General features: G+C 37.9%; 3 protein-coding genes, 2 non-coding genes and 3 pseudogenes across 12 annotated transcripts; 6 read left to right on the forward strand and 2 right to left on the reverse strand.

Moving 5' to 3' along the window:
• Positions 1-982: 982 nt before the first annotated feature.
• On the forward strand, positions 983-122809 carry TET1 (tet methylcytosine dioxygenase 1). Of its 5 annotated transcripts, XM_019731737.2 has the most exons (13): positions 983-1419; positions 8348-10350; positions 39141-39194; positions 69563-71888; positions 75843-75933; positions 76472-76565; positions 93181-93392; positions 97335-97485; positions 97824-97910; positions 101392-101481; positions 103662-103799; positions 108962-109310; positions 113669-122809. In XM_019731737.2, the coding sequence occupies exons 2-13, from the start codon at positions 8470-8472 to the stop codon at positions 114679-114681; spliced, it is 6486 nt and encodes a 2161-aa protein (XP_019587296.2). In that variant the 5' UTR covers positions 983-1419; positions 8348-8469; the 3' UTR covers positions 114682-122809. The 5 variants fall into 5 exon arrangements, with proteins under 5 accessions (XP_019587296.2, XP_019587297.2, XP_074195625.1 ...); XM_019731738.2 differs by lacking the exon at positions 97824-97910; XM_074339524.1 differs by lacking the exon at positions 39141-39194.
• Positions 41904-42308, reverse strand: LOC109447412 (large ribosomal subunit protein eL31; annotated as a pseudogene). Its single transcript, XR_002137356.2, has one exon. The product of XR_002137356.2 is annotated as a large ribosomal subunit protein eL31 (transcript).
• A 9669-nt stretch (positions 122810-132478) lies between the features above and the next one.
• Positions 132479-178253, forward strand: CCAR1 (cell division cycle and apoptosis regulator 1). Of its 3 annotated transcripts, none has more exons than XM_019731734.2 (25): positions 132479-132619; positions 133699-133822; positions 143147-143319; positions 143779-143823; positions 146178-146210; positions 149188-149381; positions 150252-150366; positions 150478-150670; positions 154022-154151; positions 154386-154547; positions 157178-157403; positions 158015-158128; positions 158672-158838; positions 159565-159775; positions 160589-160672; positions 162426-162611; positions 168390-168581; positions 171077-171316; positions 171709-171820; positions 174060-174142; positions 175158-175304; positions 176057-176177; positions 176269-176454; positions 176990-177195; positions 177904-178253. In XM_019731734.2, exons 2-25 carry the CDS (start codon positions 133750-133752, stop codon positions 177961-177963), a joined length of 3453 nt encoding a protein of 1150 aa, XP_019587293.1. In that variant the 5' UTR covers positions 132479-132619; positions 133699-133749; the 3' UTR covers positions 177964-178253. The 3 variants fall into 3 exon arrangements, with proteins under 3 accessions (XP_019587293.1, XP_019587292.1, XP_074195629.1); XM_019731733.2 differs by having other exon boundaries at positions 132506-132647; XM_074339528.1 differs by lacking the exon at positions 132479-132619 and adding an exon at positions 132993-133099.
• On the forward strand, positions 158476-158540 carry LOC141572977 (small nucleolar RNA SNORD98). Its single transcript, XR_012498566.1, has one exon. It is a non-coding gene; the product is annotated as a small nucleolar RNA SNORD98 (small nucleolar RNA).
• LOC141572956 (U6 spliceosomal RNA) lies at positions 165152-165250 on the reverse strand (annotated as a pseudogene).
• A 15646-nt stretch (positions 178254-193899) lies between the features above and the next one.
• Positions 193900-194007, forward strand: LOC141573029 (U6 spliceosomal RNA). The gene has a single exon (XR_012498613.1). It is a non-coding gene; the product is annotated as a U6 spliceosomal RNA (small nuclear RNA).
• Positions 194008-209091: 15084 nt separating this feature from the next.
• Positions 209092-258870, forward strand: STOX1 (storkhead box 1). The gene is made up of 4 exons (XM_074339529.1): positions 209092-209517; positions 250623-250775; positions 252018-254367; positions 256869-258870. The coding sequence occupies exons 1-4, from the start codon at positions 209172-209174 to the stop codon at positions 257014-257016; spliced, it is 2997 nt and encodes a 998-aa protein (XP_074195630.1). The 5' UTR covers positions 209092-209171; the 3' UTR covers positions 257017-258870.
• LOC109447402 (cytochrome c oxidase assembly factor 5) lies at positions 221296-221518 on the forward strand (annotated as a pseudogene).
• Positions 258871-261818: the final 2948 nt, after the last annotated feature.

A 261818-nucleotide genomic window follows, 5' to 3' on the forward strand; every position in this document is an offset into this window, starting at 1 on the left:
TTTCAACCAAGGTATTTATCTGACTGTAGCACTGAAAACACAGTACTTGCAGTCTTTAATTTCTGCTTGCAAACCTCGGATGAATGTGTATTCCTCCTGGGTAGAAGGCAAATTTTATTCAACGCTGTATGCTTGGTTCCTAGCTCAAGAATAAATTTGAATCAGTCAGTGAGAAAGTTTGAAAATTTAGGATGTTTCTCAAAAGACCAATCTGGTTATGCTTATTAAAGCAAATAGCACAAAGAATAATTATGCGTGGACTGGGAGTAGAATGGTGTGGAAGGCAATGATATGATAGAATGACTTTCTCTTCAGTTGAAGTTTGACCTGAGAGGAATAATAGTTCCATGAACAGAATTTTCCACACCAGGGTGACCCCATTAAAAATCTGGATTCCCCTGTCTGTATAATGACTGACTGCTGGAAGAAGCAACAGCCGTCAAACATTTTAGGAGAAATTCAGATGCCCCAGTCTTAATTGGGACATCTGTACTGGCATAATGCACTGGCGATTCCTCTTAATGCTGAAAACTTACTTCTTCCCGTGCCTTAATTTCTTCATCCATAAAGTAAGACCACCGCCAAGGTACAGGGCCAAATAACTAACAAAAATGTTATGATGACCTTTGCAGACATTAAGCCCTGAGTCTTCTGGCGTCTGTCTTTGGTGTTGAGGGCAGTTTTCCATTGCTCAATCTTGTCATTTCTGACCTGGCACCCCATTAGGTATCTATAAACATTCAATTTAGAGACCCTAAAACATTTCCTTCTGAGAGCCCCTCGGAAAAAAAGATGACAAGTAAACCTTGACACCTCTCTCTGTCTCTGTCTCTCTAGTGCTTTCCTTAGACCTCAAAAAAAAAAAAAAAAAAAATGTTGGGAGAGAGAAGGAGGGCAAAGGGGAGGGGGAAGGGTCGAGAGGGGAGTCCAGCTCCATTTTGTGGAAATCCAGCTCGCGTTTTGCCTCTTGCTCAGCGGTGCAGGGTCCAGCGAAGGCAAAGCCCCAGCTTCACTCCCTGAGGTCTGTCCTGGGGAGACACTGCTGCTCCGGGGGGCTGACCTGGCGGGGAGTGGCAGCGCAGTCCGCTCCCGCGCCGCTTTGTGCGCGCAGCCGCTGGCCTCTCCGCTCCAGGGTCTGCCCCCCGGGACGCCACCCTGCCCTGCCCCAGTCATGCAACTCTACCTGCTCCTCCACTGTGGACCTTTGGAAAGCAGCCGCTCACCCCGGGGGCTCGGGCCCTGACCGTGCCAGGAGCCCGTAGGTGTCTGCCCAGGGCCCTCCCGCTACCCTCGCACCCGCCGGGGCACTGGGCTCTGAAGTTGTGGGGATCAGTGCGAGTTGGAAAGTTTGTCCGAGGGCTGGTGCAACCTTGGAACTGGGGGAACGCGCGCTGCCCTCTGAGCTTGAGCGGGCCAGTGGTAAGTTGGGGCCGAGGGAGAGGGCAGGGACGCTGGGACCCTCGCTTGGAGGCCGGAAAGGGGTGCGAGGGACCGTGCTCTGCTCCTGCTGGATGTGGGCCGGGGCTCGGCGTCCGCGGGTCCTCTCGGGCCGCAGGGATGGGCCCGCTCCCCGCCGCGACCCCCTACCCCAGACCGCTTGGGGCGCTTTTGTTGCGGGTGGGAAACAATGCCCCCGGCCAGAGGACGCGGTCGCCTGCCCCGAGGCCCGGTTGCGGGGCAGGGTGGGGGATGCGGGCTCGGACCCCGGGCTGCGCTGGAAACCGGGCTGGGAGAGCGGAGGGCAAATGTGGCCTGGTGGGATCCCTGAACGTGCAGGCGATTGAGGCGCCTGGTGGGAGAGTCGGAGGTCGGGGTGCCTCTGTGTAAGGAGAGGGAAGAGTTAGGACAAGTTGCGGGCGGTGAGTCCTGGCTGTCCGGTTCTTAAGCGTACCCCCAGATAAGTTTGCTCCCTCCCCCATGCTGATATAGGGGATAGGTTCGTTGGGTAAGCATTCTGGCGCTTGCCTCCCTCTGCGTTTCGGGGAAGGGGCTTCAGGGACGAAACTTCAGGAGTGCAGGTAGTAGGGAGTCCGGCCGGAGCTTGACCTGGAGATCTATGGATCGCGGAAGAAGGGAATACGGGATCGAATCAGTGTTCTGTCAAAATGGCTTTTTAAAAACTCTTAATGAGTACCACCTGGTCGCCGAACTCACTGGCGTTGCACTCTTCAGTCCCACGCCGGCGTTATCCCTAGCGGGCTCGTGGGTGGGAGGTGTGTAGAGCTGGGTGCCGGGACCAGCGGTGTGGTGAGTGATGGGCCGGTTCCCGACGGCGGGGGTGGCATGAGTCGCCGCCACTTATCCCGTCGGGTCGGGGAAGGGACAGGGCTAGATCCCTCTCCCCCTTTCTCCTCTCCCCTCTTCTTTTCTCCCCCCTCTCCTCTCTTGCTCCCTCCCTTGCGTCCCTCACCCACCCTCCCCACCAATTGAGCTCTGGAAGGGTTGTGTTCGCTCCATACATTTCTACAAAAAGAGGTCAGAAAATTGTCGGCGGGCCCCAGTAACCTTTCTACGTGAATGAGAAACCCAAATTGGGCATTTCTAACCCAGTAAAAATTAATGTATCACCAAGAGAACAGGTATTGCTTGAACTAGGAGTCTTCCGCCCCCAACTCGTCCTCCCAAATTTACCATCCCGCATAGGTCACTCTCATGACTCTCTCCCTCCTCCCGGGTTTCACTCTCCGGCACAAAATGAGCTGCATAGTCCACCATAGTAATGATCAGGTTATGAAGAAGTGTTTAAAAACTGCTTAAAGACCTTGAGCGAGGAAAAGATTAGGTGCACAACCCAGTGTCCGCGGGGTGCGCGGCGCGCTGCACCGGATGGGTTGAGGGGCGGCGCTCTAGGGCAGCAACCTCAGGTCAGCCCTGAACCAAAATGTGCTCATCCTTTGCCCCTCCCCCTCCCAACAATATGAAGTAAAGTGAAAATGTTGGCTTCCTTAGGCCTCAAGATGTCAAAAAGAACAGGGAAAGGGCGCGTGTTAACCAGTTGGGGCAAGAGTTATTTGGGGCATATTAGGAATTTATGACTAGTTAAATAAGGAGGGGGGCGCCGTCCAAGCAGATAGGTGAGTAAATGAGATATTTGGAGATTAGTCTGTATTATTTCCTAGAACTAAAGACTAACGGTAATATTTGGGTGTATTTCCTGATTTTATCGGTATTGGCTACACCGGTTAAAAACCAAGTCCCTTCCCTCCTCAATTAAGGGATCTTAATAAAGGTCGGTTGTCAACCTTTAACAGTGTTTAAAGTCATTTTATGATTTCAATTAAACTTCAGAATCAAGATATATGGGAGTTAGCATACAGTGACCTTTTTTCTTTGCAAAGATTACTAGGTCAGACGTGCAACTCTGGGACCACCACTTACCGTTTTAATGAGCGTTAACTATTGCTCTCTCTCCGCTCTGGTCTACGAGAATTGAGATGGGTCGGAGGTTTGGATCACCACGGTCCCTGCCCTTTGTTCCTTGTCTCTTCCTCTTCCCATCTCCTTTATCTGGTTTGCCTCTCCCCTCCCCCACTCTCCTCTTTGCGTCTTTATCTTTTTTTCCCTGCACACTTAAATTTATCTTTTACTCCCTCCATTTTCCTACTTTTAGTCTTTAGTGTTTTGATCCCAGTTGTCTTTTTAATATTCTAGCTTCATTATACATTTCTTGGCCTTCCTCTGTCTTTTAAGCTTTTTTTTTTTTTTTTAAGACATTTTCTTCCTTCTTACGCTTTTTCCTCTTCTTCCCAATGCGTTTAATTCTTGTTTTTAGAAGGGTCATTCTATCTCCATTTTAACTTCTCCTTTCCCTTTTCTGTGGCCCTTTTTGGCCTTTTTTTTTTCTTGCTCTGCAGGGCAGCAGGGTTGTTTTACATATGGAAGGAGCCTTTGACTAAATCTGCTAGCATTCTAGTGAGTTTTCCTGAACAGCCTTTCCGTGTGCCGAGGGCTCTCACACTTCCTGTGGTAGCAAACTATCTAGGAACTGCAAGCAACCCTCCCACCTCCTCTTCCTTTAGATGTGGAACTTAGTTGCTGGAGGAAACTAAGCCAGGTGGTGCCTTTTAAAAAGAAATGTTTTAAGTCTTATATTTCTCAGTCAAGTGCGGTATAGTAAATAGCCTTTAAATTCCGAGGAGCTGAATGGAGAGACTATGAAATCAGCATTACTTTTGCAACTAGCTCTGTGTGTGCAAATACTTACCACTTTTTTGGCCACTGCTGGTAGTGGGAAGGATTGCAATATAATTTTAAATTGACATGCGGGCTCGATGGTTACATCAGTTCAGCCACTTCCTGCCCAGGGGACTTTGCTGAAGGGGGAGGGATATAGGTGGGGGAGGACTTTTTTTAACATGGTGCTGTCAATATTGTCCTTTACAGACAACTGATACAGTTTAGGAAGTCAGCTTTCATTTTCTAGGCAAGGTGATTACTTCAATAATTGTGTTTTTTTTTTTGTAAAGGCTCTCCTTAGGGAAAGCCTGATAACTTAGTATGCTCAAATAGTGTTGATGCAAAAATCTGATCCTATTTGTTGACCAGTTTAGTTAGGTAAGTTTAAATTATGTGTGAATAATTAACAGATCTTTATACAGGCCCTGTTTCTCATATTCAGCCTGGGGCCTGTTCTTACCACTTCTCCAGTCCTTAACCTTATATTCTCTACTTTGGGCTAGTATTGTATCTCCTCATGTTTCAAATTATGAGTTGACCTCTTATTTCTGGCCTCTAATGTTTGAATGTCATACACTCCAGTCCCAAGGACATTTTAGGAAAAAAAAATTTATTAATTGTGGATTAGGAGGTCTTGGTGCCCTCTGGTGAAAAGATTTGTTAAATAAATAAAGTTTTGCATCCTACAATTGTTGGGGTATTTTTGTTTCATTTTGTTTTCCAGAAAAACAAGAACTTAGAGGTTATGTCCATTAATTGCATATGGTTCCCCCTCATGGGCCTATTATTTATGTTTAATAACAGGGACATCATTCTCTTATTTTCTGCTTCACTCATGTTATCCTGTAGCCATCTCTGTAAGACTCTTGATTATATTCTAGGGTAGAATAAAACTGATTTTGAGAAATAATTGACATGTCAGTTTTCATCAGAAATGAAAAATGGAAGTGAAATTAGTATTCATTTGTAAATGTAGCTTTTATATGACATAAATACTCTATAATAAATCAACACACCAACAAAAAAATGGAGCATTTAATAATGTTTACAAAATATTGAGGAAAATAAATTTGAGGAGATCCATAGGGAATAATTCTATATTTAAATATGGGCCTATTTAATAGAATGAACTACGTTATTTTTTTTTCTACAAATTGCAAAAGAAGCTTGCTGCCTCTTCTCCCACAGTTCAGCTCTAGAGATAACTTGGTTTATCACTAAAGAAGGTTACATTTCATCAGTGGAGCCAAGGGTGATAAAATTAGAATTTCGTGGCAGCCTTTATTTTGTTTCTGATTCTCTGTTTCTTTGGCTGGGTGGTACCAAGTGGTTTCTCCGCTGCAGTTGGGTTTTTCAGGGGTCATTGGCCTCTTTCAGGATCTCATAAAAAGGCTGTTACCATTTAAAGAGGCCACATCTTCCCAATCCATGTTGCTCATACCTTTTCCATTGCCTTGGCAGGCTCTTTTTCAGGAGATAAGGCTTGAATGGTAAACATTATCTTAATTACAGGTCTGAATTTCTAAAGCATTTTAATTTAAAAATAGAATATATAAGAGACAGATCGATTTATAAACTACTTTCAAAAGCGGATCCCATGACACCCTCTGGCATATCCAGATTACTTGCCTACATATATGAATTTTAATTTCCAAGGGTGATTGTGATACCTAGATTATATGCTTCTAATAATTTTTAGCAATGTAATTTTATAGACGAGATAATGCATGCTATACTGATATTGTTGAATTTCTAGAGAATGGATTGTTTTTCATTATCTGGAAAAAAAAACATCCTTATAAAAATTGCTGACTTTCTGGAGATTGTAATTGGAATTTCTTTTGTTTTCTAAAAATGGTGGTACAAAATGCAATGGTCTTTGGAAAAAATAGTTTTTCACAGCCAAAGAGCTAGTGCAAACCGTAATTTTTTTTTTTTCCCTAAGAAAAAGGGGAAAGCTTAGCTGCCAAGAACTCAAGTGAAGTAATTCTCTGGCCTGGTGTTTGTATTTAGCACAGATTTATCAAAATGTTATTTTCTGTGGTTAATGTTATCACTAATGTCTATTTTAAAAGTTCTTTTTTTTTTAAAGGAAAAAGGCTTTGACTGAATGTTGTGCTCTGGCATATCTTTTATTATAGTGTATGGCCTACAATGTTGTTAGGCGGGAAGTGAAATGAAAGAACTAGATCTTGCTTTGCAGGATATGGCAGACTGGGTTAAACTGCTTCTATAATAATGATAACTACCATTTAGCCTATTTTCTCTTATTATGACTTTTTGTATTTTGGAGTTATAAACAGCCTTTTAAAAAAAATTCCCATTTATTAAACACCTAATATATGCCACCCCTGTGCTAAGCCTTCATACATATCATCTTATTCTCATGGTAACCCAATGAGGCTGGTACTATTATACTTCCTGTTCTATTACACAGAATAAAATTGAGGTATAGAGAGACCAAGGAATTTGTCAGAATCACATGGCTAGTAATGTTTCTGAGCTGGAAACTGAACCCAATCTGCATATTCCAAAGTCTTTCTTCTAACCCTACCTTCCCTGTTCCCTCCTCTTCCCCCAACCTCATCTCACAAGGATGAAACCAGTGTCACTGGGCCCATTGATACCTCAAAACAATCTCATTTCAGATGCAGAAACCTTGACTCAGTTAAGTGGTTTGCTGAAGGACCTACCTATCACAGGTTCATACTCAATACTTTCTGATGTGACACCCTCTCTAGCCTCTAAATCAACCAGGATTACCTGGATTAGATCAGTACAGAAAAAAACGAAAGCAAATTTTGAGAATGATAAAGGGCTGTCAGATTTTTACTTTGCCAAGTAATATTAAAAAAAGAAAAAAGCCTATCCCCCACCTGTTTACAAAAGAAAGGACTTTTATTACATTTTTTTTTTAAAGAAAGGACATTTCAATGAGACAAAACAGGAAGGCATAATTTCAGAATAAGGGAGAGTTGTTTAAAATGAATCAGTTCAACTTTATGAAAAGTTTTATACTGCCTTATTGTCTTCATTTTGCCACAGACTGTCGATCACTTGGTTGCAGACCAGTTTTAGTAACTATTCTCTTACACCATCCTTTCTTACAAATCCAACAACCTGTCAAACTGTTAGAGAATTATCACCCAGTTTGTTGTCACACTGTTAATGCTGTGATCTTTGGAGAGTCTAGTGATATATTTTGTATGATGAGTTTCATTCTTGTTCATAGCTTGGTCTTACTTTGGGTCAGGGTGGGCAATCTGAGGTGATGAAAAGGCAATTGACCATGGTTCTTGGTCAGCTTTTCATTTTCTTTTCTTGTTTATCTTGCTTGTCTATTAGCTTTGCTGTTCTAATTATCTCATTTTCTTTTTCTTTCCAATTTTTCCTTCCCTGGGCATTTACCATGAGACTTCTGGGACCCTTGGTAGAAGGGATTTTAGAATTAGCAGTCCTTGGATTAAGTTGGGTAAAAGAGCAAAGAGGCACGTCATTTCTGGGTGTGGGCAGTACCTACCACAATGCCTGCCTTATACATAGTAGGTACTCAGCAGATATCTGTTGGACCATCAAGTCTTATTTATAACCTAATCTGTTAATATTAATTCCCAAGATTTTATGATTTTTTGTGTGTGTGCATATGAAAAGCTCAAAATCTGTGGATTGTTAATTGGTGTGTGGTGTTAGTATTATTGAATCTCCAAGGAGTAGAGTTTCTTAGATTATACAATAAACCTCTTTTTCTGGCTTTACCAGCTTTGCTGTCAAACAGATGATACCTCTCTGCCTGTATGGTGATGGGCTGAGGAAAGAGATTAAGAAATAATTCTTTAAGTATCCAAGTTTGTGAGATTGAGTTTTGAGCTTTAAACTCCGTGTAACAATAGTTGTGGTTTCTAATATAAAGAAACTCCCACGTTTACCTTATTTGAAGAACTTCACCAACTTAATCAGTTGTCACAGTGATTAAAGGAACTTTATTGTGAATCCTGGATTTAAAGGATACTTGAGTGTTTTTTAAAAATATATTATGTTTTTCTTTTGCAGTAAAAGTTCTCAGTTCCCTAATTTTAATTAATAATTGCTGGTACATATTCTATTTTGAATGGGAGGTTACATAGGAAAAAGGCTCATTTCCAATGTTTTTTTTTTGTTGTTGTTATTTCAGACCGAAACCTTGTGCAAGTGAGCTGAACCATGGTGCCTCCAGATTCTCCTCAAAAGTGAGACTTTCCAAAGGACCAATGACTCTGTTCCCTGTGCCCTTTCATTTTTTCCTACTCCATAGCTATGTCTCGATCCCGCCATGCGAGGCCTTCCAGATTAGTCCAGAGGGAAGATCTAAACAAAAAGAAAAACAGTCCCTTGAAGAAGACATCCAAGCCAGCAAACAAAAATGTGGCCTCAGTCAAGACAATGAGCCCTGGAAAATTAAAGCAATTAATTCAAGAAAGAGATGTTAAGAAAAAAACAGAACCTAAACCACCTATGCCAGTCAGAAGCCTTCTGACAAGAGCTGGAGCAGCACGAATGAATTTGGAGAGTACTGAGGTTCTTTTTCAGAACCCGGAATCCTTAACTTGCAATGGGTTTACAATGGCTCTCCGAAGCACCTCTCTTAGCAGGAGACTCTCCCAACCCCCAGTGGTCATAGCCAAACCCAAGAAAGTCCCACCTCCTAAGAATTTAGAAAAGCAACACGAGTATAATTATAAGGTACTTACTAACATGGGAGTAAAGCCCTCAGAAAATGATTCTGTCTCAATGCAAGACCCCCTAATCCCTCCTGATATAGAAAATCTAATTGGCATACAAAATGCATCTTTAATTCAAGGTGAGAGCCAAAGGACAACCCAGTCTTGGTCCCAAAGGGTAGAGGATTCCAAAATAAATATTCCCACTCACAGTGGCCCTGCAGCAGACATCCTTTCTGGAACATTGGAAGGGACTCGTGGTGGTGAAGGACTATTCTCTAAAGAGACATTAAATGATATCAGTAATTCCCCTAGAATGTTTGCTCAGGACACTCTGTGTGCTCCTTTGCTCCAAAGAGCAGCCCTCAAGGTTGCCTCTGAAGGAAACACCAGCATTCAGTTAGAAGATTTGGGTTCACGAGTAGAATCACTTAAGCTATCTGATTCTTACCTCGAGCCCATTAACAGTGAACATGATCGCTGCCCCACCTCCAGCTTTAATAAGGTTATACCTGAATTGGACTTTAGGAACTATTTGTCTATTGGTGATTCAATATATCCTACCTCATTAATAAAACTCCTCTTGGCAGGCTCAGAACAGGAAACCCTTGGTGCTAAACCAGATCATCCAGAGGTACTCAAAGCTACTCCAGGTCAACATGAGGTTCCTGACACCACCCCTGTCCTTGGACAGCATTTTAGTGCTGTCCCACATAAATGGATAGTTCCTGGTGCTAACCCAGTTCACGGAGAGGTTCTGGGTGTGACCCCAGGCCCACCAGAGTTTCCTGGTGCTATTTCAGTCCAAGGAGAGGTCTTTGGTGCTATTCTAGATCAACAGGTCCTTGGTATGGGTGGTGGTACTGCCTCAGACCCACCTATCTTTCTTCCTGGTCCTCTAAACCAAATTGCTACCTGTAATGCTCTCCCAGAATGGCCTGATCCCCAGAGCACTGTTTCATATGGGCTTGAGGCCCAGGGCACTATGCAGATTTTACCTTTGGGTTCAGGTCATACTCCTCAACCATCATCAAACTCAGAGATAAGTTCCGTACCTCCAGTAATTGTTATAAGCAATATAGAAAATGAGAAGCAGGTTCATATAAGCTTTCCACCAGATAACACTCAGGGGGTCACATTAACCCCCGAGAGAGGACCCTGCCATGATTCACAGGGCATTACTGAGCTCTCCCAGGCTGGTCCCAACAGGTCGGAAGGAGGGAGCTCTCAGATCAACACCCCAATGGTGTCTAGGCCAGTGTCACTTGCCAGCAGCTCTTCTCCTGCCTACAAAACTTTGCTGCCTACTTTGGAAAAGAAGAAGCGAAAGCGATGTGGGGTCTGTGAGCCCTGCCAGCAGAAGACCAATTGTGGTGAATGTACTTATTGCAAGAACCGAAAGAACAGCCACCAGATTTGTAAGAAGAGGAAATGTGAGGAATTGAAAAAAAAACCATCTGCCCTGGTGCGTTTGGAGGTAAGTCAGTATCTAAGGGGTTGGGAGACACCTCCTGTGAGACTAGGTGGAGTGATTGGTCCAGAGACAGTTTGCTCCGTGTTACACCATTTTCCTGGGGTGGACAGTGCCACTTTTAGTCATCGATAAGAATGTGTGGGCCTCCCTGCAGTATGTCTTGTGTAGGATACATGATCTTATTTTTTGAATTTGTCTCAGAAAACTAGAACATACCATTTTTCCGTCATATGATTTGACAGAGACATAGTGACATTGTATGAAATGTGGTTTTGCAAATATTTCCACCCTGCTTCATTTCCACTATCCTAGGTGTGTGTCTTTCATGGAAGTTACAGATCTAAAAATTAAGAGGGGAACAAATTCATTAACCACCTTTTCATCCTGAGAAACCAGAAGAATTAAACTTCTTTTGAAACAACAAACTCTGCATTCTTCATCTTGAAACTTGGCCTTGGAAGTGTAACAATAATTCAGCTTTCCTCGCAATTTTGGGCAGGTGATTTCTCTGTACTCTCCAGATCTCACAGGGTTTGGGATTAAGTGGTAATTAGAAATTGAGGCGCCAGGCGCACCTGTAATCCCAGCTACTCGGCAGGCTGAGGCACGAGGAGCGCACCGAAGCCAGGAGTTAGTGCCCACACTAACTTCACCATCAATATGGTGACCTCCCAGGAGCGGGGGACTCCCAGGTTGCAAAAGGAGGGATGAATTGGCCCAGGGCAGAAACGACCAGGTCAAAACTCTGGTGTGATCAGTAGTAGGATTGTGCCTGTGAAGAGCCACTGTACTCGGGCCTGGGCAACATCAATAGAAAGACTCCGTCTCCTTTGTCCCTCCCTGATGTAGGGAATCCTGTGTCTCCTAATATTCCCCATATCTCCTAAACAAATAATAAAAGTTGAAAAAGAAGGAAGTTGAGAATGGTTTGTAATCTCCAAAGTGATATATAAACAGTAGTTCTCATTATTACAGTTTATGAACCTAAGGTAGTAAAAGTATTGATTGACTTAGACTTTATTTGAAGGATTTTATGGAACTTGGTTAATACTCAAACGTGCCTTTCAGACCTTTAAAAAAAATCTGTCAACTTTGGTGTTTTATGATTTTTAGCTCAGTCACTTGAAGTTAATATTTATTTTGTCTCTATTATGAATACAGGTATGGTAGAATAGATGAAAAGTATTGTCAACTTAAAGTCAGTCAACCTTTGCTATTTCATTCTTGACTTAAATCATCTGTGCAAAAATGCTGATTTCCTATTTGACCTAGCCGTTGAAAGCAAAAGATCAGTCATTTAACCAAACGTATTGATGGGAATTTAAGGTGTGTTCTAAAATATTTCATTTCAAACCTTACTGCAATGAATCATCTTTTACTCCTCACTTCGCAATATTAATTGATCACAATGTTGCCAGTCACTTAATGGTTTACAAACATACTTCTAAAACACTTAGTAGCAATGTCTTTAGGAGACAGACCTCCCTGGTAAGCTCGGGTTTTGTAATGTTGCCAAGTGACATCTTGCTAAAGATACTCTGTCTCTAATAGGTATAAACAAATTTGTTCTCTTTTTTCTAACCTCCTCCTCCTCTTGCATTACATGCTTGGTACAATGGCTTATCTGTAATCTACATGGTCACCCAAAATGGAAAATTCAGTCATCTTTGGTACCTTCCTCTCCATCTTCTAGATTATCTTGTTCTACAAGATCTGAGCAGCTCTACCTCTTCATTTTCTTGGCCACTGCTATAGTTGAGGCCTGTCTCTTTCTCTCTCTTTTTCTCTTTCTCTCTCTCTCTCTCTCTCTCTCTCTCTCTCAAGATTTTATTGGGGAAGGGGAACAGGACTTTATTGGGGAACAGTGTATTTCCAGGACTTTTTATTGGGGAACAGTCGTGTGTTTTTTCCCCAGGACTCATCAGCTCTATCCAAGTCAAGTTGTCCTTTCAATCTTAGTTGTGGAGAGCGCAGCTCAGCTCCAGGTCCAGTTGCTGTTGTTAGTTGCAGGGGGCGCAGCAGAAATCAAACTGGCAATCTTGTGGTTGAGAGGACATGCTCCAACCAGTGGAGCCACCCGTCTGCCCAAGGCCTTTCTCTTTTTTTTTTTTTTTTTTAAGATTTTTTATTGGGGAAGGGGAACAGGACTTTATTGGGAACAGTGTGTACTTCCAGGACTTTTTTTTTTTCTCCCCAAGTCAAGTTGTTGTCCTTCCAGTCTTAGTTGTGGAGGGCGTAGCCCAGCTCCAGGTCCAGTTGCTGTTGCTAGTTGTACAGGACTCAAGGAGTTGAACCGGCAGCCCACCGGCCCACGTGGGAATCGAACCGGCAGCCTTCGGAGTTAGGAGCACGGAGCTCCAACCGCCTGAGCCACCGGGCCAGCCCAAGGCCTTTATCTCTTATTGGGACTATTTCGTATTCTCTTTATTATCAGCAGGCATTGATTGCACTTATACTTTGGGCTGGGCTGTACACTAAGGAGATAGAGTTGTGAGCAGACCAGCTAGCAGCAAAGTCAGGATGGTGAACAAGCTCTCCTTAGTGCAGTTCAAGTTTTCTTTTCTGAAGCGCTGATTCTCCTTCTTAAATACATTCAGTGCTTTCTGTATATGTGCTATATTTCATTAAAAAACAAAAGAAAATAGAGCAAAATTTTCATTGTCTTCCAATTTTAGCTGAAGCCTCGATTCATTAGCAGGAAACACAAGACTTTCAAAATCTTGGCCCAACTGACCTCACCTGTCTTATTTGCTGTCACTTCTCACATTGTACTTCAAGTTTCAGCAGTACCTGGCTACTTATGTTTTCCCAAGCTCCCCATGCATCTTCCCACCTCAGTGTCAATGCTCTGGTAATTCTTCCTTTCCCTATCTGACAAGACTCCACCAATTCACTCACCCCTCTCTGTGCCACAACCATACATATATGGTTTCATACCAGGGCACTTGGTTTCATACCAGGGCACTTGGTTTTGCTAGTGCCTGTCTAGGCTGGTACAGTGAGAAGTACTCAATATAATACTTGTTAAATGAAAAGAAAATATCTTTGTAACTCAAATAATAAAGTTTATAAAGTTAGATGTTGGTGTGTGGTTTATATATGTAAGCTTGCTCTGGCAAGCAAATGTAGCCATTGTTGTCAAGTTCTGTCAATGTGGGGAAAATACTATTTGTTAATGGATGAGTGTGCTTGCCTGTTGTTCATAATCTCCCAAGCACCACATACTTTAATAATAATAAAAAGCAAACAAATAAACCTTTCATTTTGACTTAGTTCAGATTTATAGAAAAGTTACAAGAGTAGTATAGAGAATTTGGTATACCTTTCAGGTAAATGATAACATTTTAACATACTAATTTATCTCTATATCTCCCCTTCTCCGTCTCAGCTCTGTATTTGCTTCTGAACCAATTGAGAGTAAGCCACAGATATATTCCTTTATCCCTATGTATTAGTGTATTTCCTAAAAACAAGGATAGTCTTTTTTTTTTTTTTTTTAAGATTTTACTGGGGAAGAGGAACAGGACTTTATTGGGAAACAGTGTGTACTTCCAGGCCTTTTTTCCAAGTCAAGTTGTTGTCCTTTCAATCTTAGTTGTGGAGGGTGCCGTTCAGCTTCAAGTTGTCCTTTCAGTCTTAGTTGTGGAGGGCGCAGGTCCAGTTGCCGTTTTCTAGTTGCAGGGGGCACAGCCCACCATCCCTTGCGGGAGTTGAACCGGCAACCTTGTGGTTGAGAGCCCACTGGCCCATGTGGGAATCGAACTGGCAGCCTTCAGAGTTAGGAGCATGGAGCTCTAACCGCCTGAGCCACCGGGCCAGCCCACAAGGATAATTTCTTATCAAAATTAGGAAATTAACATTGAACCATTATTATTATCTAACCCACAAACTATTCATATTTCACCAATAAGAAAATGTCTTGAGCTTTCTCCTCAGGCAAACACTATCTTTCTGTCACTATAGATAAGTTTGCATTTTCTGGTTTGGTATAAGTGGAAACACACATTGTACTTTTTTTTTTCTTTTGGTCTAGAACAGTTCCTCTCTCTCTCTCCCTTTTTTTTTTAATTTATTGGGGTGACAATTGTTAGTAAAATTACATAAATTTCAGGTGTATAATTCTGTATTACATCATCTATCTCTTTTTTTTTTTAATCTTTTATGACATTTGCTACTTTTGCTAAGAGCAGATCACTTATTTTGCCCCTCAAACATTCATTGCCTAGTTTTAGCATTCATTGGTGATTTTTGCCTGATGGTTGCCAAATGGTGATTCTCTCTATTTCCATCATTTCTTCTAAATATATTAGCCTTAAACTTTATTTTTTAAAATATTTTTATTAAAATATACCCAACATACAATATTATATTAGGTACAGGTGTACATCATAGTTATTCATCAGTACCCACCTGGCATTATACATAGTTATTACTGTATTATTGAGGGTATTCTCTATGCTAAAGAAGTGATCACCATAAGTCCAGCAACTATTTGACACTGTACCACGCTGTCACAATATTATTCACTATATTCCCTATACTGTATATTATATCCCCAAGACTTGCTTTTTGTTTGTTTGTTTTAAAAAGATTTTATTGGGTAAGGGGAACAGGACTTTATTGGGGAACAATGGTCAAATTGTTGTCCTTTCAATCTTAGTTGTGGAGGGTTCTGTTCAGCTTCAAGTTGTTGTTCTTTCAGTCTTTTTTTTTTGTGGAGGGCGCAGCTCAGCTCCAGGTCCAGTTGCCGTTGCTAGTTGCAGGGGGCACAGCCCACCATCCCTTGCGGGAGTCGAACCGGCAACCTTGTGGTTGAGAGGACGCACTCCAACCAACTGAGCCATCCGGGAGCTCAGCGGCAGCTCAGCTCAAGGTGCCGTGTTCAATTTTAGTTGCAGGGGGCGCTGCCCACCATCCCTTGCGGGACTCGAGGAATTGAACTGGCAACCTTGTGGTTGAGAGCCCATGCTCCAACCAACAACTGAGCCATCCGGGAGGCAGCTCAGCTCAAGGTGCCGTGTTCAATCTTAGTTGCAGGGGGCAGAGCCCACCATCCCTTGCGGGACTCGAGGAATTGAACTGGCAACCTTGTGGTTGAGAGCCCACTGGCCCATGCGGGAATCGAACCGGCAGCCTTCGGAGTTAGGAGCATGGAGCTCTAACCGCCTGAGCCACCGGGCCGGCCCCAAGACTTGCTTTTTGTTTGTTTGTTTTAAAAAGATTTTATTGGGGAAGGGGAACAGGACTTTATTGGGGAACAGCATGTATTTCCAGGACTTTTTTCTATTTTTTTTTTTTATTTTTTTTTTTGAGGGGGAAACACTGGTGTGTTTTTCCCATGACTCATCAGCTCCATCCAAGTCAAGTTGTTATCCTTTCAGTTTTAGTTGTGGAGGGTGCAGCTCAGCTCCAGGTCCAGTCGCAGTTGTTAGTTGCAGGGGGCACAGCCCACCATCCCTTGCGGGACTCAAACCAGCAGACCTGTGGTTGGGAGCCTGTGCTCCAACCAACTGAGCCAACCAGGAGCTCAGCGGCAGCTCATTGACTTCATTCTATTTGCAGAGGGCGCAGCTCACTGGCCCATGTGGGGATCGAACTGGCAGGCCTGTTGCCCAGAGCTTGCACTCTAACCAGCTCAGCCACCTGACCACCCCAACTTATTTGTTTTATACGTGGAAATTTGGACTTCTTATTCCCCTTTATCACCCCTCTTTTTAATTTTTCAATTACAGTTGACATTCAATATTATTTTATATTAATTTTAGGTGTAGAGTACAGTGGTTAGACATTTATATAATTTATGAAGTGATCCCCCTGACTAGTACCCGCCTGGCACCACTATACATAGTTATTGCCATATTATTGACTACATTTGCTATGCTTTACTTTATATCCCCATGACTATTTTTTTCCCCATGACTATTTTATAATTACGAATTTGTATTTCTTAATCCCTTCATCTTTTTCACCCTGCCCCCAATGCCCTCCGATTTATCACCCTGATAGATCTAGTACCCATCTGACACCATCCATAGTTATTACAATATTATTGACTATATTCCGTATACTATACCCTAAATCCCCATAACTACTGTGTAACAACCAATTTGTAATTCTTAATCCCTTTCCCTTTTTCACTCACCTCCAATCCCTCTCCCATCTGGCAACCATCAAAATGTTCTTTATGAGTTTGTTTCTGTTTCATTTGTTTATTTTGTTCTTTAAATTCCACTTACAAGTGAAATCATATGACATTTGTCTTTCACTGACTGATTTACTACATAAGCACAATACCTCTATGTCTATCCATGTAGTTGCAGATGGCAAGATTTCATTTTTTGTGGCTGAGTAATTTTCCATTATATATAGGTGGCACCTCATTATCCACTCATCCATTCAGGGACACCAGGTTCCCTTCATATCTTGGCTATTGTAAACAATGCTGCAATGAACTTATGGATGCACAGGTCCCTTCAAAGTAGCATTTTGGGTTTTTTCAGCTAAATACCAAGTAGTGGGATTACTAGATTCTTTATCTCTTGTTATAGTCTTTGTTTTAAAGTCTATTTTGTCTGGTATAAGTATTCCCTTGCGGGAGTCGAACCGGCAACGTTGTGGTTGAGAGTATGTGCTCCAATCAACTGAGCCATCTGGGAGCTCAGCGGCAGCTCAGCTCAAGGTGCTGTGTTCAATTTTAGTTGCAGGGGGCGGAGCCCATCATCCCTTGTGGGAGTCGAGGAATCGAACTGGCAACCTTGTGGTTGAGAGCCCACTAGCCCGTATGGTAATCGAACCGGCAGCCTTTGGAGTTAGGAGCATGGAGCTCTAACCGCCTGAGCCACCAGGCCGGCCCCCAGCCCCCTGTCTTTTGATTGGAGCATTTAATCCACTTACATTAAATGTAATTATTGATAGGCATGTAGTTATTGCCATTTTATTACTCATATTATTTATTTATTTTTTATTTTTTTCATCTTAAAGAAGTCTAAGATTCCTTGTAGTACTGGTTTGGTGGTGATGAATTCCTTTAGCTTTTTCTTGTCTGGGAAGCCTTTATCTGTTTCGATTCTAAATGATAGCTTAGTTAGGTAGAGTAATCTTAGTTGCAGGTCCTTGCTTTTCATCAGTTTGAATATTTCCTGTCAGTCCCTTCTGGCCTTCAGAGTTTCTTTTGAGAAATCAGCTGATAGTCTTATGGGAACTCACTTGTAGGTAACTAACTGCTTTCCTTTTGCTGCTTTTAAGATTCTCTCTTTGTCTTTAACCTTTGGCATTTTAATTATGATGTGTCTTGGTGTGGGCTTCTTTGGGTTTATCTTGTTTGGGACTTTCTGTGCTTTTTGGGCTTGTATATCTATTTCCATCACTAGGTTAGGGAAGTCTTTCATCATTTCTTCAAATAGGTTTTCAATTCCTTGTGCTTTCTCTCCTTCTGATACCCCTATAATGGGAATGTTGGTACACTTGATGTCCCAGGGCCTGCTTAAACTCTCCTCATTTTTTTGGATTCTTTTTTCTTTTTACTGTTCTTGGGTGTTTTGTGCTACCTTATCTTCTAAATTGATGACTTGATCCTCTGCTGTATCTAATCTACTTTTGATTTCCTGGAATATATTTTTCATTTCTGTTGTTAAATTTTTTATTTCTGACTGGTTCTTTTTTATGTTTTCTATCTCCATTTTCATATTTCCTATCTCTTTGTTGAAGTTCTCCTTGAGATCATTGAGCATTCTTATAACCAGTGTTTGGAACTCTGTGTCTGGTAGATTGCTTGCCTCCATTTTTTTGGAAATTATTATTATTAAAGTTCTTTTTCTGGAGCTTTGTTCTGTTCTTTTATTTGGGACATGTTTCTTTGTCTCCCCATTTTGGCTACTTCCCTGTCTTTGTTTTATGTATTAGGTAGTGCTGCTATGTCTTAGCAGAGTGGCCACATGTAGGTGTGCTATGGGGGTCAGTGGTGCAGTTTCCTGGTCACCTGAGCCATGCAGCCCAGGCATATCCCTTGTGTGGGTTGTGTGTGTCCTACTTTTGTAGTTGAGCCTTGGTTGCTGTTTGCACATCAATAGTAGGGATTGACCCTGGGGCTCATTGGTTGTGAGGACTGTTCCTGAATGCAGTGGAAGAGTTGTGGTCCAGGAGTTGACCCTACAGAGCAGGATCTGCCTCAGCAGAGTTCTCATACCTGCCTAATCTGCCCCTTGTCCTTGGAGGCAGCTGGGTGATGCTCCAGCTTATTTCAAAGATGGGTACGACAGCCTCAGGACCACCTGGGAGGGCAAACAGTGCAATTTAAGTTCAGCCCCAGTTGGTGCTCCACTCAGGGCCAGCTCACAGGAGCCACAAAGCAATCGTCAGATGGCCTTTGCTTGTGCCTTGCTTTGAAGTGATTCAAGAGATCAAATCCTGAACCAAGGCTTGCTGCCACTAATGCTAGGCTTAGGGATGCTCATCCGGAGGTATTGAAGACGCTCAAGCCAGATGCTGCTTGTCTGGGTTCCTTTGACCTTTGAGAGACCCAACAGAAGTCTGCAGCATGAACCAAGGCAGGTAGTTTGTATGAAAAAGCCACTGGAATCAGCTTGGGTGTGCCTGAATGTTGGGTGGGGCCACATCTCAGAATCACCAGGGCATGGTGAACCATTGGTGTCAGCCAGCTTGATGAAGACTCAGATATGGCGGCCGCCTGCATCAGCACACAGGGAAGGAGGAGGGCTCAACAAAGAAACAATGGCTTCTTCCCACTTCTCTGTCTAGGAGAAAGCTGCCCCTCCAGCCCTTTTTCTGAAGCCAGAAAACTCAGTTCACTCCCACCATGCCCCACTTCCCCTATGTCCCTATAACCTCTTCAGCTGCTGACCCAGCACTGGAACTCAGAGCCAGTGATTCTGGGGGTAAGTTGGTGCTCTGTCCCTTGAAGGAAAGTGCCTGGGAGTGCAGCTGTCCTCTGTCTCACACAACAACATTCTCCACTTGTTTTCACAATCAGGAATTATGGGGACTTCTCTCCCTGGCACTGGAACCCTGGGCTGGGGAGCCTGACGTGGTGCTGGGACCCCTTGCTCCTTCCTGGGATACCTCCGCGGCCAATTTTCAATAGTCACACGTGGATGTGGCACCAGCCTGTTCTGCATTTCTGCCCCTCCTACCATGCTCAAGGTTGTTTCTTCTGTATGTCTTTAATTATAGAGCTTTGGTTCAGCTAGATTTCAGGAGATTCTCAGTGATTTTTTTTTGTAGTTGAGTTTTAAATTTTTTTTTGTTTTTAGTTGAGTTTTAATTTTTTATGTGGTTCTGAGACTGGCATTTACCTCCTCCATGTTGACTGGAACTCAGCCTTAAACTTCAAGGAAGAGCTTTTTGTTTTTACTTACCTATTTTATTTATTTCAGTGTGAACTTGTAGGTTTTTATTATATTTAATAGGTTATAATCTTTTATTATCTTTGTTTATTTTGATGCTCAAATTGTCCCAAATTTGGCCAGGGAGCTCTTTCAGCTATTCTTTGAGTAAATCTTTATTTTTTGGTATAAGTGTTCTAGGCTTTTCTACTTTCTGTTCTGCCCCAGATTTGAAGTCAGCTTTTTATGCAAGAAAACTTGGTTCCTTTTAGTGGAGAATGATACTTAGAAACCAGGATCTTGATAGATGTGATCATGGTTACTGCGTCAGTGCTGTGTTCCAAAGTTATTTAAATTAGTTCTTTTCCTTTTTCTGATCTCTCTGACTCAGTCTCTGTCATTCTCAGGTACACCCATCCTCACGCTTCAATGTGGTTATGTTCTTCATTTCAAATATAGTTTTGATTACTTTATTTCTATTTATTTTCTATTTCAGAGTTCCTCTATACTTGATGATATTCATATTTTCTCTCTCTCTTACTTTCCCCTGCCCCAAAAGATTGCCTTTATCACTGACTAAGCTGATTCTGGAGAATGTATTTTGTTGTCCTTTTACTGAACTCTGACAGTAAATAGACCTACCCATACAACATTGCATGGAGAGGCAGAGGAGAACACAGGCCATCTGAGAGAAGAGCATTCCGAGAGAAAAAGGAACAGTTGTTTTATACTTTTTTTTTTTTTTGCTTAATGTTATGTTTATGAGATTCATCCATAATGTTGCTTATAGTTACAGATATTTCTTGTCATTGCATTATAGTATTCCATTATACATATAGATCACAATACATTTATTTATCCTGTTAATGAATAGTAGTGCTACTATTAACATGATCATAGATGTCTTTGGTGAATATTGTGTGCATTCTGTTGAGTATATTCCCAGGAGTGGAATTGCTGGGTCATGGAATATGCATATGTTTAGCTTCCATAGGTATTAGGTTGTTGCAAAAGTAATTGCAGTTTAAAAGGTTAAAAATAATTACAAAAACCACAATTACTTTTGCACCAACCTAATATTACCAAACAGCTGTGGTTGTTCTTTAAGACTGTGATCAGAGGTGTTTGAGAGTTCCTCTTCCTCCACATCCTTGCCAACTCTTGTTATTTTCTGTTGTGTTTTATTTTGATAATTTTGTTGGGTGTGTAGTAACATCACTGCATTGCATTTCCTTGATTTCTAATGAAATTAAGCTATTTTTCGTATATGTTTGTTATCCATTGTGGTATCATGTTTGAAGTGCGTAGGTCTTTTGTCCATTTTTAAATTGGTTCTTCTGCCTTTTCATTTTTGATTTATGAGTTCATTATGTTTTTCATTGTTTTTTAGAATTGTTGTAACAACAATCTTACCAAATAGTGCTTATTTATTTATTTATTTATTTATTTTAAGGAGGGCGCTGCTTACACTGGCCCATGTGGGGATTGAACTGGCAACCTTGGTGTTCTTAGCACCACCCTCTAACCAACTGAGCTAACTGGCCATCCCAAAGTTCATTATGTTTTATTGATATAAATCTTTTGTTGAATATATCATTATAGATATTTTTACCTATTCTGTGACTTAACTTTTCACTCAATTATGCTTTTTTGATGAACAGAAATTCTTTAATGTAGTCCAATTTACTGGTCCTCTCCTTTATGATCTCTTTTTATGTCCTGTTTAAGAAAAGTTGGACTGTTTTTTGCCAATTCCAAGGTCATGAAAATGTTCTCTTTCTTCTTAAAAAATTACTTTTTAAAAGCTTTCACATTTAGATATACAATATATCTGGAATTTACATTTTTTTTTTTTAAAAGATTTTATTGGGGAAGGGGAACAGGATTTTTTTTATTGGGGAACAGTGTGCACTTCCAGGACTTTTCTCCAGGTCAACTTGTTGTTCTTTCAGTCTTAGTTGTGGAGGGCGCAGCTCAGCTCCAGGTCCAGTTGCCATTTCTAGTTGCAGGGGGCACAACCCACCATCCCTTGCGGGAGTCGAACCGGCAACCTTGTGGTTGAGAGCCCACTGGCCCACGTGGGAATCCAACCGGCAGCCTTCGGAGTTAGGAGCATGGAGCTCTAACCGCCTGAGCCACCGGGCCGGCCCCGAATTTACTTTTATTTATGGTGTGAAATAGGAGTCAAGATTCATTCTTTTTCATGTGCACCATTACTACAATCACCATTCTTTCCTCAGTACTATAATGTCAACTTTATCATAAATCAGGTGATTGATTAATTCTGGCTCTGTTACCAGATTGTGCTTCATTGGCCTTTTTGTCTGTCCTTGTGTCTAAACTGTCTACTCGGCTTTATAACTGGTCTTGCTAACTGGTAGTTAGCAAGTTCTTCTTTGTTCTTCAATATTGATTTGGATTATTATTATTATTATCAGTATTATTATTATTACTGTTATTGTTCTTTGCATTTTCATTAAAAATTTTGAAACAGCTTATAAATTTCCGCCAAAACACTGCTCAGATTTTTATTGTGATTATATTGAATCTAAACGTAATTTGGAGAGACTGACTTTTTAAAATAGATTTTATTGGGGAGTATTGGGGAACAGTATGTTTCTCCAGGGCCTATCAGCTCCAAGTTGTTGTCTTTCAATCTTCTTGTTGAGGGCTCAGCTCAGCTCCAAGTCCAGTTGCCAGTTTTCAATCTTTAGTTGCAGGGGACACAGTCCACCATCCCATGCAGGAATCGAACTGGCAACCCTGTTGCTAAGAGCTTGCGCTCTAACCAACTGAGCCATCCAGCTACCCTTCTGGAAGCTGAGTGGCAGCTCATTGTCTTCAATCTATTTGTGGAGGGTGCAGCTCACTGGCCCATGTGTGAATTGATCGGGCCACCCTGTTGTTCAGAGCTCACGCTCTAACCAACTGAGCCATCGGGCCGCCCCGAGACTGACATTTTTATAATATTTAATCTACAAGTTCATGACCATGGTGTGTGTGTGTGTGTGTATGTGTGTGTGTGTGTGTGTGTGTGTGTGCAATTTTTAAAAATTAATTGATTACTTATTTTAAATTGAAGTATAGTTGATATACAAATTATGGTATATTTTTATTTATGTAACATTTCTTTCAATGATGTGTTGCAGTTTTCAATATGGAATCATTTCATTAATTTTATTCTTATGTATTTGATTTTTTTCTCTTTTGATAGATGTCAAATTTTTTTTGTTGTTATGTATTTGATGCTATTATCAGTCATTAAGGCCATTTACTTTGATACCTAAAAATATTGGTATTTGATCCTCACATTAGAATTATTTTACTTACTGAGAGTTGGAGTGAGAAAAAGAAAATAAATTTGTAGTTCTAAAAATGTTAATGTTTCGTAGTTTTTTGTTAGTGCTTATCTGAAACAGAACTCTTAGAATTTTTTTTTTCTCTAAAATATATTTAGCCCCTGAAGGCATATGCCGTTTCTCAAAATGTTAACTATTAATCTCTGGGAGAAGTATTATAAAAAACAATTTTTGACTTACTTATTTTGGTCATAGATTACATTTTTGTCTCTGATGATAAAATAGAATTTCTTTTAATTGTACAATAGGGTGATTAGATAGTCTTCCCAGAGATATTTTTGGCCAAGAGATAAAATGTTATTTTTCTGCCAAGCCTAGTTCAGTGTTCTCCATGTTCAGAAATACAGATAATTAAAACCATTAACATTATAACTCATAGTCATCTAGGAATTTGCTCTTGGCTATATATTCCTCATGTGTATTTGTAACTTAGCATTTTGAGACATATGCATTACCCTAGTTATTGAATAGTGATAGAAGTAAAAAGTGGGGGTGGGAGTTTTTTAGAAACAGAGAGTAGATGTTTTGGTCAGGTTACACGTTCAAAAATAATTTTTAGTGTATATAATACCAAAAGGAACCAAAATACAGTTGTTTGTAGATATGCTTCTGAGGGTTGGGTATTGCATTATGATGTTTTGGTATATTATACATTTAATCATTAATTGAATGACTAAATGAGCAATTTATGAATTGGTTGCCTAAGTGAAATAATCTCTTATATTTTACTCTAGTTGATGTTGATTTCCCCCCCCCCCAAAAATATTACAGGGTTATTATTATATGTTTGGTTAGATTAAGTATTACTGTACTAGGTAACACTGTAAAGTGTTCTGTTTATTATTGTGCTATCCTCTTAGCTAATGCAAATTCCACCTGGAAAACAGTAATACCTACTTAGGTTGTACTTGGAAAGCCAAAAGTTAAATCATATACGGTACAAATTGAACCATCAACGGTTCACTATCTTAGGAATAGTGTGATAGCAGTCTAGTTCCAGGTGTGATTTCATAATTGGTTGACATTCTTGTTTTATTTTATCCATTTTAGTGGGAGTGGGGATGGGACTGGCCTCTCCTGGCCACTGCTTTTCTTCGTGTTTTCAAACAGCTGGATCTCATTTTGGCATATGTTGTATATGGCATATGGAACAAATTTTTGCTACCAACTCCTTCAATTGAGGGCAGATGTTATATGTCCTTAAATATGCCTTTAAGGAATCTCTTTGGATCACTACTGAGACTTCAGTAGCATACCTAACCACAGAGCTGACCATAGGAAAGAAAAGCCTTTGGGGTCTAGGATACTGGCATGTGTAAATCCCAAGTATGTCATCAAAACCATGCTGATCTTGATTGATTCTGACCTGCAGGTATTAATTTCTAGAATCTTGTCACTATGGTTCAAATCTTACCTTGCCATTTTGTGTATATCATCTTATCCAGGAAATAAATGTGGGAAACTGTCTAACACCTTTATCTAGTGTCAGCATAACCCAAGGTATACTATCCTACGATAGTGAGCACCGCATTATGGTACATGTTTTTTATTTTGCTATGGAGCGTGACTCCACATCTTTTTGTTCTTCCACCTCTTGGTTTTTCATTCCCTAGTAGTATTTCAAGAGTTGATAGTTTCAAAGCTGTAACAGTCATTCTCCAACACACAATGCAGTATATGGATGATGTATTATAATACTGCACATTGAAACCTATATAATTTTACTAACCAATGTCACCCCAATAAATTTAATAAAAATGAAGAAAGAAAAAAAGTCATTCTCCTTATAAAGTAGCCAGACTTAGTGGCACTATAATGTAGCACAACTGTTACCAGGAAGGAGAGATGGGATCTTACCTTTTTGCATTATTATCATGCTAAAATAAGATACAACTAGAAATAAATCAAAGCAATGTAAGCAATTTGGGTCACCTTGATAATGATACTCAAGTCCTGAGTATCCAGAAAGCGTGGCTAATGATCATCAGCTCTTCACATCTGTTATGAAAGCAACAAAAGAGAAATCTTGCTCTTTTCTGATTCCGTTATGTCCCATTAATACTGAGTCACTGTTTTTAAAAGAAGGGCATGGTGTTCTCCTGCAGAGAGCAGTAATTAGGAGTGAGCTGTTTAAATTGTAAGATTGTCCATTTTTCGCATACCAATATCCCTTTTTAAAAAGTACACCATAAACCATTTATTGTATTCCATATGTACTTCACATATCATCTTAGCAGCTACTACTCCAAAACATTTTGGGGTTTATTCTGTACATGTCATTTTCAAATACCAAAAATATTAGGATCATGCGATCTCTGTAACAGAAATTCAAATAGAAGACTTGAGAGAACAGTTTTTAGGAAGATACAGAACACTTTTAAAATGTGTTAAAAAGCTGATGCCTGTGTTTAAAATTACCGCCGTATGCAGTTGTGATTCAGTTATACCAAGATGCAAAGTTTTAACCACTCAAAATTCTAAGGGGTAAAGAGCATGAAAAGCTCAAAATCATGTATTTTTCTAATTGTAAATGGAATTTAGAAAAACAATTCTAGAAGGATACCTGCCAAACCAAACTGTTGAAGTGTTTACCTCTGAGGATTAAATTTTTTGGATGGAGGAGGGGTGTATTAGAAAGTACGTGACTTTAATTTTTTGCTTAAATATTCGTCTGTGATTTGAATTTTTACATAATGAGCTTGTGTTACTTTAAAAAGTAATAAAACATGCTAAATCAAAGTAATTTGCATTTATAAAGTTTAGAAGCAGGAAAAAAAATCCTACCTACCTAGAGGCAAGCTCCATGAATATATTGGCATATTTGCTCCCGGTATTTTTTCTGCATTAAAAAAATAAGTCAAAGTCAAATGGGTACATTTTGTCCTTTTTTCACTCAGTATGTCATCAGCATTTCCCCTTGTGATTAAAAATGTGTTAACATTTAAAAAAAAATGTGCATTCCTCTAGGGAAAATAGACATAATCTACTAAATTATTTTTTTGTTTCTGGATGCTTCAGTTTCTTAAAATTTTTCACATTGTAGTAAACTTTTTTTGTATAAATTTTGTTTCCCATTTCAGATTATTTCCTTGACATTGGAATCAATAGTCTTTTATTTCAAGCTAAAAATGTTAACCAAAATATTTAGTATTTTGCTAATGAGTTATTGCTTAATGATTTCTAAATCTTTACTTTGGGAACCTAAAGTTTGTAGTACAGATACAATTTTTTGGAAACTCAAGTCCGTTTTCTTCTTCCCAAATCAGAAAAGTTTCTATTACATTCTTTTTGGTAAACACATCTTAATACCCTCTCAAAGATGGTGACTGAGCTGGCATTTCAGCATATTTCCTAACTAATGATTGGATACTAGCCAGCTCAGATTAGGTACTTGGTGTATTTTTAGCTACTGTGGAAAAAAACAGAATTTTAAAATTACTGTTATTATATTAGTGCTTTAGTCTCCCTAAATTTTCCACATATTTTTTTGGTTACTAGACAAAATTCCTAAGACTAATTTGATCCTACTTTAAATGATCCAAACACTCTTCTTTCAAATAATATTTCAGAAATCATAAAAATAGAACTTCTACATTAGAGGCTTTTAATCTGGATATGCTTTAGTGCTCTGTTCTTCCCCTCAAAATTATATGCAACATATTGGTTTTTTTGTTTGGTTTTTTTTGTGTGTTTTTTTTAGATTTTTTTATTGGGGAAGGGGAACAGGACTTTATTGGGGAACATTGTGTACTTCCAGACCTTTTTTTTTTCCCCAAGTCAAGTTGTTGTCCTTTCAATCTTAGTTGTGGAGGGTGCTGTTCAGCTTCGAGTTGTTGTCCTTTCAGTCTTAGTTGTGGAGGGCGCAGCTCAGCTCCAGGTCCAGTTGCCATTGCTAGTTGCAGGGGGCACAGCCCACCATCCCTTGCGGGAGTTGAACCGGCAACCTTATGGTTGAGAGAACGCACTCCAACCAACTGGGCCATCCGGGAGCTCAGCAGCAGCTCAGCTCAAGGTGCTGTGTTCAATCATAGTTGCAGGGGGCGCTGCCCACCATCCCTTGCGGGAGTCGAGGAATCAGCTGGCAACCTTGTGGTTGAGAGCCCACTGGCCCATGTGGGAATCGAACTGGCAGCCTTTGGAGTTAGGATCATGGAGCTCTAACCGCCTGAGCCACCAGGCCGGCCCCAACGTATTGTTTTTATAGGCATTTTTCTGGAAAGATGGACCATAGCTTATCCCATCTCCTCAAAATTATATGCAATATATTTTTATATGCATTTTTCTGGAGAGATGGTCCATAGCTTTTATTAGATTTCATAAAAATGAAATCATGTCTTCTACTCCCTAAATACAGAATAAGTAAAAGAATCACACGTTTTTAAGACTTTGAAAGAATGAAACTGACCGCTATTCTTATGGTTAAGAAACAATTATACTAAGAGTTTCCGATACTCCCCTTGGTGGTCTTCAGTGAGAATGGATCTATTTTTAACACTGTGATGTTCAGACCTGTGAAGCAGGGATGTCATGAGCAGAAGAGACGTTTATAAACGGTCAGGCAGAGCGCCTGCTACATACAAGTAATAGATGCTTAAATGTGGTAGTTATTGTAATATCCTTGAATAAATTTGCACATTCATTGCATTACTTTTACCTCTTTTCTCTTGCCACTTGATTCATGTTATTTCGAGGAAAGTAACTGAAGTCCTTCTTAGTGGCCAGTACACACCATTTCAAAATGCAAAAACATTTTTCCTGATGGAGAATTAAGATGCATTATGAATGAATTGCTTTTACTGTTCCCAAGTGGTGGAGAATTACAGTTGTGGTTTCCCACGAGACGACAATGCCACAGTTATTTTCTTGTCCTTGTATAATGAGAGGGTTTTGGTGTTTCTGCTATATTCTACACATTTACACTCTACAGCTTATTTATGTCATATTTTTATATGCAACACCATTTTGTGGTGAGTTTTCTGTTAAAGAGCAAAAGTAAGATCAAGGCAGGAGGAAGTGGGAGAACAAGGCAGTGGAAGCCCACAGTTGAACCAAGCCATGAAATTTTGGATGGAGTTGATATAGTTTAAATATGGAGAGAAAAGTGTGTGTTAGTTTCTTCTACACTTTCAGGAATAAGTAACTTGTTAAGAAGCTAATACAGAATTGCAGGGAGATTTGCCTACTAGGCAACATAGAAATTAAATTACCTTCTTTAAAAAAAAAAAAAGATTTTATTGGGGAAGGGGAATAGGACTTTATTGGGGAACAGTGCGTACTCCCAGGACTTTTTTTTTCCCAAGTCAAGTTGTTGTCCTTTTCAATCTTAGTTGTGGAGGGCGCAACTCAGCTCCAGGTCTAGTTGCCTTTGCTAGTTGCAGGGGGCAGAGCCCACTGTCCCTGCGGGACTGGAGGAGTTGAACTGGCAACCTTGTAGTTGAGAGGACACACTCCAACCAACTGAGCCATCTGGGAGCTCAGTGGCAGCTCAGCTCAAGGTGCTGTGTTCAATCTTAGTTGCAGGGGACGGAGCCCACCATCCCTTGCGGGACTTGAGGAGTTGAACCGGCAACCTTATGGTTGAGAGCCCATGTGGGAATCGAACTGGCAGCCTTCGGAGTTAGGGGCACGGAGCTCCAACCGCCTGAGCCACCGGGCAGGCCCTTAAATTACCTTCTTTATTCACCTTATTCCATTTTCTAGAGACCCTTCTTTTAACTATGAGATTAAAAAAAAAAAAATCAATAAAACAAAACAAAATGAAATAGTGTTTAACTTTTCTTTTTAAAGAACCAACAACCAGGGAACTATGATCATTGCTAATTAGGTACATAAGATTTTGACAAAATCGAAAATTCTTTGACTTGAAATAAAGGAAGCTGGCAAAGGAAAGGAATATAAAGAAATTAACATTTATGGAGGGTCTGCTGTTGGCCAGACAGACACTGTGCTAACGGGCTTAATGTCACCATATTCAATCCTGACAATGACCCATGAAGTAAAAGTATTAGGACTCTCATTTTGCCGACTAAGAAATATTACAGAAGCCCACTTAAAAAATGTGTTTAATTCCCTGTAGCTAGCAAGTAAGTAGTAGAGTTACACATTCCACTATGATAAAGGATAATTAAACAATCTTTTAAAATTCAGATATAATTCACATATTATAAAATTCACTCCTTTTAAAGTGTGTAGTTCAGTGGTCTTTAGTATATTTACAAGGTTGTGCAACCATCACCACTACCTAATTCTAGAACATTTTCAACACCCTGCAAAGAAACCCAGTATAATTAGGTGGTCACTCTCCATTCTCCCCTCCCTTTGCTGCTGGCAACCACTAATCTGCTTTTGTCTTTATGGATTAGCCTTTTTTTGGTCTTTGACATTTCATGTAAATGGAATCATACAATATTTGTCTTTTGTGTCACTTAGTGTAATGTTTTCATCTGTGTCGTAACATGTATCAGTACTCCATTCCCTTTTAAGGCTGAATAACATTTTATTGTATGAAAAAACACATTTTGTATATACATTCATCAGTGTATAGACTTTTGGGTTGTTTCTAGTTTTTGGCTATTACGAAGAATGCTATTAGGAATATTTGTGTACAGGTTTTTGTGGGGATGTGTTTTCAGTTATTTTGTGTATATTCCTAGGATATGTGATAGAGAATTGTAGTAATGAAATTGCTGGGTCATATGGTAACTTTGTTGATGGAATTGCCAAACCTTTCAAAAGCAGCTATACTATTTTATATTCCAACCATCAATGCATGGGGTTATAATTTCTTTGTATCCCCACCAATGCTTGTTATTATCTAACTTGTTTATTATTGCTATCCTAGTGGGTAGCTGGTTTTGATTTGCATTTCCCTAATGACCAATGATGTCAAGCATCTTTTCCTGTGCTTATTAGTCATTCATATATCTTCTTTGGAGAAGAGTCTGTTCAAATCTGCCTTAGTCCCTTCCAACTGCTATAAGAAAATATTACAGACTAGGTAGTTTGGAAACAGCAGTTTATTTCTCATAGTTTCGGAGGCTGGGAAGTCCAAGGTCAAGTCACCAGCATGATTCGTGAAGATTCTTTGGTTGGTTCATAGCTTACTCCTTTTCACCCTGTCCTCACCTGGTAGAAGAGGCTTGGAATCTCTCTGCAGCTTCTTTTATAAGGCACTAATCCCATTCTTGGTTATTCCACCCTCTTGACTTATGCACCTCCCAAGGCCCCACCTTCTAATAGTATCACATTGGGTGTTAGGATTTTAACATATGAATTGGAGGGCTGGGGACACACACTCAGACCATAACAAAGTCTTTTTGCCCATTTTAAAATTAGGTTGTCTTTTTGTTGAGTTGCTAGTGTTCTTTATGTGTTCTGGATACTAGACCCCTATCAGATATATGATTTACAAATGTTTTCTTTCTAAGAGTTATCTTTTCATTCTTGTGATACATCCTTTGAAACAAAAAAGTTTTCAATTTTTTTTTTAAACTTTTACTTATTTGTGTTTTTCCAGGCCCCTCAGCTCCAAGTCAAGTAGTTGTTTCAATCTAGTTGTGGAGGGCGCAGCTCACAGTGGCCCATGTAGGAATTGAATCGGTGGCCTTGTTAAGAGCACTGCGCTCTAACCAACTGAGCTAACCAGCCCACCCCCAAAAGTTTTCCATTTTGATGAACTCTATTTTATCGATTATTTTCTCTTTGGTTACTGTGCTTAATCTTTTCTTTTTATTTTGTCATTCAAAGTTATGAGTGAACTTTACTTTTTACTATGTAGAAACTTCACTGGGTTGCCTGAGGAAGCTAGAATTTTTTTCTTGCCTTTCATTTCCCTCCCTATATAGTGCCTGGCATTTTGTAGACACCAAACAAATGTTGGTTGGGTTGAATACTACTGATCAGAGATGTAGAACTGGTATATAGTAAGCATTGATATCTGAAGGACGGAATAACTATCACGTGTCTAGTACTTACTAAGCTCCCAGTACTGTGTTAAGCACTGACATGCTCACTGTGTCATTTAATCCTCAAAACAATCCTATGAAATACACATTCTTTCCTCAATGTACAAAGACACTGAGAATTAGAGATAGAGAAGCCAAGTAATTTGTCTAAGACCACACAGTTGATCTGGGATTGGAGCCCTTGGCTTGGATTGTATGTCACTGAACTGGGGCAACAAGCAAAATGTGAAGACCCTGGAGAATGGACCAAGAAGGAGACGGAGAATAGTCATGCTAAGGTGATAGCTGCTATCTTTCACACTTATGAAACTTGAAAGAGATGTGTAAGAATTCTATAGGTTCATGTTGCAAAAAAATATAATGTTTTGACATGAATCAAATATTTAAACTCTTTAAATTTACCAATTCCACTGCTTCTATATTTTAATTTCAAGATTACATTTCTCTTTAACCATCTTTTCAACTTCTCTCCATTTTTTAGTTTTATTTAAAATATCTTTACCTTCCCTGAACCTCATTCCCCTCTGAATCCTGGACTGGTAATTCTACACTATCATGGTAATTTTTCACTCTTTTTGCCTTCACGCAGATGTTTTTATATTTTGTGTAGCTTTTCTGATTGTCTTTGGCAGGAGAGTTGTTCCAAATAATTCCCACTTTTATCACTGGAGGTGAAAGTTTCATATTCTTTTTAATAAATGTAAGATTATGTTATGATGGTATGGTGGAATTAGCATGCCCCAACTCTAGCAGAAATCTTGTTAATAGTATATTTATCTGGGAGAGGTTCCAGTGTCCCAAAATATTGTGTTTGAATAGCTGTAATTTTTATACTAATTGAGTTTTAAGTGTTCATTACGTTGTTTATTTATACAGTTTTCTTTAGTGACAGCCATGATTCTCCATTGCTGCAATAGAACCACCTGGAAGTCAGATGGCATACCACCTGCTTTTCATAGCCATTCTAGCATTAAACCCTAATATCTCAGTCAACCACTGAGACTACAGGTGGAGGACTTGTTCAAGGTCCCATAGTTAATTTCATCATTGGGATTTGGATCCCAACAGGGACATACTGATCTTGTGTAAGATAATATTTTGATATTGTATAAGCTAATATATTTTTTTTGTTTTTGTTTTGTTTTTTGTATAATCTAATATTTTAAGGTGGACAGGCCAGGAGGAAATGATACTTTCTTTTCCAAACATCTAAAGCAATTTCCTTTTATCACATGCATAGTTAGTGATTAAAAGAATTTTGGGGCATAGTGATCCTTCCTCTTCCCAAACCCGCTAACACTTCATTTATGATGATGATTAGCAAATGCAGCCCTGCAAAAATATGGGTACATATTCATAAAGTTAAAAATTTAATCACAGCATTCGTGAATGCAGTTTGACTTATGTTCTTGAAAGAATTGATGTTAGGGGTAAGGAAAATATCAATTCATAGTTTATAAATATCTAGTAAAAATAGCAAGGACCACTTATTTCACTTTAAACATTAAGAGCTAACATGTTGAATGTCACCTATAATTATATATATATATATATATATATATATATATATATATAGTCATGGGATGTAAAGTACAGCATACAAGGAATATAGTCAGTGGTATTGTAATAGCTACGTATGGCGTCAGATGGGTAGTGGACTTGTTGGGGTTATCACTTTGTGAGGGGTGTAAATGTCTAATTGTTAAATAATAATAATAATAATAACAATAATAAAAAAAATCTAATGTGCCCATTGAATAAATATTTGGAAGTCAAGTAAATCAAACAGATTTTGGGCAAAATTGCATTTTTTTCACCAGTCATTAAGAGTATCTACAGAGAAGCCATTATAATTGTTTATGCTAAAACATTCCTAATAAAGATAGGCAAGTTTTTCATTTAAATCTTGCACAGTTTACACAACTGTAAGCTTGAACTCCTTAACTATTGATTTTAAAGTGCATTCTGGTAAAAATAACCTTTTTGTCTTGTTACAGCAAGTCTATCTCCTGACCCCACAAAGGTACTCACTCCTAAAGGGCTTTACATTTGAAAGCTTCAGACACAGAAATGGTAGTAAGTTAGAAGAAATGTTTCTAGTAAGAACATCGAGGACCCTTTACTTATTTTAAATAAGAGCTAATGTGCCCATTGAATAAGTATTTGGATAGCAGGAAAAGCTAACAGATTTTGGACAAAAATTAATTGTAGACTTTCTATTATAAATATTAATGGGCTCAATGGCAATTTTTTTTGTTTATTTGTTTGGTCCCCCGAAAAAACTATAATTTCTTCTTTCTACCTGAATTAAATTCCCTGGAAAAGAGTTATTCATTAAGTCAGAGATCCCACAGGTGTTAAGCAGTGTCTCTAATATAGTTGGTGTTCTCTATTCTTCTGGAATGAACAAAAGAAGGGCATCCCTTACTCCAAACATCAGAAGCATTTAACCAGTACAGTTACCCAGCTGAGAGAGTAACTTATTTCTAGGCAGACAAATCTTGCTTCTCTATAGATTGTGTGAGACTCTAGTAAATGAGGTCAAAAACTAGAGAAATTAACCCTTCCTGAATAATTGTCATCTCAACAAAAACATTTTACATACACTCATTCTCAAAATACAGTAATGCTTGTTTTCTGATTAGGGGATTTAGTTATACAAGGGTGTTTTCTAGCTTGAAAACAAGGGTTTTGAGATCTAGGACAAACCAATCACCTCTCCGTAGTTCTTCCTTTGAAAAGATACCTGATATTTGTGATGATCAGCTTAATTGACAGGAGCATCATTGTGTTGGCTTTTGAAAGGACTTTCAATTATGGAAAATTGAATGATGGAACAGAAAAGTGACATTTCAATCTGAAATGGTAGAGAAGTAAAGGCTGATAACATCTCTTTATATGCATGCTCAATGAGCCAGCCTTATTACCTAAGTGGTAGGTAGCATATTTATTTCTGTGCTTTTATCCCCATAGCCCCTTCACAGCCATACTGGAGTGTGACTTTTAATAGCTGCAATGCCCTCCTGTCCTCACGTCCTCCTGTGTTGTGGTTAGAATCGTGAAAAGTATGAGCCATCTTTTCCTTACTCTTATTGATTGGAAGTTTACAAAACATGGTATTTGGAATATCTTTATGCATTTATCACTGCGAAAGCTATGACCCCTCTCTCCCCAACAGTGCATAAGGGAAATATGAGAGGATTTCATGGGAGAGGAGAATGTTGCTAAGGTGTCAATTTTGAGGAAGAGTGAATTAATTACTCCTGAGATTAATTTAGAAGACTCCTCCTAGGCAGTGTTTGCATGTCTAGTTTCTTGTGGCTGCAGAATTACTTATGCTGGGAAAGAGACGTAGATTTTTGAAATTACCCATAAATTTATTTCCAAAAGCACAAAAATATATTTTTCCAAAAGTACACATAATATACTGTTGATTTAAAATACCAATCTTCTAGAAATCTGAGCTGCTCTTTATCAATCCTAAAAATGAAAAATGTGAGTTTGAAGACATTTCTCTTAAGGTTATTTTGGGATATTTATGTATGTCCTTGGGTATTGAAAATGAAGAGGAGTTGTAGAGAGAACAGCATAGGTGGTTATAACTAGGCTCATGTCAAGTTCTAACTTGCTGTGTAACCTGAGCTAAGTAATTTTACCTCTTTGGGTCTCACTTTATGAAATGAAACAGTAGAGTAAATTTTTTTCTGATGTTCTTTTTTAGTTTTAAGAGATAAGAGATCTCATTTTATAATATTTGAAAGAACCTAATATACGTGTGTTATGACAAGACTAAATATCAACTCATGCAATCATGATTCCCTGTGGGAAAAACAAATTAAGTGACAAAAATAACTGAATAAATAGGACTAGAACACAAAGTTTCTTAGTTTCAGATCTGTTGTTCTTTCAGTAGGATCTAGTTGTATGCACTTTGCCTTAAATAATAAGAGATTGGTTCTCTTGACCTCCAATTTTTCTGCTAGTAATTTCTGCTTATTCTCTCCATCACCTATGCCCTGAACTGAGACTGTCAAATCTGTTTTAAGTACAGGATTTAGAACAGATGTCACAACAAATAGAGGTTACCAATCTCTATTCTGTGTTCAAACAAGTGCAGAATTTTGTGGTGTAGTTATCAGTTGGATACTTGGAGTTAATGTTAGCTCTGGTCACTTGCATTAACTCTCATATTTAGCTGGGATGAGCTTTGGCTTTATTCACTCATTTTACAGAACACGGCACACAGACCTGCAATGTTTGCTTAGGTTGTGAAGTGCAGTGTTGTATGGCTTCATGACTATCCCATGCAGTGAAAATGCTTGTCCATGGGGCTTTAAAAAATGGACTTCTCACCAAAGTGGATATTCAGTTCAGCTAACACTCTGAGCCTTATTTTACTGAGGCAAACATGTTGATCACATAGGTGGTATAGATTGATTTAAAAACATAATTATATCTTAATATATCATTACCACTCTACCAAATATTGAGCAGTCAACCTGAGAAAATGTTGATTTTTTAAAAAATTATATTTTAGGGGCCGGCCCGGTGGCTCAGGCGGTTAGAGCTCCATGCTCCTAACTCCGAAGGCTGCCGGTTCGATTCCCACATGGGCCAGTGGGCTCTCAACCAGGTTGCCAGTTCAATTCCTCAAGTCCCGCAAGGGATGGTGGGCTCTGCCCCCTGCAACTAAGATTGAACACGGCACCTTGAGCTGAGCTGCCGCTGAGCTCCCGGATGGCTCAGTTGGTTGGAGCCTGTCCTCTCAACCACAAGGTTGCCGGTTCGACTCCCACAAGGGATGGTGGGCTGTGCCCCCTGCAACTAGCAACGGCAACTGGACCTGGAGCTGAGCTGCGCCCTCCACAACTAAGACTGAAAGAACAACAACTTGAAGCTGAACAGAACCCCCCACAACTAAGATTGAAAGGACAACAATTTGACCATTGTTCCCCAATAAAGTCCTGTTCCCCTTCCCCAATAAAATCTTAAAAAAAAAATAAATAAATTATATTTTAAGTATTCGGGGGGGGGGCATGATTTGTAATTGAAATGCAAGGCACTTTAAGAAATGCAGGACTACTCTTGTGTGCATTCCTGATGGGAATGTAAAATGATATAGCTACTTTAGAAAATGGTTTGGCAGTTTGCAAAAAATTAAACAGAATTATCATATGATCTAGCAATTTCATTCCCAGGTATACACTCAAAAGAATTGAAAGCAGGGACTCAAATAGATATTTGTACACCAATTTTCACAGCAGTATTATTTACAATAGCCAAAAGGTGGAGACAACCCAAATGTACATCAACAGAAGAATAGATAAATAAAGTGTGGTATATAAACATAATGAAATATTATTCAGTCTTAGAAAGGAATGAAATTCTGATACATCTTACAACAATCATAAATCTTAAAAACATCATGCCAAGTGTAGTAAGTCAGACACAGAACGACAAATATTGTGATACCATTTATATGAGGTACCTAGAATAGGCAGATTTATAGACATGAGAAGGAAGTAGAAGTTAGCAAAGGCTGGGAGAAGACAAATGAGGAGTTACTGTTTAATGGGTGCAGGATGTCTGTTTGGGATGATGAAAAAAGTTTCTGGAAATAGAGAATGGTGATGATTGCACAACATTGTGAATGTACTTAATACCACTAAATTGTGCACTTAAAAATGGTTAAAATGGCAAATTTTATGTTACATATATTTCACCACAAAAAAAACAACTCTTCAAAGAAAAAGAAATGTACCTAGGGATTATAGTCCATAATATTATAATAACCTTATGGTGTCGAGGGGTCACTAGACTTATTCAGGGGATTACTTCGTAAGTTATAAATGTCTAACCACTATGCTGTACTGTACACCTGAAACTAATATTGAATGTCAACTGTAATTGAAAAAAAAAAAAGAAACATAGGGTTTGCACCTATTTTTAAGAAAAGGTCTTGCACCCATTTTCAAATCTTGTGTTTGATCCTGCTTTTCTACCTACTTCATAGTTGCTTCTTTCCCCACAGAGAGCTTAGTGTGGGCTCAGTGTGCTTGACGTTGCCCTGGTGGATGTGGTTACATCAGAATCCACTAGTTTTTCTATAAGTAGGCTTGCTTCTTATATTAAAAACTTTGAGGGTGGGTAGGTGAGGGAGAGGTAGTTTAAAATGGGAAAACAATGCATGTCGGACTTCCCATTTCAACATGGAAAGTGTGCTTTTGTGGCAAACCAAGAGACCAGGAATCGAGGGTGATGAAATACAGGCCTTCCGGCCTTCACTCTGTTCCCGATTTCTGGTTGTGGGAATCTGTTCTGAATCCAACTGCAAGTGGAAAACCTATTTTTGGCTGAGTAGCCAGGGAGGCCCTCCTGCCAATCCCCCAAATGTGCTGCTGAAACTTTGGCCCTGTAAGGATGGAGCTGAGGCTGTCTTTCCAAGATCTGTGCAGCTGTCAAGGTGGCTGTGATGGGCCTGTGACCGTCCTCTGCACTGTATTTTGGCAATGACCTTGAGACCTGCCAGTTCACAGCAGCTGTACTTACTGGTTCTTGCTCTACTGCCACTGTTGCCTGGCCAGGGTGCTAAAGGGGGGGAGCCAAACTCCGCTGGCTCTGAAATTCCCAGCATCTGGCAAGTTCCCACTCTTGGGGCCCACCTCTCCCAGAGCCTAGTACATGCTGGACATGGGGGCAGTCAAGGTGCGTGAGTGTGGGAGGCTGCTTGTTCCACCTCTGGCTCTGGTCTCAATCCCTGGGAAGTGGGTAGCTCTGTCTGACCATCAGCCTGGGGTGTAGACAGATTCCACATGGGGACCGGCTTGGCAGCTCTGCAGAGAGATGCTCAGTGACAGTTGATGATCTTGGGAGACAGAGGAGCCTAAGGTGCTCCTTTGTCCCAAAGGTATTTGTCCACCTTCTGGAAGGAAGGGATTTCTTTGGGACGTGAAGGTCACCAGAAATGTCCAGAGCAAGAGAGAGAAATCTTTTCCCTCCAGCCAAGCAGAGTGGCAAGTGTATTTTGAAAACTCCTCCCCTTCTACTTTGTCCTCATCCTGTCCTTTTCCTTTCAAGTGGCTTTATTATTATTTTTAAACCGCCTTTGTCATTGGACATTTATTGACAGAAATCAAATTGCTGTGTTTCTGGGCAAAGCGCCTGCTGCAAAGAGGTGTGGTTCCCGAGGAATGAGACACGCAGCCCAGCAGCCCAACAGCTGAGCCTACGCTGTCCTCACATAACCTCCCTGCCTTAAATATCGCCAATATTTAGCCTTGCCTTATAAAGTAAAAATGCACAATACCTTCCAGAGTTTCAGCAAGCCCAAATGCCCCCGCCGGCTCAGTTATATCTCCTGTACGTTGGAGGCAGGGCCGCGCACCCCTCCCCCGCGCAGACCTGCTCTCTGAGCCACCAAAAGGTTACTAATCAAGGAGTCTCCGCCATCGGATCGATGGCGGAGACCTGGGGGATTTGTGTGCATTGTTTTTGCTGAAGCCTCCTGTGAATTCGGCGCGACCAGATCCTCTGCAGCGAACTCCATGTCGCAGCTTGTGGCTGCCTGTGTCCTGTGGTGAGAGCGGAGCCACACAGGAGATCCTTTGTCTAGGAAGGCTAGGCAGAGAAGATCACTTTGGAGTTGCTAAGCTCTGCATTGCCATTGGCTGCACTCTTTGTGGGGCTGTTTTTGCAAAAGGCATGCCCAGCACGTCTACAGTGCTGGCAGGCCAGGGCTGCCTTTAAACACCATGATAATAATACCAAAAAGCAGTTTGCAGAACTGTTCCACTGTAGAGGCTTCCTCTGCAGAAGCAAGCAAGATGGCTACCTCGTGGGCTTCGCTGTGAAGAATGCAGAGGCTAATTAAGACAGACTTTAAGGGGAAAAAGGGTATTTCCCTACTTCATCTTTATGCAAGGCTTTTTTTCAGTGACTTTTAAAGTATACATTTTACATAAGCTCTTTAGGTTCTGCCTAGCAAACATGTTGATGATTTTAAATGGTATAAGTAGTTTTATACAGAAATAGCCAAAAAAATTTTAGGGGGGGTGGGAGCTAATTTTTTTTTTTCTCAAACGGAGGCACCTTTTGCAATTTGCCTTTTTTATTTATTTTTTTATTTTTAGGTTATAAAGGAAAACAAGAGGCCCCAGAGGGAAAAGAAGCCCAAAGTTTTAAAGGTAATCAGCTATTGACTAAATCATTTGATTTTTTATTTTTTCCATTTCATACAGTATTTTTCTGTCACTTAGGGGTAAATTTGGAGTGCAGTAGATGTGAATTCTCCTGGATTTTCAATAGATAAATGAATTTTCACTCAACTGAAGTGGTGGTTTTTTTGATGTGCTGCATATGTGCATATTAGCATCCTTTATTTTCAACTCCACACATCTGCAGAAAGAAAAGTTTATATGCAAAGTGGTGTGAATTAAATTTATTTTTCTTTGTAGCTCCCTTTGTAGCAGCTGCATTTGTGGTGTTACACCACTGTGTAAACTTAAGCTCTTAAGGAGAGACACTGTTTGAAGTTGACAGCTATGATCCATTGTGATTTTAATAGACCTTCCATTAGATACAGTTTTAAAATGGGTGACTTTTCTTTCCAAAGGAGAAGGTCTTTAGAGGTTTTAGTTCAAGTTGAAGTGTGTAAGTCATTGAGATCTTACAGCTAAATTATAATTGCTTAATCCCAAAGTCTCATTATATCATCTTTAATTTTGGCATTCATGGAGCTGTAGGAATATGACTGTTTCTTTTATTTTCAATAGTTTGCCTTATGAATATTTAGTAGTAACCTGATTCGGTTATAAGCTAGCAATCTGTGTTATGAGCTTTGTGCAGTATTTAAAATGGTTAATTTAAAAGCATATGGCATTACTAAAAGTTCGAGACTACCTTTAGTCAAGCAAATAGGGGCTTATGTGTTAAAGGTTTCAAGTGGTATACTACTATTATAAAAGTAAGCACCCTGAACAAGGTTTTTAATTCAAGAAGACATATTAAGCAATAAAACTATGGTCTTTAAAATTATATTGTGCACATATAATTTAAAATATTTTAAGCTAATCATAGCTTTTCTTTTGAGACTAAAGTTTAACACTCAAAGGGGAAGAACATGTTGAACCATGGATGTGGCAAATTTTTATCTCATTTGTTTCCCCAGTGTATACCTTGAAAATGTTATTGACATGGAGAACCACACCTTGCCTTGCTTTCTAATTTGTCTGACCACCTTGAGTTTCTGTTTCGTGTGTGTACATAGCATTGCCATGTACATTTTTCATCACCCAACAAGCATTTATTTAATATATACTACATAGACATCAGTGTGCTAGCTAGGCACTGTAAAATGAATGAAATTGCCTGGCACAAATTCTCACTTGGCCTGAACAAATAGAATACTGGTTGTTTTCAAGGTAAATTAAACCCTCTTCTTTTTTGTTTTGATTTGTTTTGTTTTTGTTTTCTGCATCTTGATCCACCTACCCTACCCCCAACCCAACTATAGAAGTATATTATTGGGAGCCCTACTTAGGAGTTTTGTCTTAAAATTTCAAGGGAGAAATAGTTTTAGTCCTGCTGTCATAAATGGCTCTCAAATTTGTGGGAGGCAGGGATGGGGGCATAGGACAAAGGAATAGACTGCATGGACAAACTAATATAGACTAAGCTTGGTAGCTAAATCATCACCTAGCTTTGCTAGGAAGTAGAATTAGGCTTTGGGAGTACTATTTAATTCTATGTTTATTTTGTTAGTCTGTGGGTGTCCTGTCACCTGAAATAAGTTTCAGAAGTAAATATACTGTGTGTTGCTTTTTTGAATCATGGCTGTGGACTCTGACTTTTTAAAAAATAAGTGCCTGTGGTAGTTGAATTTCATGTGCCACAAAGCAGAACCCAATTATTGCTCACTTTCCTCTATAGCTGTCCTTTGTTGTACAAGAGTGGGGAAACAGTCTAAAAGGAAAAAAAAAATTTCTGATTTTGTCATTTTTACATGTGTTCTTTAATTTTCTGTTGGGCGTAATATTTTTTGTTTTTCTCCGAAGAAGGCTTTGTTTCTCTGCTCCTTAGTAGAAATGCTGAAATACTTTGAGATTTTTAGTTTGGTATGTGTAAAATGCAGTTAGAACAAAGATAGAATATTATATAACCCTGAAGGAGATATTAAGTTAAGACAACTAAACGTTTTGGGAGGAAGTGTGGGGGAAGAGTACAACCTGCTGTTTGGGGTTTTTTGGATGAGGACGTAACAGGGTATCATGATGAGAAGTTACAAATTACAACTTAGTTTCCTTTCATAATCCTCTCTTTGCTTTTGGCATTGTGCCAGAGAACTTTCCTTGACTGTGGCCTCTTAGATCTTCAAATTTCCTGGGTTTCTTACTCTTTGTCAGGGTAGACGCTATAGGTATTCTGACTAACTTTCATCTTTATCATCTATTAGGAAGTAGTTGGATAGATAAAGAGTCTGATTAAGGAAATTGGGTGTAGAATTGAAGCTTGTCCTATCTTACTCAGAACCTGCTAACAAATACTGAATTCGGTTGTGGGGCTGAAATTGCCTGGTGTGTCTCACACCTCTCTCCTCTTTAAACAATGTATTATCTATATTGATAAACTATACTCGTTCTACTTTAATTCAAAATTTAAAACTATAAATAGTGATCTTAAATCCCTGACTAGAGAGAGCCTTTTCCTCTAGCTGAAATGACAGTTTCTGTCCAAAGCACTCTAATGGCTTGAAAGGGAATTGCATGATTGGGAGAGGGGGTCAGCATAAACACCTGCCCCCACTGGTGCTAGTGGACCAGGCTCCTGCTCAAGCCCTAGTAATGATATCTATTTTCTTTTCTTTTCTTTTTTTTTTTTTTTTTGCAGTTTTGTAACTTTATTTGACGATCAGCAGTTAGTTTTCATCCACATTAACTGTCTGTAGATTTTTGAAAGTGGTGACAGGTACGTAGGTAACCAATGTATAGAGCTTACTTGGTGAATCTTCATCCTCATTACGCTTTCTGGACAACCGCACCCAGATGCGGTACGGGACATTCCTTATTCCTTTGGCCCAGACAGCTTTGTTGAGTCTGGTGTCAATGCGCACATCTGGGTTCCCATCTCCTTCATGGGCAAATTTCCAGATCTCTTTGAGTGCCCAAGGGGCACGCTTCTTGAAACCCACTCCACGGATGCGCTTGTGAATGTTGATGGTGTACTCTCTGGTCACTACCTCGTTGATGGCAGAACGGCCCTTCTTTTTCTCGCCACCCTTCTTTGCGGGAGCCATCCTGCGGGGCCCCAAGTTGGAAAGAAAGAGGGCGAGGTATTGTGGGAGAGGGAAAGCAGTGTCTCCATGATATCTATTTTCATATATAGAACGCAGCTTGTTGGCTGTGCTACAATTATTTCCTTGACTCTTGAGTAAGGTAAAGGCGTGAAATAGTTTCAGGCCTGATTCATGAAATTGGACTTGTGAGTGGCATGGTTTGGAAATCCTCTTGATAGAAATATCTATGTAAATAATCTTTATGTGTTGGGGTAGGAGGACATATTCTCTTCGAGAAAGTCAATTTTAAGGTAGTATCGCCTTGGTTATGTTGTCAGTCATTGTCCCTGGAGAAAATCAGATTGCACAGTCAATTGGGGGTATTGAGGACAATTTAAGAAAAGGATTGTTTGAAAGGGTTGTGGGAAAAAGTAGGGATGGCAGCGTATCCTGAGGCTAATGACAACAGAGAGCTATTGCCACTCCTAGGCCTGAAAAGGGGCAAGGTAGTGGGAGCAGGAACCCAGGTAGAATAGCTTCAGCTGAATAGAGGGAGCAGGAGCTTTTCTTGTGGCTCTTTGGTAAAGGGGTGTTTCTACAAAGAGAAAGTCATGGAGAGGAGGGTATGGAAATAAATACCCAGCCCTCCAGTTTCCTGCTGCTTTCATTGGTTAATCCCAATCACAAGCAAAAAAGAAAGGAAGCCCACTGATGAAATATATCCTGGTCAGCCTCCTGTAGCATGCAAGAGAGTGTGGAAGGTGGCGTGGATGTGGAGGGCCAAACAGAACATACTCAGCATCAGTAGTGACCACAGGAGTGGTGTGGTAGAGTTAAAAATGGTACCACAACTGTGATTATGTAAGAAGGTAACATTAGGCAAGGCTGAGTGACGTGTATGCATATGTAAGAACTCTATATGATTTTTGCAACTTGTCTGTAAATCTAAAATCATTTCAAAATAAGAAGTGTGGGTATCCCTAAGAGGGACCCCATTTATACATCCTGTAATTAGATACCCTTTCTAGACTGCTAAGGGCCATTTTTCTAGCTATTTCATTATAAAATGTCATCAAAGTAGTATTTGAAAGTGGGTGAACAAATATAGAGAAATGTCAGTGGGTATTAAACCAGGAAGCTGCCTGTCTACATATGATTTAGAAAAGAAAAAATGAAAACTAAGTGATCTTCCTGCTAGCTTCTGTATACACTGGCAGCTCTGTTCTTCACTGTTTCCTTCCTTCCTTGATGATGCTGATAGAGGTGGTGGGTAGTAGGGGGAGCCCATGTAAGACACATCTCACTAAAAGAGGACAGATACTGGCATACTTATATCTTTTTAAAATATGTTTTAAGAGGAGAATCAAGTCATACATAAATTACATTCATACATGGTCCTGATTTGCACAACATAGTGACCATTCAAAATATTTAGTACTACCATCATAGCCTGGCACATAGTAAATGCTCAATAAATGTTCTTTTCTGAACAACATTTTAACATTTATTAAATCCTCATATATTTTTAGCACTTACTAAATGCTGGAGCTACAATGATTTCTGCCTTCAAAGAGACTAAATGTTGCTGAGGCAAGGCAGACAAAGAAAATTAAATACAAATGAATAAATTACAAGTTATGGAATGTATATTCTTAAAAGAAACAAAGTACTGAGATAGGGAAAACACCATCTAGGGAAATTTACTTGGTATCTTTGAGAACCAGCCCCTTTATTTTTAAATTGTTATACGTACTAGTGCTGATTTAAAAGTACCAAATTAGATACAATTAAGTTACCTTGTTTATTTTATTTTTTTTAATTTATTGGGGAGACAATTGTTAGTAAAGTTACATAGATTTCAGGTGTACAATTCTGTTTTACATTATCTATAAATCCCATTGTGTGTTCACCACCCAGAGTCAGTTCTCCTTCCATCACCACATATTTGATCACCTTGTTTATTTTTAAAACCCATGTAAAGCTACGGGAAATGGAAGATAACAGATGTATTAAAGATTTTCCTCTGCACACTTCCCTACAACTTTGTTTCAGTTAGTAAAGGAAATCATTGGTAAAATGATAAACTTTTCTTAACTCTGGTTATAATGTAACATTCCATGACTCATAGCAACATGTTGCAAGTTGAAGTGATAGGTCAAATACTAAGCTTGACCATTAGTCAGGAAATAAAGCATGCCATTTTTATAGAGTTCTTCACAGTTTCAGGCAATGAATACCAAAAGTCTCAATAAAATCCAGAGTGGGTGGTGAGAGTATCCACGGAGGGATACCAGTTTAAAACAAAACAAAACAACAAAGCGAAACCTGGAAAAAAATTAGAAGAAGATAATCTCAGAATACAAGATGCTCATATAAATTTAATAATTTAGACTTATGATTCAACACATGGTCCTTATTTTCCTTATTATGTCATAAGCTGGCAAAAACTGTCAAAGACGTGTATTCATCCGCCAGTGTTTATTCGCACAATCATTAAAGACACACATGGGGCTTCTGGTTTGCATACACAGAAATTGTAATGTAGCGTTTTGCCCAGAGATGATCACACTGATTTTAGGGCTGGGTTGTCATTAATACAGCTCACACAGAGTCAAATCATTCATTGGATCATGTACATTTCCAGTTATTCAAGACTCCTCTCTGTAATTTCTAGGAATGATCCCAAACAGAGAATCAGAGTGAATAAAAGCCAAGTGGGGTGAATGCGCTTGAGGAAAATTTCATTAAGGCCACAAAAAATTTTTTGTTGAATTCTTCCTAGTGCCGAAAAGAACATATGCCTTGCATCTTGAATACTTATGCTCATCTGATACTGTGTGTTTTGATACTGCTGGATTCTTACTGACTGTTTTCTGAGGTCTACTTTCCTTACTGTATAACTCTCCATATACTGGCTAGAGTATATTCTCAAGTCAGGTAAAAAGAACTGTTAAATTTTTGTTAAAACCTTACTAGTATCTTAACTTCTTTTTAAGTTATAATTAATTTAATAACAGAATGCCTTTCAATGTCCAAAATATGTCATAAAAATAATGTTTTTAAAGATTTGATGGCAAGATTTACCTACCATAGTGGCCCATGCGAGAGAATGATGATTACAGTATTTTTTTAAAACCTGTTCTGGTGCTTTAGTTTTAAATACTTACTCCTTTCGTGTTTTTTGAACTAAAAACAGGACTTTCTGCACATGACAAATTTTAATGGAACAGATGCTGCAGTTTTATCATCTATGTTTAAGATTTCATAATGTCATATGAATTTGATTTAAAAAGCATAGGTTCTTTTCATGGTTGTAAGGGACCAGATGTTAAACAATAAACTTAATCTTAGGAACTTAGTTATTTTAAACAACAAAATTATTTATTTTAAGTATGACGTTGTGTTTGTGTTTAATTTTAAAAACAGTATACACATATACACACCCACATAAGATCATAGGACGGTAGTAGAGTTAAGTGAACTTAATACATCTAAAGTGCTTAGGACAGCTTGGCATGTAGCAATTTCTCAATTTGTGGTATTTTTACAGCTAAAGGTGTAATATATGTTACTAAAATATTAAGTGAACCTTTCAAAAAATGCATTTTCTTAGCAGTATATTCATAAAGACTAGGCTATCATCAATATTAAAAACTCACAGTTGATGGTTAGTTTGAATGATAGAACTCAGTTACAAAGATAAAGGTGGACTGGGGTGAACACATTTGAAACAGGGTACCAGTTACAGTGATGTTTGCAGGTTATGTACCTTAAGCATGATTTCTTTCAGATAAGAACCACATAAATACCTGAAACTAAGAAAAAAAAATTTAACAAAACTACCACTAAATTATCAAAAATTTTATCTGAAATATCTGAATGTATATTTTTCTATCTTAGAAAGAAATGTTTTCACTTAATATCTTGTATATTCATTCTAATTTAGAAAAGGAAAATAATTCATCTAATAACTGAGTATTCCAATGCTTGACATAAGTTTAACGTTATTTTAGATATAACTACCCTCTAGAAAAAAATAGGAAAAAATATGAAATTTTCTCAGCATTTAAATTTTGATATAAGTATTTAATGCTTTTGATTACTTTCCATTTTTTAAAATTTTAACTGTTTATTTCCTTGCGGTATCAAAAGTACCCAAAGGAAGGTGCATGACCTTTAATGACACACACTCCTGCTTCTTCTATTTACTGTGTGACCTACAGAGATTTAACTGAATTCTCTGAGACCTATGTTCATTATCTGTAAGAGGAGCAATTAGTGATCCACAGGGTTGTTTGATAGATTACATAATTTTTGATTTACTGAATTTATCCCATGTATAATAGATGTTTAATAAATGATAGCTACCATCATTATTATTTTTGTTATGACTGTTAATCTAAAATAACATCCTGTATAGAATATTAATATGTTTAGGTTTTGAGTTGTTTTCATTATTCTTTAGATTGTAAACCTTTTCAGTTTAGAACAGCATTCAAGTTTGTGTTATGGGTAGTGTCTGAATGTATTAATAATACTAGTTAATATTAATAATTATTGAATAGTGCCTACTACTCAATAAATGTCAGTTTAATGAATGATTGAATTAATACATATCATGGCCTAACTTTAGTCAGGTCTGAACTACAGAAATTACTATCATGACATATGAGGGAAACTACACTTTCTCAAATCATCAGGCCAGCCTTGAATAGTCTCTGTAATTAATTGCTATGGAAATCAGGACACATATCTAATACATTTAATTTAATTTGATTAATTTTTCTCTCAATGTACTTGAAAAAGCAAACCTACAGAAACGTTGAAAGATATGTATTACACATCTATTAATATATTCTTTTTTGTGTACTGTTTTTTGCTGGACGATGTGACATTTTACTTGTAAATACTACAGCATGCCTCTCCTAAGGAAAAAAATATTCTTCTACATAGGCACAGTGCAATTATCACACTGAAGAAATCTTATATTGATTCAGTCTGGTCTACCATAGGACACTGTCCATTTAAAAATCTTTGCAATTGTTTCCTCCTCCCAAAAATACCTCTTCCAGCTGTTTTCCTCCTGATACAGCATCGAGTCTTAGATTCATGTCTTGCATTTGGTTGTCATGTCTTTGTGGTCTCCTTTTGTCGGGTCTTCCCACCATTTTGTGTGTGTGTGTGTGTGTGTGTGTGTGTGTGTGTGTGTGTTTCTTGACTGATAATTTGAACATTATTTTTCTTTTATTACATTTTTATAAAATCTTTTGATTTGAAGATCAAGAAATCTGGGTAATAGTAAAATTTCAGGTTTCAGGTAGATTGTTCAATCCACATTTAGCCTTGTGGTCTTTGTTGGAGACTGTCCATTGCTACCTAGATTGGATCCTAAATTTGGAATTGGGAGACTAGCAGATTGAAAAAAATCAATGTCGTTGAGTGAACTCAGATTAAATTGATCTACTGCATCTACACCGGTTGGTAGCAGGGAATGGAAGAGAACGTGATGCCTTAATTATTGGCTCACTGAAATAAATGAAAAAAAAATGAAGTAATGGTATTTATAGAGTCATGGGAAAACACAGAAAAGTAGTATTGACTTGAAGTAAGGATTTTGATGAACCTTATGAAAATCTGAAGATTATTTTCTGATTAAAATGATTAGAAGCTATTCCAAAAAGTTAATTTTTGTCACTCCACTCATGAAATGCAGTTTATGCCATCACTTAATGGGCAGTGTAAAATAGCTGCATTGCAGGTTAGAACATTTCATAAGAAATTTAATCCAGCTTTCCAGGGTTTATTTAAAGCCTGTGATATTTGATCACTTCACTAAAACAAATCAGATCCATTAGAAAGCTGAGTTACCTGGGCCTCGATTCCTGAGGTACTATGCATGACGATACAGTTATAAAAGCCTGACAGGCTAAATTCTGCTGAATATAATGTATAGCGAAAAATTACCTGTGAAGATTAATTTATGTGCTGCCCATAGTCAGAAAAAAAAGACAATGTAAACAACATGTTTTCCTATTTTTCACTTTTCAGTCAGAAAACTTAGCCAAATTCATTGGTCAAGCAGTGTGATATGCTTCACTCTGAAATGAGGGAATATCTTATTTTCCCACTGCTTTCTTGGTGACTTCATTAAAATTAAAAAATATATATGTTTTTGACATAATTGCAAACAGAAAAGCTAAGGATAGTACAAAGTATTCTCATACACCGCTCATCCAGTTTTCCCAAACTTTAACATTTTATCTTGTTTACTTAATCTGTCTCTACACATATATAGATTTTTTTCCTCCTGAATTATTTGAGAGTAACTTTCAGACGTGATGTCTCCTTACCCCTTAAAATGCTAAAATGTTTATTTCTTACAAACAAGGACCTCTTCTTGTATAATTAGAGTACAATGATCAAAATCCGTAAATGGACATGGACAATATTATTGTGATCTAATCTGATCAGATTCTCCCAGTTGTCAATAATGTAGTGTATATCAAAAGACAGTCTCAGATCATGCATTGCATTCAGTTGTTCATTGCATTTAGTTTTGTCAATCTGATGTTTTCAAAGAATTCAAGTCAGTTATTTGTGTAGATTGTCCCTTAATGTGGGTTTATTCAGTATTTGCTTATGCATTTTTAACAAGAATGCCACAGAAACGAGTTTGTGATCTTCTCAATAAATCATATCTACAGGTACATCATGTCAGTTTCTTCCAATAATATGATTTTAACAGTGATCACTTGGTTAAGGTGGTCTCTGCCAGGTTTCTCAAGTACTAAGTTACTCTTTCTCCTTTTGTAATTAAGTATCTTTTCTGGAGATACTTTATATAAGTTCTGTTACTTCTCACTGATTTTCAGTATCTATTCATGATTCTTTTCTGAATGAAGTATGATGGACTCCATTTTAGCCTAAACTTTCTGTTTTATATTTTGTTATCTGTAAGGCACCTTGATTTTCTTTTGGTCATGAAATGGCACGTATCTTAAGTTTTAAAGATTAAATGAATAAAGCTTTAATAATGAAAAATGCTTATGGCTCTATTTAATATCCTAGTGCATGATGTAGTCAAATGGTTAATTTTGGTTCAGAAAGTTGGACTCAAGTTACTATATGATAAAATGTGTGTATAGTGTGTGGGATGTTGAAAACAAAGAGACAATTATTAATAGGATGGTGAGGCTAAAACTAGGCATAGAATTCCAAGGGAATGTGACAGACTTCATTCCTTTTTTTATCTTGCCCTTTCTGGCTCTTATCTTCCACACAATCCTCTCTTATCAAGAACTTAATACAAAAGAAAGAAGCCCAACTCAGAGAAACTCAATGGAGACAAAGTAAAATAGAAGATAATTGATTAATCAGTAACAATGTACTCTCTCAATTTAGGACCAAGTAGCTTTGAAGAAAAGATTTGTTTATGAACCAGATAGGAAACAAATCACAATAAATATCCTTCAAGAAACAAATATAGATATATAGATATTTTGTTCTCTATATAATGTTTTGGAAGTGTAAAATGTTACATTCACTTTAGAAAATTATATATATATATATGTATGTATATACAGAGAGAGAGAGAGAGAGAGAGAGAGAGAGAGAGAGAGCCTCCTCCTCCCTTTTTAAAATTCAATCACCATTTAATGGCCATTTGGGTTGTTTCCACTTTTTAGCTATTATAAATATAACTGCTATGGTCATTCGTACACAAGTTTTTGTGTTTTCATTTCTCTTGGGTACATACCTAGGAGTGAAATTGCTGGGCCATATATAAACTCTATGTTTAACTTTTATAGGAATTGCCAAACTTTTCTAAAGCAGCTGCACCATTTAACATTTTCACTAGCAACATATGAGAGATCCAATTTCTCTGCATTCTGGCCAACACTTGTTATGGTCTGTCTTTTTTTTAAATTTTAGACAGGTGAAGTACTATCTCAAGTGGTTAATGATGGTAAGCATATCTTAATATACCTATTGTCCTTTTGTATATTTTCTTTGGAGAGCTCTCTATTCATTTTCTCTTTGGGTTATTTGACATTTTATTACTGACCTGTAATAGTGTTTTACGTGTTCTAGATACAAGTTCTTTATCAGTTGTATTGCAAATATTTTCTGTGGGGTTCTCTTCATACTTTCTCGATGTGTCCTTTGAAGCAAAAAAGTTCTTAATTTTGATGACCAGTTTATCTATTTTTTTCTTTGATTGTACTCTTTGTGTCATATCTAAGAAACCTTTGCCTACTCCAAGTTTATGAAGATTTGCACCTATGTTTTCTTGAAAGAGATTAATGGTTTAGCTTTTATTTTAGGGTCTTTGATTCATTTTGAGTCAATTTTTATATATGCTGTGATGGAGGATCCAACTTCATTCCGTTTTTTGTCATTAAGTGTCATATTTTATTAAATAATTTTGAAGATTAATTTACCTTACTTAACCATCATAATATGCTTAAGAAGCAGAGGAGGGGGTATGGAAAATGTGTTTTCATAAGATTAACACTAAGCTATATTGGGCATATATCCTATGCAACTCCAACCCACATTTTCCTTCTATTCCTTTATTGTAATGGAATGAAAAGGGGCCCAGAACAGGGATTGGTCATTATAACATTCAGGTTCATCCTTCATTATCCACTGTACCCTTTATTTCTGAAGGTGCAGTGCCCTTGTTCTCAGCAAGCTGTTAACTAATGCTGGCTAACATGTTAGTACATTATAGCTAAACAAATAAAAATAAATAAATCTTTAGTGAATGTTTACAATTGATCCAAAAATAATATGTAACACTGTAGAATGCAAGGCAGTGGATCATGCATAGGGGATTTATTTAGTCAGAAATAGGATTCTTCCCAGCATTCCTTAAATTCCATCCCCTAACAAAGTTACTTATTTTCCAGGGAAATCTTATGCAGCAGCCTTATGTTTTGTCAACTACCATAATACCCTCTACATCCCTCACGTTGCCATTTTTATGACGTAATCCCAACTTCATTCTTTTGCATGTGGATATTCAGGTGTCCCAACACCATTTGTTGAAAGGATTAGTCCTTTCCCATTGAATTATCTTGGAACCCATCACATTCTTTAGTTTAATTCATGTTGCTGCATATGTATCAGTTATTTGTTGCTTTTTATTGCTGAGGTAGTATTCCATTGTAAAAAATATGTCACACTTTGTTTATCCAGTCTCTCATTAATGTGTGTATGGATTGTTTCTAGTTTGGGGCTATTAATGAATAAAGCTGCTATGAACATTCTTTTTTAAATGGACATATGTTTTCATTTCTCTTGGATAAATAGTTAAATTGCTGAGTCATAGACTATGTGTATTTAATATTTTAAGGATCTTACAAAAACAATTTTCTAAAGTGAATGTAACATGTTATACTTCCCAAACTGAAATTTGGTTTGGCAATTTTTTCATTTAGTCATTCTAGTGATAGCTATATTCTAAGTAATTATTACCCATCATATGGCTCTACAATAACTGCTTTTATTTCTTTTTTGGATAATATTCTATTTATTACCAAAAAATAATAGCATCATTAAATTACAGTAACATTTTTGGAAAACCACTATTGTCCAGGAGAATTAATTGGCTCCTAGGTTTTCACCGTTATAATTATTATTAAACACACTTGACTGAACACAGATATTTAAAGATGTTATATAATCTATGCACATGTAATATTATATTGAGTATGTAAGAACTATGAAAAAGAATAAGGTTAAAAGTGGTGAGATGAGGGGTTGTTTGTTTTTTATTATTCTAAGGGTTGGTGGTGAATTTTAGTAATAGTATAGAGGAAACAGGACCTATCTTGCAGTTTTGCCATTTGCTTTTAATCTTTGGATTAACGGATAGATAGAACATAGAAACTAGGTACCGAATTTCAGGATATTTAGCAATAGTGTACAAAAGCTCATAATTGGTATGAAAAGAGTTCAAATTTGTAATTAAGATAGATGATGTCCCACAATGCTGACAGTACTTGGAAATAAGAGCACTTAAATATCATCAGTGATATTTATAATGTCATGGAAATTGAAAGAGGTACCTGGGAAGTTTAAAATAAAGGAAAGAAATTACATAGTGGTCAACTTCACACAAAAAAGAAATACAGATATTCAATAAATGATTTTTTGTCATATGAATTTGGAAAGGTAAACGGACAAAGTTCGTAAATAATGGGAAATTTGAGTTAAAATGGAACAGTCTTGGCACTTTGAGAAAATAATTTGATACTATTTGGAGAGCAGTTTGGATAGAGTCTTGAAAGTATGCGTGCTTACTTCAGATTGAAGAAAGGAAGAAAGATTTAACAATTATTTTTAAGTGAAAGAAATGGGTTACAAAATGACATATAGTGTAAATCTCACTTATGTTTTAAAAATACGATGCATCAAATATAATATATTTATGTATGCAAAGAGGGATCTGGCAGACTACATACTAGCTTTCCCTGAGTAGATTTGGGGTTTTTTCCTCTGGTTTTCCTTATCTATACCTGCTGGTGTTCTTTTTTTTTTTTTTTCTGTAATGTGAATATAATAAAAATCAAAGAAATTTCTAATTAAAATAAAAATTGCCAACCCAAATGTGATTAAAGAGCAGAGTGAGCAGGACTCTGAACCAATACTGTAAAAACCATTCCCTCTGTGAGAAAGCTCGAGGTAAGCCTTGAGGAGGAAGAGTCTTAGGGAAAGGGGAGTGGGCTCTAGGCTGTGATAGGCATACGTTTTTTGACTTTTTATTTGGATATCATTTCTAATTTATGAGAATATTACAAAACAAGTACAAAGAATTTTCTTACACACTGTACCCAATATCAAAATTAGAACATGAACACTGACACAGTACTGTTTATTATTCTAAAGACCAAATTCAGATTTGGCCTATTTTCTCTGTCCTTTTTTTGCGGTGCAGGATTCAATTCAGTATCCCTTAAAACATTTAGTTGTCATGTCTCCTTAGTTTCCAGATTCCAACAGTTTCTTAGCTTTTCGAAGTCTTTCATGACTGGCACTTTTTTTTTTTTTTAGAAGTTTTATTCAAAGAGTATTGTGTCCCTCTTTTATTTTTCTTTAAATTTTGTTGGGGGAACATTGGAGAACAGTGTGTTTCTCCAAGGCCCATCCGCTCCAAGTCTTTCAGTCTACTTGTGGAGGGCGCAGCTTAGCTCCAAGTCCATTTGCCATTTTCAGTCTTCAGTTGAAGGGGGCGCAGACCACCATCCCATGCAGGAATTGAACCAGCAACCTTGTTGTTGAGAGCTGCTGCTCTAACCAACTGAGCCATCCGGCCGCCCGACTTTCGCACTTTTGAAGAATCCTGCTCAGTTATTTTGTCGAATGTCCCTCAAGTTTGGGTTTTTTTATATTCCCTCATGATAAAATTTAGGATATGCTTTTTTGGCAAGAATCCACAGAAGCAATGTGCCCTTCTCAGTGTAGCATATCAGTCTCATATCTGAGTTAACTTTAATTACTTGGCTTTGGTGTTCACAGGATTCTTCTCTGTAAAATTATTGTTTTCCTTTGTAATTAACAAGTACTATGTGGAGATACTTAGATACTATATGCAAATGTCCTGTTTTCCATCATGTTTTTACCCACTAATTTTAACATTCGTAGATAATTCTTGCTTCTAACAATTATTAATGTGGTGCTTAACAAATGGTCATTTTCTATTTATACCATTTCTCTCCATCTATTAATGGGAATTCTAATGTAAGGAGGCACTGTCCTTCTTCTCCCACTCATTCAATTATTTATTATGTCAGTATGGACTCAGCTCTTTATTCTGTGGGCTATGATCTATATCACTGATCGATAATTGAAGGGTTGATGAAGACTTGCCATGTTAGTTTCCAAGGATAAAAGTAGGACTGATGGATGAAGGGCAGGAAGGTACAGCATACTGGACTGTTTGAAGGTAGTTTCTTGTTGCTTTGAGTACTTAAGCAAACTTGATAAATCACTTTTAACTGAGGGAATGCAGAGATAGTTCATGCCTGGCAGCAGTAGTTGGACTTTATGACCTTGAAGATCTCTTGTAACCTTGAGATCCTCTCAGCAGCTTAAGTAGAAAACACAGATGGCCACTTCATAACTTACTTAACTACTAAGCTTGTGTAATAAGGGTTTTATATCAGAGCATGTTTAGCTTCTGGTGTACCTGTCACATGATGAGTAAGACCCAGCCGGCACCCAGACAAAGGGTAAGGTATATGGAATTTAAATGCAGATAGTCTAAAAATTCCAGACCTGACAAATTCAACAACTTTCGTGTAGCTGGGTTCTCACATCTTAGAACTAAACATAATGATGTGTAAGTTTAGCTCAAGGTGACTTTTTTCTTGGAATGTATAAAGGAGGTTACTGCATTTTCTGGTATAATTGTGTTTTAGTACCAAGTACATTGCTCTATGATTTGTTGCCTACCGCCACTTCAAATCCATTTTCAGCACATTTTCCTTAGAATTTCAGCCTTGATTTATTTACCCCCAGACATTTCCATTTTTAAGATGAATTCTACCGTGTTTCCCCCAAAATAAGACCTAGCCGGACCATCAGCTTTAAAGCGTATTTTGGAGCAAAAATTAATATAAGACCCGGTATTATATGATAGCATATTATATTAATGTAAGACCCAGTATTATGTTATATTATGTTATATTATATCATATTATATCATATTATGTTGTGTTACCGGGTCTTATATTAATTTTTGCTCCAAAAGACGCAGTAGAGCTGATTGTCCGGCTAGGTCTTATTTTCGGGAAAACACGGTATACTTGTCTGTATTTCCATGATTTATGAAATATTTCCAGTGAGGCAATATAATTTTTAGCAAATTTATTTTGTTTTCTTAATGGTCTCTTGTTTGTTTCTTCTCCCCGCTTTTATTCTGCCTGCCCCCACTCCAGTTCAAGCCATTGTTTCTCAGTTTAGTCATGTAGGACACAGCTCCCTGGCCCATGCTGGTATCATGAGCCTTGTGCTCCCCCGGCTTAGGCAGTCAGCCGCCAGTCAGCAGCCCACAGTAGCCCACACTGACCTCCGGCTCCTCACGGCAGCCCACGGCAGCCCACGGCAGCCCACGGCAGACCAGCTCCACGGAGAGCTGTTGTTCACACTCTTAGCTGTAGAGGGTGCAGCTCACTGACCCATGTGGAAATCGAACCGGCGACCTCAGCATTGGAGCAGGGCGCTCCAACCACCTGAACCACCAGGCCGGCCTAAGTTAAATCTCTTAATAAGAGCATTGTACACAATCATACCATTATTAGAGTTCCCTAATATTATGTAATATCTAGGCTATACTTAGATTTCTTCATTTGTCCCCAAAATAAAACACATTTTGAGTCTAGAGGACAACCACCACTATCTCTTCTAATGGACAACCACCAAGACTAAAGTCCAGGATGAGGAGACAGCATTGCAAACAAAGTATAATCAATTGATATGATAAATATCTGTACAGAGATAGTAAAGAAAGGAGTGTTCAGTTTTATCTGAGGAAGGCTGTGGGGTTAAAAAAATATTTGATTCCACCACCTTTGGGATTGTTAAGAAATACTGATTCTACAGATCACTTTCTTCTAGTTCTAGGTGTTTTGGGGGCAAATTGGATGGGTTATGGTAGAATGACCACAAGGCATTCTATGTTGATGTTGCTACTTGAGACTAGACTGGCTGCTTAAAATAGCCTAGGGGAAGCAGGGCTGGGGGTGCAGCTGGTGTGGGGATACCATGGTTGCAAAACATTCTGAAAATGTGGCCAAGGCTGGGAACTGGAGACCCTGCCTGGTGGACTGAAAAATGTGAATTTTGCTCTGGGGATTAATGGTTCCCAGATTCCCTCACCAAGCTGCTCTTTGTATCATTTGAATCTTTATAGACCTAAGGGAATCTTGCAGGATTTAGTTTAGAATCTGGCTTTCTAAAACCCCTTGGGTGACTTTGTTGTTTAGCCAGGTGCAGTGTGGAACATGGCCTAAAGCAATGAGATTTGCATTTAAAATTCTTGAAATAACTGCATTATCTAATACTTGAAATTTGGGTATAAGAAAGTGGCTATAATTTTACTTTGTTTTAATTAATTTAAAATTTAAAACTGAGTTAAAGCAAAATATTTTCAATTAAATACAACTTGGTTTTGGTAACACTACATTTCACTTTTACCATTGAAAATTTAGCTTGAACTGAGATGTATTATGTGTAAAGTATGCATTGAATTTATAGATTCATATTTAAAAATATCTCTGACAATTGTTTATTACATGTTGAAATAATATTTTTGATGTAGTGGCTTAAACAGAAATATATTAAAATTTTATTTCACCTATTTCTTTTTACTTTTCACAGCCATTAGAATGTGATCTCTTTAAGAGCGGATATCTTTTCTCCTGGTAACCATGCCTAGTCCATGTTGTGGCACTATATAAGTACCTGTAAGACAAATGCACTGAGGGAGAAGCAGTAGGAACAGAGAACAAGGGATGAATGGAAGAGGTTTTAAGTAAGATTGCTGAAGTTGGAGGCTGAATTTGGGTCTTGACTGTAGGAGGCTCCTAAGAAGACTCATGGGTTATTAGGTGGATTTGTGGCTTAAAGGACGCTTAGGCAAGTGGTAACTAGTTAACATTTTAGATGTGGTTGAGTTTTAATTGCCTGGTGAAGATGTCCAGTTGTTGGATAATGGAGTTTGAACTTCATGAGAAAGATCTCTTCTTGCTGTGGGAGTCAGCAGCAAATAGGTGTAGACTGAAGGCCAGTATGTAGATAAATGGGGAGTTTGGAGAGAAGGCAGAGGATACCAGCATCATTTATAAGTGGGCAGAGAAGCCAGCAAGAGAGACTGTAATGATGGGTGGAGAATTGAAGAGAGGATCTTAAAGAAGTGATCGATAGTGTCAAAGATACTTGGCAATTGGGAGTATAGCGGTGAATTTTGGACAGTTTCAGTGAAGTGATGGGAGCAAAAACCTCATTATAATGAGTATAGGATTGCACGTTAGACAGTGATTGCAGACAATTACTTGGAGGACATTCTTTGTAAAATGGAGCAGGGGGATAGGGTGGCAGCTAAATGCATATTTCTGGAGGGTTCTGTTTTGTTAAGTTAGAAAAGACTTAAGTTTGTTAATAGCCTGTAGGGAAGGGCTAGAAGGGGAAGATTTACAGATCTTGAAACTGTCTCCAGAATGCCCTGTTTTTTTTCTGTTAGGAATGTGTAAATACTTCTGTGCATATCACCACCAGCTAAGTGCTGAATAAATAAATAAATAAATAAATAAATAAATAAATAAATAAATACACACACAGTACTTTTGGAGGTTATGTTCTTAGAAAGCCTAGGCAGAAATAGACATTTTTTTCTTCTTCTTCAAGGTGGAACATTGGAGGACTAGAGACCCAAGGCCACATGGGCAATATGGAAAGAACTGAAAGTCCAAACCTTTGGAAGATCGTGAATTATCTAGTTATCTATGACCTTCTAAATGGAGTTCGATGAGCCAAGGTCCCTGAATATTATCTTTGATCATGATGAGGGAGCATTCCAGGCAGGATGACTTCATAATCTTGAGGAGTATTTAAGTGATATTAAAAAAAAGAGATGTATTTGGAGCCTGCCCTCTATTATGAGTCTTAATAATATGAGTGCATATCAACTGCATTTGTAAAACTAGTGTGATTGAATCTTCTCTGATTGAATTAGATAATCTGCAATTTGTTCTTTTAATTTTTTTGTATTAATGTGGCAGGTCTTATTGGGGTATTATTTAATACCAATACGTTTTCACTGAATCTTAGACCCCTAATTCTATGAAAGTGAAAATTTTAAGGAAAAGGTTAGGTAAAAGGTAAAACATATTATGGCAATCCAGAAATAAGGAACGTTTTTAGTCCAAGAGATATTTAGAGGTGAAATAGACAGTGACCTCTGAACATGTCCTCAAAAGCTGGATTCTAAGTCGGGTTCTAAGTTCACCCAGTACTTCATAACTGTGTGGACCCAATACGCATATGCTACCGGAGAGCAGGCCCTTGGCTCGGTGTCCAGGTTCTTTGGAGCTCAAGCAAAGAATTGAGTGAGACACAGAAATATAGTGGTGAAAGAGCAGTTTATTAGAAGCAAGATACACTCCAAAGAGATAGGAGGGGATCCAAGCACAGAAGAGTGGCTCAAAAGGTGCTGACTGGTGAGGACTTGGTCTTTTTATTTCCTTTCCTAGAATGGGCTACTCCTCTCTAATTGTGGGGCTGCTTGATTGATACCTGTGACTGATCAGGGCTATTGGTTATGGTAAATATGGGCAAGTTTGGGCAGAGAGGGGAGGTCTTTTGGGCAGTCATTTCCCATAGACTATGTTGGACGTGCAGGAATGTTACCTGATGTATCCAGGTGTCTTGGAGACCCAATTCCTGTCTCTAACTGCCTGTGTTATGTCCCCCTTGAGAGATGTGATCCCCATAAGTCTCTGTGGGAAGTTGAGGAATAGGAGATCTCCTCTTCTGTATCTGCTTCCTGCTGAATGTGGCCATTGTCCATACCTATTGGGGATTCACGAGACTCTTGCCCTGTCTGATCTTGGATGAGGGGAAGGGGTCTTGAGATCCACCTGGAGGACCAGGTTGGCTTCTTTGGTCAGGAAGTACTGGAAATCATGGTGGGGCATCACTTGTATCCCAGTGGCCCCTAAGTGAGGGGAGATAGATTTTAGTTAATAGAATTAAAAGTGTTGGCCCAAGAAGCAGGTTTCCAAGCCATTGACACAGGGTGACTGCGTAATGAAAAATTTGTTTAGCTTCATGGAGCCTGTGGCCTTTTCTTCTAGTTTAATTGGTCATTCAGTTATTGTTCACCAGGGAGGTAAGCCTGGAAAGAATCGCTGCGATAAAATGACTAGTCAACAGACATTAATCACAAGCTTTAGGATAATTACCTAAAGCAGGGGGTAGGAGATTTCTATGATTCAGGTTAAAAACAATCTATTATTTATGATTAAGAAACTGATCTGAAAAAGGATTATAACCAGGGGCTACAGAGCCGAAACACTAGGGAAAAGAAAACTTAATTTCTATAGTGAGAAGCTCTTTTCTTTGGCCTGTATCACATATACTGAATTTGGACATGAGGTAAAAACATTTTGAATAGCAACACTGTGCAGCTACAACTCAGACAGATCAGTGAAAGCAGGCAAGTGGGTTCACAAAGACAATTCTCACAATCTGAGGAAAGAAACTACCATAGGAATTGTGTTGTTCTTTTAAGTTCTACACACCTTTGATAATCTTAGTTCCATAAACATTAGTAAATATTAGTAACTAATGGACTTTGTTGTAAATGTTAGTACTAGCTGCAGACATTATTACTTGTAGAACAGTGCCTTAGAGTTAAACACTATTATACAATCTTGTTAGTCCTCTGGTTTGAGTCCTAGCTCTGAGAGTATTTATTTGACCTTGACTAGTTACTTAACCTTTCTAAAACCTTATAAAAAAATGGAGATATTAATACAACTAATCTCAGTAAGAAAAGCAAATGAGGTACTTCCTATAAAGTGGTCATAATGATGCCTGGCAAGTAGTAAATGCTCAATACATAAATAATAGCTATTAGTAAATGTTCTTTTAATTGTGGATTTAAGCCTGGAATTATTACATTTTTGTTACATGTTGAAAGACATGTAGAAAAGGAAGAACTACCCAATATGTATTTTCCCCTTAAATAGTTGGTTCATTTCCACACAAATTAAAGTCCAACAATATATGTAATCCATGGTTCATTTAATCCTCCTTGTAAACCTGTTAATAAGTGCTATTACTAGTCCTGATTTATCTTAAGAAAACTGACTCAGAGACTTCACAGAGGAAGGACTTGTTCTAGGCCATATGGTAGGAAAGTGATGGAGCTAGGAGAGTAGCCAGTTTGTCTGGTTCCACATTTTAAAAAACAACGTGAAACAATTAAGGTACACAAAAAAATAGAATTCTACACGGAACACTAGATTTGGTTATTAATTTTAAGCATGGACAGGATAGTCCATGAAAAAGCCGTGGGTTTCACTTTAGAATCTTCTAAGGAATAGGCTTGGGGACACACCTACAGTCAAGGGAGAGAGATGATAACACGTGAGAATGAAGTTCCAGAGGAGAGGTAGATTATAAAAATTCAGTTGAAAACCTTCTTGAGGGTGTACAAAAGAGCAGGTTAAGTAGCTAGTGTTTAAGGCATAATTGGATTTGGCAATTGAGAACTCACTTATAACCTTGCTAGGAGCCATTTAAAATATTTGAGTAAGGGGGGAATTTGATAGGATGATAGCTTGAGGCAGATTTGGGCTCTGAAAGGTTTTTATTTTTTTGACTGGGAATACTTTGTACTGGTTCATAACTTCAGAGGAAGAGGTCTAGACTCAAGGACATCCGTGACTAGAGAGGTGTTACTCTTAGGTCAGTCATATTTTCTACGGATTTGGAGCCAATCTTCAATTGACCTGTTTTGTGGTGAATTAGAAGTGGTCCCTCCCTCTAGTAACTTGTGTCCCTCTTTGTCTTTGCCCCTCCCCTAAATTAAAGGATTTACTTTGGAATCTATGACCCTGTGGCCAAATGAGGGTGGAGTTTTTGCTCAGGATGGAAGTTTAAAAATTAGAAGTCTGGATCTGGTGTGGAGAAGTGGGAAACTTCTGAAATCTCTGCCATGGCTCTTATCCAGCGTGACGAAGCCATGAGGCCTTATGGTACCAAGGTAGGGAAGGTGGCAATGAGTAGTGTGACCCAGTCCCTTAGACAGCCACTTCTTCCTTTCAGGCCAACCCAGTCCTGCCTTTCTGTGGCCTTTGAACCAATTACCAGTTGACTGTAAAAAAAACCTGAAGAAACAGAGATGAGAGGCAAAGCTCAAAGAATGGTAGGCTAGTTGTCTTCTTTTTAAGCCTAAAAAAGGGAAGAAGAGAACTTAATGGCTGGAATTCTGGAGGACACAATGTCACTGCTCTAGGTAGCTGTTTTGTAGGTCCCCTTTGAGGGAAGAATTTTGTGTGTGTATGTGTGTTAAATGTTCGAATCTCTTTGAGTGAATTTTTGGTGAGTAGCTGGTTCATCTTTCCTTTTGATTTAAAGTTGGTTTTGTTAGCAAGTAGTTGTGGCAATGAACATTATACAGAGGTTGGTTGCAAAGCAGAGCTTTCCTTCCATGCTTCTTAATAACGTATTGGGGGTGGGGTGGGGGTTACATAGAGTATTGGGCATGATTGTGTCATCTCAAAGCCAACATTAATGGAGGCACCAGTGGTTCTCCCTGAATTTTTTCCCTAAACATTCAATTTTCAGGTTGAGAATCTAGATCCTGAGGGTGTCACTTCTGGTTAGGCATAAATACTCTGTGGGCTGCTCCCTGTGCTCTGCGGGTTAGTTTTTGAAATTGCATTATCCTCAAAGTGGGTGAAAATTGGTTCTGGGGGGCGTGTAAAAAAATCTTAGATATTACAATGGGGCACAGTACATAAACAGATACTATACTGATCCTATATCTGTATAGTGTACCACAGATACTATAATACCACAGATACTATATATGTGGTATTAAAATTTCATTAGGAAAGCTATTAGGGATAAAAAAATTTTAAAAGACTCCTGGGGTGGGAAGTGGGGGTGGGGGAAAGAAAGCAGGTTGAGAAACACTGGTCTGTCTATCTGTAATAAAGCTCATAGTCTTGTTGGACAATGTCTCTGAACAGGCTTTGAAAGGCTTTAGTGTTTCTTGTGATCTGAGCACCTGTTTCTTGATACAGGAAATACTGCATGTATGGAATGTGAGGGTGTGTTGGGAGGGGCTACAATCAGATTCTGTCCAAAGGGCAAAGTTATTTTAGAATAAAATACCTCTTTGCTCAATGACATTGCAGCTCCTTCAAGCGGGGGCCTAAGAGTATCACAATGATAAAAACGTAGAGAAATGAGAAAATGGAGGGGGCTTGGGAACTATTGGACCCAGATATGATTCAAGGAGTTTAACATTCCTGTTGGTTTGGAGTGAGTAGGAGGGGGTAAAAACAACTTACAAGTCTTGGGATGGGCATAGAGGGAAAGGCAGAGAACCAGACGAACTGGAATTACTTACTGTCTTTTAAACTGTATCCTTGGGCTCTTTGGGGCCAGTAAAGAATGGGTGTGGGAAGAAGATGGAGATGGTGGGGGGACAGAAGAAGAGGAAAAGAGACACGGGGGCAGGTGGTATGAGTTTGGTGTTCCCAGCGCACACGTGGAACTTGGGGTGAAACAGCCACCATTTCAAGTCAAAACATTTCACTTCCTTCACAGAATTAGTTTCTTTTTAGAGATACTGGGTGTTAAATATTTTGAGATTCAAGATGGAGGTTTTGGCCTACACTATATCTAAACAGATTAAAGGCCAAGAAAGTTTTCATTTAAGAAAAATCATAATGTAGCTAGTGGAGCCTGTTTTGAGTAGTAGTTTGGATTAGTGCACTCATCAGAGTGATGGAGTCAGCTCCCTGGGGCTCGCCGACCGTGCACATTACTTCCCAACTCTTGCTGGGGTGATCACATTGATAGATTACAATCCACCCAGGTGGGCATATTTATACCACAGAGATTGGCCAACACTACAAAATAGGGCTTCCTCCCCCCAACTTTCCAAGCTGATTTTAAACATTTACCGGCATGCCACTGAGTACAGTATCTGTAAGACAAATGTTGAAAGGTGTGCATAGCCTTCCTGAAATATTTTAAACAATTACTAGCAAATGTGTATATACTCTGCACCCCTTCTTATTATGCTCTAATTTGTAATTTGGTACTACACAAACTATTCTGCATTTAGTTTTTTTTCTCTTAATATACCCTAGAAATATTTCTATTTCTAGAGAGCTTTGTCAATTTTGGTTTAATTTCAAATGAAATATGTTAAAAATCAAAATAATATTTAATCAGATGTGGTCAAATAGTGCCCAAGCCACTTCTGTTTTTCTCATGGTTAAGTATTGCTCCTAAAGTTTATTTATACGAATATGAATATATATTTTTATATAAATATGAATATACTCATATATTTATACAAATATGAATGTATATTATTACTTCCCTGTACTTTTTATACAAAAAGAAACAGTCCATATACAGGCTTTTTATCCTTTTTTTTAATACAGTATGTCCTGGACATTAGCAATGCATTTTTTTTCCCCATTCTTTCTCACCTGCAAGGTATTACATAGCTGTACTACAACTGAATTAGTCTGCTACAGATGGACATTTGAATATTTTCAGTTGTTTATTAAAACATACAAAGCTGTCAAAACATATGTAATCGTGTATAGTTATAACTAGGATAAATTCCCACAAGTGAAATTGCTGTATCAAAGGATGTTACATTCATAATTTTAATAATTATTGCCAGATTGCTCTCCATAGGGGATGCACCATTTTTCACTGCAACCAGCATTATATTAGACTGTAACCCCCACAGCTTCCCTAAGGGCCTGTGTGGTTAAACTTGTTGATGTTTGGTATTCTGATAAGTGAAAACTATGATCTTAGTTTCATTTTAATTAATCTCTCTTAAAGTTGAGCAGGTTTTGACAGTGTTTGCCTCGGGGTTGTAGTGAGGATGAAATGAGTGTATTATAATATAGCTAACATTCATTGAATTGTTAGTGCTCTCTTAGTGATCACCAATCCACTGGGCTAACGATCCACTGTGTCAGCTCATGTAAACGCCATCACAATCTATATGGACCGTTGTAGGAAGGAAACAAAAGTTCTGGGTAACATCTCCTAGGGGTTGTAATTCTTCAGGATTGCCCTCTTCCATTCCCCATTTTAAAGTTCAAGATTAACCAGTAACAGCAGTTAGATTGGTTTCCTTTCAACACTTCTACTTAAAAACAAATAACAAACAAAAAAACATTCCTGCATGATGCAAGTGTAAATTAAAAAAAAAATCTACATAATGTATAAACGTGTTTTTTTGTTTGTTATTTTTTTAAGGAGGGCACAGCTCACAGTGGTCCATGTGGGGATTGAACCGGCAACCTTGGTGTTACTAGCACCACGCTCTAACCAACTGAGCTAACCATCCAACCCCTGTAGGTGTGTTTTTAAATAAGATGATGTTACATATTTTTAAAATTGCTTTTTCACTCATCCATGCTGATTGACTGGTTGTTTTTTTGTAACGTCTTTATTAGATACACTTCACACACCGTACAAATCGTTTGTGTTGTCGATTCACTTTTAATATGGCCTGAACTGGATTTTTTTTCCCTCCAGTAGTGACAAATCTGTTTGTTCTGGCCACTCAGTTTCACTATGAATAGCAAGTTTCACTGTGAAACACTCAGTTTCATAATGAGTAGCAAGAATAAGAATAACCGTTTCCTTAGGATGTGTGCGTGCACACACAGACACAGACACACACACTATTACATTTAATAGAATGTTTTTGTAAGAGTTCAGGGGTGATTTCTGAGGATACAGAACAGAAAATCTTATTATCCTGCACTGAAATGTGATCTGTTAAATTGTTCTTAAATTCTAGGTTTAGTAGTTGTCAGTGTATAGAACATATTTTTGTGTAATTATGGACTTGTGATACCACTGTTTTTAAAAAGTCCTATGAGATGTAACTAAATAATAAAGGTCAGTTACTTTTAATTAAGCTCAATAATTAATGAGAACATCTAATGCTTTGGGGCACATAAATCTTTTTTTTATTAAATTTATTGGTGTGATATTGGTTAGTAAGATTACATAAATTTCAAGTGTGTAATACTATAATATCTCACCTGTATATTGTATTATGTGCTCATCACTCAAAGTTTAGTCTCCTTCTGTCACCATATATTTGACCCCCTTTACCTAACTCTTCAACCTCGCCTTACCCTCTTTTCTTCTCTGATAACCACCATATTGTTGTCCGTGTCAATAATTTTATTGGATTTGTTTTGTTCTTCTGTTGCTTTCTGTTTTATAGCCTCACATATGAGTGAAATCAATAAATTCTTGTCCTTTTCTGTCTGACTTATTTCGCTTAGTATGATGCTCGCAAGATCCATCCATGTTGTTGCAAATGGCAGTATTTCATCTCTACCTATGGCTGAGTAATATTCTATTGTGTATTTGTACCACATTTTTATCTAATCATTCATCAAAGGACAATTGGGTGGTTTCCATATCTTGGCTACCATGGATAATGCTGTAATTAACATAGGGATACATATATCTTTATGAATAAATGTTTTCAATTTTGGGGGGTATAAACCCAGAAGAAGGATTGCTGGGTTATAGGGTAGCTCTCTTAATTTTTTGAGGAACCTACATACTGTTTTCTATATTGACAACCAATTTGCATTGCTATCAGCAGTGCATGAGGCTTCCTTTTTCTCTACATCCTCTTCAACACTTATTACTTCTTGTCTTATTGGTCACAGCCATTCTTATAGGTGTGAGGTGGTATCATTGTGGTTTTGATTTGCGTTTCCTTTATAGCTAGTGAAGTTGAGCATATTTTCATGTATGTGTTGACCATTTTTATGTCTGGGAAAAGTGTTTATTCTGCCCATCTTTTAATTGGATTATTTTTGGGGTTTTTTGTTGTTGTTATTGAGTTGAATAACTTTCTTTATGTATTTTGCATATTAATCTGTTATGGGAGGTGTTTGTAAATATCTTCTGCCATTCAGTTGGTTGCCTCTTTGTTTTGTTGATGGTTTCTTTTGCTGTTCAGAAGCTTTTTAGTTTGATACAGTCCCATTCACTAATTTTTACTTTTTTCCTGCCATTGGGGTCCAATTCATAAAATCCTCTTTGAGACCATAGTCCATAAGTTTAGTACCTATGTTTTCTTCTATGTATTTCATTGTTTCAGGTCTTATATTTAAGTCTTTGATCTATTTTGAGTTAATTTCTGTATATGGTGACAAAATAGCAGTCTAGTTCCATTCTTTTGCATGTGGCTTTCCAATTTTCCCCGCACCATTTGTTGAAGAAGCTTTCTTTTCTGCATTGTATGTTTTTGGCTCTTTGTTGAAAATTAGTTGCCCATATTTGTGTGGATTTGTTTCTGGGCTCTCAGTTCTTTTTCATTGTTGTGTATGTCTGCTTTTCTGCCAATACCATGCTGTTTTGAGTATTGTCACTTTGTAGTATAGTCTGCAGCCAGGGAATGTTGGGTCATAAATCTTAAAATGACCTCAATATCTTCTCTGTAGAGGAATGTACACACTGAAGTCCTAGTATATTTCAATAGTCATATTTATAAAGTTAAATGCATCAAGTAAGAAACAAAAATAGACTTCACATTTCCTCACTTCTCTTTCCTAGTGCTAACAGCTGTTAACATTTATGTTTATTCTACCAGCTTTTTGTCTGTGCTATACAAATGTTTTTGTGTTTTAAATGAAAAGGGATGATAACACCACATCTGTGGCTTGTTTATTCAGGCTGATATATTATGGATATCTTGCTGTGCAATTAGTACATTGATGCATAGAGTAATGGCTGCACATTATTTCACAATATGAATATATGAAAAGTTTGTGCATACTTTCTCCAGTATAAATGCTATGTTGCATTGTAATATGCTTTTTTATTTTTGCCATTTAAATGGATGAGAAAGTTACATTTAGTTTCATTTGCTTGTCTTTTAGTAAAGTCAAATGTCTTTAATCTTTTGGATTTCCACTTAAGTGAATTGCATATTCCCATTCTTTATTCACTATTCTATTGAGTCATTTTCCTTTCCTTATTAATTTGCTGGGAGCTTTTTAACATTAAGAATAATAATTCTTAAATTGACTATGAAGGAGCATGTGAGAACCTTTTAGGGTGGTGCAAATTTTCACTATCTTGATTATGCTAGTGGTTGTATTTGTTAAAAATTATAGAACTGTTCCCCCAAAAAGGATGATTTTATTATATATAAATTATAATCTAATAAACCTGACTTAAATTTCATATATATATATGTATATGTATATTAGTAACCCTTTACATGTATTGTGAGTATTTTCCCAGTGTATCAATTGACTTTTGAATTTTTTATGGCAATATTTCTCCTACGTTTTTTGACACCTGTATATATCAGGGAATACATTTTACATCTTGATTCAGTGCACAGACACATCCAAACACATGAAAGATTTACATGGTAATTGTCTTTATTAAATGTAGTGTACTTATATTTTTCTTTACTATTCCTTAAAAAAACACTTGTCACAAAGCATTAAATTGGTATTGGGACTCATGGATTATGATCAGCAATTTTTTTTTTTAATTTATTGAGGTGACAATTGTTAGTAAAATTACATAGATTTCAGGTGTACAATTCTGTATTACATCATCTATAAATCCCATTGTGTGTTCCCCACCCAGAGTCAGTTCTCCTTCCACCACCATATATTTGATCCCCCTTACCCTCATCTCCCATCCCCCACTCCCCTTTGATCAGCAATTTGAAAAGCATTATATTGTAGTGTCTTTGCATTTTTAATTATTAATATTGGAGACTTGATTGAGTGGGACAAAAGTAGAAGAAAATAAAATTGTTAATATTATATGTAGTCAAAAAAGTCTATTTTTTCCTTTATGGCTTCTTACTTTTCACTTTTGCTTTGGGAGATTTTTTTCCTACTTTCTAAATTTTCTTATTGTTACATCTTTTTTTATATTTAAATTATTAGTATATCTGGAATTTTTGCTACATGTTATGAGCTAGGGATCAAACTTCCTTCTTGTATTACTATTAAGACATTTAGACTTTCTCCACTGTTGAGAAACGCCAGCATTTTAATAATAAATTATTTAACATTCTTGAGTTTAGTCTGTTAATTTGTTTATCTACCCTGCCTGTTAAAATATTATTATTCCTTTTTAATAATAAAAATATTTTTATACCATTGTTGAATGTTTTTTAAAGTTGGCCATTTGAGGTTTATTTTTTTAAAGTAACAACATTGAAATGTAATAGACATACAGAAAATCTATGTGTCATAATTGTATATTTTGATGAATTTTGACAATCTGAACATAACTTACGTAACCTGTAACCTGATCAAGAAACTTGTTTGTTTCTACTAATACTGTTTAATATTTGATTATATAATTTAGTAATGCTTACATATTTTATATTCTGAATGTAATTATCACCCTTCTGAACTCTGATTCATTTTTTTTTTCTTTTTTTTTAAGATTTTATTGGGGAAGGGGAACAGGACTTTATTGGGGAACAATGGTCAAATTGTTGTCCTTTCAATCTTAGTTGTGGAGGGTTCTGTTCAGCTTCAAGTTGTTGTTCTTTCAGTCTTAGTTGTGGAGGGCGCAGCTCAGCTCCAGGTCCAGTTGCCGTTGCTAGTTGCAGGGGGCACAGCCCACCATCCCTTGCGGGAGTCGAACCGGCAACCTTGTGGTTGAGAGGACAAGCTCCAACCAACTGAGCCATCTGGGAGCTCAGTGGCAGCTCAGCTCAAGGTGCCGTGTTCAATTTTAGTTGCAGGGGGCGCTGCCCACCATCCCTTGTGGGACTCGAGGAGTTGAACTGGCAACCTTGTGGTTGAGAGCCCACTGGCCCATGTGGGAATCGAACCAGCAGCCTTCGGAGTTAGGAGCACGGAGCTCTAACCGCCTGAGCCACCGGGCCGGCCCTGATTCATTTTTTTAAGTAAAGTTGTATCATCTTCATTCAACCAGAAGTCTCCTCATTTTTTATGTTTATATTAATAATATAGAGGTTATCTTCTTATTTGCTCCTGACATCAATGGAAATGCCCTTACTATCCTAATTCCTATAGTATCGTTTTGGATGAGCTGTTTCAAGTTTTTAAAAAATAGGGTAAAAAAAAAAAAATAGGGTAAGAGCAGGAAGTAGACAGTTATTGCTTGATGGGTACAAGGTTTCTCTTAGAATGATGAAAATGTTCTGGTATACAGAGGTGATTTTTGTACAACCTTGTGAATATACTAAAAACCACTGAACTGTATAATTTTAAATGATAACATTGAATTTTATTCTATGGAAGTTTCATCTCAAAAAAAATTTTTAAAAGGTAATGGTTTTATATCATTACCCACTCACCAGAAAGACTAAAGTGAAAAGAGAGAAAATACTACTTGTTAATAAGAATGTAGGACAATTGGAGCTCTCATAATCACCATTGGGAGTGTATATTGATAACTATATTAGAAAATTATTTGCCCTATCTCCTAAAGCTGAAGATATTTGCTATGTTTATTTTACAGGCAGATTTTGACAAAAAAACAGTAAATGGCCCCAAGTCAGAATCCATGGAATACAGTAGATGTGGTCATGGGGAAGAACAAAGATCGGAATTGAACCCACAACCTCTTGAAAATGTAGCTAGAAATGAAGAAAGTATGACAGGAATTGAAGTGGAGAAGTGGACGCAAAACAAGAAATCAGATTTAACTGATCATGTCAAAGGAGAGAAGGCAATTGTAACAGAAGCTGAAAAGTTGATAAATGCTGAAGATGACAGGAAAAAAGTCCTACTTACTGAAATCCTTGAACCTCAAAAATTGTTTGCACCAACTATAAGAAACGGCATTAAAAATGTACACTATTTACCAACTGAAACAAATGTGTCTTTTAAAAAATTCAACATTGAGGAATTTGGCAAGGCGTTTGGAAACAATTCGTATAAACTCCTGAAAGACACTGCAAACCATAACAATGCCATGAGCTCCATTGCTACTAGTGCAAGCTCTGACCATCTTAAGGGGAAAAGTAATGTCTTAGTCTTCCAGAAGCCTGGCTTTAACTGCAAGTCTTTTCCAGATCCTGCCAACTTAAACTTAAATAATCAAACTAGTACACCCAATGAAAGTGATCAACCAAAATCTCTAGAAAACATACCAAGTAAAGAACCAAAAGATGGATCTCTAGTTCAACCAAGTCTTCTATCTTTAATGAGAGATAGGAGATTAACACTGGAGCAAGTGGTAGCTATAGAAGCTTTGACTCAGCTTTCAGAAGCCCCTTCAGAAAATTCCTCACCATCAAAGTCAGAGAAGGATGAAGAAACAGAGCAGAGAACAGCTAGTTTACTTAATAGCTGTAAAGCTATACTCTGTTCTGTAAGAAAAGACCTCCAAGAACCAAATTTACAAGGGGAGCCACAAAGCCTTCATCACTGTCCATCTTTGGAAAAGCAAAGTTCGTGCAACTCCGTGGTGTTCAATGGCCAAAATATCATTTCCAAGTTACACGACAGCTCAGCTACTAACCAAGTATCCACAAAGTCACAGGAATATTCCAAAGTCAAAAATTCAATATCTGTTTTTACATCAAATTCAAGTTCATCTAAAATTGACACCAATAAAAATATTGCTCAAGGCAAAATTACTCTTGACTGTTCCAAGAATTTGCAGCAGTTGCCACCAACAAATAATAAATTGGGGTATTGTAACCAGTCACTGGGCAGCAGTAAAAAGTTGGAGTCTAAGGATGATCTATCATGTCAAGAGACAGTTCATAGTAAAATAGAGGAAGATGTTGCAACACAGTTAACACAACTTGCATCAATAATTAAATTCAATTATATGAAACCAGATGAAAAAAACATTGAAAGTACACCAACAAACCTTGTTGCACATAACATGCAGCAAAAGTACAGTCAGGAGAAGGGCACAATACAACAGAAACCCCCTTCCAGTGTACAAAATAATCATGGCTCATCATTAACAAAGCAAAAGAATGCAACCCAGAAGAAGACAAAATCTACCCCATCAAGAGATCGGCGGAAAAAGAAGCCTGCAGTCATAAGTTGTCAAGAAAATGACCAGAAAAAGCAGGAACAGTTGTCATATGAATATAGTAAGTTACATGACATTTGGATAGCATCTAAATTTCAAAGATTTGGTCAATTTGGTCCTCATGATTTTCCTATTCTGTTGGGGAAAATTCCTCCCATAACCAAAGTATGGAAACCACTGATTCAAACAAGTTCAGCATTAGAACATAAGAAACTATTTCCTCCACTCACTCAGATAAAATTTGAGCGATATTATCCTGAATTAGCACAGGAAAAAGTGATGAAGGTTGACCCGTTGGATTCTCTCCCCATATCGCAGTTAAAAACAGAATCCAATGGGCAGGCGTTTACAGGAAAAGTTTATAATTCTCAGGTACAGCCAACAGTGAATGTCAATCAGAAAGCTCATGCTTTGCTCCAACCCTCCTCTCCAACTAACCAGTGTGCTAATGTGATGGCTGACGATGACCAAACACAGTTCCAGCAGGATGTTAAAGACCAACTCATGCATCAGCGACTGCCAACATTGCCTGGGATCTCTCCTGAGACCCCCTTACCAGACCCAGCACAAATTCTTAGGAATGTAGACGTTGTATGTTCAGGTGGAATTACAATGGTTTCTACCAAAAGTGAAGAGGACAGCTGTTTATCTAATGTTGGAGCATCAGAATTTTTCCCAGTAGACAATGCACACAAAAGTTTTAATGATTATGCCATGAACTTCTTTACTAATCCTACAAAAAACCTGGTGTCCACAACAAAAGATTCTGAATTGCCAACCTGCAACTGTCTTGGTAAGTTCCTGTGTATCATGTGTGTGTGTTTCTTCTTCATTTACCTGCTTAATTGCCTCAAGTGGTGTCTGAATCAAGTTTTCGGTTACATTTTATAGTATATGGCAGTTTTGCCCCATTCATATTCTAGCTAAGATGGATTAAATAATTCTATACCCATTTTTCTGTGGGACCTTTATTGATTCTGCTCAGGTAAATTGAAAATTCAACTAATAATTTGAAACTTTCTCAAGTGGAAAGTTTGCTGATTTTTCTCAAAGCTAAGTGTCTCTCAGGTTGCTTATTGTGCATCCATAAGAATGAATTGCCTTAATACTTTATTTCAGTTTATTCTTATTGTGTTCAAAAGAATTTCAACTTGTAAGCTTTTTGCTTCAAAAATGTCTTTTTGTGTGAGATATAACATGCATACAGAAAATATATGTACAACTTAAGAAACAGCCATAAAAACTATCTGTATAATTGCTATCCCGGTTAAGAATTGGAACTGGGTTATTTCTGTTTCAGTACCTAGTGGCTTTTTTTATTTTTTATTTTTTTTATTGGGGAAGGGGAACAGGACTTTATTGGGGGAATAGTGTGTACTTCCAGGACTTTTTTCCAAGTCAAGTTGTCCTTTCAGTCTTAGTTGTGGAGGGCGCAGCTCAGCAGGTCCAGTTGCCTTTGCTAGTTGCAGGGGGCGCTGCCCACCATCCCTTGCAGGACTCAAAGAGTTGAACTGGCAACCTTTTGGTTGAGAGCCCACTGGCCCATGTGGGAATCGAACTGTCAGCCTTCGGAGTTAGGAGCACGGAGCTCCAACCGTAGGAGCCACCGGGCCGGCCCCCAGTACCTAGTGCTTTTATGCTCTGCGATATGAAGGGTGTACCTATGTATGGAAAAATTACAGAATCTTGGCCATTTTATGAATTTGCAAACCTTTTGTTGTTTTAAAATATTAAATTGTTCAATAAATTGTGATTTCCTATTTCCAAAAACAGTAACAACAACAAATACATTTGTGTAAAAGTCATGGACCATTTTCTAACTAATGCATTTATATATTTTGTGCCTTAGGAGTTACTGAAATAGAATATTAGAAACTAACAATTAGAAGTTATATCGTGTCTTAAAAGCCCTGAAAAAAATCTTGTTGGAGTAAAGGTTCTCAGGCAGGCCCTATGAGAAAGTTGCTCAATATTTGAAACATATGAAAGCTTAATTTGAGTCCTGTTACTGATTAGTCACTGTCTATGGTCAAATTTCATGTCAGTGCTCAAATATAAGATGAAACTTGTTTACTTAAATAAAGCTGTAAGGTAGGGAGAGTATATGGATTGTGTCATTAAAGTTTGTTAGGCTACGTGAAGCCCCATTATTTCAACTTTTATACAATTTATGATAAATTTGTAAAATATAACCTATTTTGAACCCAAGTAGATGTAATTATTAAAGTTTTACTTAAAATGTTGCCCCAAATAACAGATTCAAGATTTGCCTTGAATAATGGCAATCTTTTTATTAGAAGCAGATGGTTCATTAGTACATTCCAGAATCGGTAGTTAAAGGATTGTTTGGAAGGATAAAGAATATCATTCTCATTTTGTTTTTAACCATCGTAGAAAAAATTATAAAGTATAGCAATAACTTTTAGTTCTTGATTATCCAAAGTACATTTGATATCTGATATGAATTCTTCCATTTCTCTGCATATCATTCAACATACAGTTTTGACAGCCGATCATGTGCCAGGCACATGACAAGTAATTCATAACCTGGAAAGGGTGACAATGATGTCTGACTGGGGTTGAATTGGGAGAATGAGAGTTTTTCTTGGACCAAGGATAGAAGAGTGAAATAACGATAATGGCTCCTATTCCAGGTCTTTTATTGCAAGTCTGATACTGTGCCACGCCCTTGACTTATTATATTCACAACAACCTTCAAAGGATAGGCTTATTATCCCCACTTTACCAATGAGGAAACTGAGTCATAGAGAAGTTCACAGCTAGTAAATGACTAAGCTGGAATTCAGAGACATGCAGTGCCAACTCCAGGGCCTATGTTTGTAACCTCCATCCTCAGTTGCTTCAAAAATCTGAAGTAAGAAAGGGACAGTTTTTTTTTTTGTTTTTTCTGACTATCGTTACGACTGGAAGAAAGATCTCTAATTTAAAATGCCATTCAAATATATATACATCAGCTAGTCTAATTGTACTGCATGCATAATTTCAATAGAACTGTCTAGTTTCAAAACTGTTTCCTTATACATTTCCTTGGATAATTTAATTTTGCAACTTACACGTAGTAACTAGTCACAGTGTATAGGAGTTGAGACAGCCAGGAATTCAAAGTTTATTATTTGCTGTGGACCTGGAACTGTTTTATATACTATCACTTAATGTATTTTCCTATAATCATTACATGTGAGGTTATTGTGCCCATTGTGTAGAAATGGAAACTTAAAGAAGAGAAACATGAAACAGACTCACTCAGAAATCATCCCAAGTCGGGGCCATAATATTAAGCGTAAAGGATTTCCATAGAGGCATACTGTTGTAGCAAAATAAGAGTAACTGACATCTATATTAGGGTTCTGCAAATTTACTTCTATTTGTAGTTTAGATGGAATAATCCGTTGTTGTAAGGGGACTGTCTTATGCATTATAGGTTGTTCAGTGGTATCCCTGGCCTCTATCCACTAGATACCAGTAATACACACAGAAATGCACGAGCGCATGTACACATGTCTACACACACACTCACACACACACATCTGCCCAGTTGTCACAATCAAAAATATTGACAAATGTCCCCTCTGGAAAAATCACCGCTGGTTAAGAAGCATTGTTTTAGATAACCAATAATAAGTTAAAATCTATTCAATGGCGCATGCTTAAGAAGCCACAGAAGTAATCCAGATTATATTTGATGTCCAATGAAAATGGTTCAATAATGACTTTTTGGTGTAGGTATACCTTGGTCAGAAATGTGTGCTGTCGTGCTTATAGTGAGACATAATTCTAAGAGACTTAAGTTAAAAATACTGTTTTCTATTCTAAGAAACATGTAATTCACACTCAGAAAAATTAAAATGGTACAGAAATGTGATGCAAACGTCTTCTTAAGTTCCATTCTCTAAAGATAAAACCTCTGTTACAGTTTTTCTATATGAATTGACACTATTACTGATTTTAATTTTTGTTCAAATTTTACAAAATTTAGGTGTTTTAAAACATAATATTTTGGGGGTGTCCAGTTAGCTCACCTAGATCATGGTGCTGGTAAGCACCAAGGTTGCCTGTTCGATCCCTGCATGGGCCACTGTGAGCTTTGCCCTTGTTAAAATAAATAAATAAAAATTATAATATTTTTGCAATTTGCTTTTTTAACCTTAACAAAGTCTTAGATTTTTTCAATGTTTATAAATATCATTGTTTTAATAGCTTTTAATATAGTATTACACTATATAAACAAATATCTCCTAATCCATTTAAACTATTACTTAGAGTGTTTCTCTTTTTTCTGATCTTACAAATAGTTGTAACTAGGAACATTTTTGTGTACATTTGCATAAATTCTTAGTGCAATTAGGCTCATTTTAATAGGATTCTGGGGCCATGTTTTAAAACTTATTGCTCTTGGATAATTTTTTAATTTTGCACCTCAATTATTATAGATTTTTGAATTTTTTAAGGCAGGAAATAGAAAAATAAATATAACCCACATCTTAAAATGTTTTTCTTCCTCTTATTCTTAGAAGGAGAATGAATTAGTTAGGAAAAGCTAGAAAAGAATATGTTAAATTCCAGGGCCTATTGCCCTAGACTTTTAATTATTAAAGCTTACCAAAACTTTGTCAAAATTCATTGTTCTGAATTGAAAAGAAAGAAAAAAAATTAGTAAACATACCTCCTCCTTGCCCCTATGCCATTCTGTAAAACTTTGGGTCTAATAATCTTATTCCTTCCACAGATCGAGTTATACAAAAAGACAAAGGCCCATATTACACACACCTTGGGGCAGGACCAAGTGTTGCTGCTGTCAGGGAAATCATGGAGAATAGGTGAGGAAATATGCTTCCCTGTTAAAATCATTCATTACTGTGGACCAGACTCAATGCAGAGAAATTATCTCTGGGGACAAACATGAAGTGAATGGAAAGCGTTCAGTAGGATGAGTTGGATATATCTTAGGGCCCAGGAAAAGAATAATTTACTGGCGTTCCTGCTGAGTCACTCATCACATGAGCCATGGGCACTCAACAAGACACTCACAAAGCAAGGCTGTCTTTGTTAAATTCAGAAATATTTATTTTTATATTATTGTATAATAATAGTAGAAGTAGTTCAGGTTACCTCTATCAACACTGCATTCACATTTTTGTCTGTCTTGGAGCCAGGCCATTTTTAAAAAGAGTGATCTTTAAGGATAAGTAAACACCTGAATAACAAAATATCTGCTACATAAAAGTAAATTTTTAACAAAAGTAGATTATGAGGAGTGATTGATTTTTGTACTTCTGTAAATATGTATCTTACGCACATTAAGATGTTAAAAGTGTATGTTGCAGTTATTTTCTCTTCACTGTGTTTTACACTCAGGTATGGGCAAAAAGGGAACGCAGTACGGATAGAAATAGTGGTGTATACGGGGAAAGAAGGCAAAAGCTCGCAAGGATGCCCAATCGCTAAGTGGGTAAGTATTTTGCATTTATACATTTCTCAAAATGGATTTGTTCCACATATAAAATAATTTTTTTTCCCTATGAAAATGTGGACTAGGAAAATACCCACTCCCATTATTCTCAGGGAAATAATGAGGAAGCTATCTGTCTTAGCTTGGGCTTTTTATATTAAATGAACAAAAGGGGATAGCCCTTCCCAGTTATTACTCAATGATGTTCTTCGTCTCCCCAAGGTCACTGCTTTTACCAGTTTCTTGTGTACTTTTAGAGAGCAGTGAATGCATTTATAATTAGACAACAGAAATGCAACTAACCTATACATACTGCTTTATATCTTATTTTAATCAGTTACTATATGTTGAAATTCTTTTCAATTCAATATTCATAGAGTCACTTTAATGAGGATCATACAATATTGAAAGCAAACTAAATATTTTACAACATATTCCAAAATTGTTCCTGTGACTACTTTAAGTTTTGTGAAAATGCAGAGCTATAAGAAGTAAGAACTGGATTCAGCTTCTTTAGTAAATTCTCAACTGAAAAACAGGTACATGACCAAATGCAAATTTTCAGTAGGATATTCACATTCACAGGGATATTAACCAGTTTATGTGGAATTCTTGACCGTAGAATCATTTGAGATCATTGTTAATAATGGTGATTTTAATAATGATAAAAATAATAAAAATAACTACTACCTTTTATTACGTATCAGGCACTATGTTAAGAACATATGTTGCCTCATAAATCCTCATAGAGGGACTCTATTATAATGATTTTGGAAAAAGTAAAAGCCATTGTTTTTATACCACTTTCAGAGAAAAACATTCAATGCAAAATGGAGATAGGGTTTGAATCCAGGCATTCCTGAAGTCAGACAATTGCCACACCCTTAACCACTGTAGTAGACTGTGTGTTTTGGTTACTTTTCAACCTTTGAATGGTGACAACAGTGAGAAGCAGGAGAGCTGGACACTGAACACAAATGCTTTAGAATACTTTGTTTCTTCAGTCTCTTTGGAGCGCTTAGTATTGTGAAAATTCAGATACGTTTAAAGAACTGGGATGTACTTTAGTTAGTTATCTTACATTTGGTAAAGTGCAAGATCTTAAGTGTACATATCAAGGAATTCTTCATATCCATAACACTACCAGGATAATGATATAAATCATTCTAGCACTCCAGAAGGCTCCCTTGCGGCCCCTCCCAGTCAATAACTTCACATAAAGATAACTACTATTTTGACATTCATCACTATAAAGGTCTTTTTTGATTAACTCCATATAACTAGAATCAATTATGTACTCTTGTGTGTCTGTCTCCTTTTACTCAACATTTATAGAACATGGAGTTAATGGCTGGAGCTCCAACAGCCATCTAGAACCACAAATTGACTCGATAGTGGAAGATTTGTACTAGGATGGTGGGAAGACAGATAGGAACCTGAGTCTCTGATGATACCAGTGGAGCTGCCACACCAACCCCAGGCCTTCTGAAATCTGGATTTCTTTCACATGAGAGAATTTTTTTTTAATTTGTTTAAAATTTGTTATTTTGGGGGTTTTGAATCAAGTCCCAGTTAAGATACTTGCCTTCAATTTGTTACTATGTGGGTGAATTTTGGAAGAAAACAAAAAACAATTTGAGAATGAAGTAAGTGAAGAAATTTATTATTAATAAATACTTTCTACTGCCAGACCCTCGATTAGATACCGGGGATACAAACATGAATTAAGTTCTGCCACTCATTTCATTTTGTATACTGGTAGAAACTGGCCCAGAGTCACCTCACCATCACAAACAAATTTTGAGACTCGGCTTACTGAATAAAATTCACTTTTATCCTCTAGGAACACAAATGTTTGCCGGAATCACTTTACCTCTCAAGAACTGAATACAATTTCCCAAAATGCGCCCCTAGAAGTCTAAAACGTTACCTAAAATTTCTATCATGTGAATGGTTGGGGTGAGAGTGGGGGTTGGTGGTTGTGAACTATTATTTTCTTACTTCATGGATCGACTTCTTATCCTGCTGTGCATTGATTTTCACTGTATCAACTCAGCTATGGAAGTTAAGTACTTTTCTCAATTGCCACAAAACACTCACTCATATAAATCAATCTCCATATATAAGAGTTCTGATGAAGAGATATCTAAAAACTAGCTAGGGTGATCTTCATTTTTATTTTATTTCTTCACTTTTTAAAAAAAGTAACGTAGTTGATTGAAAACATTTTAAAGTAGGAAGTCATACAAGACTGACCATTTTTCTATTGGATTATTAGTCTTCTATTGATTTTATATGAACTTCTTTAAGAAATTGACCGTTTGTGATCAAAGTTGCAAATGTATTTCCTCAATTTATCATTGTTTTTAATTAACATTCATAGTTTTAAAATGAAATTTAAAAAATGTTTTCAATAAAAGATGAAAAACTTTTTTCATCTTTTCTTCTATGGCTTCAGTGTATTGTATCTTAATTAGAAAAATCTTTACGACTTCTAGCTTTTAAATAATTCTCTCGTTTTCTTTTTGTTGTATTTTAATGATTTCATTTTTTTCTACATTTAACTATTTTATCCATTGTTTTCTGTATAGAATGTTAGTAACAACTTGTATTTTTCCAGATGACTACTCAGCTGTCTTGTCCATCTTTTCCGTACTGATTTGTATTTGTTTGTATTAGAAGATTTTTCTGTTCTGTTACATCAATGTTATGTCTGTCCTGTATTAGCATTAAATTGCTCTAAATATTTAGGTTTTATAAGATGTTTTTGTATCTGATACAGCTGATTCTTCCTTTTAATTTTTCAGAAGTTTCTTGACTATTGCCTTGTTTATTTTTCCATTTGAGCTTTAATCAATCACCTTATCTAATCGCAAGAATAAAGTGCTACTGGTATTTTTTTGGAATCATATCACACAGAGAATTTGGAGAATTTACATCTTTTTGGTGTTTAGTCTCCCTATCCTCCATATTATGCCTTTCTGTTTGCTAATGCCTTCTTTTGTCCTTCAGGGGTATTTCAAAGTTTTGTTTCCACAGACTTTACATATTTCTTGTTTAATAATTTATTTCTATTGTGTATCCGAGATGTACAATCATATAATGTATTCTCCTTTTCAAATTTTATACTTTTAATTTTTTTTCATTTAATACAGTTAGTCTACCAGACTAACTCCAATTTTATATTGCTTTAAATATGGCCTCCTTATCTTGTTCTTCTTTAGTGGGAACCTTCCAGGGTCTTCTCATTATGAATGGATCGTCAGGGAAGGCCTCTCTGGGGAGGGAACATTTAAGCTGAGATCTGAGTGACAAAAAGGAGCTGAGTATGCAAAGAATTACCCCCCAAGAATGCAGGGAAGAGCATTCCTAAGCAAAGAAAACAAGTGCAAAGGTCAAGGAAGAGAGTACATACTGTAATAATCTAAGAGGAATCCAGTGAAATTGAGGTAGAGAATGGAACCCAGGTGAGGGTAAAAAGGTAGGTAGAAACCAGAGCATGAATGGTTTCGTAGGCCATAGTGAGGAGTTTGGGTTTTTAGTCCATGAACAACATGAAGGCTTTGATGTATTTTAATTAGGAATGTATTATTTGTCTGAATTTTGTTTTATAAAGAGCATTCTAAGGAATTAATTGATAAAATCTGTATCAGTCATCTGTTGCTGCTTAACAAATTGCCCCCAAATTTAGTAACTTATGTTAACAAACATTTATTATCTCATAGAGTTATAGTGGGTCAGGAATCTGAGTATAGCTTAGTAGGGCGCTTCTGGAAAAGTGTGTCTCATGAGTCTGAAAACTGCTGGGGAGTGTGGTGTGGGGCTGGAGGGCCTACTTCTCCTGTCATTTGCAGGAGCCTTTAGTTCCTTGATTGTTGTTTGGTAGAGGCCTCGCTTCCTTACTAAGACTTCTTAAAGTGCTTTCTCATGTCATGGCAGCTTGGTTTCCCCCAGAGTGAGTCAATGAAAAGATAACATGGATTGGGGCTGGCCCAGTGGCTCAGGCGGTTGGAGCTTCATGCTCCTGACTCCGAAGGCTGCCGGTTCGATTCCCACTTAGGCCAGTGGGCTCTCAACCACAGGTTTGCCGGTTCAATTCCTCGAGTCCCACAAGGGATGGTGGGCTCTGCCCCCTGCAACTAAGATTGAACATGGCACCTTGAACTGAGCTGCCTCCCGGATGGCTCAGTTGTTGGTTGGAGCACGGACTCTCAACCACAAGGTTGCCAGTTCAATTCCTCGACTCCCGCAAGGGATGGTGGGCTCTGCCCCCTGCAACTAAAATTGAGCACGGCACCTTGAGCTGGGCTGCCGCTGAGCTCCCAGATGGCTCAGTTGGTTGGAGCACATCCTCTCAACCACAGGATTGCTGGTTCGACTCCCGCAGGGGATGGTGGGCTGTGCCCCCTGTGGCTGGCAACGGTGGCTGGACCTGGGGCTAGGCTGTGCCCTCCACAACTAAGACTGAAAGAACAACAACTTGAAGCTGAACAGCACTCTCCACGGCTGAGATTGAAAGGACAGCAACTTGACTTGGAAAAAGGGCCTGGAGGTGCACACTGTTCCCCAATAAAGTCCTGTTCCCCTTCCCCAATAAAATCTTTAAAAAAGATAGCATGGAGGAAGCCACAATGTCTTTTGTGACACTGGCCTTGGAAGTTGCTATGCAAGTGAACCCTATTCAGTGTATGGGGGCAATATGCAAGGGCACTAATACTAGGTGGTGGTGATCATTGGGTACATCTTGGAGACTGGCTACCATGTATCTCTTCTTCACTAAAAATAACACATTTAGAACACTACATTGACTTAGTAAAATATGTCTATCTTAGTCCCATCCAATATATCTAATATCTGTTAATAATATGTCTGATCTCTCCACCTTAGCTCTATTTTCTTTAAAGGTGAAATCCTTTAATTTGTGAATCTTCATTCACAAAATAATGTTATTAAGCATTAACATTTTTCACTGTAGAATATATCAGTAGGTTCATGAAACATAAATGTACAGTTTACCTATAATTATAAAATGAACATTCATGAAACAACTACCCAGGTCAAAAATAGATCATTCTTAGATTCCCAGAAGCCCCAAGAACTTCCCATCCTGACTTTTGTGGTAATAGTTTTCATGCTTTCCCCGCACTGAAGTATTTCTCAACAGTATCATTTTACTTTGTTCTTTTGTATATTCCCCCCACACAGTCCCTTACACATTTGCTGAAATAAATGGCAGGGATTGGTTCCCAGTATTTGGCACTGATAGTTGATATAGGTTCATTAATCTATATCTGTTAATTATTTCTGAATCATTTACTTATTTGCCTATTAGGTAACAAAGGCCAAAAATATCCTCAGGACGTGGAAGCTGGCTTTCCCTAGAGTAAATGCTCCAAAAGAGCAGGGTAGCTGGGTTAAATTGGTGGGATTTTGGATGATTCTTCCTACCTTTCAAACCTTCTCTAATGTAATACTAATAATTACGCTGATAGAATTTTGGTATATACTTATTTATTTATTTATTTATTTATGAAAATAAGTATGAAGTCTAGCTTAAAGATTTTGGTAGCAACTTTCTATTAAAGTCCTCTTATTGGTTTAACTCTTCTTGAAGCATTCTTAGATACACAGAAGAGTATTTAGCATTTTCCATGAAGCAGCTGTAGCAAAACTGCTTTCTTATTTTCCCCTTTGCAATATTTATTTCAGAATAAATAGAACATTTTCATATATACTGATAAGTATCTGGCACATTTCACAAATACAAAACAATCCAGAGATAAGGAATGAAATAAAGCATGGTTGCTAAGCAACTTAGTGAAAATTTTGACATCTACTAAGGACAATTCAAAAGTATTAATCTTGATAGCAAAACCAAGAATTGATTCTGTATATCTGTGAGAAATAGGTCTCATAAATGTTTATGTTAGAAAAATCATAACGGTAATCAAACTTTACTTTTCGCAAACTTGCCAGATTATCTTATTTAAAACGCTTCTATTGTTCATGGTTAGGGCCTGGAGCAATGCCCAGCACATAGTCAAGACTCAACACAAATTTTTGTTGAGTTAATGCATGTGAACCTTAAATAAGACTATTTTAGAGTATTGAATATTTTGAATTTGAATTTGTATCTTAAAATAGTATGGCTGTGGCTTTCATTATTAGCTCTTCTGAGGCATGCATAACTTTTGAGTATTAGAATAGTCTGCTGAAGTTGTCCACCCCGAACTTGAACTTTTGATACAAGTTAAATGAAAACTAGAAAGAATTCGGTCTCTCAATAATCTACATAGTTTTTAGGACTTTATAAACAGATTATTTTGCAAAACACTAGGGCAATTAAGTCTCACATATGGATGCTATATGCAGGAATGAAATAAAAGGAGTGAGAGGAAATGAAGATCAATCATTTTAAACTAAAGAATCTAATAAACATTCAACTAGTGGATTGCATTGGTCCAAATTTATGTTTCATGTTGCATAGTGTACATTTGTCACGTATTTAATATTAAACTAACTCAAATCAAACATTGTGTGATTTTTATATGTACATTTTATTCATCTCTGTGTGCAGACTTACGTTTGTTAATAGTGGTTGAATTCTTTTCTATTTTTATTGTGCTGCACTTACCTCCTTTACTTGAAGGAGAGGTTTATTGCTTCTTTTTCATGGTCACACACAAAAAGCCTGATAGCAAATTCTAACTGGGCAGCAAAGCTTTCTGAGCCATTCTCACATTGTTTTGCCTTTACTCTTAACACTGTTTTATTCTCTTCTTGAAATGTTTCTTTGCCAGGTGGTCATTAATTGTTAGCCTTTTGCAGATGTTTTATACTCCTTTATCTACTGTCACTTTAGATCTTGCTGAGGACTAGTTATGTTGTATTCAGTAGATTTTGGTGGAAAGGTTGATGTAGTTTCTTGGATACCCTAGGCTCTATTAACTCCCTATACTCCTCTCTTCTCCCCAGTGAGTCTTGGGGGTGATGGCAGGAGTAGAGAGAAAAATTCAAACAGGCTGCCCAGTCGGCTCCTGTGCCACATCAATTCATATCAGACACCAGTTGGTGAGTCCCCTCTGTAGGATTGTTTATTACAGTAGAACAGGTGTGGCAAAGAATATATACAAGTGAATATTTTATTGCATACTCTGGTCTAATGTTGACCAGAGATTTTGGGGTGAGGTATAAACCAAGCCGAAGTATCCAAAAGTATTCAAACCATCTTGCCTGGATTTATACAATAATATAATCTTCAGAGATGCCTTTTTTTGGTCCCTCTGTTCCAGAGTTCTGCCAATTGTCTTCCTCAGTTGTCTTTGGGCTGTACCATGGTGCTGCTTATTTCTGTGCCCATATGAGACACCTCTTTGTATATTACTGTGTCACGTAATAAAGGGAGTAGCTGGTGTCCTGGCTTATGTGTTTGGTACCTGTGGTATCTTGCTAATGCGAGAAAACCATTTTATGCTTCAGTGATGATAATTAGGCAACGGCCAAGAAGTTGATGTTAAACTGACATATTTTTCACTGCCTTTTTTTGTTGTAAAATATATTTTTCTTCACTTAAGTCTATTGTCTACTAACATACCATTAGAACTACTTTTATGTTAGCTTACTCGCTTATCGAGTTCATTTTTTAAGGAAACTTAATTCAACTATAATATACACAAAGTACACACGTCATAAATGTACAGCCCAGCCCAGTGAAGTTTTACAAAGTGAACACACCCATGTAACCACCACCCAGATCAAGAAATAAATCATTACCACCACTCCAGATCACCCCCGCCATGCATCCAGTTATTACTGCCCCCAAGGGCTTAACTTTGTGTTTTTTTTTCATAATGTTCCTTTTTTTTTTTTTTTTTTTTAAGATTTTATTGGGGAAGGGGAACAGGACTTTATTGGGGAACAGTGTGTACTTCCAGGCCTTTTTTCCAAGTCAAGTTGCTGTCCTTTCAGTCTTAGTTGTGGAGGGCGCAGCTCAGTTGCAGGTCCAGTTGCCCTTATCTAGTTGCAGGGGCACAGCCCACCATCCCTTGCGGGAGTCCAGGAATCGAACTGGCAACCTTGTGGTTGAGAGGATGTGCTCCAACCAACTGAGCCATCTGGGAGCTCAGCAGCAGCTCAGCTCACCTTGCAGGACTGGAGGAGTTGAACCGGCAACCTTGTGGTTGAGAGCCCACTGGCCCATGTGGGAATCAAACCGGCAGCCTTCGGAGTTAGGAGCATGGAGCTCTAACTGCCTGAGCCAACGGGCTGGCCCTTAAGTTCATTTTTTAATAATATGTAGTTAGCTCTATATGATCTTAATGGGTAATTTTTTGTTTGTTTTTTTGGTTGGCCACCATCATTTTGTGTTGAAAATTGAACTCTACTTTGTCACATGATTATTGACAAACTCAACAGTGATCTCTTTGGTTAATTATACCACACAATATCAATGTTGCCCCTAGCTCTGATTTTAACTAGTCCTTCTGTGATCCCGTCTTTTGCAGAGCTGATGTAGGACCCTAGATATCTTGTACAAGGACTGTTTTATTTGCTTTAAATATATATATATATATATATACATATATGTATATATAACATATTATATGTATGTATGTATATATAACATATACATTTCTATAATGTTTCATTATATTTGCATTTTTATTTGATTTAAATTTAATTAAAAGTAAGTTCAAAATTAAAGTATCCATTCTGAAAATTAAAGTTCTGTTAAACTAAAACTAAATTTTAAAAATCTGTTACTTTCAAATTTAAAAATCCATCTTATATTTACCCTCTGATATAATGATGTATAATAATGTGGGGTTTATCCAAACTAAGAGGATATTAGAACTTTCCATTAAGAGGTGAACAACTGGTGAAGCATGTTAAGCAGAAGAGTGACAAGCGTCAGTATCATGCGTGGTAAAAACATTATATTATATTATATTATATTATATTATATTATATTATATTATATTATGTAAGACCCTGTATTATATTATAGTAAAATAATGACCGGGTCTTATATTAAGTTTTGCTCCAAAAGATGCATTAGAGCTGATTGTCCAGCTAGGTCTTATTTTCGGGGAAGCACGGTATATACCAGTAGGGAAATTAGTGATTATAGTGGAAAAATAATTAAATGCTACCACACTGTTTACCGACATTATGAATAGTTTGTTTTGTACCACAAAACAAGAATGTGTATACATTTAGTGTTCTGTGATTTTTGGAAGTGTGAAAATTAGACAGCTGTTTAAATACTTTGTTTTTCTGTTTCCTATGTAAATATACTTTGACTAGAAGCCAGGTTTGCCTGCTATAGTAGAAACCTCTCTTGGTCTTTGAGTTTCTTTTTTCTATGCCCTAAGAATATAAAAATACTGTTACAGAAATTGCAATAGTAATCTTATTTCTCAGAACAGTCTTTTCTCTTTCAGTTTTTATATGCGTAGTAGTAGGTGGCCTAAACCTTGCTAGACTTCCAGAGGTTATTTAGACTATCCCAGGTTATCACTTTTTTTTCTTTTTTCAATTACAGTTGACATTCTATATTATTTTGTACTCCGCCATCTTGCCCGGAAATCCCCAGGTTATCGCTTTTGATCCTGGGTTAAACCTGCCTTATGAACTCCCTTTGGGGAATTTGTCCTATCCAGACCACGTTGTTTATAAATAGGCCGTTGAAGCAGAATAATTTGTAACACAGGACAAAGGAATTCCGTCTTAGAAAGTCTAGGAAATCTTTTCCCAATGATCATCAGACTGATCTGCCTTCTTTTTCCACCCCTTCTCTGAAATTGCTATTCCAAACAATCACCAATACCTTCATTGCCAAAGAAAATTCTAGATCCTTCAAATATATGGTGAGGGAAAGAGAACTGACTCTGCACACAATGGGATTTATAGAGGATGTAATACAGAATTGTACACCTGAAATCTATGTAATTTTACTAACAGTTGTCACCCCAATAAACTTCAAAAAAAAAAAAAAGGAAAAGGAAAATTCTAGATCCTCATAATCTTTCTTCAGCAGTTCAAACTATTGGTAATACACTCTCTCTCCTGGGAAGCTTATTCTTTTGTTGGCTTCAGTAACACAACTTTCCCTCATCACTCCTTAGCTCTTCTTCAGTCAGCCAATCTGCAATATGCCTTCTTACGTGAGCTTACTCATGGCCACGCCTTAAGCAGTCACCAGTGAACTATAATTGCTATGAAATCAGACCACTTGACTGCTTGAGAGTGGCACATGGAGGGAGCAGGGAGGAAACCAAGAATCACATTTGGAGCTGAGGGTCCAGGAAGAACTTTAGGGTGGTGTCAACCTTTGAGGTGTATCTTGAAAATGGAGCAAGCATTATCTTTATGTTATAGATCCCAGAAATAGAACCAACTATATAATAATTTAATAAAGGAAGTTTTACAATCAGAAGCCATCTGGTGACAATACAATTGGCGGAATTCAGTTAAATAACATCCTTGCCTTGTGAGGCTTGTTTTCCAGAAATCTTAGAATTATCTGTATACTGTTTTTTCCCTGGTGGCAAACTCTTAGTCCTTTAAGAAGGAGGGTCTCCTCCATGAATCCTTCCCACTGTCTCTATACAAAGTCTGGCCCTACTTTGCACACTTATTCAGACAAACTCCTTGCAGATGTCTTATACAGTAGTTTCCCCTTATCCATCAGGGATTTGATCCAAGTCCTCAGTGGATACCTGAAACCATGGACAGTGCCAAATCCTATATGTACTATGGTTTTTCCTATATTTGTATCTTTTCATTTTAGGGAAGCATTTACGGCTTCTCTTTCGAATATCTGAATTGCCAACATCACTATTCTTGGTCTTTGGGGCCATTATTAAGTAAAATAAGGGTTACTAGTACACAAGCATTGCATTGCATACACAGTTGATCTGATAACTGAGACAGCTACTAAGTGACTAAAGGGCGGGGTGCATATACAGTGTGGATATGCTGGACAAAGGAATGATTCACACCCCAGACGGGATTGAGCAAGAGGGCATGAGGTTTCATCATGGCTTCTCAGAATGATGCAAAACTTAAAACATGAATTGCTTACTTCTGGAATTCTACGTTTAATATTTTTAGACCACGGTCGACCACAGGTAACTGAAGCTGTGGAAAGCAAAACTATGGATAAAGGAGGGATGGGCTACTGTATTTACCCCAACAATATTACAATAGAAAAATGCATTGCTCATATTTTCCCCACTAGTGCAAATGATGCTGTGCGTTCAATTTTGCGTTTGTATCATTTCACTTACAATATTACTTAATTACCTTCCCAGCTGATTACAAACAATTTTCAGCATATCATAATTAGAGAAAGTGTCATCTTCCTAACTTTGGCGGTGTTTTGGACTTGGCTACTAATTTTGCTTTATCTAAGTGCACATACTTATTAATTACATTAATTTATTTAGGATGTTGTCTATACCTTAATATACTATTGAATAGTCATTGTCCCACAGATTGAATTTCACTGAAAAGAGATATTTTTGTTTACAAAAAATTCCCCCATTTTTCATCCTTAGGTTATGCAAAGATTAGCTTCTTTCTCTTCTGACATCGTTTCTGATAGAGGCCTGTTTTTAAAATCACTGGAGTTGGCACTTTCCATCCAGAGATCTGCCTGTCGCTTGTGTCTTGAGCTATGATCCCAGTGAGCCAGTAACTGTCCTGGAGTTTGTCTTCCGTTACTGAGGGCCATGTGCTCTTGAGTCTCAAACTTGTATGGAGAATAAAAGTATACAATGTCACAAAACTTTGACCAGCACCACAGAAATATTTTTTTAACTTATTAATTTGAAATAACTTCAGACATACTCAAAAGTTGCAAGAATACTACAGAGAATTCCTGATACCCTACACTGACATTTCCCAAATGTAACTTTTTACCACATTTGCTTTGCATTATCTTTATCCTTCCTTCTCTCTCCTTTGATTTTCCCCCTTCTCTGTTTTTTTCTGGATACTCTGATAGTAAGTAATTGGTAAACTTGATGTCCTTTACCCCTAAATACATTGGTATGTGTTTCATAGAAACAAGGACATTGTCTTAATAACTACAATACAATTATTAAAATCTTACATAACCTCAGGACAATTATCAATGCTGATATTGTTATCTAAATTTAGGTTTTATATCCAATCATAATCCTTTATGGAGAAAGATAACAAATTTTTGTCCTGCTTCAGAATCCAATCCATGATGACTTGTTTATATTTATTTGTCATTTGCCACATTTTAAGAATTCAAACTTTACAATGAAATAAATTGTCGTGAAATACCTAAGTGACTTAAAGACTTGTCATTCAGTAAACAGTAATTAGATAGTCAATTATGTTTTCTTACTCAGTTGGATCAGTTTTGACAAATGGAAGTGTCATTTGCTGACACTGATAGGTTCTGGGGCTATCTGCTTTCTGTGTATTTGATGTATATAATTTTAGGATTTATTGGAACTCATCACCTCATTCTTTTATTCCATTCTCAGGGAACAATTATTACCCATGAATTTTGAAAGTTCTCTTCTGTAAAGAATAAAAGGCTTTTCTAGAAACAGATTTACTGCTAATCTTCTATTTGGGGTTCAAACTAGACTCTTCTGAAACTTTGTTCTTTAATTATCAGCTACTTTTCAAAATTGAGAACATAAGGTCTTCATTTCTCCAAATTTCATTGCAGTAGTATTTTTTTTTCCTGATACTTACTTTGTTGTTTATGTCTCTAGAAATTAATAGGAGGGAGATAAGATTAGACATCATACTAATATTTACCCAGGACTCTTAAAAAATCAAATAATTTTAAAGATAGACTGAGTGAAAATAGTGGAATGCAGGATTTAAACATAGGACAGAAATGCAGAAATCTTAAGAGTGATAGCAACCAATATAATTTTACTAACTAATGTCACCCCAATAAATTTAATTAATGTGAAAGTGGACAAAATGCTATTCTACCTTAACACTATGCATATGATTGACTCCAAATATTATAAATAAATACCATAAATATGAAATAAAGCAGTGATAGCAACACAATGGATTTTTAAAGAGACTTTAATCAGAAAGTTTACAGTTTACTAGTTATATGTATATTCACATTGTTGTGAAACAGATCTCCAGAACTTTATTCGCGCAAATCAGAAACTATACCCATTAAATAACTCCCCATTTTCCCATCACCCCAGCTTCCGGTAACAACCATTCCAGTTTCTGTTTCTATGAATTTGACTACTTTAGATACCTCATATAAGTAGAATCCGACAGTATTTGTCTTTTTGTGACTGGTTTATTTCACTGAGAATTATGTCATCAAGGGTCATCCATGTGACAGGATTTCCTTCCTTTTAAGTCTGAATAATATTCCATTGTGCGTATATACACCTATTTATCTGTTACATCTGTCAATGGACATTTGGTTTCTTCCACTTTTTGGCTATCATGAATAGTGGTGCTATGAACATGGACATGCGAATATCTGTTCAACACTCTGCTTTTAATTCTTTTGGATATATACTCAAGTGGGATTACTAGATCACATGGTAGTTCTATTTTTAATTTTTTGAGCAACTTCCACACTGTTTTCCATAGCGGTTGCTCCATTTTATAACCCCAGCAACATAGTGCTTTTAAATTGTTTTACTTTGCTAGATGACTAATAATGTTGAGCATATTTTCATATGCTTCTCATCTGTTTGGATGTTCTCTTGAGTTGAGTGTATTCTAATGTGTTTTTATTACTCATTTGGAGAAGTTCTTTATATATTCTGGTTAAAAATATTTTGTCAATTATATGTATTGCAAATATTTCTCCCACTGTATTGCTTGCCTTAATTTTTTCCTGGTTAATGTTTTGGATGAACAGAAGTTCTTAATTTTAATATAACCCTACTTCTTAATTTGTTCCTTTCTAATTATTTATTTTGGTAATCTATTTTAAACTGTTTTTCTGCTCCAATGTTATGAAGGTGCTTTTTTCTAGAAACTTACTATTTCACCTTTCACTTTTTTTTTTTTTTAGATTTTTATTGGGGAGGGGGAACAGGACTTTATTGGGGAACAGTGTGTACTTCAGAACTTTTTTCCAAGTCAAGTTGTTGTCCTTTCAATCTTAGTTGTGGAGGGCGCAGCTGAGCTCCAGGTCCAGTTGCCGGTTGTTAGTTGCAGGGGACGCAGCCCACCATCCCTTGAGGGACTCCAGGAGTTGAACCGGCAACCTTGTGGTTGAGAGCCCACTGGCCCATGTGGGAATCGAACCAGCAGCCTTCGGAGTTAGGAGCACGGAACTCCAATCGCCTGAGCCACCGGGCCGGCCCCTTTACCTTTCACTGTTAGATCTACTGTATAACTCAAGTTACTCATGTACGGTAGGGGTCAAGATTGATTTTTTTTCCCCATGTAGATATATACAGTACCATTATGGAAAGGACTGCTTTTTGCATTGTACTTTAGTGTCATCTTTATCGTGTGTCAGGTGACCATGTTTATATGGATCTCCTGAATTCTCTATTCCATTAATCTCTTTGTCTATCACCACTCCAATAATAAACTATCTTACTTACAATAGCTTTACAATAGATGTTGATATCTGGTTAATCACTTTCTCCGTCTTTGTTCCTTTTCTTGGCTCTCTTTCGTCTTTTGCATTTTCATATAAACAAGTTTGTCAATTTTCACTCAAAATAAACTGATAGCATTTGATTAGGATTGCACCAAATCTGGAAATCAATTTAGGGAAAATTGACATTGTTACAATGATGGCTATTGTATGAACATGGTGTCTCTCTCCATGTATTTAGGTCTCCTTTAATTTCTTTCAATAATTTATTTACAGTTTTCAGAGTCTTGCACAGGTTTAATACTTGTCTTACTTGGTTAAGACTGCTATGAAAAACCACCAGACTGGGTGGCTTGAAAACAACAGAAAAGTGTTTCTCACAGTTGTGAGGTTTAGAAGTCTGAGATGAGGGTGCCGGCATGGTCGGGTGAGGGCTCTCTTTCTTCTGGTCTTGTCTTCACATGGTTGAAGCAGCTGCAGCGTTCTGTGGAATCTCTTTTATTGTAAGAACACTAATCCCACTCATCAGTGCTTCCCACCTATGACCTACTCACCTCCCAAAGGTTCTACCTCCTAATCACATCACATGGGGATTTAGGTTTTAATATGAATTTTGAGTAGACACAAATGTCCATATCATAGCAATACTTAAGAAATTTGTTGAACCTAAATCTGAATTTAGAGACTCATCATGCTTAATTTCCTATTGTTCGCTGAAGAAAATTTGGAAAAATCTGGGAAAAGCACAAATACAATGGATAAATAGCATTTTTCATACAAACAATGGCTCAATATAACTGTTGTTGGTTTGACAACGTGAAAAATATCTGGTATAATATTTTTTTATACAATATATCTCATTTTGTATTTAAGCTTATTTGAAAGCAAATGTATTCTTATTTGGCTGTAAAAGGACATATAAATATAGAAAAAAATTTTAATGTAAATAATTGTGTTTAGGGGGAAGGTCCTAAAACCAACTCTACTCAAGGGATGCCTTGGTAGCAATGATTGTTAACCATCTGGAGTGACAGAAGAAAGTGATATTGGGTAACTAATATCTTAAGAAGTTTCATCTCAAGTTTATATGATATTATTACGTCAGCAAAAATGGAATATTATTCTATTGGTTGCTCCATTTTGATACCAGGGGTAGATAGTTTTATCAGTTACTGATTATGTACTGATTAATGTGGTCAGTCTCTGCTCTGTAAGTTTGTAATAAAAGGAGGGAGTTTTAAACAGAATTGGATGATTTCATATTGTGTCAACATTTTTATGTAATTTTTCTTTTGATTAACTGTAGGAACACTGGGCAGTATTTTAAATACTTTTGAAGTCTTTGTAGCACCCCACAGGAGTGATGTAGTATAAGCTAAATGGATGAATATTCAAAATTAATTGTTGTGTTTTGCATTTACCATGTCAGCTGGACCACTTTAATCTTATATGATGGGTATCATAAATCCTCGTGATGGCGTGGAAAAAATCACAGGAATTGCAGGAACATTGCTTTATATATTGATTAATCTTTTTAGTAAAAGCATTCACTCAAGGGAAAGATCCATAACTTTCCTCAGATGCTAAACTTCGTTGCTCAAGTTTATTTTCAATATTGTTTATTTTCATCTAGCTGGATTTGTCCTGTTGTGACATTTATAGGAGAGCAGAGCAGGTAGTTAGGCTCTTTTCCACAGGATCCTCTGTTGTCTTTTTTGCAGAACTGTTATCAACAGTGAAATAAACACAGACTGCTTTGGTCTACTTTCACAAATAATAACCACATAGCAGAGATTTCTGTTCTACCTGTTTGTTAGTTAAGTATTACCTGGGATGCTCTGTGATGAGTTGTGTAGAGGGAAGCTAGTTTGGCAACTGAAGGTCTTTTAGGCCTCAACCCTTTGAGAAATAGTAATTTAAAAAACATAACAAAATGCAGTAATACAGAGCTTTTAAAAGCAGTATGCATTGTATTTGACTTTACATTTCTTGTTTTCTGTAAATGAATGCATTCTGCTTTTGCAGGTTTTAAGAAGAAGCAGCGATGAAGAAAAAGTTCTTTGTTTGGTTCGGCAGCGTACAGGCCACCACTGTCCAACTGCTGTGATGGTGGTACTCATCATGGTATGGGATGGCATCCCTCTTCCGATGGCAGACAAATTGTACATGGAGCTTACCGAAAATCTAAAGTCATACAATGGTCATCCCACAGACCGAAGATGCACTCTCAATGAAAAGTAATCAAATCTGTTTTGTACTGTTTTGACATTCAGACTTCTATTATATAAGGTTAAATTGTTAATTAGCAAATACATATATGGGAGAACAGGATTTTAGATATTCTGCAACTGAAAAAAAATATGAACATTTCTTTTTTAGAGAGACTTGGTTTCATAGTGAGTTATGACCATTCTCCGTTAGAATATTCTTTTATTGCTTCTTTCTTTGATACCTGATACCACTCACCCCAAGAGCCTGGAGCAGAGGGATTTTTCCATAAAGGAAAGAAAGGCTCTTCCACAGCGAATTACCATTTTACATTTCCTCTAGCAATGTAAGAGACTATCTGTTTTCCTACAGTTTTGCCAAAAACTTAAGTTTTTGCCCATTTAATAGGTGATAAGTAGTTGTCAGTTTACTTTTGATTTGCATTTTTCATATTATGAATATTTTTTCATATGGTTAAAAGCTATTTGCCTTTCTTTTTGTTTGTTTTTGGTCAATCATCTGTTAATTATTCTAGCCCATATTTCTAAAGAATTGTTCATTTTAGTAGAATTAACTTTTACATATTGGGACTATAAACCCATTGTGATATAATTTCTAAATGGTTTTGCCAGTTTGACGTTTGTCTTTTTACTTTTCCTGTGTCATCTTTTGCAAAAGTTTTCTTTTTTGAAACTATTTTTCCCTTATTTGTATCTCAATTTAGAGTGGTATTTAAGGACCTTTTTTCTTTCACAAATTAAAGAATAATTCACCTATGTTTTTTTTCTTTTAGTACTTGTTGAAATCATGAATATTTAAAAACAAATCTCTGATATATTTAAAATTTATGCCGGTCAGTAGTGGCAAGAGGAGATCCCTTTCTATCCTTTTTTCTGTTTATCCCCATTTATCCCAACACTACTTTCTAAAGAGTACTTCTTTTTTCCTTGATTTGAAATGCTACTTAACTGTACACAAATATTTTTTATGTAATGGACTCCTCTCTTGTATTTGAATTCTGTATCATTGTCCTGGCTTTTCAGGTAGTTGGTACCACATTTTTTTAAATTACAGAAGCTTTATAATACATTTTCATATTCGATGGGACTAGCTTGCCAATCTTGTTCCTTTTCAAGGCTTTGTCATTCTTTTTTCTTTGTGCTTCCAAATAAACTTCATAATTGTGTAGCTTTAAGATAAACCTAATGATATTTCCGTGGGATTGCATTAATTTATAATAAACTGACATCTTTATGATAATGAATCTTCCTATCCCATACCATGGTTTTTCTTTCCATGTGTACAGGTTTACTTGTGTATCCTTCAAGTGTGTTTTATGTAGCTTTCCTCATGTAGGTAGGTCTCGCTCTTTTTTTTTTAAATTAAAGTTTATTGGGGTGACAATTGTTAGTAAAGTTACATAGGTTTCAGTGTACAATTCTGTAATACATCATATATATATATCACATTGTGTGTTCACCACCCAGAGTCAGTTCTCCTTCCATCTCCATATATTTGAAGGGTTTCTCTTTTCTTTTTAAAGAAATGTCATTATACAAAGCATAACAAAAATATATATTGTCCCTTATCTCATTCACACACAAGATTAATTTGTAATACTTCCAGAGCGTTCCTTTATGCTTATATCATTTTATTGTATTTTTCTTATCTTTCCAGTGCTACAAGTAAATCATTTTTAATGTTTGCTAATTATTTTATTATGTGAATGCACAATAATAATATGTTTTCTATGAAGACACTGCTCTAAAGGATACACATATATTGTCTTAATTAATCTTCCCAAGAATCGAATAACATAAGTTTTATTCTGTTTCACCCAATGTAGATCTAGCCTGTTTTGTTTTTTTTAAGTTTATATTTACTGAAAAGATATAAGAATACTTCATTGAACTCTTACATATCCCTACCTGGATTCCACAATTAAGTTTGTTAAATTTGCACTTATACGCAAAGCCACACACACAGACAAACATATTATTACTGATATTTTTCTTTTTTCTTTCTGGATTATTTGTGAACTACTTCACTTTATGCCTTTTTCCCCTAAATAATACTTTAGAGAGTATTTCCTAAGAATGAAGACATTCTCCTACATAACCCTAGTACAATGATCAAAAGCAGGAAACTTAACTGATAAAAGTGCTAGATTGGGATGGCTGGTTAGCTCAGTTTGTTGGAGCGTGGTGCTAATACATAACACCAAGGTTGCCTGTTCGATCCCAGCACGGGCCACTGTGAGCTGCGTCCTCCTTAAAAACAAAACAAAGCTGTTTGATAAAAATGTAGATGATCTAATGTGCAGTTCATATTCAAATATCATCTATTTCCTAATAATATTCTTTATAGTAATTTTCCCCACCCAGGATTGTTCGATTAAGTTGTTTTATCTTTCGGTCTCCTGATCCTTTTATCTCAGTCCTTCGTCGTCTTTCATGGCATTGACATTCTTAAGGGGAATGGGCTGATTTTGTATACTAGCTCAGTTTTGGTTTGTCCAATTATTTCTTCCTGATTCAATTACGTTTAGGAATTATTGGCAGGAATACTACACTCAGTCCATAATATTAGGACCTATTTAAATCAATTTGTCCCATTATCAGTGATATTGACTGTTTAAGATATTCTGCGGAAGCTCTTTTAGCTCTCACAGTCTTTCACATTTCTGATGTTTTGAATTTTTAAATAACTGTCAATAGTTAAACTCCATTTTCTCTCTTTCCCATGTATTATTTCAGTGACATAAACAAGTTACTGATTTTTCTATTTTGTTTGGCAACTTCGATTTCCTCTGCAATTTCAGGTTTAACTTCTTTGATCCCATTTGCATGCCACTTCCTTATCAAGTTATTGTAATATTTTGCCCTTTTAAAGTATTATCTTCCATCTTTGTAAGATTTAAAGGGAGTTAGAATATTTGTACTACTTCTTTTCTTTTATAATATCTTGAATGATCCTTTATGTATTCTTTTTTGTATTCAATGTTATCTTACATATCTGGCTATCTTCTCACTTTCACAAAAAAATACTAATAGTTTTGATCTCTAAATTTCTATATTCTTTTCATTTACTGTTATTTTTTAAATGTGGCTTTTTACTGTTTTTTATTTTGTTATTTTTATTGAGGTAATACTGGCTAATAATACACAAATTTCAGGTGTACAACAAAATAATTTGGTATCTATATACTCTATTGAATGCTCATCACCATCTAAGTCTAGTTTCTATATTGTTTGTATTTTTAAGTCATTATGGAAGTACTACATAGATAATATTAGAAGTTTCAAGCGTTATGCAAATAGGATCCACAAGAGTGTATGTTACTTCTTTGGTTTCATATCTTCGGATGTGTTTTCTAATCATTGTCATCCTTATGATAGAGTCCAGTTTAGAGCTTTAGAAATGCCCCAAAATGACAAAATTACCAAGTTGCTGAAATAGGCTTTCTGCTCAGTTTTTTTTCTCGTGACATTCATAAAGGCTTTCTTTAAAATTGACAGTGATTTCATATACAGTATAGATTATCCTTTATCAGTCCTCAGAGGATTATATCAATGTCATTTTACTGATGGAGGAGCTAAAGTCCAAGGAGGTTATGAGATGCTCTAGTTTTCATTTCTAATAGGGAATAGATCTAGGATGTAAAATTCAAGCCCCTCCTCAGATATCTCCCAGTCTAACAAGGGTATGGATATTTTAGACCTGTTTAATGTATGCCCATTTATTTGGATTTATAATCTTGAACAAACATTTTAGTTAAAAATTTAGTTATATTCACATACAGTTAGCTTTGTGTTGTTAACATAACAGTTAGGTAAAATAATTAATAAAAGAGATGTGTTAAATCAGTTCATTAGCCATCTATAGTCCTAAAGTTACATGAACCTGAAATTTTCTGTCTGAGGTATTGTCCTGGTTTATCAGTTTATTCCCTTGCAATTACCATCTTACAGTCGTACCTGTACATGTCAAGGAATTGATCCAGAGACTTGCGGAGCTTCATTCTCTTTTGGCTGTTCATGGAGTATGTATTTCAATGGCTGCAAATTTGGTAGAAGCCCAAGCCCTAGAAGATTTAGAATTGATCCAAGCTCTCCCTTACATGTAAGTGTCCTTTTTACTTTTGAATTCAACAATGATTATATAAGTACATTCCTTTAAACTGTTTTTAAATAGTAAAAAAAAAAAGCCCTAAATATTAAAAAGTAATGACAAAACAGTAAATATGTATATGTAAATAGTTTAAAATTCTAAATAAATTAGGTAAAGTCTTCAGCTGTCAACCCAAATTCCAATTGTCCCTGGCTCCCTCTTCCTTCTCCCCTAGCCCCAGAGAGAATCATTGTTAAAAGAACCTAGAATTTTATACCCAACCAAAGTAGGAAAAATAAATAAAACCATTTGCCAACATTTCAAAGACTCAGAAAGTTTACTACCCACAGAGCTACTATGAAAGAATTACTAAAGGACGTAATCCAGAAAGAAGATATATGAAACCGGAAGCAATCTGTCCGGGACACGAGGCCATGGTGAGCAAAGAAATTAGTCAACCTTACTGTTAAGTTTAAATAAGTTGAGTACTTACACTTTTAAATTAAAAATAACCTATAAGTATAATTCCATACTCTTAACAACTCAGGGGTGGGTAGGCAATGGGAGAAGGGTGGGGCACCTATAAGAACTAAGTATGGTAATGTTTTCTACTTTGTTTGGAGTGGGGTGGATTTAGAAACTTATTCAATCTAAGATCAGTGTTTTTCAAACTTTGAGCTGTGACCAAAAGTATAAAAAACATTTTATATTACAAACAGCTATATGTAAGGTATATACAAATAACGAATTAAAACAAAACATTCGGAAAAGGCGACAGCCTTATTATATGTAACAAAGAGAATATTTTTACAATTAAAAGTTAATGTGTAATATAGTTAGTTAAAAGTTAGTATGATGCAGTGTAATATTTTTTGTAAAATTATACATCTTTTTAAAATGCTAGTTGTGACCTACTAAACTGATTTCATGGCCCACTAATGAGTCATGACCCACAGCTTGGAAAACACTGCTCTAGATGTCAGAAAAACATATTTGAAAAAGTGCATGTTTGAAAATTTTTTAGATGAGTAGAAATAGAATTTATAGGTTTGAACTAATTGTGGGAAAAATCTTTAAAAAGAAAACAATCCATCTATAAATCAGCAAAGGGAGTATACAAAATCATTAGGACATAGGAAAAATAGAAAACAGAAAATGAAACAGCAGGAATTAATTCAACTATATCTATAGTACAATGAATATAACATTTCAAAAACGCTCAGAATTTAATAAGTGATCCCTTTAAGGTAATTAAAATGATTTAGCATTTCCTAGAGTTCCATTATACTGCAATAAAATAAGGAAAAGGAGAGAGAGAAAGAGAGAGGGAGAACTATCATCTGCAGTACTGTAGAAGTCTAAAAAGAATGCATTATCCTTTAGGGGGAAAACTATAAAAATTCAGTAAGGGGTATATAAAATACCTGATAATGGAAAGATACCTTGTTCAAAGATCAGAACATTTGATAATGTGATGTCAGTTCTCCCTTAAAATTAACTAGTTAAGTTTTCTTTCCAAATATTATGTGATGAATTGTCTGTTAGTATGTAAATATATTAGTAATATTGACATGACTGTTAAATTTTATTCTATAATAGTAATACTATTATACAATTAATAAATGTGAGATCAGTTTTTTAATGGTTATTATTAATAATGAATAACATATATATAGTGCTTATAATACAGGAAGAAGCATTGCTCATTCCAGGAACTGACAGAAGGCCCCTATGAAGCACAGCAGGCAAGGGAAAGTGAGGTGCATGCAGCATCCTTGTAAGCCATCCCAAGAGTTTGGAAGATCATTGAAAGGTTTTAAGGAGGAGAGTGACATAATTACACTTCTCTTTTACAGAACTCTCTCTGCCTGCTCTTTGAATATGGATTGGAGTTGGGCAAGAGTGGGTTCAGCAAAATAAGCTAGCTATAAGACTCGTCCAGGGAAGGGATAATAGTGGCTTGGATTATGGTTGTGACAGGAAATAGTGAGCAGTGGTTGGTCTAGAAATATTTTTTAAAATAGACGGTGGTGCTTTTTCTTGACAAAGGGTATGCTAAAATAGTACCATGTTTGTAGAGGAGAGTTTAAAGTAAATTCATTTTGGACACAATGGGTTCGAGATTTCCCAAGGGTATTCCAAGTGGGATGTCAGTTCAATAATAAAAATCTGAAGCTCAAGGGGTGGTGATCTGTGGTAATTGTGGCCATGGATGTGGATTTGATGGTCCTAGAGATCAGGTATAGGGTAAAAAGAGTAGAGAGATACTGGCTTGAGCCCCAACCAGTAAAGATCTGATAAGAAGAAACCTTTTTATCTGACACACACACACATTTATTCTAATGAAACAATTAGAAAGTCAGGATTTTTACCATATGAATGAGTCTTCTATTTGTAAAATGATACCAGTAGTCAACAATACAAGCTTTATCTGATTTGTTTCCATTTGCCCACTTGTTTCAACATTTCCGCCCAATAAATGAGGTTTCTTTGTAAGATGACAAATTATGCAGCCTGACTTGTGACAGTGGATGGTTCATAATACTCTACTACCAGTAAAACACAATTAACCCATACCACACAGTATTTTAAGTTTTAGAACACGTAATCAACATCTTTTCAATAGATATTTAAATCATAACTCTAAAGTTTTCCCCAAATAAATGGAATAATTAATGTCAGAGGATAGCCAGGTTGTTTTTAAAGTAAGATCCTGACTTTTTTGCCTAGGTTAAGTTACATTAAGTAAAAGATAGCTAAGTAGACAGATAAATGAAACAGAGTAATCTAGATATAGACCCTATGTACATGAATTTCTTTTTCAATGAACGCACCAACATAAATCAGTAGGAAACCAAAAGGGTATCACTGATGCTTTACAAGTTGCCATGATTGAGGCTTGTTTAAAAACACTCATGAATTAGCTTCCCATGTCTGCGTTGCTGTGTTTTATAATAATCTGATACATACCAGAGGTGAACTGATCCATATGAAAGTCTTCTTTCTGTGTTCTTGGCATCCACCAAATTTCAAATGAGGCAGAAGTCTTACACCTTCTTAAGTTCCTCCTTCATCCTCGTTCTCAGTGCCCCCCTTCAGTTGTCTTCCTTAGATGTGACTGATCATTTTTACAAGTCTCTGGCTTGATTTAGGATTATAATCCTTTCTGAAAAACTATCATAGTTGTCTTTCAACTATTGTTGCCAAAGTCTTCCTTCTGTGCTTCATACCTCATTCTGTCATCAGTGACATTTTTAATAGAGAATCTTGTCATCACACTTTTCTTTTGAAAAAGCCTTTATGTGTTTCTACTCAGGGGTACTTCAGATGCTTGGTAATGGTGTTTACGTTCTCACAGTCCTACTGAATCTTCCTCAATTTGTAGCCTTTATGGTGTAGAAACCTGGTTTTAGACAACCATTTGCCCACTTATAACATTTGAAGCTCTTAGCACAGGATCTGATACATGGTATGTGCCTTATGTGTATCACTCTGCCATCTCAGTTATAGAAAGTTGTTGCACTGTGTCAGAATTCTTTGCTTCGACATCTCCCCTTACTGGCAACAACCTTATCTTGATTTAATTCCAGTGCCCAGTACCATTGAAAAAATATAAAATATAGTTCTCGTTTTTAGCAACATGGGCAGTTTTACAAATTACCTCTAACACCATTTAGATTTCTAATTTGCTTATAACATAGAATTTTAATTTCAAAAGATTGAATGAAAGCATAACAGTCACTAATAGTATAAATTTGAAAAAGCAATCTGTCGTTTGCTATGGTGATTCTTTTATCAGGGTAAGTATGGATTGTATATCAAGCACACATCAGCAATGATTTATGATCCATTGTCACACCTTAAGCTCATCTTACATGTCATTGGGAAGCAACTTTTATGGACTGTCTTTTCCTATAGGAAAAAAATCTGGAAGATAATTTACAGAATTTGGCTACACAATTAGCTCCAGTTTATAAGCAGTATGCTCCAGTTGCTTACCAGAACCAGGTATGTTTTAGAACCTTATATGGTACTCTTAAACATGGTTGAAATTTCTGTATAAACAAAATCATTGTTAATAGAAAACCTTTCCAGTTTGTACTTTGATGTATATTTATTTTTATTGGACAACTTAAATTATCTAGTACTTTTTAGAAGTCTTGTTATTGTGGTACTTTAATTAAAACTCCAGAGTGACAGAATTATGATTATTTCTGGGAATAAAACTTATAAAAGCAGGAATATGTGATTTGTTCAACACATGAAAATTAATCAATGTAATATATCATATTAATAGAACAACAGAAGAGCACATACCTCTATAGGTGCAGAAAAGGTAATCCAACTAACTTTCATCATAAAAACACTCAACAAACTAATAACAGAAGGGAATTGCTTCAGCCTAATAAAGGACATCTATGAAAACCTCAGCACTAATATCATAATTAATTATAAAAGACTAAAAGCTTTTTGCCTAATATCTGGAATAAAATAACAATGTCTACTCTTGCCACTTCTATTAAACATACTAGAGATTCTAGTCAGGGTAAATAGACAAGTAAATGAAATCCAGACTAAAAAAGAAGAGATAAAAGCATCTCTACTTGCCAATGATATGATCTTGTATGTAGAAAATACTGAGACACACAGACACACACATACACACACACACTATTAGAACTCATGAGTTTAGCAAGGTCTCTGGATATAAGATCAATATGCAAAAATCACTGTATTTCTGTACAGTAGCAATAGACAATCTAAAAGTGAAATTAAGGAAAAATAGGTCATCAAAATCTAAACATTTTGTGCTTCAGAAGGACATCATCAAGAAAGTAAATGGGGGGCCGGCCCGGTGGCTCAGGCGGTTAGAGCTCTGTGCTCCTAACTCCGAAGGCTGCCGGTTCGATTCCCACATGGGCCAGTGGGCTCAACCACAAGGTTGCCAGTTCAATTCCTCAAGTCCCGCAAGGGATGGTGGGCAGCACCCCCTGCAACTAAGATTGACACGGCACCTTGAGCTGAGCTGCCGCTGAGCTCCCGGATGGCTCAGTTGGTCGGAGCATGACCTCTTAACCACAAGTTTGCCGGTTCGACTCCCGCAAGGGATGGTGGGCTGTGCCCCCTGCAACTAGCAACAGCAACTGGACCTGGAGCTGAGCTGCGCCCTCCACAACTAAGATTGAAAGGACAATAACTTGACTTGGAAAAAAAAAAAAAAAGTCCTGAAGTACACACTGTTCCCCAATAAAGTCCTGTTCGCCTTCCCCAATAAAATCTTTGGGGGAAAAAAGAAGAAAGAAAGTAAATGGGGGGGAGGATGTTGGTCCCTGTGTACAAACTCCCAGCTATAAGATAAATAAAATCTGGGGATCTATTGCACATGTGAATTAACAATACTGTATTATATACTTAAAAGTTTATAAGCGATCTTAAATGATATCACTACATACACAAAATAATTGTAATTGTGTGAAGGGATTGAGATGTTAACTAACGTTATTGTGGTAATCATTTTGCAATACATACATGTATCTAATCATCACATTGTATACCTTAAACTTACATATATTATATGTCAGTAATAGCTTAGTTAAGCTGGGGGGGGACAAATTAAAATAAGAGACAACCACAGAATGGGAAGGAATATTTGCAAATCACATATCAGAAAAAGTAGAAAGTAAGTGTAAATATTTTTTAAATTTTAAACATAACCAGAGGTCCATATTTTTTAAATCTTTAATTGTATTATGAATAACATGCTCTCTGTTAAATTTAGCTTTTTACTTAAAATTTTGATAAATTCACTTTATTGCTGGTTTGTGAATATGTATGTGTATCTACTTTTTATACACATTAAAAACTCTACATACATGATTAATGATTAGTCTTTCTTCCTGGTGTAATGACATAGGCTATAGGCTACTCTACCTGTTTATCCACCACCAGTGGGTATTAGGGTCCTCACCCTACCTGCAGCCTGTCGGTGATTTTCATTTTACCCATGGATTCTCAAACTCTACCATAATGTTGCTAAACTACCTAGCAATGCAATCATACACTGTAGTCTCAGAAATCTCTGAAATTATAAAGTTTAATTGATTTAAGAACTTTGTCAGGAAATGAGTTTTAGTCTTTCTTGGACGTGATTCTGTCTCTTAAACGGCGTGTCGTACATTATTTTTTAGGTGGAATATGAACACGTTGCCCGAGAATGTCGGCTTGGCAGCAAAGAAGGTCGTCCTTTCTCTGGGGTCACTGCTTGCCTAGACTTCTGTGCCCATCCCCACAGAGACATTCACAACATGAATAATGGAAGCACTGTGGTATGTACCTGGGTGGCTTTTGATTCTAAAAGCTCCATTGCTATATTCTTAGGTTAAAGTCCTTAAATATGATTGCCTTAACATCCTGTTTTATGTTCTGTTCCACCTAGTGTATATATCGATAGCATTAATTTAAGTGATTATCGACATCCTTCCAAAAAGGTACAGAACTAGCCTTAAATAAATTATTTTGTTGAAAGTCTTCAATTAGATACTTCATTGTGGTATGTTTGCTGACAGATAAGAGTACATGATTATTCAAAGCAACGAGTCTATGTTATCAAACTGGTTGGTAGAAAGTTGAGGAACTTAATGTTTCTTTTTTCCATTTGTATTTTATACGTAGTTTTTGTGAGGGAACTGTGCCAAATTTATCATCAGTTTTATGCGTAGTACTTCTTAGTTGCAGTATGTATAAAGTTACATGAATATTCCAAAATTGCCAGAAATATTTGCATTTAGGTGTGCATACTATGTTTATAGCCATGAAAAGAATCACATGACTGTGGTGTGAAGTCAATCAAGGGATACTTAAATTAGGTAGAAGACCAGGGAAAAATCAGGCAACAACCCTTTTGTAAGGGCAAAGAGTTTGCTTAAGCTTTTTTTCAAGTAATTATTTTCCTTTTACCTAGTAAAACAGATTAATAGTGATCACCTCTGTTTCGCACTACACCTGTTTCTTTGATTGGTCCTGTATAAGAGACAGCTCCAGGTTCTTACGGTGTGATTAGAAGTGCACAGCCTGACTCGTCACTGTCAGTAAAGCCTGTCAGTGATAGCTTAAGGAGCTGAAATAACTTTTTTGCATATTACTCCTCTCCGCTGGTTATGACTGTAGTCTTTGAGACCAATGCTATTTCTAGATATTGAAATTTTATAAATCTGTCCAGATGAATTTTAGCCAGAAAGTGGTTCATCATCATTGCTTCCTAGTACATTTTACCTGAATTGCCTTGTTATATTAATAGGATATCTGCGATCAGGCTGGATTGGGTTTAGAGTCAAACTAAATTTTGTTCCTTTTCTTGGGCTTCTCTCATGTTATTCAGTGTTTTTCTTCGCTATTGCTCTCATTACTTGTGCAGGAAGGCTCGTATCTAAAACTTGGCATAATTCCAGATTTTCCCATCTTCGAAAACCTGAACTCTTGAAATTCTACTATCAAATCTTTTTCCACTCTGTCTGTTTCCTCAGTCTTTCTAATTTGGTTCCTCTCGTCTAGCCCTTGTCCCCTTCTTCATCTCCCTATGGACAAATAAAGTGATTGAACTTTTTTACTGGTAGAAGATTCAAATTTTTAGCAATTATTTTTAAATTTTCAACAAATTGCACTCAAGAGAGTTCAATATTTTAAGGCTTGCAGGTAAATGAGATCATAGATATTGAGAAAATAGTGTGACTTTTTAAAACTTTTAGTTTACTTTACTTTATCATCTGTGTCCATCCAGTTCTATCAACCTTGAAAATCAAATCGAGCAATTTCATTTATTTCGAGTCTTAAAACACCTCTGCTGTCTTAGAAAGAGCTCTTAGTTCTAGGAAAATGTTTTTATTGAATAATAATGAAACCATTGGATATATTTTTAATGGGTCTTTAATGACAGTTGAAAATTAATTATTATTAAAATATTAGTTTATGTAGAAAAGTATTAATATTAGCTATCAATGGTCAGGAGTTTTCTGTATATAGTTCTGTATATTTTTACTTCTCTACAATGAATAAAAATAAAGTAGGGAAAAGGGCTAAAACAGGTTATATTCAAGACAGAATTTTTTTTTCTCTTCTTTTTTTCTTTTTTTAACTTTATAAATTTATTTAAGTGTGTTTTTCCAGGAACCATCAGCTCCAAGTCAAGTAGTTGTTTCAATCTAGTTGTGGAGGCCACAGCTCACAGTGGCCCATGCCAGGATTGAACCGGCAACCTTGTTTTTAAGAGCACCACACTCTAACCAACTAAGCTAACCAGCTGCCCATAATATTTTTTTCTTAAGAAATTATGACTTGGGCCAGCTGCGTAGCTCAGTGGGTTAGAGTTAGGTGCTTACAATACCAAAGTTGCCGATTCAATACCCACATAGGCCACTGTGAGCTGCACCCTCCACAACTAGATTGAAACAACTACTATACTTGACTTGGAGCTGATGGGTCCTGGAAAAACACACTTAAAAAAGAATTATGACTTATTTGGAATTTAATTTTATTATATTTTAAAACTATTGTAATTTAACAAATACTGTTTACTGCATAATAGAAATGAAAAAGATAAACCCGGATTCATGGTTTTGCTAATTGTGGATTATTATACACATTAGTCACTACTCTCATTCTATTATAAAGCTACACTCTCACATATCAAAGCAATCAAGAAAATTCTCAATATCTAAGAAAAAAAATTGGGGGCATGTGAAAGACTAAACACTTTGCTTGGGTCTCAGGGGTACCAAAAACTTTAAATCAACTTTAGGCTTGCCACAGAAAAACACTGTTTGCCATTTCAACTATTGTACATAATGACAGTTGATGGGCCCATCGAGATTCGGTGGACATAGCCTTTGAAACACTGTAATAACTTGATCATTTCAACTAAAATTATGGGTTCTTTGTATTTGACACAAATGAGTTTACCCATATTCATTGAAATATTAAAAATATAAAATACTCTTTAAATTATATATGTGTTTTTTAATAGAAGTATGTCTGTACTTCATGCTAAGCATTATACTCTGTGTCTGTTTCATGATAAACCATTCAATCGGAACAACACTGCAAATTCATTATTATAATCATTTTACAGAAGAGTGAAATTCACTATGAAAGGTTAGGTAACATGACCAACGTCACCCACTTAGCAAGTGGCAGAATTTGAATTTGAATAAGGTTTGGCAGAGGACATCACAGCTCTCGGTCTTATGCACACTGTATGTGTGAGGAAACTAAAGTGAGCAAGATGGTGTGTTAAAAATAAAAAACCTGATAGCTATTTTACAAGCAGTTGCTTTCCCCACTTTTCAGATATGGGGCATAGAGTAATGCCTGATTCTAAAAGAACTTGCCTTCCGTTTCTCTTAACTAAACTTTTTTAAATTCTCAGGTTTTCTTGGACTTTTTAGTTTGATATTGCAAGTTTTAGGCGGAGGAGAACAGGATTGTGGGTACAAGTGTAGTTCTGCGGCAATAAAGTTCTCAGGTACCGAGGACAAGATACATAATTTTCAGGGCCCAGTATAAAATAAAACTGTGGGACTCGATGTTCAAAAAGGAGGAAAAGTCATTTTCTACTGCGGTCTTTCTTGAATTGTCATGGAGTTTTTTATTTCTCATTTAATGTCATATTCCTCAAGCATGGAGATACAATCAGGGTGAGCATAGTGCCTCTCTGAGGCCTCGGGCCAGCCCTGTGACGCGGTCCCTGTGGTGCTTGTGCCCTAATTCTCATCATGCCTGTGCCCAGGAGTGGGAGAGCTGCCAGCCAAGAGCCCATTCTGGAGTGGGATGGAGATGGTGAAAGGCAAGAGGCAGGATGGCATCTATGCAGGGGCTCTTAGCCCTTCGCTCGCGATCAGTTGTCCTGAAACTTCACTTACAAAGCACATGTCCAAATATAAAATTACTAATAACTTCAAGACAGCAGCCACAGAGAATCCATTAAACACCAGAACTCCTGAGTGCAGAACGCTTTGCAAGTCTATTGATCCCATAACTGTGAAGCCAGCTGTGCTTGTAGGATGCGTGCCTGGGAATAGGCGATAGTTGCCGGGTTCCTTCCATTCACTTGCCTGGTCCTTATTTTATACTTATTTAGCTCATTAGTTTCTCTGCTTCACTGTGTCATTTTTCTTTTTTCTGCTCTTTTCCTATTACATTTCTTTTTTGTTTTCTTTTTCTATGAGTTTTTTTCTGCTTTGTTTACTTTGTTCTTTAGGTTCCACATACAAGCAAAATCACGTTGCATCTGTCTTTCTCTGTCTCACATCCTCCACACAGCACAATTCCCTTCAGGTCCATCCATGCTGTCACAAATGGCAAAAACCTATTCCCTTCCCTAGCTGAGCAATATTCCATTGTATACATGTACCACCTCCACTTTATCCATTCATCTAAGGACAGATACCCAGGCTGCCCCCACATATTGGCTATTGTAAATAATGCTGCAGTGACCATATGAATGCACATGTCCCCTCAAAGTAGCATTTTGTGTTTATTCATATAAATACACTCATCAAGACAGAATTTTCTTAAGACGTCCCATTTCACATTCAAAGAATGATAGGCAAACTTATTGATATGCTCCTATCTAGAATACAAGCAAAATGGAGCAGCAAGATAGAATTTATCAAGGTAGGGGCAGCCAGTTAGCTCAGTTGGTTAGAGTGAGGTTCTCTTAACAACAAGGTTGCTGGTTCGATCCCCACATGGGCCACTGTGAGCTGCGCCCTCCACAACTAGATTGAAACAACTACTTGATATGGAGCTGGTGGGTCCTGGAAAAACACACTTAAAATAAATGTTTAAAAAAAAAAAAAAGGAAAAGAATTTACCAAGGTAAATATTTTTGTTAGTTTTCTTAGCTATTAGAATATAAATCCTTCTAGAAAAGGAAATCATCCTTACAAGGAGGGTAGAAAAAAATATGTATGGATAAATTCCACTTATAGATAGAGTGAAAAAATCCTAGAAAAAAACATAGCAATTTAGAAAATTCATCATAATTTAACCTTCTACTCAAGGAATGTGACATGTAAATATTAAGAAATAGGCTAAAGTAATATCTTCTTAACAGTTCATATTTAATATGAAGGCAGTGAGCAATTCAGCAACCATTCCTAAACTTAGTTAAATAAAGTGGAGTGTAACATAAAGAAAGCTTAATATTTAAAACACACGTGTTATAAAATATATAAACATGTACAATATCATTTACTTATAAAATCAACTCAATTACACTGGTCTGCTTAGAATTGATAAGTTACTAGAATTAAATAGTGTTGGGTGGCTTGATATATAAGACATTTCTCCAAAGTTAATGTACCAGCAATAACCAACTGAAAATAAAATGGGAATACAGATCCCTTTCACTATGGCAACAATAAGAAGATAGTAATAACTATGATGAATGTGGAGGACCTTTATTTTTCATTTCATGCTTTTTTTCTATCAGGTTTGTACTTTAACACGAGAAGATAACCGCTTGTTGGGTGTTATTCCACAAGATGAGCAGCTGCATGTGCTACCACTTTATAAACTTTCAGACACAGATGAGTTTGGCTCAAGGGAAGGAATGGAAGCCAAGGTCAGATCTGGAGCAATTGAAGTCCTCACACCCCGCCGCAAGAAAAGAACATGTTTTACTCAGCCAGTTCCTCGTTCTGGGAAGAAGAGAGCAGCGATGATGACAGAGGTTCTCGCTCACAAGATAAGGGCTGTGGAGAAGAAATTCATTCCTCGAATCAAGCGGAAGAATAACTCGACGACAAACAGCAGTAAGGCTTCATTGCTGCCGCTTTTAGGTGAGGCCTATGGACCCAGCTAATGTGCCGCGCTCAATTTTTATTGTTGGAAGTTTGGGGTTACCTTTGTACCTTATTCTTCCTTTCTTTTCTGTTTACTACTGTCTTAGGAACGAAACATTATGAAAAGAAAAATTTTCAGTTAGATAGCAATTAATTAGGTTAGCTAATTGTTCTTAAAGCTCATTTGTTTGTCTTTTGTTTTTCTTTTGTATGTATTCTTCATTTTTTATAGCTCATTTGTTTTTAATTTAGCTTGTTTAGTTGTCAAACCACGACACTGAACATATTTCCACATACTTACCCAGACCAAAAGTCAACAAAAAAGTGACCCATCTGTAGTTCTTAGTATTTTTTTCACCTATGCTTTAAAAACAAACATGTTCTTATTTATTGTTCCCCGTCAGTTTTGAAGCCCTACTCCTGAAATGTCAGCACTTCCTTGAAGTCTTCCTTAATCACCTTTACCATCAATTTAAGTAATCTAGTCAACAAATATCACTGAGCACTACTGTAAAGTGTTCTAAGTATTGGAAATACAGCTGTGAAAAGAGGGAAGATAGTCCTGTAAAAGGACTCCGTTTAAATAGCGTCGTCAGAAGGATACATTTGAGAAAAGTTCTAAAGGAAGTGAGAATCAGCAGTATTTTTATTTGGAGAAAGCATTCCAAGCAGAGGAAACGAGAAGTGCAAAAGTCAGGAGGCAGGAATTTACCTGAATACTTGATGTAAGCAGGGAGGCCAGTGTGGCCGAAGGTGAAGTTTGAAATGGGGAGAATAGTAGGAATTGAGATCAGCGAGTTAAGAGTGGGTTTGAGCAATCTCAAGCTTTGTAAACTGCTGTAAAGATTTTGGCCTTTACTGTGAGTGAGAAAGTTACTGGAGATTTCAGAATAGAGTAGGGGTATGATGTGACTCAAACCTGACATTCTGGTTATTGGGTTAGAACTAGAGTGAACTCTGGCAGAGAATAGAAAAGTAGGGTGATCATATAGAGGGTATCCTAAACACTCAGGAGAGAGATAATGAAACTGCCTAATGAGGGGGACATCAGAAGTGTCTGATGCTGGGTATGTTTTGAAGGTAGAGTCAACAGGACTTCAGATAGATTAAAGCTGGAGTGTGGACAAAAAGAAGTGTCATGGTTTACCCTGATATTATTGACCTGAAGAAACTGGAAGATGGAGAAACTTACCAACATGTCATGAGGAATGGGGAGACAAGAACAGAGTTGGAAAGATATAAAGGGAGATGGGAAGCTCAATTTTCGACATGTCAAGTCAAGTTCAAGACACCTGTCAGGCATTCAAGTCTAGATGTTAGGTAAGCAGTTGAATAAGAGTGTAGTTCAGAGAAGAGAGAGGTTCAGGCTGGAGATATAATTTAGGTGGTCAGCTGCATAGAGATAGTATCTAAGCCATGAGAATGAATAAAATCACAGAAAAACTGAAGAAGATAGAAAAGAAATTTGATCAAGGACAAGTCCTGAGAAGTCTCAATTTGTAGAGGCTTCAGAGATGAAGATGAACCAGCAAGAAAGACTTGGTATGTCTGGTGAGGTAGACGTGAAATCATCAGAGTGTGGTGTTTCGAGGAGGGAATGATCAACCATGTCAGAGGCTGGTCTGTGTCAGGTGAGATGCAGATTGAGGTTTCACCATTAGATCTGAAGGCTGCTATAAAGGGGGTGAATTGAATGCAATGAAGTTTATAGGGTTGAGGTTCTCAAATGGAAATTTTTTTTAAATGTACAAAGTGAGTGAATTATATAATGAATCCCACATCCCTCCTATGCTCACAATTTTAAAAAATGTCAATATATAGCCATTCTTATTTCATCTATACCCTTACCCAGGACTCCCCCTCCTTAGATTTTTTTAATAAATTGCAAAAGTCATATCCATTGATTTATCAGTATGTGTCACTAAATGATATTTTTTATAACCACAGTATCTAAAACTAAACCAAAAAATCAAATAATGCCTTAATACCAATCAATGTTCAAATTGCTTCATGTCTCTTAGTTGATTTTTTTTTGTTTTTTATGTTTGGTTAGTTTAAATAACTATCCAAACAAAGTAACTCATTATATTTAGTTGATATGTGTCCTATTCCTTTTTTGATTTGAAACTTAAATTTTTCTTCTTTTTCTTTTTTGTTTTTCTTTTCTTTTTTCCTTATAGCAGAAACCATTGTCCTGACTAATTCAGCTTCAATTGAAAAAAAAAAAAAAAGTTACTAAGGCAAGAACACTATCTGTGATTTGTACACTTCTGTTTCTGTGAAGTTGAGACTGATACAGGTGTCAGGTGTTGTCAACCTGATTTACTGATTATGTTTCCTATCAGCTTTTTACCTAATGGTTTTAGAAACATTTATGATCCTACTCTTTATTCTTTATTTCATTGGAAGAAAGTGATTTTTCCTTTTCCATTTGTTAGTTGATATTCTTTTAAAATGAAATGCTGTCCTTATCAATAACTTGTTGATTCTGAGGTATGGTTCATGTTGGGGAATCAGAATGAATGCTTAGCTATTTGCCTTGATTCACCAGTTTTCAGAATAAAGTTAGTTCCCAAGTATCTTCTAGTCTGGTCAATTTTTTTAAAATTTAGTATCATTTTGATCTCATAGTTTTTTAACACAGTTTATTTTTCAGTGCATATTAAGTAGGTGTTTTTCAACTAAATTTGGAAATGCTTTTTAAAAACAATCCTCAAATTGTCTCATCTTTAGTCAGTAGAAACCCATCGAGATGGCATCTGAATTTTTTTGTCATGACCCTGATTGTCTTTGATAGCTTCCTTAGCTTCTGTTCTAACAAGATGTGCCAGGCTCATCTTATATAATCCTGCCCCATATCTAAAATCAGCCATTTCTCCAAGGAGCCTAAAGAAAAAAAAAACACCATGAATTTATACTGGTATTCAAATTTAGAATTAGAGAGCATTCCTTAACTTTCTTGATTTTCATATTTGTAGGAGCGATTGATTATTTGTTATTTTAAGATAAGAGAAACTACAGTGCAGGTATTTATGTAATGCTGGGGAAGATTCATTAAAGAGATAATGAAGAGGGAAGGCAGAGAAATTATTCCTTTTTACTTGTAGCCCCATTTAACATATATTTAATTTAGGTTTGTTTTAAAATTCATTCCCTGATAGATAGCATCTTTATATGCTATTTTAAAAATAATATATGCACTTGTAGTAGCCATATGGGTAATATTTCGCCCACAACCTCTCATCTTTTTGTTATCTTACCCATAAGAACTTTTTATTGTACAGTTTTATTCAACTCAGTGAAAAACTCATCAGTATTTTAATCTTTCCTTCTCATGTTTTATATTTGTTGACAACTTAACCTCTATAATAACAGATGCAGCCACAGATAGTGGCATGGGTTTCTTGATATACTACTCCTTGGGGCCTATGTAGAAGTAGCCTTTAAAAATGAAAACTGTCATGTCTCCAGGTTGTATTGTCTGAGGGAAAAATTGCAGCTCTTCTGAATTAAATGTTTACAATTATATTGTTATTTTAAAATATGGCCACATTACCTATTCTGTTTCTTGGTCCTAAAATTCACTGCTTTTGCACTTCCAAAAATTTTTTAGAACTGCAAAATAGGGAGCATATACTCAACAAAAAATTTCCACTTGATGTGCTGTTTTTGTGGATGTGTCAGAACAGTTAACCCATCTTGGCCAATGTGTTCATGATCTACCTTACTCAGAAAGAAACGAACTTAAATGCATGTGTTTTTGAGGTTACAGAAAGCTTTTTTCCAACTAAAATTTTTTTATGTGACGTCCCTTTGCCTAATAATTAATTTTGCCAGTTATGGTGCTTTCATTATCCAGAAATATTTATAAACTATTACTTATTTTTACTTTTTTTCAAAGCTGAGATCATGTTGTACATAAAATCTATCTAAACATCTCTTTGTAGTTAAATATTGCTCACTCTTTGTCATCATAATATCACTTGCATTATATTCCCCTGTATGGTTTAATATTTCCTTCATAGCCAATTAAGTCATTTCTAATATCTTACTGTTTTGAACAGTGGACATCTTTTTGGCTAAATCTGTGCACTTATTTATGATTGTTTTGAAAGGGAAGAATTCTTTAAGGAAAATCATTGGATGAAAAAGCTTACCGAACTACATCCAATTATTAATGTACACGTGTGTGTGTTTGACTTAAAGTAAATAGAACAAAACTGGCTAGCATTGCCCTCATCAATGTTTTGTTATATTATTCTTTGTACTTCTCTTCAGAGCTAGTTTTTAAAGACAACAACTACCAAAAGCAGTTTGTACTTATCTTCACATCTGGTGTCCTTTTTTCTGTTTAGGGAATAAAACTGAGACCTTGCAACCTGAAATAAAAAGTGAATCTGAACCCAGTTTTATCTTCAAAGGTTCGGACAACACTAAAACCTACTCACTGACCCCATCCATTCCTCACCCAGTGAAAGAGGGAAACTTATCTCCAGGCTTTTCCTGGTCCCCTAAGACTGCTTCGACCACAACATCTCCTTTTAAGAATGATGCATCAGTTTTGTATGGGTTTTCAGAAAGAAGTAGCAATCCCCACTGCACAATGCCTTCTGCAAGACACAGCGGTGCTAATGCTGCCGCTGGGGAATGCACTGGAATTGCACCGCCTGGTGACGTGGGTCATCTTCCAACCTTGTCTACTCCTATGTCAGATTCCCTCATTTATCCTGAGCCTCCCACTTGTCCATCTGAGCAGCTAACTTCCAATCAGCCAAACCAGCAGGCCCCATTCATCACCTCTCCTCCTGAACTTGCTTCCTGTCTGATGGAAGAAGATGAGCAGCATTCTGAAGCAGATGAGCCTCTATCAGATGACCCCCTGTCAGACGACCCCTTGTCTTCTGCTGAGGAGAAATTGCCCCACATTGATGAGTATTGGTCAGACAGTGAGCACATCTTCTTGGATGCCAATATCGGTGGGGTGGCGATAGCGCCCGCTCATGGCTCCGTTTTGATTGAGTGTGCCCGGCGAGAGCTTCATGCTACGACTCCTGTCGAACACCCAAACCGGAATCATCCTACACGCCTCTCCCTTGTCTTCTACCAGCACAAAAACCTGAATAAGCCCCAACATGGTTTTGAACTAAACAAGATTAAATTCGAGGCTAAAGAAGCTAAGAATAAGAAAACCAAGGCCTCAGAGCAGAAAGATCAGGCAGCTAATGAGGGTACTGAACTGTCCCCTGAAGTTAATGAATTGAACCAAATTCCTTCTCATAAAGCATTAACATTAACCCATGACAATGTTGTCACCGTGTCCCCTTATGCTCTCACTCATGTCGCAGGGCCCTATAATCATTGGGTCTGAAAGCTTTTCTCCCCTTCTTAATGCCTTTGCTAGTGTAGTGTATTTTTTCAAGGTGCTGTTAAAAGAAAGTCATGTTGTCGTTTACTATATATCTTCATCTCACCCATTTGAAGGCTGAGGTTCAAAATGAAAAAATAGGGTGGGTATTTCTTAACTGTGACTATATTTTGACAATTGGTAGAAGGTGCACATTTTAAGCAAAAATAAAAGTTTTATAGTTTTAAATATATAAAGAAATGTTTTGGTTAGGTGTTAACCTTGATAGAATCACTCAGTTTGGTGCTTTAAATTAAGTCTGTTTACTATGAAACAAGAGTCATTTTTAGAGGATTTTAACAGGTCATGTGCTACGGTGTAAAATCAAGATACATAGTGTTAACTCTACACAGCTCCTGGTGCTTACCCACATTGACACAGTTAAAAATAAGCTGAATTATTATTTCATGGTGCCATTGTTCCAACATCTTCCAATCATTGCTAGAAATTTGACGTATTCCTTCGACACAAACAAACCAATGAAATGTTTTCTCTCTTAAAATATCTCTCCGGTATAACATAATTCATTATTGTTAGTAATGGTTGGAGGTTGTTCATAGATTGTAAATATATATTTTAAAAGCACTTTCTATTTTTAAAAGTAACTTGAAATAGTATAGTAGAAGATTCTTATTGTCTATTGTTTGTGCATATTTGCATACAAGAGAAGTCATTTATTCTTGCTGTGTAGAGTTCCATCTTGTTAACTGCAATATGTATTCTAATCATGTATATGGTTTGTTTGTTTTAATGTGTCCTTTCTCATTCAAATATTAGCTACTTATATAAAATAGTTAGCTCATGCAAAAAAATGTTAATTATCTCTAAAATTGGAATTTGGAAGCATATCATCGATATTGATTAACATTTTCTTTGGAGCTAAGTAAGAGTGGTCTCTTCTGATTTATTGAGCAACAGTGGCCACAATTTACATTCACACTAGCTTTCTCAATATAATCCATGAAAGGTGTTTCCAAAAGGAGATGGGACATAATAGGATTCAGAAGAGTCAAATGCTTTTAAAGTTTCAAGGTGATAAAACTCAAAAATTAAATAGTGAAAACCCTACCCATCCCCAGTTGCCTTATTCTGAAAGTCGTTCTGGTACAGAATTAGAATAAAATTCCTGTAAAACTATTTTGAAAACAAATTCCCTATCATCATCACATCCCCACAACATCCCAAACAAACAGTAGGAATGGTGTTATAAGTATGATTCTGTCCATTAAGAGCTAATCCAAAGTAGTGTAAGGCTAGTAATTCATCTCTGGTAAATCCCTATGTTCTAAGTAACGGGAAAATAGGGATTCCATTTATTTAGTCCTCTCGTTATTTTTTCCTGTTACTTTCTTGATTCATAGCAAAATAGAAGGGATTGCCCAAACCAAACGTTTAGAACAAACAGAAATTTCAATGAAATACTTGATTCTGTTAAAATGCAGAGGTGCTATAACATTCAAAGTATCAGATTCCTTGGGAGTATAGAAAACCTAGTGGTGCTTCTCCCTTGGAAATGCCATAGGAAGCCCACAACCGCTACTTCTCAAAATTTTGGTGCAAAAGCAAACAGTTCCAGCAAGCTCTAAAGAAAAACTCATTATATAACTTATATTGAAATAATATATGGTGCAAAGTATCAGTTTCAAGCTTTTGACTAATCCAAGTAAAGGAATATGAAGGGACTGTAAATAACAATGTCCGTTGATAGACCATCATCTTGTACAAGTAGATTTCTGCTTTTGGATATGTAAAATAGGAGAATTCATTGACTTGTTTTAGTATTTTGTGTGCCTTAGATTTGTTTTAAAACATGTATATTTTTGTGAGCCTAAGGTTTCTTATACATATAAGTATATAAATAAGTGATTGTTTATCATTTCAGCTGCTTAAATAAGATATTTACTAGTATTAGACTATCAGGAATACAACCTTGTGATATTTCGTTTTAGATTTTAGACCTTAGTTCCCACGAGAAATAATTTCCTCACCAGATTGAATGGATAAAGCTTTAAGACCCTTTATCCATCCACCCATCTATCCATTCTTCCATTCAACACCTATTGAATGTCTGCAAAATTTAAGTACCAGCATTTGTTTTTCTTTGAATTGCCACCTATGACATAGTAAACTTGAAGAATTAAAATCCTAGAAAGTACTCTTACACATATTTTTTGAAGAAATAGCAAATTTCCTTCAAAACAATCTACTGTGTCTTCAGCAATTGAAATCAGTGTCACTACCTTTAAAAAAGTTCCTTAACAATCTAAACTTGAAGCACCAAGGTTGGTTGAGGGGAATACTGGGATATGTACAAGTTAGTTGCGGTTTACCAAAACAAGTAAATGAAAATATCCAGTGTCAACTAAAATGTTTCCGTTCAGTTATTAAAATTAATGCCATGAATGGCCTGCTCAACTGATAACCCCATGGAGGGAACCACATGATTCCTGCTTTGTTGGACTCTATTTCATAAGTTTAACAATTTACCATCCCATGGTCTGCCCTGTAATTTTTTCAAAGCTCATGCTTATTTAATGTTCTGCAGCACTGTGATTGTATGCTGGCTACACTGCTGTTAGAATGCTCTTTCTCATGAAGCAAGGAAATAAATTGTTTGAAATTACATTTTCACTCAGAAAACTGGTCATCTAACATTATTTCTACACCTCTATTATGTGTTCCTGTAATGATCACCTCCTTTGTAGCCCTGAAATTGGGTTTTCACACTTTTGCCTTTGTTCATGGTATAATTGAATTCATTGATACATAACTCTTAAGTTAGCCCAACCTATTCATGATATGTTACAAACTTAACTATGATTAGAGAATAACTCCTGCCTATTGTAGAAGCCTACAAAATATCACACTGCTCTTCAAAATCCCATTTCTAATGGCTCCCAAACCATTTTTCACCTGCGTCTTTCCAAATCATCCACAAAATACCAAATATGTCATCAACCTAACTGAAATATATTACTATTGGAAAGTGAGCCTAGCTGAAAATGTAGCTGTAGATAAATTTTTGCAACATATTAGCGAAATGTTACATCTTAAATAACCTACCAACATCTTTATGCAGTCTGCATGTGGATGAAATAATTTCATTTGTTAAATATAGAATTTTAACTAGATTAGATTCATAAGCAATTTACTTAAGACATAACCCTAATACATGCTTAATTGAATGCATACCCTTGTGTAAATGAGATACTCACTTAATTCATATGGAGTAACCTACTTTCTAATGTCATTACTTCCATGGACTTCTGATTATCATTTATTTCATAATAGCATGTATGAAAATAGCCCCAAACCATTTAAGTTTAGTCTTTGAAAAACAAATTATATTGAGATCTTTTATCTGGGATAAATTTTGACGTTGCATGACAACTTCCACGGATAGTGGGCACAGCATTCCTTCAAATGTGCCATGTAAATCCATAGCTGTGTGTGACCTTTAATACATAGCTACCTTCTATTTCACAACTTTTTAATGCATGGAGATCTTTTTTTGGTCTAGATTTAGTACAAATGTGAGTTTTAATCTTTTGTAGAAATTTATGACAAGAATTGTGAAATAAGGTAATATGGTAGTGGCCTTCCCCATTACCGAAAGACACCCTAGAAGTCATATGATTCAATCACTGGGGCTCAAAGAGCAGATTTTAATGTCAGTGTGTAATTATTTTTGTAATTAGAATTTAAAGAGTCAAGTGAAGGGAATTTTGTGGTTAGGACTGTAGGAAAACAAACTTGATCACCCAAGAGGTATTTTATCACTGGGAAATAATCTTATTTTGGTACAAGTCAAAAATAAAATGGCTTTGAGTTTTTTTCTGAGGTTCAAGGAAAGAAGTTGAGTGAAATAACTGGGGAAAGTATATTTCCATTCTATATACTACCTAGCCATGGTTGTACAGTCTATTCACATGTCTTGCCTAGTTGGCCTCACAAGTCCCAGCATAGTTTATTTTGATGAGGCTGTCTACATGTATTAGAATACTGTTTCATTGTGCACAGCTACTAAACTTGCCCTTAAGTGTATTGAACTTGTAACGTTGACATCAGTAGTATGGCACACTTAACCAAGTGATATCATCAGTGCCCTGATTCCTGAAAGAGTGTGGATTCATACAAATCAAATTATGCTCCATGTGGAGTTTTTTTCTAACGGGTTTAGGAATTGATGCCATACATGGCTTTGGAATGCAATTCAGAAGGAATCGGTACGTCCTTTGACAGAAGTTCAATTTGTGTTTTCTTAGATTCATTGGCCTTTTTTTCCCTCTTATATAAAATAGAGACCAAGTTCCTCTGTTAATATTGAAGATGGTGAAACTGGCTTGTATCCAGGACACCACTCTTTTGTCCACATTGACCTCTACAAATTTTAATTCTCTACATTCCAGTATTTGGATGAATTTTTTTCAATCCATTTCTTATGGGCACCCAATCAAATACTATTGTTTGCTTTAAAAGGCATGTATTTTACTCGTTCAGGTAATTCAAAGGTTTTTTTTTTTAATTTATTTTGCCACTCCTAATTTTCTTTTAAGGGTCCCACAATGTACTTCTCTTTTGGTAGTATACAACTTTTAATATTTCTGTCTTTAAAAGTCCAATGTTTGTTGTCTGTACTCCTTTCCCATCCTAACTTATATCCATGATCCTGCCTGGGTCACAAGTTTTCTTCTGGTTCGTTTAGCCATAGATGTCCTCCAAATTACAATAAAACTTAGTCTAAGGTAGGAATATTATTATTAGATGTTAAACATATTAGCCGAATTAACCCATCCATATTTAAGTGCAACTTAGGAAACCTTTGGTTAACAATATAAACCCAGTTTTCCTAAAAATAGAAATTTTGTCATTAGCTGCTATTATGAAGAGTATTCTCGTCTTGTTCATCAGAATAAAATCCTGCAGCTGTCAGAAACATTTGCATTTTTGGAGAAACAATACTGGAAAGGAATTTGGTTTCTTCTCTATTTGGCTATGTATAAAACCAGAAACTCTGCTTGTTATTATTTTTTTCTCCTTTTACTAAAGGTACAATGTCACTAAGTGTACCTTCATTCTTTTTACAGTTTTATCCTTTCCTCTGATTTTTTTAAAAAAACCTATTGCTTCCCTTGTCTCTATTCTCCATTCCTCAGGTTTCCTACACAAAAACACATCGTTCATTTTAAGGGTAACAATGATCTTGGTCATTTGTCTTTTAAAATTGTATTTCTCAAATCCTTTTTGGAATAATACCGAAAGCAATCAAGAGCTTTTATTCAGCCCTTTTCATTTAGAGGCAAATTCAGTTTTTAGGAATGGATGTGTTCACAAGGCCACAGGTTAGTGTTGAGTGCTGTCTTTACCAATTCCAACAATGTTTGACTCTTGACTCGTTTATTAGTGTTTCAGTATTTTACAAAAAGTCAAACAAGAAGTATTCTACCACTACTTCTATATGACTTTGCTAGTTCTGTGTAATGCATCACACTAATTATAAATTGACCACTCACTGACTTTCATAGTAATGGGTCTGATCTATAGAATAGATAGGGATCTTTTTTTAATTTTTTTTTTTTTTTTTTTTTGCACCTTCTCCTTATCTCCCAGTCCAGTTTTTGTGGATGGTATTTATTATCAACTGTACATTTACCCTTTTGGAATTTGGTTGTTGGCAATAATAGGAACTATCTATAATCTGGGTGATAAAGGTTCGAAAGTGAACTGTAAGTAATGGGAAGAGTTTTTAACGATGGGATAAGTCAGTCATCAGAAGCTCTTTCAAGCACAATGGGGAGAAACGCAAGGGGCAGAAATGAGGGAGAACTGTGTTCCTATCAGCGATCTGCAGGTTCACTTTTCCAGCTCAACACCAAGAAATACTTTTAATGTTTCTTCTTCCCACTCAATACCAGTTTTATCTGAAAAAAAAAGAAATGTGATAATAAAGCAAATTATAATTAATCTGTGTACTTCATAATGTTTTACGTTATCAAACTGCCTGACTGTGCTACTTTTTTTTCTCTCCAACACTGAGGATTGGACAGAGAATATTCCCATCTTACTGATGAGGAAACTGCATATTGGCAAGAATACCATAGGGCTTGTTCCAAGTCTCACAGCAAGTCAACCCATCTGAGACTAAAACATCTGCAGACTGCTAAATGCATTTCTGCACCATAAACTGTATCTTAAGAGAGTTTAGTGATTAGAAACTGTCAGCCCCGATCTAAGAATAATATAAAACCTACGTCTTGTATGCAAAACCTGCTTCTGAAATATTTTGTTTCCACTATTGATTTAGCCAGCTCTTTTCTTATGCATACTTGAGGTCTCCCCCAAATTCCCAAAACTTCTGCATTGGGGTTTAGATTAATGAAGTTTTATTTTCCCTGTAGAAACACTTTTTTATAAAGAACGACCCTGTACTACTAAAACAAGGAAACCTCCTAAGTAGTAATTGTGTTAAAAATACTCTTAAAGACTAAAGTCAGCAATTCATAAAGTTAAATATATTTGTTATATTGAAATGCAGGTAAAAGAAAGAAATGCAGGTTTCTTGGAATGTGCTGGGTAAACTGACTTTTAATTCCCAGGCAGTCATGGTAAAAATGTAAAATTGTCAGCATCTTTAAGAGATAGTATTGTCTCCCACTTATTTGTATTTGTTTTATTTTGTTTTCTCCTTTGTTTCCAACCACATACAATCTCTGGGTCAAAGGTTGAATATACCTTTACCCAGAGAGTTAAGAAAAATGAGATGTATTTGTAAAATTTTTAGTAAGCTCTTTATAAAGAGGTAAGATATTTGGGCTAGTCCATTAGTACATTATGGGTTACTAATGAAAAACGCAGGCCAAACTGCCCTAAATAGTCAAATTTCACTTTTGGTGACTCAGTTCAGTAACTGCCTATCCCCACTAATGCCTGTTTGTGATATTATAAAATGGCTGACGACATAGGACTTTACAGAGACAGCTCTTTAAAAAAATAAATATTTTTTATCGCTATGTATGGTCATACTTTTTTTTAATTTTTATGAGATAACATTGTGATAGGTGCTTTAAGAGAACTATTTTTCCTGAAATGGTTTTATAGCAAAAAAAAAAAAAAGGGCAGCATTTGCATTGTGACGACATATGGGTGGATGGTCACCTTTGGGTTACTAAGAAATGAAGTGTTCCCTAAAGAGAAACTTGTAAAACTACTTAACAGAAAGAAAAGCATTAATTTCTAGTTTTTTTTTCCATTTTATATGGTGACTTACCAGTAGATTCTTGTGCATATCAATAACTTGGTTCCCAGGAGAAGACCGAGTGTTTATCATTAGTGGGAGTAAAATACTCACAAATCCTTCCCCATGGTGAACTAGAATAGTACTGAATTCCCCATCGAGAAAAATCAATTTCACAAGTTAATATTCCTGTCTCTAGTTGACTTTTTTACTCTCTTTGGCATGTATTTACTATTTATTTTGTACCTTAAATTTTTTGCTTTGGGGGACTTTTACTTACTGCCATCCTACTGTATTAAAAATCCCATACAATGAAATGTTAGTAAGGAAAAGATTTTAAAACTCCACGAGTATCCTTTTTTGGTTCTTAACATGGGGAAAACAGTTTAAAGAAAAAGCACTTCATCATGTAGAAGGGAAAAAGATAATTATCATTTCAATTCAGGATCAAGGTAGTGCTCTACGTACAAGGGAACACTTACTAGCAGTACTTGAAGACTTGTGAGTTGAAATTGCATGTTACTTGAAAGATTGAATTAAGCTAAATTTTGGTGCACAGCAGTTGTACATGATTTCATGTTTATGTAGCAAAATGCATTGAAATGTACTAGTATTGAAACATACATGTAAAGATAGTTGTGGAAATTGTCTATTATATTTTCCTTGTGTCTCATTTATTTAGAGCATAAAGTTTCTTTTTAATTGTTCTAACTGAATAAGGCTAAATGAATACTGTAATTGAAATTATATTTTAAATCTTTGTCATGAGTTTTTAAAAGAAAAAAAACTATTGCAAATTGTATCATTCCTGGTTACACAGAACTTTGTGGGTGGTTTTAAATAAATTTTATACTTCTATTTTGCACCTGGTAGTCTAATTTTTCTTTCCTCTACAAAATAATATTAAGTAAGGACTCTTATCAATCCCATTTTACAGATCAATTCTGAAGCTTAAAGTAATGTTCACACCCCTAGTAATGGGGCAGAGCCATTTATCAACTTGGGTCTAGACTGACTCATGCCCTCCCTTGGGTTTAGCATTATTTTAATCGTCTTAATCCTGAACACAGTATGCTCACAGTATTTTAAAGTTGACATCCTAAAGTAGTCATTAAAACCTAAAGGGAAAAAATATATTGACAATAAACTTTTAGTGAAATTACAGCAAATATCACAGACTAATAAATTACTTTAAATCCATCTAATTTGAAATCTAACTCCTATTGTAGGATCCTGTAATCCTCTTCCTTCTAGTAACAAGAACAACTATATCCCCCTGCCCCAGCAACTCCCAGGGTTTAGGTGGGCAGCTAGATACTGCATGTTCCACCTCCTTCCTGACCGGTTATAAGGGAGACATGTAAGTTAGGCTGACCATGGACACATGGGCAACATGCCAGGGCATGGCAGAATAGCAAAATAGAAGGAACTCAGGTCCCCGGATGACCCATCTATCAACTTGGTCTGTTACATGAGAAAAAAATAAGTATTCTCTATTATTTTGCTCTGTTAAATAGCTCAATATCCTAACTAAACATCCATTCCATAAGAAACTATCATGTTTTTATAATCTTCTCCAGGCAAAATATACAGTTCCTTCAATGTTCTTCCAGTGACATGGTTTCTAGATCTTTTATCTTAATGCTCTTTAGACCACAACCTGAATAATATTTTAAAAATATCTCAGAATATGACATTCCCCTGCTTAAAACACTCCAGTGGCTGTACTTAGCATGAAACCAAACTCCTTACTTAGTCTGCAAAGCTCTGGGTGACCTTGCTCCTGCCAACCTACCTGCTCTCATTTACCAGGCTCCAGCCATTCTGAGCTTCTGTAGCTCTTTGAACAGGCCAAACTCTTCTCTGACTCAAAGCCTTTTACCCGCTGCTTGCTTCTACCTTCAGATCCTCATATGGCTTGCTCCTTCCTGTAGTTACTGTATCAGCTCAAATATCACATCATTTGCAATATAGTGTTCAAGTATATTAATGTCCCATAATGTTATCACTCCCTATTATTGAACATTTTGATTGTTTCCAATTTTTTACTATGATAAACACTAAAATACTAGGTTAAAGGGAATGAACCTTAACTTTTTTTATCATTTTTAAAATTAATTTTTATTTTTCAAATACAGTTGACATACAATATTATTTTATACTAGTTTCAGGTATATAGCATAGTGGATAGACATATATATATATATATATATATATATATATATATATATATATATATATATATATATATATATATATTACAAAGTGATTCCTCCCACCTTAATAGTTTTGTACTCATCTAGCACCATTCATTGTTACCACAATATTGTTGACTATGTTCCCTATGCTGCACTTTACATCCCCATGACTACTTTATAACTACCAATTTGTGTTTCTTTATTCCTTCACCTTTTTCACCCAGGCCCCCAACTTCCCTCCCATCTGGCAATCATCAGTTTGTTCTCTGTATCTATGAATCTGTTTCTGTTTTGTTTGTTTATTTAGTTTGTTCTTTAAATTCCACATATAACTGAAACCATATGGTATTTGTCTTTCTCTGTCTTATTTTCCTTAGTATAAAATCCTCCAGGTCCATCCATGTTGTTGCAAGTGGTGTAGGATTTCATTCTTTTTTACGGCCAAGTAATTAAAGGGAATCAACCTTAATTTTTTAAAAAATTAATAATTAAGTCATATCATTGTACAAAATTCAAAAAGTAGAAAGACATTAGAGGGAAAAAATAATGACTTTTCTACCTCTGTTGCCCAGTGTTTATACTCAGGATACTCTTGGCTACAACTAAAATGGCTTAAACAATACACTTGCTGACATAACAAAAGATTCAGAGATAAATGATTCCGGGTTAATAAATTCAGCAATTCAATATTTGAGTTCCAGTTCTGTTTCTCTTCAATTTTGTCAGGTTTCCCTCATGATCTCAAGATGGCTGCCACAACTCAAAGAATCATGATCTTTCCCAAATTTACCTAAAAGGCCTGAAGAGCAGTTTCTCCTTCAGTCTCTTTCAAATCAGGGACAAAAACAAGAAGCCCCCAATATACTTCTTATACTTCATTAGCCAAGATTTTTTCACATAACCACGCCTAAACCAAACATTAGAAAGGAGAATTAATTACCATAATTCACTTACACCAATCAATATTTACCTCCTGGGGCTAAAAAGATTGGCTTCTCCTAAAGTCACATCTGAACAAAATGTGGGCTCTGTCAGCAAAGGAAGAAGGGGAATAGAAAGGCAATTGGGTAAGTAACCAATTGGTCTGTCAGGCCTGGCCTCACAGTTTCTCTCCCCAGAGGCCACCTTAGTTAGCTGTTTCTTGTGTATCCTCCAGAAATATGCATATGCAAACATCGTAAACATTTACTTTTCTTTTTTAAATCTAGAGTCCTGATCAACACATATACAACTGCATGAATATAGAATTCTTATTTTTTATTTTTTTGTTTAAGTATAGTTAGTACACAATATTATATTAGCTATATTAGTTTCAGGTATGCAATATAGTGATTTGACGTTTTATACTTCGGGACCTCAAAAGTGGAGGAGCTTATCTCTCACACTGCACCAACCTCTGGATGGGGGTGAAGGTGGGGGATGTTCTCTTTGTTCCCAAGTACTGTCCCTTTAAATTCACACTAGCTAGCTCCACCATGCCTCCCTTCCTTTATCATCTTCCTAAACTCGCCCCTCATTCACTGCTGACTTTGCCCTCTGCACATGTTATTCTTCCCTACCCTAATTCTTGCTATCATTGAACAAGTAGGCACTTCATCCAACAAATTCACATCTCAATTCCCTGATCTTATCTGGTTACCTCACCTTTTCTCCACTTCCACAGAGCCTCCTACTCCCATAGTCACAGAATGGAACATATCATCACTTTAAAATCATTAAATAAAACACATCATGACCTCAACTCCTATGTGTCCTGTCAGCTGTTTCCATACTTTTTCTACCTCATTGGTACCTCCAATGATCCTTCTCCTTTCTTCCTATGCAAACTTTCCCTCTCTATCTGGCTTATTTCCTGATTTCAATCATTCTCTTGCCAGGACTTTTCTATTCAACCATCTGTTTAAGGAAAAATATTTGGCCAAAGATCAATGAAAACCCCCTCTCCTTGCCAGGCACCAAATTTATTACTGGACTATTTTATAAAGCTGTGATTGAAAAGTTCAGAACTTTAAGAGACAGACATTATTCAGAAGCATTTTGCAATGAAGACCTTTACTGTCTTTAAAATATTTTTTTAAAGTTATGTTTCTGGGGGCATAATTTACATACTTAAAATTTATCCTTTAAATGAGTCTATGAGTTTTGACAAACATATATAGTCATGTAACCATCATGACAATGAAGATGTAGAATAGCACCGTCTGATAGAAATCTAATGAGAGTTACATTTGTAATTTAAGATTTGTAGTATAGCTGCATTTACAAAAGTAAAAAAGAAACAGGTGAAATTAATTTTAATAGTGTATTTTATTTACCTCAATATATCCAAAATAGTATTATTTTAATATGAAATGAATTGATATTTTTCTTTTTTTTGTACTAAGTCTTTGAAATTTAGTGTGTATCTCATATTTACAGTGCATCTCAATTCAGATGTTAAATTTCCATATGAAGTACTTTATCTGTTTCATCAAATTTAGACTTGAAAAAGTAGATACACATACCCAAGTTATTCCAAACATACTTAAAAGTTTTCCAAAACTGAATCAATTATTAGTTTTTGAGTTTAAATTTTGACTAATTAAAATTAAACAAAATTAAAAGTTTAATTTCTTGGTTGCATTAGTCACGTTTCAGGAGCTCAATTGCCACATGTGGTTAATGCCTACTGTATAGGATGGCTCAGATGACAGCATATATACATCAGTCCACAAAAGTTCCCTGGAGCCTATTTGCCTCCCCACATGGTTGCCTCCCCACATGGTTGCCTCCCCACATGGTTGCCTGTGGCAATGACTAATCTGATTTTCTTTCATTTAGTTTTTTTGCCTTTCTCATAATATTATGAAAATAGAATGGCTAGCTTATTTCATTTAGCATGATACTTTTGAGAGTCAACCAAGATAAGACTTTTTATTTTCTACTAAAGGTAACCTTAAATAATAACGAGATGTTGTCCACACTAGTTTCCCAGCCCTCCAGTGATGAGGTTGCTTTCCTTGACCTGTTTCATGTATCTGAGCAGAGGTGGAATAAAGATTATAATAGCTTACTCTATGTCAACACTGTTCTAAGTGCTTCCCTATAAACCTCTACTTGTTTAATAGTCATGTAATCCTCAATCAGGAAGAGAAGTTAAGTAGCATGCCCAGCACTAGCACAGCTATTAAAAGGAGGAGTTGGGATTTGAACCTAGGCAGTCTAGCTTTACAGTTCATGCTCTTAATCTCTACTTCCCTCCACCCATCCCTGTCTCATCTCAAGTGATGCAGAGGAAAGGAGCTACTCTGGGAGTTGATTTGGTCGCTACCTCTCCACACTGTGATGGCCTCCCTCTTGTATGCCCAGGACTGAAAATGATATACAACTTTCCTTTCTTATTTGGACCACCAAATGGTGCAAGTCTCTCTTCTTTTACAGAGTAATACAAAATAGTGAGCATGCCAAAATTTTCATGACGTAGTACAGAGTATAAAGTCTGAGGAAAATGTTATGTTTTTGTTCTCTTTCCTTGGTTATTGCATATAAATTATTTCATGAAAATGAAACAGCCCAGGCCTTGCTCACCTAGAGACAACTTATTGATTCCATATGTTCATAGGTGAAGAAACCACAGTCACATGGCATATGGCCAAGAAGCCTTTCAATCCACTGAGGTTGGATTATTTAGAGGTCACCTGGCATGCTGGCAGAATCCCAACCCTCATAGTCACATAGTCACAATTATCAGTATCTACAGGCCTGCAATACTGTTTCTCTAATCCAATCAGTCTGTGTATACCTTTGAACCCTATTTGTTCACAAATGTTGACTGCATTTTTCCTCAGAGAAAAAGTAGAACCCACGGACTGAAAATCCTCTCCTTTTTGGGGCGGCCGGTTAGCTCAATTGGTGAGAGCATGGTGCTGATAACAACAAGGTTGCCAGTTCGATCACCACATGGGCCACTGTGAGCTGCGCCCACCTTTAAAAAAAAAAAAAGAAAGAAAATTCTCTCCTTTTCCTCCGTATACTTTATAAATCTACTTCTGGATGTACCTATTCTGCTTCCCATTACAATGAAGGAAATATCCTTCCTCCAATCAAAGGCTAATCCCTCTAGTGTGCTCTCTGGTTTCTGTCTCATCTAGCCTTCTTAGGTGCTTCACTTCTTCAGGAAAAAATTATTTCTTCTTTCTCCTGTAACTTCAATCTCAATACTAAACATCCCTATGAGTATTTCAGTATATTCTAGTTTCTGGCATCATAAAACAACCAAAAAACTGCCCTTCAACACACAACTTTCAGCACCACCATTTCTCTCTCCTAATCAGAGCCATTTTGTAAGATGGTTATTTACATAATCTCCTTCCAGATTCCATACAATCCCTATTAAAATTTCAATGGACATTTTTGCAGAAATGGACAATGTAATCCTAAAATTCATATGGAATTGCAAGAGACCCTGAAAAACCAAAACAATCTTGAAAAAGAAGAATGAAGTTAGAAGGCTCACGCTTCTCAAAACCTTCTACAAGAAGACAGAAATTATAGAGTGTGGTACTGGCATAAGGATAGACATCCATAAAGTAGAATTTAGAGTTCAGAAATAAACCCATTCATATACGGCCAACTGATTTTTGACAAAGATGCTGAGATCACTCAATGGAGAAAAAATAGACTTTTTAACAAATGATTCCGTGACAACCGGATATCCACCTGCAAAAGAATGAATTGGACTCTACTCACACCATGTACAAAAATTAATTTAAAATGAATCAATGACCTAAATATAAAGCAAAACTATGAAATTCTCAGAAGAAAACATAGGGGTTAATCTTTATGACCTTTGATTTTTTTTAATCAAGTGAAAACATTTTTTTAATTAGTTTCACGTGTACAAAACACTGTAATAGTTAGTATATGTGCTGCCGAAGCGAGCACCACTGTTAATAGTTAGACATTTATCGCTTATACCCCTCACAAAGTGATAACCCCCTCCCCCAAACTACTGCCCCTCTGACATCACATACAGCCATTACATTTCCACTCTCTATTCCTTATGCTGTACCCCACTGCTTGTGAATATATATATATGTAAAATTATAGTTGACAATCATTATTATTCCGCTTCAGCTTCAGTTGTACAGTGCAGTGTTCAGGCATCTACACCATCCCTGAAGTGGTCTCCTTAATCAGACAAGTGTCCATCGGATACCCTACAAAATCTTTACAATATTATTGATTATATTCCCCAAATTGACTTTTGTATCCCTGTGGCAATCTTGTCACTATCAATTGTGCTTTCTAATCCCCTCACCTTCTCCCTTATCCCCACCCCGCTTCCATCTAGCAACCCTCAGTTTTTCCTCTATGTCTCTGAGACTGTTTCTGGTTAGTTCATTCATTTATTCTATTCTTTAGATTCCACATATAAGTGAGATCATATGGTATTTGTCTTTCTCTGTCTGACTTATTTCACTCAGCATAATGTTCTCTGCGTCCATCCATATCATTGCAAATGGAAAGATTTTGTTCTTCTTTATGGCTGTGTAACACTCCATTGTATAAACGTACCACAGTTTCTTAATCCAGTAGTCTACCGATGGGGATTTCAGTTGTTTCCATGTCTTGGCTACTGTGAATAGTGCTGCAATAAACATACAAATGCATAGATTTTTTTCAAATTAGCATTTTGGAATTCCCTGGATAGATACCCAAGAGTGGAATTGCTGGGTCATAAGGTAGTTCCATTGTCAATTTTTTGAGATGCCTCCATACTGTTTTCTATAGTGGTTGCACCAATCTGCAATCCCACCAACAGTGCACGAGGGTTCCCTTTTCTCCACATCCTTGCCAGGACTTGTTGTTTGTTGATTTATTGATGATAGCCATTATGACTGGAGTGAGGTGGTATCTCATTGTGGTTTTTATTTGCATTTCTCTAATGATTAGTGAGGTTGAGCATTTTTTCATGTCTGTTTGTCATCTGTATGTCCTCTTTTGAAAAATGTCTCTTCATGTCCTCTGCCCATTTTTCAATTGGATTTTTTTTTTTTTGGTGCTGAGTTGAATGAGTTTTTTTATAAATTTTGGATATTAACCCCTTATCAGATATATCATTGGCAAATATGGTCTCCTATTCAGTAAGCTCCCTTTTTGTTTTATTGATAGTTTCCTTAGCTGTGAAAAAACTTTTTAGTTTGACATAATCCCATATGTTTACTTTTTCTTTTACTTCCCTTGCCCGAGGGGATATATCAGTAAAAACATTACTCCAGGTAATGTCTGTAAACTTTCTTCCTATATTTTCTTCTAGGAGTTTTATGGTTTCAGATCTTACATTTAAGTCTTCAATCCATTTTGAATTTATTGTATACGATGTAAGGAGGTGGTCCAGCTTCATCTTTTTGCATCTGTCTGTCCAGGTTTCCCAGCACCATTTATTGACTAGACTGTCTTTATCCCAATGTAAATTCTTTCTTCCATTGTCATAGATTAAATGACCATATAGGCATGGATTTATTTCTGGGCTCTCTATTCTGTTCCATTGATCTATGTGTTTGTTTTTATGCCAGTACCATGCTGTTTTTATTACTATAGCCTTGTACTATAATTTAATATCGGGTATCATGATTTTATGACCTTGGATTTGGCAGTAGGTTCTTAGGTATGACACTAAAAGTAGAAGCAACAGATGAAAAAAGATAAGTTTAACTTCGAGAAAAGTCAGCAAGTTTTGTGCATGAAAAGTCACTGTTAAGAAGTACAGCATAGGGAATATAGTCAATAATAATGTTATAACTATGTATAGTTCCAGGTGGAGGGTATCACTTCATAAATTATATAAATATCTAACCATTATGCTGTACACCTGAAACTAATATAATATTGAATATCAACTGTAATTAAAAAAAAAAAGACATTTAAGAAAGTTAAAAGACAAACCACAGAATGAGAGAAAATATTTGCAAATCATGTCTCTGATAAGGATCTACAATGCAGATCTAGAACTCTCAGAACTCAACAAAAAAAGACAAGCAAATTTAAAATTGGGCAAAGGTGATGGTTGCACAACACTGTGAATGTAGTTAACGTCACAGAATTGTATACTTCAAAAATGGTTAAAATGATCAATTTTATGTTATATTTTACCAAAAAAAAAATTTGCCAAGAAAAGAAGGGGAGGAGGAATCAAAGAACTTGAGTAGACATTTCTCCAAGGAAAAGAGTCTCAACATTATTAGTCATTAGGGAAATACAAACCAAAACCACTTGATACCCGCTAGGCTAAGTATAATTCTTTAAAAGGAAAATAACAAGAGTTGAGGAGGATGTGGTACATTGCTTGTCAAAATGTAAACTGGTGTAAACACTGTGAAAACAGGTTGGGAGTTCCTCAAAAAGTTTAGAATGACCACGTGACCCAGAACTCCACTACTAGGTAAACACCTAGGCGAATTGAAGAGTTCAAACAAAAATTCGTATTTGACTGTTCATAGTATCATTATTCATAATAGACCCAAATTACAGACAACCCAAATGACCAATGAATAAATGACAAATTGTTAAAAGGTGGTATTTCCCATTTAAAGGAATTGTTTTATCTATAGAATGGAATGAAGTACTGATACATGGAATGAAGTACTGATACATACTACAACATGAATCTTGAAAACGATATGGTAAGTTATAGAAGACACAAGGGGCCATATGTTATATGATACTATTACTGTGAAATGTCTAGGACAGGCAAATCCATAGACACAGAAAGGCGATTAGTGGTTGCCAGAGGTTGTAGGGGGTATGGATTAAGGAGTGACACCATAACAGATACAGGTTTCTTTTAGGAGTGGACATGATACAGGTTGTATGACCTTATGAATATACTACAAGCCACTCAATTGTACAATATAAAATTTTTAAAAGTTAATTATTCACATGATAAGTGATTTAATTTCAATTTTTAAAACAATGTTGGGAAGATAACAGGTATATTCATTTTTCCAAGTACTTGCAGTAGGAAAAAAAAAAGTGAGAGAGAAAAAACACAAAATGGCGGCCGGGTTCATTGGATCACGTGACTGCCGATTCTTTCCTTCCCTCCCTTCGGAAGACGGTTCCCGCAGAGCTTGCGCACGGATACAGCCCAGCTCATTGTTATGCGGAGCCAAGGTAACCCCTCTTAGGCGCGCTCTAGTTCCAGCCGCGTAGTGAAAGGGTTGAGCGTATTGAAGGCAAGCTGGGGAGCGCGCACGTAGAACGTTTACCCGTAAGCGCCGCTCCTCGGAGGGATTGGGAGGGGAGAGGCGTGGAGGAAGAGGGGGAAATTGGCGCATGCGCCTAAGGCTGACGGGTTTGAAATGGCTTCAGTGGTAGTTGCGACCCGATTCAGGTGAAGGTCTGGTCCTCGTGGTTGGAGCGGCGGCAGCGGAGCCGGGGTTCTTAACGTCGTGTCGGATCCGCATAAGGGCCAGGAGCGACCGTTTTGGTAGCGCGGCGTCCGTAGGCTGGCGACGGTGGGGTTCTCGTGGGACTGGGGCGGGAGGGACGCGGTCCCTTTTGTGCGGGTCGGAGCAGGCCCCGCGCCACCGGCCCCTCCCCCACCCCTCGCTTTTTTCCAGCGGCCCCTCGGTTGGGCCCTGCGCCCCTCCGCCTCGGTCTGGCGGCCCCGGATGGATTGCTGTCCGCCTCCCCTTGCTCCCCGGCCGCTGTGGTTTTAGTCCCCTGGCCTCCGGCCCGGCGCGTCGGGGCGGCTCGCGGCGGCGTGGGTTTTGGGAGATGGAGGCTTTCTCCGTCCGTCCTAGGGGTTTAGGGTTCCAGGGTTCTAAGTATCCTCCCCTTGGCCCTTCGCTCAGTCTCGTGGGACGGAGGATTCCGCCTTCACTGGTCTGCGGCCCGTGAGGAACTGGGGCTGGAGGAAGATGGATGGCAGAGCTCTGGCCCCTCCGAGTCGCGGGGAAAGGAGGGGGTACGCGGGCTAAGATCTTCGCCTTTTCGGGCTTGGTTTTGGGGGAGGGGTCTTCGCTATGCTTCTTTAAAGGGCAGGGCATCCGTTATTTTAACTGCTTTTCCCGTCGAGGGAGGGGAGAGAAAAGAAAGCCCCCGTTTCTTCCCTACTTGAGATAGTACGGTGATGTTCGTTATTTAAATGATATTCTTAAATACCTTTATTCAGTGTCTCCTAATTTCTATGATTGGGCTCATCACTTTTCAGTCCCCAACTCATTGCCAAAAGAAACACGCAGGCTGTTTTTCTTTTGAACTTAAAGCTGTGTTCTTACTGTTAAGAATTGGGTATATAACAGCAGATGGTCTTCTGTTTAAATGTGACAGTTTGTAGTCGCAGATAGAAGTGCGTTTTTTGTAAGTCTACCCCTAATGTCATATATTGAAGTTGGATACTTTTGATGAATTACCTGATGTAAAATTTTTTGCTGCATATCAGGACATCCATATGCCCCATGTTATTTATACTTAGATCTGTGAAGATGTCCTTGACAAATTAAATATTTCTTTTGTGATATTTATAGTTTGGTTGAACTTACAATGTGGATCCTTTCTTAATAGATCGCTGCTGTAGAAGACAAACAAGCGAAGGCTTTTTTCCACCCTTTAATCATGGCTCAGTTTGGAGGACAGAAGAATCCGCCATGGGCTACTCAGTTTACAGCCACTGCGGTATCTCAGCCAGGTCAGACTACTGAACACATTGTACTGTAAGGGGAGGGGGCGTGTTATAACCATGTGAGTTAGGCTGTGCATAATACTGTAAAATGTTTGCAAGTGATGTCTCCTGGTTTTGTCTGTGAAGCTCGGTTTAAAAATTCATGGATCAATTAGCAAAACGTCACTTTTACACAGCAGTTTTTTCGACGGTTTTATAGTTTTTCAAACATGAAATTGATTAACTTTTAATGATTTAATTGTTAGAAGTTAGCAGCCACTCATTCATTAAATAGAGATTACCTCATTTGGCATATGAAGGTGTCAGTATTCAGAAGTTACAGTTGATCCTTGAACAATGGGATGGGTTGGGGTATGTGGGAAATCCCTGTACTAATTTTGACTCCCCCAAAACTTTAACTTCACTATTAATAGCCTACTGTGGAAGCCTTACTGATAACATAAGCAGTTGATTAACACATTTTGTGTGGTATATGTATTATATATTGTAGTTTTACAATAAAGTAAGCTGCAGAGAAGAAATATTTAAAAAATCATAAGAGAACACATTTATAGTACTGTACATATTTGTTGAAAAAAAATCTGCATGTAAGTGTGCCTACACACTTTAAACCCATGTTCAAGGCTCAACTGTATTTAAAAATAAATGTATTAAAAATTCATACTTTGAAAAATTATGCATGACTGGTTTTCAGTTTAAATTTAAAGTAGAAAAACCAACTCTAAAGAATTTATTGGTTAAAAAAAAGATAAAAGGAGCAAATGAAGATTTACATTTTCAAAATAAAGTCAACAAAAAATGTCATTGAAAATGTTTGTTTTAATAAATTTCTTCCCATTGGTCTTAGGAAGAATATTTTGCTATTTCTTGACTTATAAGTTTCCCAGGGATTCTACAGAATGAAAATTTGAGTTTGAGTACCCAGAAAAGTTGCTGCTTACTCTGTTACTTTGTATTTTTACTTATGACTTATCTAATCTAATACTAGTTCTTTGCTGTGTTTTACTTGAAATATTTGTTTTGTAATTTGAGGTTAGTTGCAGAGATATTGTGATCTTCTAACTTGAGTGTTCTAAAATTTGATGGATGTGACTTACCTAGTTATGTAGGTGACCTTTCTCGTTAAAGAAATGGATACTGTAGGGTTTTTATTTTAATTACTCTTGATTTGGGGGGATTAAATGATCAACAGTTATTTCTTCAGGCAACAGAAAATAATATGAAATAATAGTTATACATTATATTTAAATCAGATCCAAGTATTTCTCCTCTGTGTTAAATAATAGAAAATCTGGTATTGACTTAGTTTTGATGAAATAGTAATTAGCAACTATTCTCTGTCCAGAAGCAAGTACTGGTATTTTGGTAAACTGAGCATGTTTTACCTTGCTTTTTCTACATATAATTAGTTTTACTTGTAAATTCATCTGTATTGTTCCAGTACATAACTGTCATGCTGGAATTCTATTGTCTAGCTCTTAACATTTGTATTATAATTACTGAAATGTATATTATACTCATTATTTTTAAGACTGAGCAAAGAGCTATCAAAGGTTTATAAAACTTGTCAAAGTCAGTAGTAAATATAGGTCTTCCTTTTTATACTTGGCAGTGGAGTCCAAATGTAAATAACGGGATTTGTGTAAACGGCTTGTTGTATTTGTGCTGTAGGAAGCTACTTGTGGATTTTCTTGGAACTATATAGGTAACCAGAGTTTTTGAAAATATAAAATTTTTTTGACGCATCATAACTTCAGTAAGTAGGGAAGTGTTTTGTTAGCATGTACACTTAGCTTATAAAAATCCTGATGTAGGTTCTAAATGGCTCTCTCTAGTGACATTGCTCATTGCTTTTATTATAATATTTAATTTCTAGGTGATATATTTTAGGCTACTTCCTGAAAGCTTGATATTTTCTTGCCTTCATTTTAAAGCATTTATGACTAATTATTATCTTATTAGAGTTGATTCTCAGGGCCAAGCAAATTTCTGTCAAAGTTAAAATTTGTTTCAATTCTGAGGCAATTAAAATGTTTTATTTACACCTCATCTTAAGAGAACATTTCAAAATATAAACATCTTAAGTTTTTTTCCTGGCAGCTTCAGTACAATTTGAGAAAAAATTTCAACAAAGGATGTTAAAAGGACTTAATTAGGGAAATGTGTAGGTGCTAGGTTAACTTTATTAAAAAAAAAATGCACCCATTAAAATATGTCAGATGTGTTAGTATCAGAAGTCACTGTCATAAATCAAATAATCATACAACAGAAAAAGGTTAACAGTAATTCAACCCCAATGAAATATTTTGATCTTTGTGCCTATATTTCTGACTCATTTTCTTTTGAAAGTAATATAAAAATGATCACTATTTCCTTTTTGTATATCACATAACATGGTTTTGCTCAGTTAATGGCTTTTCTGTTCCATTTTCTAGCAAGATTATTTTGCATTTGTACTATAAAATTCTCAGTTAACGGTGATGTGAAAATTTCAGTGCATTCACACAGATAACATATTTCAAATAATTAAAAACTTAAGTAAAGGCACACACACACACTAGCTGTTTATTGCTGAAATCTTGTTGTAAAATTGAAGATCGGTATTTGAATTGTTTCTGATTCATTTTAATACTGAGCCAATTCAGTTAATGAGAGTTATTCCTGTGTGTCATCCTCTGTCATCTTTAATTTTCTTTTTCTGTACCTACCATATTCAATCTTGTCAAACCTTGTTTTTGCCTCTTTGAAATGCCTTAAATATACTCCTCCATTTTACATTTAGACCCGTTGCACTTCACATTTGGGTAACTGCATCAGTAGCAGTTTTTTTTCTCTTGCTTAGCTCTCCTAACTTTCAGGCCCTTCCATACCTTTCCCAAACCTTTGTATCCTCATCCATAGTGCTTACTAGAAGATCCTTCCCTTAAATCAAGAAGCTCCTTTCTCCATCTTTCACTTGGTGGTGATGCTCTCTATTCTTTATTTAGTTCTAACTGCTTTTATTTGCTTTCCTTTCTTACTTACTGGATATGCTACTTATTTCTCCCCCAGCTCCAATGTATCTTATCAGTTGTGATACTCTTAAAGCATAATTTCTATCTAAATCACAGAATTTTTCAAAGCTGGATGGGGTCTGAGCTCTAGATTCTGTCTCAATTCGTTTCTCTACAGATGAGGAAAGGTGAAGAAATTTGTTTAGGTCTTACAGAAGGTCACAGGCGAGTCAATGTTAGGACCTCAGAAACGTGGTTCATTGTATCTTCCATTGCTCTATTCTCTTATCCATTTGCAAAAATATCTTCAAAGACTTTTAGATGGGATGGTCTTTCCAGCTCTATTTCTCACACTGAAATACTTGTTCTTAATGTTTGTTCTATATTTCTATCTCCTAGCTGAAGTGCTGTGGTATGTATTCACTGACAATCATACTTGGGACCAAAGCTTTTAGGTTTGAAAGTTTAACAGTTTCCTATTTTGTAAAGAGACATTGAAAGAGATACCCAGTGAGTCACTGATTGAATCATTAAGTAGCCCTTAGACTTAATTACATTGAGTAGGGATACCTTCTATATACTTGACTCAAAATATTTGCATGTGTATAGGCATATAATTGCAACAATATTTAAGTGGGTATGGATTTAGCAGATTCAGACCTATTTTCTCACCCATTTCTTTTGACCATTTATAAGATGACTGCATTCTAGCTATAGAGAAAAATGAACTAGTTCAGTAGTTAAAAGTAGTGATAATGTGGTTCTTTTAATACAGGTGACTGAAGCTGTTGCCAGTACAAATGACTCCATTTATGACTCCATTTATTTTATTTTACTTATTATATTAGTTTCAGGTGTACAAAATAACATAATGGTTAGACATTTACACACCTCACAGTGATAACCCCCCAGTCTACACTGTTACAGTACCATTGACTATATTCTGTATTTTACATCCCACGATCATATATATATATATATATATATATATATATATATATGTATATACACACACACACACACTTATGTAATTATAGTTGACATTCAATATTATTCTACTTCACCTTTAGTTGTACAGTGCAGTGGTCAGGAGTCTATATAGCCTATGAGGTGATCCCCCTGATAAGCCCAGTACCCACCTGGCACCTACATAATCTGTACAACATTATTGATTATATTCCCCATGCTGTATTTCACATCCTGTAACTATTTTGTGACTACCAGTTTGTACTTCCTGATCCCTTCACCTTCTCCCCCATTCCCCAGCCCTTCTCCCATCTGGCAACCATCAGTTTTTTCTCTGTATCTCTGAATATGACTATTTTTGATATCTCTTCATTCTGGACTGATGGTCATCTTTTAAAACTCCAGTCTCTTGAGTCAGCAGCTCAAATTCTTGAATTCCAAGATTTGTGGTCTTTTCAAAGAAATAATAGCCAATGTACCAGGTATATTTCACTTTTCAATTAGTTATCCCTTCATAGAGTTGGGTGTTTCCAACTCATTTGGTAGAAAAGGAGGATTGCTACTAGTGTGGGCCTAACTCTGTTTAAACAGTAGTACTGCTATGTAATAGCAAATTGTTTCAAACATTTTTTTAAGAGTAAAATAATGCACATAAAATTTAGTACGACTCATTGTTAATACATTTTTTCCTCATCTCTGAGTGTATCTTACGTGTGCTCTAATCCAGTGAGAGCTGTATTAACATACCAACCTACAAACCAGTGAGTGCCCCCATCTCTCTATCCTGAGTTGAGGGTACAACTCATGTTTATGTAAGTTGTAGTTTCTCTTGCACTATGTGTATTATGATCTGGGAAATAATTTTGATGTGTTATAGATGAAAACGTATTGGAAATAACATTGAAAGTGTGAATATTAACTTTGGGTGCTACGAGACTCCTTGAAAGAAATGGGGTCAAAAACTAGGTAAATATCAGAGGCAATTGAAGATGATTAAGACGTCATATGACATTACGGATGGCATCTTCAACTTCCTGGGAGGGTTGACCAACAATTATTTGAATAGTAGCTAGAAGAGACTATGGCTAGAATCACTAGTTATCATTTCAGTGCAACTTCAAGAGTATGTAAGAACTATTGTCTGCTAGTATATTAATCTTTATAGAGACTTCAAGAACCCAATATAACTGATTTAGTTAATACTTTGCCTCTTCCTTATAGAAGTACTGTTCACTAAGAACTTGCTATAGTGATAGAGATATTCTGTATCTTCATTGTCTAATATGGTAGCTAGCCACATTGGCTGTTGAGCACTTGAAATGTAGTTACTGTGACTGAAGAACTGAATTTCTAGTTTTATTTAATTTTCCATAATTTAAATTGAAATAGCCACACAAGGCTGGTGGCGGGTGTATCAAATAATGCAGTTATAGAAGATTACAACACTTGGAATATATTATATTTCAAATATTTTGTGCCTTAATTTCTTTTTTTAAACATCTTCATGACTTATTCATTTTATAACTGGAAGTTTATACCTTTTACCCCTTAGTTTCTTATTCTTAAGAGGTAATGAATATTTCCATTCATTGAGTACATTATGGACTTAGAATAGAACCTCAAAAGCCAGGGCAATGGATTGACCAATGAGTTGTCTGATTGCAAGGAAGATATGTGTTCATGAAGGCATCAAAGTTTTTATATTTGTGAGAAATCTAACTTTTAACGATCACTCCCTAGGAAGAATACAGAGTAGAAGATGACATTTGGAAGACTAACTTGATTTTAAATAATTTTGCTAAAGGTGAAAAAAATAAACTTTCTGAGGTAATTTGAGGTTTTGAATTTTATTCATTATTTCAGAAGGATGACTCATCTTAGTAAAGATAGAACTCCGAGGTATTAGTTAATGGGATTTTTAAATGTAATAGTTTGATAAAATAAAGGGACAACAGACAAGGGACAAGTTCCTCTTTTGTATTTTAATGGTGTGTTGACTGGTATTCAGTAAATAATTACTAGTATTACATGAATGTTTCAGTCATATGAAATTAATTTTGCATTTTAGAAAATAATATATTTTACATTTGTCCTCGAAGGTTTAAGATGTTAGCCCTTAAATTTGTTTGTTTACTTGGTAGCCTGTGGTCATTTAGGGCTCATTTCAAAGGTTTGTCTGTGGAAGTACTGATACATAGATGAGCGTATGTTTCGTATGGATCATGAGATGTTCAACAATCGTATTGAATCAGATAAATGAATAGACTGTTCCAGTGTGGATAATTGGAAAAGATCTCCAATTATCTGACCAGTGTTTGGTCACTTATGTAGAGAGAAAGATTAAATCAGAGGTTAATATCTTTGTACTTTGCAACTTACAGAATTATCTTGCAGAATTTTATTATAATAATTCAAGAAGAGTGTAGAATGCTATAAACACATATTCAAGGATAGCTTCTCAGATATCCACAAAAAGGAGCATTAATAAATATTAGTGAAAAATACTTTATTGAGATTAAAATCTCAAATGTAAATGATTTTTAAAAGAGGTGTATTACAGACATACAAAAGCCACAACCACATGTACAGTGATTTCACAAATTTAAATTAACTAGTTTTGGGAAGCAGTGGCTAGAATGTAAATTTCCTTCCCATAAATTTCTCCTATCAATTGAATCCTTCATTGCCAGTTAATCTGTTTTATAGTTTCTAATTCATCACATTGGCTATCAACAACAGGAAAGAGATAATGTGGGTATTGGCTATCATCCCACCTAGTTAATGCTGGGCCACTGTATACTACCAGGGACCAAAACACATAGAAAAACTAGCAGGAAAAATGTGGGGGATGTTAGAAGAGGGTAAAGGAGGTCAAATATATGGTGATGGAAGGAGAACTGACTCTGGGTGGTGAGCACACATTGTGATATATAGATGATATATTATAGAAATGTGCACTTGAAACCTATGTAATTTTACTAACCAATGTCACCCCAATTAAGAGAAGAAATAGACTTTCTGAGATACTGGCTCTGAGCCCTTGTGCTGTGGCAACTATCAGTATTTTCCAAAGTTCTAGAAATTGGTACCTGCAGAATGAAACACAGCAGATCTGAGGTCAGAGTTCAGGTGGGTGAAGAAGATTGAGTATATGTGAATCACAGATGTCACTTTTTTCAAATGCAGAACATGCCGATCTCAGAATTTAAAATACTATTTTCCTAGGGTCTTTCCCTGTCTTGTGTTGACATGAGAATTTTGCTTCTGTTACCCTAGAACAATGGTTCTTAACCTCTTTTGGGTCTGTAATCCTTTTGAAAATCTGATGAAAGTTTGGACTGTCTGGTCTGCAATTTTGCATACCATTTCAGAAGGTTAATAGGACTCCCTGGTTAGAATCTATGCCCTAGATTTCAGTACCTTTTTCTCTATTCTCATTACACTTAACCTCATTTTGAACTTACATTGGTGTTAAGTTATTCCCAACTTCTATTTAAATTCTTTTACTTAGTCCTGGTTTCTCCTTTCTGCCCATCTGTGACATCTGACTTACCTTAAAAACAAAAGAGAAGAAATTAATGTGGTAAGGATTTAGCATTATGTATTTAGGACATTTAGAAGGTTTTTTCCCACCTTAGTTTCTCCTCCACTTTTTCTTTTTCCTCCTTTTTAAATATTTAACGATCAGTGTTTTTGCAGGGAATAATTTGTAATTTATAAGAATCCCAAGCATGATTTCTGGGATTTGTTTTTGCCTCACTTTATTATTGGTTTCTTTCATTTTTAAGTAAAATTAATGTGTGATTGATGTTGAGCCTCACATTTCTAAAGATTTTCTGGGATATTTTAGACAAGGTGGTTTGGTTAGTTCATTAATGTTCTCTGTTTTGTTTCTATAAAGCGTAATATTGTTCTTTCTAATATCTATAGAGCAGCTTTTTTTTTTTTTTTTTTTTTTTGGTTGGGGAATATTGGGGAACTGTGTGTTTCTCCAGGCCCCATCAACTCCTTCAGTCTAGTTGTGGAGGGTGCAGCTAAGCTCCAAGTCCAGTCGCTGTTTTCAATCTTTGGTTGTAGGGGGCGCAGCCCACCATCCCATACAGGAATTGAACTGACAACCTTATTCTTGAGAGCTTGCGCTCCAGGCAAATGAACCATCCAGCCACCCCTAGAGCAGCATTCGTTTCAAGTTATTCTTAGATATAAGCAGGGTGCTTTGGAAAAGAAAGTGTTCCATGAGCAAATACTGATTTTTATGGCAACCTCTTTGAGATACATAATGCATAGCGGCATGTTAAAGGTTCTGAGAGATCCTTCAGTAAAAATATGTGCTTAATTTACTGTTTCTTAAACTTTTTAAACCTTAGACCCACTTTTCAAATCTTAATGACCTGGGGAGCTAATCATTGTTCCAGGAGATACAGTTTTGCTTGTGCAAAGTTAGACCGCAATTTTTGTTCTTTTTTAAAAACTTTTATTTTAAGTGTGTTTTTCCAGGATCCATCAGCTCCAAGTCAAGTAGTTCCAATCTAGTTGTTGAGGACGTAGCTCACACTGGCCCATGTGGGGATCTAACTGGCAACCCTGGTGTTATGAGCATTGCACTCTAACCAACTGAGATAACCGGCTGTTCCCTAGACCCCAATTTTTAATTGGTTGCTTGTTTGCATTTATTAAAGGGAATTACATAAAAATATCAAGTAAAATCTTTCTTGTGTTCTCTTCAGCTTTGAGCCCTAAGCATGTGTTGAATATCAAGTACCTAAGCCTGTCATTCTGAACCCTTCCCCAATTATTTGGCTTATGCAGATGGTCATTTTAAGTCACTGTGGTTAATTTTATCTCTCATTGCTCAGTACAGAAGTGCACTAGAATTAAAAACTTTCTGTGCTTTTAAAGTGTTGCTTTTGTCTGTTTCCTAGTTTTACAGTTTTCTAATGCAAAGTAGAAGTACATGAAAATTTCAGTAGGAAGTTTTAAGGGTGGATCACTTCCAGCAATATTGTCCTTAATATATGACTTACCTGCTTGAACCTAAAACAGTAAATTTTATACTAAAATAAGATAATTTATTTTCTGCTCTACTTCTTAAAAATAGTTTTGAGGGTACCTTAGGCTCGTGGACTAGGTACGGTTGATTAGGTTAATTGTGTAGTTCACTTTTGTAGATTAATGGTTTCTTATATAAAGCCATTGGGATCTGGCATGAGACATGAATTGGTTAAATTCGACAAGCACTACTGAAAATTTTCGCTACGTTTTCCCTAAACCATGGCAGGTCATAGTGCATCACTAAGCACTCATGAAAAATTCCTGGAAAAGATCCAAATAATCTTGATTTCCTTTTCTCCCCTTTTAAATCTCATTTTAGCCGCATTGGGTGTTCAGCAGCCATCACTCCTTGGAGCATCTCCTACCATTTATACACAGCAAACTGCCTTGGCAGCAGCCGGCCTTACCACACAAACCCCAGCAAACTATCAGTTAACTCAAACTGCAGCATTGCAGCAACAAGCCGCAGCTGCAGCAGCTGCATTGCAACAGGTGAGTTTTTAATTTTCAACAGGTGAATTTTTAATAGGTTTTGATATGTGACATAGGAAACTATCAAATATAAGTAGCCAGAGTGGGCACGTTCATTTTCAAAAGAATGAATAATTTTCACTTTTTAAAGAAGGAATAATTGTGGGTTTTTATCATGCTTATAGGGTTTTTTTTGGTGATAAAATTATATATGTCCAGGGCATATAGTGAAGTATAGTTGCATTGTCAAAATTCTTAAATTGAGCAGTTCTTATAACTTAATTATTTGAACACAATACAGTTATTAATGGGTCCCAGATTATAAATAATAACCATTTCGTTTATTTTTAGATGACATTGAGCTGTTCCATAAAATTTCTTTCTAGTTTGATTCTAGTTATGTATTTGTATGTGTATTGCTTTTTGAGAATAAGTAAAACTAATGTCCATATTTTTCTTTGAAAAAAATTCTTTTTCTAGCAATATTCACAACCTCAGCAGGCCTTGTACAGTGTGCAACAACAGGTTAGTTTGTATCTTCATGTTAAAAACTGATTATAAACGAGCCATTTGTTTCAAATTCAATTTATATAGATTTTATTTCCTGTCAGCTACCTTAACATGTGATTTGAATTCTTTTGGGGTGGGGGACATGAGTTTGGTAAAAAGGAAAGTCTCCAAAGGAGAGGAAGATAGAGGAGACAGGTCCAGAAAACCAAAATCTACTAGCAGCCAGTGTTTGTCACATGTTTCTAAGAAAGCATGTAGGAGATAATCTGGAAAGAATCACTCTGTTTCTGACTCTTTGGCACAGTACAGCACAGTAGGGCTAAAAGTTCCAGATAGGAATTGTGCTGTACTAGACCATGTGTGAAAATGAAAAGCTTCTTTTTCCAATGTGAAACCTAAACCCGGGGCAGCTGGTTAGTTCAGATTGTTAGAGTTTGACACTCTTAACAAGGTTGCTGGTTCAGTCTCCACGTGGGCCACTGTGAGCTGCGCCTTCCACAACTAGATTGCAACAACACTTGACTTGGAGCTGATGGATCCTGCAAAAACACACTTAAATAAATAAAAGTAAAAAAAAAAGAAAAGAAAAAGAAACCTAAACCCTAGATAGACCACTGGTTTTCAGCCTTTATCTTTTTAAAGCAAAGCAACCCTCCCCCTTTTGTCCTGATGAAATTGTGTATTGCAACATACTAAAATAGAGCTGTTGAAAATGGGAGGAAGTCTCCCCTTGTAGTTCTCACCCCTGCTCTCAAGGCACATTTGAACAATTTGAAAACTCCTGACTTAGACCAAAAGCAAGTTTCTTTGGCCCCCTTTCCCTGGGCTCATAATCATGTTCCTCGAGGTCTTAACATTGGTGATGGTAGGAAGAGGTAAGAAAAACTCAAGGAGAAGCCTGTCAAGGAAAAGAGTTTTCCCTGCTGAAATCTAGGTAGGTTCTAGCCCATTCTAGGCTATTCCAGGGTTGAGAGGTAGTCTTCATTCATTCTCAGTGCGTTTAAGAAGCTTGAGGTAAGTATAGCAGTCAGGAGATGAAAAGGGGGTAGCAAGAGAGTGGGACCAAAAACTTGGATCTGAAGACACTATGGAGAAACATGAGAGGCTTCTCAACCCATAAACACTCATCCTAGATCCATGTCCCAATTTCATCCTTGACTTAAGTCCTTTGGGGCTTCAGAAGCATTGCATTTTCCCTGAAGAGCGCTATACCCTCCTATTGTTAGAAAAACTATGTCAGTGTGCGCTCCTTTATCATCCCCATGCCTTGTTGAGTCAGGCTATCAGATATATATATGAATTATATAGCCAGTGATATTGTTCAATAAAAATTGACATTCAATATTATTTTATATTAGTTTCAGGTGTACAACATAGTGGTTTAGATATTTATATAATTTATGAAGTGGTCTCCCCAATGTGGCATCATATATAGTTATTACAATATTAACTATGTTCCCTATGTTGTACTGTACATCCCCATGACTATTTTCTAACTAATCTGTACTTCTTAATCCCTTCACCTTTTTCATGCTTTCCCCCAGCCCCCCTCCCATCTTAACCAGTGATATTTTTTATATAAGTAACATTGATTCTCAATCATTTTTGTAGCATGGTAATTAACACATGGCAGAATTAGAAATCTTACCCTCTAAGGACTTAAAGGGTTTTTTTGTGGATTTTATTCCTGTGAAATAACGAAAAAAGATCAATTTCTTTATTATTGAATGTGTTAGTTATAAATCAGGTCTGTAGTTGTTAGAAATAGTTGTAGGAAACCTTAAATCTAATGAATGACCTGTAGCTTTTCACGTATTTCTTTTTTCCCCTTCTTCCCTCGCCCCACTCGGATTCAAGCCGTTGTTTCTCAGTCTAGTTGAGTAGGACAGCTCCCTGGCCCATGCTGGTATTATGAGCCTTGCATTCCCCTGGCTGAGGCAGTCAGTCGCAAGTCGCCAGTCGTCGGTAGGCAGCTCATGGCAGCTCTCACCAGCTGCTCACGGTGGCTGCCGGCCACTCACGCTGGCTGATGGCCATTCATGCTGGTCGCCGGCCGCTCATGGTGGCACATGGTAGCCCACGGCAGCACACAGCAGCCCATGGCAGCCCTGCTCCAAGGAGAGCTGTTGTTTATACTCTTAACTGTAGAAGGCGCAGCTACTGGCCCATGTGGGAATCGAACTGGTGACCTTGGCGTTAGGAGCATGGTGCTCCAACCACCTGAGCCACCAGGCTGTTCCCACATATTTCTTAATTAGAAATAAAGTACCCATTTAATAGGAATTTTTCCTTATAGAAAGAAAGCATCTATGAAACAATTCTGATTGATCCTTTTTTCTTTCCTGTTTTTTTTTTTTTTTAATTTTCAGTTACAGCAACCTCAGCAGACCCTTTTAACACAGGTTAGTTTGACATTATTTCTTTTGGATATTTTAATGAAAAGTAGACCAAAGTTTTATTTCTATTTTAGTTTTTCTTTTAGCGTTTAAAGATGCGTATTTGTTAGATTCACATAATAATTTAGCAATATAATGTTAAATATAGATCAAAAACATTTTGTTGTTGTTTTTTTTCTCTTTAGGTTTGATTGCAGATCCAGCTGTGATCTAGTTTGAATAAATACGAGGTTTTATTTTAAACTCAATGCTGATTTTGGCTTTTACATTTTCTTTGTACTAATACTTTTAGGAAATTTTTTGTACACAATATATATTTTTTAGCATGACCTTAGTAGATGAAGTTGTTGTGTTATGTCATCACCTTAATTTTTTAGCAACATTAAAAAGGTTTTGAACTTTTGATAGAGTCTACTTTTCAGCTTTGTGGACCACTTACAGTCTTTATTGCACATATATATATATATATATATTCACACACATATATACATACACATATATAGACATGTGTGTATGTATATACACACACATATATATGTATGTACATATATTACAATCCTTTAAAAGTGTAAAAATCATCCTTGGCTTATGTGCTGCACAAATATCATAAACTGTGGACTGAATTTGGCCCATGGGTCATGGCTCACTGCTCCTCATAGTATGTACTTAGAGTGAAATACTATGCAACTGTTAAAAAGAAAACAGAATTTCTTAATAATAACTGGTGACAGTGATTACCCCATGGGTAGCAGAGGAACAGGAGTAAGAGAGAAGCTTTTTACTGTATAATCTTCCATACTATTTTAGTCTTGAAGCTGTTAGTTATTTTTTAAAATTAAAGTACACTTCAAATGAGAAATTAATCTTACCTTCTATTTTTATTAAAAAACTAAAATTGTCTAGCAACTGTCTCATATTTTCAATCTCCAAAAGTAGAATTTCCAAATTAAGCAGGAAGATGTAAAAGTTTATCTTTTCTTAGAATAGCATTTCCCAAAGTTTGCCCATAAGCCATCAATGTGTTATGTTAGAGAAATTTCATGAGAAAATAATTCTGTGGTCGTATGAGGTATGATCGAAAAATACTGTGAATGTTTAAATAAAAAAATTTATTACAGTAAAAGACACATTGCTATTAATCCCCCTCAAAATATTCCCCCTTGCTTCGAACACACTTATCCCGTCATTCTTGCCACTTTTCTGAAGCAGTTCTGGAAGTCCCCTTTCATGAGCGTCTTTAGTTGCACTGTCCTGGCTGCCTTAATGTCCTGAATTTATTTAAAACGTTTACCCTTCATGGTCATTTTGACTTTGGGGAAGAGCCAGAGGTCGCACAGTGCCAGATCCAGTGAATAAGGTGGATGAGGACACACTGTAATGTTTTTATTTGACAAACTGCCATACCAGAAGCAATGTGTGACAGGGAGCCTTTCCATTGTGATCACAAAATACCGAGAATGCTGCTGCCAAGTGCCATCCAAGGCAGGGATCTTCAATATGGGAAGCAATGTGTGTGGAACCTTAGTTGCAGTGTGTGACAAGTTTCAACTTGTTGGGTGCAGGCAGTCATGTGTGAGCTACAGTTGAGAAAAGGTGTGTTCTAAAGTGTGTCGTAAGTCATCCTCCATCACGACAACGCTCCGTGTCACACATTGCTTCTGGTACACGGCAATTTCTGTCAAATAAAAATACTAGTGTGTCCTCATCCACTTATTCACCGGATCTAGCACCATGCGACTAATGGCTCTTCCCCAAAGTCAAAATGATTAGGACATCGAGGCAGCCACGATAGCGCAACTAAAGACACTCACGTAAGAGGACTTCCAGAACTGCTTCAGAAAGTGGCAAGAATGATGGCATTAGTGTGTTTGAAGCGAGGGGGAGTATTTTGAGGGGGATTAATGGCAACGTGTCTTTTACTGCAATAATTCTTTTTTTAATTTAGACATTCACCATGTTGTTTTATCACACCTCATAGTTTAAGAAACGCTGCGTTCCTTTACTATATATAGGACTTTTTTTTTTTTTTTCAATTATAGAACTTGAAGACTTGCTCTATTTGGCAGGTGTAAAACAAATTTCATGGTTTGACTTAGAGAGTCAGATTATTACTTATTTCTTTTAAATGATTTTATTTCTGTTTATATACAGGGTTTTAGTCAAATAATATGTTGTTATCCGTTCTTCAGTGTACCAGAAAAGACCAATAAAAGTGTTAGCATTTTTATTTTTTCCCAATTTTATTGAGAGATAATTGACATACATTTCATTCGTTTAAGGGTACAACATAAGGATTTGATATATGTATGTTATAAAATGATTATTACTATAATAAGTTTAGTTAACATACGTCACCTCACATAATTAACAAATTTTTTCTTCTGATAAGAACTTAACATCTCTCTTAGCAACTTTCAAATATGTGATACAGTATTGTTAACTGTAGTCATCATGCTGTATATTAACATCCCCAGAACTTACCTTAAAACTGGAAGTGTTTACTTTTTTACCACCTTCACCCATTCCCCACAACCACCACCTTCCTCCTCTGGCAGCCCCTATTCTGTTCTGTTTCTTTGAGTTTTTTGGGGTTTTCTTAGATTCCACATTTAAGTGACATCATACATGTTTGTCTTCCTCTGTCTGACTTATTTCACTTATGTAGGACTTTTCTGAGTGTTTATTGTGCCACTGTGGAGTTTGAATTTCTAAGAGGGGGCTAACATACGCAGTATTTTTCGCTCATTGCACTATAGTATCTTTTTCTGGGAACAACCTGTGAAAACATTCACATGAGGGGACTTGATGAAATAGATAAAAAATAGCATTACTTTTTTAGACTTGATTCTTATCTTCAAGGTTTGTATGTGTATTTTCTAAGTTCAAATAAATTGTTTTTAGCATTTTGAGTTGACGTAGTTATTTTTCATTTCTAGACTATTTCAAAACATTACCTTAATTTGAGGTTGATTTTGTTTTATAGCCAGCTGTTGCCCTGCCTACAAGCCTTAGCCTGTCTACTCCTCAGCCTGCAGCACAGATAACTGTATCATATCCAACACCAAGGTCTAGTCAGCAGCAAACCCAACCTCAGAAACAGCGTGTTTTTACAGGGGTTGTTACAAAGCTACATGATACTTTTGGATTTGTGGATGAAGATGTATTCTTTCAACTTAGGTAAGCTTCATTAGGTATTGGCAGATGCCTTATATTTAACATTAAGTATATTGATAAGGCACCTGATTATTTCTGGCATAGGACTGTGGTTTAGCTATAATTTTGTTTTAATCATTCAGCTTGTGTTATATTTGTGTTTCTGTGACCTTTTTCGATGGAGAATATGACTGACGATATTTGATTATTGTACAAACTGTTTATAGTGAATTCTGTATAAATGTTTTATAGGAGTGAGTTATTTCTAACTCTTCATGGGCAGAAATACAGTGAGATTAGGGATTGAAATAGTCACATGGCTTTTAAAATTTAATCTTCTGTTTGACATCTAATTGCCATATAAAAAAATTTTAATTGAGATATTAATGCATATAATTGAGTAATTGATGAATTAACACATTCAAAATAGTATTCTGTTAGTGTTGTGGTTGCAGGAAATAGGAATGTCCTTAGATATTTCAAATACATTTCTAATGAACTTCTTTAGAAGTACTTTATTTGGGAAATTAAATTTAATTACTGTATAAGATTTTTCTGGAAGTAGGTCTCCTATTTTCCATTTTATCTACATTTCTCTCATTTTCCCAAGCCAAAGTAAATCTTACTCTTGGTTTATAACAGTTAGGAAGTATTGTAGAGGAAGGGACACAATATTGGGTGGAAAATTATTTCCTCCACTTCAAAGCCTGTATTTATATAGAGAGGGTGAAACAGTTCTAAAATAAAATAAGTCTAAAAGGTAGATCTACTTTTTAAAAGAGTTCTTTAGGCTTCCAAATCAGCTATAGTTTACTTTAAAATACCAAGTATGTAAATGTTTTTTGGAGGAATCTCTTTTGATTTTGTTTATATTTAACTTAATTTTTTTTCCAGTGCTGTCAAAGGGAAAACCCCCCAAGTGGGTGACAGAGTATTGGTTGAAGCTACATATAATCCCAATATGCCTTTTAAATGGAATGCACAAAGAATTCAAACGCTACCAAATCAGGTATATGAAATACTGAGTTAGGTATAGAAACTTGGTAACTGAGTCTTCCAGTTTACAAAGATTTTTCTTTCTTTGTTTTAAATTTTATTTTATTTTTTTATTTTTGTTAAGAATCAGTCCCAAACCCAGCCTTTACTGAAGACTCCTCCTGCTGTACTTCAGCCAATTGCACCACAGACAACATTTGGTGTTCAAGCTCAGCCTCAGCCCCAGTCACTGCTGCAGGCACAGATTTCAGCAGCTTCTATTACACCACTGTTGCAGACTCAGCCACAGCCTTTATTGCAGCAGCCGCAGCAGAAAGGTATGACGTGCAATATATCTGCTTGTTATGTTTCAGACTAATATATGACTGTTTAGTTGTTAAAATAGTGAGAGTATGCTTTTAATTATAAAAAAGGCAGTCTCTTCCAGCATACTTGAAAGGAAGGTTAAATATTTTGTGTAGACCACTTCTACTTCTATAGCTATTTGGAAATATTTTTATTTTATTGCTTTTATTTAAAGACATGTTCTTTGTGAACTTAAACATCAAAACTACTAATCGCCTGTTCCCCTACTGGTGTCTTACCTGGTGTAATAGAAGAATATGTTTTTAAAACCTACGTCTTATACATATAGCATTTTATATATATGTAGAGCCTGGTGGTAACACTTTAAATTACTCATTGAACCATAGTGCATCAAATAGATAAGCTTTGTTTTAAATTTTCCTTTGCAAATTATTTGAAGCTGGACGTTTTCTTACTGAAACAATGTTAAAACAGAAGCCTACTTAATTGGTATTTTTTAAAAATGTAATTGTGGCACTTTCTCTTATTATAAATTATGACACAGAGCAAAGTGATAAAACAGATCACACAGTATAAGAAGTTATGAATGAACATGTGTAATTACTACTGGGGAAAAAATCTACAATATTGCTAGACAATTCTTATTTTTAAAAAGTTTTACTCTCTAAATATGCATCCTCATAATGTAATTTAGCTTTGTTTTTTGAAATTTACATAATGTGTGATTCCATTTATATAATCTTTCGTGTAAGACTTCTTTTGTTCAACATTATGTTTTAAAGTTTTTCATACTATTTATATTTATTCCATGTGGCCCTAGTTTCTTCATTTTCATTATTGCATAATATTTCATAATATTCCATTGTATGGCTATTGTACAGTTCATCTGTTCTTTGGTGAATATTGGGCTTGTTTCTAGATTTTGGTTTCTGAAAATGCTGCTATGAATGTTCTCATGTATGTGTCTAGGGCAGTATGTACAGGTTTCCCAGGGGCATACGTCTTCTGGTGGAATTGCAGAGTGAAAGTTTGTGTAACTTAACCTTACCAGGTGATGGCAGAGTGTTTCCAGGCTAGTTGGTTCTTCCACATATCTGACGTTTTGGTGTTTTTTCTTTCTCATATTTTTCCCAAGAAGTTTTGTATTCCAGTTGTGAATAGGGACTTGAATACCATTTTTCCTCCTTCCACTGTCTCGAGAAGAGAGATGGCGTCTGTGGGAGGGCTCAAGGAAGCAGTTTTTCTTTTGGTGGTGATGTGTCCCATGAGCTTGGTAGATGATGGACAGGAACAATGAGAGTAGGGCAGAAAAAATACAAGAGAGGTGTGGTAGAATGAGGGATCACTGGAGTTGGGGGTGTGGTAAGGTTCATTTGGCAGAAGGGGAGGGAAATCTGCATTGGCAACCGGGATTCCTTCAGCAATACCACCAGGCCATTATTCTTTAGCTGGTATAGGTTTACTTTAACATAAGAAATATTCGTAAGTTGGCTCTTTTTTTGTAACTCCCAAATTATTTTCATGAAAATTGTCAAGTATATAAAAACATTGAAAGGACAGCATAACGATCTCTTGTATAATTACAACCTTGAACACTTAATATTTTACCAATGTGTTTTGCCTTCATATATTAACAAATATACACACTATTGGCTTAAACTTTTGAAGTAATTACCAGATATTATGACTTTTCACCCCTATATACTTAATCGTGTTTTTCCTGAAAGAGGCTGTTTTCCTATATTACCACAATCTATTATCACATCTAATAAAAATTATTTAAATATCCTATTTGTATTTAAATCTCTTCATTTAGCTCCCAAATGTCTTTTAAGGTTGTTTTTTGTTTCTTAAACAGAAAGCCAACTTTCATGCATTGTATTTGCTTACGTTTCTTCATTCTTTTTTAATTCTAGAATAGCTACCCATTTTCTTATTTTATTACCTTGACTATTTGAAGAAATGGGGCTAGTTACACTTGTCAGTTCTTTTGGAATGTCATACTCTGGATTTGTCATGATTCCTTGTGATGTTTTTATTTTGTTCCTCTATCTGCCATATAAACTATAAACTCTAGATTAAGTCTAGGCTTTTAGCAAGAATACATTATAGGTGATATTTTGTAATTCATATTGAATCATACTAGGAAGGACGTGTTGTCAGATTCTTCCACTATTATTGATGCTAAATTTGATCACTTGGTCAAAGTGGTGGCCATAAGTCTTTCTATTGTATTTCTATATAAGAGGTTCTTTTTCTGTGTGTAAATAATCTCTGGATGATACTTTGGCACCCTGTGAATATCTTGTGGACGAAAAAGGAGCCACATACTAAACCTAATAAGCTCAGGGGAGGCCTGCCTGGTGGGCTTTACAAACTGAGAGACCAAAAATAACCACATCAAATGGTCTGAACATAAAAATTCCTAACTAAAAGCGGGTCATGGTGAGTAGTCACATCCTGGACTTGTAGTTTCCTTGACAAAGGTCAATCTTTATCTTAAGTAAGCCTGTCTGTTGTCTTTTTGTCTCTAAGATAACAGACTCCTGGAATGTAGGAGTAATCTCCTTTTTCCAGAACCCTCAGGGTACAGCCTCGTACCAGAGCATAAGACCACAGAACCCTTTATTATCTTATCCCTTGAATACTATCTCTATATCCTGTAAATGTTAATTATTAACTATCCTGTACCCACCAATGTAAAAGAAGTACTTGTCTCTCCATTTTACTTTTTATGCAATCCCAGAGATTCCCCCCCCTTTGTTTTCTCCCACCCCCTTAACCTGCCACCAGTGGATTTCATTAACTCGTTATTTCTCCTCCTTTGATTCTAGTGTATAAAGTAAGCCGCAAAACTTCGATTTTTTTGGAGCATTTTCTCAGTCTGTTGAGATTTTGTTTCCTGGCAATTGTCAGTTCAGACCAAATTAACTCATAAAAATTCTCTACAGGTTTGGACATTTCTTCTGTCAACAGTCTTGTATAGCAATCTTTGGTTCAATGTCTGTAATTTACGGTTTATCTTACTACACCCTTTGGATTTGGTCCATGGCTTGTCTTTTTTTTAAATTAAAGTTTATCGGGGTGACAGTTGTTACTAAAGTTATATATCATCTCTATCTCACATTATGAGTCAGTTCTTTTTCCATCACCATATATTTGACATAGCTTCGTTTTGTATGGTCCCTGAACCAAAAACGGTTTTTGCATTTTTAAAGGTTGTAACCATTTGTGGGACACAAAATGGTCTCTACCATTCATAAAATATTAGCCAACTTTTTCTATCTATAAAATTTAATCGGGTAAATGCTTTTGAGTTTTGTTTAAATAAAGTAAAATATTTTTTTCTGTGTCTTTTAAAGCTGGTTTATTGCAGCCTCCAGTCCGTATAGTTTCACAGCCACAACCAGCACGAAGGTTAGATCCACCATCCAGATTTTCAGGAAGGAATGACAGAGGGGATCAAGTGCCTAACAGAAAAGATGACCGAAGGTATGTTTTTAAAAGTATACTTTTGATGGTGGTGATGGTTGCACAATATGAATGCACTTAATGCCACTTAAAAATGGTTAAAATAGTTAAGTTTGTTATGTGTATTTTACCACAATTTAAAGAATTACTTTAAAATGTGTACTGTGGAGTCTTCTTTATATTACCTATTATTTCATGAACGAACTCTTGGATAATGCCAGAAATATTAGTAATTTTAGAAAATTTTTCTTTAAGTCGTGAAAGAGAGCGAGAAAGACGTAGATCCAGAGAAAGATCTCCTCAGAGAAAACGTTCCCGGGAGAGATCTCCTCGAAGAGAGAGAGAACGATCACCTCGGAGAGTTCGTCGCGTTGTTCCACGTTATACAGTTCAGTTTTCTAAGTTTTCTTTAGATTGGTAAGTTATTTTCCCCACTTTGTTTTATTGACTAGCTAGTTTTATAATTTTGTATAGTTTGGTAGAATGTGTTACATACACAGATATTTTTCTTGGAACTTTCATTTCCTGACATTTAGTACTCTTAGTTTATATAAGGTCATAAATGCAATTTGAAGTAGCTATTTAGTTTTTTGCAAATGTTACATTATTTTCATAATATATTCATTAACTATATCAGCTATTGAAAAAGGCAGCCCCTGTGTGATGAAGGTATTCCTCAAAGATAGAATCATTTAAGATCCAGATTTATCGATAACAAGTTCGTGCATAGTCCATTGTATATGATGAAGTAATGCAACAGTGGATCAAATATTTCAGGTTAGCTGTGACAATGTAGTATAAGAAACATAGACCTTCAAGTACACTCACAGACATATAACATACACGTGTGTGTGTATATGTATGTACATAAATCAGTTTTTCAGCTTTTAGAATCTGAAGTAATGGGCAAGTTAGCAAGAATTTCTGAGCTTCACCTGCAAAGTGAAAGTTATATCAACCAGCAGAATTCGTGTATCAATTGAGTTCGTGTATCTAAAGCAGCAGTGTGTGGCATTTGTAGATACTTAGTAATAACTGCAAATTTGTAATTCATAAAAAGGCAAATTGGTAAATGACTGATTTGCTCTAAGGGAAAGGAAGAATCATCTAAAGGCCCTGGAATTGGGAATTGTGTGTAAGATAAATTAACAGATGGAAAAAACAAATTGACAGTAAAATAAGAAAAATGAATCATTTAAAGCAGCATTTAAAGCTATTTCGCATAGAAACAAATAGCTATACATTTCACTGTCCTGAGAGGGTATTGCTACATTTCTACAATGTGTGATAATTAATATTCATAATACTGGCCTATCAAAAATTAAAATTTCTGTCTATTCAGTTCTAGATTGATCAAACCAGTGTATTTTATTTAAGCTATAAATGCCAAAACTTACTTGGTGGCTTGCTAAATTGTTACGTAGTTGGTGTTTATTTACTCTTGGCTTGTGGTCAAGTCAGCAACTACTCTGAGTTTATACTGGTTTTCTTGTTATCCCTGTTTGTGTACTTAAAAATATCTAGTCACATATTTTTTAAAAAAAATCATTTTGGAACCAAAACCACTTCTCCTGCCACAAAGATATTAAATTGAGCAACTCTGCTTTTAAACTCGTCTGTTCCCAGTCTAGAATGCTACTCTGGGAAGAGTGATGCCTAGGATATAAATTGAACAGCTCTCTATCTCCTTTCAAGTTAGACCTTCACAGTTTCACTTCACCACTTTGAAGTAAATTCCCAGAACATCAAACGAACCCATTACTAATAAAAATGATTTTAAAGTTTCCATACCTCTTCTCATGGTTGTAGAAATAAAGATTTTCTTACAGTAACATGATAAGAAACTACATGCCAAGAAATGATTTATTTGTATTTCTTACCTTGTTTTTATAGATTTTACTCCTATGGGGTAAGATGCAACTTCAAAAATTCTGGTCATGGAAAACTAGGAAACTATTGCACAGCTTTTCGTTTTCAGCACTTCTTTGAACAACAGAAACAAAACAAATGCTTTATTTGGATTTTAATCAAAATGTGAAAAAGAATTTTCACATTTTCATTACTTTTACAGCAGGATTTTATCCAAATAAAGTATAATTATATCAGTATTCATAACTGATGAGTTTGTTGTTCCATATTTCTTTTTAGGTTTCAAATGAAAAGACATCCCTATAATAAATGTTTTAGTTCACATTTTATATCCTTGTTTTTAGTTATCTTTAAAAAGGACAATGTTATATTGTCATATTCCAAATTGTTGGTGTTTTCCACTTTTCATTATGCTTTTAACAGAAATCTCTTGGCTTTTTACCAGATTGATTTACCTTTGAGTGTCTCTCCTTTAAAAGCTTTGCTTCTTAGGAAAAAGGAAATCATCCTTTAAAAAAATCAGTATGCCAGATTTAAAAGGCAAGAAACTTGTCCTCTCTTTACATAATAAACAATCAGGTATGGATCTTAATCGTTAACATAGAGAAGTATGGTGGTGTGGATAATCCAAAACCCATTTGAATTTTGCTTTCATGTGAATTTTTGTATTTAATTTTGAATGGAAATATTCTTGCTAGGTAGGATCTTACTATAGAATAAAGGTTTTATTTTTTTCTACATTGTATAAAGCTGATTGAGGAGCGTTCATGCTAATTTGGTACCACTCTTATCCCTTCTTTGTATCCATTCTATACGAACCATAATTTTCTCAAAAGTACACAGTTTCAACTGAGGCAGAACTGCTTTTGTTCAGATCTTTTCTGCAGCTGAGTTTGAAGTTATTTCAAAGGGTCTTCTATAATGAATTTTAAGCTACACACAAAAAGTAAAGAAATGTAACATTTAGATAACCAGTTTATTCAGAGCTATAACTAAACCATTTGAAAATGAGATTTTCATATGCCTCTATGAACATCTAAAGCTCATTGATAATTGACTGTCCATTTGCAGCTGCTTTTAATCATGTCAGGTTACATATTTAACTTCAGAATTAAGTGAATGTTTGCATAATCTTTGTTATTAGGGCTATTTATTCACTACTTATGTCTGTTTTTCAGTCCTAGTTGTGACATGATGGAACTAAGGCGCCGTTATCAGAATTTATATATACCTAGTGACTTTTTTGATGCTCAGTTTACATGGGTGGATGCTTTCCCTTTGTCAAGACCATTTCAGCTGGGAAATTACTGCAATTTCTATGTAATGCACAGAGAAGTAGAGTCCTTAGAAAAAAATGTGGCCATTCTTGATCCACCGGATGCTGACCACTTATACAGTGCAAAGGTTTGTATTCTGCGATATACAGCTAAAATTTGTGAGCAGTCATTCATATTAAGAGTATTTGTGGAGTTAATCTTCAGGAAGTGGTTATTAGGTTTAAGATCTGAATACCTGTTTTTTTCTTGTCTGCCTGATTTTGTTTTAGTTATTTAAGTAATTTAATCTCTATTTGCCTTACCTCTTAAACTGTAACATTATAGTTATTGTTTTAACATTTTAAAACTTGTAAAAATGTGAAGATGAAGTTGATGTAATGAGCTTTTAGGAATGTTCTTTGACTTTGTATCGGGCCAGATAAAACATAATGGTGGGTGACTGTACTATGTCAGGGTGCAGGGTAACCTTGTACTAAATTAGTCTACAGGGTGACATTCAGTGTACTGCTATGGTCAGTAGTTTTCTGCTATTTTAAAACATAGATCAAAAACCATCTCTTGAAAAGTTAAAGTTAAAACTGTATAATTATAAGGTCTCTTAAAACCATTTTTGCTATCGCATTTTATTTTCCATTTTTATAAAAAATTTCAGATATCTAATATGTAAGGATAATTAGTAGTGCTTCTCATTTTTTTACATTAGACTTTTGACAGGATTGAATTATTTGACTATAATAGGTAATGCTGATGGCTAGCCCTGGTATGGAAGATTTGTATCATAAGTCATGTGCTCTTGCTGAAGACCCACAAGAACTTCGAGATGGATTTCAACATCCTGCTAGACTTGTTAAGGTAAAATGAAACATTTACTTTAACTTTAGGTGTATGTTTGCTTTGCTTGGTTCCAACTGTATATATAAAATCAAAAACACTACCTTTTTATTACTTTTTCATTAGTTTAATAACTAAACTAATTTTAGTATTAAGGCACTCTACTTAATGATGTAGATGTTTTTCTCATTGCAGATTATGGCTATGTCTAACTCGTGTGTCACTAGTTCAACTGTCATTTTGTTGTTTGTAGTATAGAAAAATCTTAGTGATAATGGATTTAGTGTATCTTTGGATGTTGTTAAAGTGTAAATTATAGCTTGTTTCTTTAGAAGAGCTCTTTATCTGAAAAAATATTTTAGAAGGATGAGTTATGATGTGTAAATCCTATTCCATTGCTGAAATGCAGTGTGGAACATGATGAACTGAACTCTTCCTTGACTGACAGATACCCGAGGTAGTAAAAATGATACTGGAAAGGTTTGTACCTTTCCTTTTCAAGTATTTTATTTGTAATTTGAAAAGTTGCATAATATATGTAAATGATTCTTTGTTTTGAATTAGTTTTTAGTGGGCATGAAAGGCAAGGATGAAGCCATGGCCATTGGAGGCCACTGGTCTCCTTCGTTGGATGGACCAGACCCAGAAAAAGACCCCTCTGTGTTGATTAAGACTGCTATTCGTTGTTGTAAGGCTCTGACAGGCATTGATCTAAGTGTATGCACACAATGGTAAGTACTAATTCATTTCTTGATTAGAAATGTTTTTCTAATAGTTTATGTAGATGATCTTGTCTGTCAGCCTCCCCCCCCTTATTTTAGCAACGTTGATCATGCAGGTAATCTCAAAGGGAAAAAAATCCCCATTTGTAGCAAAAGTTTATTTGGTGCCAAAAATGTTTGGGAGGAAAAAGGATTAAGAACTAATGAATATATACTGGAAATTTAAATGTTCTGTTATGCTGTACTTCGGAAGTTGGATGTATGTTGAAAATATTTTTCATTTCATGCATAGCTGGAGAAGATCGTCAAGAGAGAACTTCATTTCATTATAATTCTTTTGTTATAATATGACGTAGTTGCTGATTATTTTTGTTCAGCCATATTTTCTCTTGAGGCTTATTCGTCCTGTGTATTTTAGTATATTTCTTGTGACTTAATTGAGAACTTTTTTTTTAGCACATGAAATCTGAACAGCTATCCAGCTTCTTCAGGTATTCTCTAAAATATGGGTAGCTCTGTAAACAAACTTGAAAATGCCTTGGGGAACATATTCTTTTAACTGTAAATATGCAGATGTACCAAAAGAGGAACTATGGCTTCTATAATTTTTTTTTCTTTAGACCAACCTCAAGTTCTTGCAGCAAAATTTCTTTACTTGATGTGCTACAAGTGAACTAGGGTCTTTTAAATGTATTTTAGAATTTTTTTTCCAACATGCTTCTTCCCTTGCAACAGGTACCGTTTTGCAGAGATTCGCTACCATCGCCCTGAGGAGACCCACAAGGGGCGTACAGTTCCAGCTCATGTGGAGACAGTGGTTTTATTTTTCCCGGATGTTTGGCATTGCCTTCCCACCCGCTCAGAGTGGGAAACCCTCTCCCGAGGATACAAGCAGCAGCTGGTCGAGAAGCTTCAGGGTGAACGCAAGGAGGCTGATGGAGAACAGGCACTGAACGCTAATCCCTTTTTCTATTTCCGCTTCTCACAGGCACAGGAACACAGGCACAAATGCACACCACACACTACATAACAAACACACATGGAGGAACATAACTGGTAACAGCGACTGGTAATCCAGCTTTCAGCAGTATAGTTGTATGTTCTTTTCTCTTGAAAAAAAAATCTGTCTATTCTAATTTTAAGAGTGCTGAGACCTCAAAAGAAAATAAGTTGTGCTTAAATTGCACAGAATTTTGTTTTTATCAGGTCTAGTTGCTGGAATCTGGGACCAGTTGTTGAGCAAGATTCAGTATTAAGCCATTTTAAACATTTTGCCATTTTCTAAAATTTTAAAAATTTTCTCTTTCACGGTCATCAGTTCTAGTCATGGATATTTGAAATTGGACAACCACAAGTCTGAGAGATTTGAAATTTCAGGCTATGTGGCATCGTCTGTGGTACATTTGAAAGGTCTGACTAAATCAGTCTTAACTTTGGGTGGCTTGAAAATTGGGGCAAGATCACACACTGTGTGGTTAGTGGAGACCGGCAGTGTTTGTGCATCCCTGAGATCCTTTGTGTTGTAATTTATCACCCTTTTGTGTTTCACAGATCTGGCTTTGATTGGCTGATGAATGTCTTTGTGATCAATTAAAAGTGGTAGAATGTATGTACGTGGACTTGCCTAAATAATAACTTTAGGAGAAGACAATCTGAAACATTTGTGACCTTGCACAGATCAGCAACAGACTTTTAAAAATAAATTACCTTTACTTTAAGGTTTCAGAATAGTAATTATGTTCTTAACTTTATATATCAGGATGAAGAAGAGAAGGATGATGGTGAAGCTAAAGAAATTTCCACTCCTACCCATTGGTCTAAACTTGATCCAAAGACAATGAAGGTAACTTTGAAAGTGATAGTATTTAATTTGACATCTCTGAACAGGAATAGAGAATGGGGACAGTATTTTTTTGTATTGGTTTTTTCAGTTAAAAGCCATTAAAAATGAAGTTTACTGATTTTATGTATTCTGTATTATATTTATGTTTGTGTACGTAAAAATTAAGTAAAAGGCAACTTTCGATAAATCACTTCAGCCAATGTCTGTTGAATGCAATTTATAATTCCCTGTGCTGTGAGTAACATTGTTTTCTAATTTGGGAACTGACCAAGAAGGCAGAATTTCTGCATTTTAGTAACTTCAGTTTAAGAATGAAAGAAACATAGGGAAAAGATCCAGTTTTTAAAGTAAAATTTAAAAGTAAAAGGTGGATTGATACATATTTGACCTGGAAAGGGTATAATTTAAGAGCCTTTAAAAAAAAATCTTTGGTTAACCTGTACTGGGTTTTTTTGGCTCCCAAGGTCTCTGGACTTATTATCTTTCTGCAGTTTTGTATCTCTGGGCCTATAATGTGCATGTAGATCCTTGAAATATATATATACATTCTGCAATGTTCAGAATATCAGAGGCTGATCATTACTTGTTTTTGTAGCTTGTTATTTAATACTTAAAAGCTGACCTTTTGATTAACTTTTGTTCTCAGGGAAAAAAACGGTTTTTCTTTTTTATGAAACTAGCTTTTTAATCAACATTGCTTTTTTAATAAGTAGAGAATAGATATCATAAGAATTTTGTTATTCTTGCACTACTTCACATTGTCAGCATCAGGTTTCATAGAGTCCTATAGATTCAAAAACTTTGGGCAAATAGATTAAGTCTACATCCCGGGACTTTTTGTCAAATGAATGGTTTTGCTATTACGTTTCTTATTTTAAAACTTGCATTTCTTATGATTATAAATGTAATGTGTGCTTGTTTTAAAAATTGATACATACATTAAAACAGAAAAAAAAATTACTTAAGCTCATCACTGAAACACAACCACTCTTAAAATTTTGATATATTTTCTTCCATTATTTTTTCTGGGTACAAGCTTGTAATTGGTTGGTTAATTCTAATTATGTTGTATAAAAGTTTCTGTCTCATCCTTTTCTATTAATACTAGTGGTATCCATGTAATTATTTTTAAATGTTCTATACTGTTCCATGTAGTTGATGTACTGTTGCTGGTTTTTTTGTTTGTTTTTTGTAGATATTACTCTTTTATTGGGTATTTAGATTTTTTTTACTTTTTTGGAGGGAGGGACTATTCAAGGAATGTGTAAAGGATTTTTTTCTTCCTGTTTAGGACATTTCTTTAGGGTAAATTCCCAGAGATTAGAACTACTGGGTCACAGAGCATTAACTACAGAGGGAGCCAAAAAAAAGTATACACATTTCAAGAAAGGAAAACTGTATTAAATTGTAATACTCAATATATACTTATAACCAAAGATGAATACAAGTCTCTTGACTTCTGCAATTACAAGAGGTGCTCAAAGTTGTTACCATCAGCGTAATTTTAATACAGTTTTTTCCTTTCTTCAAATGTGTATACGTTTTTTTGGCACCCTCTATATTTACATCTTAAAATACGTAAATTATTTTGAAAAAATGTTCTAACAGTTTACATTTTTAGAAACATTTTATGAGTTATATAAGTATCCTTTTCACCAAAATTTTTAAAAATCAGACAGAAGATAATTACAATTTGTTCCCTATTTTAATATCTCATTTTCTTTTCCTGTGTTATTATGCTCTGTATATTTAGGTAAATGATCTCCGAAAAGAATTAGAAAGTCGAGCCCTTAGTTCCAAAGGGTTAAAATCGCAGTTAATAGCCCGATTGACAAAACAGCTTAAATTGGAAGAGCAAAAAGAAGAACAAAAGGAATTAGAGAAATCTGAAAAAGAAGATGAAGAGGAGGATGATAGGAAATCTGAAGATGATAAAGAGGTATATACTAAAACATTTAAATGTACTGTTTAATATTGGTTTATAGGGAGGTCTTGAAGTATGTGTGTATACTTTTATTAAGGTATAATTTATGTAATAGTAAAATCCAGTCTTTAATGAACAGTTCTGCAAGTTTTGACAAATGTGTTTAGTCATGTAACCACCACTACAGTCAAGGTGTAAAACAGGTCTGTCACCTCCTAAAAATCCCTTGTACCACTCTGTAAGCATTTTCTTTACCCCCACCACCCAGCCTCTGAGAGTTACTGATCTATTTTCCCATACTTTTGCCTTTTCCGGTATATCATGTAAATGGGATCATAACCTTTTTTTTTTTACACTGATTTTTTTCCTCTCCCCCATTCTCCCCTCCCCATTTTGTTGTGTATGTCAGTAATTGGTTCCTTTTTGTTGCTAAATAATATCCCATAGTATGAATATATCATGGTTTGTTTTGTTTGTTTATTCTCCAGAGACACTTGAGTTACTTCTAAGTCATGTAATTTTAATCCTCCCTTTTAAAAATGAATGACAAATTATTCATATGTTTTAGATATAGAAAATGAGAAAATTTGGTGGACAGAGCCTTTAAATTCAGGCATTGAGTTCTAGTGAAGTGCTTGTCCCAGAATTTTGCTGCTTCTAAAGCTGTGTTTGATTGCATCTGAATTCTTAAGACTCAGACACTGTTTTATGCGTCAGTTTTAATGCCCAATAAAATAACTCCTCAATGCATAAATCTGTCATTTGTTTTCTGAATTTGAAATATAGGGATATCAGAAGCATAACACCAGTAAATGAACAAACAAACATTGTATGTTTCCTAATGTGATGCATCGTGAAGTATGTAGATCATTACTTATATGGTATTCATGCCAAAAATGTTTACTTTTTAATCTAATTGTGAGAAAACAGTTAGATAAATTTAGAATGTGAAAAATTCTACAAAGCAGTTTGACTGAACTTTTTATAAAATGTCCATGTAATGAAAGACAAGAAAAATGACTTAGATTAAAGGAGATTAGGAAGACATGACAACTGAATACACTAAGTGAAACTTGACTCGATCCTGGATAGGAAGGGGGAAAAAGGCATAAAAAATGATTTTTTAGGATAATCAGAGAAATTTGATATGGATAAGGGTGTGCTATTAGATAATATTGAAGCAGTTAAATTTCTTGGATGGTTTTGTGATCATGTAGGAGAAATACCTTGTTCTTAAGAGATGCATGGACTCATGATTACTTATTCAGTGAGTTACAAGTATTTATTTTGATAGTGAAATTGCTCAGTTGGCCAGTGGGAGCCCTTTCAAGTTGGCCTCTGACATATGCTCATCAATATCTGAGAACTTACTGTGCAGCGCAGTACAGTGTTTCCATCTCGCCGTGTACTATCCCTGCCATTGCTCTGGAATCAGCCCTTTCCCCCACTAAGCCCTGTACCTTTTAGGGAAGAATGACTGGTAGTTAGGAGCCAAAGTGTATTCATTGTTATTGTTGTGCTGCTTCCACCCCCTCTCAGTGAACAGAGCTATGGAATATAGATAGATATTTACATCTATATTTATTACAGTATCTTACGTATATTGACAGTCATGAGTTTATACTAATACCTCCAAGTAATACTGGAACATCACAGAGTTCATTCTAGTTTTCTCCCTTTCCATATATCTGCTTTCTTCAAGAATGAGAAATGTAGCTTCCTTTACACTTAATACATTTGCTTACTTGCTCAATTGTCCAGTGCACTCCTTTCCCCGTTTACATACTCTACCCGCTTTACGCAACTTTGGTCTGACTCCCTACAGTGTTTGTATGGATGCCCTTCTGGCTTCATTTGGGTTTTATAACCTGGGAACTGGACAGCTTATCTGCCCTGGGTCATTGTAGCTCTCCCTCCCTGCCAGCCTCTGTCCCTTGTATGGACACCTGCTTTGCTTGGGAGAGTTGCTTCAGAACCGAATTGTTCAGGACACGAAGGTTAGAAAGAAGGCAAAGAGCGATTTTCAGTTTTTGATGTTAGCAGCCATTGGTGCTCAAATCCTAGATCCATTCATTCATTTGGGTTGAAAAATGGTGATATTATTATAGTTCTTATCATTTTGTTTTCACATATTTCCCTCATCTGCTATTTGGTTACCCAGTGGTACAATTTATTAATTCATATACCGTCGTCTGTCAGTATCTGTGGGAGATTGGTTCCAGGATCCCTATGGATTCCAAAATCCACCAGTGCTTAAGTCCCTCATATAAAATGGCGTAGTATTTATATAACCTATGTTTGCAAATAGGTGACAGCATGGTATGCCCACACATCACTTTATTCTAGTGGAGTTAGCGTAGTGCTTGGCACATGCCAAATTAAAATTTTTCTTTTTGGAAGTTTCCGGGATTTTTTTTCCCCCCTTGAATATTTTTGATCCACAGTTGGTTGAATTTGGGGATACAAATCCATGAATGCAAAAAGCCATGGACACAAAGGGCCTACTGTTGAAGGTGGAATCAGTGTTTGATTCTTTTCCCTTTTTCTTTCTTTTTTTCGATATAGAACACTTCACAAATTTACATCATCCATGGGTAGGAGCCATGCTTATCTTCTGTATCATTCTAATTTTAGTACAGGTGCTGCTGAAGCAAGTGTTATTTTCTTTTTGTTTATCCAGTTTTCAAGATAATGAATAGGTTCCTTACGATCTTCATATAGTTATGTTTGTGTGTTTATTCTTAAATATCATTATGAATTTATGGATTTAGTCATTTGAATGGGTTTCAGTTCTTTGCATTTCTTATTTTTATTGAAGCACAAATTGTCCTTTTCTTTGCCAGTGGGTGGGAATATATTTGCAGACACACAATACTAATAATACTACCATCAATATTACTGCTGAAATTAGTTTAAAAATATTTTTGCATTTCCTATTCCTGTTTTCTCATTGTTTTCATGTTGTACAATAAATACATCATTCCAGCATGTAGCATTGCATACTGAATTCTCATATAATCCTCATTTACTCTTGGTTCTCCAGGTAAATAGCTAATGCTCACCACTAGTCCTTTTGTCATTGTCTCTGAAGCTCATTTCTAGTAGAGTCTTCAGAGCTCATGATAGCAATATTTAAGTTCTTGTATGCTGATGGACTATATACCCTTTATGCTTGAGTCCGTTTTGCTGACTATAAAATCTTTGGTTCACATTTATTTTCCTTGAATGTCTTAAATGTTACTCTTTTTTCCCCCTACAAAGTTTTGCTGTCAAAAAGTGATAATGCAATTTGCTTTCTGATACAATCATTTGCTATTTTGCCTGGATGGACAGAATTCTAATTTTATTAGAAAAGTGTTTTGATATTGGTCTTTCTGGGTTAATATCTTCAGATACATGGTGTATTCTTTCAGTACAAAATTTCAGATTTTTTTTTTCAGGAAAGTTTCTTAAACTTTTTGTGGTAAAATATACACAAATAAAAATGACCATTATACCACCTTTAGTGTATAGTTCAGTGGCATTGAGTACGTTCACTGTGTTGTGCAACCATCACTACTCTGCATTTCCAGAACTTTATTGTTATCCCAAATAGCAACTCTACCTATTAAACAGTAACTCACCAAACTCCTCTCCTCACCCCTGGTAACCTCTATTCTATTTTTCATCTCTGAATTTGCCTGTATTAGATACCTCATGTAAGTGGACTCAAACAATATTTGTCCTTTTGGGTCTGGCTTCTCTCACTTAGCGCAATGGTTTCAAGGCCCAGACATGTTGTAGCATGTATCAGAACTTTATTTCTTTTTAAGGATCAGTAATGTTCCATGGTATGTATATACCACATTTTGTTTATCACTCACCTGGTGATAGACACTTGGATTGTTTTTACCTCTCGGCTGTTGTAAATAATATTGCTATGAACAAGCAAGTTTTTAAATAATAGTTTTTTGTATTCGGTTGTCGCTTTTGTTTTTTATAAGGAATCTTGTTATCTCAGATTGAACCTTTTTGCTTTTTCAATACTAGTCACTTTTTCTTGAATCCTGTTTGTTTGATTTTTAAATTTTTGCCACTTCTGTTCTCTTAAGGCCTTACCTCCTGAGTTTGTTTTTGTATTCCTTCCAGTTTTATTCTTAAATTTCATAAAAAATTTATTTGTAAAAATGTCATTAGATACTGTCATTTTTTTTCTAATTGTTTCCTGAATGTTATCACCTCATTTTTTTACTTATATTGTTCTTTCATGTTTCTTAACGTCTTTTAGCACACTTTAAAAGAGTAAGTTAAAATTTTTATCTGTCTTCTGGCCGTGTCTTTGTGACCCACTTCCATTGCTTGTAGGGATGTACTTCTCCTTGTTCTAATTTTTTTAAAGTAGTAACTTTGTATGGCATTTGATCTCAATACTTTTCTATTCCTTATTTTTACGTGAATTTAATTTGCCTAAAATTTTATTTGAAGCAGGTTGCTTCAGACAGCTTTTCTAACTTCACAGAGCTCTATGTTCTGTTTTCTTGTCCTGTCAAAAAATATGGTGGCTTGCTTTCTGAGATTTCTGTTTCTACTGCCCTCTGTCACTTGTATCTGGACCTTCTCTCTCATGTCTCTGTTATCCCTGTCCTGCTCACTATTGATTCTACTCTCAGAAGTTTCTCCTCAGTGTGGTGCCCTGGGCTGAAAGGATGCCCTGGCAAATCAGCTTTGCAAGTTCCTAGGGCTAGAATGTTCTAGGCCCTTTCAGGCCTTAATACGGACCCCTTGTACTCACTGTTGTTGGAGGTAAAACTTTGTTCAGTTTTCAGCTACTGTTCTTAAATTGACCTGCTGCCCTTTCCAGTGAATGCTTATTGACTGCTGTTTTTCTTACCTGTTGAATATTTTGTGGTTTTCCTTTTCTTAGATCCATCAGACCACCCCATTGCTTCCTTCTGCTTTTCCCACACAGAGGCACCATTTAACACATAGATCTTTTGGTTCTCGTGGCTTTTCCCCATCCACTTGTATATTGGGGTTTACGGAGATACCTTGTCACCTTGTTTTGTTGTGAATGTACATGGATTTTAGTTTTGTTATCTAGGTTATTCTGTCTCTTTAATGTGGGGATTCAGGAATATCCAAAAACTATGCTACTACCACCACTGTTTTACCAGAATTCCCTGATTTATATAACATTAATTATAAGAGTCTTCTTCTTCCTCTTCCTCCTTCTTCTTCTTTCTCCTCCTCCTCTTTCTCTGCCTCTTGCTCCTCTTCCTCTTCCTCTTCCTCTTCTTCCAGTTTCTATGCTGGGAAATCCAAAGAAAGAATTAGGAGCCATAAACACAGCTAGCCACTTTAGTCATTTGACTCTTCTCCCTTATCAGCCCTTATGGTTGGTATAATAACCACAAGGGGTCATGGGAATTTTTTCTTTACATGGTATACATTTGGTTACAGTTGTAACTGTTGAACAACTCTGGGCCTAGGGGTACCTACCCCTGCTCAATGGAAAATCTGTGTACAACTTTCGACTTCCCAAAAATTTAGCTACTCTCAGTATCTGAGGGGGATTGGTTCCGGGACTGAGGATACCAAAATCCGTGGGTGCTCGTGTCTCCTGTATAAAATAGCTTAGATCAATGCACACAGCCCTCCACATCCCAGCCACAGATCAAAAACATTACAGGTATTTATTGAAAAAAATCTGCTTTTAAGTTGACCTGTGTAGTTCAAACCAATGTTCTTCAAGGGTCAGGTGTATATATGTTTTGTACATAGAGTTAACCTTTACTTAAAATTTCAAATATGTAGGAAGAAGAAAGAAAACGTCAAGAGGAAATGGAACGCCAGCGTCGGGAAAGAAGATATATTTTGCCTGATGAACCAGCCATTATTGTACATCCAAATTGGGCTGCAAAAAGTGGCAAGTTTGATTGTAGTATCATGTCTTTGAGTGTACTTTTGGACTACAGATTAGAAGATAATAAAGAACATTCATTTGAGGTAATGTCTTAAGTTTGAATTGGCATCCAAATAAGGGCCACATTTTGATTGGGTAACGTGTCTTAAATTTCTTTGCCTTGTCAGTGTTTCTGTTTTTTGTGTTTTGTTTTTTTCCTTGCAACTTATTTTTTTGGGAAAAACACTTAGATGATTTTTCCAACAGACTCACCTTTACTGATTGCGTTCCTATAGTATGGTTTAAATATCCCTTTGGCCTTGTTATTTCCTGTAAAATGATAATTGGATCTAAAGTCTTAATCAGGTTCACGTTCAGTTATATTTTTTCCTAAGATGACTTCATAGTTAGTGGTATGTTCTTTTATCAGGATATCAGGAGATATATGATATATAATATTTAATTGCCTTGGAAATGAGGAAAAGCTTACCTCAATTAATGGGATTGAAAATTTAACTTGTGATTGATTGAGGTGTAAGATATAATAATTGATGTTTATCTTTTCAACACGCATCTGTTCCTTTGTACCATCATTTTGGAGCAGCTTTACAACATACAGCTTATGTCATTGTTTTCAAAACAATTGAAGACTTTTATCCCTAAATAAATGATTGCTTCATTCTTTAAGCAAAACAATGTAAAATATACCAAAAGACTAATTTTTTAATAGCCTGTACAAAATTATAATTGTGTTCACTTACTGTATTTTATCAACATATCTCATGTTGTTTTACGTTATAAATTATATTGGAAAAATAAGTTATGCTTGACCCAAGAGGTCATTGTCCACCAATTGATAAGATGAAAATGAAGTAAATTACTTAGAGGCATTTATACACACAGGATTACTGGCAGTTAGAAAAGAAGAAATGCATGCAAATGTGTTGATATAAAATATTACAAGTGTTAACATTAATAATTCCAATAAACCAGTATCCTTAAACATTGTTTACTACACGATTTTATTTTTATTTGGAGTTGCCATAATTTAACTCTTAGTAGTGCCTACCATGTAGTAGTCATTCAAGAAATAAGTAAATGAAAAGAAATAGTCTTCGGTATTACTTACTGCTTATAAAGTATATGCTGTACATCTAACAGATGGTGTAAGAGGATCTGAAATTAATGTTACTCTGGTGGAAACAAAACAATTTGGAAACAGCCCTTTGCTAACAAAATGGTCCTTTATTTTTTCCTCCCCACCTAACATATCCCCTTAGTTAGTTTCCTTTTAACCTATCATTAGAATGCAGAAGTCATTTTGATACATGGATTTAAGAAAGATTACTCTGTAACGAAGAAAAATCCTATCATTAAAATTATGAATCTTTGTCTGATTTAATATTAATGCTAGATGTATGTCTGTTTTTCAATATTTATAGATGAAAAGATAGGCAGAATTAATTCTGTTCTTCTAGTTAATGTTCTAATTCTCTAAGCAAATCTAATGCATTTTAATTATTGCTTTTTATCTCTAGGTAATAGAAAACTCTAAAGAAAAGATATGCCTCTTGCTATTTGCTTACACAAATGGAGGTTTTGTTAGTTTACATTAATGGTTAAGAGAAAGTGGAATTTTTAACATCTTTAATTGTCATTTTACTAATAATAGTTTTATTTAAAATGTGTAAAGACTGAGCATGAATTAAAAATAGATTACAAGATCACTTATAATTTGAATACATTGTATTATCCTTTATGATCAGGAAAATAGTCTGATTAAAGTGTTTTACCAAATATACTGAACAGATTGCTAAAGATTACATGTTGAAAGCAATTAACCTTAGAAATATTTACATAGAATATTTAGTATATGATTTTAGGTTCATGAGTATGTTAAAAGTTATTATTCATGGATCCTTGCATAGTAATAAATGCTTGCTTCCTACTCAGAATTTTTAATTGGTTTCCCTTGCCCCTGGCATGTTCTAGTATCTATATATGGCATCCCCCCCAACCGCCACCTGCTGGTCACTTTTTAAATGTCACCTTATCAAGGACGCCTTCTCTGATTATACTCTCGTTACTCTCATCCTATTTGTTTTCTTATAATTTGATGTTGATTTGGTTATACCGAACTGTTCCCCACTATATTGTTAGTTGGGAAATCCCGACTCATGAGAGTCAGGATTTTTATCTGCTTTCTTCATTGCTGTATGTCCAATGCCTAGAACAGTCCCTGGTACATAGCAGGCGTTTCATAAAAACCTGGAAAGTAAATTAATAAAGTACATTTACCATGAAGATTGTGTAACGAAGTAGAAATCCTTTTTTCTACTCATTTTCAAATTTTCTGTAGTACAGTTTTTATTTTTTATAATATTTGAGCAAATGTATATTAAACATAGCTTACATCTTCAGAAGAGTTTTTGAGGATTTTTGAAGCTTCTCAACATTATTGACATCAATTACTATAACTCTATTGTTAGTGCACATTAATTGTTAGGTATTGCAAGTTATTTGATAAATTACTGACTGCTGGATTTATTTCAATATTTCTATTAAAGTTATCTGGATTACTATTGGTGTCTTTTTATAGGTTTCATTGTTTGCAGAACTTTTCAATGAAATGCTTCAAAGAGATTTTGGTGTCAGAATATACAAATCATTATTATCTCTTCCTGAGAAAGAGGACAAAAAAGAAAAGGAAAAGAAAAGTAAAAAAGATGAGAGAAAAGATAAAAAAGAAGAAAGAGATGATGAAACTGATGAGCCAAAACCTAAACGGAGAAAATCAGGCGATGACAAAGATAAAAAAGAAGATAGAGATGAAAGGAAGGTCTGTATTTATTTCCATGACGAGAAACCTGATTTAAATGTTTTCAATTAGCTTTCTAGAGTGTAACAAATTATGATGAATTCCATCAGAGTAATGAAACATAAAGGCCAAACTAAAAGGTTTTAGTGTATTAGAAATTTAAGACTGTGAATTAAGCCTATATAAATAAATATCTATAACTAGTTTTATGGTCATGTATTTACTTTTTTAGTTTCAGCCACACAGCATTATGGTTTGATTTACATATATTGTGAATGGCAGTTTATTCTTCGAGTATATTATTGTCATAAGAAATTTATAATGTCATTCTATTTGTAGTGGATTTAATGTTTTTTGGGTTTTGTCATTTCACGTTTGGTGAGATCTTAATTTTACAGCATTTTAAATTACAGAAAGATGATAAAAGAAAAGATGATTCTAAAGATGATGATGAAACTGAAGAAGATAATAATCAGGATGAATATGATCCAATGGAAGCAGAAGAAGCTGAAGATGAAGAAGATGGTATGATTAAAATTTATTTCTTCTTAGAATAAAAAATACATTTTTTTGTTTAGTGACTTTGTATCACTGAAATCCACAATTTTGGTATTTTATATTTTTTAGAATAGAAACAGTAAATTTTTTTTCTAGTGAAAGTCTGTTTATATTGTTTTATTTTTAGGTGAGAGAATTCAGACATGTTTATTTTTAATTAATCATATGTCGTATATCTAATACTTGTTCAACTTGAGGAAAGAAATTTTCCTGAACATGGTGCTTAAACTGTGTTATAAAAGGTATAATAGATCATGTTGTTTTGTAGAATACATTCTTTAGAAACCTGATTTTAGCATTTTTTAAAATTATGAAGACTATCATATATGCAAACGCATGCATATAACATATAGGTAGAGTTAAGACCAAAAATAAACACCCCTATACCTAACATCCAAATTTTAAATAACAAACTTTTACTAACAGAAATGATACCCAAATTACCCTATAATAGATGACCTAACCAGTCGTAGGCGCCAGCCATAAAGTACCTGTAAAGTTTCACTGGGTACTTGTCAGTTTTCTGGGTTTTTAAAAACAGTTTACTAAGGTTGCCAATACATACCACAAAATTCACCCATTTTAACTATACAATTTAATAATTCTTAGTAACTGTAGAATTGTGAAACGATCACCACAATCCAGCTTTAGAATATTTTCCTGTTTCATTTATTTATTTATTTATTTATTTTAAGATTTTATTAGGGAAGGGGAACAGGATTTTATTGGGGAACAGTGTACTTCCAGGACTTCCCCCCCAAGTCAAATTGTTGTCCTTTCAGTCTTAGTTGTGGAGGGTGCAGCTCAGCTCCAGGTCCAGTTGCCATTGCTAGTTGCAGGGGGCACAGCCCACCATCCCTTGCGGGAGTCGAACTGGCAACCTTGTGGTTGAGAGGACATGCTCCAACCAACTGAGCCATCCGGGAGCTCAGCGGCAGCTCAGCTCAAGGTGCCGTGTTCAATTTTAGTTGCAGGGAGCACTGCCCACCATCCCTTGCGGGACTTGAGGAATTGAACTGGCAGCCTTGGTTGAGAGCCCACTGGCCCATGTGGGAATCGAACCGGCAGCCTTCAGAGTTAGGAGCACGGCGCTCTAACTGCCTGAGCCACTGGGCCGGCCCCCTGTTTCCTTTATTTTAAAAAAAGTTTTTTTGAGGTATAATTCACATGCTATACAATTACACCCATTTAAAAGTACATCACTTAGTGGTTTTTAATATTTACAGAGTTGTACAACCATCATCATAATCAATTTTAGAACATTTTCTTTATCTCAGAAGGAAACCCCCCATACTCATTATCAGTCACTCCCATTTCCCCACAACCTCTTCAGCCCGAGGCAACTAGTAGCTTTCTGTCTATGTAGATATTCTGGATATTTCATGTAAATGGAATCATACCACATTTGGTCTTTTGTGACTGTCTTTTCATTTAGCATGTTATCAAGGTTCATGCATGTTTTAGCATGTATATTCTCTTTAATATAAAGTTTTCTTTACATTGTTCAAGTACAGCTTCTTACCTAAAGCAGTCTTTCCCAGAGTGTCCCAAGATATTAACAGGTATTAAGCTTAATAAAGTGTACTAGAATCAAATAAATTTGGGAAACCTGGGTTAAACAAAGTTCTGCATGTTTTAGCACAGAATTTCTTAGCTGCTTATGTATGTTGTGGATGTCCAAGAATATAGTATGACATATTTATGAGTATATATGCTTTGTAGTATCTCAAGGACCGTTTAACTTCTTGTGTTTAGTATACTTCATAATGTATTTTACCAATGAACCATTTGTTACTCTGGGCTTTTTCATGGAGATCCAATTGAGAGAGCCAAGAAGCCTGTAGAACCAAAATTTCTCTCTTAAATTTTCAACAGATAACATTAAGTAACTGGAAAACACTCTTTAATATTTGCATTATAATTCATGAAAGGATGACGTATGTATTAGTTTACCAGGGCTACTGTAAAAAGTACCTCAGACTGGGTGGCTTAAACAATAGAAATTGATTGTTTCTCAGTTCTGGAGACTAAAAGTCTTAAGTTCTTCATAATTTTCTTTTAAAATCCAAACTATTTTTATCCATATGTAGTCATATGATATTTCTTTGCTAATGTGTCTTTTGCAAACTGATCAGTAATAGAAAAGTATTTTTTGGTAGTTGAAGATCTGTATTAAGGAGTTTTTTGTTGCTATTGTATTGTATAGATCGGGATGAGGAAGAAGTAAACAAACGAGATGACAAAAGAGATATCAACAGGTACTGCAAGGAGAGGCCCTCTAAAGATAAGGTATTTATTGAATACTGTGTTCTTTATAATGTGATAATTTCCTTTTTTTATTGGGGAATATTGGGGAACAGTGTGTTTCTCCATGGCACATCAGCTCCAAGTCATTGTCCTTTAATCTAGTTGTGGAGGGCGCAGCTCAGCTCCAAGCCGTTTTCAACCTTAGTTGCAGGGGACGCAGCCCACCATCCCATGTGGGAATTGAACTGGAAACCTTGTTGTTGAGAGTTCATACTCTAACCAACTGAGCCATCTGGCCGCCCCTCCGGAAGCTCAGTGGCAGCTCGTTGTCTTCAATCTAGTTGTGGAGGGCGCAGCTCACTGGCCCATGTGGGAATCGAACCGGCAACCCTGTTGTTCAGAGCTCGCATTTGAACCAACTGAAGCCATCCGGCAGCCCCAATAATTTCCATTTCTTACATAATCCAGACTTACTGTTAAATATAACATAGTTGTGAAGTTTATTGGTCCTTGTATATCTATATATTCACTCAGAGCAAAATTCAATCAGTTGGGGCTGGCCCGGTGGCTCAGGCTGTTGGAGCTCTGTGCTCCTAACTCCAGAGGCTGCCGGTTCGATTCCCACATGGGCCAGTGGGCTCTCAACCACAAGGTTGCCAATTCAATTCCTCAAGTCCCGCAAAGGATGGTGGGCAGCGCCCCCTGCAACTAACATTGAACACGGCACCTTGAGCTGAGCTGCGATTAAAAGGACAACAACTTGACTTGGGAAAAAGTCCTGGAAGTACACACTGTTGCCCAATAAAGTCCTGTTCCCCTTCCCCAATAAAATCTTTAAAAAAAAAAAAAAATTCAATCAGTTGTATTTCGATATTTGCGGTTATGTCAGATAACCAGTATGTCATTCCTATCTCCCATACACATAAACCAGATCGACTTATTTGAGCTAAAATGAGACAAAGATCTTTTCAGAGTTTTGCTACTTTATGGATAAAGTCTCAGTTTCTCGCGTTTCAGGGGTAAAAATTGTATACTATATCTTCTACGTTTTCTTTAGGAAAAAGAGAAGACTCAGATGATCACAATTAACAGGGATCTGTTAATGGCATTTGTTTATTTTGATCAAAGCCATTGCGGTTACCTTCTTGAAAAGGATTTGGAAGAAATACTTTACACTCTTGGATTACATCTTTCTCGTGCTCAGGTAATCTATCTTGTGAATATCTAAAATGAAAAACATTTAAAAACAACTTTATCTTTTTAATCTCTGACTTTTTGAAATATGAAAGCAATACCGTATATATGTACTGTCTAGTACAGTATATATGTACTAAATATAATAGTAATAGTCAAGCAGTTCTGAAATGTATAAAGTCAACTTAAAAGTCCCCTCTCCCTCTAGTTCCCTTTCTCTAGCATCTTTTTATAAGCAACTCGTTATATTTCCAGTTTTATAAACAACATATAAAGTCATTCTGTACATATCGATAAACAACTTTTTAAATTTAACAATCGATCATGAGCATTCTATTATGAAAATAGAGAGCCACTTCATTCTTTTTATGACTGTGTAGCAATCCATGGTATAGATGTACCATAATTGTCTTAGCTGCTAGTCCCAGTTACTGGGCGTTTTTCATTTTTTACAATTACAAACTATGCTGTAATAAACAACTATACAAACTATGCTGTAATTGTCTTTGTGCATACACTTCAATATATTTATTAGTGTTTCTATCAATGTTAAACTTTTTTTAACAAAAGTTTTTCAAATGATACTTTGGACTTTAGGTTTGTAGAGAAGATATTTCAAAGAATAAGTGCTGTAATTGAGTGGGAGTGAATACCAGAGAAAACAGATGCCATAGATGTTCATCATAAGTGAAAATTAGAACACAGTTGTTCAAGGAGAGTCAAAAACTTTTCATATTTTTAATTTGTTTACTTGTATAACAGGTAAAGAAGCTTCTTAATAAAGTAGTACTCCGTGAATCTTGCTTTTACCGAAAGTTAACAGACACCTCAAAGGATGAAGAAAACCATGAAGAGTCTGAAGCATTGCAGGAAGATATGCTAGGTTTGAGTATATTATTTTAAAATTGTGCCATTATATAACAGTAATTAAAGAAAAAATAGCTTAATAAAATACGGTATCTTTTATGTTATAGGAAACAGGTTGTTACTTCCAACACCAACAGTAAAACAGGAATCGAAGGATATGGAAGAAAATGTTGGCCTTATTGTGTATAATGGTGCAATGGTAGATGTAGGAAGCCTCTTACAAAAATTGGAAAAGAGTGAAAAAGTAAGAGCTGAAGTAGAACAGAAGCTACAGTTACTAGAAGAAAAAACAGGTAAGGAACAGAATTGGATATGTCAGTACTTTTAGCACCCTATTGGGATATATATATGTGTACACATATATACATGACTGCACATATATGCCTATCCTACCATGTCTTTTAGTCTAGGCCTCATAATGTAACTTTAGTTTTGATCATTTCTGTTGAAGATTAGAAATTGCTTGGCTTTGTAAGAATTAATGTCAGATCTTCATATGCGTTCTCAGGTTTGTTTGTTGTTCTGTTGCATCCTCTTACTCCTCTTGGTTTTCACCAGTTTCTGCTATTTTCTCAAGTCTATATAATCACCGAATAATGGAACCTGGATTTAGAAGTAATATTTAGATAAAGCTTATTTTAAATGAAATGAGTGTTGCAAATGTGCTTTATAACTACTGAAATTGACACTTGTAGCCATTTTAAGGAATTATATCTGCATTTTATTTTCCTAGCTTAAATATTTTTAACCTCAAAATTAAATTGGAAATTTTAAGGTGTTCAGTGGTGAATTTTTTTTGTTTGTTTTTGTTTTTGTTTTTTTTAACAGATGAAGATGAAAAAACCATATTAAACTTGGAGAATTCCAACAAAAGCCTCTCTGGTGAACTCAGAGAAGTTAAAAAGGACCTTGGCCAGTTACAAGAAAACTTGAAGGTTTCAGAAAACATGAATTTGCAATTTGAAAACCAACTGAATAAAACAATCAGAAACTTATCCACAGTAATGGATGAAATACACACTGTTCTCAAGAAGGTTAGCAGTTCTGTACTTTTGATGTTTTCGTAGTTTATTTCAATTTTTAAATCTCTGGCAATTTTAATGTTATTAAGCTCTTAGTTAAGCTTTTTCTAGAAGCAAATAATTGTAGCATTCTGCCCTCCACCAGATTATTCAGAGGCAATCCCCAAAAGATTGTATTTCTTTAGAACTTAATTGGGATGTCAACATGGGTTATGTATACAGACTTCCTAAAGGAAATTTTATTTTTATTCCTCAGAACCAGAGAGTGAGTTTGAATTTGAGGAAGATAAAAACATACACTTCTTTTTAAAACCCATTTATTGTTGGGCAGAGTTGAGAAACTCTTTGGCACTATCAAAATTAATTTATTAGTATTCTTACTAAAAAAAAAATTGTCTAGTAACTCAGTGCCATTGTAAACTAACTTCAATAATTGAGAGATATTCCACAATCTTTTCTCACTTAGAGAATAAGATGTAACAAAATCTGCAGTGCAAGGAATATACTATTTGCCTAATTACCTCTAATTTTCAGGACTCAGATGGCTTTCTCAAATACTGTAATAGAAGCCATCCTGCATAGAATTGAGAAAGATTTTTTCCATTCTGGCATAGTTGGTAAAATGGGCTACCTGAAGCAGCTGTTTACTAATGTTTATTAGTTTTTCAAGTAACATTTTAGAGAATCTAATAAAATTACTTTTTCTTTATTATTTTATAGGATAATGTGAAGAATGAGGATAAAGATCAGAAATCCAAGGAGAATGGCGCAAGTGTATGATAACACATGTAGTGAGGAAGAATGGTGTTAAATAATGTAATATAAAAAAATCATGATACAAGAATGTTTGAAAGTGATGCATGTTTGATTTTAGTAGTATAAATATCTGTTAGTTCAAATGATGTATAAAGTTTTATGAATGTGGGAGTCTGCTTTTGAAAATTGCTTGTAATTCCTGGCATTCAAATTATTAAACACTCCTTGAGTGAAATAATTTTGCATTGCAAAATATTTTAGGATGAACTTTGTTATAGTTTTAACCCCAATAAAGTTCATCAATTTAATTGACAGTAGTATTTAATTACCATGTCTTTTATTAAAATACCTAAAAAATTGTAGTAATTTTATTTATGGAAATAGCATTATTAGGGTTTTTAAAAATTTTTTTAGTCTTTTAAAATTTCAGTATAAATCATAAAATAGCATGCTGCTAAAGCTTTGCAAGGTTTTTGACCCAGACACTTTTTTTACTTGTCATAAAAAAAACCCTCTAATTATCAGTCTCTAAAATCATTCATTAAAAAGTTTGTTCATCCAAAAGACAGTACATCAGAAACTAAGAAAACAATAGATAATTACCATTGTTATCACATATTTTAGGTTTTACATTGAACTAATAGTTCTGATGTTAATGTTTTCAGTGAATTGTTCCACTTTCTCAGAATAGCACCTAATTACTTTTAATTTTGAGGGGTTTTTTGCAGTGTATGTCAAGTGTACAGTTTAGTACTAAGCCAGTAGATGTCAGTCTGATGCCTTAAGTTAAGCCTTCTTTCATTAAAAATAATATTTTTATTCATCTGTATACTTCCTTCAGTGAATATTTTAGTGAATACATAAGAGTTGATTAGCTGTTGAGTGAAAAAGGTAGAAAATTTGATACACTGATAGTCGTTCTCAGTGGGTGGTGAGTTTGACACATACACACACACACACCCGCCGTTGCCTACCCCTCCCTTCCTGGACATTTAGCAATATCTGGAGCCATTTCTACTTGTCACAGCTGGGTGAGTGCTACTGGCATCTAGTTGGTAGAGGCCAAGGAAGTTGCTAAACATCCTATATTGCATAGCCAAGCCCTCCACAACAAAAAATTACTTACAGCCCAAAATGTCTATAGTACCCAGGTTGAGAAACTGATTTACAGTAGTATAACACTGGTGAAAACTGAGTCCATCTTTACCAGATGATTAGGTTTTCGTATTTGTTTAAATAACCTTTCCTGGACTGTTTCACTGACATAGAAATACTGGGGTATCAAAAAAATGTACACACATTTTAAGAAAGGAAAAAAATATTAAAATTACGCTGATGTTGGCCACTTCGAGCACCTCTTGTAATTGCAGAAGTCAAATGTGACTTACGTCTTTTGTTATCGGTATATATTATAACAATTTTAATACAGTTTTTTCCTTAAATCGTGTATACATTTTTTTTTGGCACCCTCTGTATATGGGTTCTATGTTAGGGTTTATTTTATTCCATTTTGCCTTGCCTTATTTTGCTAGAGTAATGGTTAGGTGTTCCAAATAGGTTAATGTGAGAATGTAAGTGCCATGTTCCATATGCCTTAAGCTAAATGGAACCCACATAGCTCTTACTGAGAAATAGATTAAAATACCTGAAACTCTTTGAAACCAATTTTTGTCTTAAGTTGTTGTTTCTGGTCTTATGGTTTGTTGAACTTCTCTGAAGTCAGATTACTGATTGATCCATATTTATACAATTATTGTATGAATGTTTCTCCATCTTTGAGGTAAGATGAAACATAGGGTAGTTGGAAAGTTTTTCCTCAAGGGAAAATCTTGGAGATAAACTTTAAACTAAAAGACAGTAAAGAATGTAGCTCTTTAATAAGGGATGTTTTTAAATGAGAAAAAAATCATAATGTCTACCTGTCAGACTTATTTTTCCCAGAAATACTTAAATTAGAATAATATTGGGAAAATGGAGGAAAAGCATAAATCTTTCCATTGTATTATTTCTTAGAGGTAAATTTCTTATAAAAGAATTTTATTGGAAGTGGAAAGTGAAATGATTAAGCTAGGAAAAAAAGCAGTTACATATAGAAAAATTGGTTTTAGAAAATGAGGGAAAGAAGACCTGTTTTTGTTTTTCTAAACTGTTTTGAATATTCAGAAGTAAAAATGCAGTCTATTCTTTTATTCTCATCTGATATTAACCATGTCAAAAAATTTAATTGGATAACAAAGGTCTATGGCAGGGGTGTCAAAACTGCGGCCCACGGGCCAACTGTGGTCTGCAATCCATTGTTAATTGGCCCGCAGCAAATTCCAAAAATATATTTAGTTTACTTAAATAAACCAGGTGAGGCAATATGTACTTCACCTCGAGTGAGTGGCCCGGCTGTTTGTGTTTTTTACCGCATGTGGTCCTTAGTAAAAAACGTTGAAAAAAGTTTGGACACCCCTGGTCTATGGTAATATTTAATTTTATTTTCCCATCCTTTTTATGTTCTGGATGCCTGTTTTTGCATTACGAATACTTGGTTCGGTCACTATAGGACAATTGAAATTTTAAGAATTTAGTATTTCTGAATTTTGCCTAAGTCCTAGAAAATTACTCTTCAAAAATGTAACGACACAAAAAATCCTTCTAAATGTGTACTTTTCACTCTTCTCAAAATTTTCAGGAATATCCAACACATACATTTTGGTATTTTACCTGGTCTGATCCCCTAACCGCAAGCTGTTACTACTTGGAATTAGAGATGACTAATATTGGCTATGAATCAGTTTATTCAGAGCCTATAGGATTCTTCTCCATCTTTAAGTTTGTGTGCCCCTTTAGATGATTTGAAGTGCCCACAATCCTAAAACCTTAATTCATAAAGTCTTGTAGCTTGAATGAATGGATGGGTTTTTTTTCCCCTTCTTCCGCCTCCCCCCACACACTCCGGTTCAATCCGTTGTTTCTCAGTCTAGTTGTGTAGGACACAGCTCCCTGGCTCATGCTGGTATTATGAGCCTTGTGCTCCCCCTGGGCTGAGGCCGTTGGTCGCTGTCCAGCAGCTCACAGCAGCTCTGGTGGACTCTCGGCAGCTCGTGATGGCTGCTGGCTGCTCCTGGTAGCACACGGTAGCCCATGCAGCACACAGCAGCACACAGCATCCCACGCCAACCTCCTGCTGCTCTCGGCAGCAACTGTTGTTCACAATCTTAGCTGTAGAGGGCGCAGCTCACTGGCCCATGTTGGAATCGAACCTGCGACCTTGGTGTTAGGAGCATGGTGCTCCAACCACCTGAGCCACTGGGCTGGCCCTGAATGGATGGTTATGCTGATGAAGAAAAGACTCTTAATTCCATTATAATATTCAAGACATCCTCTGAAGTGGCAAGGGTGCTGGTTCCTTGGTATTCATTGTCCTAACAGAAGAGGACTTCCTGCTCCTATTTTTGTGGTGAAACATAATGAATCATCACAAAGGACAAAGGAACTGCTTGGGTTACCAGAAATAACCCCAGCATATTTTGGAGAAGCAAAGATATAGGCTTAATCCTCTGAAAATAGCAAGGCAAAACCATTAAGTAAAAATTTCAAATACAGTCCAAAGAATGAATGTTACAGGATATTTGGAATACATTCCATAAACAATCTAGAAATGATCGATGTTCAGCATAGAGTCAGAATTAACCACTTACTGACATCAAATCACTTAATAGACTTAAAATCTGAGGTGATTTTACTATTAATCTAATAACATCTGATTTTGGGTGACACCATTTTGTAGGTTTTGAGAATATTTTATACAGTTAACCTTAATGTATATCAACAATTTGAACCAAACGTGTCCCATGGAATTCCAAAATCACAGTGGCAAAGCTAAGAAGAGCTAACAAAGTGTTCTTTTCCACCTCACCTTTTAGTGTTTTAGTAGAGAAATCCAAATAATTCAGTCGTCAATAGTAATTCTTTGGAAAACACTGAGTGAAAAACATATAAAGACCCTGAACTGGATGGTGTGGAGTAGGTGGGACAGATTAGCTGATGTCCTTTTTGCCTGCCTTCTCTGCACCCTGAGAGCTCACAGTAACACTGCATATGTTACCATAGAACTCCCCCGACAAGTGCAAGGCAGATGACGCTCAGTCAGTTGCATACCCCTGAGCCATTTTCTCTCTAAACCCTAAGAGTGACCAGGACATGTAATTGTACCTTTGCTGAGGGTCAGAGCTTTGGAGACTTGCCAAAGGTGTAATAAGGAGGAATGACACTTGAAGATGCTTTTACATTTTTGACAAATCTTAATGTCCATTTTCAGCACCAGTGGAGACATCTGAACTTGGACACAGGGTCAAAGACCATGACCACCCCAAGAATTTCAGCTCTCAGCCACCTTCCCTATCCTTCAGTTGAGGGAAAATCTCAAGTGCCTTAGACCTGTAGGGCACAGTCCTCACTGAGATGAAGGGAACAAGCAGTGACAACATAATTGTGTTCTGCCTTAATAAAGGTATGGTCATTTCTGGTAAGAAGAGCAATTATGTAGGAAGCAAAAAAAAAGTGTAGAAACAATTTTCTGCTAAAGAAAGGAATTTGGAATATATTAAACATGGATGAGTTGGCTTAGAACACGGACAAAACATAAATGTATTAGGGAGTCTGCCCGTGGATATCCATGCCCACAAGGCATTAAAGGACTTGGTGGAAACAGGTAAGGTTACTTGTATATAGCAAACAATAAAGATACTCTAGGTACCTCCATAGGATTGTTGACAATTCCGCAGGAAAGGAATGGGATCTTCAGTGGGTGGCTGGGTCCAGGCCAATCTTTGTTGTGTGTTTTTCTGATCCAGGTGATAACTGACTTGAGAGGCCACTCAGAACCTGACTTCCCTTAGCTATTTAGATCTCTAAATACTGACTAGAATTAATCAAAAATACTACAGTGGAGACCGTAGATTTGGGGTTTTTTTTTTTAGGGTTTGATGTTATACTAAAGAGCTTTCATAGCACTCTGACAGTCATATATTAGGTTGGTGCAAAACTTAGGGCAGTGTTTGCCTTTATTTTTAACTTTTTAAACCATACTTTTGCACCCACCTAATACATAGCGTAGGAGGAACACACCTTCCCTGCTTCCTTCAGTGTGGCCCAGAATACTCTCTATCTCATCAGACCTTTAAGCCCACAGGTTAATTAACTCTTGAGGTGGGTTGAATCTATGGATCGGAGATAACCTGAGGTGGCTGCATGTCAGAAGTCAAGTAGATTTGCCCCTAGTGATGTGAAGTCAAAGTAGGTACCAAAAGCATGTGCTGATTTTAGGCAGAGGGCTGAGGTGAGCAGAGGAACCATTAAAGGCTCCTGTACAGGACAAGTGGTGGGCAACGCGTTTCCTGGTTTGACTGCAATACAGTTGCCATATCTATAGGTTCCAGGAAAGAAATTTGTTCCACTATAATTTTGTATTCAGATTGTTTTGAAGTTAATTAAAATTAATACCTAAGGGACCGGCCAGGTGGCTCAGGCGGTTAGAGCTCCGTGCTCCTAACTCTGAAGGCTGCTGGTTCAATTCTCACATGGGCCAGTGGACTCTCTTCCATAAGGTTGCCGGTTTCGACTCCTGCAAGGGATGGTGGGTTGCGCCCCCTGCAACTAGCAATGACAACTGGACCTGGAGCTGAGCTGCGCCCTCCACAACTAAGACTGAAAGGACAACAACTTGACTTGGAAAAAATTCCTGGAAGTACATAATGTTCCCCCAATAAATTCCTGTTCCCATTCCCCAATAAAATTTTTTTTTAAAATTTAGTATCTAAGAATATCTTTATAGTTATTTCTGTTAAATGAAGCTTAGTGGAAAAATTTTCAGGAATCTATTAACACATTTCATTGCCTTATTTTTTTATTAATTGGGCGACAGTATTTAGACCATAATTTATTGCCTAAACTGGGAACCTTTTGTGAGAAGAGAAAGGTGCCAAGAATAAATATATCAAGACACCAGGTATAAACCAGGACTGTCTAAGGCAAACTGATTATTGCCTACTTATTATTCACTTTGTGGGTAATATGACCTGCTTTTGGTGTTCACTAGTTTCAAAACAAGCCTCAGGTTTGTATACAAATGAAGATTAGGTGCCAAAGTACTTTTAACCATAAATTATATACTTAGTTTTTCTTACGTGTAAAGGGGGCATATTATGTCAGATAGTCAGATAGGGTACTACTTAAGTCACTGAGTCAGCTCCTCATTTCAGCCCCATTAATGATGGAATCTGAATCTGGTCGTTATACCTAAACTAAGGCAGTGCTTCTTAAACTCGCACACATCAGAATCATCTGGGAGGCTTGTGAAACCATTGCTGGGCCCCATCCCCAGAATTTCTGATTGAGAAGATTTGGAGTAGAGTCCCAAAATTTCCACTTCTAACAAGTTTCAGGTACTGCTGCTGCTGTTCTAGGTTAACATGCTTAGAGAAACTCTGAACTGAGGTATACACGCAGAGCGGGTAAGTCTCTACTTAATATGTGATTTTTAAAAAAAACTGAAAAAAGCAGCAGTTGTCTTGGAGATGCTACAGAGTAATTTGTGCTTTATAGTTTTTTTGTTTTGTTTTCTCACCCTCAAGTGGCCACGGCTATGTAGTTCCTTTGTGAGGTATCAAATTTTGAACAGAATATAACTAATGGGGAGTGTTTGTGTGTGGTCTCTACTGTCTTTTGGGTGGGTGACAAGTAGGATAACAGATTGTGAAGGCATTTAAGTGCCTTGGTGGGTGAGGGGGCCTGTCAGCTGGCTTGGGCAAGAGCAGTAGAGTAGGTTGCTGGGCTGAGGAAAGGAAAGAATTGAGATGGTCAGCAGGGGGAGTGGTAAACAATAGGCAACAAAGCCTTTTTGCCGATAGAGAGGTCAAGAAAATGACAAGGCCAGGATTAGGCAGATAACAAAAGCAATAAGGGAGGGTCCCTTAAAGATGTGAGTTGTGAGCAGAGGGTATCATTTCAATTCCAGGTTCTGACTGTGTCTCCAGTCAGGGGTTAGTCATCTGCCCTGAATCTTAAATGGCAGTGACTTCATCCTTTGAGGCCTTAACCAAAGAGGCTGTGTTCTCTCCTTGAGGCAAAAAGGGAGCTTCCATGACTAGTTAGGCCCTCATAGAGAAATTGCTTTGAATGGGCAAGGCAATGGTGAGAGAGACTTAATTGGGCTTAGTTTTAAGTTTCTAAAATTACTCCATTAAGTAAGAAATTAGAGTATGTTGGTAATCAGTGGGACTGATGACATGGGGGGTCACACTGTGTTGCTCCCCCAGGCCCTCCCCAGGGGGAGCTACTAGTCCAGACTTCCGTGTACAGGTTGACTTCACTGTCCAAAGGTCAAATCTGGTGGAGGTAGTAAACGGGGTGAGGAGATGGTCGTCCTCTAGGCTGTGTCAGTATTACTGAAAATCAGGCAGATTATGATCTTAGTTCCAGGGAAGTTGATCCATTCGAATTAAACCTCGGCCAGTAGTAGGGCCTTGAAGACAGAGGCCAGCCCCTAAAGAGAGGATTTGGTAGACTGTCAGGACCCCAACGGTAGAGGCAGGATTCAGAGCTGGGGCCCCAAGTGCTGCAAACAACTTAGGCAGAGACCAGCAACCAAGATAGAGGCTCATCTACACCGATTTTGATTGAAGACTGGAGCCCAGTGAGGGTGGTGACATTTGGGTTCATACCACATTTAGGACAATGAAAGGAATACATCCTGGTCATTAGTGTGATGAACACTTTCTAAAACGTTGTCAGGAGTTTGAATTAGCTCAGAAACCTGGTGAGCCTAAATGTACAGTTTAGTGATACCTGATACTTATAGCTGGGCAGGGCTGAAATGCAGGTTTAACCTCAGCCGGTTTTTCAGATATTTATTAGTCAAAAATATCTAAGCATTATAATATATTCAGAATGTTAGTGTGAACTAGCCTAATTTCAAATTGAGTGAAATCAAACACAGATCTGAATTGGGAATAAAATCAGAACCCCGCCATTTGAAAGCTAAGTAAACCTTCAGCTCCACAGTTAATTTTCTGTATGGCACCCTCCACAACTAAGATTTAAAGAACAACTTGACTGGGAAAAAATTCCTGGAAGTACACACTGTTCCCCAATAAAGTCCTGTTCCCTTAAAAAAAAAAAAAAGATATTTTGTTTTATTTATATGGAACCATAAAAACCCCGGGTAGCCACGGCAATCTTGAGAAATAAGAACAAAGTGGGAGGTATCATAATACTTGACATCAAATCATACTACAAGTCTATAGTAATCAAAACAGCATGGTACTGGCATAAATACAGACACACAGATCAATGGAACAGAATAGAGCCCAGAAATAAATCCATGCCTATATGGTCATGTAATCTACAATGGAAACAAGAATTTACATTGGGGTAAAGACAGTCTATTCAATAAATGGTGCTGGGAAACCTGGACAGACACATGCAAAAAAATGAAGCTGGACCACTTCCTTACACCATTGTAATGCAGGGTCTCTGGTCATGCTCCCCACATAAGAACGCAGGACATGGTGAGGCCAAAAAGGAACACCCACGGAGCCATGGATGGGGGTTCACACCACTGTAGTCTGGCTGGCAGCTGGGTTGAAGACACAGGAAGCAGGCTTCACACGATGCGCAATGTAATCCACTTGCTAACTGCACTTGCTAGCTGCAATCTACCATCTGCTTTTCTGCCAACCAACCAACCAACCCCTTGCTAACTGCAATCCACCCCTGCTAGTACAGCCACGGCAACTATATCAGTGGCCAATGGCTAACTGGTTACAGCTGACGGCCAACTAGTTACAGTTGATGGCCATCTACTACTCAAACCAAACTGCTCTCTGGGACTCTGTCCCCACAACCATATACAAGAATAAATTCAAAATGGATTAAAGACTTAAATGTAAGATCTGAAACCATAAAACTCCTAGAAGAAAATATAGGAAGAAAGTTTACAGACATTACCTGGAGTAATATTTTTACTGATATATCCCCTCGGGCAAGGGAAGTAAAAGAAAAAGTAAACATATGGGATTATGTCAAACTAAAAAGGTTTTTCATAGCAAAGGAAACCATCAATAAAACAAAAGGCATCCTACTGAATGGAAGAAGATATTTGTCAATGATACATCTGATAAGGGATTAATTTCCAAAATTTATGAAAACTCAACACCAAAAAAACAACCCAATTAAAAAATGGGCAGAGGACATGAAGAGACATTTTTCTAAAGAGGACATACAGATGGCAAACAGACATAGGAAAAAATGCTCAACCTCACTAATCATTAGAGAAATGCAAATAAGAACCACAATGAGATACCACCTCACTCCAGTCAGAATGGCTATTATCAATAAATCAACAAACAACAAGTGCTGGCGAGGATGTGGAGAAAAGGGATCCCTCATGCACTGCTGATGGGATTGCAGATTGGTGCAGCCACTATCGAAATCAGTATGGCGGTATCTCAAAAAACTGGATGACCCAGCAATTCCACTCTTAGGTATCTATCCAGAGAAATCGAAAACCCTAATTCAAAAAAATTTATGCACCCCTATGTTTATTGCAGCGCTATTGACAATAGCCAGGACATGGAAACAACCAAAATGCTCTTTGGTAGACGACTGGATTAAGAAACTGTGGTACATTTATACAATAGAGTATTACTCAGTGTAGGGACAGGGCCAGGAGAGCAGTTTCCAGGCTCCCCGCCTCACATGGAAAGGTGCTGGCTCGGTTATTAGATGGCCATCAGCTGTAACCAGTTGGCCATTAGCCATTATTGTTTTGTATATAACTGCGGCGGCTAACTAGCAAGTGCCAATAGTGCAGATTGCAGTTAGCAAGCACGGATTGCAGATGGTGTGGATCGTGTGGATTCTACTTCCTGTTCTCTCCTGGTTGCCAGCAAGAATTTGGTGGTATAAACCCCCTATCTGTGGCTCTATTGTTGTTCCTTTTCAGCCTCACCGTATCCTGCATTCCCCTGCCGGGAGCGGGAGCTGAGACTCTGCATTACACTCGGCCATAAAGAAGAATGAAATCTTACCATTTGCAATGACATGGATGGACATAGAGAACATTACACTGAGTGAAATAAGTTAGATGGAGAAAGACAAATACCACATGATCTCTCTTATATATGGAACCTAAGACTAGGATAAATGAACAGGTTAATCAGAAACAGTCTCAGAGATATAGAGAAAAAACAGGGTTGCTAGATGCGGGGTAGGGGGGAGGGATGATGGAGAAGGTGACGGGATTAGAAAGCACAGTCGATAACCACAAGATTGCCACAGGGATACAAAAGATAGTTTGGGGAATAAAATCAAGAATGTAAAGATTTTGTAGGTAGCAAGGTCTTATTAGGGAGACCACTTCATTGATGGTGTAAATGCCTTGATCACTGCACTGTACACCTGAAGCTGAAGCTGAATAATACTGAATGTCAACTATAACTTAATATATATATAGTCACAAGAAGTGGAGTACAGCATAGGGAATAGAGTCAGTGAAACTGTAACAGCTATATGCGATGTCAGAGGGGTAGTAGATGGGGGAGGGAGGTTGTCGCTCTGTGAGGGGTATAAATGTCTTAACTATTACATTGTTTTGTACACCTGAAACTAATAATTTAAAAAAGAGATTTTGTTCATGTAAAGTGCATGAATGTGTCAGGAGACCTTTGTAACAGTAACAAAAATCTAGTGGCATCGCTGTGGCAAGTAGTTTTTGGCTAATCTCTTACTGGATTCCCTCCCTCCTCATTTTCTAAGTGGATATTTTAAAACACGTATTCCTCACTCGGGTATTTAAACTTTAAAAATATTTTGAAGTCTAGGTTTAGATATCTGAATCACCTTTTAGATATTTGGCTCTTTGAATTGTTTTACAGTGTCTTGAGAGCAGATGATTTTCCAATTCACCAGTTTTAGAACCCCATGTACCCTGGATTACACATCAAAGAATGCCATATACTCACTTTAATTGTTCTCCTTTATTGCACTACTGCAATTTTATTATCATTAACGTGTGGTTAAGAGGGCACCTCTTTGTATGAAGTTTGTTCTAGGTTCTCAAATTTGGGGATTAATTTAACTTCAGAATTGAACTTTTCCCAAACACTTTAATTTAGCATTTATTTGCATTTTCATGGCCTTTGCCCTAAAAATTCTCTGAGCTACTAAATCAGGTACAAATTTCAGCTTTGGTTACATACGCCTGTGGTCAACAGTAAATGATGCACTGTTGTTCTAGCAGTTCAGGCAGATGAAACTTCATAAAGCACTGTCAACGTGATCTTCAGAAAGCTATTCAATAGAGGTTATTACAACACTGATCTTAGAGTTCTCCCATCTAAAGAAACAAAATATGAGGAATTTGCATGCTCTGGTTCATGATCATTCTAAATGTTCAGATTCCAGATAAACCAAAAACAAATTCAGTTTTGGGATTAGTTTGCTATGACAAATCTCCTTTGCAAGGGTCATATAAGAGTTTGGAAAACTGACATAGTGGTTAGTAGTCTATGCTTCAGCAAAATAAATTGATTGGTCATGCTATTTTCCCCATTCTAAGGGTGAAAAAATGCACCCCAAAAATCAAAAGTTATTCCTTTGTGTTCCCAGATAAATGGCAAACGGTTCACATCATCTGGTCTCAATAAAACCTCAGAATTACTTCTTAGTTGAATCTGACCTCCCAGTTTTTTAATAAGATTTTATTTTCAAATACAGCTCACTGGTTATCTCTAAACTTTTTATTTTCCTTCAGGCAAGGAAAGAGCAGAATCGACTTCTAACATATAAAGAATAAATATTTAATATCCATTCATTTTCTTTCTTAGATAGATAGACCTGTTGAAAGCCAGTCCCTAGCCACACAAAGAACGCTAGCTGTTTCTAACTATAACATAAATATTTAATTAAAACCTACTTGACCCAGCTTTCCTTAAGGCATACAAGTACGCTAGCCTTGGGCTACACGTGTGCCAGTTTCCTAAGACATCTGTTCTTTATCCCAGGCTTTTTACCAGTTTTGCAAACTCAGGAGGCATTCACCTGGCTGTTGGAAATGTTTCTAGGAGATGAAATGTTTAACATTTGAGCTACTGTTTTCAGAAAGAAACCAGCCAACCAGCCATCGCCACAAAAACTAGAATTTGGAATAAAGTGAGAATTGGCCCATTCTAAAGCGAATTCTGTAGCTCCACAGTTAATTTGTTTCTGTTTTAAGTCTTGGTCACGTTTAACTCTTGGTGGCCTAAGACCTCCAGCAGTCTGCAGGTTACCGTACGAAACCAAAGCTTGAAGCCGAGATAAAAGCTGTGATGCACAAGCTTTAACATTGCTTCAGCAGTCCTCTGGTTTTAAATGATTGAAGATGTGTTATAAATAGTCTTTAATAAACAGCAGCCCAGTTTCTGTTTCCTGGGAACCAACCTTCCTCTGCTTGACCAGGACAAAAGGTTTTGGGGAAAGGCATCACTTCATTTGATTCCATTGCCCAAGATTATGAAGTATACACATACACTTCTCTTAGGATTTTTGAAAGAATTGCCAGTTATTCCATAATAACCCTACATCCAAAATGACCACCAGAAGAAGTAGAAGGTTGACAGGTCATGGTGTAAGCATAAGAGATAGGAACCTAACGAAGCTAGGATGCATGGGGTTTAGTCAGTGCAAACAGGAAAGGATTGATTGACCTAGCACACTAAAACGAAGTTTACTGCAATAAAAAAAAAAATTTAAGAATCCAATCTCCAGATTTATTCTACACTAAAAAGAAAAAAAAATGCTGATTCAGGCCAGCCGTGATTTAATGGTGCTTATATTAACAGTGCTTATTAAACTTCTTAAAATAACAGTCGAAGTCTAAGCGGCAGGGTCAGAACCATTCCTGTCTTTTACTGTTCCTAGCAGTAACCACTTAAGTGCCATCTTGCCCAGCTGAAAATGCTTCCTATTTGTAAAAGAACTGACTATTCAGTATGAACTTTTAATTTAAATTCCTTTGAACAAATGTGTATTATCCCAAAATGATGTAATCCCATAGGTAACCACATTCTTTCAGATCATGACAGAGATTCTCATACCTCTCTAAATACCTTCAAAACAATGCTCAGATGAGAATGGTTTTACATCCAAATTTTAAGTGAGAGAATGATAGAGGAAATATAAATAAGAACAAATATGGTTAGGGTAAGAAAATACAATATAACTCTGGAATTCTGTGTAAACAAGATAGACAAAGTTTACAAGATGGCTATAGGAAGTACTTAATATGTAAAATCTAGGTTTCACAGCATAATGTATACTCTTATTTATCAGTATTGTCTCACCCCTCTTCTAGGCCAATTACCCTAAATCATGCTTCACTCAATCACCTTTTAACGTCACGTGATAAGGCTTTTCCTCATTCTCCCACTTTGCAGGTGAGAACACTGAGGCAATGAACCAGAACTGGGGATTGACCTCAGATCACACATACGCTTACAGGAAAGGTTTACCTGCCAAACCCTGTAATACTAGCTGAAGTCCCTCCCCAGTTTCATAAAGAAGTGAAACATTTGGATTGCTTTTCTTAGTTCTCATGATAGATAACGACACAAAAACAAAATGTCTCGGGTTATTTTCATAACGAACTGAAATTGAAGCTAATTTACTAAAAATTTTTCTTTGAGAAGCTATACTATTTTTGGGAAAACTGTTTATGATAGATGTAGTTTAAGAATGATGTAGCTGTGCTGAACTGATCAGAAACTGACATGCTGCTTCAGCAGTCACCAGCAATCCTCCTCTCCTTGCTCACAGTGGGTCCTCGCGGCCTGACATGCTTTCTATCACAGACTTCTTTCGGGGGCAACTACATTGCAGTTAGGCAATTTGAGTTACGCACTTGCGTACATAAAAGTCCTTTTCCTTTGCAAATGTTGAGCTTAGGGGTTAAGAATGGAGATGTTCTCAACCATAATGAAAAGGAATCAAACGTCTATAAAATGTTTGAGAGTGAAGAGTGGATGAATGAGAGCTAAGAGGGCAGACATCTTCATTCTGGATGCCTGGCAAGGAGCTGTCCCAAACGTTTGGGTTGGGGATGGTATATTGAGTTAAAAATGGTGAAATAAAGTTATTTTTGCACATTATCCTCTATTCAAACCCATGACACATATAAGAATAATGAACTAGAGGGGAAACTCCCACCTCCAATAAAAGAACAGCCATAACTGCCATGAAGTGTGGGTACTCGTTGCGAGCAGACACTTTCCCTCTTAGACTTTGAACAGTATTTATTTTTCCCACAAGTGCCGGAATCTTTAAGGGTATATTCTTGGTTAGAGCAATCCGGTACAACATTAAGGACCGATCCTGGAGAGGCCGAGACTATTCTTGTAGAGAACCAGTTTCTGTCCGGGAGGTAGAGCTAGGGATAAACCAAGCCATCTTCATCATTGTATGATGTCTGACCTCGCTTCTTTTAAGAAGTGATAGAGATGAAATGAGTGAGAGAAGTGCTGTGGTAGCAGTAGGTAGAGGGCTTTGCATCCATTTATTTTCATCCACTGAGGGAGATGTCTTCCTAGAGAAAGCTAAGGAAGTAACAGATCTGGTGAAAGAGCAGTTGAGATAATACAAGGGGAGTTTCCCCAAGAAACACAGGACCTAAGTGTAAAACAAAACAGTCCGCTCTTCAAAGGAGCATAAACAAAAGGTAGATAAAAAACATGAATTCACAAAAGAAATTGCCCCCAAACAGTGGGCTCAGACAAATAGTTTTCTCCGATTTTTAAGAAACGTTCCTTTTTTAAAGGGTTGAAGAATTACAGAAGTTCATAAAAGTAGAAACAAAACAAGAAAAAGTAAACTGGCGGAGCTCATGAAAGGAATAGAAGTCAAATATTAAAACCATACAGAAAAAGTCACCTTAAAGTCAGTTAAAAATGGAGTAACAAAGTGAAAACCAGAGACCCAACAGGCTTGAGGAAATTACACACAATAAAATGAAAGATAGCATGTTAAGTTGAACCATATGAAATTGTTATGTCCAATTGATCTACAAAAAAGGTTGTTTTTTATGGTTCAACCTAACACATCTTTTCCATTTTATTTTCCATATGAAATTGCTGATAAAGAGAAAGCAACCCCAGAGAATTTTGTATCTGGCCAAGTTATCCTTTAAGAATAAAGACAAAGGGGCAGCCGGTGGCTCAGTTGGTTAGAGTGTAGTGCTCATAACACCAAGGTCGCTGGTTTGATTCCCACATGGGCCAGTGAGCTGTACCCTCCACTGCTAGATTGAAAAAACAGTGACTTGACTTGGAGCTGATGGGTCCTGGAAAAACACATTGTTCCCCAATAAAAATTTTTTTAAAAAAATGAAGACAAAATTATGGATATTCTCAAGCATAGGTGAACTTAAAGAATAACACACTTATGACCCACCTTTTAAAAAAAATACCAAAATGAGAAACAGAAACTCATAGACACAGACAATAGTTTAGTGGTTACCAGAGGGTAAGGGGGGTGGGGGGGTGGGGGAGGAGATGAGGGTAAGAGGGATCAAATATATGGTGATGGAAGGAGAACTGACTCTGGGTGATGAACACACAATGGGATTTATAGATGATGTAATACAGAATTGTACACCTAAAACCTATGTAATTTTACTAACAATTGTCACCCCAATAAATTTAATAAAATATATTTAAAAAAAATACCAGCCAATACAACTGTAAATATTTGATTTACAATGTCAGTTTTAAAAACCCTTAGTAATGTAGAAATAATATAATGAAAACTAAAATTGTCCTAATTTCCTGTCTTTCATAATAAATGAATATTAGATATTGTTCTAAAGTTGAAACGTACTAATATCTATGTTTTTTATAACCTTTTAACTCAGTCTAGATAATTCTTTTGCAAATAACTCTAATGCTTGCTTTGAGAGCATGTATACCAAAAATTGGAACGATACAGAGAAGATTAGCCTGACTCCTGTGCATGGTTGACACGTAAATTTATGAAGCATTCCATATTTTTGAAACTAATATAATATTGTGTGTCAACTGTAATTGAAAAATAAATTTTAAAAAATAGGTCCAGTGGTAAGAAAAATCTGAAGTTCAATAATTCATTTTTACTTTACCTAAAGTAAAATTGAGTCTAATACTTTTTCAAAAACTTTGTATTTGGGAATAATTACAGATTTACAGGAAGTTGCAAAAATAGTATAGAAAGGTTCCATTATACCCTTTCCCTGATTTCTCCCAGTGGTTACATCTTACATTGTTATAGTATAATATCAAAACCAGGAATATGACATTGGCACAATGTGTGATACAAAGTTCTGTCTTTTATTTTTTTTCCATAAAGACGGGGAAAGAGAAAGCATGTTGGGTCCCATCTTGCACTTTAAGCCAAGGTAGCCCTTGATGCTTCTGTCACAGGGTGAGGTTGTTGGGCATTCCCCAGGGTACCACATCCCTGTCCACCTGGAAACCCTGGCAACCCATGAGAATTTCAAGCAGGGCATTGCAGGGCTTCAGTGCTTGGCACTCCAAAATGTGAGGAGGGTTTTTATTGTCGTTTGTTTGCAATTTTTTAAATTGAAAGAAAATTCACATAACATAATAGTAATTCTTTTAAAATGTAGATTCAGTAGATTTTCGTATGCTCAAGGTTGTGCAACCATCATCACTATCAAATTCCAAAACGTTTTCATCACTCTAAAAAGAAAACTCTACCCATTAGCAGTTAGTCATTTCCCATTTTCCTCTCCCCCACTCTCCTGGCAACCACTAATCTACATTCTGTCTCTATGGATATGCCTATTGGTGAATATTTCATGTAAATTGGAATCATATGTGTGGCCTTTCATGTATGATTTCTTTAACACTTAGAATAATGTTATCAAGGTCCGTCCATGTTGTAGCATATATTAGTACTTCATTTCTTTTTATGGCTGAATAATATTTCAGTGTATAGATATATACACATTATTTTGTTTATCCAGTCATCATTTGAGGGACATTTAGATTGTTTCTACTTTTTGGCTATAATGAAAAATGCTGCTATGGACATTCATGTAACAAGTTTTTCTGTGAACGTATTTTGATTTATCTTGGGTGTATACCTAGGATTGGGCTTGCTGGGTCATCCATTGAGTTTTTTATTTCCATTAATATACAAGGTCTGACAATTAAGTTTGCAAACTCATTCTAGGAAAAGTGCTACATACCTCATTGTTGAATATCACTACGGTCACCTTCAAAGCACTCCCCTTGGGAAGCTGTGCACCGACGCCAGCGCCTAGTCCACCCTTCAAAGCAATTTTGGAACTCTTTTTCTGGAATGGCCATCAGAGCCGTCGTCGCATTACCCTTGATGTCCTGAATGTCATCAAAATGTCTTCCTTTCAATATTTTCTTTATCTTTGGGTGAAGAAAGAAGTCATTGGGGGCCAGACCAGGTGAGTAGGGAGGGTGTTTAGTTGTTTACTGGCTAAAAACTCCCTCACCGACAGTGCCCTGTGAGCTGGTGCATTGTTGTGATGCAAGAGCCATGAATTGTTGGCGAAAGATTCAGGTCATTTTCATCTAACTTTTTCACACAGGCTTTTCAGCACTTCCAAATAGTAAACTTGGTTAACTGTTTGTCCAGTTGGTACAAATTCATAATGAATAATCCTTCTGATAAAAAATGTTAGCAACATCGTTGCAACAAGTTCACCAACTTTATTGTAAGACCTTGTATTTTTTTATTTGGAATTTTTTTCCAGTTTCATTGAGAATACTTGACATGTACACTGTATAAGTTTAAGGTATACCGCATAATGACTTGATTTACATATATTGTGAAATGATTACCACAATGAGTTTAGTTAACATCCTTCATCTCATACAGATACCAAAAAAAAGTTTTTTTCCTTGTGATTTACTCTCTTAACAACTTTCAAATATACCATATAGCAGTGTTAACTATAGTCGTCATGTTGTATATTATAGCTGAAGTACTTATTTATCTTATAACTGGAAATTTGTATCCTTTGACCACCTTCATTTAATTCCCCCATCCTCTACTGCCCCCCAAACCCCATCCTCTGGTAATCACATATGTGATCTCTTTTTGTATGACTTTTATTTTTTGTTTTGTTTTTACTCCTTTTCTCTTTTTTAGATTCCATGTATAAGTGAGATCGTAAAGTATTTGTCTTTCTCTCTGATTTATTTCTCTTAGCATAATGCCCTCAAGGCTCATCCATGTTGTTGCAAATTACAGAATTTCCTTCTTTGTTATGACTGAGTAATATTTCATTGTGTGTGTGTGTGTGTGTGTGTACACATACTACAATTTCTTTTTTTAAATCTGAATCCTGCCTTTCTTTAAATTTTATTGGCTAACAGTGTGTTTTTTCCAGGACCCATCAGCTTCAAGTCAGGTTGTTGTCCTTCAATCTAGTTGTGGGGGGTGCAGCTCAGCTCCAAGTCCAGTCTCCCACCATCCCATGCGGGGATTGAACCATTGTTAAGAGCTCGCGCTCTAACCAACTGAGCCATCCGGCCGCCCACCGGCAGCTCAGCAGCAGTTCAGTTCAAGTTGCTGTCTTTCAGTCTTTAGTTGGAGGGGGCACAGCTCACCATCCCATGCAGGAATTGAACCGCCCCCGTACAACAATTTCTTTATCCAGTCATCCATCAATGGACACTTAGGTTGTTTCCACATCTTGGCTATTGTAGATTACGCTGCTATGAACATGGGGGTGCAGATATCTCTTCAATACTATTATGTTTTTTAGTTCTAATATTTGTATTTTGTTCTAATCATCTGTGTTGGTGTCCTCATTCACTTTGAGATCTTCTGGTTCTTGGTATGACAAGTGATCTGTGTTTGAAACCTGGACATTATGGTATTGTAAAATTCTAGATCTTATTTAAATTTTGTATTTTAGCAGACACTGCTCAAACCTCTGACTCCACCCCGGTGGGTGAAGAGGACTTGTTGCCACCAGATCATGGTAGAAGTGCAGGATTTCTACTCTGTCTCCTTTGACAGTGGAAAGAGAGATGACGGAGAATTGTCTCTTCTGGGTGGGGATTGCATTTCAGGTTCTCCACTAGGCCTGAAAGTGAAGGGGTATCTTGTTACTGCTTTCCACATGGTCTCCACTGCCTCTGAGGAGGGGTGGACTTGTTACGGCTGAGCTGTGGTGGAAGTTCTCACTCTCTGCCTGGCCACCTTGGCCACCATCCTAGTGGGGAAGGGGAAGGGCACTCAGTAGGGCTGCCAGGTAGGGGTAAAAGTCCAAGTGCCCCATGTGGTCTCCAATGGCACTGCAAGGGCCTGGGGGGCTCTCCACAATCCTTTCTCCCTCACTACTTTGTGGTGTGGGTGCAGTTGGGACACATCATGTAACCTGGCAGGTGTAGAAGTCTAGGCGTTCCAACTGGCCTTTGAAGGGACAGTGGTGGGGCCACCATTTTTTCTGTGATATTTAGCTGGAGTAGAATGATTATGTCAAGGTTTCTGTCTTGCTAGGCTGCCCCTTTTCCTGGCCCTTTCAGCTTGAGGTATTAGTTTTCCATGCCCATTGGCATTTCCAGGTTGCCGGTTGGGATAGATGAAGCAAAAAGAAAACCCAGAGAACGACAGGGATGTCGTTCTTGGATCCCGAGGTCCCTAGCCAGCCAGTCTGCCTCTCTCTACCTGTCAGAGTCTTATTATTATGCTTCGGAGATACATATATACATACATATATATTTATATGGATCTGTGTGTACATACACACACGTATCTGGGACAATTTACTATATATAATATCCCAAGGTTTTTAGTGAAGTTAACTGGGAAGTATAAAGTATGCCTATTCCACCTTCCTGAAACAGCCTAACATTTTTAATTTAAAATATGACAGATAATGTGATTCCATTTTTTAAAAATTATTTCTTTCTGTCTCTATATATACCTACAAAAATGTTTACCTTGCTAAAGATGATCATTTCTGGGTGGTGGAAAAATTTCAAGTGAATTTTTTTCTTTTTGTATGTTGTTTATATTTTTAATCATGAGATGTATCATTTTTTCAAAAACAATTTTTTTAAGTGTGTGGTTTGGGGGAAGGTTGAGAGATATTTAATGCCCCCAAAGAAAAGTCTATACCCTGGAAAACCTGGTAAATCTTGCTTTCTGAGTTATCATAATCGGTTTAAAAGAATTTTCTTTTCCTCTTGTCCACCAGTGTGATTTACCTCTCATCATCATTTGGCAATTTGAATGTCCAAGAAGGACAATGTATTGGTGTAAAATACAGTTCTTCAAATTCATTTGAAGAACAGGGACACTGTGGGTGGATGTGTGCTCTCAATATTCAAAACATAAATGAAATTTTAGGCAAAAGACTACAATGTGAAAAGACTACATTGACATAAAAACATCACTACATTGTGATTGTACAGAATGCCATTGAATTGTCCACTTTAGAATGAACAATTTTGATTTATTTAGAATAAGCAGGGCAGCTGGATGGCTCGGTTGGTTAGAACATGAGCTCTTAACAAGGTTGCTGGTTCAATGCCTGCATGGGATCGTGGGTTGTACCCCCTGCAACTAAATATTGAAAACAGCAACTAGACTTGAAGCTGAGCTGCACCCTCCATAACTAGATTGAGGGACAACGACTTGGAGCTGATGGGCCCTGGAGAAACACACTGTTTCCCAATTGTCATGCAGGGCGGCCTGAGGGGTGTCACGCGGGATCTCTGCTCCTGCTCCCCACATAAGAACGCAGGACATGGTGAGGCCAAAAAGGAACACCCACGGAGCCATAGGTAGGGGAGTCGTACCATTATATTCTCGCTGGCAGCTGGGTTGGAGACACAGGAAGCAGGAGCCACACTGTTCGCAACCCTCACTGCGCTGCCGCTTGCAGGCCCAGCCACCATCTTCTTGCTAGCCCCCATTTTCTGCCAGCGTAGCCACAGCAGTTATATTAGTGGCCAATGGCTCACTGGTTACAGCTGATGGCCATGTAACCACAGTTGATGGCCATTTACTACCTGAGCCAGCACCTTTCTATGTGAGGCCGAGAGCCTGGAAACTGCTTTCTGGGGCTCTGTCCCCACACCAATTTCCCCAATAAAATTAAAAAAAAAATCTTAAGGTAAGATAAAGTCTTAAAGAGACTAAGATTAGGCTTTCCTGGAATAGTAAAATCTAAACAAATAACTAAATAAGCAATTTATATTATGTGAATGGCACTTCAATTATAATAAATATGGGATTCTTTTGAAAAACAAATTATGTGCTGTCAAAAAAGAGAGTTTTATTCATTATGAAATGATCCACCAAAGGGTTTAAGTAGCAAACTTTGCTCATCTTAAATTTTCCAATACACACCAAAAAACTTTATTTACAGCAAATTTTTAGGCACTCTAGTAAAAAACAAGGTTGCCTATAAATGCATCTTTCCCCTCATGTAAAAGAATATTTTCACTTGTAAGAAATGTGTTTTGAGGACTCTCTGACCCTTGGAGGTGGGTCTCTGATTTCCTAAAATATTCAGAATTCTGAAGTGGAGGGCCTGCTAACTGGTACTCTCCGATTGAATTCCAAGGAAACTGATTTATTGCACATGGCTCTAATAACGTTTTGCCATAAACATCTGTGGGAAATCTGAGGGCAATCTTGTAGGGGATATTTAATTTGCAGGGCCTGTTGGCTGTGTATCCCTGAAGTGTGAGGTCCCCTTCTGGTAAATGAGGTGAGTTCTTTGACACTTTTTTCCTAAGGAGTCTGGAGCGCTCTAGGGATTGGTAAGAGGGATGCCTTTCACTTTTTAAGCCCTGGTTTGAATCTAACCATGGTTAACCTTGTGCCCTTAAATTGTTTGTGTGAAATGAGGTGGTGATTTCAGTCCTGCCTAAGGAAGCGCTTTTCACATCAAAATTGGCACTAATTGGTCTCCCTGTTGACAGGCTTAGCTGAGAGGTTCATGATTGAATGGGCAGTGAGAACAGAAGCTAAATTACCCCACCTCAGCTCAGCACGTTGGCTGGAGGACACACAGGGCAGCTACCAGTTCTCTCCTCTTCCAGCACCATCCAACATATAAAGCAACTGGGTTGGACCAAGAAGGAGGTGCAGAAGGCCTACCATTTGTGCACTAACAATGCTTTCCATATGTTTGCCCCTGTTCTATAAAGCAGTCTTGACACTGATAGGTCTCTAGACCAGGATTCTGCAAACTTTTTCTGTAAAGGGTCAGAGAGGAAATAAGTTAGGCTTTGCAGACCATACAGTCTCTGTTGCAACCACACAACTCTGCTGACAATGGCAGCCATAGAGAATACATCCATGAATGAGCGTGCGGGTGTCCCAATAAAACTTTACGGACACTGCAATTTGAAAATCATATAATTTTCACATGTCAAGAAATATTCTTCTTCTTTTGATTTTTTTTCAACCATTTAAAAATGTAAAGATCATTCTTAGTTTGCAGGCCTTACTAAAACAGGCAGTGGGCCAGGTTTGGCCTACTACCCATAGTTTGCCGATTACTGCTTTAGACAAACAGTTGGAGATGAACCTCACTTCCACTCCTTGCCCAACCATTAACTAGCTGTGGGACTCTGGGCTTGCTTAACTTCTCTGGGCCTCAGTTTCTTTATCAAGTATGCTTTGACAGTATGGGAGGAAGAGAAACAGATGAAACAAAGTTTTTTTAAGCTATAATATTAGATTTCTTGATTCCGTTAAAGGAGCAGAAGTCAACCCAAGCAGTGTTATAAGCATGTATGTGAAATGGAAATTAGTTTACTTAAAGGAAATAAATCTTAATATTCTCAATGTAGATCTTTGTCCTAATATGAGAAACAATGACACAACTCCGGTAGCCACCAAAATTTGTAGCCTCCTAATTCTATTTGAAGGCTCATACCACTTCTTTCTGTTTTTCCAGTGCTGCTATTTTCCTTTCCTGAGTTGTTTGTTTGTTTGTTTTTGGTGTGTGAGGAGCGTATGATGCCAGAATTTATTGAAAAGCAGACATTTTTCTCCTTTAAAATGTTATTTTAAAATGTTAATGTTTTTGTGTCTTATTGTTAAGTATATTTTATAAGCACTCTGCTACCCAGATGTACCTTTTTGAAAGAGGTGATGACAAGGGTTAGTAATCATTTTACTCAAGAGCAAAAAAAAAAGAAGATCACCAAACAACTTATCCAATGCACTAATATATATTTTTTTAAAGTGGAAGTATTTTAGGAGCATATTCATTTCTTCATAAGTCATATTTCATATATTCCTTCATTTTTGCTTTTGTTCTTTATATCAAATATCCAGTCAGTGTTCAAATCTCTAATAAATTATTTTATATTTGCTTTGTTCAAATTAGGATCCAAATGAGGTCCACACTTTCTATTGCATTGGTTGACCTGCTTCTCAGTCCCTTTTAAATTATGTTCTCTCCTCCCCCGCTTTGTTTTACTTGTCATGAATTTGTTATGAAGGCTTTGATGTTTTGAAAAACACTAGCTTGTAAGCTATTTGAACTAATGGAAAAACTTCCTTTATCTTTGTGTCTTCCTCTTTATTACCCAAAGCAGTACCTGGAATTTAGCAGGCTCAATAAGTATTTATTATTGCTGTATTACAGTTACTTCTATAAAGTCTCATATTTTATTTGGATCCTCTGTAGAATGCCGAGTGAACTACATCTCTTTAGTCCTAAACCAGGGTTGACTGGCACCAACTTAAATGTCGAGTCCTCTTCTACCACACTTTTGTTCTTCACCATCTTGTTTAGGGAGCCATTTTCTTGGTTTTTAGCATTGCTGGGGGTGGGGTGGGGGCATTCTAGAGCACATATTTTGATGAAGAAGAGGTAATCCTGGATTCCTGCTCTAAAGAAGCTTAAACAACTGGTTACAGTAGATTGTGAGAAAGGGAATGCAACAGTTTATTTCCTAATCCGGGAGAATTTCAGTGTGAGGGAGATGCCTTAGCATCTTTTCTTCCCTCCATAAGAAAGCAGAGGAGAGAGACTTGTAGCTAGAAGGCAGGGGCCTCCCTGGAAACAGAGTTCCTTTGAGATCTGGGTACCTGGAATAGGGCCAACTCATTTCTTATCGGATTTGCATGTAAATAATGGGATATGAGGCCCAACTTTATACGCTCTGCCAGAATAAAATTGAAGAGGTTTCTCCTTAAAAATCTGGAAACTGGTTTTGGCATCTTGCCTCAGGCCTCCATACTTAATTCTTTTTTTTTTTTTTTTTTTGGGGGGGGGAGGATCAGGAAAGAGTTAATTTGATTTTCCATGTTTCAAATAATAAGAATTTTGCTGACTTGCTCTGGCTCTAGGGCACTTAGTTGCACGCCTTCTTGACAAGCTAGTGCCCTGGCTTTCTATCCGGAAGTAATTTTTTTTCCAGCTTTGAGATCTGCCCTCTGACCCTGAGTTTAATGGAGAGGTGGAGTAATGGAGTCTCTTCATTTTGGTTAGAAAGCTTACGGGCTTTCTGGAAAGCCAAGACGGTCCCAGTGAAGAGAGCCAGTTGCTTTAACTTCTTTTAAACCAGAAGTTATTGGGGCCTTTTTCATTGTAGAATTTTTGGAAAGTATAGAAAATCTAAAAAAAATTAAAATTGCTTGTAACCCCATCACCTACAAATAATTTCTGTTAACATAATCCTAATTATTCCAGGTTCCTATTCCCCAGACAAAAATGGGATTATGGGGTGTTTTAAATGTTTTATTGGTATTCGTTTCTTTAGTGAAATGGGGAAGGGCAGAGGGGTGAGAAGTGTGTACTGGCTCCTGACAAAGACTCTTCTTGACCAAGCTGTGCTCAGGCTCCCTGGAGGCCTGTTCTGGACTCAGCCTGTCTTCTGCCTACCCAGCCCCATCTTAGCAAGAGTCCTGCCAAATCAGGTTAGTGCAAACCCTCATCCTTGACATCTGATCAAGTTCTTCACCCCCCACCTTTGATGTGCCATTAGCAACATTCCTTTTCAGTCAGTTTAGCAAGAATTTCCCCACCCCTGAAGTCTCCTATTAGTAATTTTCTATCCACTGACTCCCTACTCTCCTCTCTGGCAAAAACCCCAGCTTCTTTTGGTGTCTTTGCTTTACAACTGTCTGCTATCTAGACTTCGCAATAGTCTTAAATAAAATCTTTTTTTTTTTTACCATTTTAATGAATGTCAGAATAATTTTTTCTTTAACATGTCTCATATCAGAATCATGGGGTTCTTAGTATTCTTAGCCTTTTCCTGTTCCAAATTAAGAACGTTTTTTTCTCCAAAATTTCTTTATTGGCCTCTTGCTATCGGAAGGCAAAAGAAGTGAATTGTTTCAAGGCAAATCAGAATCCGCTTTGGGAATATCTAGCCCTCAAACTCTGATTTTGTATCTCTTAGTATTTCATTGGACTCAGTGATTATTTAAAGTACATTAGGTCTCTATCTTTGGGTGTGAAAATGGAGTTGTAGAATCATGAAGCTGGAAGGGACCCTAAGAGATCCTTCAGGTTGCCTATGTATTTTTATTCCCATTTTACAGAGAAAGCTACTGTGGTCCAGAGTCTTATCTAAATTAAGCAGCTAGAATAAAGGTAATAGTTCTGTTTAAAAAAGAACAGCATTAAATGTCCTTCTTTTGCCTCCACCTCCTTTTTTCTGCCCTTTGAGTCAAAACAGTCACTTAGCAAAACCTCACGTTTTTCTTTGAGAAATAGAAACAGTCTCCAGACGTTTTTTTTCCCCCCTGGTAAAGGGAAGAAAGGTGCTGTGGAAGTAAAATGGTCGTAATAAAGAGAATCCAGACAGGAAATATTTTCTAAATCAGCCTTAAGTTGAAGGCTTGATTTTCTGAGTTAAGGGGCAGAAACTTCATCCTGATGATTTTTTTTTTTTTTAATTGGGGAAGGGGAACAGGACTTTATTGGGGGAACAGTGTGTACTTCCAGGACTTTTTTTTTCCAAGTCAAGTTGTCCTTTCAATCTTAGTTGTGGAGGGTGCTGTTCAGCTTCAAGTTGTTGTCCTTTCAGTCTTAGTTGTGGAGGGCGCAGCTCAGCTCCAGGTCCAGTTGCGGTTTTCTAGTTGCAGAGGGCACAGCCCACCATCCCCTGCGGGAGTCGAACAGTCAACCTTGTGGTTGAGAGGACGCGCTCCAACCAACAGCCATCCAGGAGCTCAGTGGCAGCGCAGCTCAAGGTGCTGTGTTCAATCTTAGTTGCAGGGGGCGCTGCCCACCATCCCTTGTGGGACTCGAGGAATTGAACTGGCAACCTTGTGGTTGAGAGCCCACTGGCCTCTGTGGGAATCGAACTGGCAGCCTTCGGAGTTAGGAGCACGAAGCTCCAACCGCCTGAGTCACTGGGCCGGCTCCATTCCTGCTGAATTTTGATGTGGAAAAATTTTTGAGGTGGCTAAGCCAAACATCACCCTCCATATAACATGTGTGTTGTACACAAACTCCAGATAAGTCACTGAAATGCAGATGCCTGGATGTGTGATCCCTGGGTGTGCCTGTTCCTTGAGGCTTTGCCCTAGGCATTTGACAGTTGAACAACCGGTCTTCCTGTGATTCACCCTCAAACCAGAAATGTTTTTATGTATAGTAACACCAGGCTAGTGAGAAAGCAGCAAGAGAGTGGTTATCCTGGATCAAGCACAAGTTAAATTAGATTTAATTTAGGTGGAATGAATCCCTGGCCCAGACACTGGGCTATATGCTGTGTCACAGAGATGAATCAGACAGGAGCCTGGCCCTCAAGGAATCTCAAGTTACTTGATGAGACAGGTAACTAACTATTATAGCCCTTAACACATGTGTTACAAAAGGGTTAACAAGTACTCCAAGAACAGATGAAATCTTCCTGGACATGTCATGGGTGTGATGAGTTGGGCTTTGTAGGATGCCTACTGGTAGAAAGGGGAAAAAAGGCCTCCTAGGCAGAGGGAACAGTGTGAGCAAAGATGTGGGAGCATCTGCTTGGGAAGGTATACTTTGGGGTTGCTGGAGCACAAGATCCTTGGTGTGGATGGAGGAAGGCAAGGATGGAAATGGAGATGAGGCTAGAAAGACAGGCTGGAGTCAGGGTGTGAGGAGCATTGAATGCTCTACTTAGAACAGACACCAGGTATAAGTGAGCAACAAATGATCCAGTGTACATTTTATAGCAATTATAATGTAGCGACTATAAATTAATTCCCTTTCAGGTCCAGTTTTCTAAACCAAATAAAATCAAACTCCAAGTTCCATTTGTAAGAGTTGGCCAAAGATTGAATCTTGGCCACGTTTTGGGGAGTCTACTCCTTGGAGCTGTCATAAAAAACTTGGGGGTTTACACGGTATGCAGAAGATGGGGGACGGTCTTTTCCTGGGGTGCCCATTATAGTCACATTGGCACCTGCTGCCGCACAGTCCCGCTGTCAAGGGCTGCTCCTCCCCCTCCATTTACTACTGAGCTCCAAGCTCTTTGTTGGCTCAGAGTGGACCCTGTGATGGTCCTGCCTATATTGGTTCAGAGACCCTTTCACTATCCTTCTAAAGGCTGACCCCTTGGGGTCTAGTCTCCACAAGTATCCTTCCATATGGGCTACTCTTGGCAAAGGTATTTCCCAGTAGTGCTGCTCCCTCACTTCAATTAAAGGCACTTCCATTCCCTCCTCTCTAAGACAAGCCGTCTTAATCTTCCTGTGTGGTCCTGAAGCCCAAAAGCCCTTTACAGATCTGTGTCCTGTCCCATGAAAGAGCACTATATTTTTTAACTCAATAATTGGATTAGCTAAGTAAATCTAATAAATTTATTTAGGCAGCGTGACTTTGGAGACTTGGCCTTTCCTAAGGTGGGATTTATCAGGGCAGGAATGTCAGGCCTGGTAAGGTGGGCAAGAGAAGGATCATCTGGAAACAGGAAAGGAGAAAAGTGATGTAAATTGTTAGCAATTATTTACTCCAGAGGGAATAAATTGGACATTTGTTAAAATTTCTATTTGTTGGGGTGGCCGGTTAGCTCAGTTGGTTAGAGCCTGGTGCTAATAACACCAAAGTTGCCGGTTTGATCCCCGCATGGGCCAAGTGAGCAGCGCCCTCCTTGAAAAACAAAAAAAGAAAAACTTCTATTTGTCAAAATGACCAGGGATGATCTCTCTCTCTCTCTTTTTCTTTTTTTTCCACGGGTTTCAACAATCTGTTTTTTATTTATTTATTTTTTATTGGGGAAGGGGAACAGGACTTTATTGGGGAACAGTATATACTTCTAGGCCTTTTTTACAAGTCAAGCTGTTGTCCTTTCAATCTTAGTTGTGGAGGGCGCAGCTCAGCTCCAGGTCCAGTTGCCATTTCTAGCTGCAGGCGGCACAGCCCACCATCCCTTGCGGGAGTCGAGGAATCGAACAGGCAACCTTGTGGTTGAGAGCCTGTGCTCCAACCAACTGAGCCATCCGGGAGCTCAGTGGCAGCTCAGCTCAAGGTGCCGTGTTCAATCTTAGTTGCAGGGGGCAGAGCCCACCATCCCTTGCAGGACTCGAGGAATTGAACTGGCAACCTTGTGGTTGAGAGCCCACTGACCCATGTGGGAATCGAACCGGCAGCCTTCGGAGTTAGGAGCACAGAGCTCTAACTGCCTGAGCCACCGGGCTGGCCCTCTCTCTCTCTCTTTTAGGGAGGGCGCAGCTCACAGTGGCCCATGTGGGGATTCAGTCCCGGCAACCTTGGTGCTCCCAGTGCCACGCTCTAACCAGCTGAGCTAACTGGCCACCCCCAGAAGAAATCTCTTATTGTCCTGATATACATTTCTCAAAGTATTTTTGAGCAAGTATTTTCATATGGTAATTAATACACAGTGGAAAATAAGCTTCCCCTTTACCCTGTCTTCCGTTCCTCTCTCTAGAAGTAACTATTGTTATCACTAGCTTCTAAAGTACCCTTCTAGAGATTTCCCAGCTACACATGAGACTATATGTGCCCTCATTTTTCTTTTTTAACACAAGTAGTTGGTGTAGCATACTAGGCTTATTATTCTATTTACTTTTCTTTTTAATTAAAAATATATCTAGGATATTGTCTTCTATCAGTACTTAAAGTTCTGTCAATCTTTTTAATGACTGCACAGCATGCCATTTGGATTTGTTTATAGTGTTAGAATTACTTTGTCTTTTCTCAGGCATAGAGTCCACTGAAACGTAAAATTTTTAAAAATCCCTCTATCTTGAGATATTTTAGTTTCGTTTTTAGTTTGACTACTCTGTGCCTCTTTAAGTGCAGAATAGTACCGTGGGAGATAATAATATCCCCTCTTTCAGGGGGTTAATTTTGAGGATAAAAGTAGACCACACATGTAAAACCCTTAGTACAGTACTAGGCACAGAGTGAGCTGAGAGTAAACGGGAATCATTATCATCCTTACGATTGTGGAAAGGACACTGTGAGGGCTGCTAGATCTATGGGGAACACAGTAAAGGCATTCTTTTTTTTTTTTAAGGAGGACACAGCTCACAGTGGCCCATGCGGGGATCGAACTGGCAACCTTGGTGTTATTAGCACCACGCTCTAACCAACTGAGAAACCGGCCACCCCACCAAAGGCATTCTTGAACCCACAAGATGAGTGCCATGACAAAACGCAGAAGTGGAGCTTTGCCTCCCTGTGGAGATTATACAGACAGAGGAGTTTAATTCATTTGGGCTTTCTGCTGTATTTATCCATTCATCCATTTGTGTCATAATTCAGATGTGAGAGGGTTGTCTCCAGCTTGCACACTTATTTGAACTGAAAATGGTGCCAGACTTGTCATAGGGAACCCTGCCTTGGCGGTTGTATGACTCCATTTCTTACTATCTCTGTAACTGAGAAAACACTTCATTCAACCTAGCTCCTGTCCTCATCTTAAAAAATATAGATGCTAACAGTAGTTAATACAGGGTTGTGAAACTAATGCCGCAGTATACAGTGCTCAATAAATGTTATGATGTTATTTAATAGCATCAGCTATTACTTAGTGTGTTAGTGTCTTACTAGGGGCAGGGTATAGATTATCTCAGATTATCATAGTTGTTATTGATGATGGATGGGGTGAGGGAGTGGGAAGTCCAGAATGACCCCCAGGTCTTGCCAAGCACCTTGGCAAGTTCCCTCTTACACTACCAATGTCTAGTAGTAGTAGTAAGGCCCTTCTCCTTTCCACCATTCCTCCCTCCTTGAGAAGTCCACAGCTGCAATATCCCAATCAGGGTTCTGTCCTCTCTGTCACTCATTATCTGAACTGTCTGTTCCTCAGCGCTGAGGCACTGGCTACAGTGCTGTGTCACATCACAAGCACCTGTCCCTTCACTCCTGTGGCAAGTTGGTGTCTCAATCTTTTCGGATTCACAGATCCAACCGAGGGCTGAATCCTATGGATTTCATCAGGGCTTTCTGAGGTCCTTCCCAATAAGGTTGGCACCTCTGGAATGAATACTTTATGTCTCTTACCACTTAAGTGTCCCAGGGGCAGGACCAGATCCTAGGACCTCAGAAAGCCATGTATGAAAGATCCTTAGAATAGCGTCCCAGCTCCTCATTTTACAGACGGTAAATTTAGGCTGAGAGAGACGGGAAATGAATTTCGTAAACAGATTAGGAGCAGACCGAGACTCAAATCTGGGACTCCCGGCACAAGAGACGTCCATGATACCCTTGTGGCTGTCCCTAGTGGCCTCTCTCACTGGGACCTACCACAAAGCAGGGCGTCGGTGCCCACCCTCGTCCTCCCGGCTTTGGGGACCCCTGGCCGTGACGCTGGCGCCGCGGCAGGAGGCGGCTCGGCTCTCCGGGGGCTGCGGGGGCACTCCTGCGGGGGGACGTGGAAAAGCCCCAGTGCGGGCCCATCGGAGCAAGGGGAGATCCGGGCTGCCAGGCAGCTGAGAAATGAAGGGAATCGCCTGGGGCGGGGCGGGGCGGAGAGGGCACAGCCGGGGCTGGGGTATGGAGAGTAACCTGTAACGCAGCGCTAGGAAACCCCTATTGGACGCCTCGCGGCTGAGAGCAGCGGCCAGCCCCAGGCCGCGCTTCCCGCCCCACCCCCTGCCCTGCCGACCACAGCCGACCCCGCCCCCTGAAGTCCCGTTCCCCCGGCAGCCGGCGCGGCGCGCAGTAAGCCGATCCCTCCGGTCGGGCGTGCGGCGCCCCTGCCGCCAGTGCTGCGTGGCTGCGGCGCCCGCCGATGCGCTCGGCTGCGGGTCCCGGCCGCCTGCACAGCATGGCCCGGCCCGTGCAGCTGGCGCCGGGCTCGCTGGCGCTGGTGCTAAGCAGGCTGGAGGCGCCAGGAGCGGCGAGAGGCACGGAGGAGCCCGGCGGACGCGCAGTGTTCCGCGCCTTCCGCCGCGCCAACGCGCGCTGCTTCTGGAACTCGCGGCTGGCGCGCGCCGCCTCGCGGCTGGCCTTCCAGGGATGGCTGCGGCGCGGGGTGCTGCTGGTGCACGCACCTCCCGCCAGCCTGCAGGTGCTGCGCGATGCCTGGTGTCGCCGGGCGCTCCGCCCGCCCCGCGGCTTCCGCATCAGGGCGGTGGGTGAGTGCGGGGCCCGGAGGGGAGGGGCGTCCCGCGCCAGCTGCGGGGATCGAGCCCTGATCATCGGGGCGCGTGCAATCATCGGCTCAACTCTGAGGGAGCGGGAACTGGGAGGATTGAGGGGATGAGGGGTTGGGAGGGCGGGCTGGGTGGCTCGAGGAGAGCTGTCCACCCGACATTCCCTCCTGCTGGCACACGGACGCCCCGGCCTAGCAGCTGCCCTGGGCCAACTCCAGGATACTCCCATTCCTCAACTCTTTATCCTGTGGAGCGCATAGGTTCCTGGCCGAAAGAACTTTCTAATTAGAAAAGTGGTGCTTCGGTGAGAAAGGTGCAGAGGGAGCCAGAGCTGCAGCCAGGAGACCTCTGTCTCTGCCCCATGGGAGCGCTTAGGAGGGGGTGCACCAGGGGTTGGCCAGAGTCTACCGATCCTGAATTGGCTGTTGCTTTTTTTTTTTACAGACTTGAAGCAGACAAAAGTCTGTGGTTTTCATGTCCCGCTGTTCTGGGTGGTGTGGTGGTCTTGGATCAGGGCCCAGCGGAAGGTTTGGGGTCGTTAACTGTTGGGGAAAAAGAAATGACAAATGGCGGGCGCTCTGGACACATCCCATCAACTAAACAGAATTCCTCCTTTCCAACGTTTTCAGAGATCCCGTTTGTTTGAAGATAGACAGCAGCTTTTTGCTTGCGTCAAATAGCTTCTCATTTGAGAAGCGAAATCACAGCACCGCTGAGTGAGAGGTCTCTGGCACCGGCCACTAAACTCAGGCGGGCTATCAGCTCCCTGTAACAGCCTGGTTCTGCCTGCATTTATGTAGTGTGGTGACGATTTGATGGTGTGCTGTTGACAAGTCACCAGTTGTTTCAGCTCTGAATTTTGACTCCTACCCTCTCTGTCTCAGTCCATAAATCCCTCCCCCCACCCCTTCTCCTCTTCCTCCTCGGAGCAGCAAATAAAAAACATTTGTTTTAGTCCTCAGGGGGAAGGGAGCAGGGGAGCAAGAGGAGCTTCATGTTGTGTGTCATCTGCTCAGAGATGATGTCTCCACATCCCAGGCCAGTGAGGTTAAACCTTGGCTTCTCACCTCCGTGCATTCCCATTCTGTCTGGAACCCCCGCCACCTCTATTTTCTTCCCTTGAGAGAGAGAGAGAGAGAGAGAGAGAGAGAGAGAACTCATTTGCAAAGCCACATAAACACTTTTCATCTCCTTTTACTTGCTGGAGTGAGTGAAGAAAATAGGTTTTTGGCTCTGGAAGCCAAAATTCTCACAGGGGAAGGGGTCTTTCAGACAGGCTGGATGAAAAACTCTTTTCAGTTCTGTGTCCTGGGTTTTTCTGGTTTGAATTAGCAGTTGCATTCTCTGGTTCCCCCACCCCCTTTCAAAGGGTGAGCATACAGTATATTGCAGACAGGGTGGATGGAGTTGGGGTCTAGATCTGAGGGTGAAATAGAGAGGGCTTGTGCTAAGTCAGAGGAAGCCATGATGCCACTACCTGGGGTCCAGCCAGCAGTGGTGAATGCTGGTTCCTGGGTTGGCCCTGTTTGCTGCCATCCGAAAGATGGTGAACACGTCACCAGATGTTCCAATTCTCCACCCACTAGGTAAAGCAGTCTGCCTCACTGTACAACTCAAGATGCAGAGGACACTGTAGTCTACGGCGTGTGCAGATCTTTATGCTAGGTCATCACCCCTGACTTGGGTCTCTTGGCAGAAATGATTTTGAGCTTTTTAACAGAGCCCTGATAAGAATTTTTACATTTAGGTGGAATTTGTACAAAACCATTTATTAGGATATTTTGAGGAGCAAAATGGGGAGAGATCTTATTTGATGCCAGTCAGTGGATGCACATGAGGAGGGGGGCTAATTACTAGTCTAACTTGGAGTCCTTGGGTCAGGTCAAGTGAGAGGAGGCACCAAGGCAGCTCTTTGGCCGTCTCAGAGCCCCAGAAGGTGGTAAAGGCGGGAGGAGCTGCTTTCCCCCAAAGGAATTGGAAGTTTCAGTCTGCTTGCTTTCCGGAATCTGGCAGCATGGGTTTCCAGAAGCTGAAATGGGCATCCAGGGAGGCAAGGGAAGAGCAGCTGTGCACTATTGCAGGTACTCGCTCCGTTCTGCATTCTTGCAGTTACTTTGTGGGAATGAGCAAAATGCTAGAAAAAGACACAGAGGATTGATATGATCAGACCTATGTGGTTTCTTCGCTGCTTTTTGTTGTTGTTGTTGTTTGTTTGTTTTTAAAGCTCACTTACCAAAAGTATTTGGGCATAGGGAATATTGCCAGCCAGCTTGGACAGAATGCTGGGAGGGAAAGAGGGATGACCTTGAGCTTTATAAACCCACTGTGTTCCCATGGGTGCTTCTCCAGGGCTTCTGGACCTGGGGCTCATGGGGCCTCATGAGACGTGAGGATGAAGTGCCCTGGCCAGGCAGACCTGAGCCCCAGGTGCTGACCTGAACTTAAGGCCAGCAAGCAGGAGTTTGTTTTCTCCTTGCTTTGTGCCCTTTTCTTTCTCTCTTCACTTTCTCTACCTCAGCTTCCCCCTGGTGAAGAAAGCAATTTCCATGCTGAGAGCATTTCCCTATAAAGAGGGACATATGATGTTTAGCATGATAACCAGGAGTTAACTCTTGTTTTGTGCTCCAGTCCTGAGTATTTTCTTTTTAAATTAGTAAATGACATTAACAGATGAAAGGGGTGAGCTCTGGAAGCTAGAGGGAGACCTCTGTTTACCTAGCTGAGCCACTGCAGGTGGTAGGGGTGGAGAACACCAGTATTTGTTTGGGAGAATCAGCTGTTACTCTGGAATCACACCTACTGGGAAGGTGGAAGATTAATGATGGCTTCCCGGGGTAAGGGAGGGAAGGCCACTTGGCCAAACAAATTGTTCCCTTCTCCTGAAATTTATAGCTGAAGTGTCCTTACTCTTTCACTGCCAGCATGGCCTTCCATCTTTTCTCATTGCATAAGATGTCTGTAGTTCTTTTTAAATATTTGCTTCGTTAACTCAAGTCATATGCCAGGTACTATTCTAGGTGTGTTTGTGTTTTAATGCATCATTCAGAGTTGCATGTGCTCAAGGAGAAAATGGAGTCAACTTGTTTCCTCCATATTCAGTTCGAGAGGGATAACCAGGTGGGAGGCTATGTTCTGGAAACTGCTGGTTCACAGTCTTCTCCCATGGTGACATGGGGGGCGGGGTGCACTGTAGTTTCTGCCTCTGATTTAGTTGGGCAAGTGTTCCCTGGTGTGTGCTTTGAGGAGTGGGTGCTGCGGATCAGGCTGGTGAAGGGGAGGTAGTGCAAAAATCTTCCCAGAAACATCTCAGCAAAGAGATATCAAGGCAAAATTGCGGTGCCATAGAAGTGCCACAGAAGAGAAGAGGCCAGTCACTCATTTATGCTAGGTATAAATGAATTCAGAATCTAGGGTACCACTGCCTACTGAGTTGGGGAAACATCTGAAATGTTGTTCTGACTTACGCTGTGATTTAGGGAATGGCGTAGGGGAGTGTGTAGAGATGGTGAGGGGAGGGAGTGTTCCAAGTCCTATTCTGCCTTGTGTCTGAGGTCCTGCCCTGAAGGGCAGTAGGGCATCTTGTAGGTTTTAGTAGCCAATGGAGTTTTGAAGGTGAAATTTACATTTAGTGAAACACACAAATCATAAGTGTAGCATTTAGTGTATTTTTCAAATATATACATGTGTGTAACCCAAATTCCCAACAGGATTTACCGTTACCCCAGAAAGTCCCCTCTTGCCCCTTCCCCGTGAGCTCTGCCCCCACCTTCAGAAGTAACCATTCTTCTCATTTTTTTAACCATAAATTAATTTTGCCTGTTCAAGAACTTAATGTAAATGGAATCATTAGTATGTACTCTTGTGTGTGAGGATTCTTTCACTCAGCACGATGTTCCTGAGTTTCATCTCTCTTGTCTTACAAGTTTGTTCCTTTTTATTGCTGAGTGGAATTCCATTTTATGAATATACTACAGTTTACCCATTTTCCCTTAGACACCAGGGATATTTCCAGTTTATGGCTATTATGAATAAAGCTTTTAAGAATATTTATGTACAGGGTTTTTAATGCTTCTTTTTCTCTTGGGTCATTACCCAGGAGAGGGATTGTTGACTCATTGAGTTGCTTACGTTTAGTTTTATGGAAACTTTTCTCAAAGTGGTTGTGCCATTTTACATTCCTACCAACAAAGTGAGACAGTTCTGGTTGCTACACATCTTTGCCAACATTGGATGTTGTCAGTCTTTCTTATTTTAGTTATTCTGGTGGTATCTATTAATAGTAGTATCTTGTAGTTTTAATTTGCATTCTACTAATGACTAATGATATTGAACACTTCTTTAAAGGTTTTTTTGGGGAAGGGGAACAGGACTTTATTGGGGAACAGTGTGTACTTCCAGGACTTTTTTCCAAGTCAAGTTGTTGTCCTTTCAATCTTAGTTGTGGAGGGCGCAGTTCAGCTCCAGGTCCAGTTGCCGTTGTTAGTTGCAGGGGGCACAGCCCACTATCCTTTGGTGGGAGTTGAACTGGCAACTTTGTGGTGGAGAGGACGTGCTCCAACCAACTGAGCCCTCTGGGAGCTCAGTGGCAGCTCAGCTCAAGGTGCTGTGTTCTTAGTTGCAGACGGCGTAGCCCACCATCCCTTGAACGAGTCGAGGAGTCCAACAGACAACCTTGTGGTTGATAGCCCACTGACCCATGTGGGAATCGAACCGACAGCCTTCGGAGTTAGGAGCACAGAATTCCAACCGCCTGAGCCACCGGGCCAGTCCCTTGAACACTTTTTCATGTGCTTATCAGTTTGCATTGTGAAGTGTCTGTCCAAACTTCCGCTTTTTTTTTTAATTGGATGGTCTCTTTATTATCACTTATTTGTTTCATTGTTGAATTGTAGGAGTTCTTTACATATCCTATATATCAGTTATTTATTAGAGATATGCTTTGTGACTACAGTCTAGCCTGTGGCTTTGCCTATTCAGTTTTTTAGTGGCATCTTTTTGAGAGAAGTTTTAAATTATGGTTAAGTCTAATTTATCAATTTTTCTCCTTTATTGATTATATTTTTTGCTCACTCTATAAAAAAAATTGTGCCTAACCCTGTGATTTTCTCCTGTGTTTTCTAGAAGTTTCATAGTTTTACATTTAGGTCTATGATCCATTTTGAGTTAATTTTTGTGAATGGTATGAGGCATATAGGTTGAGGTTCTTTTTTATTCACGTGGGTGTCCAATTGTTCAAGCACAATGTGTTGAAAAGACTAGTCTTTCTCATTTGCACGTTTGTTGAAAATCATTTGACTATATGTGAGGGTCTATTTCCATTGATCTTGAATCTGTCCTTTCACCAATACCATGATGTCTTATTGTACTTTCTACCAAGACTTGAAATTAGATGTTGTGAGTCTTCCAACTTTGGTTCTTCCTCAGAGTTTGTAACCACTCCAAACTGTGTCCATAGATTCTTTAAGTCAGTAAGACTGTGGGTTTCTACCAAAGTTTTAGCCTCTTGGCCTGGCTTCTATAGGTCCTGTCTTTAGGTGAAGAGCTGTAAAAAATGGGAAATTTATCTAATGCCATTTCCTTCTATGAGGACCTCCCCTCCCATTTCTACCTGTTTTTTTCCTTTTCTTTTTGGTTGCTTTTCAGTACCTCCAGGTAAAGGTTTTATATTTTGTCCAAAGTTATAGTTATTAATTTGCAAGAGGTTTGGTCTAATAGGATCTGGTTCACCATTACTGGAAGCAAAACCCCATGAATGAATATTTTGAATTCCTATCTTTTCTCCTCTTCTAAAATGCCATTCTATTGATGAGAAATGTCCAGCCAAAGGGAAACTAATGGTCATGACGAGATCATTTAGACAGTCACCCTAAACAAATGCCTCTTCCATCTCTTCCTTCTCCCAGACAGATCGTGGTATCTCCTCTGCCTTTTCTAGCTTGATTATCCCTTTTGTTCTGTTAGGGCGTAAGCTGGAATAATTCTGCCCATTTTGTAGACAGGAAACAGAATGAAGGCTGTGTTGTGTCTGGTGTTGCTTGGATTTCTTGCCTTCGTCTCTGTTCACCACCAGTCCTCCCAAGGTTCCTGTAAAGGCCCTGGTATTTTTCACCAGCCAGTGCCCCGGCACTCACACTCCCCTAGAGGCTATCAGATTCCCACCAGGCCTTTGGTCTACTTCAAGGCCCAGAAAATGGCAGAAACAGCTGCTCGACCATGCCCCTGCTCTAACCTCTCTCCTTCCCACCCAGGATCTTTCCAGCTATGTTTTTCTGGCTTTGTTCTGCCAGCTGTTGCCTTTTACCTTATTCTGTGCAGGGGCAGATGAAGGGTTCAGTCTGAAAGAGCCAAAGGGCTCACAACAGGGTGTCTTACAGACATATTGTTGTTATCAAGCTGGATGATCTGTATGTAGCATCTGGGTAGTTGATGAGTGTCCCTGGCTCCATACTTTGACATGACAACTGTGGGTAAGAGACGACACCTGGTTGCTGCCATGTAGTATTGAGGTCCAGTGGGATGGAAAGAGCCATTAACCTGAAAATCAGCTTGGATTCCATTGCCCTCTCCCTCATGCCCCAAGCCAGTAGGTCACCAAGTTCCACAAGGCTTAACTTCTCAGGGTTTCTCCAACCCGTCCCTTTCTCTCCATTTCCACTGCAAGACCTTTGTCCACCCAAGATCTCACTATTTCCTGAGGGAATTGTGGCTCCAGCTTCCTCCCCTTTTGTGGTGCTGCCTCCTGTGTGGCCCTGTACACTCGGTTCATTCTCCTCCATCCTGCAGGCAGACGGACTCAACATATATAATTCTGCTCTTTGTCTGCTCCCCTTAGCTTTTCAGGAAAAGTCCAGGGCCTTTAACATGCACTTCAGGGCTCTCAAATCCAACCCCAGCTTAAGCCTCCTCTTTTTCCTCACCTCCTGAAAGGTGCCTTCCTTTCTGTATCAGTCGGGGTTCAATCAGAGAAATACCCAGGATGAGACATTACAAGGAATTGGCTCTGTGTGCGTGATGGAGGGGGCTGGCAAGGCAAGTGTGAAATCTGCTATCCTGAAGGGCAAGGCTGGAAATCTCAGGCACAAGCCAAAGCTGCTATGCATGTGTGGGATTTCTTTAGTTCTGTTCGGAAGGCCTTTCAATTGATTGAAACCTAGATTATGTAGGAGAATCTCCCTTACTTAAAGTCTAGTGATTATAGACTTCAATCATGTCTATAAAATAGCTTCACAGCAATGCCTGGGTTAGTGTTTGATGGAAAAACACTGTAGCTTATCCAGGCTGACATGTAAGACTGACCATCACTCTCTCCTTTGGCCAGACTTGGGTGCTGGGTGCTGTCCTCTGAACAAGCTGGGCTCTCACATAGGCTGTGTTTGCATGCTGTCCCTTCTTGGGTGCCTCAGATGGGTGTTCTTTGGTTTCCCCCATGCTCGCCATTAGTAGAGTCTCCCATCACTGGTATACTTACATGCCTGTTGCTCTTCAAGGTAAAGCAAATTACTGAGTCATCCTTGAGTTTTAGACACTTTCATTCTTACCTCTGCTCCTGACTGAGAGGTCAGTGTCCCAGCAAGTTTGTTGGTCAGCTCCCGGCTGTTTATTTTTAAACACGGTCGTTTTCCTTCTCTAATTGTACCATGCACTGAGCCTTTTAAATATCCTTGTGAAGCTCACGTGCATTACTACTGAAGAACACCAACGCAAAATTGTTTTTAGTTGCAGACAGTAAAACTGAGACTTGAAGAGTCACTAAAAGCTGTAGTTTAAAGTTTCCAGATCACCCAGAACCACTCTGGTTAGTGGAGAAAACTCAGGTTCAAATTCCTGCCCTACCACTTATGAGCTATGTGACCTTGAGCTAGTTACTTAACCCCTCTCAGCTCTGTTGTCTTCATGGTGCAAAGGAGCATAGCTGCTCTACAGGTTGTTGTGAAGATAAGGGATCTGAGAACACTCAGCCCAGCCCATGCCTTGTCCAGGGTCCAAGTCAGGATAGTAAAAAACGCCTGGCATCTCAAGTATGGAGGGAATAGAAAGTGTGTCTCTGGATCTTGTGCTTTAGATAGTCCGTCTCCACTGGGACTTGTGCTAACTGTTGTTAGCCTGGCACATGTTTACTGCGTTTCCCTGAAAATAAGACCTAGCCAGACAATCAGCTCTAATGCATCTTTTGGAGCAAACATTAATATAATACCCCGTTTTATTTTGCTATAATATAAGACCCTGTCTTATATAAGATGGGGTACAATACAGTACAGTACAGTACAGTACAGTATAAGACTGGGTCTTATATTAAGTTTTGCTCCAAAAGACGCATTAGAGCTGACGGTCCGGCTAGGTCTTATTTTCAGGGAAACGGTATATTCAATATCTCTCTCTATCCTTTTGTCCTGTCCTTCTGTTATATCCCAGACTCCTTAGTGCTGGCAGGTCCACGGCCCTTTGTTATCCAGTGCCTTAGCCCAGACCCCAAAGCGCGCCTGGTGCTGGTAGAGCCCTGCAGTGGGATTCCAGTGCCTGAGTGTGGTACTCACCCTGCTGCTAAGCTGCTGGGAACCTTTGGGTTAGCCAGCGCACTTCTCTGAACCTCTGGGTCTTCAGCAGTGAATATTTTACTGCTCACTTTGGCACTGTTGACTGGCTGAGGCTTCCCAACTTCTGGCTTGGCACTATACTGTGGCTGGGTCAGCTCCCTAGTCACCTGTCATGAGGCCCAGGGAAAAACAGACAAAAGCTCACACCACACTGGAGTTGCTTAAGATATTTTCCACAAACAGGAGAGTTGGACCTTCCCTTTAGTCTTGCCCAGACCTCCTGATGCTCTAATGCTGTTCTCTCTTTGAGAAGCATCTGAAGTATCACAGCTGTTGGTGCAACCACACCGTGTTGGGCCTCCCTTGCTCACATAGTCATTTGCTAGGTGTGCACTGAGCACTTACTGTATGCCTGCCCCTGCACTGGTCAGTACAGAGGGGCAAAAAGCTCGTGCGCTGACATCAGGGAGCTAGGGGGTCAGATGGACGAATAAGTGATACAGCGTCATAGGGAGCAGCAGAAGGATACCTGACCAAGAGTCCTGTGGGACTCGCACACGTGTGTTTTCAGGAAAGACTTCCTGGAGGAAGTGATGCCTAAACTAAGAAGAAAAATGAGTCTATGTCAGCTTGATGAAAAGCATGTTTTCAGTGGGGGTGGGGGGGGGACATGGCCCACATGGGGAACCACAGGCAGCTGAGCATAGATGGAGAATGGAGCGGGAGGCTGGCAGTGGCGTGAACGGCCTGGACTGCTACAGAGAGATGTGGCTATTTGAGCGTGAGGCCACTGAAGAGTATTAAGCAGTAGAGTGCACATGTGTGTATGTGATTACATGTATAATCCTGTTGACTGTAATACATGGTAAATATTTCCCAGCCTTTTGGGTGCATTATCTTCCATTGAATTGTTGCCTGGGGTGGCCTTTGAGGGTTATATACCTTGTGGACCTACTGCAGTTTATGGCGTCGGTACTTATTCAGTGGTGGTCTGTCATCTGAGTAAGGCCACAGAAAGAGCCCCCGGACTGTGCAGGACACCCAGGACCTAGTCCTCTGTCACTCATCAGGCGAGTGACCGGCTCCTCATCTCGTCTGTTGGTGGCATTCTGCCTGCCCTTTCTACTTCACAGAATTGGCATCAGGCTCAAGTGAGATTCTGTCTGTGGAAATACTTTGAAAAGTACACAATACAAGCACCAAAATGTCTTTTCATTTATTTATTATGTCTTTATCTTTCATCAGTGTTTTATAGTTTTCAGTATACAAGTCTTTCGCTTCCTTAGTTAAATTTATTCCTAAGCATTTTATTCTTTTTGATGCTATATTGTAAATGGGATTTTTTTTCTTAATTTCCTTTTCAGACAGTTTCTTGTTAGTGTACAGAACTGCAGCTGATTTTTGTCTGTTGATTTTGCAGCCTGCAACGTTACTGAATTTGCTGATTAGTTGTAACAATCTCTCTGTGGAGTCTTTAGGGTTTTCTACATATATGATCATATCATCCGTAAATAGATAATTTCACTTCTTCTTTTCCAATTTGTATGTGTTTATTTCTTTTTCTTGCCTAATTGCTCTGCTAGAACTTCCAGAACTATGTTGAATACAAGTGGTGAGAGTGGGTATCCTTGTCTTGTCCCTGATCTTGGAGGAAAAGCTTTCAGTTTTTCCCCATTAATTTTGATTTTAGCCGTGGGCTTTTCATATATGGCTTTTTTATGTTAATTTAATTAAGGTTAATTTAAGGTAATTTTATCTTGTGTTTATGGATTAGAACTCTTAATGTTTTTAAAATGTCCATGGTACCCAAAGTGAGCTATAGATTCAGTGCAATCCCTATGAAAATCGCAATGACATTTTTTACAGAAACAGAAAAAACAATTTTAAAATTCATATGGCATCACAAAGGACCCCGAATAGCTAAAACAATCTTGAGCAAGAAAAACAAAGTTGGAGGCATCTCACTTCCTGATTTTAATGTTACAAAGCTACTGTAATTAAAACAGTATGGTACTGGCATAACAGACGTGCACACAAATGCAACATAACAGAAAAGCCCAGAAATAAACCCATGTATTTACAATCAACTGATTTTTGATTAGGGTCCCAAGAATACACAATGGGGAAAGGATAATTTCAACAAGTGGTGCTGGGAAAATGATATTTACATGCAAAAAAATGAAATTGGGGGTGGCCGGTCAGCTCAGTTGGTTAGAGTGTGGTGCTCTTAACAAGCTTGCCTGTTCCATCCCTGCGTGGGCCACTGTGAGCTGCGCCATCCACAACTAGATTGAAACAACTAGAACTGATGGGTCCTGGAAAAACACACTTAAAAAAAAAAAAAGAAATTGGACCCATTCCTTATGTCATACACAGAAATCAACCTAAAATGGATTAAAGACTTAATGTAAGACCTGAAACTGTAGAACTCCTGAAAACAAAAAAATGGAGGAAAAGCTTCATGACACTTGGCAATGATTTTTTGAATATGATACCAAAAGCAAAAAGAGACAAATGGTACTAAAGTACAAACACCAAATATTAATATGTTATCTCTGCTGTTGGTTATGTCTGGGTTGTTTGTATACATGTGTGTGTGTACGTGCACTGTGAATGTTTTTATATATATTTTTTGGTTTGTTTTTTTTGTTTGTTTGTTTTTATTGGGGAAGGGGAACAGGACTTTATTGGGGGAACAGTGTGTACTTCCAGGCCTTTTTTTTTTTTCCAAGTCAAGTTGTTGTCCTTTCAATCTTAGTTGTGGAGGGCGCAGCTCAGCTCCAGGTCCAGTTGCCGTTGCCGTTGCTAGCTGCAGGGGACGCTGCCCACCATCCCTTGGGGGACTCAGAGGAATCGAACTGGCAACCTTGTGGTTGAGAGCCCGCGCTCCAACCAACTGAACCATTCCGGAGGCAGCTCAGGTCAGGTGCTGTGTTCAATCTTAGTTGCAGGGGGCGCTGCCCACCATCCCTTGTGGGACTCGAGGAATTGAACTGGCAACCTTGTGGTTGAGAGTCCACTGGCCCATGTGGGAATGGAACCGGCAGCCTTTGTAGTTAGGAGCATGGAGCTCTAACCGCCTGAGCCACCGGGCTGGCTCCTGTATTTATATTTTTAAAGTACTACTTTTTCTTTCTGATGAGTGTTGCTCGGGCACAGCCGGGTGGCGGCCGTTGCGGGTGGAAGCAGCTGGGGCAGCGGCGGGCAGCAGGTGGCAGGTGCAGCCATGCCCCGGTATTACAAAGACTAGCAGGAGGGTGGCGCATGTGCGGTCGTGAGGGAGGACCTGGGCGGCATGTCTGCTGCAGTCAGACCATGTGCTCCGGGAAGGAAAATCCCCTCGTCAGTTTCTGATGGAAGGAAACTGCAAAGCTTTGAAAAACTCGTTTTTTGAATCTAAAAGATCAATGTTGGATGCTGGATGAAGATTGAGAGGAAGAAAAGGATAGTGACACTATTACATTGAAATCAAGATGAAAACAAGGGTTTTTCTCTGGTCATTAAAACAAAGAAGCCAAAATAGGAAACATACTTTTTCTTACATCTGTGTGGTCAGACCAGTTTTTTCCCCTCCATGGGACACTGGAGAAATGGATGAGTTCTGGTTTTGAATATGTGTAAAGTAAATGATCCTCTTGCTCTAAGTTGTTTTCAGAAGAAAAATTTAATTGACCAGTTATGAGCTGGCAGTATGAGAATTGTTCTAAAGCACAAAGAATGGAAAGGTTGTTATTTCCAAACTTGAGTCCACAACCAAATGACACAATTAGTCCATCCTTTGTGAATGTCATGAAGGCCACTGATGGGACTGTTAAAATTGATAACGTGGAGCCTGGGGAGAAGATGTCTGTTGGGAAAGTTTAGGATACAACTTTTTTTGTTCATTCTGCCCAGTTTAGTTCTAAAATTGTGTTTGATTCCTGGTGGGGATAAAGTACTACTTTTTTTTAGTACCTATTATTTTAATTTAATGGGTTGCTTAGGTAACATGTTCACAGCAAAATGTCTCTTTCCCCTACCCCCAGCCACTTATTTCCCTTCTCCCCTGAAACAGCTGCAGGGACCAGTTGCCTGGTCCTTCCAGAGATAGTTTACACATCCACAAGCAATATGTGTAGATATCCTCTCCCCCATTTTTACATAAATGTTTGCATATTTCATGTACCTTTTTCATTTTTTTGGAAACAAAGATTTCTAAAAAGGTCATTAAAAACAGGAAAAGTACAAATGCAAGGAAGTTAATAGCATTGATCTAAGTGTGTGCAGAAACAGCTCCGTGGCATAGAAATAGGTATTACATGAAAGAGAGTTTCTTAACTGAGATTAAACAGGTTTCAATACTGCAAAGAGTTCTGGGAGATCTTGGTATGTTGATTGTCTACATCCAGGAGGCAGGAGAAGAATCTAGTGTTCTAAGCTTATTCTACCCTGGAAACCCCTTTTGCCTAAGTCCTTCTGGAGGGAGATGCTTGAGGCATTCTCGGAAACTATGGGTTCCTATGAGGCATCTTGTGGACGGAGCTGATCAGCTCTTAGAGCAGGTCCAGAGGCCTGCCTTACAGCAGGTCACTGTCTCAGAGCAGCTCTGATGGTGGATTGGACAGACACAAAGTCAAAACTGCTCAAGTGCTCCTTCCTTAGGGAGGTAAGAGTGTTGCAGGCTGGAGAACAGCAGAGTCTGGTCTGTTTGAAGAGTATTAATCAAGTGGTCTGGGGCAGAGTTTTCCCACGACTGTGATCCTGCTGTCCTCCCCTTCTAAATGACAGTTACCATGTTTGCCCTGCTCTAACACACGCAGGGGAACATGCACACTCAATGGAGGTGTCAGGAAGGGGTAGAGTTCGACTTTCTTTGAGTTCTTAGGTTTCATAGATCTGAGGGCTTTCAGAGGTCCCCTGGGGGTTCAGCTACACTGTGTTAAGCTTTCACAATGCAGAGAACTCTTTAGACCAACTAACTACAGATGAAGAAACAGAAATTGCTTACCTGAGGTCATTTGCAATATTAAAGTTATTACATGATAATTGACTTCAAAAAATTTTATGTTGGGGAAAAAATGTGCAAACGGATCCCCTTCTTGTTGATGCAAGGCTCTGTACCATTTCTTTAGCAGTTAATTAAGGATCAGGAAGTCCCTTGTAAAATTATTTTTAAATCAAAACAGCTTTTGTCCCCCCAAATCTGAAACCATCAGTTGTAACTGTATTCATTTCATGGAAAGTTCTGGCCACACAGAGTTTTCCATGCTGACTATTCTTACATAAATACAATTACTTAAAAATTGTATTTTTAAGGTGAAATATTTGGCTTCTTTTTCATTTTCATGCAGAAAATTTTACCCTTTTTAGATATACAGGTTTGAATTTTGACAAATGTAAACAGTTGTCTCACCACCACCAGCACAATTAAGATATAGAATATTTCCATCACCCCCAAAATTCCCTAGTCACCCTTGGTAATCAATCCCATCCTTCCACCCCCGACCTCTGGCTACCATTGATCTGATTTCTGTCCCTATAGTTTTGCCTTTTCTGGAATGTCGTAAATGAATCATATAGTATGTCACCTTCTGTGTCTCGTGTCTTTCACTTTAGATAATGCTTTTGAGACTCATCAATGTGTGTATCAGTAATTCATTCCTTTTTCTTGCTGAGTGGTAGCTCATGGTGAAGATGTTCCACAATATGTTCATTCATTCACCCAGTTGATGGACATTTAGGTTGCTTACTGATTTTAGGGATTATGAATAAAGCTGCAATAAACATTTATTAACAGGTCTTGGTGTGGATATGTTTTTATTTCTCTTGGGTAAATACCTAGGTATGGGATGAGAGGTCTGTTTTCCAAAGTAACCCTTTCACATTCCCACCAGCAGTGTATGAGTATTCCAGTTAAGCATTTGATAGTGTATTGTATTTTATTTGATTATTTTTGGCTGTTCTGATAGGTAGATAGTGGTATTTCATTGTGGTTTTAATTTGTATTTCCCCAATTCCTAGTCAGTTGAGCATCTTTTCATGTGTTTATTTACTACTTGTAACTTCTTTGGTGAAGTATGTGTTAAAATCTTTTGCCCATTTTTAAAATATGTTTTTTCTCTTACTGAATTGTAGGAGTTCTTAATATATTTTAGGTACAAGTCCTTTATCAGACATGTGTTTCACAAATGTTTTCTCCCAGTCTATAGCTTGTCATTATTATTATTATTACCAGTGCCTTGCAAAGAATAAAAGTTTTGAAAAATTTTGGTAAATTCAAATTTATCAGTTTTTTTCTTTATTGTTTGTGTGTTTGTTGTGTTGTAAGAATTCTTTGCCTTACCAAGATCACAAAGATTTTTATCCTATGTTTTCTTCAAAAATTTTTATCCTTTTAGGTTTATATTTATATCTATGATGGATTTCATGTAAATTTTTGTATATGGTGTGAGTTATGGGTTGATATTTTTTTTCCTCTTATTTATGCATATGTCCAATGTTTCAAGAACCATTTGTTGAAAAGAGTGTCCTTTCTTCATTGAATAATCTTGGCCCTTTGTCGAATATCAATTGACTACATATGTGTTGGTCTATTTCTGGATTCTATTCTAGTCCTTTGATCTATGTACCTATCCTTTCACCAATTCTATACTGTCTTAATTACTGTAGCTATATAGTAAATCTTGAAGTCAGGTATTGTAAGACCTCTAACTTTGTTTCTTTTTGTTTTGGCCATGATGTGACCTTTGCTTTTCCATATAAGCTTTAGAATCAGTTTGTCACTTTCTACAAAGAAAAAATCCTGCTAGAATTTTTCAGGAGACTTCACATCTTAACAATATTGAGTCTTCTGATGTAGGCACACAATAGATCTATTAAATCTTCTTTGTTTCTGACAGTGTGTTACAAATGTAAATTTTGACCTTTGACTTCTGGAGTCTTTGAAACCCTTCTGTGAAACCAAATGCCTTCCAGATACCAAGGAGTAAGCAATGCAGGTGTGTGAAGAAGCAGAGAAAAGGGAACCCCCAGAAATCCATTTAAATTCTCAAGAGGCATAGGGACACAGAGGATCAAAAAGGAACAAATCCCTTGGGAAGAATTAGAAAATGCATATCAACTGAGGGGAAAAATATTTTGAAAGGCAACAAAAGATGACGCTGGTTTAAGTTTTAAGAGCATCAGCAGATACATGTTTATTGTGGTAGCTTGGGTTGTTGGGGAGTTTGTTTTATCAGGTTGGGGGTAGACCTGGGGATTAGAGTATTTTCAAGGCTTATGTTCTGCCTGCCTGCACTCTGCCGGCAATTGATCATGGCCTTTTCTTTAGTTGTTGATCAAGAGCTATGCTAGGCCAGGCAGTGAGGGGTGCTGGGTGAGATAGGCTGAGGGGTATTTCCTGCGCTGGAAAACATGTCATGCATGTCATGTTTCTTCTCTTAGCTCTGTCAGGACAGAGGCAAGAGACCTGCCTCTAGTCTCTGATAATTGACTATAACTGAAAGGTGCTAATTCTGGCCAGACCTCTGCCAGGTCAGGCCAAACCCAGCTTCACTGGCTGCCTTCCTTCCACATAAGCCCAGGTGGTCTGCAAGGCCTTTCTTTTCTTTTTTTTTAAACATTTGATTTATTTAAGTGTGTTTTTCCAGGACCCATCAGATCCAAGTCAAGTAGTTGTTTCAATCTAGTTGTGGAGGGCGCAGCTCACAGTGGCCCATGTGGGGATCGAACTGGCAACCTTATTAAGAGCTCGCGCTCTAACCAACGGAGCTGACCGGCCACCCCTGGAAGGCCTTCTTTCACCTGGCCTTCACCTGGGCTGTTCAGGGGCCTCCGGTGCTGTTGGTTAGGGCTGCTATTTCAGAAGGGGGAAGAGGGATCTCAGGGCATAATGCCCAATAAACATTAGTGGTCAAGAGCATGGGCTCTAGAGCTAGACTCCCGGCTTCAAATCCTGTTAAGGCTACTAACTGAAACGGGGCAATTTACTTAATGCTTCATGTCTCTGTTTCCCCTCTGTCAAACTTAGATAATAAAATGACATTGGGTAGTTGGAGAATTGAATGAAATGATACAGTTAAAGCACTTAGAAGAGTGCCCAGCAACAGTGAACTCACAATAAATGTTAGCAATTCATTATGGTGGACCTTGCGGGGTGCCAGGACAGGCGCAGTGCCCCAGTTTGACATCTCAGAATGCCCTGGAGGCCTCCTTCTATCACTCGAGTGTGTATACTTTGGCTATCTTGATTCCATGTGCTGAAAAAGCACTGTGGTGTTAAAACAAAGAAACAACTTTCATCTGTATTAGGACTGTACTAGTGTGGCCCAGGCTTTGCTTTTTCATATTCATCCAGGCATTATTGGCCTATGAGTCTATGAGACCTAGATTCCAGACCTAACTCCTCCCCTGACTGGCCAGTCCCTGTCTCTGGACTTCACCCTAAGTCTGTGGATGTGTTCCACACAGTAATGTACTATTCTCATCCAATTGAATCACGGAATGATTCTCATAGGCCTGTGATTCCTGCTTCTTCCTGTTGTTTAATTTATAAATCACTATTTTCTAAAAATATGGAATGGTCCATAGTATTTACAGTTTAGAGTGCACAAAAGTTATACTTGGAAAAATTGAAAATTGTGTGATTTCCTCCAACGGCCCGCCTAAGAGTCACTTTCAGCCTCGGGGAGCTGTGGAAGGGGTCCTCAATCAGAGGAGTTCTGAACAGACTAAAGAGAACCAGGCTACTCAAGGCCTTGTCTTCTGTGTGAGGCCTCTGCCATCTGATTGGACTGAGGGCCTTGTACACAGAAACAGAGAGCTAGTGATGGTGGGAGCTTAGCAGGACAAGGTTTGTGTGTTTGTCCCTCGAATTCCTTTCGTGATTGTTCTTTCATCCCTATTCTGGATTTTGGTTCTTATTGGAATATAGGTGGGAAAATTACCTGCGAGGAGCAGTTTTGAGGTTTACTTTGTCTTTTGCTTTGTTTTGTTTTTGTCTCAGCCTTTCCCAGAATCTGTTTCTCTTAAACTTTCCATCATCTGACACTCCACAACACTAAGAAAAGGAATAAAGGAATGGCATGCCCTGTAAAATGGTAATTGTGGGTCACATGAAATGGCCCATAGCCTTTGGTGATGGTGCTTTTCAGAAAGCTCAGGCCTGTGTGTGTTGTTTTAAACTGAACTTAGTTGTCTAGCCTTGCAGTTGCCCATTGTTATATTTGCTGGTTGAAAGCCTTGGTAATAAAAATAACCATTATTTAGTATCTAGTTTTTTTTAATGTTCTAACTGAATCAAAGTGCTGTAGAGGTTAGTGGTTACTTGAGGTTAGTGCTTTTAGAAAGAAAGTCAAAGGCAGTCTTCTCAGAAGGTAACCTGGTTCTCAAACACAGGGCACTTCACAAAGACAGTGCCTTTTATTTCCATTCTTACCCATTCATCCCACACAATGGAGTAGTGCATTATTTCCCAAAGTGTTCCATGTATAGCATTGGTGCTGGTACACAGTTGATTTAGATATGCATTTAAACATTAAAATTATTTTATTTTTCTTTAAAGAGGGCGCAGCTTACAATGGCCCATGTGGGGATCGAACCGCAACCTTGGTGCTACTAGCACCACGCTCTAACCAACAGAGCTAATAGGCCACCCCTAAACGTTAAAATTTTTTTTAATGAACTAAGGTATACCTTTTATTATAGTAAATGGTACTGATTTTCCACTGAAAGTAGGTACATAAATATAATTATTTTAATATAATTGAAGATAAATGTATATATATGGATAGGTCCCAAATCCCAAAGGTGACCCAAATGATTGATGTTTAGGAAACAATGGAGTAGGGTTTCTTAGACACTAACTTTTGAACTTGCCTAAACTATAAGGAAATCCCTTGTGAGTTTTATGTTGCAAAAGTTTTCTTGGAGTTGAATACACATTCATTTTAAAATTGACACTTTGTCAACAGCTGAGATTCCATGACATCTTGTTTATTTATACTTAGACTTCTGTGTGGGTTTGCCATGCCTCTTGGAGTGTGGGGCTGTGGGGAGGGCTGTGGCCATAGGAACGTTACTGACTCAGACCACCGTCTTTGATTATACTGGATAGAGGCATAGAGAATGAGGGGGAAGCAGGAAGGGTAAAAGTGGTTTATTCCTACCAATTCTCTAATTCACCTACTAATTCTCTCATTCTCTGCAGATGCCAACTACGTGTCTTGACAATTCAGTCCGAACACTAACTACCTGGAATTAGCATCAGACTCACAGGTTTAAGGTTCAGTCCCACAAGACTGTCCCTACTTTAGATGACAGTTGAGGGTATCAGGTCCCCAGGTTACTGACACTTCTGTCCAACTTGGCTACAAAGTTAGGAGTTCCCACAGCCACCCTACTCAGTCTCAATAATTTGCTGGAACAACTCACAGAACTCAGAAAAGTGATTTACTTACTGTTAACTGTTTATTATAAAGGATACAACACAGGAACAGACAAATGGAACAGATGCATAGGGCAAGATAAAGGAGAGAGGAGTTCAGAGCTTTCATGCCCTCTCCAGCACCTTGATGTATTCACCAACCCAGAAGCTCTCCCAACTTTGTTTAGTTTTTATGGAGGTTTCATTAAATAGATGTGATTTATTAACTTATTGGCCATTGATGATCATTGCAATCTCCAGGCCTTCACCCATTCCCAGAAGTTAGGAAGTGGGGCTCAAAGTTCCAAGTCTGTAATCAAGGCTTGGTCTTTCTGGCAACCAGTGCCCATCCTGAGGCTATCTAGGGGCCCACCAATCACCCTTATCACTCAGGAAATTCCAAGGGTTTTAGGGGCTCTGTGCCAGGACCTGAGGACAAAGACCAGATACCTTTCCATGTGTTGATAAGAGGAAACAGGCCTCCACACAAAATCAAACACAACTCCATCCTTGCAAAAAGAATGGAAGAGGGCGGCTGAACATTGTAGGAAGTTTGAATGCTCCATGAGTAAACTTAATCATGAGTCTTAACTCAATTTCTAATTGTCCTCCAATGGGGCAGTGAAAAGTTATTAAATTTTAAAATCATTTAGTGTATTGTTGGGTTTTTAATATCCGTCTTTATCTGGAATGCACACATGAAGTGTTTTGGATAGAGACAGATAAGTTATTCTTTCATCACTTAGAATATGTTATCACACTACTTTGTGGCCTGTTTCTGGTGAGATGTCAGCTGTTAATCTATTTGAGTCTCTTGTAAGTGCTGAGTTGTTGTTCTCTCGCTGCTTTCAAGATTTTCTTTTTGTCTCAGTGTTTTCATTGTGGGGTGTGTGTGTGTGTGTGTGTGTGTGTGTGTGTGTGTGTAGCATTATCCTACTTGGAAGTTCTTGGAGCTTCTTGGATGTCTAGATTAATGTTTTTCAGCAAATTTGGGAGGTAATTTTACTATTAGTTCAGATATTTTTTCTGTTCCTTTATCTTTCTCCTTTCCTGGTAATTCTTTCTTACACATAGATTGGTGCACTTGGAGTTTTGCATTTCTCTGAGGCTTGGTTCATTTTCCTTCATTCTTTTTTCTCTTTGTTCTTTGGATTTGCTTATGTAATCTCTGTTTGCTCTATCATCAGGTACACTGATTTTTCTGTCAGTTCAAATCTGTTGAGCGCCTCCAATGAATTTTTAATTTTGGTTATTGTGTTTTTAACTCCAGAATTTTCATTTAGTATTTATAGTTTCTCTTTATTGATATTCTCTATTTGGTGAGACATTGTCTTCATACTTTCCTTTACTTCTTTTTAAACATGCTTTTCTTTAGATACTAGAACATACATTGGCTACCTTGAAGTCTTTAAATCTGACATCTGGTCCCTCTCACAGGCCATGTCTGTTGCCTACTTTTCCCTTTGCATATGGGTCACAGGTTCCTTGCTCTATGCATATCTTGTGATCTTGTTGAAAACTGGATCTTTTAGGTATTATGTTATAGCAACTCTGGATACAGATTCCTCTTTCCTCTCTCTGGGACTAGGATGTGTTTGTTTTTGTAACTTGACTAGGCTACGTTAGTGAAGTCTGTTTCCCCAGGAGCATGAAGCCTTGGTCATGCACACAGTGACCCTGGATGACAGTAGTTTTAGCATGGCTCTCTTTGACTCTTTAAGATGTCTGCTTCCTTTGGTATTATACCACTCCTATTAGGCTCTAATTACCAGCTGATTGCACCATTGTTTTTAACAGTGTTCTGGGGCAAACTAGCTTGGCAGTCTGATCTAATTAAATTCTGACAGAGATTGTTTTTTATTTTTATTTTTTTATTTTTTCCCCCTTCTCCCATCCCCCCACCCCCCCAACCACTCCGGTTCAAGCCATTGTTTCTCAGTCTAGTTTTATAGGACACAGCTCCCTGGCCCATGCTGGTGGTATTATGAGTCTTGTGCTCCCCTTGGTCATCGTTCGGCCTCTCACAGCAGCTCACAGCAGCTCTTGACGCCTGCTGGCCACTCACGATGGTTGCCGGCCACTCACGCTGGCTGCCGGCCACTCCTGGCAGCATGCAGCAGCTCACACCAAGCTCCCACTGTTCATGGCAGCCCAGCTCCAGGGAGAGCCGTTGTTCACAATCTTAGCTGTAGAGGGCGCAGCTCATTGGCCCATGTGGGAATTGAACCTGTGACCTCGGCATTAGGAGCATGGCGCTCCAACCACCTGAGCCACCAGGCCAGCCCAGGGATTGTTTTTGAGGTCAGAGTCTTTGAGGGTTTTTCTGACCCTGGGAAGGTGTTTAGCTGTCTCTTTCTCTGGTTCTCACTCGTACATTCACTGGCCTATAGTTTAGCTCATTGTTCTCAAGTTTAGCTCATTGTTTTCAGGAATGCCCTTAGGCTTGAACTTTCCTGTACACTTTTTCAAGTAAAGTCAGTTCCTTTGGGGACTGTTTTGGAATTCTTCTTATGGATGCCTCTCCCCTGGGCAAACGGAGCCCCTGCTCTGGTGCTGCCTGCAGTGGTAACCTCTGGTTTTCTCAGCTTGCTCCCACAGGGTGGAACCTATGCCCTATGAGTGAGCTGGGGTGAGGGTGGTTGGGGTCCCAGTATCCTTGGCCTGCTGCTCCTGAGGTAGAGCCAAGACCAGGTGAGTAGGGACAGGGTAGAGGAAGGGACCCCCCAATCTCTCGGCCACACTCACCAGGAATTTAAATTTAGCCTCTTTTTTTTTTTTTTTTTTAAGATTTTATTGGGGAAGGGGAACAGAACTTTATTGGGGAACAGTGTGTACTTCCAGGACTTTTTTCCAAGTCAAGTTGTTGTCCTTTCAATCTTAGTTGTGGAGGGTGCCATTCAGCTTCAAGTTGTCCTTTCAGTCTTAGTTGCAGGGGGCGCAGCCCACCATCCCTTGCCGGAGTCGTCCCTTGCAGGAGTTGAACCGGCAACCTTGTGGTTGAGAGCCCACTGGCCCATGTGGGAATCGAACTGGCAGCCTTTGGAGTTAGGAGCATGGAGTTCTAACCATCTGAGCCACTGGGCCGGCCCCTAAATTTAGCCTCTTTAGCTTGGAGTTGGAAGGGATGGAAAATGGGGCAGCCTACTCTCCTAGTGGGATATGGTAAACCTTGACTGGGAGCTGAGGGAGAGGGAGCCCTAACTTCTTGGTCATATTCACCTGGAGTGAAGCTCTCATCTGATAAAAGTGAACTAGCATTTTAATATTCTTAACCATAGAGCTGGGAGGACTATGGGTGGAGCTGGGCCCTTTGTTGGCTCTCTGGTCTTGACTTCCTATTGAACTCTGTGGTAACTTCCGGAGGAGGGATGCAAATAAAGGGAGAAGCCATGTTGGGTGCTTGGTTCCTTTATTCTATGTGGGCAGCCGGCAGGCCTTCCGGCTGCAAGTGTGCTTACACTCCTTGGTTGTTCTGTTTCTTTTTCTTTTCCCGAATAAACCGTTTTTTTTGTTTGTGTGTTTTTTTGTTTGTTTGTTTTGTTTTGTGGGTTATCTGGAGAGTTATTTGGCTGGTGGACACATCAAATTGAGCTGGAGTGGGGGAAAGGGTAGGGAAAGGAGAAGGGGGTTGCTCATTGCCACAGACTCTCATTGTTCTTACCACGTTTTATTAGATTTGCTTGAATAAATGTTTCCTCATTTGGTGTATGCCCGTAGAACAATCTCCAAGGACTTTGAATGGTTGCTTTAAAAAAAAAAAAGCATCCACCAGCTTTGTTTTGCTAGGAAATGATCCACAGAGTTCCTCATACTGACGTTCTGAAGTGGAACCAGATTAGTTATTATGTAACAACTACCTCAGTCCTGGGGTGACGCCATGAGAAGCCGTTGTAAACCTCTCATACGAGTGGCTGGATATTCCACAGGCATCCTCTGCTTATCCACAGGAGAAAGGCAGTTGCCTCTCCTTCCAGAAAGGAGAAAAAAAACCTGTGTTAGTTGGAGACAGGAAGGAAAGCATTCTGGGTTCTCTAACTTTTGCAATGTAAACACCTCTCCTGGGGTCAGATAAGCTTCAGCTTTTGACCTAGAGATGTATCCAAGGTCCTGAGACTCATTTTCCCTTGAAATATAAACATACCTCCAAAGCTGGGTGAATCTATCAGGAGGGCTCTATCGGTACAATTATAAATTAATTTTCCAAGACTTGCTCTTAACCCAGGATCCCTAGGTGTTCAACAAATTTATTTAGAAAACACCAACTGTGCAGAAACACAAAATGACTTCATTCTACCCATGATTCCACCACTTACGTTTCTGTGTAGTTGGTTACTGGTAAATGTTTCTGTAGTATGCCACTCCATCGGTCATTTTGTTTTCCTCTGACCTGTGACTAGCAGGAGCTAGAACAAAATCCACAGAGCTTGTCTTAAGCAGCACGTAACCAGCTATTGCCAGCAGGACTCCAAGGGCAGGATGAGGTCAATCCCACTGCCCTGGTCTTACTCTCAGCCTCCAAGGCTCTTCTTGGTTTCACTTGAACAAATTTAACATAAAGATCTACTTTAAAATGCCTGGTGGCTTCTTCAGGGTTTTTTTGTATTAACCTTGCTAACCTGACCCAAGGCACATACCCAGGTCCAGTTGGATATATTAATACTTTGCACAGACTTTGCCATGGCAAAGAAATCGGTGGCAAATTCTGTCGACCTTGTACCTGGCGCCAGTGAGTTGAAGCTCCCCTGAATGTCTTTGAGGCTGAGACAGGGGCAAGAATCACTTCAGTGAGGAATAAATTTCATCCCACCTTTCTAATTGAATAACTCACATTGTAGGGAAGCTGCATAAAGTTCATGTCTGAGGGCTACTAGGTCTACCTGGGTTGTTTCCTTAAACACTTGAAAGTTTCTGATACTACCTCTAGGTGTAAGTCAGTGTTTTCGCCAGAGATAAGTTAATGCCTGCCTGTCTTACACACAGCCCCAAAAGCCACACATGGCACCCTCCCACCGGCAACAAAGTTTGTAATTGTTAGAGGGCCCCCCAAGTGGGACTGTACATCAGTTAGGCAGCACAAGTGGGCAGAATCCCTAATATGACCGCCCATCTCCCACCAGTTTATAAGTTTTGGGGGTCCCCCTTCAGCCCAAATAATTCAGGTCAGTTCAGTTCTTGTTTTCAGAGGGCCTGCCTGCAGACAGGCAGTTTTTTTTTTTGTTTGTTTTGTTTTTTTTTTTATTAAATTTATTGGGGTGACAATTGTTAGTAAAATTACATAGATTTCAGGTGTACAATTCTGTATTACATCATCTATAAATCCCATTGTGTGTTCATCACCCATAGTCAGTTCTCTTTCCATCACCATATATTTGATTCCCCTTACCCTCATCTCCCACCCCTCACCCCCCTTACCCTCTGGTAACCACTAAACTATTGTCTGTGTCTATGAGTTTCTATAGACAGGCAGTTTTAAGCAGCCAGCCCTGCTTGCTCCTGATGCTAGTTCCTCTGTTCCTGAAGTGTAGACCACACCTGGAGGTGTTCTGCCTGGAGAATACAGGAGCTGGGCCGTCCCCTCCTGTCTGCAGTCAGCTGTCAGGCAGCACAGCACGCTCATAAAAATTACGTAAATAATTATAACTGCATCAGTACCCCAGTCAGTTTCAATTCCAAGTGCTCACTGCAGCCAGGAAGGCAGGTCCAGGAGCAACATAGGAGCCTTCGTTCTCCCTTTGGGAGAAAGGCTCCAGGAGCAGATTCCGGGGGGTGTGGGGGTGTGGGGGTGTGGGGAGTCGTTAATACTACCCCCCCCAAGTCTCCCCAGGTCTAAAGTTTTCCCTTCTTTGGGGCCTTGCTTTTTGCTTTCCTTCCACTGTAACAAAATCAGTGTGTTTTATTGCTATAATGTCACAGTTTTGTTTTGTTTTTAACATCATCCTCTCTCCTCTTACCCAGATCTTTCTTCCAGAAGGGCTGGGTATAAGAAAGACAAAAAGCCTCTTTACAGAACATTTTCACACAATTCAAACAGACTTAAATTGAAACCTCCTAAACCCCTTTTCAGGCAAGCCAGTCTGGGATTATTGTTAGGGGAGAGAGAAAGATACATTATGTTCAGGAGAATGGTCAGGGCAGAATTCTGAACTGAATAATTTTTTGAGCTAGAGCTATACTGCCCCTGCCCTTACGGTTCTGATCATGACCCAGAGAAAAGCTGAGGAAGAGGATCAGCCCTCCCTGGTGACAGCTGCAGTGAAAATCAAGGTGTGTGTACCACAGCAGGCTGATTGTTGAGTAACCTCTGCTAGAACCAGAAAAGGCACAGATTGCCCAATTGTGAGTCAGAAAGGCCGAACACAAAAAACCAACAGCAATGAGAGCTCCCCAAGAGAGGGCCCAAAGCCCTATCTGATTCAGTCAACTTGAGTGAGTGGAGGTGACACGTTTCTTGTGATATGACCTTCTGGTTTGCAGCTTTCCTAGGAGTCCTGCCAGGAAGTCAGGCTCGGCAGTGGCCTCATGGAGCAAACCCCTTTCCGTGGGCATCTGTTTATGATCCACACAGATGAGCAACGTTCTTGGTTTGTTTCCACAGCTCACGACCCTAACGGAGGGGTGTCTTTCAACAGTCTCAGAGTCTGAATTCTGACCACAGAGCTGGGCAACCACACCAGTTTTCAGCTGAGCAGAGCTGAAAACCACAACAGGCATGGGTGAGCCAGGCAGTTGAGGGAAACCTTATGAATCTAGGACTCCCTCTGATGTCCCCCAAAAGCCAGCAGCTTTTCACTGCTTGGGGCTGCAGATGGGGATAGCTGCCCCTTTCTCATGCAAACGTAAACTGTTGCCTGGCTAGCCGGGCCTTCCTTTTTTGCAAGGAATTTCTTTTTTTTTTTTAAAGCTCCTTTCCAAATTAATTTGTACTTGTCATAGAATTGAATTGACCCATTCCACACATGGGCACATCTGATTCCCACAAGAGCTCATTAAAAACATGCTTTTCCAAAAGGTATGTATCTAGTAACCATGTCAAAAACTCCTAAATTGTACCTTAATCTGGAAACTGCCTCCCTGAAAATGCTGTCTTGGCATACTGCCTTTCCTAAGGCAGACATCATAGCAGGAATCCCACACAGGGACTTGTGCTGTCTCGCACACCTAGAGTCTAGTGAGGTTTCAGGCCTCCAGTTTGGTGGTAAGAAGCCAACAGTTTTCTCATCATTGCCAGAACCTCAGGGTTAAGAGGCATTCACTTCACCCACAGGTGGCAAAAAGCAAGGGCGTCCCACGAACACTTTTCTTTGCGCCTTTTCCTTCTCAGGACAACCCTCTCCAGCACTTGTGACAAGCATATAAATATATAACATCCAAATCAGTTTCTGCCATACATTCTGATGCAATAGCGCTGAAAACAATACAGAGCCATTTTTAAGCTCCTTTTTTCCCCACTGCAAAGTTTTGCACCAACTCAGCAGTTAAAATCAGCATTTACCAGGATAAAAATCACAGCTGCAGGGAGAAGCTGTTTCCTCCCCTTGGGGAGTGAAGAGGCAAAAAATGCAGGCAGCTGGGTGGCATTTTGGACCATCCCTCTCCTTCTTGCCCACCGTTTGGCCTCTGTGAGAAGGCTTCAGGGCTGTCTGCTCGCTCACAGGTCTCACTCTACCTTCCTTAGGATCTCCGTCCACCCCAGGTCCTCTAGTATCCAGCAGAGCAATCAACATTCAAAATCTCCCACCCACTCCCCTTTCCACCTGTGTGAAGGGACTAGTGTAGTGTCTCCAGAAACAGGAAGAGCAGCTGGAGTGGAAAAGGGAACTAAGGATCAGAGGGGAGCTGAGAAGTGTCTTCAAAATAGTCATCCAGACACTGCCCTGCGGCACAAAGCTTAGCTTTGCAATCCTCCTAGACTTGCTCTGGCTGTGGGAACTCATTTACTCTCTTCTTGCCTGTAGGAGAGAGCAACATAAGCTTCTCTTGTCCCACCTAAAGCCCACCTTAAGAATGTATGGGTCCAACTGAAGGAGAGAGCAAAATCCAGAAGTGTCATTCGGGCTGCATTTTCCAAGTCTGTCTCCTGATACCTGGTTATCAAACTTCCCCATCCTTTCAACAGATCTGCTGCTGGTTCCTGTGGATATTCTTCAAATCCTGCTAACCAGCCTCAGGGCTCTCATCTGTCTCCTCCAGCAAAGGATGTGACAAACAGGATCCCATCATCCTGGCTGCCACAACTGTTGGGCTTTTAATATTTACCTTTATTAATTTTATTCAGAATGCACATGGGGTATTGTAGGTCAGAGACAGATTAGTTATTTACCAAATAATAAAAATTATGTAAATAATTATAACTGCATCAGTATCCCTTCCTTGCTCCGTGCTTACCCCTGGGGCGATGTGATGAAAGCCAGATGGAAAAATCTCCATCATGGGTGGTCAGATACTCCATAGGTGAGGGATGGAGAAAAATGAATTTTCTTTGCTTATAGACAGGAGAAAGAGTCTAATCCTTCCTTCTCTTTCAGAAGGAAGGAGTCAAACCTTTGTTGCTTGGAGACAGGATGGAAAGGACCATGGGTCCTCCCTCTAACGTTTTAGAATATAAATACATCTCTGCAGGAGCCAAAGTAACCCCGATGGCGCCAAGTTTGATGACCTAGAGCTGTTTCCAAGGTCTTGGAGCCTCATTTTCCCTTGAAATATACACACACCTTCAGTTAGGTCCATCTCTTTCGAGGTTTCTCACTGTTGTTAAAAATAAAAGGCCAAAGTGGTAGGCAACAGCATTTATTTGAGATTAAAAACAGAATATCCATTTGGGAAGCACTGATTCAGGCAGAAGCCCAAATTGTTTTCCAATTTAGAGACAAGGACAAAGGGTATTTATGAGAAAGGGAAGGGGAACAATTAATACATTAATCGAAGGAAGGCATTTCTGTGGGTGCAGAATAAGCTAACATAGTGATGTTAATTCTAAACACTTTTAAATTTTCAGTCCTTTGTCATTATCAGGTATTCATAATATCTGCTTTCCAGTTCTCTTTGCAAACAGTTCTTTGGGACACAAGGTCCTTGCTTTAAGGCCGGTGCAAATATTATTTTGCCCTGTTTGGACATTCCAAAGGTTTGAGGTATAAGACGTGCAAGGCAGTTCCTCTGGGATGGCAGCTTTGACTCCATTTTAAAGTAGCTCCATTTATATTATTTTTTGCACTGTATAGTTATAAATTAACTTAGCTAAGGATCCCAAGATTTCAGCAACATTTATCAGAAAACCCCAACTCTTCAAAGATTCTGCTTCTCTTGCTAACAGTTCTCTCCATTGGGCCATGTCAGAAGCAGGATGGATGCATGATTCCCATGACCCAGCAGTCTGTGTTGCTTGAGGCGGTTACACAAGAATTGGCTTTGCTCTCCTCCATCTGAATGGAGACACCGTGTATTGGGCTGCCAGGCTAACATCTGAGGTGGCAGTGGGAAGGGAAAGAGGTGACTTGGGCAAGAAGGTAGGTGAAGTGAGCAGGAGTTGAAAACCTTCCACGTATTGGTAGCAGGGAGTACTGTCTGTGCAGCACTTGGGAGAGGGGACATTCCATGAGAAAATGGAGAACGGCAGTCTTAAGACTCCAAAAGGAAAAAGAGGGGGCTAGAGAAGCAGCAAGCCAGGAAGCAAGTGTATTTAAAAGATATGTTGGAACCCCTTCTCTGGGCTGAAACCCAAGAGAGTGAGGAAGAGAGTATGTGTGTTTGTTTTGAGTGGGGTTGGGGAGCCAAATCTGTGTGGAAGGCAAAAGGAGGTCAGATGACCTCTGCAGATGGACCCTACTGGTTTCTGCTTGGAGACAACACTATGGCACAAATCCACACCCTTTCTACCAGAATGTAATCTGAGAAAACATCTGGCTGCCTCGGGTCAGAGGTATAGTAATATATGGCTTAGTGTGAACTAGGTAGTTGGTTCCTAAAAGCAGTGATCAGATGACCCTCACAGGTCGAGATTGGAGCCACTGATACTAAACAAGATCTGTGCTAGCCTCTCTTAAGATTCCTCAGGGTGGTGAACTTTACATTTCATTTCTAAGGCATTGACCTTGTGAAAATATGCTCAAGTCCTACAGAGGTAGTCACATCTGCCCAGATGTAATACGAAGCCTTCTGTGCTAAGAAAAGAGAATTCACAATCTTAAAATTGAAAAGTTTATGTCTTTAAAGTTTCTAACAGCCTAGAAGTGCTTCTAAGTAAAACTATATTTATGTGAATTGTATTCCCGGAGTGGCTTTTATCTTTTAAAAGTTAATATTTCGGGAGTCCAGCGAGTCTGTAATCAACTTGAAAGCAGCTGGAGCATAGCAGACAGTCTGGGACAAGTGAAAGGGACCATTGATGCAGAAACTCAGTGATGCTTTCCAGATTGGGGCAAGAGCAGTTCAGGGGTGGGAGAGAGGCTGGCTGACTGGGAGCAGCCCTGCTGACGGGGCACCTGTGGGCATAGAGTCTGGGGAAGATCCTGTTCATTATTCTGCGTCACCCATCCCCACCTCCATCAGGAGGAGAGGAACAGGCAAGGCTGCAATTTTTGTGATGCTTTTGGTCAAGTATGTTTGTGTGTATGTGTGCAGTCCGGGGTAAAAGGCAGCGTTTATTGCGTTGATCTCAGGATGTGATAAAGGAGAGCCCTTTCCCAGCTCCGGTCATCTCAGAACCCACTCCTCGTTGGAGCAGGAGGCCCCTGCTGGGCTCAGTCCTCCACCACACAGCCCCAGCCACAGAGATGTGGGGCCTGGGTGGATCCAGGCTCTTTCAGGACCAAAGGCCACTTCAACAAATGGCAGGGATCCCCACCCCTGAAATACAAGTGGGATTCTTCATTATTTGCCTCTTTAAATCCTGAGTTAATCTTACATTGATGTTACCGGTGATGGTGACTTTTGGCTCCGTTTCACAAGACTTCTTTTCAGGGGAGATTGAAAGGCATCCCGTTCTCAGGGCTGTAACTGTAGATACCCATTTTGAGAGCGGGCTGTACAGCTGTGATTGTTCTTATCTTCCCCTCTGTGATTTCTACATTCAATAAGGAAATCCTTCCTCGTCAAGAGGAGAGTGCTTATTGTAAACCTTTTAGTACAGATTTCCCCAGACTTAAACATTAGCAATACATTCTTCTCATGGCATGTCCCAGACTTGATGTGATATGGGTAAAGCAGCAGTGGCCCTGACACCTTTTCTGTAAATACCCATCAGTGTGGCATTCTAGCTTCTCAGCAGTTAAGGTGCTGAAATAAAAGCATTGGCTGGCATAAAATTCAGAAGCTTTTGAATCAAGCCCCCACCAAGACAAGCATTTTGCCCATAGCAGAAACTCTGAGGAGGAAATAAATGTCAAATGTCTTTGACTAAGTACTTTGGTTGGAGGTGGGTTTTGTTGTAGCATGAGCAAACGAGGGGTAGATTTGTCTCACAACGAGAAGTTTGGAGGTCGTCAGCCCGGGGCCAGATACCTCGGCTCTCTCTGCTTTGTCTTCTTTATTGGGTTTTTTTTTTTTTTTTTGACATCATACTGGTCACCTCATGGTCACAAGGTGGCTGCATCCTCTTCAAGATCCAGCTGGAAGAAGGAGTCAAGAATGAAACGGTAGAAGCTGAAGGAAGGGCCCTTTCCTTGAGAGGTCTCTTCCCCTGGCAGTGGCAGCCAGCTGCCTTTATCTCATTGGCCATGAGAATGGCACATGTCCACTAGCTTGAAGTGAGGCTGGGAAATTGAGTCACATGCTTTCCTGCCTCCACACTAGAGGAAGGCAAGGAAAAAGGTGACTGGGAATGTGTGTTGAGTGCGCCTACCTGTAATACCTGCCACAAAAGGTCACAGTAAAATATTACAATGTAGAACAAGCAGGGCTAGCAGGCGGCATTATCATCATAAATTGATTTTCCCCAGTTTTTCTCCAGGTCATGGCCAGGACTGGTGTCTGGTCAGTTAGGCTATGGGGGTCGGGAAAAATCAGGATTGGCTAAGAAATCCATCCATGCGCAGAACCAGTGCTCTACGAGAAACACTCGAAGTTATAATAATGACATGGAACGAGGGATGACCACGTTTAACATCCCTATAAATGTTTAATCACTACTCTGTACACCTAAAACTAATATAATATTGAATGTTAACTGTAATTGAGAAATTAAAAGTAAAAAAATAGTTCAATATTCCTAATCTGGGAAGAAAAGTTAAAGAGTGCTAATATTGATAGAAATGATATGCATCAAATCTTATTTCAGGTGCTTTTGGATGTTTTCCCACAATAATCTTTGAGTCAGATACTGTGAATCATATTGAACAGTTATGGCCACTAATGACTCCTCAAAGAGGACACACCATAAGTGGAAGTGGAGGATTCGAGTCCAGGTCTGCCTGACCAATTCCAGGATTCCCCGTACTATCCCACGCTGCCATAGGTACCCCGAGGCCCCACAGGGACAAGTCTGGGTCTTATTCCTTATGACGGTCCTGCCCAGGCATCCACAGACTTATGAGAATGGCACTCAGGAGGGGGACCCAGGAAGACGGTCCCAATCCTACCAATTACAGCCCTCATGTTGGGTTACGATTGCCTCCAGCCACTGCTCTTCCACTAGAATTGGAGTCCCTCGAGGGCAAGGACTGTGTCCTGTTCAGTATTGTATCCCCAGTAACTGGCGTATAGTAGGTACTCAGTAAATATTTGCTGGATAAGAAATGAATAAAGGACTGTGCTATTATACTATCAGTGTTTTATGAGTGCCTAATGCTATGCCATGGTAGCCACTCGCTAAGTGTTTCTGAAGTGGTCCATGTAGGAAGGAGAATATCTCTCCATCTGATGTGACCAGACAACAACAGTTCATGGGAGAGCCAGTCAGCATGTGAGCCAGTCTTTAGGACAGGATTTTGAAACACTGAGGTTTGGGGAAGAGTGCTTTAGGTGGAGGAAATAGGGACAAAGTTGCCAAGATGAGACAGTACACAGTATTCAGGGAGAGGCCAGTTTGAGTGGAGAAAAGCAACAGCCGAAGGATAATAATAGGTATTGGAGAAAAGGGGTGATTGCCGGATATGACTGGGAAGACCTGGGCTAAATACACTGGTTGTCCATTCTGGTTTTCAGAGAGCCTTTAACAATGGTGGTGTGACTCCAAACGGCATTTCTCAAACATTCGGCCTTGGGACCCTTTTGCTGCAGAGCATTTCATGGAATCAGTTTTCCATAGAACACATTTTGGGAAACGCTGATCTAGCCCAGCCCCACATTTATAGACAAGGAAACCCAGAGAGGTGACTTACTCAGAACCACATAGCAGATCCTGGAATGGAAGCCCTATCAAATCACGTGACCTCCAGTATAATTAGCTCATTTGTGATGTGAAGATAATGTGTGTATAAAGGACAGCTTCTTCATTACAGAGAACTTTAGCTATTATTTAAACAACAACCTTGGTGCTAAAATTCCCCCCGCCTCCCCCGTTTCGTACAGTGGTATTTTATATTCATCACCATGACTGTGAGCAGAGATGAGAGCTGCCGGTCTCTGTTGTTGCCTGTGCAGCCTCCAGAATCTTGGGAAGAAGGTTCATCTTAAATCAGTCCCAGGTTTGACTGGAGGCAGAGAAAGGACGTTCTCCTGAACAGCCATTTTTAGGTAGATACCGGGACTGCCGCAATTCACAATTTGTGCCTCTCTCCTCAGCTGTCGTTGTCCCCGACCCTTACACCTGCTGTGGTAGGCAGAGTGGCCCTCCAAAGATGTCCACATCTGAATCCCTGGAACCTGTGAACATGTTACCTTACATGGCAAGAGGACTTTGCAGATGTGATTAGGTTATAAACTCCAGAAATTAGCCCAGATTATCTGGATAGGCCCAGTCTAATTACATGAGCCATTAAAAGCAGAGAACTTTCTCTGGCTAAAAGCAGAAGTGAAGCCATGGATGGATGAGTTAATCTGAGTGTGAAGACAATATGATGCCATCTTTGAAGACGAAGGGGGCAACATGAGGAGAAATGCAGGTTGGCTTTAAGTTGCTGAGAAGAGGCTCCCCTCTGGCAATCATCAGGGAACAGGGACGTCAGTCCTTAGTCCTTATGACCACAAAGAATTGAATTCTGCCCCAAATCTGAATGAGCATGGAAGGAGAGTCTGAGGAACCAGTGGAGCCCACTGGACTTCTGACCTATAGACTGTGAGATAATAAATTTGTGTTGATTTAAGCCACTGAGTTTATGGTAATTTATTTGACAGCCTTAGAAAACCAACACACTTGGGTAAAGTCATTAACACCTCCAAAGTGGAAGCCTTGAAGGACAGAGAGGTTAGGATAGAGCACCACAAGGCCTGACTGGGCTTTGGGGCTGAGCGGGAATGAGGCTTAGTGTTTTTGAAAATCAGCTGGTTTGAGTCATTCACCTCCTTCTCCAGAGTCCGGCATCCCTGTATCTCTCCCCAAAGTGACGGTGGTGGTCCTGGGTAAAGGCGCTAGCGGTTCAAAGAGCTCCCTGAAGTAGGGCCGCTTCTGTGTCTTTTTACCGTATTCATGTGCTGTCCTGACCACCAAATCGTGGGGTCGCCATCATAAATGGTCTAAGGCCTCTGCAACTCAACTGATAGTTGCTATTAATGGATGTGTCACTTGAAAGTGGCTACCGATTTACTAATCCTGACAGGTTGAAATGTGGTTATTAAAAAAGATAGCTCTAAAGACTGCTGCTGTTGAACAGCCCAGCTTTCTGAGGGAAGCCTTTAGCTTTTCAACAGAGGGCATTTCCCAGAAGGGAAACCATTTGTCTAGGAGTCCAAAATCAACATCACCACGCTTGAGAAAGAATTTCAGCTTCTATGGTAGATAAACCGACTACCCATTTTCTGAGTTTTGGTACTCTTTTTGTTTCTAAATGTGGAGGAAAGTGTTTGCATTCTTTTATTTTACGAAAATAAAAGGGAGACTTGGAGAGGGGCTTGGTTCTGCTGGCCTGAAACCTTTCTTCTTTTTGTTCCCATTTTGTTTGATTTTCTGAACCTATTTAAAGTTACAACACAATTGATTTAATTATTTAAAGCCATGGAAATTTTTGTACAGCATCTTATCTATGATGGGATGCATGTTGTTACAAAATACTTTAATTTTAAAAGGTCAGGATTAATTTTAATGTTAAAGAAATTTGGAAATTCTGTATTGGATAAAAGTACAGTTTAAAATCAGGGAAGCTTCTTAGATTACTTAGAACAAAACATCCTTTTTTATTACACTTGAGTGTATCTGCAGGCTGTTTTATTCATGCTCTATTGTCATCTCTAATGCACGTAGAAGATATCTTTCCCACAGTGTGATTCAATACAGGCGCCCAAAAAGATGGTCTCGGATTTCATGTGTCTGGGTAATTAGTGGAGTTTGAGCGGCTCAGTTTAACCGTTTGAAGGTCAATAATGCATGAATTTCTGGCAGACTGCCAAGCACACAGTTCATAAACACACTTGTACAGGGACTAAACATTTTTATACTTAAAGAAAATTTGTGTTGAATATGAAATAAGTAATGTTAGGATTAGTTTTGCCTGGAATTTCGTTTTATGGCAAGTTCACGTTTTAGTATGATACAAAAAAGTTCTGATGTGAATGCTTTCTAAATTTCCAAAGAACTCTTTCTTTTATTTTGCATATTTGGTAGCACAGTCTCTTATGGACCTTAAATCAAATGCAAGCACCCCAAATTAAAATGTCTATATTTAGGGCAGCCGGATGGCTCAGTTGGTTAGAGCATGAGCTCTTAACAACAAGCTTGCCAGTTCAATTCCCACATGGGATGGTGGGCTGAGCCCCCTGCAAATAAGACTGAAAACGGCGGCTGGACTTGGAGCTGAGCTGCGCCCTCCACTAGATTGAAGGACAATGACTTGGAGCTGATGGTCCCTGGAGAAAAACACTGTTCCCCAATATTCCCCAATAAAAAAATTAAAATGTCTATATTTAGATTCCATGAGGAGGCCCTCTTAGAATTGTTTAGATGCCTTAAAATATATGTTAAATATTACATGGTAATAGTAGTTAATTTTTTTCCCCTAAAGGGAAAGTTCTTACATAAAACTTTAATTTTGTCCCTGAAATTTAACTAGAGCATTCAGATATCAAAATGAACACACTCAATTTTGATAAAGATGCTTTTACTTCAAGGGTTTTTTCAGTGGACAATGCAAAACCAGGGTTGGGCCAAGGCAGACTGTAACTTGATTTTGGCTTGTGCTTTTCTCACTTGGAGGCCCAAGGTCCCATGTCTTTCTTTGTATCTGGCAGTTTCCTCTAAAATGGTCATGATTCCAAACTTTGCCTTAAATTAATTGATAATCACCTTCATGACCTGGAGTGAAGATATTGTTTGAAGCTCAGTATTGTTTCCCCTGCATGAGACCTCACACAGGGCGCTGGGTCTGATCACTGTCACATTTCTGTTGGCTTGTGCCCCCTGGGCCCACCAACCCTGGGGAAAGGAGCCTTGCTGGACAAGCCACTCTGCTGGCACCAGTGCTCCCATTTATGAGAAGGAAAAGTTTAAGTTTGCTTTACTAAAGCTTCCAGTTGTTGATTTGTAACTGGCAGATGGGAGTCCAGTGTCCCTGGTTGAAATTTCTCCAGTACCACAGCTTGGGGAGGGTTTGCCACTCCAGCTGCCCTCTCTGGGTCTGGTGAAAGACAGTCTTGCTGTGTCCATATTTATCGTGAATGTACCTCTTGCTGTTTTATATTTAAGCATGTGTATTCACACCTCATGAACTGGCCCGGAAATGGCTCTTTCAGCCACCTTTCTTTGCTGTTAGGAAACAGCCAAAATAGGGTATTCTTCTCCAGGCCTTCCACTTGAGGCCTGTGGAGGAGGCCTTTGTGTCCTGACATAAAGAAACCACCCCCCTTTCCTCAGATCTCTGATCACGTCTTTGATTGCACTGGATTATTGTCGAGTGATTGTCACCAACTCCAGGAGCAAGCCACGCTTTTCCAGGGTTCTGCTCCTATTGGCAGGGGGCTCCCTAGGCCACTGTCATTAGGCACCAGGGGGCAGGGATGGGTTGCCTAGGGTTATATGAATTTATGGCCATCACACAGGAGGGGGATTCTAGTCACAGTTTGAGGATCCCAAGCTATGAGAGGCCTGGGCCTGCCCTGGGTTTCTCTGGATGTCATCAGTTTTGATAGTTAAGAGTTCTATATTTTCATTTGCTGATTGGGCATCTACATGCTACATACATTTAATCTGCTGTGCACTCTTCGCCCCCCCACCCCGCCCATAGACTTCTAAAAAAAATAATTGTTTTAAAACTCATAACTTGCCTTATCCTAACTTGGACATTTAAAAAATTTTTATATACCAACTAAATCCTTTGGAAGTACAGAAGAGAATCAATAAATTAACAAAAATGTCCTTTGCAGAAAAGGTGGCATTAAATGTAGCAGGCACAAATCTATATGATTCTGCTTTGTTGCTGTGTTTTGTGAAACCAGTCTTTCAGCATAAACACTTTTCCCATTTCTGCAGCACCCAAGAGTACAAGACTATGTAAACAAAGAAAGCATTGTTGTGAATTGTTTACTCTGCCCCACAGCCTCTCCTAGTCTTCTGATCCTTGCTCCTTCTCAGGGGTCAGAGGTCCACTGCAGGCCTGGACTTAACGGTGCGCTTTAATTACCCACAGTAGTTGAGGATAAAGCCAAAGGGCAGGCCTTGTCTTATTGTGAAAGCTGTAAGTGGGAACTTCTACACAAAGTTTTTTGTATTGTAGTTATTATATTCCAAAACCCCAAGAAATGCAAAAGTAACCAACTGTGGTTATAGCTTGAAAATGATTCCTGCATCCATCACAGATGTTTCCATGTCAGGCAGGGTTCACTCTGCTTCCTTGAATAAAAAACTCTTGATGATTTATGCACCTGGAGATGTAGCTTAGCAACGGCTGTGAAGGAAATGTACTGAGAAACTTCTAGGCTTTGTCTAGAAGGGAGTTCCAAAGCAGAGGTTAAATGCGATATAACATGTTCTCTAAAAGGCAGCTGACATATAGTTGTATTAATTTTAAGGAGGAAAAAAAGGTAATTTGTCTTCCTAATTGGTAGTAGATTTGTTTACTCTTTTAAAATACACATCCCCTTGAGGTGATCACTTCATAAGGTATATAGATGTTGAATCCCTATGTTGTAAACCTGAAACTAATATACTGTATGTCAACTATAATTTAAAATAAATAAAATTTAAATAATAAAATACACATTTCCCACACCATGGTAGGAATTATGAATACAGTTTCTAAGAGTGTCTTTGGATTTGGCTAGCAGTGTTAGGATTCTTTTTAAAAAGTTGTTTCCAATTTTAAATATGTAAGAAAAAAAACTTCTTACATTTCTGCTTGTCAAAAGTTTTTCATACGTTTCTCCTTGTCAACTAAAAGTAGTGCTTTTTGAGAAACATATTTTTTAACTTTTAGTTTGCAATAATTATTCAGGAGGTTGCAGAGAAATAAATGTACAGGAACATCCCATGAACCCCATGAAAAATCTGTTTGTTTCCCTATGAAAATAAGGAACGAGCTTAAGGATTGAACTAGAAAATGGGCTTCTTCAGGTCTAGCCCAAAGGCACAGTGGAGACCCCAATACTGGACCCCAGGAACAGCTTCCTTGTTTCATTTGCACAGAAATGGGCGGCTACCGGCAGGGGGCACAGCCAGGCCACCAGGCGCGCGCTGACAGCCTATTCACTCGACTCTACTTTTCAAGTATTCCTTTTCTCCCCATCTCAAAGTTCAGAGATTTGCTTTAGGTAGGGATGAGGTGAGGCTCAATATACAACATATATTAGAAATGGTTCTTTAGGCCTTTTTGAGAGCCTTGACTTTGCTGGGGTGGAGGTGGGGCGGCGCTCCAAACCCTTTGGAGTGTATTTTCTGTTCTAATAATGGCTTTGAGCCCCTGCTTTCTGCTCGGGCCCACTTTTAGCTCTTTGAAGTGTACTTTTTCTTCTAATAAACTGCTTTCTCACTTAAAAAAAAAATTTGTTCTTTAATTCTGTTTTGTCTAGTTGAGGAGGGAGATGAAAGAGAAGAAATTAAATCTCAGATGCAGAGGGAAAAAAGAAAGCCAAAGAGGGAATGAAAATAAGGAGAGAGGCTTTTTACCTAACTTAGCTCAAGGAGTTTTGCATGAGGATTTTGAGTTTTAGGTCAATTAATGTCCCACTTGGACAGTTTCAAGGCACCATCTCTCATCACTGTCTTTTGAAATGTTAATTAATTCGTCAGCCATTCATCCTAGCTTCTGAGACTGCTATAGGCATCCTAGAGTCTCCCAATGGCATAGCCACAAGCACACCAAGAGGGGATCCTTCCCTAGGCTGCCAAAGCAGCAATTCAGTCCTGTGTAATGAACTTCCATGGCAGAGGTGCTCCAGGCTGACAGAGAAGCTTAAGTAAACAGGGAAACAGACCAGGTGAGGTACAGCAGCAAACTGCAGATCAGTTTGCTTCCAAGAGTCCTTTATCTTCAGGCACATATGATAAGTATTATGGGACACTTACCAGCTTTGGCTACAGCCCTTCTCACATTGCCAATCCTCACCACCTTCCTTCCCCCTCAACAGCCCGTACAATGTACTCGCCTCTCCACTCTCACTGGGAGAGTCAACTGCAGGATAAGTATAGCCAAGTGTTCTCAGTTCGTTGGCTTCGTCTGGCTACACGTCACTCCCCCTGCAGTCCCAGGGCCATGTTTATTTGTTGACTGGTTAGCTACTTTAACATTGCTGTGGTTAGCGTCCTAAGCCCTCCACTCCAAAGAATAGTACTCAGACCGGCAGCCTGGACATCACCTGGGAGGTTGTTAGAAATGCAGAATCACAGGCTCTGCTTGAACCCAACCCTCTGAATCAGAATCTGCACATTAGCACAATCCCTTAATGATTCTCATATGCACATTCAAGTTTTAGAAACCCTGCTGGTGGCTTCTTTGGGTCTCATCCTTTTTTGCCACTTCGTCTGCCAGAACCCACACTTATATCACCTTGAGACTCAGGTCTTAAATCAATCTTCATATTGATTTTTTAAAATTTCCCAATATACTCTAAGAATAGCTCCTTACACGCCCTTTCCTTTCCACCCTTCATGTCTTCATTCCCATTTTTTTCTCCCATGCCTCTCCACCCTCTCCCTGTCTAACTTTAGAGATCAGATGACCTTGCTATGCTAATATATTTTCCCTTCTATGCTTCAATGTTCCATTCTTATGCCACCCTCAGTGTTTTATTTTGTTTTTTCTCAAGTCTCAGATAAGGTAATATCTTCCTCATTTCTAAGATAGTTCTTCTACCTGTGCCTTTATATATTTTCCCATTCCCTTCCTTTGGGATCTTGCTGTATTGCTGGTCTCTCTCCCAGAGTCATTTCAGTCCTTGGCATGCAGCCCTTCCTCTTGGCATCCAAATGTGCAGAGATTTTTCAAGAAAACCACAACATACCCACACACAGTCACATTCCTTTTGTGTTCTATTTCTCCTCTTTTACAGTCAGATTTTTCCAATAAATGGTCTAGAACAGTGATTTACAATTGGGGCTTCCCCCCACCCTGGACATTTAGCAATGGAGACATTTTTGGTTGGCTGCAACCCTGGGGGATGCTACTGGCATCTAGTGGGTAGAGGCCAAGGGCGCTACTGAATATTCTACAATGTAGAAGACAGTCCTGCACAACAAATAATTATCTGCCTAGGGTAGCCAACCATCACTGTTTGCCTTCGACTTTCTTGGGTATAGCACTGAAAAATCCTATGTTCCAGGAAATCCCTCAGTCCTGGGCATAGTGGGATGGTTGGTCACCTTATATCTAGCCCAAAATGTCAAAAGTGCCTAAGTTGAGAAACCCTGACCTAGAAGGAAGATATATTAACTTTTTTCTCACAAACTCCCTTCATCCTGAATTTGTGTTCTTTTTTTGGAAATGGTCCTCCTCAAAGTCGCCATTGGTCATCTTCCAATCAAGAAATCTAATGGCCCTTTCTCTTCTTCCTCAATCATTTTGATCTCTTTCAAGCATTTGACACTGTTCATTTGCTATTCAGTTCGAAGCATTTTTCTTCTCATATTCTTGGTTCTCTCCTTCCTACCCTAATTATGACTGTGCTTTCTCTCTTTTGTGGGTGCCTATTTCTAGTATCTCTTAAATGTAGATAGTCCCTTATTTAAGGGTTCTTTGGCTCTCTTCTTTATTCCTATTAAAGAATTGATTCCACTTTTTAGCTTCAAATTGCATCTCTGTTGGTTGATTCCTAAATCTCTTTCCTGAGTCCCAGTCTTTCATTTCCAATTAATTGAGGGATTCCCTTGGATGTCCAGCAGAACCTAAAACTCGACCCAAGTAATGGCAGGTTAAGATCATTCAGTAAGTTGGCAAGGTAGGAAGACCATATAGTTTGGCTTACATTTCCAGCCTTATCTTCGACCTTGTTCTAATATAACCCTTAAACTCTACCCAACCAGGATAACTCTCTACCCATGCTCACATACACCTTGTGCTTTCCTCCTTCCATGGTTTTGCTCCATGTCTTCTTGGTAATTGGAAAACACTTCTGCCCTTTCCTTTTTCAAATCTTCCTAATCATTCCAATCAGGAAAGTATGGAATGATAAAAATATTGGATTAGGCATCAGAAGACATATCTCTGTCACTTTACTTGCTTTTAGACCTTACTTGAGCTTTCTATGGCTTTATATATTTTAAATAAAGAAATAATCCCATCCCTGCCTGTATCATATAGCTAATATGAAAAAATGCTTTGAAATATATGAATTGTCATATAAGCATTGGATTCTGATAGCACTTTGTACCTTTTGTATGGAAACTTACTATTTCTTGTGAAGTAGTGACAAATACTACAAACTTCTTAAAAGTTGGTACTGCAGTGTAACCCTTTTCCTTCTATAGTTTCTATTATTGTGCATGTCATTTTAATAGATTCTGAGTAAAGACTGATGAAAGAATAGCAATTCTACCTGCTATTCAGTCTTCATAACTATTCTTGATTCACTAATTACAAATGTTTTATGCACTATACCAAATGTATCACCTTTTTTTTTTTAAATCTCCAATTTAGGTGATGTCTTTCCAGTGCAAATGAATCCAATAACCCAATCTCAGTTTATACCTTTGGGTGAAGTTCTTTGCTGTGCTATATCTGATATGAATGCCTCTCAGATTGTAGTAACACAGGAATCACTGTTGGAGCATTTGATGAAACATTATCCAGGTAGAGTAACAAATTTTTCTCTATTAGTTCATTGCATGTATTTGGTTTCTATTTATAAATCATCTTAAATGCAAACTGGGCAATATCTGATTTTTAAAATCTATTATAGAGCCTTATATTAGAGCCCTGCCAGGAAATGGCCTGCATCAACAAATTTGATAAGGGAATTTCTTTTTCTTTCCAATGAATTTTTTCAAAAACACGCTGATGGCAATAAATAAACCAGACTCTGTAGAAAGGAGTGCAAAGGAAAGGTTCATCTTCTCCCCCCACCTCCTATTCTTTCATTGCCACTTCCCAGAGGTGATAACTTCTATTGAAACTGTAAACTACTGTTTATAAAGAATTATAAACAGTAGTTTATAGTTTCTTATGTATATTTTCATAAATTGTACTTGAGTATATGTATCCTTTTTAGTATAACAGATTGGATCATTCTACACATTCCCTCTGCACATTTTTTAACTTAAAAACATATTTTGGAGATTTTTCTATATTAGTATATATTGATCTATGTCACTCTTTCCATAGCTGTGTGATATCCCAATGTCTGAATGTTGGAGACTATTTTTTTTATTTTTCTCATTGTAAAATGAGTATGCTTATTGTAGAAAAATCCAGGAAGTATGGAAAAGTAACCAGTTAAGGTATCACCACCCAAAGGAAACCAATGTCAACATATTGATGTATTTTCTTCCAGTGTTATACAAACATTTTGAATATTATTTTCACAATATAAGTATAATTTTGTACCCTGATATTTGGAAAAGGGAATTTCTTTTAAAATTATAGCTACCTTCCTAGTTTGGAAAAGCACCATAATCCTGATGTTAGGTGGTTTGGTTTGCCCTCACCCAAGCAGAGACTGGTTTTCATTTTCTCTTTCAGTTCCTATTAAGATTTATAAACTATGATATTGGTTTTCAAAAACTCCCATGTTTGCTCTCAAGAATGCTTTCCTTCGGCAAAATTTATATTTATGATGGGGTTGTATAACTTAGTGTTTGTATTTGAGTGAAATCAGATTATTTTCCTCTACTTAACTATTGGCCTAGCCATATGTTTGTGTAGACCAAGTTATATTCCTATTATTCAAATAACTTACGATTATTGTTAATGTTTTGGGATCTTAATGACATATATTGTGTTATCCAACTAGCACTGGGTTCATCAGGTGTGGTCATTTCTGAATTACTGATTTCACTCAGTAAAATATTGCTGTAAAATGCTTGTTTGTTTTAGGCATCGCAGTTCCATCTCAAGATATTCTCTATACCACTCTGGGAACTCTGATTAAAGAAAGGAAGATTTATCACACTGGAGAAGGGTACTTCATAGTTACCCCTCAGACATACTTCATCACAAATACAACCCCCCAAGAAAATAAGAGAGGTTCATCACATGAAAAGCATGCGATGCCAACTTGCATCACATATCTGGTGAGCATGGAGAGCTGTGCAGAGTTAGCCAAAGAAAATGCCGCCCCCATTTCCCATTGTCAGTCTTGCCGTTGTTTCCCTGATATGTGCACTCAGGATCTAAAGGAACCACCAGCTGCTGCTGAAATGACTAGAAAAGGCCAAAAAGGTCTTGGGGAATCCAAATCTTTGGTACAGAATCAAGCAGTTTCAGTGTCTGAGGAGAATCACATCTGTGAGAGCACCAAACCTTTACCATACACAAAAGACAGAGACAAAGGCAAGAAGTTTGGCTTTAGCCTGTTCTGGCGTAGTATAGCCAGAAAGGAGAAGTCCAGAACAGAGCACAGCAGTTTCTCTGCCCAGTTCCCACCAGAAGAATGGCCTGTCCGAGATGAAGATAACTTGGACAATATCCCTCGAGACATTGAACATGAGATAATCAAACGAATTAATCCCATTCTGACGGTTGACAACTTAATCAAACATACTGTTCTCATGCAAAAATATGAAGAACAGAAAAAATATAATAGCCAGGGCACTTCCACTGATATGCTGACAGTCAGGCATAAATATCCTTCAAAAGAGGGAGTTAAGAAAAGGCAGGGCCGGTCTGGAAAGCCTCGAAGGCGGGGCCATTCTCATAGGGATAGACACAGAGCGAGGAGTGAGGGAAGTGAGCCTCCACCAGGAAGCATTAGACTGGAGAAACACCCCAAGCTCCCTGCTACACAGCCCCTTCCCAGAATTAAAAGCCCAAATAAAGCCGTAGTACAGAAACCACTTGGTGAGAACCCATCAGAGCTGGGTTCCCATTTGATTTACAAAAAACGAATCAATAATCCCTTCCAGGGTTTGTCTCACCGTGGGAGCCCAATAACCAAAGGGCACAGCATCCAGAAGACTAGTGATCTGAAACCCAGTCAGATTGGATCAAAAGGAAAGCCTTTCCAAAGGTCAAGGTCTTTGGATTCCTCACGAGTCTTTGAGAGGGAAGCCAAGCAGCCATGTGCTGAACAATGTAATGATCAGCTGAGGGCAGAATCCATTTATATGACTAACTCTACCATTAAACCTATCGGTGATGACTTTAGAGATCACCTCTTAAATTACTCTCAATGTAGTGTTTTGCAGAATGATAGTAAAAGCTGTTCCTTTAGGGAAAGCATGTTGACATATGAGGTGTACGGCGGAGAAAATGAGGCAATCCCTAAAATCTTGAAGAAAAGTTATTCTCACTTTGACACATCAGGGGAGGCAAAAGAAACACAGCACGTCCTTCCATCAACGGTTTCCTCCTCTTTTGACCAAGCATCCTCTGCTTATAGATTGGTTGATAAAACAATACACCAGTTCCAAAATCTTGGTCTTTTGGATTATCCAGTGGGTGCGAACCATTTGAGACAACCTGAGAGACAAGACAGAGACTCAGAGGAAAAACTAACGGCATTTGTCCAGGAAGCAGAGACTGTAAATCTAGAAAATGAAGTGCTTTCTGATGATGACCCAGCATTGTATCAAAATAAAATGGAAGATGATGATGGCGCCTGCAGTTCGTTATATCTGGATGAGGACGACTTTTCTGAGAACGATGGTTTATGTCAAATGCTACCTAGTCACATTCAGTATTCCTTGACAGGGGGAAGCCAGTGGAATCATTTAGGAAAACAAATGGTGACTGAGAGATCTCTGACTGAATACAATAGTAAAGCACATAGGTTTGAGCCTCAGGTGCTTAAGGGAAATGAATGTTACAAACCCTCTGGGTTGCTCACTAACCCAGGTGAAAACCAAAACCCTAATCTCTCTGTTGAAAGCTATGGCCTCATTTCAGGGACCCGGTCTGGTTTTATCTATGAAGAGGAACCCACTATTGCTAAATGTGTACAGGCCTCAGCACCTCCTGAAGGAAATATATTTGATTACTACAACACAAGGGAAGCCATTTCTGAGATTGAAACTCCGTATGACTCTGTTGGTGACACAGGAAAGGAACCAGCGAGCTGGAATCAGAGTGCTCAGAATGAGGACATGAGAAGACAGTTCACACAAAAGTTAGAACTTTTCAACACTTCACATATGCCAGTGTTGGCCCAGGATATCCAACATGAGCACAGTCATTTGGAAGGAGCAGAAAATAGCATGGCAGGAGACAGTGGGATAGATTCTCCACGGTAAGTGCACACAAAGGTATTTCATTAGCTACTATCCCACTGGAATTATGAAGGGCATATCGAGTTACCCAGTGGGAGACTCCTGAATAAACTTTTTATAATGATACAATTCTGCCAGCCTTTACTGAATAAATCGTATAAAGTTACAATGAAATCTCTTATAGGAGAGAGTTCGTTTTTAGTGTGAGCCAAAATTGGACTGTTCTACTACTACTAAATCTTGAATTATTTCTAAAAATAAACTAAGCACTTCCTGAATGTTAGGGGAGGGTTGGAAGTTTTCACTTATATTCCTGGTTCTACACAGGTTGAGAAAGAGATATGGCTACTTTCCACTAATATTTTCCAGTCCAATTTGTTTAAATAACATGATTCAGATTGTAAAAGTAGTACGGACATAATAGAACATTTGAGAAGTACCGAAAAGTATTTCTAAAAAATACCTAGAATCACCCTATCATGTAGATATTTTATAAAATCCTTTTATATTTGGTATATTAATACTTCAGTTTGAACATATTGATCTGAACATATTTTGTCTATTGGACTTATATTGCACATACTGTTTTGCATGTTATTTTTTTCAATTAATAATATGTGCTCCCATGTTATTAGTTTTCTAAAAAGTTACCTAAAATTTGGCATATTCGATTTTTTATTATATGAAATTATGTACCTCTTTTTGAAAAAGTAAAGTAATACAGACATGTAAGAAGTAAAACTGGAAGTCTGCATTCCCCAACCTTTCCATTCCCATTCCATAGAGGTGACCTAAACATTGTTAACAGTTTGGTTTATATTCAGATTTTCTCCTGTGCATTTATAAATATAATTATTTTTTAACAACAAATCATATAGAGCTGGGCTTTTTTTTCCCACCTAACTTATCATGGATATCCAGCAATCAATACATATAGATCCAACTCATTCTTTTTAATGGCTGCTTAGTATTTCGTTATGTGGACCCCATTATTTATATAATCATTATTTTCCTTCCTTTGACATTTAGATTATTCCCATTTTTTTGCTATAATCAATCTGCAGTGAATGTTTTTACATATAAATATTTGCAGACATTTCTGATAGTTCATAACTTAGTAGAGACTGTGAATCTAGAAAATAAAGTCCTTTTGATGATGACTGCATTTTTAAAACATCTTCTTTATTGAGAAACAGATCTTTTCTGCTTGAAACAGTAGTGTGATTCATATTAAGTCTTTAAAGTATCAAAACATGTTGTCTCCAAAGTAAACAATGGTGATGTAAACCAACAAACCATGGGTTCCCTTTCTTTCTCTCTGGCAAAAGCAAAAAACAAAAACAAAAACAAACCCCAAACAGATAAGGGAAATTACTCCTTGATATGCAATGGAGAATTTAAATATTTGAAATAATGCCTTAAAAGTTGCTTATGATTTTCTTGACTTGTAACTATAATCATTAAAGACATACAGAGGAAAAAGGAAGGAAGATAGCATTTGAACATCAACTATGTGCCATATTGTTATAAGGATTCGTGGAATACAGATGAACAAGATGTTGTTGCTACCTTAAGCTTACAATTTAATTTACCCTGTTTCCCCGAAAGTAAGACCTAGCTGGACCATCAGCTCTAATGTATCTTTTGGAGCAAAAATTAATATAAGACCCGGTCTTATTATACTATAATGTAAGTCCAGGTCTTATCTAACATAATATAAGACCGGGTCTTACCTAACATAATGTACGACTGAGTCTTATATTAATTTTTGCTCCAAAAGATGCATTAGAGCTGATGGTCCGGCTAGGTCTTATTTTCGGGGAAACAGGATAGTTGAGGAGACCAGCAAACAATAAACAGATTGAACGCAGGAACAAAGCATAAAGTCTTCATAACTGCCAAAGAGATGTGGAATTAGAGTCATGGGCTGTGTGGGGGAAAACTTATTTGAGGACACATTTTTGAGACATATTCTAATGAAACAGATATGTGATGGAGAGGAGGTAAAGTGGAAAAAGGGTAATGTCAAAAGCAAAATGCCCAAATAGTAATGTGACTTGGCTAAAGCAAGGCAGATGTGTTAGATAAGAGACTAACAGCTTACAGCTCTTAAGAAAGGAACATTGTCAATATGAAAAATATTGTAGTTGGCTTTTCCCTTCCATATGACTTCTCAAAAAAGAAATAAATTACACTAGATATTGGTCACTTCAGTTATACCGAAGAGTTTTTCAGGGACTTAGTATTTCTGAATAGAACATATTTTATATTGGATCTGAGGACAGGTGTTCAGAAAATATGAACTCTTTGGAAAGCAGCTGTCAAAATAATTGATGCTATTGTGAAGCATTTAAAATGTAAAGCTCACTTTAGATTTTTAAAGGTTAATTTATTTGATCAGTGTACCTTAGTGTTAGTAAATGTTATACTGCTTCAAAGAAACAAAGAAAGGTGTAATACCTTGGTTAGAAATCCAGGCCCCTTTTGAAGGTAATAATTCTGTTATTTTTAATATATTTAGGACACAGAGCCTGGCATCCAATAATTCAGTCGTTCTGGATGGACTTAAAAGAAGACAGAATTTTCTGCAGAACTTTGAAGGCACAAAGAACAGTCAAACACTCACATCCAATTCCTTACTACAACTAACTCCAGTCATAAACGTTTAATTCTTATTTTTGTTTTGGAAACTTTAATGTACAGCATCATATAGGATGTTTTAAACAACTTATAAGAATTCTCTAAAGCCAAACATATAGGCTATTAATCTCATTACAAATTTTGTTCTAGTTACTGGCTTTTTTCCTTTTTTGACATTTTAAAGCTTTTTTCAAGCTTATTTTACTATTAATTTATTGGGAATATATAGATTGTTTGCAGTAAAAAAATGGAGTCCTTGGTCCTCTTCCAATTGAATGTAATTAACTCAAATTTTCAGATATTCATTAGCCTTCTCAAATACATAGGATGCTCATTGACTACCCAACAGTGAATTTCTCTGCTCACACTGAGTTCTTATGATAAGTGGATCTCACCAGATTTCAACACAAAAATCCAGAAAATAGTGTTTAGGGTTGCATAGATACTTTGTTTACAGCTAAAGTCTTTTATCGTTATCAGAGAGAATTGATATAGATATGTTGGGTGCTTTACAACAAGAATTCCTTCCATCCAATCATTGCTGCCAAGGATCTCTGCGACCAGCTTGAACATGAACTAATGGCTCTACATTGTGACTGACTGGCAATGTCCAAATACCTGTGGTAGTAGGCATCTGGCTCTGCTGTTTCTCTGGTTCCTCCCCACATTTGAGGCTCTCTCTAGAGCATGGCATTGAGAAGTCGGGATATTCTCAGATAGCCCGGAAATAGACGGGAAGCAGAATGGTTGGAAATGGTTTATGCATAAAGGGGAGATTCTGAATTAGAGATTTAGAGAAGAGAAACCATTTGATCCATTTCCACTCATGATAAGACCTATGTATAGTTTTTCCAGAAATTTTCTGGCTGGCCTTTCCAGACCAAGCAGTGGAATGGTCAGTTCTCTTGGGTTTGGGGAACATGGAACAGTCAAGACAGGTTTCAGGTAGGTGCTAATGCTGACTTATGGTTGAGGGGATGTTTCTTGTAAGGTATCTGAGGATTGTCAAGGCCTTAGATCTCAAGGATGATCGAATAATTGGAGAGTGCCCTCATCATCCTGATGACAGTGAAGGCCAGATGAAGTTCAGCACGGTGGAGAGCTGCCGCCAGCCCCCGTGGGAGTGCAGAGGACAGGAGAGCAGACAGGTTGCTCTGTTTTGCAGTGGTTGGACCACTCAGTTTTCAGTGGCCCTGACCAACATATCATTCTGAGAAGATTAGTTTATGGTCACAAGGACGTTTGAAACTCTGGGCAAAATACCAAGAAAGGTAATCTGGGTAGAAAAACCTTGTGGGGGAGGCATTGTTTTAGGGGGTCTTATAGCTTCGAATTAGCACCAGTGAATGGAAGTTAAAGAGATTTCAGCTTAGTATGAAGAACATCCTATTCGTCAAAATGGTAGATGAAATAGGCAGCTTTGCAAATGAATGAATTTCCTAATTATTTAGAGCATTCAAGCAAAGGCTTGGTGATCCATTGACTGGTATGTTGCAGAGGTATTTCTGGTACTTAGCTTAATAGGATGGCTGAACTAAGTGATTTTGAAAATTCCTTCCGATGGTAAGGTTTTGTGCTTATGAGATTTGGTGAGGATCCTGTGAAATATTGGACTCGTGCAAGATTCCTGAATATTGCTTCCAGTTCTCCATTTCTGCTCCTACCCCTGCCAATCCTTGGAAAAAGGAGCACCAACAACTCTTGTTCTATCTTCGGACCTGGACAAGTTTCTGAGTAGAATGAGAAATCCAAAGTCTTGTGCTAGCCACATCTAGGGACCAATGAAAGCCATCTAACTGCCACTGGATGCATTATGATACTCTCTAAATGTATTAAATGGAGCCTATTATGAAACCAATAAACTTCCCTTCTACTAAACACAACATATGGCAACAGATGTTAAAGATGGGTATATGTGCTATTTAATTGTTCTTTGGGAGATTATTTTTTAAAATAAGTGACTTGCATTTCCCCCCAAATTAATTTTTGTGTGTGAAAACTTCAGTTCTTGGTTTCTTTTCAACATTGCAGTCTATCCTCTAATGAGAAAACGTCTCTCGAGGCAGCATGATGACCTGAGTTTAGGAGAAAGACAAGTTTGAATCCCAATTCCAATCCTTGGTAGCTGTGTGGTAGAGAAAGTTACCAAACTCTGATTTAGTTTTCTTATCTGTAACAGGAAGATAATAATGATATCTACCTTGCAGATTGTTGTAAGATTTGAGGATAATCTCTATCAAAAGTGTCCAATGCAGCAGGTACCTAGTATTGTTATAAATATATGTGCATTTTTACATATTCACAAAACTTGACTGATAGGTAAACACTATACAAGTCCCCTGTTTTTGCCAGGTTGTCTGGAGTTCCTCCATTTAGAGATTCAATCCTTAAGGTAAAAATTAAAGTATCTTAAATCAAAATCGAGATATGCCTGGGGAAGTATTATGCCTTTGGCTAACAAGTTTTCAGTTAACATTTTTATGCTATCAATGGAAATAAAATATGCAAAGCATGGGCTTATTGTAGACATTCATACAATGTGAGATCCTGTTCACCCTCTGTTATCTGGGATCACAGCTCCTAGGAATCCTCAGAGAGGAGGTAGCTTCTGCAAGCTATTTTCCATATTTCAAATATCCTAATAGAAGTTATATATTTCCTTTCTCTAACTCATTGCTAACTAAAACATTGTTTCTTTGCCAGTGGCTGAAATTACCCCAGCTCATACTATTGCAAGCTGGTATGACATTATAAAACTGCATTCGTATCTTATTTATAGATCAAAAGAATGATTATCAATCAACTATTACTAAATGCAATTTAGCAAAACGTTTCAAAATGTCATTTCCATGAGATGACAATGTAAAGAGCTGTGGTAGTGAAAAGACTGGGAACCACTACTTTCTGAGATCCCATCCTACAGCTACCTGAGAAGGCTTTTAGGGAATGGGGAAGACAGACTAGTAGTACCTAAAGAAAGTGAGGAAGAGAGACATGACAGTCATGAAACAAGAATGGGAGTATCAAAAAGAAACTAATACATTACTTTGCTGGTCTCTACCAATCCTCCCATTTGAAAGAAAGCTTAGAAGTCAGTTTCCTTTATCAGTAGCAGCTTCCATTTCTTGGGTAATGGTGCCCTCTTTTGGGATGACGGCTACCACTCAATTCAAAACATCTATAAAGTAATGACTAAAGAAACAGTGAGACCTCTCTCCAAAGGTTAAACAATTTAAAAAGCTTTTCAACTAGTTTGAATTAGGAGCTAGATACATACATAAGTATGCATGTGCTAAATAAATATGTTCAAGGCTTTCTCCTCCCCAATGCTTTCAAACCCTGTCAAAACCTCAAGCTAAAGGTAGAAATGTAAGCATCATCTCTGTAGTACTGTTACATTATTTGATCCTCCCAAATTCCTTACACTATCAGAAGGGGAAGTATTTTTGTCTCCACGTTATTAACAGGTTGTAGAGTTGGCTAAGGTCATATGGCTAGCAATGGCAGAAACATGCCTTCTGTTCCTCTTTCATTTTTTTTTTCCTTCTTGGTACTCAACATTTCTGACTCCAATGTCTCTTGTTCAATTTAAAACTGCCCCTTAAACTATTTCAATGTCATACCTTTTTAAAATGATGGCTCAATTCCTCGTCACGTAAGAGTGACACGCAGGTGCAAAATGATGACTCTCTTTACCTTCTACTTTCTAACTATGGAGTAAATATTAAAATGTAAACCTGTAGGTTTGAGAATGACCGGAGAGGCAAATTTATAAATAGTCATTTTTTAAAATATCTTAAGGTCATAAAATTTAATGGCAAGGGAAATATTTATAGAACTTTGGAACAGAGCAACAGATGAGATTCCCCAACTCATAAATTTTAAGGAAGAAATTTTATCAGTGACTGTTAAGATACTTGGAAAATAAACATGTTCTAATAAGATTATATTTTGAGTTACTTGTACATTTTAGTTATGCTACCTTTTCATGCTCCCCCTCAAAATTTCATCATCAGATACAAATTTCTTGAGATTTATACAGGGAACAAATATGGAAAAAAAAAATTCCCCATTCCCATGTTTTCTAGTTAATACCCATTGAGAACACATACATAGCAGTGAAAATTTTTTTTTTTTTCAGCTAAGCCATAGCTTGGTCAAATTACTTATGAGTGGGTTTAATTTGCAAAGTAATATTTGCCCTTTCCTCCTGATACAGACAGCAGCCAGAGATTTGATTTAATGAATTTGGGGTTTAGAAAGGAAGGTTTGTAATGTCCTAAATCACAGGTCATTCTGAAAAACACTAATATAAGTTAGTTTCTTGTATAGGGGGTATTTTACAAACCTGCTGTATGACCTCTGACATAATGAATGCCAAAAATAGAATCTCTAGGAGTTAAAAACTTTGCTCTTCAACCACAACATACTAACATCTGTTTCTATTATCCCAATTTTATGTTTGACACTAACCACATCCACTCCGTGTTCCTATGCACATTATACCCCGTGTAGGGCTACGAACTTTATGATGGTAGAATTTGGATCGGTATGAGTGAGTGGGACAAAATGACTTAGAAAAAAGCAAAGATCTAGAGATGCATAGCTATTATAATCTAGGGAGAGATGCATTTTCCCACAATCATTAGCTGAGCACGCCTTTTCACCGTATTGGAATCAGTAAGGTAACATTTACATAACCATATAGCCCTTGACTTCAGGCCAGGCCTGTGGCAATCGGTTTTTAACATTTGTGGTTTCAGCTATTCAGGACCAATCCCCAAACTCCAAGGCATGTGGCAATTCGTAGTTTTGCTAAGAACACACATTT

Source organism: Rhinolophus sinicus, linkage group LG07 (assembly GCF_036562045.2).
Source record: "Rhinolophus sinicus isolate RSC01 linkage group LG07, ASM3656204v1, whole genome shotgun sequence".
NCBI classification, from domain to species: domain Eukaryota; kingdom Metazoa; phylum Chordata; class Mammalia; order Chiroptera; family Rhinolophidae; genus Rhinolophus; species Rhinolophus sinicus.

What these genes read in the sequence shown, in the direction of transcription:
- TET1 (XM_019731737.2), top strand. Translation starts at nt 8,470, where the DNA reads ATGTCTCGATCCCGCCATGCGAGGCCTTCCAGATTAGTCCAGAGGGAA. An exon ending in AGAAGCCCAAAGTTTTAAAG is followed by an intron (nt 39,195 to 69,562) that starts GTAATCAGCTAT and finishes TTTATTTTACAG; the next exon opens with GCAGATTTTGACAAAAAAAC. An exon ending in AGATGCACTCTCAATGAAAA is followed by an intron (nt 93,393 to 97,334) that starts GTAATCAAATCT and finishes ACCATCTTACAG; the next exon opens with TCGTACCTGTACATGTCAAG.
- CCAR1 (XM_019731734.2), top strand. Translation starts at nt 133,750, where the DNA reads ATGGCTCAGTTTGGAGGACAGAAGAATCCGCCATGGGCTACTCAGTTT. An exon ending in GATGTATTCTTTCAACTTAG is followed by an intron (nt 149,382 to 150,251) that starts GTAAGCTTCATT and finishes TTTTTTTTCCAG; the next exon opens with TGCTGTCAAAGGGAAAACCC. An exon ending in TACATCTTTCTCGTGCTCAG is followed by an intron (nt 175,305 to 176,056) that starts GTAATCTATCTT and finishes CTTGTATAACAG; the next exon opens with GTAAAGAAGCTTCTTAATAA.
- STOX1 (XM_074339529.1), top strand. Translation starts at nt 209,172, where the DNA reads ATGCGCTCGGCTGCGGGTCCCGGCCGCCTGCACAGCATGGCCCGGCCC. An exon ending in CTTCCGCATCAGGGCGGTGG is followed by an intron (nt 209,518 to 250,622) that starts GTGAGTGCGGGG and finishes TCTCCAATTTAG; the next exon opens with GTGATGTCTTTCCAGTGCAA. An exon ending in TTTGATGAAACATTATCCAG is followed by an intron (nt 250,776 to 252,017) that starts GTAGAGTAACAA and finishes TGTTTGTTTTAG; the next exon opens with GCATCGCAGTTCCATCTCAA.